Here is a 275,891-nt window from a genome sequence, read left to right as displayed (position 1 = left end):
AGTGTACACAAAATAAAACACCTTATTTGGGTCCGGTTTAGTTGAGTAAAAATGTTAATACTACTGTATGCAGTAAAAATTTAAACGCTATATATTTGAGGTAAATGGTCTGAACATAACTGGAGGTGAAATATTAGTACTGTGTGGTCATATTGAAGGGGTCAGAAAATGGTTTTCATTACTAAAGTTTTAAGTTCAAAATTGAAATTTGAACAATGAATTTTAGCAATGCTTGTATATTTATAGCTTTTAAATTTTAATATCAATGTTGAGTTTAGCTCCATTTCACCTTCCTCTTAGTGCAGTTTATGCAGTCTGATGCAGATGAAATTGATCAGCAATCACCATTTGTGCACCTGATGAGACAATCAGAACACTCATTCATTTAAATTACACTTACTCAAGGTAGATTCCACATTTCAGGAGTCAAGTCTATGACGGCGACAGATATCAGACGCTTCACTCGGCAGTATGTAAAATGGAGCTAAACTAAACATCTTATTGACTCAACCCTTCCCACTATAGCTACGTTTGATTTCTTAACATTTGTTAATTTGCACATAAGGGTCATTATTGCTGCCAATATTATTGTCAAGAACATGTATGGTAGTGATGTTAGTATAAGCTTTGATTATGTATTGTTATAAAATCAAGGGTATAAGCAGCGAGTAAAGAATATAAATTGAGAGGGTACCCATCGTGAAGAGTGAAGCCAGCCCAGTACTGGCATTGCACACCAAACCATGGATAACAGTAGCGCGGCACGTACGAGCGTAGGCTGCTAGTGAAACCACACTGGTAGCACAAACCGTTCACAAGCTCTTTCAAGCACACTTTACTTCATAACGAACTCATAAAAGAAATACTAGGAGCACTGTAGCGCCTAAATTTAACTTAAATATTTAACAACAATCGGAAAGAGAAAGAACATTATTATATAAACACGCCTTTCTTCAAAGGGTGTAGGGCTTCGAATGAAAACGATCAGATATCACCGAGCGCAGAAGAAGCTGATTTTATCGAAGGCTATTATATTAGCTATACTGGCATCGCTTGCGTTAGGCTATAGTTCACTATAGTGTTGGTTTCTTGATCAGGTCTATAATGCTAAAAATTACCTGTGAAATTTGTTTGAAACTCCTGGTAAACAACTGCTACTCTTACACACCAAACCTCTCATGTAAACACAGAGCAGGGCTTATTCAGCCCTCTGAAGGAGTTTTTACGTCAGGGTTTTCACAATATTCTGTGTTAATGTAAGTAAATCACAAGAAGAAATCCCGTCGGCCTATGATTTTCAGGGTGATCAGTAATTATAATATAGGAGTTATTTCGTTTACAACGGACTATAATCGCTATAAATAATCTTAATAGCAATAAGTCTCGTTAACCTTTTGACTTTCAAGGTGTGCAGTAATCGCTCGTATTTAGAAGGTAATTTGTTTTCAACGGACCACTATAGGGAACACGAGGCTGAAAGTGTGTTAATGCAGGAAAAATTCATAACCACAAGATATCTCGCCAATCTTTTGACTTTCAAGGTGCTCAGTAATTATATTGGAATTTATTAATACAACTGAACTCTATAATGAATTGTCTCAACAAAATAACATAAACTGCAACAGCAAGAGTAATTTGCTACATCGAGTAACAAACCATCTGTTTATATAAATTAGATCAATAGTTTAAAAGACGAAGAGAAAAGTTTATGAATTTATTCATTTATAGTGCTACATTACAACTATAATAATTTTGTATATCATGTAGGCTATATCTACTGTCAAGTATCAAACATTAGTAGTATATACAGGTTCAAAAGTGTTTTAACTATAGTATCAATATATACAAATAATGAAACGTATATGAAACATAGCAACAATAATGTGTTATATATTCTTTACCTCATTTGAACAATTTAAGTTTATTGAAAAATCAAATAAACTTGAGCCCTAATGCAATTCGAATAGTGTATTAAAGTATTAATTTAATTGTTCCCAATTACATTATTACTTTACTTTAATCTGTATTTTCATACAGCATGGTGTAATGGCGTTTGCAGGGGTTAAATTATTCGTCTTGTGGGAATTGAACTTTTTGTGGACTTACAATGGACAAAAATGCAAAGATTATAATTTGTATTTATATTTTTGTTTTCTGCTATTTTGTGAACATTTTCATGTACAATGCTTGAAAATTTAAATGGAATATTGTTATTAAATATCCGTGTTTGTCAAAGAACTAGCCAAATCGTCAAACGTCCGAAGGGAGAATAATAGCGTTTTCAATCTCATTTCTATAATTTTTAATACATCTATAATTCGCTTAGGTTCATTTCAAATGCCTTAGATAAATCTAGATATATTGCTTAATCAAGTGATCTTTCGTATATTTTTCGGTTTAAATATTCCCCCAAATCCATAAACAGCTTCCTACACTTTTCTCTTTCTGGAAAGCAATATTATTCTCTTTTAGAATGTTATTGAAGTAATTTGACATGTACCTTTCACAATCACTTTGTCCATGGCTGTCAAATTGCTATAGGACTGTAAATTTTAAGTTACATCTTTGGCCCCGCCTTTTAAATCGGTCTTATAACTACTGTTTTCATCAGTCTGGTAAAACTTCTGTTTTCAATGACAAGTTAATGGACACTGTGCTTCAGCAACACTAACAGTCCCGGAATGAACATTTTAAAATCTATATGCATTATAACATCTGCTACCGGTGATTTTTTTTACCATCAGACCACTTAAAATTGCGTTGATATTACTTTCTAAAACAGAAAGTAACAAATACTTTTGTCTTTGGAATAAAAATCATTCTGATTTCATTCCCGCACAATCGGACGAGTAACGTTTTTGTATAGTTTCCAGACACATTTTTGTTTAATTTAGATTACTTCTTTAGAGAAATGTTCAACAAATTTATTTTCAATCTTACATATATTAAGCCCAAGCATTGATTTCCTTATATGAAAATCAACGTATTTATTACTTTTGTTCTAACCGTTACCTTATTATTCCTTACCAGATTGTCTTTGTGTTGCGTAAGACAGATTTACATAATTTAAGTAATATGTGTTTTACCAGATTTGATTATACTGTTTACTATATTTCTAAAATTATCTAAAATTTCTCTTGATTCTAAAATTCATTCAAATTTTAAAATAGTCTATCTCTTTCTTTATTACTATTTATAACTCCTTATTTATCCATTCTTTAGTTTTACGCTTATAACTGCAAGTCACGACGGAACTGGTTACCCTATAGTTATCTTAAACTCTACTGAATAAATAAACTATCTCTTTGTAACTGTGTCCTCCCTCTAGATGTATTTATGAGCCTTCTGTCATTTAAATTTATGCTATAATGCTCAGCCTTTTATCCACAGAACTCGTATGACATTAAACATTAAGCATGCATGCTACAATTAGATAGTGGTCTGAAGTTTTAGTTTTAACAATTCTTGAAGCTAAATCTATAACATTTTAATTTCTACTAAATAAATTATGATACTTCTGATCTCTTCTCAACATCTACTTCACTACTAACCCATTTGATGTGAATGTTGAGTTTGGCTCCAGTTCATCTTTTGCTTGATTAAGCATCTGCAATCTAAAATGGAATGAAATCTAAATCTACGGCTTGAATCCTGGAGTCTGCAGTCATGGCCGTCTTAATAGATCCAAAATAGTCAGCGATGAAGAAGATCAAAACGAACTCTTTCCATCGTTTAGATATCAGACAAACCTCGAATAGAAAAGTATAATCTAGCTTTTCTCATTGCCTCATCAGGTGCATAATTGAGTGTACTACGATGTATTATACACGACCCCAAAACATGGTGGAACATCCGAGTCTTCTACACATAACGGGTATGGCGGTTAATTTAATGTAAATTGTTAAGTTTATCTCACCTTCCGCTTCGTGTACCATCTGAAATATAAGGCAAGCTCACAATTGGTGTAGGAAATATCAATTGAACCAGTAGGGGTCAGACACATGCAAAATCTAAGTTATTGCCTGCAAAGCCTACACTGCTAGTATCAAATATCATTAACTGACTTCAACAGGTTGAAATAAAATAACTTTGAAATCACTTTATTAAGTAATAACATAGAGGAAACAATATTTTTTAGCTCATCAACAACTTGACTCAGATGGATTTATGTTTCAGTTCATAGTACCGGTAAATTGAAACTCACGACACTGAATCACCTTGTTCATTAAAAGTCACAAGAACAAACTTTGATCTAACTATGTACATGAACATCGAACACAATATGGAGTCTCAGACATGTACCTTCCATATGCTGGGAACTTACTCTTTATGGAAGCACTTAGTATTTCAAAGCTCAAGGCACCTTTTAGCTCACAACCTCTGAGAGTTCCTGGCCTCTGGTGCTCTGGATGCGAAAAGTGCTCTTAAAGGTCCTAATATTAGGTAGCTCTCACAATATATAAATTCCTGGCCTAGGCTTATAATCATATATTTTAACAATAATATCACTACAGAATAAATCTACCTTGTCTGAATTGCTTGCTATCTTTACCTAATTTTTTATATGACACTAATACTTGAGGACTACCGCATTCTTGTTGCTGTCCTTCTTCCTGGCCAATATTCACCTCCCTGCACCAGACAAAGGTGTAACCATAGGCACTTTATTTTCTTTATTAACTATAGCTAAATGTTCTCTGTAATATTATGATAGGTACGTTCTCATCGATCTTCCTCGTGGACCATTTGGTTGTTGGTTCACTATCACTGACGACGACTATCTGTAGACGATGAGTTTTGTGGATATCTGCAGGACTGTAATATACTTCAATTTTCTCCGACACGTCTTTTATTACCTCTTGCACATCTACCTCTTCCCCATCTTTGGAATGTACTGGAACTCCATGTATTTCCATGTTCTCTCATTCTGCTCTCTAATCGTTTCATTTTTTTATGATTCGTCCACCTTCAATTGGTTTACCTCCTTGTGGAGTTGCTTACTTATCTTCTTTAATTTTTTTATCATTTTCAAAATAAGATCGAATTTTTATCATAAAATACTTATAAAATCTACAGATTTTTCAATATTTTAACATTTTTCTTTATCTTAATCAGAGATTAAACGTTTAATAGTATAGTATCCAGCGTCTTCTGGAAATAAGGAAATAATATCTTCCACAGGATTTTCATATTCTATTGACTATGACAAGGAACTTCCAAGTATAATATTCATGATAGCGTTTTTACTTTTTTCAGCAACCACAACTTTAAAATTTACTTTATGTTAAACAGTCATTTTATTACAAAAGTATGCTTCTAGAATTGTGGTGGTTTTGGGGGTCAGAGTTATTCTGGAAAATTTCAATTTCTATAAGAGGCCGAATGTGCACATTTATATTTTTACCCTGCTCTTTAACTATACGGACTAAGGCATTTGCCACAACAAAGAATACTGCCTTAGATAAAGGTAGGATATCACTTTTTAATGCACATATTTTGCTTGCACTGTGAACATTTTTATCACAATTAGATAGATATTATATTTTAGATTATGTAGGATACGCTCGGATTTCGTATTCTTTAACTAGTTTTTGTATCATGTATAGTAGTGTTCTTGTTTATATCTTTTTTTCTGAAACAGGATGCTCAGTCAGCGATCTAATACTATCTAAACCTAATCTAAAACAATTAAGGCATTATACGTTACCTGTGACTGTGACACGTTTGTATTCTAAAAAGGATTGTGCATATAGTGTGGGAATACCGACAGCCGAGCGGTATAAGATGTCAGAAGGATCTGAGAGATGTCCAGATTCTGTAACCGTTGCACTTCAGTACCATCGGTCTTGTATTATATCGATTCTTCCCCTTATTTTGTTTGATAAGATCCTGGCACAGGCCAGTGACCCGTGAGGACAGGTAGACTAAAGTTTTAAAGGAGATTGACCTCTAAAAACGTCTGAAGTGAAAGATGTTGGTGATTGGATCAGATCATCCGATTTATGTGTAATACCAATGCACTTGTGCAACAATTCCGCGTCATACGAGAGTTAATGGTCCCAAAGGGCCGCGCACTAAGGATTGGATCTTGAATGAAACTCCATCTTAAATCTACATTAATAAACGTAAAGTGTTCTCTAAAATATTAAGACAGCTTAATGTTATATGACACTTTCAACAAAGCAAGTAGAAGTCTGCATTAGTAATTTAAATAAAATAAATGATTTTGTTTTAATATTATTTCTATCGTAGGCATTTTTCCGATTATAATATTATAATGTACTGTATTTGGAACCTATAATAAAAAAAATAGTCACGTACTTTAAAAGTGCTTAGAACATTCTATATATATATATATATATATATATATATATATATATATATATATGTATATATATATATTAATGTGTGTGTGTGTGTGTGTGTTTTATAATTTCGTACGTTTACAAGTAATTTTAATATAATAATACAAAAAAACAGTCACTATTATTGTAGGGCTTGTTTTAGAGGTACCGTAAAATTAAAACTGTTTATGTGAGTAGATCACGGTTGTAATATCTCACTTGATAAAAAGAGGTGTAAATATAGAGATACTGTTTTGGTACAAGGATTACTTTTATAAAGTTGACATTCGCCTTTTTACAAAGTGACGTGAAAACACTTAACCAGAAAATATGTCACTTATTAACTATGGAGTATCTGTTGTATAATTGGCCTGGCCATCAATACACGCACAAGGGTCGATTGCTTGAATGATTACGTTTATCAATGAGTTTATATACTTCTTAACAACGTACTTGTTAAAGCTATCATATTTGACATGCGATATCTAATGTTTTACAATAACTGTAAGCTTTAAAGTTTCTCTCCAGTGAATATTAAATATTAATTTATGAACACATATTCAATGACCTTACTATGTGATTTGGTACAAATAATTCTAATCTTTCTGATTTAATTTAAATGAATTGGCACTAATATACACTCCGAGGAAGATATATAATAATAAATACGCGCTAAATAATTATGATAAATATGTGCAGGAGAGTATAGTAGATACTTCAAAAATATTCTGGAACTTTTTTAGAAACAGCAATATGCAGGAATCAATTCCGATTATGATGACTTATGAAGGACACTCCTCATCCAATCCACGCGATTGGATCCTAAATGATTCCTCCTTCTTCGATCACTCACTCTTCTTCGTCTACTTTTCCTATTTAAAATAAGATATTTTGGTTCACCAGTCACAATATCAAAGCAGATTTCTTAGTAATTATAAGAACGGGCATTAATAAAAAAACTCCTTGCAATAAAACAGCTGGCTCCTAAAAGCCTCTGAAAAGTCATGTTTAACAGTAGGTACTGGTTATTTGGATCACCCTGAATCACCAAACTGGACTCAGGATAACTCCAGCCTGTAGGATTTTTTATTTTTCAATTTACATCTTAGAAACTTCCCACCAATATAAAACCCCAAGTTCTGGAAGCTCCGGGTATTAAGAAGATTCAGACTTGTAGAAGCATCAGGAAAGTTCAATTATGCAATGTACTGTGGGCAAATTTCGCTTCTAAGCTTATCTACTGGAACCTTATTGCCTGAAGTAGCTTTCAAACTTTATACAGTAAACCTTTCATTCCTATTATACCTGGGAGATTCCTGCCTTGTGAAACTTATTGTCAGTGGAAAACTTATCTCGCTTCCTTGGATATTCGTGCTATTTGGAGCTCTTGCCCTTTGGGAACTCTATACACGTTATTCTCAGGCCTCGCAGTCACTGGAGGCGTCATATTATATTTGTTTTCAGTTTTCAGGATAACACGGCCGGTGTCATGACTAACACCTATTTACACGTATTTCCGGCTCACATCTTGCCGTAACGTTGCTAAACAGTTAATTCTTGAAAAAATTTGTCCTCACTTTGGAAAGCAATCTTTCAGTCAATGGGTGTTAAATCTAAATTGCCAACGACATACCTGGTAGATATGTTTTGTTAATACCTAAAATAACCAAGTAACTACTGTACTTACAAAATTAAAAGTAATCAATATGCATTCATTACCACAAGTGTCAGATTTTTGTGACTGTCTTTATTGTGAAGTTTCTTTTTTCAACTGATGTGTGTAAGCGGATAGGTATCATTGGCAATTTCAATTTAACAACTGTTAATTGAAGATGGTTTTCCAAGGTGAGAACGAAATATTTAACTAGTTTAGTTGTTTTCGTGAACACTGCTTAGATGCGGCGTAAATCATAAAACTTTGATTTTAGTAATATAATGTTGTATAAATTATATAAAATTATTGTTTATGTATATATGTACACGGATAGCCAATGTGCGTATGTACTTTTTAATATTCACATATTTTTAAAACGTTATTATATTAACAGACAAATGGTGTAATCGTTAGTATATTTTTAAGCTATACGAACATTTAATACGTTCTAAGACGCATAGTTAATAAAACATTTTAAAATACTCTTATCAATTTATTTTATCCGTAATATCGAATAAAATTTTTCCTCCAGTGATTTATTTATTTTTGTACATGCGTACATATATACCTACCCGATATAAGAAGCGTAACACTGTGTATATATACAATTCTATATATACATAAATATACCGCATATATATATGTGTGTGTGTGTGTGTTAATGTTCGATAACAGACTTTATTTAATTTGTTAGGCACCTCTAAAACGCGTAGAAACCTAAAATAGTTTTATTCTGAGAGTCACATATGTGTATAGTCCAGATTCTGTATTCTTTTATAATGAAAAAGTAAATTAAAATTTTTAGAGTTCATTCTCATGAGCGTTTGGTACATATTGGATGTACTGTGGTTGTATAATTGGTTACCAGTTTTTTATATGTCTTAGGTTTGCAGTCACGCGTATTTCTATTAGCAAACATGATTTCTGTGCGTAAACATGATTTCTGTTCGTAAACACGATTTCTGTTCGTAAACACGATTTCTGTTCGTAAACACGATTTCTGATCGTAAACACGATTTCAGGTCATAAACATGACTCTGTTTTTAAACTTGAGTTCTGGTCGTAAACTCAATTTCTGTACGTAAAAATTTCTGTTCCTAAACACTATTTCTTTTTGTAAACAAGGTATCTGTGCATATACATAATTTCTGTTCGTAACCTCGATATTTGTTCTTACACACGATTTCCGCTCGTAAACACAATTTCTGTTCTTCGCGTTTTAACATGGAAAATGGTCTTTTCTATGTTAGGTTCCTCGAAAGAACCTTGTACTTTAGGGGTTCTTGGCTTATTTTAAATACATTTCTTGTTGTCTGTCCTATTTTCTCCCATTCAATTCGATATGGACTCTTTAACATCTACCCATATTAGATACAGTTCCCATTCACGTATACAACAAGGAGAAAATTGGTATTTATTCCTAGAAAAGTGTTACTACTGGTAACACAGTCACTCTTAACAGAATGAGGTCGAAACAAACACATACACTTACAACGGAGTCAAAAACACGAGTTTGATGCTTATGAAAAATATAAAACACAATACAATTTCCTCTACTTACTCACCTGTGACTGTTATTAATATTCCACAAATACATAATATGTATTAACTTACACAAATATGGTGGTTGCTAATCAGTGTAGACGATTCTGTGAGTTTGAGTGTTTTAAACATACAGAAAATAAATTTTAATATTTAAATTAAACGCAGTATAAGCCAAAGTTAAAGTAGAACTGATAATATAAAACTGCACAATACAATCACTGGAGTAAATTGATGTTTAAAAATGTTTATCTCATAGTCAGTAACAAAGGCATTTTTATCATAATTCGTACACTTAACTAAAATAGGAAGTCACGTTAAGGAAACAGTGTCATTTACTCAGTTGTAAAACAATTCCTGCAATTACTTTCCTGCCATGAAAGAAGAAAGAGCGCAAATTCCCCTATTGGTTAGGCCTCCAGGTCAGTATTGTTAGATTAGTATGGAATTTTGCAGCAAATCTTTTATATGAAGTGTTACACCTGTTAACTAACAATGTCACAATCGTTATATTGGGTTTTATGTGTTGTTTAACTTTAAGTATACATTACACTTGTGTATAATTTTACAGTATGATTATTGTAATTACTTACTAAAACTGTTGATTAAGTAACTGATAACGTTATAATTCCAGGTTTTGGTGTCCGTCATTTCCAAGCCATAATGACGTTTTTCTGTATGGGGTTGTCGTATGCCCTGCGGCTCAACCTGTCTGTGGCTATTGTAGCCATGACAGACACAATGTTCCGACCTGGTTTACCGGTGAGAGAACATCGATTACGCTACACATTACTAATGTATTATTTATGAATCACTTGATTTACGTTAGGTTTAACGATGAGTGAATCATATGCTCCTACTTGCTTCTAGTTGTATAATTAAATTATCACCCAATTAAAACTGTCAATACTCTTCATCAAATATAAGATCCATGAAACCCAAGTATTGAGTTTTAAACTTTTTAACGAATTAACAAATTATTCATTCCAAGAATTTAAATTTTCGACACCACTGTAGGTTTTTAATATCCTATTACGTATTCATTAATAAATAATATATAAAAATAATATTTTATATATATATATATATATATAATATAGAATAAAAACGATATAGTTTTTTTATTAAAATATTATATCTTAAGTAATTACCAAGTAGCAACTCTCCGTCATAAGAGTTTTATCCCATTAGATTCTGGATTAAAAAGTAATTATATAATATAAAAACTGCTATAAAACCATTAACCTACATAGTATAATCAATATATTTCAGCTTTTACCCACCCACTCAAATATATTTTTCTCAGTAGCCTTAGCTCTCTTAACAATGGCTTTTGTATCTTTAAAAATAGTTAGGTATACAAAAAGTCAATAAATAGAAAAAATGTATTAAAAGTTTTCCATAAGAAAACATGGCACCTTCTGATTTTAGTTCTCAATCAGTGAGATAAGAAAAACACTCAGAAACATTACTGATCCTGCCGAATCTTAGAGTTGCTTCCTGATAATAAAGAATGATGTTCTCTGATACAAGCTAGATCTCCTCCTATCTGACCTTATAGGATACAGTTTCCCCATTTTACACCGTAGCTTTTCATGCAATCGTAACACGAAGGTCGTTAATAAATTTTGCTAAGTAAGGGACTTTTTCAACATCTCTGTTGTATTCAGTTTTCCAAGTCTATTATATTGGGGTAGAAAAATATGTTTCCATTAAGCTATTTTTCCAATTACTTGGTTAGGCTTGAATAGATTTCTGTACAGATAAGAATCCGGATTATATTCTAAGTGGGGGGAGTTAAGAGTATTGGAATCGATATTTCTCTTAAAGCCCTCTTTTTGTTATTGGACAGCAAAGTAAGGACACACTATGGTGATTTTGGTGAATCGATGCAGAAATAATCTAATGGAAAATGTTAGTCTCTTAATTAAAACAATATATATCACAGATTTGAATTTTCAGGTTCTTCAATGGGACAGTGCTAAGAAGGGACTTATCCTCAGTTCCCTATTTTGGGGTTATATGGTGCCTCAGATACCTATGGGCGAGGTCGCCAGAAAGTACGGCTCGAAATATCCTCTCTTTGCCGCTACGTTGTTCTGCTCAATTATGACAATCTTGAGTCCTTACATTGCTCTCAACTTTAGCTGGGTCGTCTTCTGCTTCAACAGATTACTACAAGGATTAGCACAAGTAAATGCATACAAATTCAATTTTCATATGACAGTTGTTTCCCATATTAATATATGTTATCTATCTAACTAATACTATGTTCTGGTCGTCAAGAGAAATGAAAACAAATATTTTTCCTGTTTACAAAATTTTCACTGTTAATGTTGCATCCTTTAAGATTTACATAGTCGGATTTAATTTCCAATTTAAATATCTATATGAAACATTTAAAGAAGGGAGTTATGGCGAAAACCAATAAATTAGTTGTACTTAGTAAATTTCATAAAAATATATCTCATGCACATACTCCTGTCCACAAGAGACAAGACAAAGATATTATGGGTTTGTCCCTTCTACCCCTATAAGATAATATCTCTTTTACATTTATTTTTTGTGTAACTTATTTAATGTTACAGGACCACGGTAACAGCCATACATTCTGATTCAGATTAAGCTATGGACATAACACTTTATTTTTACTCTGTTTTATGTAATAATTGTTTTAAGACTTTGGTCGCCTTTATTTGAGGAACAGTTTATTCCGGCTATTGTACACCATAAAACGGTGTAATGTATTTTTTAGACGTGAAGTGAGTATTTAAAATAATATATAATCGCAAAAACATTTTAGTATCCTTTTGGGCACTGAAGACATTAGTAAACATTATTTGCTTCTTTCGAACACTTATAATTTCTTGTAGTACAGTTTATGTGATTCATTGCCAAGTTTACAGTAATATATAATATTATATAAAAAAATAATGGTGTCTCTCTCTGTGTGTTTTTTTACTTAACTACTGGTCTTTAAAACTGCCTTTTAGGTTTAATCAGTTCGTAGTTAATGTGTTATTTATTCATAGCAATGTGTTTCTTGCTAGTTATTTATCTGTCAAAGTCAGGATACACTTTATAAATATAATGTTATGTGCAGAAGCTTTTCTTTGTATGGGCTTGTTGTTATTGAAGTGTTAATAATAAAAATATACTCCAGTATATTATATTAACACAGTATATTATACAGTATAATGTTATAATATATTCATAAATGTTTTATCTGATAAGCTAATATATTCCAATTAGTCTCCCTTTAGACCTCTCCACACTAACCTAAATGAGTTCCATGTTTTGAGATTTTAGAAAATTCAGATATACTAATAAAAATCAGTTTCACTCTCCGACTTTAGGACCGTTTTTAAAACTAAAAATGCGTATGACGCCGCGACTAACAGCTTGTTTACTAGTACACATAAATAAACAATTACTTCAACACTGACCTGAGAAAAGAAATGATAAGTAGTTATTATTACTAATACATATAAATTATTATTATTATATATTATTATAGTTAGTATTCATATTAGTTTAAATTTTCATAATATGCTAAATACAAAAACAGTTTTATAATTGTACAATTTTGAAAAATAATCAGTTTTTCAGGCGGCTTTCTTTCCTTGTATTAACGCACACACATCCAAATGGGCTCCCATACCGGAAAGAAGTAGAACGTTTTCTTTCGTATTTGTTGGTAAGTTACAGCAGAAAGATATTCGAGACTGCCATAAATCAAAACACGTTTTTTTAATTAAAAATTCATTATACTTCCATACAAAAGTAATAAGTTATTCAAATCGAAATTTTTCGGAAAGTGTATATTACGTTGTATCATAGCGTTATAAAATTAAATGAGATTATTATCAAGGTGTCACATATCATACCCTTTGCTCTTTGTTTATCCATAAAATGACTATTATTTCTACGTACTTTTTTAGGTACGCATTTTATTTTTAGTTTTTGCTGGTATTACATAGTAGAGGAGATTTTATTAATGAAATTTGATACAAATTTTGCTAATGGGTTTAGACTGTTTCAAATTAAAACTTAATGAAATAAATTTAAATGCCTTTGGTGTAGAAAACTCCCTTCAAATTTATTTAATAAAAAAATTAAAAATACATGAATATAATTGTTGAGTTTTGAATCGTATACTGGTGTTCAAATAATTTGTTCTTTGCAATGTGCTCAATGCCAAATTCAAATTTCTTGACAGTGACAACGCCTTCAGACTTCCTCAGATTGTGAAGACGTTTTAAGCTAATACGAAAATGATATATTTGTAAATAAATAAAAAGTTACATTATGATAGTATGTAGTTTATTAATCTGAAAAAGAAAAGACTGGTATACAATGAATACAGGTGCATTGGTTACCAATTACTTCTTCATGCCTAAAATAAAATACTATACTCTTGTGAAAACTGAAAAGACATTATTGAAATTAAGTTATAAATGTATTATTGTTACCGACAAAAGGATAGTCCATACGCCCAAGAACCAAGAGTTTTACCAGAGTATTACCAAAATATTTATGGGCATTATTAATTCGAGGAGGCATGGTCACGAAAAATTGAAATTGATTGAAAATTTGGCATGTTTAACTAAATAAAGTCTAATAGTTAATAAAGATGACACTGTCAATATGTTCTATAGATTAGAAAATTTGCCCTAATCAATTAATATCACTCGATTATGAACCCAACTAATACATTAATTCCCAAACTGTTTTAAATTGTATCTTGGATTTCACAAAATAATATCCAGTAATAAAGTTTATTTAAATTGTATTTTTTACTATTACGCGTTACTTATTTCTACCATTTACAAATATTTAAGATATTTTCTAGTTAATAATTTTTTAAACAAATAGGCAAACTAGTATACGGCATATATACCCTATACCCTGGGAGATATGCCGCACACCTACGGGTGATATGCCACGTGCTGATAATTACAGTTTAAGGTGAAAAAATACAACATTGTCAATAAATATATTTGTATTACTTTTTTAAAATTTATAGAATATGATCAAATCATAACATACTTTCAGTGTTTCATGAACAAAACATGTTCAAATACGAGTAATATGAGTAGACCCATTCAAAGTTGTTTACCTTTCTTTTTGTTTTCCCTCCAAAATTCTACACAAAACCTATAAAAAATGATTCAGTCATCATACAGCCAAAACTTACACAATGCACAACAGGCAGTCACAATTCTTTGTGGTCTCGTCAAACTCTATCGCATTCCTTGCATAGTATGTCCATGGATTACTTATTTGGTTTTATATTTTCAGTGTTAAGATTCTCGGCATCAGCTGTATTTTATTTTTGTAGCTTATTTAGCCTCTTTTCTTGTCTTGTTGTTAAACATATTTTTCAGATATATCCGTTTGTCCTTTGAAGTAAGCACCACTGCTCCATGTGTTGTTATTTAAGTTATTTTTACGTGATAATTAATTAGAATCAGTGAAATTTTCACCAGAAACTACAAAGATTCCTTCGGATTCGGGTTCAATGCTGTCTTAATGGATTAGTTCTTTTGATAGCAACTAGTTTGCCTGAGAAAAAGTAGGATGTTTTGCTACATCCAGGTTTTGGCTCATTGTTCAAAGAGTTTGAAACACTTAATCAATTTTTAGATTGAGCTGAGTAGATCACTGTCTTCAGAGTCAGGCACCATGTTGTCTGAAATTGCAAACAAGTAGTTTGGAATAATATTTTTGTTAAGAGAAAAAATTCCAGTAGTTCTAAAAAAATTTGTGCCATTTCCTACTGATGCTGCCTTTCCTTAAGCTTTACATATCAAAGAGCCTACCTGATACGTTGTTAATGAGTGGCAAACATGTTGAACTCAGGTATTGTTATTAGTTTTTAAATAACTTTACAATGGGCTGAAGAAAGCCTTGTATAATGGTTGGAAAGCATGTGTCATTTGGGACGATACGCAGAACATAGTTACTTCTTGAGATTCAGCAAGTTCTAGCGTGAGCGTGATAGAAGAAACAGGGGAGCAATGGCCATCCAGAACCAAGATGTTTCTTCCTGGTGCCATTAGGGACAGGAACACTTCTTAAAACCAGCTCAATCTTGATGTACGCTGGGTTCATAAATAATTTGGATCCTGCAGGAAGTCCATCATGAAATTCAGGTTTTAGATTTTTCCCCTTTAAGATTAACGCTGGAGGGAGAAATCTATGTTCAGGTGAACAACAATCCACTAAACTTACTGTCTCACTTATCCTCCTGTAGTAATTGTTATTTAATACTTTGCTCCCTTTTTAGCCAACACTTTTCCAACTTTATAAATGTGTTGGATCCTACTGTCATCTACGTTGAACATGCTCTGAGGCTTATTTTGGAGTTCATGCTGATCGATTGTCTTCTGTAGGAGGTTTTAAAATGTTTTATCTACTAAGTTCTCTTCCTCTGGCTATTTATAATCCTTCTCATTTTCGATCAGGACAAAAATCCAGAATCACCACAGTTTTTAATGGGTTTCACAAGCCTTTCTTCATTTTAATGTCCAAGGCTACCTGAAACACCACAACATGATTTAGTGCGGTTATATTATAGCTGTGGTCAATGAGAGTTTATATCGTAAGATTGTTGTCATATATGATGGTGGGATGTGTAACAATTTACATCTTATGAATTTAACTAATAACGCCTACCTTAAATAGGCTAATATAAAATAAAACATGACCTACCTGTAGGGCATGGCCAGCAGCATAGGCGTTACCAGTATCCATCCTTCTATTCAAAGTTCTAGTGGGTACCCCCCTCCCATAATATCTTTCTGCCTCCCCCTCCCGAAATTATATTTCTTCTGATTGAATCCTTGTTATAGCTTCCTTCAATCTCTCCGGATCCGACAGATCACGATGTTTAGTCCTCGGTTTTCTTTTTTTAGAAGGTCGGTATAGTATAAGACCTAAAATAAATCATAAAATAATAACAGTTTTCATTCTTATCCATATAAATTTGATCATTTAAAATGGTTTCTGAATAGAAAAATATATGAAGTCTATACTATGTTTTAAAGATTTTATAGTGATTTTTTGATTTAATAAAACCATAATTTTAGCTCTATATTCCTTTATGCAAAGCAAAAATAAGTATACAAGTAATAGAATAATGTAACAAAATTAAAAGTTAAAACTGTTATTTGATAGGTGCGGCAAATATCACCAAATGTCCACTGTTGATAACGGTGTTGAATATGATACGTTACCGCAGCCAGCAGAAAACGTCGCGTGCGATCATGTTTGTGTGGTTGTACTTGTGGTATTTTTAAAATTATAAGTATAATAGAAAAAGTAATGTAGCATATTAGAGAAATGTTGCGGTTCCCACGGCAGGAATGGTTGAAACCTTTAGGTGGTGTTGACATGTTCTCTAAAATCAGTGATAGTCATGAAAGTAAATCAACAGTTTTCGTACCTGAACTTTCCTCACACGAGAAGTCCTCTATTAATAATGTTTGAACAAATATAAGTGTGAAAAAATGCTTTTCATCATTCACATTTGTGCTACGGTTATTCTCGGATTTCTGAGGTTTCCAAACTGTTTTCTTAGGGAGCACATAAGAGGTGATATAACATGCCATATGAATCCGTTTGTTTCTGGGATTTCATTTAAGCCAGTCAGTAATATTTTTCTTTTATTTATATACATTAAGCTTAAAAATGTTACTCTAAAGATATTATAGTATACATAGTTCGGTAAATATTTTCTTATTCGTCGAAGTTAGTACCTTTATAGAATAATACCCAACGCAATATATATATTCATAAACGCAAATATACAATTTATCAAAGAATGGAATATAACTCTAATTGGTCGTGCACGAAGACTTTTAATATTGAAATTTAGAAAGTATTTTGTTTTATTTGCCACTTTCATTAATTTTAATAATCTCAGTACACTAAATACTGAAATAATATAACGTTAGATTTAGATTGTTCCCTTGCATGATTGTATAGTGTTACCTAGCTTTAATCAGTATTTAAGGTCTTAGTGTCATTTATATTCCTGTACGGTTTAAAATAATTGTACCTACATTATTTCGTGGTGTGGCTATTATTGCTTTTATCACTTTCATGCTTGGTTCTCTGTCTCCACAAATGGGACTTAGTGTAGTATGATGTGTTATATTTTGTTTGTAGGATGTCAAGTCGGCACCATGTCAACCATGCTTGTAGCAGGGTACCTGGCCGCCAGTCCGTGGGGCTGGCCTAGTATCTTCTACTGTACCGGACTGTGCGGTGTATTGTGGTCTGCGGTCTGGCTGTTTGTAGGCGCCGACTCTCCGGACTCCCACCCTTCCATCAGTGATCATGAGCGTGAATATATAAAATCCTCTCTTATCAACAATTCTGACAATAGCAGCGTAAGTTTGTAAATTTAATTAAATCAATAAAGGTAAATAATATTGAAATACAATGTCAAGACTTTTTTTAATGCATATTGTATTTAAAGTCATCACCAACTTAGAGAAAAAAATGAAAGGGGATAATAGTACAACAAGAAAGGGATGTTGAAAAATAGTTCTAATAACAAAGAATTACCTTTTTATTCAATCCACTCTCGTAAGTGGGGTAAGTGGGTGGATTATTTGAACCCACATAGCTCTCTCGGTAATAATGGTCATTTTGTTCAACCTAACAAATTAACTAGCGCCTTGGATAATCATGGTGATAATTTTCATATTCATATTCGCATTCATTAGGAATTAACCATTTTTAGACGAGAAGCGTTTTTATAATCGTGCACAGTGAAAATATGATGTCATGATTACTAATATTGTGCTTTCAATATGAGCCAACCAAAGGACTGGCTGTCAAGATACTTAGCCTCATTCAACTTCGTAAGATGCAAATCACACTGCGCTGGAATTCCTTATATCGCCTGAAACGTTGCCATCAATTCGGTATTATTGCATACCTCACTTTTTGAACAAACGCAATAGAATTTAACAGAATTCACATGTATAGCACAAACATTCTTAAACAAACAAATATACCGTAAGGAGAGTCACCAGAGCCTTGTATAACGTTGAACAAGTCTATATTATAAAGTACATCGGGGTTGCAGCGTAAATAATCAGCTTCAAAAACTGCAAAAAAGGAAAAAGAAAGGAAGTGGATTTGTGAAATATAAAATTGCTAGGGCTTTATTTAGAAATATTTTTTAAATCCTCAAACTTTTCGAAACACCTAATTTTTATACAGTTCCATATGAGTTCATTTGTATATATATATACAAAAATATAGGTCCATCTAACTCCATCGGATTTGGTTCAGGGGTAGCGAGCATTTTTATATTGGGCTTTATAGATAACCATAATGGCAACAAGAAAATATAAGAATAAATTTGAAATAAAACTGATTATAATCATATAGATTTTAACATGTGACATGGGAACACATCTATTCTAACTCTTCATAAGATATTTCGAGAAAGAGTTCATCTGTAGAAGTGAAATGTAGTGCATGAACCATCTTGACCACCCATGGACTAACGCTGGAAATTTATTTTCTGTAATTTTATTTCTGCCTGTATTTGCAGGAAATCTTTAGAATGAAAAGAGCTATAGATGTAAAATTTAGCAAATTCAGTGGTCTGGATGGAGCAGGATTAAGAAAGGACGGTCTTCTACTTTTAAAAGTAGTTGAAAAATAAACTTTTTGGAAAAATGTGAACGCTAATATAAATATGGTTTTGAATCTGCATACTCTTATATGATAATACGAGTATTATGATCACATGTTTGGATATGTATGTTTTAGACACAATGCACAGTGATGTATTGATACGACACTACGTTTTAAGCTTAGATGCATTTGTGAGGTATTTGAGTGTTTTATATATATATTTATGTGTAGTCAATGCCGACCCCTTGGAAGGCTGTGGTGACGTCACGTCCAGTTTGGGCTCTGGTTCTTTGTCACTTTTGCTACAACTGGGGATATTGGACAATTGCAACGATGTTGCCAAGCTACATCAGCAAAGTACTTCGTTTTGACATACAAAACGTAAGCAAAGTGTTCGACAAAACTAACCATTGGCTTATTTATTTAAGTATTATAACTGTGAAAATGTAGTTAACCATAAAAAAAACGTGCAGTAATATATTACTAACATTCAATCGCCATTTTAGAAAATTATATTTACGTTTGATTTTTCCATAATTATATTATATATTAAGTTGTTTTAGTAAATAAATTAATAATAATACATTTTCTGAACTACTTAATTATTCTAAACTAAATTCCAGTTGTTATAAACCATTCAGATTTTCACCGGCCATTTTAATAAAATTAATATTTAGTAACTTTATTATTTCAAACATAAATTATACTTAATTAATATTTAGCAAATATGTTCATGAGGTTTTGATAAACCTATTAATTATTAATAACTTTTGCTCAAATACGCAGATTTCAAGTTATATTTTACAATTTACAATACGTTTACATAGAATGCTCCAATATGAGTAATGTAGTTGTTTATTAAAACGAATAAGAAAAATATACAATTAACGTTCTGAAAATTATTTTGGAATTCTGCTATGTTTTCAAACTCAAAAACCATCATCTATCACATTGGTGATTAGCTGAAGAAATCAGATATTAAAAAGAGTGTAATAATCAGTAATAGTTTATATGTTTTAGTGCACGTTTTAACATGCCTAAGCTGTTTTACAAAAGCGTTTATAAAGCCAATACATGTAATTTCTGCATCACAAACCATCTAATATGAACTAATGAGATTTTAGTAACAACGATATCCAAAGTCCTAGCATTAATTTTATGATAATGTTAAATAAATTGTATAAGTATTTAGATAATTAGTAACATATCGCATTTATTTACGTACAAATAAAATTTACTTGTATTATGTATTATTGTTTACTTATTTATTAAATTATTTATTTCATCGTAGCAAGAGTCTTAGGCTCTTGTTACGCTGAAATAAAAAGCGATGCTTTTTCCAGAAAACTCAGCAATGTTTGACTTGACAATGGAACAAATTGTTCTTATATACTTGTATTTTAATTTAGAATGAAATAGCAAACTTTAAATAATCGAGTAATAATGATTTCAGAACGGACTGGTGTCTGCCGTGAGTTTTTTGATTAAGTGCATTCTCTCGGGCGTATTCGCAGTTATTGGTGACGCTGTACTTGAGAAAAACTTAGTATCGAATAATCGCGCGAAGAAAATATGGAATACAATTGGTAAGTATATTATATTATACGTTTGTCACATAAGACACTTTATTATAATGTGATTTGCAATATTGGTGAAAACGTTAACAGTGTAATTATTATTAATGCGAAATCAGGTATGTACGCTTTTAAGTTTCTTATGGCCGTTAATTTAATAATAACATGTTTTTTGTTTGTTATTTGTATACGTTCGTGTGTGAGGATCAGATGAACGTTTTTCCGTACGTGACGAATGTCTCAAGGTTATATTTATGGAATAGTTATACTAATATCTCTAATATTAAATACACTTAATTATCCAAGCAAATGAAAATTTAAAAAAATGTTACGTTTCCTCAAAGAAGTAAAACTGGTTTTTTTAACAAACGTAAAGGGATTTAAATAAATTTATCACTCAATGAGAATGAATTAGACAAAATAATTAGATTTATTGCCAGTGTATTATACAGTAAATGTTCATGAACAAGTTTTGTATTGATAAATTCAGTAAATCTCTAAGATCAGGATTTTAAAATAACTGTTATGTTCTGGATTTAAGGACAAGGAAAAAAAATCCAGATAATTTATAAAGAGATTTGTAATTCATCAGTTGTAGAGGTCTTTAAACATCCAGACAACAAGTTGTTGTATTAGGAACAGTATTTATTTTTTTCATATTATGTATATTATATGTTATATAATGACGAATGTTTTTAATAAAATATTTACAATGGTCTTATAAATTATACACATTACACATTAGGTAAAAAACTGTATATTTCTAAAAAGTAAAAAATGTAAATTTCTTTGACATTAGTTTATAATTATTTTTATTGCAAATCTTTCTATTGGCAATAACGTATACTTTTAAATACATATTACATTACTACATACAATAACATTTATAAACAATCGAAAATAGTACTTATTATTATATAATGAGAAAACGTCTCACTTGTAATTATTTTCTTTACAAACATAAAAATTTGGGTTTATTTGTATATAAACAAACTTATACTCTAATGTTTCCTTAAAATCCGAAATAAGGTAGCTCAGTATATAAACCTGCGTTGCAAGAATGTACTAATTCGTTATAGGAACTAGCCGAACCCGATTAAAAATTGCGATTACCTTGATTTTATAGGCCTCTACTTTTTTTAATTGGTATTTTTAATACCAAATAATAAGTTTTAAAATTAATCAATAATTTCCTTGTATTCCAATTGTATATATAACTATTATTATTATCGTTCAATATAGCGTAAACACGAATTACGTTGTTAATCTATACTATTATATAAAATCTGATGTATCTGTATCTGTGTAAGTGTATTTGTTACTCAATCACGTAACATTTACATATATGTCTATTCCTATTTCAAAATCTCTCCGGACTATTTCACTGATTTTGAAAACTCCTTTAACACTCTATTATCCATTATATTTATACTCTGGCTTAATCATATGAGTTTTTAATCACTTGTCAGAGCCAATAATAATAAGTATAATAAATAATAGACATTTAAACAGGTGATGCCTCTTGTTATTCATCTGCCAAAGTCAGTTACATTTTACAAATATCATGTTACACGCAAAGCTTTTCTTTGTCTGGGGTTTTTTAAATTAGTAATTGAATCAAGCACGTGGTAAAATGGCATAATGTTTTAAATAATTAGTATGTTAATTGAAAAGCTAAGTACTTCGAATTTAGTTTCCCTTCACACTTAGGATTTCACCACACTGGCCTAAAATAGTCAACCTGTTACTGGAGAAATCTTTCGTGTGAGCTATCCAATCATAGATAATGAAATATTGGAGCGAAGTTCGAGAAATTTCGGAGGTACTTATAAAAAAGTTTCAGTATTCGACTTGAGGATCCCATATTTAAACTTAAATCTAAAATGAATCAAGATATTGCAAGATCTTTAAGTGATTATCCCTTTATCTTACGATTTTCGGTATTTCTTTTAAAAGAAATATGTTATTTCTCATGTTGAACTGTTATTTCTCATGTTCAACTGTTATTGTTCATATTCTTTGTTTATTTTTGAAAATAAACAGTTTTCTACTTATGATGGTTATATTGCATTATGAATTAAAGAATTTAAGGATGGTTACCCTTTCGTGATTATTTTATAAGGACTTGTGTGTAGTATAAAGGTGTGTGTATCTAATAGAGTTTTTCAGCAATTTTCCCTTTTCCTTAGGTTGTAACACTCGAACAAGCTCAAAACTTGACAAAAAGATGCCTTATAACCCTGTACTCCAGTGACCACTTTAGAGTATAGCAAAATGCTAATCCCCTTTTTCTCCAGATCGTCGATAGAAGCAAGCGAAATCCTTTTCCATTTTTGGTGAACTCTCCATATAAAATTGTTTTAATTTACAAAACCGTTTATCACTACGATTCCTTGGTAACAGCTACGGATTGCAACATTTACGAGGTTTCGAAGCATACGAAAGGTTTTCAAAGAAGTGTGGTATATTTACAATTTTCAATCTGTTATAAGAAATGTTCAAACAAGTATCCAGTAGTAAAAGATGTCGACGTTAAGAACAATGCCGCATACGTACGCATTGAAAATTTGAACAATGTTGGACGTATTACAGTTTCTAAATGTTGTTCAAGGCCTGTGGGGAGGGGCCGCTGCTTTTATAGGTTTAAAGTTTACTTCTGACTCCACGACAGCGATGATCGTATTGACCATCACGTTCGCCAGTGGCGCTGCCATTTACAACGGCTTCCTCTCGAACCACCCCTGGACCTGGCGCCGAACTTTGCCGGTCTTCTGATGGGGATCTCCTGTACTTTCTCCCAACTCGACCGCTATATTTGCTCCGATGGCTGCTGGATTCATTTGTTTAAAGACCAGGTAATACATCATCGATGAATTTCTTCACCTCTTATTACAGCAGATCTGAAAAATAGTAACAGACTGTTTCAAATTGCAATAAAAAACACATTTATTCAAATGCCTCATTTCATTTGATTATCAAGAGGCTCGAAGAGTCTTATATTGCCACATATCTGTATATGCAAAACAGAACACACACAGACAGGAATAAAGTGGATACGCTTATTGGAACCAAATACCAACTACCACTACAGATTTTTTTCAATTCACGACAGCCTTACAATTTGCAGTACTCATAATATATGTGATATGTTATTCTTAGTTTAAAAATATAATACTATGGTTAAAATTCGACTATTTTTACTTTTATTTTGGCTGCGTTTCAAATTTTGCATTTCAGAAAATTAAAAAAAACAATTATTTTGTATATTAATTAATATTTTTTACCATACATATATATTTTTTACCATACATATATATTTTTTTAACCATAATATATATATATATATATATATATATATATTATGTTACTACCTTGTATAATAAAACTCAAATTTCTTTTTGAGTCATTTCCATGGACATTTGAAATAGCGAGCTTCCTAATCTCCGAAGTTTTCAAAATATTTTGTTCCCTTTATACCTTTTTTCAACAATATATTTTATTACAACTCCTTAAGTACTTAGAATGAAAAAGGAATTGAACCCATAGTAAAAGTATACTATTCCAACTATCGTATAGTAAAATATTTGTATAAAACACAATAAGTAAAAATATATTAAGTGGTATATTAATCTGTTTTCAATCCTAGCCATCTAGTTAGTGTTTATTAGTATCATAAGATTAAATTGTGCCTCTTATCTCAGAGAACACTACCCCAGTAACATGGTTTCTTCTTCACAAAATTTTATGAGCATTTAAAAAAATCTAATTTAAATTTGGGAATTTTTATAACTGGATGTACAGTATTTAAGTTCTTGGTGTCATTTTGATTCGTTTTTGAGCCTTGATAGATATTTTCACCAATTTGAATTTTTCGATACAATTGGTTATAAGAACAAGATTATTATATAGTTTCTTTCGATGTATTGAATTTAATTTCTTTTAGTTTATAACAAAGTAATTACGTGTAACTTTACTACGTAAAAATCAACTATACTATTAATAATTCTTTAAATTATCAAAATCTGAGATTACTTCCTACCATATCTTAATTATTTCATTTGTTTTGATTTTAGTTTGTAAAACTACGTGTCTAATACAACATATTTTGTTAACAGGAAAATAAAGAACAATGGTGATATTGTTCTACATTTCTGGGGCATTTTTATTTGCAGGTAATATTATTTTTTCTGTGTTATTTGGAACGACTGATGTTCAATCATGGAACGCAACAGCATCCCCAAAAAACGTTAGTATACGTAAAGTATAATGATTTAAAAATTCAGTAAACAAAGTATGTGTATTCATATACTAAAAAAAAATACACACATCCTTGTATCTTTTTTAATAATTTAAAACATTTTAAAAATATTGTAATTTGATTGACTAATACAAATGTCTTTTAAGTTGTGTAGTAATTATTTGATTCCATCCTATATTCTCTTTGATCTGAAGTTTTTCAAAATAGATTTTCAAATTTTAAAAATCTTCAAGTTATTCATATAATTAGCCTATTTTAAAGACATATCCAGATATAGCATTTAAAATATTTAGTTTTTTTTTTTGACCATCGATGATGACAAATGGAAGAAACATCCAACAATCTGAGAGGTTGATTAATATGGGTATAGGGTTTTTTTACTTATGTAAAAACTTACTTGAGGATGCTCATTCAAAAATATAATGAGATAGTCATATAAATGCCAAACAATTATTTTGTTAGGTTATTGTTTTTGTAGAAAATATTTGATTTATTTAAATGTACATATTCTAAATTTTTTTTATCATTAATGAAAGTCTACTGGGCACAACACAATATTGTACTCTATATATATACTATACATACTATATATTATACATATATACATATTATTATACATATTATTATACATTATTATTTATACATTATTTAGTATTATTATTATTATACATATTATACATAGGAATGGTTGAAACCTTTACGTGGTGTTGACATGTTCTCTAAAATCAGTGATAGTCATGAAAGTAAATCAACAGTTTTCGTACCTGAACTTTCCCTCACACGAGAAGTCCTCTATTAATAATGTTTGAAGAAATATAAGTGTGAAAAAATGCTTTTTCATCATTTCACATTTGTGCTACGGTTATTCTCGGATTTCTGAGGTTTCCAAACTGTTTCCTTAGGAAGCACATAAGAGGTGATATGAACATGCCGTATGAATCCGTTTGTTTTCTGGGATTTCAAGTCAGTCAGTAATATTTTTTCTTTTATTTATATACATTAAGCTTAAACATTTTACTCTAAAGATATTATATTATACATAGTTCGGTAAATATTTTCTTATTCGTCGAAGTTAGTACCTTTATAGAATAATACCCAACGCAATATATATTCATAAACGCAAATATACAATTTATCAAAGAATGGAATATAACTCTAATTGGTCGTGCACGAAGACTTTTAATATTGAAATTTAGAAAGTATTTTGTTTATTTGCTGAAATAATATAACGTTTAGATTTAGATTGTTCCCTTGCATGATTGTATAGTGTTACCTAGCTTTAATCAGTATTTAAGGTCTTAGTGTCATTTATATTCCTGTACGGTTTAAAATAATTGTACCTACAATTATTTCGTGGTGTGGCTATTATTGCTTTTAATACTTTCATGCTTGGTTTCTCTGTCTCCACAAATGGGACTTAGTGTAGTATGATGTGTTATATTTTGTTTGTAGGATGTCAAGTCGGCACCATGTCAACCATGCTTGTAGCAGGGTACCTGGCCGCCGTAGTCCGTGGGGCTGCCTAGTATCTTCTACTGTACCGGACTGTGCGGTGTATTGTGGGTCTGCGGTCTGGCTGTTTGTAGGCGCCGACTCTCCGGACTCCCACCCTTCCATCAGTGATCATGAGCGTGAATATATAAAATCCTCTCTTATCAACAATTCTGACAATAGCAGCGTAAGTTTGTAAATTTAAATTAAATCAATAAAGGTAAATAATATTGAAATACAATGTCAAGACTTTTTTTAATGCATTATTGTATTTAAAGTCATCACCAACTTAGAGAAAAAAATGAAAGGGGATAATAGTACAACACATGAAAGGGATGTTGAAAAAATAGTTCTAATAACAAAGAATTACCTTTTTATTCAATCCACTCTCGTAAGTGGGGTAAGTGGGTGGATATTTGAACCCACATAGCTTCTCTCGGTAATAATGGTCATTTTGTTCAACCTAACAAATTAACTAGCGCCTTGGATAATCCTGGTGATAATTTTCATATTCATATTCGCATTCATTAGGAATTAACCATTTTTAGACGAGAAGCGTTTTTATAATCGTGCACAGTGAAAATATGATGTCATGATTACTAATATTGTGCTTTCAATATGAAACGTTGCCATCATTCGGTATTATTGCATACCTCACTTTTTGAACAAACGCAATAGAATTTAACAGAATTCACATGTATAGCACAAACATTCTTAAACAAAACAAATATACCGTAAGGAGAGTCACCAGAGCCTTGTGTAACGTTGAACAAGTCTATATTATAAAGTACATCGGGGTTGTAGCGTAAATAATCAGCTTCAAAAACTGCAAAAAAGGAAAAAGAAAGGAAGTGGATTTGTGAAATATAAAATTGCTAGGGCTTTATTTAGAAATATTTTTTAAATCCTCAAACTTTTCGAAACACCTAATTTTTTATACAGTTCCATATGAGTTCATTTGTATATATATATATATATATATATATTATATATATATATATACAAAATATAGGTCCATCTAACTCCATCGGATTTGGTTTCAGGGTAGCGAGCATTTTATATTGGGCTTTAATAGATAACCATAATGGCAACAAGAAAATATAAGAATAAATTTGAAATAAAACTGATTATAATCATATAGATTTTAACATGTGACATGGGAACACATCTATTCTAACTCTTCATAAGATATTTCGAGAAAGAGTTCATCTGTAGAAGTGAAATGTAGTGCATGAACCATCTTGACCACCCATGGACTAACGCTGGAAATTTATTTTCTGTAATTTTATTTCTGCCTGTATTTGCAGGAAATCTTTAGAATGAAAAGAGCTATAGATGTAAAATTTAGGAAATTAAGTGGTCTGGATGGAGCAGGATTAAGAAAGGACGGTCTTCTACTTTTAAAAGTAGTTGGAAAAATACACTTTTTGGAAAAATGTGAACGCTAATATAAATATGGTTTTTGAATCTGCATACTCTTATATGATAATATGAGTATTATGATTCACATGTTTGGATATGTATGTTTTAGACACAATGCACAGTGATGTATTGATACGACACTACGTTTTAAGCTTAGATGCATTTGTGAGGTATTTGAGTGTTTTTATATATATATTTATGTGTAGTCAATGCCGACCCCTTGGAAGGCTGTGGTGACGTCACGTCCAGTTTGGGCTCTGGTTCTTTGTCACTTTTGCTACAACTGGGGATATTGGACAATTGCAACGATGTTGCCAAGCTACATCAGCAAAGTACTTCGTTTTGACATACAAAACGTAAGCAAAGTGTTCGACAAAAACTAACCATTGGCTTATTTATTTTAAGTATTATAACTGTGGAAAAATGTAGTTAACCATAAAAAAAACGTGCAGTAATATATATTACTAACATTCAAACTCGCCATTTTAGAAAATTATATTTACGTTTGATTTTTCCATAATTATATTATATATTAAGTTGTTTTAGTAAATAAATTAATAATAATACATTTTCTGAACTACTTAATTATTCTAAAAACTAAATTCCAGTTGTTATAAACCATTCAGATTTTCAACCGGCCATTTTAATAAAAATTAATATTTAGTAACTTTATTATTTCAAACATAAATTATACTTAATTAATATTTTAGCAAATATGTTCATGAGTTTTGATAAACCTATTAATTATTAATTAACTTTTGCTCAAGATACGCAGATTTCAAGTTATATTTTACAATTTACAATAACGTTTACATATAATGCTCCAATATGAGTAATGTAGTTGTTTATTAAAACGAATAAGAAAAAATATACAATTAACGTTCTGAAAATTATTTTTGAATTCTGCTATGTTTTCAAACTCAAAAAAACCATCATTGGTTACATTGGTGATTAGCTGAAGAAATCAGATCTTAAAAAGAGTGTAATAATCAGTAATAGTTTATATGTTTTAGTGCACGTTTTAACATGCCTAAGCTGTTTTACAAAAAGCGTTTATAAAGCCAATACATGTAATTTATGCATCACAAACCATCTAATATGAACTAATGAGATTTTATTAACAACGATATCCAAAGTCCTAGCATTAATTTTATGATAATGTTAAATAAATTGTATAAGTATTTAGATAATTAGAAACATATCGCATTTATTTACGTACAAATAAAATTTACTTGTATTATGTATTATTGTTTACTTATTTATTAAATTATTTATTTCATCGTAGCAAGAGTCTTAGGCTCTTGTTACGCTGAAATAAAAAGCGATGCTTTTTCCAGAAAACTCAGCAATGTTTGACTTGACAATGGAACAAATTGTTCTTATATACTTGTATTTTAATTTAGAATGAAATAGCAAACTTTAAATAATCGAGTAATAATGATTTCAGAACGGACTGGTGTCTGCCGTGAGTTTTTTGATTAAGTGCATTCTCTCGGGCGTATTCGCAGTTATTGGTGACGCTGTACTTGAGAAAAACTTAGTATCGAATAATCGCGCGAAGAAAATATGGAATACAATTGGTAAGTATATTATATTATACGTTTGTCACATAAGACACTTTATTATAATGTGATTTGCAATATTGGTGAAAACGTTAACAGTGTAATTATTATTAATGCGAAATCAGGTATGTACGCTTTTAAGTTTCTTATGGCCGTTAATTTAATAATAACATGTTTTTTGTTTGTTATTTGTATACGTTCGTGTGTGAGGATCAGATGAACGTTTTTCCGTACGTGACGAATGTCTCAAGGTTATATTTATGGAATAGTTATACTAATATCTCTAATATTAAATACACTTAATTATCCAAGCAAATGAAAATTAAAAAAAAAATGTTACGTTTCCTCAGAGAAGTAAAACTGGTTTAACAACGTAAAGGGATTTAAATAAATTTATCACTCAATAAGAATGAATTAGACAAAAATAATTAGATTTATTGCTAGTGTATTATACAGGAAATGTTCATGAACAAGTTTTGTATTGATAAATTCAGTAAATCTCTAAGATCAGGATTTTAAAATAACTGTTATGTTCTGGATTTAAGGACAAGGAAAACAATCCAGATAATTTATAAAGAGATTTGTAATTCATCAGTTGTAGAGGTCTTTAAACATCCAGACAACAAGTTGTATTAGGAACAGTATTTATTTTTTCATATTATGTATATATTATATGTTATATAATAACGAATGCTTTTAATAAAATATTTACAATTGTCTTATTAAATTATACACATTACACATTAGGTAAAAAAACTGTATATTTCTAAAAAGTAAAAATGTAAATTTCTTTGACATTAGTTTATAATTATTTTTATTGCAATCTTTCTATTGGGCAATAACGTATACTTTTAAATACATATTACATTACTACATACAATAACATTATAAACAATCGAAATAGTACTTATTATTATATAATGAGAAAACGTTTCACTTGTAATTATTTTTTTTACAAACATAACATTTGGGTTTATTTGTATATAAACAAAATTATACTCTAATGTTTCCTTAAAATCCGAAATAAGGTAGCTCAGTATATAAACCTGCGTTGCAAGAATGTACTAATTCGTTATAGGAACTAGCCGAACCCGATTAAAAATTGCGATTACCTTGATTTTATAGGCCTCTACTTTTTTAATTGGTATTTTTAATACCAAATAAGTTTTAAAATTAATCAATAATTTCATTGTATTCCAATTGTATATATAACTATTATTATTATCGTTCAATATAGCGTAAACACGAATTACGTTGTTAATCTATAATATTATATAAAATCTGATGGTATCTGTATCTGTGTAAGTGTGTTTGTTACTCAATCACGTAACATTTACATATATGTCTATTCCTATTTCAAAATCTCTCCGGACTATTTCACTGATTTTGAAAACTCCCTTAACACTCTATTATCCATTATATTTATACTCTGGCTTAATCATATGAGTTTTTAATCACCTGTCAGAGCCAATAATAATAAGTAGGCTATAATAAATAGTGGACATTTAAATAGGTGATGCCTCTTGTTATTCATCTGCCAAAGTCAGTTACATTTTACAAATATCATGTTACACGCAAAGCTTTTCTTTGTCTGGGGTTTTTAAATTAGTAATTGAATCAAACACGTGGTAAAATGGCATAATGTTTTAAATAATTAGTATGTTAATTGAAAAGCTAAGTACTTCGAATTTAGTTTCCCCACACTGGCCTAAAATAGTCAACCTGTTACTGAGAAATCTTTCGTGTGAGCTATCCAATCATAGATAATGAAATATTGGAGCGAAGTTCGAGAAATTTCGGAGGTACTTATAAAAAATTTTCAGTATTGGACTTCAGAGCCCCATATTTAAACTTAAATCTAAAATGAATCAAGAGTTTGCAAGATCTTTAAGTGATTATCCCTTATCTTACGATTTTTGGTATTTAATTTAAAAGAAATATGTTATTTCTCATGTTAAACTGTTATTTCTCATGTTCAACTGTTATTGTTCATATTCTTTGTTTATTTTTGAAAATAAAAAGTTTTCTACTTTTGATGGTTATTGCATTATGAATTAAAGAATTTAAGGACGGTTACCTTTCGTGATTATTTTATAAGGACTTGTGTGTAGTATAAAGGTGTGTATCTAATAGAGTTTTTCAGCAATTTCCCTTTCCTTAGGTGTAACACTCGAACAAGCTCAAAACTTGACAAAAGATGTACTCCAGTGACCACTTTAGAGTATAGCAAATGCTAATCCCCTTTTTCTCCAGATCGTCGATAGAAGCAAGCGAAATCCTTTTCCATTTTTGGTGAACTCTCCATATAAAATTGTTTTAATTTACAAAACCGTTATCACTACGATTCCTTGGTAACAGCTACGGATTGCAACATTTACGAGGTTTCGAAGCATACGAAGGGTTTCAAAGAAGTGTGATATATTTACAATTTCAATCTGTTATAAGAAATGTTCAAACAAGTACCCAGTACTAAGATGTCGACGTTAAGAACAATGCCGCATACGTACGCATTGAACATTTGAACAATGTTGGACGTATTACAGTTCTAAATGTTGTTCAAGGCCTGTGGGGAGGGGCCGCTGCTTTTATAGGTTTAAAGTTTACTTCTGACTCCACGACAGCGATGATCGTATTGACCATCACGATCGCCAGTGGCGCTGCCATTTACAACGGCTTCCTCTCGAACCACCTGGACCTGGCGCCGAACTTTGCCGGTCTTCTGATGGGGATCTCCTGTACTGTCTCCAACTCGACCGCTATATTTGCTCCGATGGCTGCTGGTTTCATTGTTAAAGACCAGGTAAAAATACATCATAGATGAATTTCATCACCTCTTATTACAGCAGATCTGAAAAATAGTAACAGACTGTTTCAAATTGGAATAAAAAACACATTTGTTCAATTGCCTCATTTCATTTGATTATCAAGAGGCTCGAAGAATCTTATATTGCCACATATCTGTATATTGAAAATTAAACAGAACACACTAAGACAGGAATAAAGTGGATATGTTTATTGGAACCAAATACCAACTACCACTACAGATTTTTTTCAATTCACGACAGTCTACAATTTTCAGTACTCATAATATGTGTGATTTATGTTATTATGGTTAAAATTTAACTATTTTACATTATTTTGGCTGCGTATCAAATTGTGCATTTCAGAAAATTAAAAAAATTATTTTGTATATTTATTTATATTTTTGACTACACACACACACACACACACACACACACACACACACACACACACACACACACACACACACACACACACACACACACACACACACACCACACACACACACACACACACACACACACACACACACACACACACACACACACACACACACACACACACACACACACACACACACACACACACACACACACACACACACACACACACACCACACACACACACACACACACACACACACACACACACACACACACACACACACACACACACACACACACACACACACACACACACACACACACACACACACACACACACACACACACACACACACACACACACACACACACACACACACACACTCACACACACACACACACACACACACACACACACACACACACACACACACACACACACACACACACACACCACACACACACACACACACACACACACACACACACACACACACACACACACACACACACACACACACACACACACACATATATATATATATTATTACCATATTAGTATCTTATTACCTTGTATAATATAACTCAAATTTCTTTTTGAGTCATTTGCATGGTAATTTTTAAATAGCGAGCTTCCTAAATCTCTGAAGTTTTTCAAAATATTTCGTTCCCTTTATTCCTTTCTTCTGCAATATATTTTATTACAACTCCTTAAGTACTTAGAATGAAAATGAAATTGAACACATATTAAAAGTATACTATTCCAACTATCGTATAGTAAAATATTTTGTATAAAACACAAAAAGTAAAAATATATTAAGTGGTATATTAATCTGTTTTCAATCCAAGCCATTTAGTTAGTGTTATTAGTATCATAAGGTTAAATTGTGCCTCTTATCTCAGAGAACACTACCCAGTAACATGGTTTCTTCTTCACAAAATTTTATGAGCATTTAAAAAAATCTAATTTAAATTTGGGAATTTTCATAACTGGATGTACAGTATTTAAGTTCTTGGTGTCATTTTGATTCGTTTTTGAGCCTTGATAGATATTTTCACCAATTTGAATTTTTCGATACAATTGGTTATAAGAACAAGATATATAGTTTCTTTCGATGTATTGAATTTAATTTTCTTTTAGTTTATAACAAAGTAATTACGGGTAACTTTACTACGTAAAATCAACTATACTATAATAATTCTTTAATTATCAAAAACTGAGATTACTTCCTACCATATCCTAATTATTTCATTTGTTTTGATTTTAGTTTGTAAAACTACGTGTCTAATACAACATATTTTGTTAACAGGAAAATAAAGATCAATGGATGATATTGTTCTACATTTCTGGGGCATTTTTATTTGCAGGTAATATTATTTTTCTGTTATTTGGAACGACTGATGTTCAATCATGGAACGCAACAAAATCCCCAAAAAACGTTAGTATACGTAAAGTATAATGATTTAAAAATTCAGTAAACAAAATATGTGTATTTACATACTAAAAATACACACATCCTTGTATCTTTTTTAATAATTTAAACATTTTAAAAATATTGTAATTTGATTGACTAATACAAATGTCTTTTAAGTGTGTAGTATTATTTGATTCCATCCTATATTCTCTTTGATCTGAAGTTTTTCAAAATAGATTTTCAAATTTAAAAATCTTCAAGTTATTCATATAATTAGCCTATTTTAAAGACATATCCAGATATAGCATTTAAAATATTTAGTTTTTTTTGACCATCGATGATGACAAATGGAAGAAACATCCAACAATCTGAGAGGTTGATTAATATGGGTATAGGGTTTTTTTACTTATGTAAAAACTTACTTAAGGATGCTTATTCAAAAATATAATGAGATAGTCATATAAATGCCAAACAATTATTTTGTTAGGTTATTGTTTTTGTAGAAAATATTTGATTTATTAAATGTACATATTCTAATTTTTTTATCATTAATGAAAGTCTACTGGGCACAACACAATATTGTACTATATATATATATATATAAATGTATATATATATATATATATATATATATAAAAATATATAATAAATTAATAAATATATAAATAAAAAAATAAATATATATATAAATAAAAAATTAATATATATATATTTTAATTTTTTATTTATATATATATATTTATTTTTTTATTTTATATATATATATATATGTATATAATATATATTATTACGAATTTGTAAATTGTAGTACTCTACTAAGCAATGTTCATTGTATAAATTTGTTGAAATTAAACATCCAATGATGTTTTGAATGAAAACTATATGATCAGAACTTACAACGTTTGGAAAATATATTGTTTGTTTGCTTAAATGAAAATCTCAGTGAATACTGAATCTACTAAATATTTATTTATCCTACAGATAACTAAATACAATATCTAAAAATTTAAAATTAATCAGGATGGCTTTAAATAATCTCCCTGTTTACAAAACTCGCTAACTGTCACTAACTAATACTGTCACGACCTAATATTAAATACATTGTCTATCTTGTTACATAAGAGCCTATTTGACACTGACACGGTCCATGTCTATTAACCCAAATCCAGTTGTCACGAGTATTACAATTGAACTCAACTCGCTGATTCTCGGAAACTCCTTATAAGGCTGTTGGTACTTCCAGAATATTCAAGTTTAAGAACTTGTTAGTGTTATTTAAACGCACATGTGACAGATACGGCCCAATACAAAAATTGAATCGTAAAAAGTAAGGGCTCTGTGGTGTAATGGTAGCACATTCACCCGGCAAGTAGGAGATCCGGGTTCGAGTCCCGGCGGAGCAAGCATTGATTACTTTTTGTGAATCAATGTTTATTGAAATTAAATTCGGCTATTGCCATTTATACAAATTTAATTAATGTAAATAAAAGTAGTTTTACAGGTATTAGGTCTTCCGATCATATGTTATTTTGCTTATTTAAACGCATATGTGACAGATACGGCCAAATACAAAAGAATTGAATCGTAAAAAGTAAGAGCTCTGTATTGTAAAATGGTAGCACAGTCACCCAGCAAGTGAGAGATCCGGGTTCGAGCCCCGGCGGAGCAAGTAATTTTTGTGATTCAATATATATATATATATATATATATATATATATATATATATATATACATATAATATATGTATAATAGACATACATACATATAGGATTTTTTAGTTTTTCCTCTTAAAAATGGAAGGAATAAAAACATAACTGCTTGGAAACAAATGTTTAAATAAAGTATATATTTTTGAAAGTTTATTATTTATTGCGTAGTTCACAAGATGCACCAAAAAACTCAAACCCAAAACTCAAACAAGCAGAATTGAGATCTTTGTAGGATGTGCGTAATGTAGAGAAGAGGCTACATCAATCATCTTTTGTAAATTAAAAGTCACTTAAAAGTTGACTTATTAAGTTATTTATTGTATTATTTTTTTAGTTAAATTAAAATAATTTGCAATTGGAATTTAATTAGGTGTTTAATTATTTTATGTGATGATTTCAATTTATAATTTTAAAATGTACTAACTACAATCTTATTTTATTCAAACTGTAACCAAATCAATTTGAAGGCATTTTTTTTTATTACCTTGTCCATCTAATATTTGCTACATTTCTTGAAGTCTCCAACATCCTTTATATAAGAGCATAACACAGTGGCATCCGCAGCACAACAGGTGTATACAGTAAATTTTAAAGCCAATAAAGACTTGAACGTAGCCTTCATCTAGTTGTAGCCTAATATGGATGGGTGTAATATCACCAAAAAGATTATAGAATGTTAAATCAAAGTATATGTCGTGAAAGTCTTCGCCAAGATTACCAGTTTCAGACTCTAGGCAGATGTTTCGTAATAATGTTAAAAAAATTTGGTGAGTTTTTAAAGTGGGGCTAATAATAAATCGTTATCATAGATAAAACGGTACCAAACCGAGCTCAGAGGCTTGGATTCCACCGTGGTAATGTGATACCTAGCTTTGTTACGGCTGTAAATTACTTTTGCGAGCAATGGTTTGGTGCATTCCTTTTGTTAAAACAGTTTTTGAAGAACGATAATTGAATGTAATACAGATTAGCACGTATCGCTATACCTATCAAACACTGCCTGTGATTTCCAAAATCTCAATGAAGCCGTCAATGATATTAAAAAAATTCTACTAAAAGAATTGCAAACAATATTTACGCTATGCAGAACTTTTAAAATTCTGTTCTTGTTTTTCTTGACTTTTGATATATATTTTGGCTTAACTATAGTTACCACTAATTGTAAAGTCCTACCTATTGCATAAAATTAGCCTATTTCCTTTTTGGTGTTTCAAATTCTAACAGGAAAGAAAAAATTTCCTGGTATAGTTTGTTGTCTGCTGTGGTTTGCACTTCAAGGTATACGTACGAGGTTTTGTATAAAGTTTTTGAAATAAAATTTGTGCTGATGTCAACACGTTTTTTTGTAGTTTTGTGTGATTCCATCGCCATATACTGATTATGTCGCATCCAGTTAACCTTACGTATTCAGTTTTGGACACATGAAAATGAAAATAAAAAAATCTTATTCTCGAAACGTAGTTTTATTTTTTGAAATAAAAAACAATAGCAAATCCGCCGGAATAAGTCCATTGAAAACCTCAGCAATTAATCATCAGTCAGGTATGCAGGTGGTTGCAGTTGATTCATTAATGTCGTGGAATCTCTAATCTTGTACATTTTTCGTCCGTATAGAATGAAGGGCGTGTTTTTTGTTATATATGTACTTGAGGCTAAGACGTTGCCTGGACCATTTAAAAGATTTGGCAGATAACTGTAAAAAAGCGAGCGTGCATAACTATGCACAGACCGGTGTGGACAGATTCGGATATACATTTTTATAATTTAATACCTATTAGTCAAGAATGTTCGTACATATAGTTTAATCTAATAATTTATAATAATTTACTGTACCACTGCAATACATTAATCCATCAACAAGGGTGCGATAGAGCCAAAGGATTTATGTTAAACTAAATATATATATATATATACAGAGGTGTATATTATGTCTGGAAACACCACCAAATATAGCTATACCTTTAATATTTAAATTATAAATTTGAAAAACCTCTTACAATCGTGATAGAGATTGTGGCATCTACTTTTTGGAACAATCTTTTGTTATGTCACACCAAACGGGGGACACACGTCCTGCCCGAGGGTATCGTGAATATTCTTAATGGAAGCCTATACCTTGTGATACATAATTTTAAAGGTAATAGCTTACTGAATTGAATGCCACAAACCGCATCTCAAAGGGAATTATTTCTATCACAGAAAATAGAGCATTTTTAGTATTGAAAATTTACTGATGTTCAACAATGTAATTTTAACATGGTTCTTGCCACAAAATGTGTTACACTAATTTTTTTAGCATTTTTTTTTAAATGTTCAATTAAAATAAAATAAACAATTTATTTTTAAGTGGTTTCATTAGTACAAATTTACCCAGTTTTTATTACACAATGAATAAAAACTTATGAGTCACTTTCTCTGCTGATTACTTATGAATCTGTACTTGGTGTTTTCAGTCAGCAGGAAGGTTTAAAGAGACAAAGGTCACTGCCTATGAGAAACATTATTGTGTTATAAATCATCTGGTATACAGGGGCTTCAGTTTGTTGAGCATGGAGCTTTCACTAGACAGGTCTAAGCTTGGGAATTACAAATGGACAAAGGTCATATCATTCCTGTCGAGTTAATCAGTGTCTCTGAAGCATTGCTGTCAATACAAGTTATCTTAATTACAGTAGTTCTGGTTTTTATTTGGCATTTTAATGGAATTGTCTGAAAGAGAACGAATTACTATGTTGATGATGCGAGGATATGGCGATCGTCAAAGATCTTTATCGGGAAGTTTGTAATTTGTTTTAATGGACACTTTCCCAGAAAGGAATCCCATAAGTGTTTAAACAATATCAAAAACTATTGAGCGTTTTGAAAATGACAGGGAGTGTACGTAATCGGGCCAAAATGTCGGGTAGGATACAATCTGTGCAACCAGATGAAGAACATGCACTAGATGTTTTGCCAAACATTTATTGAAGACCACATACATCGCTCAGAAAAGATGCACAGCACATGATATGCACCCTATTGTTCTGTGAGTAAGATTTTGAAAATTAATAAATCACAAACATTTAAAGTTCATTTAGTCCAACAGTTAAAGTGAGGATGATTACGACAGAAGAGTTGAGTTTTGTGAAATTGTGATGCGCAAATGTGATGACAATAGAGATTTTCTGACCCCTAACACAATATACTATTTTCTGATGAGGCAACTTTTTTCCTAACTGGCAATGTTAACAGGCCACAATTGCCGTTTTACTGGGCTAGTGAAAACCCCATCATTGGATTACTGAGTCCCACCATTCACAGCAACCACAAAAAAACTGAACGTTATGGTGTGGAATTTTTAGGGTAACAAAAATTGTTGGACCCTTTTTCATCAATGGAAATTTAAATGCCGAACTTTACTACAATATGCTCCAAAATGAAATAATTCACCAGCTATTCAAATTGCATCAGGAGAATACTTTGATAATGTATGGTTTCAGCAGGATGGTGCTCCACCCCATTATGGGAGACAGGTAAGAGAAGTATTTGGATTTATGGTTTCCCTCATAAATGGATTGGACGAAGAGGAGAAATCGAATGGCCTCCAAGATCTCCGGATTTGTCACCAATCGGTTTATTTCCTATGGGGTCATTTAAAATCCAATGTTTATAGAAGGAAAGCCTCATAATTTGGAAGACCTAAGAAACTCGATTTTAGAGGAGATTGCTTTGATAACTGAAGAAATGTTAGGCAACTCTGGTCGAATCATTTTTACACAGATTGGCTCGTTGTCAAAAAACCGTAGAAGGAACACAGTTTCGAACAATTGCTTTGACACCAAATGCAGGTAAAACGTTTGTTGTAAGACTTTTCTTACAGCATACCATTATTTTTTCTTTGTAATAAGAAATCAATAACATAAGTATTTCCACTAATTGTACTGTTAATAAAAAACTGGCAAATTTGTGCTAATAGAACCAGCTTAAAAATGAAATTTTTGTTTTATTTTAGTTGAACATTTAAAAAAAATGCTAAAAAATTAGGTCTGTAACACATTTTGTGGCAAAGAACCATGTTAAAATTACATTGTTGAACATCAGTAAAATTGTACAATACTAAAAATGCTCTATTTTCTGATAGAATAATTCCTTTGAGCGGATGCGGTTTGGGTTTTTTTTTGGCATTCAATTCAGTTAAGCTAATTACCTTTAAAATTATGTATCACAATGGTATAGGCTTCCCATTAAGAATATTCACGATACCCTCGGCACAGTGGTCGTCCCCCGTTGGTGTGACTGTGGACATAATCCAAAACATTGTTCCAAAAAGTAGATGCCCAATCTCTATCCACGATGTAAGAGGTTTCAAATTTATATTTAAATTATGAAAAGGATATATTTGGGTGTTTCCAGACATAATATACTCCCTGTATATATATATATATATATTATATGATATACTAGTATATATATACTTAGACTTAGACTGTGGTCGTGGGCCTATGGTCAGAATGTCTGAGGCTGAATTTTGAGAAAAGTCCTATATAATTGCCTGGTGACACTGGGCGTGTAACAGGTATCCACATCGGTTTTGCCTGAGCAAGGAAAGAATACTACACCGGAAAGTTCAGTGGTTGAATAACACATCCAAGATCTTGCAGTTCGTACTCCATGTAAAATGATGTGCCTTCTTAGTTAACATAGTTTTACAAGTGAGCTAATCAATGGCGCTCTCTGAGAAGCAGTATTTAAACAACATTGATGATTGTCATTCATTCACTTCCACATGAACACAAGAACTCACTTCCATATACTCACCTATAAGAGGTGTAGGTGTGTATTATAGGATAACGGTATTTAATGCAATAAAAAGTCTCAAAATAGCATATTATCCTATTTGAAATGTGTATATAAAAAGATATAGGCCTAGTAATGAATGATATTTTTAATCGTATACAAGTCAATTTCTTTTGTCGGTTTTTTCGGTTCTATTCAAGTCGTTGATGTAACGTGTTCGGAATATCTTGTCACTTTTGTACTCTTCTCCTCTTGTACAATCGGGTCATTCCAAGATTGTATCTCAGCTGAGCCGAACAAAAGGAAGACTGAATTGCCCAGGAAATATGTTGCAGCCGATATATAGAAAGCAATCATCCACTCACCTCTGTTCGTCTGGAATCGTGAAGAAGGTTATTAGATACATAAAATCTGTGTTGAAATGAGTAAAATCAAATATTGTTCATTAAAAAGTTCCTGTAAAAGTATTAATTTAACATTTAAGTCATCCAGAATGATTCTCCATCGCTTCTTAACACATGAACAAGTACGCCACAACACGTGTCGCTTAACAGGCTTCGATCAGGCTGCATGTAAAAAAGTCTATAGCTCATTTTATTCTCGCGATGCCCTGCGGACAGATAGACATATACAATACATACAATTATACAGATAATAAATGTATACATATCCCTGGCAGACGAAACAGATATTGTACCTACTGGTTGTTACGATTTATTGGCGTGCAGCCAATTTTCATGGTTGGACTGCACCATCATAGAACTTATTCTTGTGTACTTAGAAATGAATTTTCACGCAAAACTTAAAGTCTACACATAACGGTTTATCGGGATATCTTGTCGCTTGGGCTAGTTATAGTTAATTAGCCTTAATTTGCATTATTAAGATTAATTTTTTAAGAGGTTAAATGTAAGAAAGGACCATATGGTCCTAATTTCGGCTCAATAAATAAGTGTTTCTTTCTTTCTTTTTTTCTTTCTTACCAAATGATACATTTACATATTTGTTTATTAGGTTAGGTTAGGTTAGGTTACATAACAGTGTTTGAATAATTAGAGTTTCGGTAAGGTAGAAAAAGTACTACAACGCAAGAGAGCGCTTAAATGAGATTTCGTCGCCGACGTTTACATAGAACTTAACTATATGAATGAAAGTAACATGTAGAAATCTCATGTGGTTGGACCCAATTTGTTTACAACTTAGCTTCTAGACTGTCAATCAATCATTATATTCAGTCAATCTACCCACTTTGGAAAACATGCTCGTTGACTAACTGAGAAAAACAGACACTCAAATTTATAAAGAAATTAAATACATTTTAATCAGAGCAAAATAACCCTATAAATTTATATAGGGGCAGTAATCATAAGGCATCGAATAGTTAAATTATGTCGGTTATTTAGTTGGTTAGATTTATTCTTCTCTCTTTTGTTGCTATCATGTAAGATCAATGTAAAAATATTTGCCAGGGCTCAGCCAAATCTTAGATATTGACATGCACCATCATCGAACTCAGTATTGCCTATGTAGATTTTTTGTTACATACAAAATTTCCAGTCTTATAATCAGTTAGTTTTTGAGATATCGTGACGGATAGATATACAGACAGAAATGACATTTTTCCAGCCCCTCGAGTAACAAGTTTCACTGACGCTCAGCCAATTACTGACCTCATCGTTCACGATGAACCCAGTGACTACGGGTCCAGAGAAGGAGCTGATGTTGCTAAGGCCGTTCGTGATACCCATGAGGAGCCCTGCAAAGTTAGGTGACAGGTCTATGTGGTTGGACAGGAAGCCCAAGTAGGTAGCAGCGTTCAGAGAGGTAATGATGGTCAGAAGAGCGATGGTAGCTACGTTGCTGGAGGCGGTGAAGGTCAAGAGTACCATGAATAGCGCCGTTCCCCAGTGCGCTTTAACAAAGAAAGAAAATATACGCTGTAATATTTCTTAGATCAACTTTATTCTTTTGAAGATTATGAACAATTTAATATGCGTACTGATATAGTTTTTGTAATAAACTTTCTTAATATAGCTGTCTTATACATGAGCATTAAGAGCAGTTGTATATAAGCCTTGAGGTATATCCTATAAAAAGCTACATTTTTGGTAGTAAATGTTTATGGGAGACGTGTACAATGTAGTAGTAGTTTCTTTAAAATTTAATACTTTTTGAATATACAAACAATTGTTTTACGCACTATTAAAGACGCTTTGTGGTTGAGTGTAGTATTATTGTTGACCTAGGACGGTTCTTCAGCACACTGTGAGACAAGCGAGTTGGGCTTTACTACTTAAGTATGTCGAATTGGATAAATTTTAAACAATACTGGAGTGATGTTCGTTCTATATGACAAGGTAGACACACCACGTGCCGCATAAGAAGCTTCAATGAAGTTGCATGCATACCTCCAAATCTATAGATATCCTCTGGTCAGATATAACAGTGGTGAATCATGTGTCAGCCTACTGAGTCAATACGATCAACCAAATGCCATTGTCGGACCTGCATCATCATAGAAGTCACTATGGAGAAATGTTTCACGTAAAATTTAAAGTCAATAAATGAGATCTTTCTTGAGATCGTTCTATTTCCATAATTTAACGCTTTATGGAAATATAACGGGGGTTTCTAGGATATGAGAGTTCCCAGAGGCTGAGAGGACCCAGAGGCCAAGGTCTGCCAGAAAGCAGAAGATTCTAAAGGGTAAAGAGCTTCCACAGGCCGAGAGGACCTAGAGGCCGAGGTCTTCTAAAAGGCGGAATATTTTAAAGGCTAAAGAGCTTCCAGATGCCTAGACGACCCTGAGGGAGGGGTGTGCCAGAAGGCGGAAGATTCTAGAGGTTAAAGAGCTTCCAGAGGCCGAGAGGACCCAGAGGCCAAGGTCTCCAGAAGGCGGAAAACTTTAAAGGCTAAAGAGCTTCTAGATGCCTAGAGGACCCTGAGGAAGGGTCTACCAGAAGGCGGATGATTGTAGATGCTAAAGAGCTTCCAAAGGCCAAAGGAATTTTTAAAATAATATGAAGAGCTCTAGTGTAGAAAATATGGGTTATATACAAACTAATAAAAATGGAATAAAGAATTTTTTTAGAATGTTTTTAGTTATAGTTTCAACACAACCCCAATCATAGTTAAAAAAATAGTAGAATGTTTATTATTGAATTTATGAACGATTTTCAAGTTATTCAAGTTAAGACGAAATTATGAAGCTCAGTAAAGTTTTTAAATTGTTCCTAAGGAGGAATAAAACAGACCGAAGTACAGGAAAATAGAGTAACACATCCATTTAAGATAGGATTTATAACTACTATACCTGATTAACAAAGCTAATTTAGGAGGAGATAGGAGGCTATTAATAAATAAAATGGAATTCAGATTTGTGGGATCAAGCAGTATTATTTATTTCTTGAATATCAGTAATTTTTCAGGACGCAGGGAACTATAACATAATAAAAGTGTAACCTCAGAATCTACAAACGTAATTATTTTTGTGAAACGAACCTAAAATGTTTTTAATTAAGCAAACTAAAATAAAATATGACAGACCAGTAAGTGAAATAAATAAAAAAGAATTAGAAAATTGAATATAGAACGAATGAGACTTGATATATGAAATTAAGTACGGATGTTATAAACTAAGATAAGCTCCTCAGCAGTATTTTTATATATACATAAATATTAACAAAATAATAAAGATGTAAGAGATTTCTCAAGTTTAATTATTGAAAAATGGACTATATTAGAATTTTGTATGCGGAGTTTTGTAAGATATTCTATAAAAGTGTTAATAACTCTGAAAAATATTTTTTAGTGTAATGATTTGTTATATTTTTATATGGGAATACAATTAATCAGCAGACCTTTTGATATTTTTGAGACACTGTGCATGTATGTCTAAGCAATATGCGAGTAATTAGTTAAGTAATACACTATTTATGTATAGTTTATCAAATACTAACTGATTTTAAACTCTGATCTTTATCGATGGGAACCAACGAAACCCACGTGTGGATTCATTTTATTTCATCCGTTTCGTTAACGGCTTGTTTGATACCAAATATTTTATTTGCATAAAATTACCATTATACCATTTGATATGTAGTTAAATTCGTGCGGTGAATTGAATAATAACCAAGATAATAAACTTAACTAAGTTTGTCATTAAAGCTACAACTAGACATTTCTTACCAAGAGTGTTCCACGCCTTCCTTACGAATGTCAGGGGTAGTAATTTCCTTTTATTGCAGTAATCTGTCATCAAAGAGAATATGCCGGCCAATATGCACATAAGTAAGTACATCAAGGACACTATTAATCCGTCCTGTAAATTAGAAAACTTTATTAAGTGTTATTATTCAAAACTATGTCTAAATATACAGAGAGGGGTTTTACAAAGCTACTTAAAACAAAAGTGAAACTTTTATAATAAAAATATGGGCAAGTTTTGTGACAAGGAGTTAAAATAATTTTGATGCGTTCTCATCATTAGCACGAAAATAATCACGTCTACACAATAATAATTCAAATAATTCAATAATTCAAATTGAATTATTTGCAAATAACTCAAGTTCGACACAACACGAAGTAACATATAGTCACCGATTTTTGCAACGCTCCCCGATTCTTTCTCGCAGTTATTTTATGGTATTTATTTTATTCGCATGTGGTCCCTTACAAAACTTAAAACAAAAAAATCACATGAGGTAATATCTCGAGAACTAGGAAGCCAAGACACTTGTCCATCACGGCTAATCCAATGGTTTGGGAATGTTTAATAAAAACAATCCAGACAAAAACACATTAAAATTAATCTATCAAGACAAATTCCAAACCAAACATAAATGGGGGAACATTAAAGTTGTAAAGTCTTTTATAAACAGCCTGTATATTTTACCCTCAGTGAGTACAACTTGACGTTCCAAAACAGCCCTGTAGCACAAGTACACTAAATGACAAAATTAGACTTATTTAAAGTACAGCCACACACATTAAAATAGGCCTCAAAGCCATATCCCACATAATTTTCACGATAGTTCAAACAAGTAGTCATCGAAAATACTACATTATTAAAAGTGTCTATGACGCCAGTACAGCTAATTATTGGTCCAAATATTATAAAATGTAGACATAAAAATACACCTTACAACCTTATAAATCCATATAAATCGTAACGATATACTGTTTTAAGTGGCACGTAGATTATTAATACCAGGATTAAAAAAAAAATGTTTTTAGTCGGAGTTAATTTTCGAAATACAACCTATTCACTAGATCTCAGACACACTTACCAGAGTACAGGTTAGGATTTCGGACACCACCATAGTGGTGATGGCTTAAATCAGGGCGTTAGGTAATAATAATTAATTTTATTATTGCTTTGGCCTAGCGATGACCTCACCTACAGCCACTAAATTACTCAACGGCGTTCCACCAACGAAGAACAGGCTTCATGCATAACATTGATGCCATGTCACAAATATGGGAAAAAACTTTTAAAGTTATGGTTGGTCAGCTAGACCCTAAAATGTGTTCAGAGAATTAAAGAAATGTTTACAAATAAACATCTCAAAATGTTGTGCGGTTACGACTTCTTGAGCTTGAAATAGAGACATTTCAAAATAACAAGATTTATGGTTTGTTTTAATTATTGATTCTTGAATTGTTTCCAAATTGGGCCGTGAACAGAGAACGGAACAAAGGTTTTCACTTAAATAGCGAACTGTAGTAACTAATTAAGACCAGTTAGCCGTGAGAGCTTGTAAACAATATACGAGTATATCGTCTTTTACACACACAAACGCATATAAAACACTTTCAGTTATGTACCAAATAAAAACCTACACACTTACATAAACATGTTGGCAAACTTGACTGTCCACATACTTACATTTCCAATTCCAAATCCAAGAATATGATTAATAAAGTTTGGCAACATGTTAAACAGCACGGAATTGCCCCAGTTCTGGCATAAGTGGGTGAAAGCCAAGGCCCACACTGGTTTAGACGTTAGTATCTGTTTCCAAGGAGTCGGCATCAACTACAATAAATAAAAAAAATAATTGAGTTTAAAATAATAATGGTATATTTCAATAGTTAAAATCGTCATAGTTTACGTAAAATTATGAATAAATCGTAAAATACCCACGATAATTTTGGTGGAGATTGAAAACGGATGGTATTAAAAAAGTTAAAAATTGTAAAAAACAATATTTCTTAGATTACATTTTTCTTAGATTTTTTTTGTTAATATACTTAAAGCCAAAATTGTCAAATACTAAAACGAAAGGTGAATCAGATTAAGCCAACCCTTTAAAGACTCTTAAAATAGTCATTTGTAGTATCTTTGTCTCCTAGTCTTACGACTCGTTTAGAGTGTATCAAGGCATATAATCAAGGTATATAATTGAAAAACAGTTATTATTTGATATGTTCACCCACTCATTTAGGCCTCAAACACAGTTAATAATACTACCGACGACCGGCTGACAAGAATATTATCTTTTAGACATAATTAACATGTCGATTCCACGAAAAACTTGGTTTTGTGTTCATTTAATATAAATTTGGCTCTCGACTTCTAGACTAAAATACATTAGCCGGATTCTTTAACATAATTGTAGCATATGAAAAATATGTTTTGAGATACGTAAATATGAGATAACTGATCAGTTTCAATACACACGAATATAACTACAATAAAGTCTGTTTCAGAAATTGTAATATGCAATACTTAATATTTTAAAGGTTTTAAAAGGAAGAAGATATAGATTAACAATGTATGTTAAACTTTGTATGATCCGAGCAAAAGGAAATCATTTAAAAGCGTCATAGTTTAATATTCATATAGTTGTCAGAGATGGTTTCAAATACTTACACTACTTATATCGGAGGAATTGGGCAAAGAGGCTTTGATGTAGTCTCGCTCGTTGTCGCTGATGGAAGGGTGACAGTCTGGAGTGTTGACTCCTACATACAGCCAGATCGCAGACCACAGTAACCCACACAGACCTGTGATGTAGAAGACACTGGGCCAGCCCCAAGAACTAGCGGCCAAGTACCCGGCTGCGAACAGGGTTACCATCGTACCAAACTGAGAACCTGTGGACAAAGTTAGTAGATAAATATGTATTTACGCTACAATTAAAATTTTAAACAACTCTTTGTTATAGTTTCTTGGTTACAGTTTGTGATGATGGAATGGTTGAAAAGGTAGCAGAATATTGGTGGTTTTTGGGTATCAATGAGTGAAAATAAATCATTAACTCTAATTTAAGACTAGTTAATAATAATTCCTAATTAACTATAAACAATGTCAATATTTTTGCCTTACCTATGTACACAAATGACACTAGCTTGCTCCTCTCTTCAGGCGGTGCCCATTTCGACATCAGCGTGTTGATTGAGGGATAGATGAATCCCTAATACAAACATGGGTGCAGTAAGTAATATAAATAATGTTAAACCAACATTAAATAAAGATTAATTGAAGGATAATAAGTTTAGTTATGCACACAAAGAGAGTAAGGGAGGATGTACATAAAAAAGAGGGTGAGAAATGCAAATTATAAGTTAGTGAAAACTATTTTTGGTTTGCTCTAACCTTTGACGGTGCAAATTATTTAACTGAGTTTCCCTATACTTTACAAAATACTCAGGAAATTCAAGTTCATGTTTCACCTCTTTGGTAATACAAATACTAATACTTTTCATTTAGATTTAAAATAACATTTGAAAATTAATTAAAAACAATTATTTATCATCTATCCTGTTTTAGTTCCACTCAAAATCCTATAGCTATAGGCTGGAGGCAAGTATATTAGGTTTGAAGTACAGAGTTTCTCACGAAGAGATTTTAAACGTTTTGACTTTATATTACTTGCCTATTTATGCACGGAACATTTTCAAACCTAACAAAATTCATTAAATGGTTTAAAAACTATACTATGAAAATTTCAGCTCTCTACCTAATGTTGAACCGAATTATTGGCATCTTGAACAACTATACTTTAAAAGCAGTAAAAAAACAGTATTTTTTGTTTTGGTTATTTATTGTCATTTATATATAGAAATAAAGCATTTCAATCAGAAAATTAGAACATAGCTTATTAAAAAACCTACAATACTGTCCGCAATTATTCTAACTGTAAATCCATCCACAGTGACACACTGATAACAGCCCCTAACAAATGAATAATATGTTCTTAGATAGAAATTCTGCGGTATCCGGAGAAGTTCCTCTTCAATTGATTGTTTAATTACTCATCATTATTGAAGCTACGAGTATAAACTTGTTCGTTTAAGTTATCACACAGAAAAAATTATACACAGTTAAATCTGAGGATCGGAGTAGCCAATCTAAAAATCACTTCCATGACTAATTCAATGGTCGTGAAGGTTGTCATTTAGTAATCGCTTGACAGGGTTTTCGAAATGAGCAGGAGCACCGTCTTGTTGAAAGATTGCTTTATCGATTTCTGGAACCGTAAAATGAAGCAAGACTTGTTCATTTAAAACATTGTTCATACCTATTCCGTCATTGTAATGTCTTAAATGTCGTAAGATAGCATCCCTTTACAACTGACAGCTGCCCAAACAGTAATTCCTTTTTATTTGAATAGAGTCTGTTGAAGAATGTGTGGATTACCGTTGTTGTAGTAATTACAATTATGCCTATTTACAGCACCATTGCGGTAGAAAGTGGACTCGTCTGAAAAAACAATTTGAGTATGCTAATTAGGATCTAACTCAATGATACAAGAACAAAATTACAATCTTCCACCAAAATTCCATCTTCAAGAAGATTATAGAATAGATGAATGTTGTAAAATTTAATTTTGTTTTACCACTTCCTGTTTCTAACAAAAGATTTTTCCACTTATTTATTGTTGGATTGCTAGGTAGTTGAACTCCTGGGTAGGCGACCTGAAATTGTCTAATTGCTTATGTAATGTTACCAACAGCAATAGCAAAAAAATAAAAAAAACACGCACAACTCTTCACTTTTTGTTCAACATTAAAAGCCATTTCTCTAACTTCAATATCAGTAAAACTGTAAAGGAGGAGGTTCGGTTATGCTTTTTATAGCACAAGCGATATTCTTCAATAAAACAGCTTTTCTCAAGAATGAGCGTTATTAAACAGCCGTTCTTAAAACTGCAACACAGTAATCAAATCAATCAATTCAAGAAATACAGGAAGGAAGGAAAATGGTAAAATTTTCAATATGTCACCATTTTGTTTCAACAGTTGCTAGAGAGCTGAGATTTTCACAGAATATTTTAAAAACTCTATTTAATGAATTATGTAGAGTTTGAAAGTGTTCGGTGCATAAACGGACAAGTAATATAAAATCAAACGTTTAAACCTCTTCGTGGCACACGCGTATATAAGAAACGTATAGTCTAAAATTGTACTGTGTAATAAAATTGAAAAATAGAACATTATAATTATTTAAAATTAAAAACTTTTCCCGTATAGGATTTAAAATTACCACAATAGATAGATGTTTAGAAAAAGTTAAAGCATTGTTAGTACATAAGATTAATAGTGTTGATAAAGACGTTGTAATGTTTTCATCATAATTTGTAGTTCTGCAAACTGAGACTTATATTAAAGAATATTAAGTCAAATCGTCTTTTGGGACAGGTGCTAATATTCCTACCAGACTTGTATTGTTGGGAAAGTATAATCGGTAAAAGTAGTTGTTAGGCTTAAAATGTATTATACTGACTTGTGAAAGTCCTATGAGTACTCTAGACGAGCAGAAGACAATCCAGTTGAAGTTCAGGGCTATGTAGGGTACGAGAAGGGTCATCACAGAAGATACCATAATGGCACCAAACATAAGGTACTTAGGGCCCAACACGCGTGACAGATGTCCTCCAGGAATGTTAAGGATGATATATCCACAGTTGAACGAGCTCAGAATAAGTCCTTGTTCAGAACTATCCCAGTCTAACACCTAATGGAAACATATTTGTTTAATGCACCTGTAAAATGATTGATTTTCAATTTTAAGATAAGGAGCTTAACCAGGAAGATGTTTAAATTGACCAGTTTGGTAAAGTGCAACAATAACGTTTCTGACTTAAAGTACCTGAAGGAATTACCATCAGGTCCTTATCCAGGGGCTCCGTCATCGCCACGATAGCCACGGAGAGGTTGACCCTCATGGAGTATGCGAGGGCGAAACACATGAAAGCCATCGCAGCCTGAATGTGGCGTTTGCCCAGACCTGAAAACCATTGCTGTGTATTAATCATCAAGATAGTCCTGTCATCTCATGTATAAAGGGAATTAGGCTGATAATTATGATTCATAGACGTGTTTTTCAGGTAAGTATATAACATTTAAGTTACCAGGAGTTTATTAGAAACCCAATCTTTAATTCAGACTACAAAGTGACCCAGTTGATATTTTAAATGAGTGAGGCCTGCTTTTAGCTTCACACCTAAAGGCATACAAATAGTGATCTCAGATAGAATATTTAGATTTATCTTTACGTAACGTGTCAAGTATCAAGGTTATATAAACTGAATGCTGGTAACTACGCTGTTTTCAAGAAAGTGACTGACTGGTTTTTATATTACGGAGAATGTTTCGGTGCATCTTTATATGAATTTGTGTATATTTTCCCACTTTATTGTATTAATTTTGAATTAAAAGTCCGACCTGACAATAACTCTTAAAAAGGTTATATTTGTTACAACTGCAAACTGTTACAGTATGAGTGTGGGGAATGTATCGATCTTCTTAACTTTATTGACAGACGCATCAATATATATGATACACTGATATAATACAGTGCTATATGCAATGCCACTTCCTCGAAGTGAACCTTACTAAAAACTTCGGCTTAGTAAAAATAAAGACAGATTTCCATCTAACCCTAAAATTTGACTTGCTGGTTTCTGATCTCTCAAGCCTACAAAAGAGTTTTATCATCACACAAGAATGGAAAAAACGGAAGAAACAACTAATGTAAGCTTATTAAACTTCTAAATTTTAGGCAAAAATACTGTATAAATAAATTTAAGGTGAACGACTCCCTCACTATAGGTTGCTAATGTTTCAACAAGACTTATCCTAATCATGCATTCCACATCTTGGCAAAAAGTACTCCTCTTCTAAATAACTTGAAGACGAAAGGTGATGAAATGTGTGTGTGTGTGTGTGTGTGTGTGTGTGTGTGTGTGTGTGTGTGTGTGTGTGTAGTTTCTAGCCTTTGTATAGAATATATATATATATATATATATATATATATATATATTCCGGTAATGGTAGTACATTCACCCGGCAAGTGAGAGATCCGGGTTCGACTCCCGGCGGAGCAAGTACTTTTTGCGATTCAATGTTTATTGAAATTATATATATATATATATATATATATATATATATATATATATATATATATACATATGTATATAATATATGTATATAAATATATATATATATGTAATAATAATTATTATTATTAGTTATATGTAGGACATAACAAATACTCTGACATTATTTGGTTTAATGTTAGTCAAGCCCATTACTTATGTTAGTGAACGTATATCTCTTCGTTCCATGTATCCTGTCTTATATCAACAGAGAAAAAATTGAACAATGGGTATCCTTCAATTCTGTACAGGGCGAAGAAATCATGATTTTTCCGGAAATTTACAATCGTTCAGTGATGTAGTTACAATTAATTCCAGGAGTAGCGTTGTATCACTAAACGCAAATGTCTGGAAAAGTCTTGTTTCCTTCACAACCCCTTCAATACCAAAAACAAACTTAAAACTAAACAGAGTGTAACAAAACTCTCTACACAAACTTTAGTATATTTCAGTATATCACAATATGAATAAACCTTTTAACACTTTTTTAAACTTTTATTTTGCATACAATGTATTTGCTACACGGATCAAGAGGAGCTATACATTATATGGTACCAATGGTCTATATCTTTTTGTTTTAAATCTATCTGTTTGTACGTAATTTTCGTTTTTATTTCTGTATTTCAAATACGGGTAAGGACATACGAAAATGTCAAATTTGGTGCAATTCTTTTCTTACAGTCTAAATAAAGATAAAAATGAACTTATATTATCGTGCTACGTTTGAAGAAGATGGATGGTTGATGTTTTTTTATCCCTATTACAGTAAGATTAAATAATGCCATAAAAATGTAAACAATGAAAATGTTGCCGTGCATTGCAATAGTCAAAGCCTTACATATAAACTTCTTATTTTGGGTAAAATTTTTATGTTTCAAGTACCTATAATACTGTTTTTAATTAGATTGAGCAACTTGTGTCATTCTTTAAAAGTAATATGTTTAATCTTATTATTTTTGACGTCATTAAGCTTTAAAATCTTCAAACGTATGCCATCTTGAAACGTGATATAGTAATATAATATTAATATTTCTCGTGTTTTTAGACCGTAAGAAAAATTATTGCACCATACATAATATTTATATATTTACTGGTATCTGGAATAAAACATAAAACTAAAAAACACATATGGACACATCGATGGTAAACGATAAGAGATAGACCATTTGCTGCATTAAGATTTTAGCTCTTATTCATCCAATATCATAAAGTTTGGGTAGAGTTTTTTTTACGTCCTGTATAACGTCAATCGGGTTCAATGACGGTGCGTGTGGTCTCTCCATAAAACATGGTGTTGGAAAAAAGGTATATTGAAAAAATTAACTACTGTCAAATAATTTCACGAAATATAATTTCATTTCAAGCAGTATGTTGGACAGACCATCATGCTATCCTTCATAAAACTTATTACATGACACGTGGTCTGATGTTTTCCTCCTTAGTTAGTTAAAATACTAGCCTTAGTACGTATATCCTAGAATTAAATATAATTAAATTGATATAATTATAGTTTATACCTGTTGGTTTCTTTGTATCCATGCATATCGACAATCTCTGTACCGTGGACGGCGTGAGGGAACGTCGGCGCATGTTGACCCTGGTTGACGGACAGCGACAATGGCTTCAAGACCGTTCTATCGGCAAATTATCTCTTCCTCATTTGTTTATCAGTTACCGCAGGACTATGACTCGAAATGGCGTAATAGTTGGTGACAAGGTGCGTGATATATAACCATTATTAACTGATATCCCACACGGGACCTTTCTGACAGATAGTGTCTACGTCTTTACTAGTTTCAAAATTAGCAGCTATCACGGGCGCTCTAAACAAGACTCTCCTTTGTAATAGGCGCGATAGTACTATGGTCTTATCAGACGATTTTATACGTATTTTCTGGGTTTAACTATGTTTTGCGTGCCGCTTAGTATTGCTTTTGCCGTGAGTTTCTTCATTGTGATTGACAAGGGTACAATTAAAATAGAGGTGAATAGACCGAATAGTAACTAGTTAAAAACCTGTTTGGTATTGATCGCTGTTTATTGTCTCAATGTATAGTTAAGACCATTTAACCGTTATTTCAAATATACATTTTACCCAAGACCTTGGAGCCATAATTCACACGGTTTAGGATGACTTCCGTTGCAAGAGATAATACTTGGAGGTTTATAATTTACAATACTGACTTTCTCGAGGGGGTACCGGTCCCCTACCGAGCGCCCACCCAGGTGGCAGATCGGAGAATGCTTCCCAGATATGGATAGTACCGATAAAATAAAATTTGAGGCGGACCAAAACCAGCCACAGGAAGACCCCTCGGATATAAAAAAAATGGAGCAAGTACAAAAAACCAACTATCCCAAGCGGATTCGCTCGAAAAACAAGGGGAATCCCACCACTGATTCCAATAGGGTTATAATTGGTGGTCATTGCTGTCTCCAAGGGTTTTGTGCCAACAAGTGTAACAGGGGTGGAGCACTTTGCCCTTGCTACATTTTCTACGAGAAAGTATGTAGAAAAGATTCTGGGGCCCGTGCCGGTCTGGCAAACTTGACTTAAGATGATTTTTGTTACCACTCAAAATCATTTCCAAAGGGTTTCCGCTATCTAAAAGAGGGCAATGATCTATCCAATTGTTTGGAGAATGCGGTCACGTAACAACTATAGAGAGCATTTTTGTGACATGATTTTCGGGCAGTATTAGTGGGGCTTAACGCTACCTTCACTATAAGCATACCATGCAGTAGTTTTTATTCACAAGTACCCTAATTTTATTTTAGAATTCTGACTTATATATTTAACACGAGATTAAAACGTAATGTTGTGCCTTTTATTTTTGACAATTTTAAACCTTTTCTTTCGATTAACTCTTTTTTTTATCAAGGCCCTAAGTTGTACAATAATGTTTCACCTGAAATAAAGATGCCCCTAATATATACATTTTGAAGAAAAAAAATACAGTTGTATCTGTCCGAGAGGGCTTTCTAGAGCGACATGCCCTGTAAGCTAATATTTTACTAATGAGGATCTGGACAGTTGGTGCACTGGGTTTTGTTTTGTGCACTGGGTTTATATATATATATATATGTATGTATAAATTCCAAATGATTGCTTATTTAAATTAGTTATATTATGTTTTGACTAACACCAAAAACAGTGGTCACTTTCGTGCAGTTAATCTTGCTAAAGAAGGATGTCCACAATGAGCCAAGTCAATTTCAAAGGGTACCAGGCGAGCTCTGAGGGAGTTCAAGAAAACACGAAACACCACGGTGAAGTCAAGCATTATTCGCAAAGATGGTATCTGCCAAATCTCTCCTTTATTTCAAAGTCCGTGCTGACTAAGGCAACGGACGTTCACAGTGTAATCGGTAGAATCGGTAGTACAAAAGGGGGAAATTAGGGCCTCTCTACTTAACCTTAACCACTGCAAAGCGATGAAGGAGTTTCTAATGGAATCTGTCAGGGGTTTTAACGTTGATGTGGCAATTCCCTCTGAACAGTATCAGGATAAGTCAAACGTGATAACCTGGATATCAGACACTACAGGCCATGCAGCCATTTAGGTATGCGGACGGATCTTTTCAAGGTAATAACACAAATTCCCAGAGCTGAGTTCTCCTTGGTCAGAGTATATACATCTACAGAGTATATGTCTAAGTGCTTTAAAGCAAGCATTTGAGGGCCATTTGAATGATATTGCAGATAATATGGAAAGAAAAAGTTCCAATTATTATTGCTGGATGCGTGGGTTACGGAATGGGGCTGCAGGGAAACCAAAAGCAGAGTTGAAGGCCCTCTAGATACAGCTGGTTCTCTAGGAGCTACCCTTTTAAATGACGGCACAACCATGGCGTTCAGTAGGAACGAATGCTTCTCCATCATAGACGTGACCTGTGTCTGTAAGTCACATTGTGGCCGATGAGAGATCATTATACTTTCTTGTAATCACGGAGCCATGATCTTTGACTTGAATTGACGATATGGAGGAAGGGTAAGAGAACTGCCAAACCCAGTCAGATGGAATTACTGTCATGAGGCAGGCAACGTGGATCTAGAGATTGGGGCAGACAAGATTACCTCCTCGTTTTTACGGTGAATAAATTGTCGATGCCTGCGATGCGACCATGCGAATGATATGTAGATGCCGCCTCCACCCGCCGGTTTACTGGTGGAACGGGCAGATAGCTGAACTACGGATGCGCGAGTACGACATCAGACGTATAACCGTGAACTATTCTAGTGACCATCCCCTGATTTACAACACAGAGATGGGATCTAGGACTCGCGATATCATATTATATCACATGTGTTTGCTGCAGACTCTGGAATTCCTGGTATACCATCCATTTTGGGAACACTACTCTCAGAGAGGTCCCGGCATCCCGTAAATCCTTGTGTGTGTGAACTATTAACCTCTAGTAAACGCCTCAGTTATCTTACCCTCTTACCTCCTGGACTCTTTTATCTCCTTGTCCTTGTTAGAATAAAAAAAATGTTTGTTCCCTAAAAGATTCCAGTCTCTGGGAGATCCTGTCCTTTAGGAGCAACTGGCCTCTGGACGATCTTCCTGCACATTGCATTCCCCACATCTTTAGCAGCATCTTTAAAAACCAATTAAAAATGTTCTTAATCTCGTACCTGTAGCAGTGTTAAACCAATCTTTTAATGAAGAATTTTCAACCATTATTATTTAAACAAGCTAATGTAACTTGAAGAAAAATAATGTGAAAGTACCATATGCCAAGATTTTTTGAGAATTTAAATTTCAATTGTAGGTTTTAAATTTTTCTATGAGACTACCATTGTAAATTTCCAATTATGGGATTTGGCTGAGCATAATGGAAGTCTATTTATCACTCAGTAGGCTGGTACCATTTTTCTTTATAAGCTGGGGATTGTACAAATTTATTTTCTGTACGATTGTCTGTCTGTCTTGGAAGTCTCAAGAATTAAATGAGGTTTATGTCTGAAATTTTGATTGTAACTACAGCTAAACTTGTTACGTAACACATGTTATGGCGTATTCCTACGTTGTTAGTTTAAATACTGTAAACTGATGAACTGTTTTTGCATTTTTCTGCACAGACTTAATTTTTTCAGTTGTTAAAGAACAGTTTGACCCTTAGATACTAACCATTCGGGGCTATTTAAAAAAATTAAAATTATGTTTTTTCTTTTCTTTAAGAGAGAAATCCTAGAAAATTCAAAGATCCTTGCTCAATCCGATTGGTCGTTGTTGTCCGAGTGAGAAAAACGACCAAACAGAAGTCAGATATTTCCGGTTTAATTTTAAAATATATTTGGTTTTATGTTGGTAGTTTTGAGTTACACGAAGATTTAAAATGTTTATAATAGGTAGTTATTTCAATGTGATTACCAAGAAATAATATTTTCCAATCGCAGAAACTTCTAAATAACATTGCAGGCATTGGCTTTAAAGTAAACTTTATTATTTTTATCTCCCTTAATGATGTGGTAGTGAAACGCCACTCTCGTTATTTCTTTAACAAACCACTTATTTGTGATAACACTTCTCTTAGCCTCGTAAAATTATACACCTAATTGCAAAGTAAATGTTTTAACACTTCTACAATGTCTAGTTCAGTGTTGTTTTGTAGGGTTAACTAATGTTAGTAACAAAACATTGTAACACAGTTGTAAAGTAATAGTATTTTTAATATAACAAAATATGAAAATAATCTTTATTACTCAATAACCATCCTCAATTCCACTATTACAACCAAATTCACAGCATTATAACAAACTTCTAAAGAGAACAGTTCATTAATAACCATCGCCCAATTTGCTCAATTTAAACTATTATGTAATACAAATTTTAAAGTAGAATCAAAATAAATATAATAAAAACCTGCGCTCCCTCGACTTCAAAAATGAATCAATACCATTAGAACAAAATTAGCAAATGTTATTAAATAAGTTCAAGCTTGGAATGATAATGAAATATGGGCTGGAATGAAATGTATTTGGAATATATATTATGGAATATATTAACATTCATAAATACTTAAATATAATGTTTCTTCTAGAGTTATTAAGTTGATCACTTTCAATGTTAGTCGTGTTTTAATCTTACAGAATACATTTTTGGGTGTACTGTAATTGTATGTGTTAGTAAAATATAAAAATGTAAAGTTTAGTTGGCGAATAAGATTTATTTTCAATGAAGATAAATTTAGGTAAACTAAATAAACTTGTAATTATCTTAGAATTATTGCTCGTATTACGATCAAAACATAATCTTACACTCAGCAAAATAAATTAAAATCAAATACAAGTAAAATAGTAATTTACTTACTTGAGAAAACTGTATTTGTAAGATCACTAAAATATAAAATGTGTTAGCAAAAAAAGTTAAGAATATTTGGAGCTTATATTCAAAACTATTGATAAACGGAAATGGAATTGAATTATAAATGACTTAATGAGCGGAAAATACGTTATTGCGCATTATTTGTATACAAGTATGAGGGCATGCCCAAGCATTTCAACTGCAAGATAAACGTTTAAAAAATGACACAGCGTTTTAAATGGCGATGCGTTCAGTCACCACTCTCAGTAGTTTAAAAAATTTCAGTAACTTAACAAGAAGAAAAATAATGCCTGATTTCATAAGTTTTACATTTCATGCATGATTAACGAACTATTCATGCACTTTAAGATGCACCAAGGAACATTTTATAAGTTTCAATATGACAGAGGAAAAATATATTATTCCTTATCCCCATACTACCAACAGTTGTAGTGTATTGGCAAAAAAAAAAAAAACAGTAAATACGTTGCATATTAAATACTGCAGGTTAATTGCTAAAATCTGTCACAGCCAATTATAGAATGTCACCGCTTTCGCTGACTAACTCTCCCAACTATAGCAGGTAATTTTACCTGTCCAAATAAGGATATTAACGATCACTATTATATCCCAGCAAACATTTTCAATATTAATCCTTATTTCCAGCCTCGATATCCAATACGTACGATGATTATTGGGGGTTTTCACGAGACTACATGAAAGAGGCTACTTGAGAAGTAATGTTCAGTTATACTGCTCGGTTAAGATAAGATGCACTTTATCAGATGAGCGAGTGCACACTGTCAGCAGTTGACATGGATAACTGGGATATTACACAGACCAGGAGACCCAAAGGTATAAGCTGTTTATTATTTATCGAGCTAGAGTTAAAGAAATATTACACATTTTGCGTTTCATAACCAGTTTACACATACAATTTCTAATCTAATCTCAGATTGTAAGGAAGTGATATTTAAAAAAATAAATTTATCGTTTTGCCTGACTTTCTGCAGTTCATTCAAAACCCACAATTTTGAAACAATTCTGCCAGACGCAAATAGGTATGTACAATTGTACACAATCTATTTTCAAAAACAAATATGTATGCATACTGATTACGATAGCTTTTAATAAATGGTTAGTGTTATTATTATTAACCGACATTGACCTTGATACAAGTTTATTAGTACAATTATTAGCCACTTATTAAGTGCAATTGTTAATCAGTCGTAATAAGTTAATAATGCCCATACTGGTAGCTTGAAATGTAATCTAATTGTAGTGATAGAGAAGATTTAATATTAGGTATTCATTCCTACATTCATTGAGGTTACCGTTATTAACGTCTTGAAAATGTTCCTGTAATAGTCCTAAATAAACGAAAAATACTACGACTGATAAAGTCGAATTAGTTAAGAAAAATTCCAGTAACAATATGAATAGTTTTTCACAGATAAAACAATTTAGGGCAAATAATGCCTTATCTGGTGGACATAAAATGCTGCATGGACAGCAAATCTGTCTCTATGTATGTATTTTTACGTGAGAATAATAAATCATAAACTTTTCTCGTTTAAAGCATACTGTAATTTATTATGACTTCTCTATGTAAATACCATGTTTCAAGATTATTATTAGTGAATCCAGTTTCTGTTTTATTCCAAGGTAAGTATAAAGTCTTATGTGAATAATGTAAAATAATGAAAGTAAAAACATAGATATCAACGAATGTATTTTGTAGTAAAAGTGGTTTCATTATCAGGACTGTAACATTTGATTCATAAAAGTTCTCAAGTTTGATGATAGCAGAGTCGCGTACATTATTAAACACATGATTAGAACTTTTACAGACAGTTATCGCTATTGTAGGTCAAGAGTAGATGTAAACAACTTATATACTACTGTTTTAGATACAAGCAATGTAAGGATAATTTATTTTAGTGGTAAGGCGTATAAAATCATTGAATTTGATTACAAAATCAAAAACTTGGATTTTTTAAATTTGTATGTTAGTTAAAAAACATATATATTTTAATATGTTCAACTGTAAAATGTTAATATGTTAAAAGTTGTTTTTTTTCTTCCTATGATACTTTCCATAAATAGATATTTCATAGCCAATTATTAAAAAGAGGATTTCTTGAAAAGTAAAATCTATTTGCAAACTGATAATATAAACACTGATATAAAAATATTTTCTTCTGATATAATAATTTCCGATATGAACTAGTTTTAGATCTTTTGTAACAATTGTAAGGATAAAAATAAATATAACATACATAGCATATAATTAAGAAAATGGCGTATAGCAGCTAAAAAGCGGGGATTAAAAAAATATTTTTCTTTTTTTTGCTTAGAATCACACATGATTCTGAAAAATCGTTGGCAGCCCAACCCTTTTTACACCCCCTATATAATACTAGAAATACTGCATATCAAAGTCCGGCATGGTAAGTTATTCCGTGAGTTACATTAGATAGTTTGTTAATAAACACGAAAAAAATCTGTATAAACAATACAATATGAACTCTTCCCCCAGAGCTCATAATTTTTATGATCACGCGGAAAGCGACCACTTATCTATCCCAGCTGAGTAAGTTATTATTTATTCTTACTCATAACATACTCCTTCCACGAAATTGTATTTTGTATCCTTTTCAAATGAGATCCCACAAATTTGTACTTTACTGGCCACTATTGGCTACCACTGTCCCCTCTTGTATTTCCGACACAAGAAATTGCAGTAGTCATGTCACTTCTCACTACCACCACCCATAACCACCACCACCACCACCACCACCACCACCACCACTACCACCACCACCACCACCACCACCACCACCACCACCACCACCACCACCACCACCACCACCACCACCACCACCACCACCACCACCACCACCACCACCACCACCAACACCACTTCACCTCTTAACCTTTTTTCCTATCTTCTTCCAACCCCCTTGGGGAAATCTTCGAAGGGGAACCTCATATATCTCCTGTTGGTGGGCTGCGTGATTCGTTCTACCGATGGCTCGCTTCGGTGGTCCTTGAACAGGCAGTGGACGCAGAGGATATGAACGCAGAGGTCGGACATTGCGTTGCCACGGACGAGCTCGTTTCCGTTCGTATATTCCAGGACGGTGAATACGGAGGCCTAGCACCAGGGAACTGGGGCACGACATTTGTGTTCGAGGGTACACCCATCTCTAGTTACTCCAACCTGCCCTCAGTCGTTCGAAGCGTTGGTAATGTTTTATGGACGCTACAAAATAATATGAGGACAACACGAGTCCTTCAGGAAGAGCAGCTGGAATGATCCTCCCCCCACCTGAGGGGGGGGGAAATCCTACCCACTAGCCGTCAAGGCAGTAGTACAGGGGCGGAATACCAATGTCACCCTCAAGAAAGGTGTACGTGTGTGACACAGATTGGAAGGAGGTGGTAGGTCCTCGGGTTCTCTCAGGAGAGGTGGCTGGCCCTGCGAACACCGATTCACCCCTCTGGTCAGACGACTAGCCCTAAGAAGGACATCGCCGATCTGGAGTTCCTCAGGCGAAATTTCGACGATACCGATCAGGACGAGGGGGAACACTTGAAAAAGATTGAGGAGATGAGTGCGGTCTGTCAGACCAACTATAGAGTGCTGACGGTACTGAAAGCAAGTGGTCCACATAGCTGAATGGGTCAGATGGATCCAGGAATGTCGGTCCACCAGAAGGCGATGGGACAGGGAAGGGGTGGTTAATCAGAACCTCCTTGTTGAGCAGGGGTCCCGGAACAATGAATAAATGAATCTGTTCCATCATATTAGTACGTAAGACTCACTTGGAATTAACTGACCACTTTTGAAAGTAATGCGGTCAGTGGACAACAATACAAAACATGTTTGTTATCCGAGTCCAGAAAGACAGTACTAGTTGTTATCAGCCAGGCGTCCGTGGCGTCTAAACACTAATCACTGATAAGCTTTCAACACGAAACTTTCAATGCACACAACTGCTATGCTTAATATGAATGTATTTACAAGAGCAAATGGTTAATAGAAAATTATTTTACTTATATATACTAAGACTACAGAAGCTATATACATATTAAAAGGGAAATAAAACATTAACTACATTATTGGAAATTTATATAAATATATACATAATTATGTAGTATACTATTCGTAAAACAAGCTACAATGTTCATTTAAAAATAATAACCTTCTAAGCTTGCTACAAAACTGTCTACTATTTACAGATAATTTGACTTCAAAAGGCAATTTGTTGAAAAAATTTGGATTATTATACAGAAATGACCTTTTAAAATGGATTTATTAACTTTTGGTGTTCTGAACATACGACGGTCTATGCTTCCGGTGGCATAATTTAGGTCCGTTGTTCCCAAGTTACCACTTTTAATGTAAACTAGTCTCAGGACTCTAAAAAACAAATAAATGCTGTAGTGGCAATATCTTTAATTGACAGAAAATTGGAAAGGGGCTATCCCGTATTCGTTTTGTATGTTATAATTCTCATAAAAGGATTCTGTATTATTCTTAGCCTCTCTATTAAATATTTAAAAGCCCCTCCCCAGCAAACGATTCCATATTAGTCTAAAATTGACCAGAGCAAAATAAAGAGTTTTTAATAAGCTTTCATCACAGAAGTTTCGCAAAAAATAAAATTTTCTAGTAGTCGATTTAAGTTTGTTTTGCAATAAGGTAATATTTTTTCCCCAAATTAATTTTAAATAAAAAATTACTCCAAGGTATTTAAATTGAGTTTCCTTCTTTATACACTTACAATCAAATAGATTATTTATGCTTCCTGTACAGCTTAATTCGTGAAATTTGAAATAATTATTAAAGTTGAACTCATTAAAATCCAAATTTACGTATTTAGTTTTATCAAAGTTAACAGGAAGAATGGCTTGCTCAACGCCTCTCTGAAGGCCACAGAAGGAAAGAGGGTGGTTGTAGACAAGAGTACGGCCACGACGCCACCCTTACCTACGCTCACCCTCACAACACGAGTTGCCACTGGCCAGGTCAACAGGACATCGATATCTGAGAGTGAAAAAAAACTGAGGAATTTTTACTTTCTGCCTCTCATCTGTTAGCAAGGGACCGTTTACCATTTTGAATAAGGATCGTAGCTCCCTCAGGAATACCCGGTAGGTTGTTTTGAACGTTTAGTAGAACTGCTGGTAATAAACTAATAGTAAAAAGTCCCTTACTTCTTTTACCTGCATATTTCTTAATATATGAATAGTTGTGATGACATTCTCTATTGCTAACCAATATACCGCGTCTCTTACTTATGCGAATATGCTAGTATATGTCTTATATCACACCCTGTTATGGATAAATTAAATTGTCATTAGTTCATAAGACATGTATTCCATCAGATTGTATATTGTAATAATTAAATTTTTTCAAGGCATTTTTAAATTGAATTGCAATTTGGGTAGCTTATCTTTTTAATAGAGGGTGGTTTAAAAAGCTAAACATGATATGATATATCTTAAAGTTAAATTGAAATGGCTCTCATGAAGTAGGAAGATGCTGTTTTGATATCAAAAGCCTGTACCATTAAAGATTACGTTAATATGTACCTCGAATATAGTTTTGTTTGCATTGAACAAATTTACATTTTATTCAACAACATAGTATACATTATGTATATTTTTAAACACTAGCCAGGAAAAATATTTTATACTAAAAAATTTTTTCAGCGGACTGTTGATTCTACCTTCAAAATTAAATATCGCCATTTAAATCTTTTGAAGTATAAATAACATTCATATGGTTTCCACACAAACTAATGGTTCTTAACACTAAGTTGGATTCAAGAAACTTTATTTCGAAAGCCAATCGGTGGATTGTTAGTTTCCATTTATGAATATTTATGGATCTGCCTTTCAGAGATTTTTTATGTTAATTTTAAGAATACTTCACCCACGCTATCTAGTTTTCACCCTAAAGCTAGTATTTATTTGGATAATATATTATTAAAGTTGTCTTTCTACAATACAGTTAATAGTGGATAACTCTAAAAATAATTTATTTTACCCTTTCAAAACTCCTGACCAGGTCTGGGTGTCCGGCACTTCCAAGCTTTCATGGCATTCACTTGTCTTGTGTTGGCATATTCAATGCGGGTCAACCTATCGGTGGGCATTGTAGCCATGACGGACAACTCTTCAAACCCGGCCTTCACGGTAATTTTGTAATACTATAGGTACATAATTGATAATCCATATTATCCTTTGATACATTGCATACCGCTTTGTGACAAAAATAAATATATACACTGTGCCAATCAGAATGCGTTCTAAATCTTTTCTTTTGAAACTTGTTAAATACATTTTCCTTCAGGAACTCCCATGGGACAGCTCGACTAAAGGCATCATCCTTAGCTCCTTCTTCTGGGGTTACCTGATCCTGCAAGTCCCCGCTGGAGAAATGGCTCGCAAATTTGGACCCAAATACCTTATTTTTGTGGCCATGTTGGTTTGCTCAGTTTTCACTATACTCAGCCCTGTCATAGCTCAGAACTTCAGATGGACTGTTTTCTGTATTACTAGAGTCATACAAGGCCTTACGCAGGTAAATACATTAATATAGACAAGTCATTATATATTACGAAGTGTGGAGTTTTAATTGACTACGATTGTTGTAGAGCAAGCGTTGATCTAACGAATACAGGGTGTTCATTTAAAAGCTTCAAACTCGTATAAATAGACTTATAGCCCAAGTATCAAAATTCTGTAAACGGGGGTGTATAGTACTACTAATTGGGGGAGAAAATGTTATACAACTAATATCTTGCGCAACCTAAAAATTAAGCTCATAAAAATGCTTTATTTTGGTAAAAATTGAAATCGACCAAGCCGTTTGGTATCAGCAGCCAATAATGTAATTTCTTACACAACAATTATTAATCTACAAACTACTGTACTACTGCTAATAACAACAAAATTACTCACTGAATACTGTAGTAAATTCTTTGTATACTTCAAATCAAATGTTCAAATTGGTAGACATTATTATTCAATCAAAAAATAACCTATTTTCAAATCATGCCTAACCTTTTTAAAAGTTTCTCTGGTTAAACGTCTGCACTCAGAAGTGATCCTGTTTTTCAAGTCTTGGACACCAGTGGAATATGCTTTAAAACTACACACCCTTTCAAATTATAACTAAGTAAGTTCAGTTCCTAATAAGTTTGAAGATATAAAAGTCTTCAAAAAGTAATAAATATAAACGTATGGTTTATAACAACGGTTTTATGATTTAGTTATACAGATTTTTTATATTTCAAAATGTCAATAATTTTTTAATGTTGAAATTCTTTGGGAAATGAACGTTCTTAGTTATTTTCTGGAAGGATAGGTCCTGGACTAATTTCGGGTAGCATTTGAAATTTCATAAGTTGTTCAATTTGTAATTTTTAGTTGTTCGGACATTGGAAATAATTAAACGAAATAAGTATATTTGTGATGTCAACGATATATTTTTAATTTGTGCGTTCTTCTATAAGAATATTAATAATTTGATATATAATAATGGTACCAATCTGTTCCCTTCCATAGTGAATCGTATCTTGTGATTATTAAGATATCATATATAAAACATAAATAATAATTATTTAGAAATGTAGCCTACTTAATCTGAATAGGATATTATGTTAATGAAATTGATTTGCAATATTCAGACGTTTATTGGATTCTAATTGAACAGCTCAACTAAAAACAATTGATATATTTATTAGTGTTATAAATTAAAATCTCTCAAAACTATTTTTATTCGTGTAATACAGAAACATGTGGAACATTCCTATTGAATAACTATTACAAGTTGAGTCATATTTTTTCAGGGGTTTTTCTATCCCTCTATAAATGCATTTTCAGCCAAATGGGTTCCTCCTTCCGAGAGGAGTAGGATATTTTCATTTGTTTTTGTAGGTAAGTGTTATATTTATATAATTAATTTATAAGTATCGCCTACTCGTATTTTAATGATTTTACAGTCTTGTTTTGATATGCAAATAAAAATGTGGATATTGTCCGAAACAAAATGATGGTCTGAAAATAAGTTATTCAGATGATTATTGCTGCATTACCTTATCGATAAAAACGGGTATAGAATTTAAATGCAAAATATTTATTGTGGATATTGTCTAAATTTTATCATTTTGCTCTCCATTAGGCAGAGGCACTAACGTTATATACTAGTTTCCATAAACAGTCATAGGTAACATTACACTAATTGTTTATAGTATCAATTGGAATGGAATTGCTCATTATCTTAGATAACGGCTGATTTACTGAGATATGTGATATTTAAACTTCCGCACCAATTTCAATAGAAAAGGGCACATGTACAACTTTCAAACTGTTTTGAATTTGTAAAATACGTGTCAATAATAAGATACATTAATGCACCATTGATAACAAAAACAACAATCAGTAATGCTAACAAGTAACGTACATTTTTTGCTTAGAGTTTTCTAAAATGAACTTTATTTGTTATTGCTTTAAAAATCAGGAGCACAGTTTGGCACCGTACTGACAATGCCGATAGCAGGGTACCTGGCCGCCAGTCCGTGGGGCTGGCCCAGTATCTTCTACTGTACCGGACTGTGCGGTGTATTGTGGTCTGTGGCCTGGCTGTTTGTAGGCGCTAACTCTCCGGACTCCCACCCTTCCATCAGCGACAGAGAGCGCCAGTACATCAACTCCGCTCTTGTCAATACGTCAGCGCAAAACAACGTATGTACCAAGCATTCTTAATATTTTCAAACTTCAGTAATTTTACAGTATTTTCCACTGAAATACAAATGCCCAGTATAGATTAACTCTTCGCGCGCAGCTGGTGGACATATAGAAATCCGCAGTACCGTCCTTGGCTAAAACAGGATAGCGGTTATAAACACAGAGCGCTCTATCAGTGAATCGACGAAGTATACGTTTATAAAAATCCAAACCAATTAAATGCAGTTTAATTTTCAATTCAACCCTTGTATTAAACGATACTAGGATGGTACGCTTGAGTGGTAATGACAAACTTGTGAGTTTATAACATTATTCAGTTATTACTTAATAAGAATGTTGAGTTCAGCTCCATTTAACCTTCTGCCTAGCGTCTGCAAAAAATTTAAACTTGAAATTTAATTTTGCGAGGTGTCTCTGAAGTAAAAACTATGCAAAAACATGTTCGTCACCAACTTTTACTGATCCCTTCAAGCGGACTGGATCCTCCAGATTCCAGAAGTCAACTCTGTGACATCGGCAGATGTCTAACGCTGCAACTAAGCGGAAAGTTAAATTTAGCTGAACTCAACATTCATATTGAATCAACCGTTCCGACCACAGCCACGTAATGTGTAATACTTACTTTATGTTTTGATTCGGCGTGGTATAACTCATAACTAAAGCCTCACGGGTTGAAATAGTATGACCAGAGTATGATTTTACTTACAGGTGTATTTGAAAGTTGTACAGTAAGTAGCTAGACTTGTAAGCAATATTTTAATAATGTAACCTCTTGTCTGAACAGTCCGACTTACAAAGCTATACGAAGTTCACGACACATTTTTTTCTACAAACTGTTATATCCATCATCAACGCTTCCATTATAATCTGCGGTGACCCTGCTTAATTACCATTGTTGCTAATATGTATATGTTTTAAAATTAATAATATTTAATGCTTTAAAACAGGTACAAAGCAAAATTACGCGGTTTTTTCCTTTTAATATATTCATTGCATATTCGCATGTGTATGTGCATGCATATATATATATATGTATATATGTATGTGTGTGTGTATGTATGTGTGTGGTGTGTAATGGTGTATTATTTTGTACTATATTTATATTCATTTTTTTTTATTAAACCAGTCCGTTATTTCTTCAGGCGTGAACAACTCGAGACTGCGCACAGGCATCATAGCCCATGCAGGCTCATTTCCCGAGGACAATGTTTTTATACATGATGCTATTTTTATGATGTTTATTTTATGTTGTTTATTCTATGATGATTATTTCTTATTCTTTCTTCACATTTAAAAATTGTTCGGTATTGTAACAATCTAGAAATTAATTGTACAGATTGTATTATAATATTGTACATATTTTTGGGAAATAAAAAAATCAAAAATCAATCAATTCAGTTCAATTCCACAGTAGTTTGTGTCGAGAGCTGAAACCTTGAGTAACGTAACCTTGTGCCTCTCCAACTCAACTTACAAAACTACACGAGGTCCGCGACACATCTTTTCTACAAACTGTCATCTCCATCATCAACGCTTCCACAGTAGTTTGTGTCGAGAGCTGAAACCTTGACTAACGTAACCTTGTGCCTCTCCAACTCAACTTACAAAACTACACGAGGTCCGCGACACATCTTTTCTACAAACTGTCATCTCCATCATCAACGCTTCCACAGTAGTTTGTGTCGAGAGCTGAAACCTTGACTAACGTAACCTTGTGCCTCTCCAACTCAACTTACAAAACTACACGAGGTCCGCGACACATCTTTTCTACAAACTGTCATCTCCATCATCAACGCTTCCACAGTAGTTTGTGTCGAGAGCTGAAACCTTGACTAACGTAACCTTGTGCCTCTCCAATTCAACTTACAAAACTACACGAGGTCCGCGACACATCTTTTCTACAAACTGTCATCTCCATCATCAACGCTTCCACAGTAGTTTGTGTCGAGAGCTGAAACCTTGACTAACGTAACCTTGTGCCTCTCCAACTCAACTTACAAAACTACACGAGGTCCGCGACACATCTTTTCAACAAACTGCCATCTCCATCATCAACGCTTCCACAGTTGATTATTGGAGAGCCCTTAATTCAAATTGTTAAAGTATCACAGATAGATAGCCTCTCACAGATCACGACACCCAAAACTGCTCATCTAGGTTTTGTAAGAGAACAACATGAACTGAACCAAATAATGGGCTCTGAACTTGCGTATTATCAGTAAAAAATAATTTCTTGATTTTCATCTTCAACGCTCTTTTATACTAATAATGATGATAGCACATGTATATTCTTAATACAAATAATTTTTGACTTTGCAGTTATGCAAAAAAATGAAAAATCAACTATATACAGAATAAACACCAATGGTCCCAGGCAGATTCCTTGAGGCACACCTCAAACCATTGCAGGACCATAATACAACCAATAACTATATTTGGAAAGTAACAATTCATTAAACAGGACAATATAACTTACATCTTCCGATCTTGTAAACTTCCAGTATGACTTAACATGCTTACTGCGGCAGACGTCTTAAGGCGTACAACTAGATGGGAGTGCACAAATTTTATCAGTATAGAATTGCAGTGTACATTTTAATCAGCTTGATTTTTCTTGTATCAAAGCCATGCAATTTCAACTTGGCCTGTAAATTTTCACGAGGTATGAAATCAAAGAACTGCTTTTTCGGGACTTCGTTATCAGGCAGACTGAGCGGTCTACACACATTTAGGAATCGGTTGACAGTTTCTATAGCTCGAACCCAAACAGTATTTGGATCAATCATTATACAATACTATTACATAACTTACAGAATCAGTGTTTCCAAGGACCACTTACATATGTGAAGTAGTCAAGGCCGTGTAGAAGAGAGTGACGATATACAAATGTAGCAATCGAGGTTGTAAAGTAACTATTTTTCTTGAATGCTCTGAGAGTTCTTCAAATTCGTTTCATTAAGTGTGTGACAGTAATTTCATATACATTTAAAATTACACAAGAAAATGTGGTGTGGTACGGTAAGTTATCATCAATTTTAATGCGGCCACTCCCACAATGCCCTCTACGCCTGGACTGTCAGATTTCAATATCATTTCGTCTTATTGTTTATACTTTGTCCTTAGTAAAAGAGACAATTATGTGAACCATTTATATTTTAATTTTAATATAACTAAAAATATACAATATTATGAATATAATAGTTAAGTTTAAATTAGTTTAATTTATCAGGGACATTTTCACTCTCTTTGGGTGTAATTTGTATAGTGTTTTTACTGTTATGTTTTAAGGCCTCAATGCAAATTTGGTCCTTGTTTATATCTTGAGTCCTTTTGAGGTATAGTGTTCAACCGTCATTGGCTGGTGGGGACCAATGGGATGCTAGGATTGAGTGACACTCCACTGTCTGACTATTTAATGTATATATATATATATATATATATATATATATATATATATATATATATATATATTGTGTATATATATATATACATAAATATATATTGTATATATTCAGTTACATTAAAACGTATTTTGCAACGTATAAATATGCAAATGTACAAACCTAAACTCGAGGACTTTAAAAGTTGCTAGTAACTTTATGGAGTTTCATGCAGTCTCAATATTAAAACTATGGGCACACATATGAGTTAAATAACTTTGTTTATGTTTCAGAAATTGGTAACTCCATGGAAGTCAGTTTTGACCTCCGTGCCGTTGTGGGCACTTCTCCTCACACATCTCGGCCAGAACTGGGGCTACTGGATGCTACTAACGGAGCTGCCCAACTACTTCAGTCACGTCCTCAACTTCAACATCAAAAGTGTTAGTTTTTTGACATTTTTCAAGATTTGAAAAAATTAATAATTTAGATTTTATGGTTATTTTACAGTAAAAGTATAGCTGAATGTTTTTTAACACTTCTGAGACCATTCTAAAGAAGAATGAGAAATGGGAGATACTCGTATATGCACACTAAATTTGTGACGTGTCTATTCACAACAAAACCAGTGACCGTTGGGAATGGCACGTATTGCGTACTGTAGATGAGGCGCGATCTGGGACCAGATCACGATCAGATATACTATTATGATATACGATATTTATAAAATTCAAGCATTAAATATTAATAAATCATTACCTGACTGCCCTTTTAGAAATAAATTTGTTTAATAAAATGATGCCGAGGTGCAAAAATTTTGATATTTTTAATTATCGTACAAAGTGAATTTTACTAAAAGCAAAGTTATTGCACAAGACAATTCTCTGTATAAATAAATGCTATCTTAATCAAATAATATACTAGTTTAAAGATAATATTAAGAAAATAAACAAGTGTACTATGGCAAAATTTTATATTAGATCCGTATTGCACGAAACCAAAAAAATATATGTTAGGCCCGTATTGCCCGAACATAGTTTACCAAAGGCAAAAATACTGTATTTACCAACTCTCTGCATAAGTTAAGTAAGTAAAGTAAAGGTAGTAAAAATAGTAGATTAGGGGTTAGGTCCGTATCGCACGAACAATAATTTAAGTAAGACAATAAAACAGTACATAATACTAGTTACTGTTGAATGTCGTTGACAATTTTCAGCGCAAGCTTGCTTTTTACCACCTCACTGGAACATCTATCATTTAGACATTGCTATTAAACCTAACCTAATCCAATGAAAAAAATGCGAATTCATGATGTGAAGATATTTTGGAAATGATTTCATCTGTAGATTTTAAACTATACATGAAATTTAAATTTTATATAGGCAAGAATAAGTTCTATGATTGTGCATTTCCAGCTATGGCTGAGCATCATTGAAGCTTATTACTCATTAGGGTGACACAATTTCTGTTTTGTCCGCCCGTAAAGGTAAAATTTTTATTTCTGTCTTCAGGTCATCTCGAGAATGAAAATAACTACATAATTTATTTGGAATGCAAACAGCCAAGCCCTACACATGACATATGGTGTGGTCTACTGATACCTCAGATTAGATAACAATAATTAAAGAATATTAATAATTATTGTTCCAAAAATTTATAAATGTGCTTTTTCAGAACGGACTGGTTACTGCTTTTCCATACTTGATCATGTGTGTGCTGACCGTGGTGTTTTCGTGGATAGCGGACTACATCAATGCTAAACGCCTACTTTCCCTCAACGTCTCTAGAAAAATGTGGAACTCAATAGGTAACTTCAATAACATGAACAATTTGTCTAATCAATATTAGAAAAATTGTTCATTTTATCCAACTTGGCTTCACATAAAAATATTCTTCAAGGTAGATAAAAAGTGTTATTTGCATTATTCATGACAGGTTTTTATTTATTATTTACGTGGCCGGTTAAAGTTATAAAAGTATAAAACTGACATGAATGAATATAATATCTAAATTAAGTCCACGTAATTTTACAAACAAATGTATATGGTTGTAAAAAGTTGGTCCAGTAAGGTTTCAAGATTATGTCCTTCTAAAATGTTACGATTATATTAACATGCCAATATTGAGGGTTATTGTCACATATTGTAGTTCGAATAAAACATCTAAACTAATAATGCATCTCCAGTTTGACATTTTGAGATAACAGCCTCATGTGAAACATACCTTTCTTTTGATTAAGCCGGAAGGGATTTTTGTGTTGTATCAAGTGTTGAACTTATTAAAAAGCATAAAATTCACACCTTCGAGTATAAATTTTAGATTTAGGCATCAAAACAATGACAAAAGGGTAAAGAATTCCTTAGTACTTATTAAGACATAAATATGTAATTCAAAATAAGACACAGGTAAATTTGGGTTTAAATTCCAGTAAGCATGGAACTAGAAATTTAGTTTATACACATTTGATAATCACCTAAAGGATAAAGAAACTTCAAGTAATTGGAGATCGTGATCTTTGTTTTTGTCATAACTCATAATTTGATGATTAACAGAGTGTAAATATATTTAAAGTATTCTAGTTCGTTGTAGCAGTGACCTGTTCATCGTGAACCAATTTTAAGGGCTAAATATGACCTTATATATGGCAGTGAAGGCGAACTACGTATGAGCAATATGCGGGAATAGTGATGAATGGTAAATTAGGGAAGGACTTATATCTATGATTCTACCGGAATGAAGAGTTGATTGGTTCACTTGTTCATTCATATAAAGCAGTAGCTTATAGAACATAAGAGAAGAATAAGGTGACATCTGGTTACACACTAACGGAATGATTGCCTTGTGTACATAAACACAGCCGCGTACTTTATTTTCCATTGCCAGAAAACTCAATAGGTTACGTCCACAAACAAAACTCTCTTTGCAATAAACTACTCCAGTTAACGTTTTTAGAGATTATCCGTGTGTTGGAAGTATTTCAATCCATACAACATTTCTATTTTCCAAATCTACCCAATTTTCTACTCTCATTGTGTTTCTTCCCCTAGCACCTCCACATCCCCTTCCAAAACTGTTTAAAAACAATGTTTAGTCCCGTTAAAATCGACTTGACCTCCGTAAAGAATGGAGTGGAGTATTTAGATCATTTTCGGTTTGAACATTGGGATATTTACAAGGAAAACTTTAACTCTAGGGGAAGTACTTTAAATATATAATTGTCGTTGAATTGTTGAATTGGTTATTTGAGCAACGGTATTACACCGTATAGATTGCGAATGGTGTCCTTTGTTTAGTACTAATTAGTATCGCCGTATATAAGATATGATATGAAAAAGAGATAAACTCCTTGCAAATTGTTGATTATATAAGGATAATCTATAGTAGAATGGCTGTACTGAATTGTTTATTAAATTGAGGTCAAATACCGACGTACGATACCAAGTCCACGTTATCACTAAGACACTTCCTAAAAATGTGTATATGACACAGGAAAAGAATCCTACCCATCGCGAAACTGCCTATAGAAAGATTAAAAGCAGGAACGGAGGAAGAAAAAAAATACACAGATTTAGTATTTTTATCTAGCAGTAGTGTAGAGGCTGCTTCTTGCAATTATGATTGGTCTAATTATCTTAGTTCAACAGTGAGTACAATTGCGAGCAAAGGAATCGACCAATCGATTCTAAAACTCAATTACCACATCTGAAACATCGAAACAATGGTAAAATTAAATAGACTACAAACACATTCGACTATGGTCTTCGCCCGAGTTTTCCAAAACATTAATCAACTGAAAGCTCTAAAGGTGCCTTGACGAGTGTTAGAAGGTAGAGCGTCTGTAAAGTGACATTTTATCAATTAACATTTTACTACTAGTCTAGGAGCTGTGAATGGAGATCGAAATGGGAGCATATCTAAAGGGTTAAAGTAAGAAACGGTGTTCTTCTCAGATTATATTTTCCTAGCATCGTAAACTTACAATCGATCGCAAGGCACATAAGTAATAGTTATACCATTGTCATAAAACTAGATAAAGCGACTGAATACTTCCGAGAATTACCAACCTCTGAAAGCAGATTTTCTGACGACTTTGCTATAAAATTAATTTCTTTCTTTTTACTATATATATAATAAATTGTAATGTCCACTTTGTGGCAAGGTTTGCTAGTTGAATCTGGGAATGTGTTCCTTACAAACCATTTCTATAAATTTACTATAAATATCTTTAGACCACTTGCAAAAAACTGAAACGCCCTATCCAACAAACAACACCTACTTGACACATGAAACGTGGATGCATACCATGGACATATGTTATGTATAATTTTGCTATAATCAACAAACTATCGATTGCAGAACGAGAATCTTGAGATGGAAAACTGTTGTATCTCTGTAAACGGCAATATATTTTTATTCTAAACATAACGTAACAATCGTAGGAAGGGTTAGTTCAATGTGAAATTAAGTTTAGCTCCAGTTTATCTTATTCTTAGTGCAGCGTCTGTCTCAGACTTGAATCCAGAATCTGGAGTCATGTTTTTCAGAAGAGATAAAAATAGGCGGCAATGAAGAGGCAGCAAATGAAATCCTTAAAACGTTTCAACACAAGAATAGGTATTCTAATTATCTCGTCAGGTGAACAACTGTGAACTTCATTGCTAACTTTTCCTGGATCTCTTCAGGCTAACAAGGCTAAGAAAGCGTCAGTTTCCAGACTCTGCACTAAGAGGAACTTTAATTGGAACTAAACTCAACATTCACATATTTACTTCTATTAATACGATACTTATTTTTAAAATACTACAGATATATAACTTGTAAAATACAAAAATTAGTCTAGTTAATAAAACAGGTACTCGTATATAGTATTACTTAATTATTGTTTTTTTTTTCAAAACTACCAGCTCATTACGGAGGAGCTGCTGCTCTGCTAGCTCTTCCACTTGTGACTAGTGTCTCTGGTGCCGTCATCTTGTTGACTACAGCCATAGCTCTCAACGCTGGGATATTCACCGGATACCTCACCAATCACCTGGACCTCGCACCCAACTTTGCCGGACTTCTTATGGGCATCACCAACGGTTTCTCTAACATCACCTCCATCCTGGCCCCGATAGTCACTGGTTTCATCGTCTCCGATGAGGTAACACCTTTTTATCATGATACTTAAACGTTTTCTCACAAATTGTTTTCACATGCACAAAATACAATGTGAAGAACGTATTTATATTGTGATTAAAACAATAACAATTGCTTATATTGCGTTGACTAATAAGTAATACTTCTTATTACCTACAGAATAGTTCATATTTAGAACGTTTTATGTTTATTATAAATAGAGAACCTATTGAGATAAGCTTCATTTGTTTGTTTATTATTAAAATAATTATATTTAAATTTCTCACTCAGGTAGCTTAATTGTTAAATAGAAAATCTTTTTTACTTAGACACTTGAGAACTTATTTCATTATTGTAGGGTACATTTAAAGAGACCCCTTGTCACTGATGAGTTCTAAAAATGTATAGGTTTAGTTTTAAAAATGTAACTTGGTGGGCATATAATTACAAGAATACTAAAACATTATAACGATATTATATTTAATTTTGGGTTTTTAAAGTATGAACTATGGAACTTTCAATAAAATTTGTTTAAATCTCTAAAAAATTACAAATATATACTGGATATATTAAAAAGAGTTCAGTAAGTCAAAATAAGCAATAATATATCTTACTAACCTCATATAACCAGTGTTCACTCATATGTATACTAAATGCCTGTCTGACTATGCATTATACTTACTTACTCAATACACTATTTGGGATAACTTTAATTACGTAATGTATACTTATCTATTATGAAGCTGTTTGACGTTTATAATCTATTATAGCTATTTAGCAATAATCAACAACTTTTTTGTTGTCTCTTAAACCACAATATATATTTCACCACAAGGTAATGTATACCTCATGTCCAAGTGTAAATTTACATACAAATTTTAACTAACGGAGTATAAACTTTCAGGTATTTTACGTAGTAATGGACAAAAAAAAATACCTACTATAAAAAAAAGGAGAATTACCAGAAATGTTTAACTGTAAAAGACATTCCAAACAATACAATTAGTTAAATTGCCGCGAACGCCTAATCTAAGACTTTTGTTCTAAACATTTTTGAAGGTAATTAATATAGTGTAGTTTTAAGAAGCCGTTAGCTGTAATAAATATAGAAGTAAAGTAGCTTTGACTGGAGTTATTAAAAAGAGAGTTTTTATTTAACGATATTTGTTTTCGTGTGTCTGATGTTTTTAAAATTATACCGTTTTCAAATAAATAATTAGTTAACTGGCTTTTTATAAATCTTCTCTAATAATTTAGATAATACATGCGAGAGGCGAGAGAGAGAGAGAGAGAGAGAGAGAGAGAGAGAGAGAGAGAGAGAGAGAGAGAGAGAGAGAGAGAGAGAGAGAGAGAGAGAGAGAGAGAGAGAGAGAGAGAGAGAGAGAGAGTCCGTGGAAATTCCATATATGAGGCTAGTATTTATTATGTGCAAGAGTGGTTTCTTTAGGAAGATTAACTTGTCTTTCATAATATCAGTCGTAATACCTGGAGCTGAGCCTCCTGTCTACTCTGACACACACTACGGTTACTGGAGTCAACCTAAACTCTGTCCGCAACCTGGTATGCGCAATGTCAACCGTGCAGTCAACTATAACTAAAGCTACCAAATGTTCTACTGGTGTCCATTTTTTTCGTTTTACCTGCTATTTCACCGATACACTGCCACAGTCTTTTTCGGATTTCCAATTAATTGGATAATTTTAACTATGTCATAGTTTTCTTATGCCGTTTTAAAAGGTTACAAGAATTTATTACGATATTTTGTAAAATAATGTAACTACCCGCGGTTGAAAGGTTGACGTTTACCCCCTTTTCTTAGTTTATATCTTAGTTTATAATTGTTAAATTGCCATAATTAGTCCTCGACTCATACAAAGCTTTAAATCCGTATTCCGAAATATTAAACTTATAGAGGAGGCTTTCATACTATCGTTAATTTTCCTGGCCAAAATTTGACGCTTTTATATACATCCTTAAATTTATTTATTTCATTCCAGTTTGAATCGAACTATTTGATTTTGTACTACAGATTTATTAATCACGTCTATACTCTTAGTCGATCTGCTGCCAGACTTCATAATAATATGTAGTCTACTCTATTCAGTTGCTATAAAAAAACTGAAATAATATTCTCCGTATTATGAGAGTATATAGATATGTGATCAATGCAGTGAGCTGTATGTACTGTGACGCGAGTAGGTCTGACTACACAAACCACAACCCCAGCAGCTTACAGGACGTCCTGATATCGCTCAGCCGCCACCGATCTCGCACTATCCAGTACACAACAGTCGCTTACTCGCCCCCGATCTCGCACTATCCAGCATACAACAGTCGCTCAGTCGCCACCGATCTCGCACTATCCGGTACACAACATTCGCTCAGTCGCCACCGATCTCGCACTATCCGGTATACAACATTCGCTCAGTCGCCACCGATCTCGCACTATCCAGTACACAACAGTTGCTTAGTCGCCACCGATCTCGCACTATCCAGTATGCAACAGTTGCTTAGTCGCCACCGTTCTCGCACTATACAGTACACAACAGTCGCTCAGTCGCCACCGATCTCGCACTATCCAGTACACAACAGTCGCTCAGTCGCCACCGATCTCGCACTATCCAGTACACAACAGTCGCTCAGTCGCCACCGATCTCGCACTATCCAGTACACAACAGTCGCTCAGTCGCCACCGATCTCGCACTATCCAGTACACAACAGTCGCTCAGCCTCCACCGATCTCGCACTATCCAGTACACAACAGTCGCTCAGTCGCCACCGATCTCGCACTATACAGTACACAACATTCGCTCAGTCGCCACCGATCTCGCACTATCCAGTATACAACAGTCGCTCAGCCTCCACCGATCTCGCACTATCCAGTACACAACAGTCGCTCAGCCGCCACCGATCTCGCACTATCCAGTACACAACAGTCGCTCAGTCGCCACCGATCTCGCACTATCCAGTACACAACATTCGCTCAGTCGCCACCGATCTCGCACTATCCAGTACACAACAGTCGCTCAGCCTCCACCGATCTCGCACTATCCAGTACACAACATTCGCTCAGTCGCCACCGATCTCGCACTATCCAGTACACAACAGTCGCTCAGCCGCCACCGATCTCGCACTATCCAGTATACAACATTCGCTCAGTCGCCACCGATCTCGCACTATCCAGTATACAACATTCGCTCAGTCGCCACCGATCTCGCACTATCCAGTACACAACATTCGCTCAGTCGCCACCGATCTCGCACTATCCAGTACACAACAGTCGCTCAGTCGCCACCGATCTCGCACTATCCAGTACACAACAGTCGCTCAGTCGCCACCGATCTCGCACTATCCAGTACACAACAGTCGCTTAGTCACCACCGATCTCGCACTATCCAGTACACAACAGTCGCCTAGTCGCCACCGATCTCGCACTATCCAGTACACAACAGTCGCCTAGTCGCCACCGATCTCGCACTATACAGTACACAACAGTCGCTTAGTCGCCACCGATCTCGCACTATCCAGTACACAACAGTCGCTTAGTCGCCACCGATCTCGCACTATCCAGTTCACAACAGTCGCTCAGCCGCCACCGTTCTCGCACTATGCAGTACACAACAGTCGCTCAGCCGAAAAAATATTATCGTATTTGTTGTGTCATGTTTTTCAGTTCCCAGAAACACACACACACACACACACACACACACACACACACACACACACACACACACACACACACACACACACACACACACACACACACACACACACACACACACAAACACACACACACACACACACACACACACATTAACTAGAAAATGATGGGATGTACAAAAAAGGCCAAATAGTGTTTTGTCATATATCCTTGCGTAAGCCTGAAAAACACCTAATTTACTATTCCCATTGGATAAAATTTGCATCGTGCAGTATTACTCGTATTTCCACGGAAACACTATTTCCGTAGTAGATAGGGTCAGAGCACGTTTAAACCTCATGTTCGAATTTAGACAATTACCAAATTCCACTTATCCCCGAATTTTTAAGCACGTACCTTTGGGATTGGGGGGCCCAGGCTAGCTGAAGGCGAATATATATATATATATATATATATATATATATATATATATATATATATTCACACTCACAGGGTGTAAATTAAGTCCTGAAACCCCTGGATATATTCTAAACGAATTGAAATATCGATTTACAATCTTCACCATACCTATTAAAATAATGTTTTGAACTATTTGAAGGATAGAAATATTACCCGCCTTCAAAAGAGGGTATAGGGGGTTGACTTTAAATTTTAAAATTGCAACCTCTTTCTTATGGCATGTCATTTGAAAGGTAAACTCAAAAGAACTACAATGACGTGAACAAAACATCTCTACGGCAATCCTAGAAACATTTATAGCTAAACAACCCCTTACATTAAGGTGTAAATTAATTTCTTATACGCCTGGTTATATTCCAAACGGATTCAAATATCAATGTAAAACCTTCACCATACTCATTAAAATATTTTTTGGAATTTGCGGAGCGCAAAATAAATTTTACTCTCTTTTCAAAGGAGGATAGAAAGGGGTAACACAATTTTTAACAAGAAACCTCTAACTTGTGACTAGTTATTTTAAATATGTATTCAATGGGAACACGATAATATGAACATAACATCATTTCGACGGTCCTAGCAAAAGTTATGGGCGCAGAAATCTGTGTTTACGTAATTTTTCTAAGGTATTTTAGTAACACTTAAGCCATTAACCTCTAAAACTGGAGGTACTGAGATTGAATCTAAATTATTGTCTTTTTACGAATAAAATTTATAAAGTAAAAGAAAAAATGCTTTTTTTAAAAACATAATTTACTTTAATTTGACCTCAGACATTAATATTCTTATAGTGTTATTAAATATTGCACCAAGCCTTTTTACTGAGGGGGGGCGGAGGTTGGTTTGAGAAATGTTTGTTTCAAAACATAGGTTGGGTAATAGATAATCTTATAGATGGTATTGCACCCAAAGTTTTCGCAGAAAATAAAACACTATTTACAACATGAAATAAAAGAGTGAGTGCTTACATTTAGTGGTTACTGTTAATATGATCTCATGGAAACGAACAAAGATTATATTTAAACTTTTTAGTATCTGCAATGGTTTTAAAAAAATTCAACAGAAATCTGTTTTATACGTAATATTTCTAATGTTTAATAGTGATACCTTAGCCACTCAAAATTTGCACTACTTGAAACATATTTACATTATAAGAAAACAAAATATTTTTAATAGTAATGTATTACTAAAAAGAATGGTACTATTCAGTCTAAGGTATCAGTAAAACAAAATAATTTTCTATAGGTTTAAAACTCAATTTTAGTCTTAAAGGTTTGAAAAATCATTAAATTAATATAGATTGTATGAATAAAGATTGAAAAAATAAATTTTGTTGGATTTCGGGGAAAACTGGGAAAGGAAAAGCGATATCTGGTTTTACAATAAGTTTTTGTGACTTCCGGAATTATAGTGAATTCTGCCAGGAATGCACCCACTACATTGAACACTTTCTCGTTCATGAAAATTCAGTCTTTTAAGTTACGAATAGTGGTGGCTTTTGTTGCTAACTAATCCCTATAGTAAAACCAAATTCGTCACCTCTATCTCATAAGAAAACTTGTATTTTCTCCTTACCAGTAATGAAAAATCAGTGATAGAACCATTATTTGGAAAAATATTAAGTTAAGTGATTAATGTTAAGGTTTTCACCATTTTTAATTTACTTAAAAATACAGTTCTATATAAAGCTAAAGTACCATTTAAAATATGCTTAAAGTATGTGATAGCTAAATATTATCACAGTAAAACATCAGATAAATTCTTCGCCGTTCTTAAAATTGAAATTAAACGTAATTTAATAGAATAAATGTTATAAGCGTAGTTCATTTTACACAAAAGTAATAACAAGCAAGTTGAAGAAATTTCCAATCCATTTTATTCCATTAGTTGAAACCATCACTGACAGTTGATAATACACGACAGTAATGTGTGCTTTTACACAACATGTATTAAAAATCTTTTTTCCCAGATTAACGGTGTATTCATTTGGATAATCTCATACTTTCTACTGTTAAATATGTATTATTTGGTATATGTAAAATAATACATATTATATTTATTGTTATTATTTGTCATAGACGAGTAGAGAAGAGTGGTTGGTTGCCTTTTACATATCCGCTGGCGTTTTCTTCATTGGCAACACAATTTTCATACTGCTTGGATCCACCGACGTTCAACCTTGGAACAAACCATCTGAAAAGGACAATAATGTGGATCGACATACACAAGCTGTATAATGGAAACGAGTTGTATAATTACTTCCTAATTTATTGAATTACTATTTATATTTATTTATTATATAATTGTTTGTTTTTTTAAGATATTGCGTTCTGCAGACTGTGGAGAGCTCTTCAGGAAAACCATGAGCTTTATTTCACTTTAAGACTGAAAGTTAAAGAAAACATACACATCTAGGAATACACACATATATATATACCTAAGATTTCATTGATTTTTTACTAATAAAGTGTTTGAAACCATTGATATGTGTTGAATTTTTGTGTGAGAGTCATGTTTGGCGTTTTAGATACCAGAAATAAGTGACGGTTTCCGAAAAAAATTAAAGTATGATAAATTGGTAAGCCTGAAAGTGTTGAGGCTGCCAAATGTCCCAAACCACACTTCTTCTGCAGTAGAAAGATTTGTTAAAAACTATTTGAAGAGGAGAGCATTCAGGACATGATGCCTTAACCTGATCTTAAAATTAATACTTGTTTTTAATAACTTAGATTTTAAACTGTGGCTGAATTTCATACCTTTACACATTAAACAGCTACAAATTTATTCTTGAAAAACACAAACTGACATTAGACGGCAATTTGAGTGAAATAGGAATATAATTTTTAACAAGCAGTAAAGTTAAATGGAGTAATTTACAAGAACCCTGTATTAATAATGAACATGTGGCTTTGTTGGATGAACATTTGTAGTGTATTGCATTCGTGCCGTTGCTATGAAAGCATAAGTAGATATGAATATGGCGGTAGTAGACCACTTTTGGGACAGTCAGATAATCAATGGAAAATACTGTTCATTGAACCATAAACGAATCTGTAAATCACGAATGAAAAATAACCGAAGCTGTTTGCTTCTACTTTCTTAAGGTGTCTATTGGAAACTTAGTAAAATCTGCATTGAATCAATATATCGGAAATGATCTCATATCTGCTTCGAATCAACGAAAATTCTGTTGGAAATATATTAAAATCTTAATGAAAGATCTTGGAAAAGTTAAAGAAAAAAAATATTGAAAAAATAGTATTAAAGAATTTAAATTGCCTCCTACAAACCAATATAGTAATAAAAGTACTATTTTGTCCTATAACTATACTTTTTTTCAATAATTTTAAGTCTTAGTTTACACATTTTTCTATAATAACTAGAAGAATCTATCGCTGTTTCACCAGAAATTGTGCTGATTCCTGTCAAATTCTAGTAAAAATCAATACTTTTTCAAATTATTAGTTAAGAAATTTTTACCTTATAAATAGAACAATGGCACGAAGTAAAATAACATGTCCATACTGCAAAAAAGATATTTTTGAACACCATTATACCCGACATTATAAGTCAAAGAATCATCTGAAAAATAAAGATATTTATGAAAAAGAACTAAATTATTTAAGACTATGGGTTAAAGAGAATCAGATTGATAACTATCAAAATACGTACAATATTGAGAAATTAAGAGACTTAAAGAAAAATTTCAAAGTTGAAAAGAAAGATCTTAATCTTTTTAATGATGAAAAAATTCATTCAATCGCCGAAAAACTATCCATTGAAACAAACGATAACACTAAGTCTGAAATGGTCAAAGAAATAGGCGAAACAAAAAATCCGAAAATATCATTAATGTTGAAGTCTTATCATCTATACATGGTATATTTAAGCAATACATTTTAACAAATTTAAACGTTAATTTCATGTCAATTTATAAATATTTCTCTGTAATGAGGCCAGAAATTAAAAGTTTAATCGAAAAATTTCAAGAAACTGTGAAAAATATGACAGGTTATCTAACCTTAGAATGTAAATGCGAACGAACTTTTGTGAACGGTGAAACACAAATATGTCCAATGTATTTTAACATAAAAGCAGACGAAATCTTCGATGTAAACGATTTTATCACTAAACAATTTAATAAATTAACACATCGTGAACAGACAAATTACCCAAATAGAGGTTCCGGTTGGACATTTAAAAGTTGTAAACAATTAGTTTCCAGCCTTAATAAACATGAATTTATGAACGCAGGATCATATATTGATTTACCACAAGAGATAAATGTAAAAAAAGCTTGTATAAATTAAAAAATAAATATGATTATTGCTTTATTTATTATATCCGATGTGCTATTGAAAAACCCGAGACTCATGTTGACAGAGCAAAACAATATGAAAAATTTGTAAATGATGAAATATTTTCGGGCTTTGAGTACCCAATGTCTTTAAAAGATATACAATTATTTGAAAAACGAAGCTACAATTCTAAGTACAAGTATCCGAAAATGTCTATAAATGTGTATAGTTATGATGAAAAATTACACATAGTTCCGTTACAAATTTCAGAAGTTTATGATGCCGAGTTAGAAATCGATTTATTGTATGTTAAACAAGATGAAAAATCTCATTATGTTTTGATAACCGATTTAAATAGATTAGTGAGTTCTCAGTTATCTAAACACGAACATAAAAAATTGCTATTTAGAAGATGTTTAAGCCATTTCTACAAATCTGGAGATTTAACAGATAATTTAGAAATTTTCAAGCAACATGAAGTTTGTAAGCCAATTATTCCATTTCCAGGACAAACAACTTACTTTACTAATTATCAAAAGAAATTTAACCATCCGTACGTTATTTATATGGACTTTGAGAGCATATTAGAAAAGATTCCGACATGCAAGAACAATCCAGAAAGATCGACTACAACCAAGATTCAGAAGCATATTCCTTATGGTTTTACTCTATATTTAGTGTCGAATGTGACCAATCGTATGTATAAGCCTATATGTTATCGAGCCAAAAATGACGAAGATTTGAAAATCGTCCCGACAAAATTGTTTGAAGAACTCAATAAATTATCGAAATAGATAGTAAAAAAATATAATTCAAAGAATATGAAGCCTATGAAATTAACTGAAGAAGAAGAATTTTATTTAAAAATACAAATCTTTGCCATATTTGTGAAACTGAGGGTTTTGATGATGAAAAAAGAATAAAGGTAAGAGATCAATGCTATTTAACAGGAAAATATAGAGGAGCAGCTCATTCATGTTGTAATCTGAATTTGAAATTTCCACAAAATATTCCAGTTTTCTGTCATAATATGTCAAATTACGATACTCATTTGTACATAAAAGAATTGGCTAAACAATATGGAAATGTTGATTTCATCTCAAACACAGATGAAAAATATATAAATTATTCTGTAAATTCTGGATATGGCTATGAGTTTGACAATGATAAGCCTAGAAAATTTATTAAGTTTTCGTTCGTAGACACATTTAGATTCATGGCGTCATCTATTGAAAAATTAGCTAAAAATCTCAAAAAAGAAGACTTCAAACATACAAATCATTTTATACAGGATGGAAGAATATTGAATGAAATTTTAGCAAGACAGCCAAATGATGAAGATGAGACTTTTAAAATATTGTCTGGAAAAGGCATATTTCCTTATGAATTCATCGATAGTATTGAAAAACTTGATTACATAGAAGAGCTGAAAATTGAAGATTTCTATTCACTTTTGACAGATGAGAGCATATCTGAGAAAGATTTTCAACACTATTTAAATGTATGGAACACATTAAAAGTGAAAAATCTAGGAAATTACTCTGATTTGTACAATATCCAAGATGTACTATTGCTCGCTGATATATTTGAAAATTTCAGAAACATTTGTCTAAATTGTTACAAACTTGATCCAGCACATCATCTAACAGCTCCAAGCCTCGCATGGGATGCTATGTTAAAATTAACGAAAATAGAATTACAATTGATTAGTGATTATAATATGTATTTAATGATTGAAAAAGGTATTCGTGGAGACATTTCTCAATGTATTAAAAGATATGTGAAAGCAAATAACAAATATTTAAAAGATTTCGATAAGACAAAACCTGAAAACTATCTGTTGTACGTCGATGCCAATAATCTTTATGGTTATGGTCTTATGCAAAATTTACCATATGGTGTTAAGTGGATGAATCCTAAAACTTACACAACTGCAGAATGGCAAGAAACAATTTTAGAACTCACTGGCGACAAAGATTATGGTTATATTCTCGAAGTTGATCTAGGATATCCAACGAATTTACATGAACATCACAAGGATTTGCCTCTTGCTCCTGAACATTTTAACAAGAAACTTTGCACAACTTTACTGAATAAAACTGAATACGTTGTTCATTCAAGAAATTTGAAATTCTATCTGGAACAAGGTATGATTTTGAAACATTGAATAGAGTTATTGCATTTGATCAGAAGCCTTTCATGAAAGAATACATAGATTGTAACACAAATATGAGAACTAAGGCCACAAGTGACTTCGAAAAGGACTTTTATAAGCTCATGAAGAACTCTGTTTTTGGAAAAACTATGGAAAATGTGCGAAATAGATGTGATATCAAACTAGGAAATGAAGAATTTTCAATGAAACAGGCCAAGAAAACGAACTTCAAATGTTTCAATATCTTTGACGATAACTGTATAGCAAGTCATATGTACAAACAGAAAGTTAAATTTAACAAGCCAATCTACATAGGTTTTTCAGTTCTTGACCTTTCAAAATTGTTAATGTACGAGTTTTATTACGATAAACTTAAGAAGTATGATCCCGATTTGAATCTACGTAACATGGATACTGATTCATATTTTCTAGAAATGAAACGTGATCCTTACAAAATTATTAAAGAAAATATAAATGAGTTTGATACAAGTGATTATCCAAAAGATCATGAATGTTTCACTACTAAAAATAAGAAGGTAATAAAGAAATTCAAAGATGAGTTAAATAGCGAAGTTTTAGAAGAATTTTGTTGATTGAGATCGAAAATGTACTCGTACAAATATCTAGACAAAAATCCAGTAAGATGCAAAGGAATTAAGAGAAGCGTTGTAAATAAAATAATAAATATCGAAAACTTGAAAAGATGTTTGTTCGAAGATAAAGAAGAATTTAGGGAGATGACAGTAATCAAAAGCTATAAACATGAGTTGTAAACCGTTACTATAAACAAGTTAGCACTGAACTCAAAAGATGATAAAAGAATTGTCCTAGAAAATAAGATCGATACAGTACCGTATGGCTATAAAAATGAAGCAAAATCTGATATATTAGACGAATTAAATAAACTTGGAAACTTTGATATATAAATGGAAGATGATTTGATTCACTGTCACAAATGTAAAAAGAAAACGAAAAATATAGATTCTAAGATTGTTCAAACTCAAAACGGGTTGTATAGAATTGCAGCAAAATGTTCAAAATGTAAGACAAATAAGAGTACATTTATAAAGAATCCTTATGGAAAACAAGTAAAGAAAGAATATTTATTAAGTAATAATTTGTTAACAACTTCTTTAAAATCTTTACCATCAGTCAACTCATTCAAAACAAAAACACATAAATTACCACAAATTGGGGGATATTTATAGTCTTGAATTTGAGAATTATTATAATAAAGGTTTGATTTTTTCAAATATTTTATCAATTCTCTCGGTGGTTTGTCCTCAATTCTTCCATACGAATCAAAATAATATGCATTCTTATCATTTTTATAATAGCAAATCCAATGCGTTCCACTTCCCATAATCGAGTATCCATGTAACATAGATTCAAATCGGGGTCATACTTCTTAAGTTTATCGTAATAAAACTCGTACATTAGCAATTTTGATAGGTCAAGAACTGAAAATGCTATGTAGATTGGCTTGTTAAATTTTACTTTCTGTTTGTACATGTGACTCGCTATACAGTTGTCGTCAAATATATTGAAACATTTGAAGTTCGTTTTCTTGGCCTGTTTCATTGAAAATTCTTCATTTCCTAGTTTGATATCACATCTATTTCACACATTTTCCAAAAACAGAGTTGTTCATGAGCTTATAAAAGTCCTTTTCGAAGTCACTTGTAGCTTTGGTTCTCATGTTTGTGTTGAAATCAATGTATTCTTTCATAAAAGGCTTCTGGTTTCTGGCTTTCTATTAACATATTTTAACACCATACCTTGTTCCAGATAGAATTTCAAATTTCTTGAATGAACAACGTATTCAGTTTTATCTAGTAAAGTTGTGCAAAGTTTCTTGTTAAAATGTTCACGAGCAAGAGGCAAATCCTTGTGATTTTCATGTAAATTCGTTGGATATCCTAGATCAACTTCGAGAATATAGCCATAATCTTCTTCTCCAGTGAGTTCTAAAATTGTTTTTTGCCATTCTGCAGTTGTGTAAGTTTTAGGATTCATCCACTTAATATCACCATATGGTAAATTTTGCATAAGACCATAACCATAAAGATTATTGGCATCGACGTACAACAGATAGTTTTCAGGTTTTTTCTTATCGAAATTTTTCAAATATTTGTTATTTGCTTTCACATATCGCTTAATACATTGAGAAATAACTCCACGAATACCTTTTTCAATCATTAAATACGTATTATAATCACTAATCAATTGTAATTCTATTTTCGTTAATTTTAACATAGCATCCCATGCGAGGCTTGGAGCTGTTAGATAATGTGCTGGATCAAGTTTGTAAAAATTTAGACAAATGTTTCTGAAATTTTCAAATATATCAGCGTGTAATAAAACATCTTGAATATTATATAAATCCGAGTAATTTCCGAGATTTTTAACTTTTAATTTATTCCAAACTTTTAAATAATGTTGATAATCTTTATCAGAAATGTTCTCATCTGTTAATAATGTATAGAAATCTCTTTTATGTACAAATGAGTATCGTAATTTGACATATTATGACAGAAAACTGGAATATTTTGTGGAAATTTCAAATTTAGATTACAACATGAATGAGCTGCGCTTTGAAATTTACCTGTTAAATGACAATGATCTCTTACTTTTAATCTTTTTTCACCATCAAAACCTTCTGTTTCACAGATATGACAAACGTTTGAATTTTGATATGAAATTTCTTCTTCTTCAGTTAATTTCATAGGCTTCATATTCTTTGAATTATATTTTTTAGCTATGTATTTCGATAGTTTATTGAGCTCTTCAAACAATTTTTGCGAGAACATTAGGCAAATCGTTTTCATTTTTGGCTCGATAACATATAGGTTTATACATACGATTGGTCACATTCGACACTAAATATAGAGTAAAACCATAAGGAATATGCTTCTGAATCTTGGTTGTAGTCGATCTTTCTGGATTGTTCTTGCATGTCGGAATCTTTCCTAATATGCGCTCAAAGTCCATATAAATAACGTACGGATGGTTAAATTTCTTTTGATAATTAGTAAAGTAAGTTGTTTGTCCTGGAAATGGCATAATTGGCTTACAAACTTCATGTTGCTTGCAAATTTCTAAATGATCTGTTAAATCTCCAGATTTGTAGAAATGGCTTAAACATCTCCCACATAGAAATTTTTTGTGTTCATGTTTAGATAACTGAGAACTCACTAATCTATTTAAATCTGTTATCAAAACATAATGAGATTTGTCTTCTTGTTTAACATACAACAAATCGATTTCTAATTCGGCATTATAAACTTCGGAAATTTGTAATGGAACAATGTTGAGTTTTACGTCATAAGTATAGATATTTATAGACATTGTTGGATATTTGTACTTGGAATTGTGACTTCATTTTTCAAATAATTGTATATCTTTTAAAGACATTGGATAGTCAAAGCCCGAAAATATTTCATCATTTACAAATTTTTCATATTGTTTTGCTCTGTCAACATGAGTTTCGGGGTTTTCAATAGCACATCGGATAGAATAAATAAAGCAATAATCATCATTATTTTTATATTTATACAAGCTTTTTTTACCCTTATCTCTTGTGGTAAATCAATATATGATCCTGCGTTCATAAATTCATGTTTATTAAGGCTAAAAACTAATTGTTTACAACTTTTAAATGTCCAACCGGAACCTCTATTTGGGTGATTTGTCTGTTGACGATGTGTTAATTTATTAAATTGTTTAGTGATAAAATCGTTTACATCGAAGATTTCGTCTGCTTTTATAGTAAAATACATTGGACATATTTGTGTTTCACCGTTCACTATAGTTCGTTCGTATTTACATTCTAAGGATAGATAATCTTTCATATTTTTCACAGTTTATTGAAATTTTTCGATTAAACTTTTAATTACAGAGAGATATTTATAAATTGACATGAAATTATCGTTTAAATTTGTTAAAATGTATTGCTTAAATAGACCATGTATAGATGATAAGACTTCAACATTAATGATATTTTCGGATTTTTTGTTAAGAGTTTCGCCTATTCCTTTGATCATTTCAGACTTAGTTTTATCGTTTGTTTCAATGGATAGTTTTTCGGCGATTGAATGAATTTTTTCATCATTAAAAAGATTAAGATCTTTCTTTTCAACTTTGAAATTTTTCTTTAAGTCTCTTAATTTCTCAATGTTGTACATATTTTGATAGTTATCAATCTGATTCTCTTTAGCCCATAGTCTTAAATAATTTAGTTCTTTTTTCATAAATATCTTTATTTTTCAGACGATTCTTTGACTTATAATGTCGGGTATAATGGTGTTCAAAAATATCTTTTATGCAGTATGGACATGTTATTTTACTTCGTTCCATTGTTCTATTTACAAGGTAAAAATTTCTTAACTAATAATTTGAAAAAGTATTGATATTTACTAGAATTTGATAGGAATCAGCACAATTTCCGGTGAAACAGATAGATTCTTCTATTTATTATAGAAAAATCTGTAAACTAAGACTTAAAATTATTGAAAAAAAGTATAGTTATAGGACAAAATAGTACTTTTATTACTTTATTGGATTGTAGGAGGCAATTTAAATTTTTTAATACTATTTTTTCAATATTTTTTTCTCTAACTTTTCTAAGATCTTTCATTAAGATTTTAATATATTTACAACAGAATGTTCGTTGATTCAAAGCAGATATGAGATCATTTCCGATATATTGATTCAAAGCAGATTTGACTAAGTTTCCAATAGACACCTTAAGAAAGTAGAAGCAAACAGCTATAGATTCGGTTATTTTTCATTCGTGATTTACAGATTCGTTTATGGTTCAATGAACAGTATTTTCCATCGATTATCTGACTGTCCCAAAAGTGGTCTAGTACCGCCATATTCATATCTACCAGCATATGTATACTGTAATGTAAGAAATGTTTTTACAAATTCTATTTAATTAATTTTATTCACAGTCAGTTTGGGATAGTGAAGAAAAACATAATTACAAAAAAGAAAGTATCGACCAAAATGACAAGGTATACATCTAGATGCTATACAAGTATAACACTAAAATTACAATTGGAATTATTCCAGCTCTGACAGAACTACATTATTTCTACTTCCGCCGGATCCGGGAAATTATTCCTATAGTACACTTTTGAAAAAGAGATGAATTAATCTGTATATATAACAGTATAAATTATATATTTATAATATATTTCTATGCTTAAAAAAAACTGACGCAAACAAGAACGAACGTTGCGTCTTCACCTATGCATCTATGTCTGCACTTCCGACCATTAACAAAGCATAAAAATAAGAAGAATCGTATTTTGTAAGTAAATAAATATAAAATTAGATTTTTCTTTTCTATCAATTTTTTGGTATCAATTTTCACGTTGCTTTTAGAAACCTTAAATGTTTAAAACTTATGAGGTAAATTTTTAAAATCTCAGCGTTTCATCCACTATGTTTTTATTTCAAGGACAACTACACATTTACATATTCATTTAGGAGTATTGTCATGAAAATTGATTGACATTTTAATTTTTTAAAGGGAGACAATTCTGCCAGAATTAGCTTATTTGGTTTGTCGTTATCGCGTGAAAGTGGAGACAAAAGTAATACAAATCCCGACATTTCCGTTCGCCATCTTATAATATTCAAAGTTGGTTCATTTAACATTCACCATGTTTAATTAAGTTGTTACTATCATTGAAATTCAACAAACGCAAATAGAATGTACATAAAGTCATACGTCTAGCTTCGGGTCATTGTTATAGATTTCATCTCACATCACATATTATTGTATGTCTCACAGTTTTGTTTCTTTACTTCTCACGTTTAGCAGGTTGTCTTAACAAGTTCTGATCGTCCGTTTCGAGTGACCATATGGAATGTTGCAGCGGAGAAGCCTTATGAAGTTCAACGACAATCTTCTTGCTCTGGCTGGATCTGATTACAAACTTCTTCAGCACATCTTCACAGAAAGCAGGTCCTATAGAGACAAAGGTTCTCAGAGGAGTAGTATTTTAATTTTCTTTACATTTCAACGGCTGTTTGCATTAATTTCATGAGTTTTGAATCTCTTATAGAGAAGCTCAATGTTGCTACATTTGTTAAAGATATCAAGATTTTTCGACAGCACAGCGCATTTAGAATGATTCAGTTGCTTTAAATATTAGGCTACTATTTGGCCTGAAACAAATCTTTAGGACGCTCCCTAAATAACATCTTGGATGCACAATACTTTGATTTAAGGTGTTTCAATGTACCTAGAGTCAATAATAAAATCAACTTGAGATAAAAAATAAAATCTATCCTTCCCTATTAAATCAAATGCTACAATATGCTTAATATGTATACCATGTTGCGGAAAACTTTTTTGCTCAGAACAAAGTTTCACATTTTAAAAGTTCTAAGCCATCTTAATCGTATCAAACATTTAAGGATACAACATAAATAATACCAGAATTTATTTAAGAATTAAAGGAGTATAAAACAACAAAACCTATACAAGCCACTTAACTATTTCTACGCTGGTATGACTCGAACCAAAATTAAACTGAGTTTGTGTGGTGTTTGGGCATTTGTATTAGAAGTGTGCAGAAATTACAGATTTCTTTAATCACAAGTTTTGTAAATATTTCAAAAACATTCTAGTTGATAGTAGTAATAAGAACACATGTCACAATGCATTTATTTAGACATTGTGTACTAATAAGTCGTAATAAACGGTTTTATAAGGCATCGGGCATCGTTTAGATTGTTCGGATTAAATCACTTTAAAATGGCCTGAGAAATTAAAACTTAAAAAAAAATCTTTTAGTATGCACAGACAAATTGATTAATAGAAAAGCTTTGTCCTTTAGGGTGCATGTTTGGTTTAAGGCTAAGAGTTAACAACACCTTTTGTTTTATACGTACGATTTAATAAGTCCTTTATCACTTTAACCTTTATCACGCTCATTTAAAGCCATTACGATACTGTCAGAATTGCTGCATGACGTACAGCATGATTAATAAAAATGTGTTGGATATTGAACTTTTACAGATTTTTAAAATTAATTATAACGTTATAGTGAAAATAGTAAAATAAAAACACCACATAATGCATCTGGACATTATATAAAACTAGCGGACCCGGCGCGCTTCGCTGCGCATTTCAATAATGTTTTGCAAAAGTTGTCCGCGGCTTCGCACGCAATTTCCCGTTGAAAACAGTACACTATATTCATTTATTCTTTTTCTATAACATTCTAAACATTGCTGAGATAATTGATAGTCGTTCCTTCGTGAGCCTCTTGGGCGCATTGTGAAGGTGGTACATATTCCTGTCTCTATCATTCGTGGTTTTTGCTAGGTGTTGATAAGTTATTCAGAATGGATGAATATGGATGAATCTCGGTAAACTAATTAGGTTATAAAGAATCAAATTCAGTCTGTTAAAATTACTTTTCTGTCTAAGATATTTCCAGTATTATTTAGGAGTGTGCCTTCAAGAAAATGTATCAAAGAAACCCAATTTCGATCATAAAGCGTCTTCTTTCAGCTCTTTTCATTTAACTTCGATGTAACCAAATTCGATTACCTTATGTGCAAACATTCATGGATTTGTACAATGAGGTTATTTTCATAATAGCGTTTAATAGTATTTTCATTGCATTAGATAGTTTATTGATCATTGGTGCAATCTGAATTTAAAATTAGGCAATGACGTCCTCTATGCAACCTGCATTACACTACTGATCAAGCACTTTACAATACACATTTTCGGAATTTTAAATGTAAACAAATGTTTCTGCCTCTTTGACGAACTTCAGCTGAAAGTATTAACAGCTGTTAAGTATCAGTTCGCTTTGTATTACGTGTCGTAGCGCAGTCTGTCGGATCAAATATAAAAACACTCCAACATCAACAAAAATTTATAATTAAAAGATTAATTAAATCTATGTTTCCCTCTCTAAAAGTATGCCTATGTTACTTCCAGGAGCGTGTAGAATCACTGTACAAAATATCACGATGTTTCGTGCATTGGTTCCAGAGTTATAACAACATTCGCATTTATATATATATATATATATATATATATATATATATAATATATATATATATATAAGAAGAAGAAGTGACTTTTATAGTTTTATAGCGCTGACCAATTGCGTGATTCACCATTTTGGTCCTAAATTTCCACGCCTTCTTCTCCACTTCGTTCCATATTCAACGAATTATTTGTTTATTATTCTAAATATTTATTGAACGATCCATGGTAGTTGCTAGGTCTTACCGTCGGTATAGCTTCGATAGTAGAAGTATCGAATAGAATAACCGATACAATTTAATTTCTTGACGTCCTAAATATTTCCATACAGTATAGAATTTGAGAAACTCTAACAATATATACTGTATAGGAAAGTGGATTGTACCAAACAAATAAACCATACAAATCATCTCACGCAACGTAATGAAGCACTGAAGTAATAAAGTTGACTTGAATTTCTCGGTGATCGGTGAACAGCAAAATAAGTGGGGGCTTATCAAAGGAAGGAGTCCTTGTTGTGACGCAATGTCAGTAGTAACATGAGCAGCTCAACGCAACACTCATCTACAGCTGACTTGGTAGTTAAAGAGCCTAAAAGACCATCAGGTATTTTATAAAATGTTTTTTCTTTGCTATTTGCTTATTAAATATATCATAGGTAAAAAAGTATTTTACACACTTAGCTTCTAACAAACCAAATAGAAAAAGCAATTCTTAGATTAATATATTATTTAATGAAATATTATCCAAAATAATATTTCACGTTTAGTTGCTTTTCCTGACTTCATACTGAATAGAAAGTTTATCTCATCTATGAGAGTCTAAAAAAACACAATCAGCAGTATTAAATTCAAAATCATTTGTATACATACAACATTTATTTTCATATTATTATCACTAACAATTTAAATAATTTTACAACAAGATATGAGTACACCACACTACGTGCTGCTTAAACGGGCTTAGCTGAAGTTGGATGTCATATTTCAAGTTATAGTTCATTTCAATTTTATGCTTAGGCTACACGTGTTTCTATGTTACATGTTAATATGTCATACGATATTACTCAGTTTGTTCACGCATTTATTTACTCTGCGATTGCTTCGTTGCCATCATCTCGTTATCCAGAAGACCAGTGTAAAATGTTCGCAACGTAAAGCCAAATTCCATGAACTTACATACACAATCATTTAACTCGATTATGCTTCTATAGAAATTAAAATTTTTGTAAAGTTTCAGGTCTACACGTTAGTTTGTTCTCAGATAAATAGAGAGTCTTACAGACAGAAATTTTTCAAGCTCCTCAAGTGATAGTTTTCGCTAAAGCTCAGCTATTTAACTAGTATTTGTTCATTTTTATTGTATTGTTATTGTTAAATAATAATCTATGAATAGTAGTTATCGGATGTCCACGTTAAATTTGTCCAATAATTTCACTCGCACATGTTTTAAATTGGATGGATATCCTATTAATATTTATAAATATATAAAACTGTTAATATGAAAGAGACCTTATTAATTTGGTTTTTACTTGTGTTACTGATTTGCATCTAATTACGTATAGCATAAGCCACGTTCACATAAGATTGCTATCTAGCTATGTACCCGGGCTATATAAGTGATTTACAATTTTATAAGTGCTTAAATTAAAAAAAATATTGTTACGCCACTCCACCCTCACTGCAAAGAAGGGCGGGGATGGCCGGATCAAAGAACTGTCCTAACCCACTGAGCGCTCTCTCTCCAACGGCGCCATACACATATGATCTCATTTGTTACTGTCTGGGATCTAGAATTTTCGGTTACGTTTCCCTTGAATGGGAGACTGGTTCATTTATCTAGGACATTCTCCCACATTTTCTTAACAATATCCCTTCTGACTCAAACAGAAGAAAGGTGGATTCCACTTGAGACTGTAGCATTATTAGTTTAGGTTAAGATATTTTATTCTCAAACTACTGGTACACTAATTCTCAATATCAATATAATCGTAACCTTTCAAACATTTAGAAAGTCTATAAACCTGAAACCTTACTAGATAAAGATTTTTTCAAATATATAAACGTTTCTTTGTAAAAAGCATGGACTTAGTTTACTGTAGTTACAATTAATTCGAAGTTATGTTTGTAAACATATTCTTTTATAATGGTTTAATTTTATATTTGTATAATATTAAACGGCCACCGGATTGAATATAAGTAATTGAAAAATAAGTTGGCATAAATGTTGCTTGGAATTACTTTAAAAATGTATTGTGTCAATCGTAATATCTTTTTAAATATTTAATGTACACCTTTTGTCGGGATCCCAATAATCACATCTTGAAATGCGTTATTGGTTAATATGGGCTTACTAACTCGTCCAAACTACATGCAAATACTGCCTTAGTGAGAATTTTAAGCTATAAAGAGGAAATTTATCTTGTAATTTCATTTTATTGGTGCTTTTGAATTCATTTTACTAAATAGTCGTTTATGTTTAATCACCTTAAAACATATTCTGTTTCCATGTAATAATGCCGTATACACCAAAATTTGAGCAAGGAAAATGGTATACCAGGCATTCACGTAATTTAGTTCATCATACTATGCATTTAACCCTGTCGTGAAATGTGATCGATGAGATATTGATAGAAAATAGGAACATATTGATCCGATAAGGTTCCTTCTTAACTATATAATATCCAATAAAGATATTTGGTCGACTTCTGTTAAAATTTTATTTCCGGCAGATGTATACCTCTGGTAAAGGATTATACCCCCGGTTAAGTTAATCATCCAGTAAACTCAACTCTTTGATCAACCAATCCCTCTGGTCTACTTATTCTCTTCATTAAAATCCTTCAAGGAGAGAATCCCCTATTCTTTTAACCCTCGGTAACCTCAAAGTCTCTGAAAATATCTTCAGAGTCAAATAAAACACCGATAAATTTATTCAGCTGTAAAGGTTACAGTATTTTGTTAAGTATTATTCGGATAATCAAAACACGTTTACCTTTAAACTCGCTGTAGCACTGCCTTCCTGAGAGTATACAAAGTCAAGCCCACTTGCTAGTTTACTGAAAACATTTAGCTAACTTAAAACCTGTTACCACTAAAAAACGCCTGAAAGCTAGCAATTTCTTCATTTAAATCATTAAAAAAAAACTTCATAATGACTAACCCGGTCATTTCTTCCAAGCTCTGTACTGGGTAAACCAGAGGTCACAACTCAAATCCAATGGCAAAATCGTTTCAAATTTCATACAAAAAGGTCCAGTTACTGTTTGCCATATCTCTAACTTTTACGCCACAAAACACCCAAGTCAACACTTTGTAAGTAAGTAACACCTTGATCCAGAAAGTAAGTAAATATTTATATATATATATATATATATATATATATATATATATATATATATAGTCTACTTTCTACTCCTTGGAAAACCCCATATCCAACTTCAATTTATCACATAATTTATCTCATATCCCCGAATTGTTTACACCCACCCCTCAGTGAACCGAAGTCGAGTATGTTTTAGATATATATAAAAACCATTCCTATTCCTGAAATTAAATGACCGCCATCTTGAAACCTTGAGATACAAAAAAAACACAGAATAAAAGTTGTGTATAATGACGTAATATATGTAAAACATGTATCGATATGATCTATGTTTGGGATAAACGTTTTGTTCAAATGTGGATGGTCATATCATGAAGCATTTTATTAGTGAATGAGGATAAAGAGCTCATCTATACAATATAAAAATGTTAAGAAATACGGAAGTTATCATGTACAAAACTGCTCCAAAAACCGTCATGAGGGTGATTACAATTGGCAGATTTTTATCAAATCTACCTAATAATTATCCTTGCAATGCTTTATACAATTTTTTAAATTTAAAATATAAAAAAATCACATTGCAGTAGTTCTTGCCGTTGCTCAAAATGTTCTGAAATAAAAACAGCCTAGAACATTTCTTGTATTTTTGTTTTCTCTGTGCTTATATGAGAGGCCCAACGAAAAATCTCGAAAAGATATTATCGTCTCTATAATCAGAAAAGCCATTTGTTAGGGCTACGTTATTATTGTAACTGTTACGCTTAAGCTTTAGAATTTCCTATTAGAAATTATACGTATTAGAAACTTAACCATTTAAACGCTTTTTTATTCTAGAGTGAATATTGGCCATAATCTAGATTTTATAAATTTAGGTTTTGTTTTGTCGCTATACGATATTTAAAGACTTCACAGGTATTTATTCGTATCTTTTACGACCGGATTTGAATTGCCCATAAAGTTTATGATTAATTGAAATCGGTTAGTATAATTGGTCATATATATCGCGGTACAACTTCAGTGTTTATCTTTATTTCAGTTTATCTGTAGTTATGCGTATCAGACGCTGCGCTTTGCCTTTTATATTCCTTACACCTAATATGCAGCAAACAACACAACGGTTTGTACAGTTTGACAGTTTGTCTGTACAAAATACAGTCTTCATTTCTCAATTATAAATTTAAGATCATTATACGATCCAATGGAACTCAAGGGACAAGGCACTTCGATACAAAAAATATATATTTTAAGCAATTATTACACAGTATAACGGATTTTGATACGGAAACTATTTTATTGATACTTATCGGTACAGTGAATTTACTGGTTGGTTCACTATGGATTAAGGCTCGATTAAAAACAAATATGAACGGATGGTCCAAAAGCCATAATTAAATCCAAGAATAATGAAATCTACCCCTATCACATTTACTTATATGATAGATTATTTGATTATATGGATCAATGTGAGAGTTATGGTGTGACAGGGTGTATGAGACAACACATATTTCTTTCTGTACCCAGTTTAGGTTTTTTATGGCAGATAAGTTAAACTTAAATTGAACCTTGCGACTGCTCTGAAACTTTTGTTGTTTGGCGATAATGTAACAATTTTAAAGATAAAAGTAATTCTTCAGCCCGTGTATAGAGACAGACAGAGCCTCAAAGTTGTAATGGAAGGTTTTTTAAACTTGACATTGTCCATGTTATGCAAAAATTATTCTTCACATTATGTCTCAGAGTCCAAAGTTGACATTAACTGTTTCAAACTGGCCTGTCGACAATAAAGGTTGATGAATGGTAAAATAATAGTTTCATAGGTTTTTTTCTAGTAAAATTATTTAATTTTAAATAACCGTGGTCAAAAGTGACAAATACCTTTGTTCTTGGTTTAGGCTATAATGTTAATACTTGCATATATAGCTTATTATATTGTGCAATCTGAAACTTAATGTATATTTTTATTATCGTATATCTTGAAAATAGTTATAAAATAGATTAACATTATTTAATTAATTAGATATCATCTGATAGTGGGTTTTGGTTGATAAAACATTTGATGTTATAGGTGGGTAAAAAACTGTCACAGAATTCAATTGTGTTTAGTTATGTGCAGGCCAAAACTAAGACGTTTAGATAATTTCTTTAATTTGCCAAAACAACATTTTGGCTCCACAGTATTGGGACCTAAAATTGTATTGAATTTTGTAATTAGATCCAGTTCACCTTCCTTTTATTGCAGCGGCTGGTATCTGACGCTATCTCAGACTTGACTGCTGGAGTCTGGAATCATGTTAGTCTTAAGAGATCCAAAAAAAATTCTACGACGAAGAAGTTCAAGACGAAACATTTACATCGTTTCGACATCAGAGAAACGTATAAATAGGTGAAGTGGTAGTCTCATTGTGTCATCAGATACATAACTGAGTGCACTACGATGTGATAGCCGAGTTTTCTACACATACCGTAACTATGGTAAGAAGGAAGCCTAAGACGTCACATACTAGACGATGCAATAAAAGAAAAGTGAACTGGAGCTAAACTCAAAATTCTATTGAATCATCCCTTCCTACCATAGCTACATTATGTCTAAATTTTTAAATGTATTCTAGATAAATAATGAAACAAAAAACATAACCTAACCTTCCCTCCAAAGTTAAATTAAAAAGCGACATCAAAATAAGCAGCTCTCAATGGTTTTCAGTTATGGTTTGCATAAAATATAATTTTCCTTGGAATACATTAATATGTCACTATTAAATTAAAGACTGTTTTAACTTAAAAAGTCGGACTACTTAAACAATTTCGGACTAGTTTAATTTTTTGTATTTAAATGAACAGTTAGAAAGAATATTTTTTGGAGAAATTCAAAACCATTTTGCAAAATAAGGCTTATAAGTAAACTAGATAAAGTTATCTTCTTATTACTTTAGACATAGTGGGTACCACCCACTTGTTGTGTAACTTTGGCTCCCATGGGAAATATTTCGTTGAGCAAAGGAGTAGAAGCTGTTTCGATGTTCTACTCTTCAGACAAACATAGACAGCAGGTTTTAGCTGTCACTATGTTGCAGTGTATTCAGTTGAAGATGGAAAGCTTCACTATCTTTTCGAATCCCATCACAGCTAGTGTAGGAGACTAAACTCTAGTACTCAGATAAAATTATCCTTCTTAAATTGCAGTATTTTTGCTGGAGTTGATAACTCTGTCATAGTTCTTTGGTTAACTACATCGAACTAAGGTGATTTATTTGTTTTATTAATCTATTTATCAGACAATCAATGGTTGCTACTAGGTATTGCCACGAGATCGCGCTTTAAACATAGTTTTTATGGACTTTATCACCTGCTTTATTAGATTGGTGGCTGACATTATACTATAGCTTTACTCTCTTTTATTTCGATTGAGAGTAAATTGTATGATACAATAGTAAAAGTATCGAAAAAAAACAATCGATATAATTTATTTTCAGGGTATCTTGACAATTTACATTCAGTATAGTATGGAAAAGCCCTGACCGTATATACTAAACGCGTAAGTGGACAGCTTTTAAACGCCAAATTGCTGGCATTATATCGATGGTTTAAAGAAACAAACAACACAAATTATCTCAGAACACAAATTAAAACACTTGAGAAGTAATTTGACCTGTTTTGCTCGATGATCGGTGAACCAGACAGATAACTCTGGGTTTATCAGAGGAGGGAGTGCATGTTTTGACACATTGTCAGATGTAACATGGACGACTCAACACAACTATCATGTACTAGCGTTTTGGAAGTTAAACAACCTGAGAGACCGCCAGGTGTGTGTTTATTTATTAAATATTAGTTTATTTTTATTATGTTTTATTTATAGAAATGTCACAATTTAAACACTAAATATTTAAACGTTATTTATTTCACACATAACTTTATCTTAGGCCATGTGTATCACAAAATGTTTTGACCAATCTCGTTTTGTTCAAGAATAATACTTTTTGAATAATTTATTGTTCGCATTTTCCATTATTTTTCTGTTTCTACTTACAATATACAATCTGACCGAACCGTACCAACCTCATTTATGACTATTAACCAACAGTTTTATAATTAATTACCAATTAATTGTTGATAAGTATCAACCCTAGTATTTCAATACACTAATTAGGAATTGTTTACGTTTATAACACGTAAGTATAATAATACTTATAGTTCAGTATACTCAGTGAACCATTCTAATAATAATAAACTAATACTAGTTATATTATATCTATAAAGCTATGACATACCATAAAATTAATAAAAGCATACGCGCTTTGTGTATTTTTATACATACAGTTAAGTATTCAATTAGTATTCGAAGGTAAGAGAACAAGTGAGATAACTATTTATAAATTTTGTTTTTATTTGGGTTACTTATTGATTGTAACTGATTGCTATCTAATGTATAGGTAATGTTTTATGTAATCCATTGAATTGAGGAATGTTTAACGTTTTTAGTTAATTCCAAAATTTATTTACGTGACTTCAGTACAACGCATGTATTACTAAGTACTCCGTGAAATCGTAACGTTTAACAACTGGTTACGACGTTTAAGAAACTGGTATTGTAGAAACAAAACGTTATCAGGTAAACCTAACAAGTATAAAAACCTTTTCAAATCGTGTTTAAACAAAGCCAAAAACTCCGTATACAATATGGTTGTAAGTTATATATTCAAAATCAACACTTACAAAGGTTAAACTTAAGAAATTATTTTGTTTCTCTTCTATAAAATGTAAGTATTATTTCGTAGAGTTTGTACAAATTTCGTTATTGTAATAAGACCCATGACGATTATGAGATATTTGTGCATTTTGCCAGCCATGGCTCATGTAACACAAAACTAATATAATCCCAAAATTAATAATTTATATATGAATGTACCGTACAAAATATGAACTTATAAAATATAACACAAGTTTATGAACACAACTGCCATAATTTCCTCGACCTTCTCTTTTCAATCTTCCAAGTCTTCTTTACGTCAAAGCGAACCAAGAAATGTTTTTTTAATAAAAATCACCACCACTCTCATTTCACAAGAAATTCTCAACTGCTCCTATTCACAATACAAGCTTTCTGGAAAGATCACCGCTTTATACTTGTATTAAAATTTACAATCATATGCCACTTTCAATAAAGAAAGAAAAATCGCTTCCAAGATACAAAGTACTTTCAAAAGACTATCTACTTTCTCACTGTTTCTACAGTGTATCTGAGTACTTGGCTCCTCCGTCAGGACTCTAAGGTTATAACGCTATAAGAAAAAAAATCATTGTACAATTTGTTGTGTATTGTACAAGTTTGTTGTGTAGTTTACTTAGTTTAGTATAACATTTGTAACAATTGACGAGTCTCTGTCAAAGCATTGTGCTCGTAAAGCGTCTGTGACAATTATGCAAATAAATAAATACCTTGTCTCTGCCAATGAAAATTTTCAAGATGATTGCCATTGCCATATGTACAAAAGAAAACATTTCGGCAGATCATTCTATACTTATTTTATTAAGTTATATGTTAGGAAGGTACCGTACAAAGTTTAGAAAATGCATAGTTATATTTTAGTTTTAGTTATTAGATTAAGATCATCATAAAGCAATTCATAACACAATTTTTTAATTCAAAGATCATGTAAAATAATTGTAATTCTTACGCCTTGATATCTAGAAAGTTTTCAAGATGACAGCTGCTCAAAGTTATAGGAACGACATGGGTATATCTATGTTATTACGTATCAAATATCGAAATAGAAAATCGTTTTTGAACTATTTTTGTATGAACAAAGTTTATATTTACGTGGTTTTGTTATACATTTTGTAACTTTTTTCTATAAAAACAGTTACATATATTTATATGACTTACGAGTATATTAACACACCAACTATTAGAGCCATCATGTCATCACTGTTGTACAGATTTACACTCCAAACAAATAATAAATCTTCATTTTGATGTTTCTAAATAAAAACCTCACGTGAGAAATCTTCATTTTTCGAGTGAACCGGAAGGGATTTTTTGAAAGCAATTAAAACGTTAAAGAAGTATGAATTCAAGCATGAAAAAGTACATATTACATGTGCCTTAAAGGTCACCAAAGTAACTCAGTAAAATAAGGCAAAATAAGGATGTAACCTCGAAATGAAAGATAATAAGCTAAACATTTGCATACGTCTTTATTTTGATGGTATAAAACTTAACTCAAAAATCTAATATAATCACGTGTACGCGACTTAAGATATTTAAGATCAAAGGTCACGAAAATCAGGTTTTTGCAAATATCTCGTTTCCCTTACGCTAAATGACTTTGAAGGTAGTTAGAGAAATTGTAGAAGGGAAAATTCTCTTCAAATTTTGTCAGAAGTAATTTTATGTACGTTCAACCCTTTTTGAGATACACCGCAAAGAGTAGGGGACCGCTTACCTGTATATACGATAATGCGAGGTCAGCCAGTAGAATACAATAAATTAGTTATATTGTTAATTATTCACTTACTATTATTATTATTACTTAATACTATTATTATTATTATTATCATTATTATTTAATATAACATATCTTATATTTAAATATCTTAAGTCGCGTACACGTGATTATATGAGACTTTTGAGTTTTATACCATAAAAATAAAGACGTATGACAATTTTTAGCTTATTATCTTTCATTCCGAGGTTACATAATTATTTTACCGGACTAAAGGGGATATGTTAGTCAACAGAATACAAGACTTAAACGACCAGAAAAAAACAAAGCTAGAATTAAAGTAAATGTTACAGTGCTTTTAAAGTGTTTACATTTCTATCACATTGGTAACTTACAATGAATGATAGTGGGTTGGATAAGAGTTCCTACAGTTGATACATTTGTTTGACGTAAAATCTTCAAGATAATTAATATTTATGATACTTGTAACAAACACAATTATCGATTTTAAAGGTCAAGAGTTGCAATATCGAGTACTGTAAATATCATTACCTTTATCTAGTGTTTTGGAAACTTTATCAAATTACTTTATTGCGTCCATAAAACATATCCAGTTATCAATGACTAAATCTTATACTCACTATTCCTTAGGATAAAAGTTTTAAACGTATAAGAAAATTAATATACAATTTTTGAAATAACATAACTTTTCCAGTAATAGCGGATTATTTTTTGAATTACCTAAGAATAGCTGTGGTACCTAAACAGAATAATGGTATATATGATTGGAAATATTGGACGAATCAATGCATTAAAAACCTATCAGCTAATTAATTATGCTGATAAAGTAAGTCTGTCCAAAATAATGTTGTTCAAAGTTTTTTGACCAGGTAAAATTTCAATAGTCAAGTAGTTTTGTCTTATTGAAAAATATAACTTTTTAACACAGATATTCAATATATTTTACAATTAAACTATTATTTTTGGTGGGATCAAACAAGTGTCCCTTGGCACCACTGTCATCTGATTTTCAGAAAAGTCAAAGACTATCTATTTTCAAGCACACTAATACATCTGAACACTACGTCATAGTTAATAACGTATATTTAAAATCCAAATTGGTGCATTAATTTTAGCATAATCCCATATATCCCCAGAATATGGAAGAGATAAACTGATACTTTAAAATACGGTAGTAGTAGTAAAGGGTCGATACTGACCCTTTGGGCTTATACAGGTTGTTTTTATTAAAATGCGAGCTTTGCCGAACACAATGTTGTTCGAATAGGTATCTAATTCGTAGTTATATGGCTCTGAAAAGGTTCATTACCATTCTGGAACTTCCAAACAGGTCTGGGTGTCCGGCACTGCCAAGCTTTCATGACATTCATTTGCCTTGTGTTGGCATATTCAATGCGGGTCAACCTATCGGTGGGCATTGTTGCCATGACGGACAACTCTTCAAACCCGGCCTTCACGGTAATTTATTCAGGTACATAATTGTCAATCTAGAGTATTTGTTTATTTAATACACATTTTAGAACACTAAATATTTAATTTTTGAAAATTATTCAAGATTGAATAAGAATGTTAAGCTAATTCTTCAGCGATTTCCCTACTCCTCTAGGAGCTCCCTTGGGACAGCTCTACAAAAGGCATCATCCTTAGCTCCTTCTTCTGGGGCTACTTGATCCTTCAAGTTCCAGCTGGAGAAATGGCTCGCAAGTTTGGAGCCAAATATCTCCTTTTTGGTGCCATGTTGATCTGCTCAGTTTTCACTATGCTCAGCCCCATCATCGCTCAGAACCTCAGCTGGACGGTTTTCTTCATGACTAGGGTCATCCAGGGCCTTTCTCAGGCAAGTTCATTAATACAGAAAGTAAGTATAAATATGTTAGATGATATAGTATACATGATGTATCGTGATTGATTGAATTGATCGTAAACTATACTTGGTTGACTTAATACTTATGCGTTAATCACTTTCTACGTACTCATGTGTTATACGTATGATATATTACCAAGTCAATGACCAAAAAAAAATTCACACATGAAACAAATAATGACAAGGTAATATTGAGGATGTTTTGCACATGATTTTACGTTACATTGATACCTGTATAAGGGATGCGATCAAAATCGAGATAAAATGGGAAATAAATGCTTTATGGAAAGCTTTTTTATACAATATTGGGAAGCTGATAATCGAATATTATTGTCAATCGATATCATCGATTTAAACCTTGAATCTATCGTGAAGACTTGATATAAACCTCATAATTTTGTGACCTATTACGATGTAGCCCAAGGGGTGATAAAGTTAAATAAGAATAATTTTAAGCTAAGATCAATTTTATTAAATAAAAATATATTGTATTTTACCAGATTCCCACAAATGCCCTAGGTGTAACTTAAGCCAATAACTAATCTTAATAGGCATTTTGTTATATGGTGGTTGTTGTTATTCAGACTTCATTTGACTAACTTGGAGAACTTAATTTTCGAGGGGATTTTTATTAGACTTTTCAAAGTTTGTTATAAAGAATTTTACCCTTCTTCAATACGTTTGTAAAGGGCAACACAAACACTTTTAAATGACATTAAAAACGAAAAAGAAAATTGAAAACGAAACTCAATGTTTCCTGCTCTATTATTTGTTACTTCAAAGAGAAATGTTGTGATCTAAAAATATTGCTTTTCATATACTGAGTTTTAGCAAAGCCTATCACTCGTGCGGCCGAAAAATTTAATTTCTGTCTGTTTGTCGTGCCGGACAAACAGACATCGAAAAACGAAAAACGATTCGAAAAACGAATCAATGGATAGATACAGTTTTGCATGAAGTTTCATTTATATATTAGAAAATACTGAGGTCGATGACGGTACGTGTCAATCCGTGGGAATTGGCTGAATGTTAGTGAATATTTTTTACATTTTTCGTATGGGTCACTAATACGGCAGTGAGAAAATGTAGAGTAAATAAATGTTTAAACAAACTGAATCCAATCATATTTTATTTCAATATAGCCTATATCATTCGTGTAAATACAATTTATTAAAATTTGTTCATATAAGAGTAATTTTAACTATGGGTTCTATGCGATCACCAGAATTTAATTTTTTAGTATGTACTCAACATGTCACTTTATTTAAACTACTGTACTTTCTTACTGTAGTAGAATACAGAAGTAGCATACGTTGGCCTTAACGTTGGAATTTTATGGCTATTTACTTTACATTAGATGTGAAAAGTATTTTGTCTATATTTGTGTACGGTAATACAAGAACAGTCATTTATAACTAAGTTAATAGACAATTAAATGTAAAGAAAGTTTTATAGAATTTTTTCTGGTGGCAATGCTCGATTTAGAATTTTTCTAGCAATGAAGATCCTAAGTCATCATAAAACGATTTAAATCCTCATAACTCTAATAAATGAAGCAGTACGTCCCTTTACATGTCACGTAACAGGTTTCGCTGTGGTTGCATGCTAAATTTCCAATCTATAGCTCATTTAATGCTCGAGATGTTATGCGGTCAGATAGACAGAAATCAAACACAAAATAAATGTTTACATCGCCAGCAGACAAAAGAAGGAATTGTGTCAGTCTATTAAAGTAATATGCTACAATGACCCTGAGTCAAATTCCATGGTTAACATACACCATAATAGCTCATTCTTTTCTATGTAAAACTAAAAGATTCGGGCAAAATTTAATGTCTGTAGATAAAATCTTTTTAGATTTCTTGCCCCATCACGCATTTAGATATTTTTGTATTAAATTAGGTTTAATAACATATTGTTTGACAATAAAAGATCTGTTAAGCTCGAAAGGGGTTTTCACCGTAAGATTGTGCTGAAGACAAAACCTTGATACAGAGTTTTATTATTGAATTTCTTTTCCATTATTTATCTGTTACTCTATAAATAACAGTTAAGTTGAAATCTCAAATATTTGTACTCTTCTTGTTTAAAAATTCATTTTTTGCTGTTTTTCGTGGTTATCTATATCATGGTTATCCATAATCCATAAAACCAATATCAAGTTACTAATTCTCATTCAAATCACATGTGTGGCATTTCTAGTCAATAGGTCTGTTTCTGTTTGAGATATCGTGCGGACAGAAAAAACACACAGACAGAAATTATATTTTCCAGCCCCACGAGTGATAGACTTTGCTAAAGCTCAGTAAATGAAAAAGCAATATTTTTAGATCACAACATTTCTTTTTGAAGTAACAAATAATAGAGCAGGAAACATTGAGTTTCGTTTTCAATTTTATTTTTCGTTTTTAATGTAATTTAAAAGTTTTTTGTGTTGCCCTTGACAAACGTATTGAAGGAGGGTAAAATGCTTTATAACAAACTTTGAAAAGTCTAATAAAAATCCCCTCGAAAATTAAGTTCTCCAACAAACGAGTGATAAACTCAACCAATAGTTTAAATATCTTGTGGTTCCATAAAACTACCCGAAATGTATAAAAATACGTTCGATACTAAACAGATTATTAATGATTGTAACTGTAATCACGTTCTTCGATATAGTTTTTACTTTCAAGCCAGCACTTATATGGAATTTACAATATGTAATGACTAATAAAACAAGTATGTTACAGGGGTTTTTCTATCCCTCAATAAATGCATTTTTGGCTAAATGGGCTCCTCCATTAGAGAGAAGTAGGATATTTTCATTCGTGTTTGTAGGTAAGTATTTCCTGTTCTAATGTTAAACTACATACATTCATATTTACTCATATTTACGTGTTAAAATTTCTTTAAAACATTTCATGCAGATCATATGAATTATTAGACTATACTACCACACAAATAAAAATATAACTACAATTTAAACTTATACTTACGATTTGTTTTGCTTTTATCTCAAGGTGTTGTTTTTTGAATAGCGATTGATAGCACACAGAGGTTCTAAAGTTATTAATATATAGCTTTTATGAATAGGTTATATTATACTGACGGGCTTACAATAGTGAAATCGCAAGTATATAGACATACCCAATATAGCTAATAACTATGATAGCAACGATGCACCAATTGGAAATCCAAATAGGAACCTAGGCAAGTGAAACAAATATAAAAATCTGATGGTATTGAATTGGAAAATTCTATTTGATTAAACAACGGATGAATCCAATTGTAATTAGTATAAAAATGACAATTAGGTGGCATAAAGATTAAATCTAGAAACATAAATTTAAAGAATTCTTTCCGTGGATTATCAGACAGAGATGTGCTTAAAATTTCAGGAACACAATTCGGTACCGTACTGACAATGCCCATAGCTGGGTACCTGGCCGCCAGTCCGTGGGGGTGGCCCAGTATCTTCTACTGTACCGGACTGTGCGGTGTATTGTGGTCTGTGGTCTGGCTGTTTGTAGGCGCCAACTCTCCGGACACCCACCCTTCCATCAGTGATAGTGAACGCCACTACATCAATTCCGCTCTTGTCAATACGTCTGCACAAAATCACGTACGTACCAATCCATAATGTTTCGTTATTGTATTTCGAGTTTTCCATGAAATACATACTTTAAAATATTATATCTCGCAAAGCGCAGCAGCCTGTTACGTATCAATCGTGTCCGTGACTAAATTAAGTATTGTAGAACAATCGCTGTCCATTTTCGTTTCTTTTGTCAAAAGAAATGCAATTATAAACACGTCATACTACTCGCGCTATGATTTATATATCCCATAACAATAAAAAAACAGAATATGTTTTATGTTTCATATGAATAAAGTACCTCCAATATGAGAAACAAAATAAGTATACAATTTTTAAAAACTGTTTTAATAATCTTGCATTTATTCCGAACAGTCAATTAGTAACATACAACTAAATACATTACGTTTTATAACCTTATTAGTACAATATTTATCAAATGTTATATTTATTTGTTTTTTTTTTTCATTACTAGTATATTCTTATGTTTTACACACATATAATAGGATTCAATATTCTCAAAATATCCTTTAAATGTATTTTAAAAGTTGTGGTATGTAAGGAAGTATTATTTTTCAGTTAAATATTAGTAAAAATAATTTATTTTTAGTCTATAATATTATTTGATCTATACAAAATATCTTTAAGCTTACATTTTATTAGAATATAGAACAAATATATTTTACAAATAGGTATTCCCTTTGTGAGATGATATACAACAGGGAATAGGGATATGAAGATGGCGTATATTTGCCGTTTGTTCAATGGACTTGTCAACAGATTAAACACAGGAATATTTGACTTCTCTTTCAAACTTCATATCAGTTTTTCAGTGTCTGTGTCCCTCCCAATTGTACATTTCGTAGTATCCCGAATTATCTCAACAGATTGGGCCTCAAGATTACAAGTTACAATTTAATAGACAGTGGGAAATAGGTGACATTAGGTTAAACACAAACATAATGTTGAATGATTTCTAAAGGACATTCCACAATACACATTTCACCAACAGTCTCTCTTTATTTTGATGTTCTGATTTCCTGCGTTAGTCTTATTGTCATTTTAGGGTAATTTTCCACACCATTCAAAATTATTTAATTTAAATATCTTACACGGACTAATATTTTTAGTTTTAATTGTAAGATTTCGTATATAACGTTGAATTATTTTATACCATTAGAAGATCAAAATAGAACTTAAATAGCCTCGCCATTTTCAATAAATATTAAATATATTAACTGACTTCATGTTTAAATTTTTTAGAAAAATAAAGTTATATGTGCAATAACTTATAGTCCAAATTAATTGTTTTGTTTATACCAGTTGTTCACTCTCGTTTAGTATGACCATGTAGTGTAGGATTGTTCAAACTTTTTCCAACGAAATGTTCAGAAAAATTAGCTGTGCGCCATTAAATGCTTTACAGCCGGAGATTTGGTTATAGCAAAATAACATGGTGCATACCAACAATAAAATAATGTTTTTAATAAAAGTTCAAGGTCAGAAGATATCCATAACAGAACATACTATGATCTACAAACAGAAATTGGGCTTGTTGCCATCTCAGCAATGGTCATTTGGTAATGAGGTCTCTTGTTTGGAGTGATTCTGTAGAAGCTCACCCACCATTCATCCGAGAAAAGGCAACTCTCTTCCTTTTACACAGAATACCATTCCTGTGGTCTTCTTAACCTCCATGCTATCATGCATTTTTTTATTATTTGAAATTTTTACAGAATACCACAGGATGACGATGAATTTAAATCATATGTCCAACTGAGAATTTCAGAATAAGCTCGTTTGTACTTCATAGTGTAAGATGAGTAAAATAGAGTAAAACACACACACGCTCTTATGGTGGTAGGAGGGGGGGGTTTGTATTATTCAGTACTTAGATGAAGTGCCGTATAGAAGTTTAAATTAGCTTGTTGTTCTTATTATAATAAAGAGTAAACTAATAAAACGATTTCAATTCATCTTTAATTTAGAATTAAAAGCCTTTACTACTGTAGTGAACTATTTGCTACTATCACTTGTCCAAATTTTTTCGATTAAGTATTATGATAATTTCTAATTTGACAATGACAAGAAAAATGTTTACAGGATTAGTTACGATATAATTCATGAATAATGGTAAGTTAATAACTTTTATTTGGGGTTTTATAACTTCAATTCGTTGGTGGATAATGAATTATAAGATTGATAGGAGTTCCCACTTTATTTAAAATATCTAAAAATTCATTGCAAGTCAATAACACTATACCGATATAAAAAATGTGGTTTACAACCTATTTGTGTTTTTTTAGAAACTGGCAACTCCATGGAAGTCAGTTTTGACCTCCGTGCCCTTGTGGGCACTTCTTCTCACACATCTCGGCCAGAACTGGGGCTACTGGATGCTACTCACGGAGCTGCCCAACTACTTCAGTCACGTCCTCAACTTCAACATAAAAAGTGTTAGTTTTCTAACCATCTTCACACATAAAAACATTTAAATATTTTTATTTAAAGCTATATATAATATAAGCGAGCTGCTCAGAGTTCTTGTTTTTGATTAAATTATATCAATTAATTATGTATTAGTTAATACTGACGTGATACACTGTTTTTATTATTGCAATACTTTATTAGTATTGCTTTTATTTATTATTATTAGTAAATAAGGTCAATTTTAAGGGGATAATTTACCAAAAAATCTAACTTTTGAAAAATATGTACTATATTTATTCCCATTGCTATTTGGAAACAAGCATTAAGCCCGAAGGCCGAACGAACGAAACGAATTTTGCATTATCATTTGCCACAAATATGATTTTAGAATGAATTCATAAGCGCACTGTACTGATTTTTCTCCTACATGTGTCTATTTACAACAAAGCAAATAATATATCCATAATATCTGTATAACCATTTAATATAGAAAAAATATGGAATGGTTTAAAATGTGCCAGTAAGGGAAACCCCAAAATGCACATAAAAGCCTACATTATCCTATGTGTAAATTCCCTAAATTAAAAAAGGACTCGTAATGGTTGGTTGAGTTTGCTGCTTATGAGACTATTCAACAATATAATTTTGGCAATAAAGCTCAATCACTTGTATTTAAACCTTAAAAGTATCTCCGGGCAGGTCATCAGATAAAATTATGAGAAGCAAAGGCAAAAGATGAGTGTAAGAAAGTACAAGACATACCAATTGAAAATGAAAAGTTTAAAATTGTAGAAAAGTGATTAAAAAAAAGGTGTTACCTATAACGCTGTCTTGTTTTAACTGTTAAAATATGTGAAAATTTAAAACATCAAAGACTAAACACATTATGTTAATTGTCTTACTTTTTATTATAAGAAAACGTCTGAAGTTCTTACGATTTCAGTAAAATACTTTTTCCGTGTTTTTAAAAGCGTTTTACAGCTTGACTCTTAAAGCTAAAGAACTCAAATCTTGTCCATATGATATTCATTCAATATGTGAGTTAAAATATATTAACCATACTCCTAATATAATTTAAATTAATCGAAAATTAATATTTTTGTCAAAAATATAAAAATGTCCATTGTGTATTTTTTACTGCACATAAAAAGCCATTTTTAATTCTTTGAGGTTTTTTACTGGCTTTGAAACAATGTTTAAAAAATTAATATATTTGCAATACAAGAGTATTTATGTTGTAAAGCAATAAATCGGATTTTTTAAAGCCCCTCCTTCGCCTGAATTCATGTTAAATTTTCTTTTTTAGCCTTTATCTAGGGTATACTTTAACGAATACAAATATTTTTAGAGACAATTATAAAGACAATATTACTAAGGTACATTGTCTTGATCTTGGAGTCAATGAAGGTAGAAACCTTCATCCTCAAGATGTGTTAGTCAACGAACTGAATTTATTGCTTTTTATGCATATAAATTTATTGGTTTTGACTAGATTTCATAGAAATCTGCCTATTGAATTCACTCTCTTGACTGAACTTGTAGAAACATGTTTTGTATTTTCTCCGAACATGGTCCCCAGTACCTATAACTACCATAATTAAAACATGTATGTACGTTATGGATTATTAAATATAATGCGACATTTCAAAACGACTGCCACCTATGAAATCCACCTTTCTTTCGTCTAAGCCAGGGATATTCAAATGCAGTTATGAACGTAAATTTCATATTTTATTGATCAGACACCTTAATGCCTTGATAACTTCCTCTTCATCTAATACCAGAAGAGTTGGAATGGCTGCGTCAATAAAATTTCAAATTTAAAACTCACAACACAAAACTATATGCAAATTACAAGTTTAATGAGTTCTTTTAAGATCATGTTAAACATTATAAAGAGCAGGAATAGTCCACCTTTTTACTCCCTTAGGACAGTAAGCTGAAGACCCTACTGCACTTAGTATTTTAGCCTTGTTTCCGGGGTGATAGATTTCTCAGAATGGGCAAGATTGGTGGTAGGGGCCGCCCCCTGTTAAGATCCCATGCGAAGGAATAGAGGTCTATACTTCATTAATGCCACATTGGACGAAGAGGAGAGTAGCTCTGTTGCAGTATGTTTTGGTTATAGCAAATAGAAGAAAGTTCTCCCTCATTTTTAATATAGCAATACCATATAACACTAAAAGAGCTCCTTTGACTCCAACAATCCCCCTACTCAGTAGACAAGACCTATGAAGTCCAAAATTTTTCCCTAATATTTGCGTCAGTGATGTGCTGTTCCTGGACAACCATGGGGATGCCTAGATGTCAGTGACACATCGGCTTTGTTGGGTCCAGTAGAGGTTCAACCGGAAGGTATACGCTGAAAATACATTAGTGGACCCTTCTGAGGAGATTAAATATTAATTATAAAATGTAATTATAATAATGAAATGTTATTGAATTTATCAATAAAATGTATAAAATAATAAATTTGTTTATTGCAGAACGGACTGGTGACAGCTCTTCCTTACTTGATCATGTGTGTGCTGACTGCGGTATTTTCGTGGATAGCGGACTACATCAATGCAAAACGTCTTCTTTCCCTCAATGTGTCTAGAAAAATGTGGAACTCAATAGGTAAATTAGAAATTTTAAACATTTTTATGTGATTTCTCGTGTTATAGTTTTTTAATCCTGAAACTGATTCAAAGAAACTTTCTAGATTATTTGGTAGTACGATTCATTAATAAACTTAGAACTTTTTAAAGCAAAGTATCAAGCAACTGTGACCCAAATATTAAAAACTTTATTGTATTTTAGGAAAAGTGGAAAACGATAAATAAAAAATCCAAATAATAGTAAAGAACACAATGAAAATAACTGATAAATGCGTGTTTTGACAGGTGCCATACTGATCAGAATAATAATAATACCTATACGTAGCTGGTTAACAACTATATTGAATTCTCCGCCTTGACATGTTTCCCAATTCGACCACAACGAAAACTTACAAAAAATCTTAAATATAAAATAAATACAAAATCTCAATAACTGTAAACATTTTAAAAACGTGGTTTTAAAATCTTAGCATTCATAAGTTTTGAAACTTGTCATTGCTTCACACATCGATTTTCACGTTACATAAATAAGTCACTTGTGAAATTGTCCCTTACTTAAATTTACCGATTAGTCTACACGATTAATGTTATTGCTGTTGCTAGCCTGTGTATGTCATTGACTAAAAGTCGTACATTCTTCCCTTGAATGACCTTATTCACAGTATCCTGTGACATTCAATGTGAAAACATTTAGGAAATCAACCGTAACTCCATAAGTAATAGATAAACTTGTTTTATCTTTTTATACGAATAAACTACCTGTTTTTTATACTATCGTCGGAGAACACCTTAGTTCTTAGGGTGTTACTTCCAACATACACCCTTTGTTGACTAGGCTCATTGGCTGCAGCATAATACTGATTGGACTGCCTACTGTGTCCTTGTATCGGTACTAATGAAGGACGAGGTAAACCCGATATGATAAGTAAAAGAGAGTTAATCCACTGTGAATCGTAATATGGTAAAGGAATAATATTGAGGAATATTTTATGGTAAACTGCCTGTGTTGGTCAGTTTAATGAATTGGAGGTCAGATATTGACATAATACCGAGCGCATGTTACCGCTGCGTACTCTTCCGTAAATATCTCGGACACAACTGGAATTCCACCCATACCGAACTGTTCCAGTATCATAAATTATCCGGTGTTTTATACATGACCCGACAATCTACAGAAATATTAACCCGACTCAAATAAAGTTATATATTTTTAAGGCAATACCGATTCTCTTTTAAACTTTATGACCGTCCTCATGGGCTACTTCCCTATAATAATAACAATAATACATTATTTGTTCTAGTATCAAAATAATTTTTCAAACCACTTTTTCATTCACTCTCTCTCATTTATTCAAATTTATTCACCTCTTCCCCGGTCAGTCAACCAATTAAAATACTCTTTATTCTGTGCCATAAACTCCACTATTATTTAGGACACGTGTGTGGTCAGTGTTGTTTTTAGACGGGTGTTAAATGTCCTCAGTATACACTTTTTATCAAGTTCGGCAAGTTATTGACAAAACAAACTACTGCCTGAGAAAGTAAACGCTCGTGAGCTACCGTCCTGTTTCCCAGTTCGGTAGTCGTCCCTGCCTCTAGTTGCACAAGAGTGTAAATCACCTCGTATGTGCTCGCATTTAGAAAGAAAAACTAAATAACCTCTAGAGTTTTTCTCTAATGGTTACCCTGGCAATGTTAGTGATCAAACTTGTCATGAGTTTAGCTTTCGTCTCTGGTAAATAATGACATAAACTTGAGATCCTAAGCATGATTTGTTTGCCGAAGTTAAAGGCTATGGTTCCCATTTAAAATACAAAAAATGTTTTTTTTTCAGAGGTATAGAACTGACCTAATGATTAAAAAAATGATTGTATTCTAAATACATCTTGCTATCCAATTAGACGTAAGTATGACTATTTTCTTAAAACTTCAAGATCACTAATATTTTTAATGTGAATCAGATCGGTTGCGGGGGTGGAGTTTTATTTTTAACTCAACATCATCGGTCTTTGGTTATCCTTAACTACAAGCTGCCTGTTTTAGTCCTGAAGATCTTGAAAAATACTTAGAGTGATGAGTATAGTCACTACACCAGTCCGGCAGAGTAAACGACACACAGTATACGAATTTTGGATTTAAACGAGCATGAATTCTTATGACAACGGAGCTAAATCAGTCTTCCACCACACGAGTAAATATAATAAAAAGGGTTTTGCGGTACGGTAAGTTCTAAGAAAACGTGAACCGTTGTGAAAGTGAAGGGGACAAACGACAAACACCTCTATAAAGAGACCGAACTAAATATCCATTACTAAGTTGAGCACGAGAGAGAAATCTAAGCGACGATGCAGGAGATTGTATCCGCAACAATACAAATTGAGAGGGGCTGGGACATTGGCCACTCGCAACATAGCGCTATTCAATCAGACCAATCAGAGAATAGTGATCTCTGCACTTAGCTGTCTGTGTGTAGCCAGTTATGTACGTATACGTTTCGTCACTGGAATTATATATAAAGTACGTCTTAACATAGGTAACAGAAATTGATATTAGAGTGAAATCATATTAGGAGCGATGTTCTAAATATTACACACATTCTAATCGATTGCCTGTCCTAGAGGAGTTCACTTCTGGCTGGCTTTTACCTACAAAGCCACAAAAGCCGATGTGCCACTTACATTTGGGCAACACCATGCATATCCACAAGTGGCACATCACAAACCACAAATATTTAAATATTGGGTTAAAAAGGTTGAAAAAAGGCCTAGTCCACAGCGAAGGATAACTGTTGGTGTGGGTGAAGGTCTCTAGTATTAAAGGCACACAACACTAACACACCACTAATCTATCATGTTTATAGATTAGTGTTCTTGTTTTACTAATCTATAGACAAGGCTTGTACGTTTCTCTATCCACTCTGACTAGAAGAGAATGGAATAATGATAGCCCTCCCCTTCTAAGGTGATATGATGAGATATGGACCCCACTTTTCCTCCTCATGGGGTGTCGACAGGACCTTGTCACTAAATTACCGATCCTGGAAATCCCATCACTCCAGCGCAAAGGTAATTTTAGGACCAGTGCAGCAAGGGGTTCCCTCAGCTTCATGTCTTAAGTGAACGAAAGAAAATATTAACAAGACATTGAACACAAAGATTTAGTTCCTGCATCCTTATTTATTGTGTAGTGACTCAAAGTATGCGTAATGTAATACATCCTATATTTGATTGCAATCTAATGTATTGTTAGTATAATGTTTCAAGATACTTCTTATGATAGCCATACATTTCAAAGTGCAGAAATTACGACAAATTATTCTACAGCTTATTTCTTTACGAATTTTAAAACGGTTTTTGCATTATATATAAAATATAAGAAATGATTACATTACTTTTGTTTCAAAAACCTGATTTTCAGCTCATTACGGAGGAGCTGCTGCTCTGCTAGCTCTCCCCCTTGTGACTAGTGTCTCTGGTGCCGTCATCTTGTTGACTACAGCCATAGCACTCAACGCTGGGATATTCACCGGATACCTCACCAACCACCTGGACCTTGCACCCAACTTTGCCGGACTTCTCATGGGCATCACCAACGGTTTCGCTAACATCACCTCCATCCTGGCCCCGACAGTAACTGGATTTATCGTCTCCGATGAGGTGACCATATTTTCTTTAAGTCTAAACTGCTTTTAATCAGTTTAAAAATAAAACAGTTATAGCTCACTAATACATTCATATTATAACAATTCGTTATTATATTCGTAAATTATTCGTTATTGTTTATGAATCGGAATAAAAAATTGTGGTTCTTGGTAGCTACAGGATAATTACAATATAATGAAATGCTTCAAATGTTTAAGCGACACAAACTAGTTTCAGTAGTTTGATCTTCTTACCAGGCGTATCGTGAATTTCTTCCATGTGTAATGCCATAATTGGTTATACCAGTAGCAACTTACACTTCTGAAGGAACGTATACGTTTTCCAAGTAATGCAGATTTAATTGGATTTGAATGCTAGTTGGATCAATAAAATAATTAAATCTTGTTTTTATTTTCATTAAATTATTATCATATTAGGTTCTACATTTATTTAGAACCAGGTTATTCTAACCTGTCTCATCTACTGATACAACCTAAAAAGCTGAAAATTTGCATTCACATAAATTGGCTCCTAAACATGTAAGGTACAGTGATGTTATGTCATTATTCTTGCTGAACACTTAAGATGTCTAAGGCTTCTCTACAGGTGCTAGTGTTGTCATTTCTAAATATAGAAAACAGTAGGAAATGGAATTTTGCACGCATCATTCTTCGACTTAAAATTTCGACGTCCTTATACATTATTCAGAGGGATAATTATGAGTGCTTTCAATTTCGGAATTGAGGCGTTTGTACTACAATTTTCAAAAAAAAGGAAGGCAATGATTCAAACGGGTTAATGGCTTTTAACCATTTTTTACTGACAATGGTGAATTCATTGTTGAATAAAAATGCCAATTTTTTAAATTATTTAATCATTATTATTTTTAATTAATTAATATCGTATTACTATAATATTAATAATAATATTATTATATTTTATATATATATATATATATATAATATATATTATTATTAAATATTAAACATTTATATTAAGTATTTAGCATTTATATGTGCGCCTTCCAATCTAATTCTTTCTTTTTCTTTTCCATTTGCAATGCACCTCTAATGAAGGTGTTTAATAACTTCAAATATATTAAACATTCGCTTAAATAACTTTCTATACATGGTGAGTTTACCTTCACTTCTACAATATAATGCATAACATGCTTTATCGAGAGAATAAACATTAGGAAATCTGAAGGCACATATCTCTACATCAGCTGGAAAATTAGATCTATTCACATTCAGAGTGTTATTTATTTTTACTTCAAATATCCTTATATCAATATCATATATCAAATATCATATTATGTTTTGTCATGTGCGATAAGCACGTCTGACAAATTTTTGCACTCATTACTGTACATTAACTTTTCAATATATTCGGTCAGCTGCAACATATTATAACAACAATCAAAATTAACAACCAGAATCATAGCTTATACAAAACCTGCTTTGGATGTTGCATCTGTGTCATGTATGCCAATCATGTTGCTGGATCAGCGGTCTTTTTTGTTTAAAAACCTAGAATACGTACATTTAAAAAATATTAAATAACTGCAACCTTAGGCACAAAGATAACATTTATTTTCTGGTTTATATTTAAATCTTCTTTCTCTTTTTTAGGTTGGTGGTATAAATCACGAGAATTTAATATTTTCTCAAAAGGACTCACTAATTTCTGCAAGGTTTCAGACTCCCATACAGAGATGTCCTATAACTTAACATGGCCTATATACTTGCATTTTCTATTGTGTGACATCTACTAAACATATGACTTTTAAATTGGTAATTATGCAAATATAAATATAAGACAGAGCATTTTAATTATTATTTTTTGTTCTAGACAAGTCGATATGAGTGGCTGGTTGCCTTTTACATTTCCGCCGGTGCTTTCTTCATTGGAAACACGATTTTCATACTGTTTGGGTCCACCGACATCCAGCCTTGGAACAAACCATCAGAAGAGGACAGTCATGTGAAACGAGACGAGCATGTTGTATAATGGAGTTAAACGAGTTAAATCATTCAATGACATTGTATTGCTTTGTTTACAGTTTAGCAGACAATGAGCTTTGCAAACACAAAGAGTTAAGTGTTTGTTACATAGAAGCACAGATAAACGCCGGATTAGAACTACTTTACTGAGTGATAATTTAATCAGAGATTAAATGTATCTATTAACCGCCCAGGCTTATTACCTTTTATATTTTGTATGAGAATTAAAGTTTGTTTACAAACAAATATCTTGATGATTATTAATGACATGGAATGAACCAATTAAAGTTGCCTTTGCTTTAGTTTCTAATTTGTATTTTTGATATGTAATAGTAGTTAAATTATACGTTGTATCTTTATTTGTATATATATACTTGATTTTTATGTGATTTTCATACCTGATCTTACATAACTTGCATACACATTTGAGAAAAACACTGAATGTCCTGAAATGAAGGACTATTTGGAAGAGGGCATTATACGTTTAGAATAGTAAAACTTCTTTAAATTCTCTAATTAGTTTTAAAGAATGCACATTACAGTCTCCAAACTGGATTAAAATGTACATTTATGTCTTTCATTAGAATATCCTAATTTAATCCTGCGGTTTTGATTGGCATTGTCTTCGGGAATATATGAATGAAGGAAATATATTTTGAACGAGTTTTAATATGATTTGTTGGATCAAAAAGATACCCCTTTTAGACAAAATTGAGATTGCGTATCATTTAATTTGAGAGGACGAGGCAATGAGGAATGATGTTGCTTTCAATAAATTAGTTCTTTCTCAAAGCGCCACGTGGTGACTCTTTCCTTTTAAGTTTTATATACCTATCAGAGTTAGCATTTAGACTACAATCGGTAACTGATAATAATCTCTGACGTACTATATGAAGTAGAAGAGAAAATTCTAGGTGTATTTCAACATCGATTTAGGTATTGATCACAATGGATCATTTATATGAGAAAAATGTTTGTGAACATTCAAATTGTAATTTTATATGTGTGCCATATTTGATTCCTTAAAAATGCATACGTCTATCTATCTTTCCGCATCGCATCTCGAGATTGAAATAGAGGTGAAACTTTGCAAGCAACCTCAGCGAAACCTTGGTATGGAATACTCGTACCTTGCAAGTTGGCCACTATGGATTTAACATTTTAAAATTAATTTCACGTGTTACTACATAAAGCCTGCTTACTTCTTTATTTAAAATTAAATAGCGTTTCTTAAGTAAGTAAAGTTTCTATGACGTTTAGCCTGCCAGATTTTACAGCTCATCAACTGATGTGTGTCCTGAAATCTATGAAGGTTTCAAAGTTAGCTTGCCTGTAAGTACATTATTTTATGTGTATTGTGTATCCAACCGATGTATCCAGGAATTTTATAAATGCACAAACCCTTGAGTATAAAAATCTTTTAGTGCTTCAGTATTTTTTATTTTATTAATACATTGTACTACTCCCCTCCTATTTAAAATGTTTACCATATTTGTACTATGAATTATTTTAATCCGGCTTTAAGCTTGTGTATACTGCTGTAGCTCCATGTAGGCTTACTATATTATAGCCTCACTTATGGAGTCGGATATCAGAATCAAAACTCAGAATCATACCATTTCGTTGGACCTACGTTATGTTTAATACTTCTCTTTGTTTTAAATGATCTGATTTGAATGTATATTCTATGCAATACATTAAGCCATGTTTATACTTGCCAATTATTATTCCAGTAATTTATGTATGTTTATGTATTACGTTATTATTTATGTATGTAAACTAAACTTCCCTCATAGAGACTATAACAACAATTTCTAAATTCTTTGAATAAAGCATCGCAATAAGAAAGTGTATTACATACAAGACTTCTGCAATCCTATAAGAGTCTTTTAAAACCCATTTCGGATCGTTTAAAAAGATCGTACCTGTCAATGAATGACTGCTGATGATAAGATGGTGATTGCTGCCATACAGCATCTGATCCATTAAAGTAGATTAAAATCTAACAAGTTGCTTGCTAGGTAATTTTTTCTGTTTTTTATTATTGTGTATACATCTTATCTTATATTATTGTTTTATTACTAAAGTATTATTAATAAAATTGTTTATTAATGTGTTAATTTACAATTCTATACGATTTCCTACTGCTATTGTTTGTTACTGTTATAACAGTTTGTAATCGTAATTTTTGGTGGTTTGATACTTATGTATTTATTTATATTACTTGTCTAATATACTATTGATTTATACATATGTTCTATCTAAACATTTCCATCTCTCGTGCACCTTTATTTTAAAAAATGGTGTGTACCGTTGGAATAAATAAATAAATAAAATAAGATAGGCACCAGAGTTGCAGATTAGATAAACCAATGGGGTTCGTTATACTATCCTTTTAAAAATATTGAAATGATAACAATGTTATTGGCCTAGTTTTATTCACCTCCTTTATTGAATCCTTCCTAGAAGTCCTTGTAGAAATTCTTGTTTAGGTTTATAATTATATGAATCTTGAATATAACATGGAGAAGTATGTCTGTTGGAAATATATAAATAAAGAACTGCATGTTTTAGAGATAGTGTTCTTCAGTTGACACACAACATGGGTTTTCTTACAATCGATAGATAAAGTTTCCCTAAGACAGAAATTGACCATGAGTATCTTTATTGGAGGTCGAAATGAGAGGGTATGAAAAGCGTAAAAAATATGAAATGAAATCTATTTTCTCAGATCATATTTCTCTTATCTTGACACGCTTAAACCAAACGCTTCACACTTACATAACGTTAATCATCGTCAACTAATAATATACAGACTGAAGATGCGACTAGTTGGCTGACGTTATTATAACTATTATTTATGTATCAGACGCTTGGTTTTAAATTTGTCAAGGTAGGATGAATTAAATATGAGAAAAACATTATTGTTTTATATATTTAACCTTTTCCACTCCCTTCCACTTCGAGTTAACCAAAATTAGCGTGGCTAAAAATCAGACACCCTTCTTAGGAACAATTCCTCTATAAATTTCAAGGAAAACCAGGTTGTATGCGTATACAGTGCAAATTCAATCACGGCTCCTGGAGGTCGTGTTAAACATGTTCACATGTTAAACAATAACATGTTTACAAATAGTAAACCCGCCATCAATCCGTTACAAACCTTTACAAAACTTTATAAACAATATTCGAATTTCATAAACAGATTACAATTGTACAAAATTTCAAAGTTGTTAACAAAACTCTCGTCCATAAAATGATCAAGACATTCCAAAACTGTTTTAAAGACAACTAAATAGTGCATTGGTACAGATTAAAATCACTGATAAACTCAGACAAGATACTAGTGTAGTAGGAGTAGTGTCGTCAAGTGAAGCGCTAGTATCAGTCTTGTCTGATACTTGTGTCCATAATATTGTGTGCTTGTGTGTGGCTGTGTTACTCAAATGATTGAGTTTTCATATTTTGAGTCTCCAGCTTAAGTGACCACAACAATGGACAACGACTCGGAACAGCAGTCTCCCGACAATACTAAACCTCCAGGTTTACTATGAGCAATTACTGTTGTTAAAAGTTATTGGTATTAGCATATTCTAACACATTCTTTACTTGAAATTTGACATTAGGTTTAGCTGACATTGTTTAACCCTCATATTGAAATCATACAATTTTATCATATTGGTTGATATACATTTTTTGAAAAAGCATCAAATGTAAGACATTATAAATGTCCGATTTTTTCTTAATTTCATTAACTTGCAAAAAACAAAAAAAACTTTTATTGTTCTTTCAGTTGTGACAAATGACATTTCAGATTTTTTAATTATGTCATCATCAGTCAGCATGTTTGAAGTCACCATATAGCAATTTACTTAAAAAACAAAATATAAAAAAATATTACACTTAGTAAAATATCTAAGTATATTGAAATAACCAGATATAACAATATTTTTGAGGAAAAAAACCTGCTTACAATGTTTAGAATGAACTAAAAAATTAAGCAAATTATATAAAATAACATTAGGGTTTGTTTTTAAAGTTATAAACAAGACAAAATTTCCGGGTCTGTTAGATCTGTTTGCCATGTCAAATCCTGATTTTAGCACAAATTGCTGTTAGATACGGATAAATAATTTCTTAAATTTGAACAAATTATTTATATTTGACCCAAATCTTCTAATTTCGAGCCTGACGACACCAACTATGTGGACAAAATCACTGGCCTATATGTACAAAAATATTATCTACAGCAAAATCATCTAAGCAAAAATAGAACAATAACATGATTGTTGGCTCTTAAATTGCAAAAGTTTCTGTAGAAGAAACTATGTTTTTATTTAAGATTTCCATACAGTATGAAGTTTACGTGTTGTTTATTAGTCATCCAGCAGTATACAAACAATATTGTTTGTTCTATGAAAGATGAACTCCTGTAACAGACCAAATTACAACAAGTACGTGACAATTAAAGTATTTATATTTGACCTTATAATCTTCCAACTTTGACCCTGCCGATATCAACTCTTTGGATAAAAACACTGAGCTATAAGTACAAAGATGTTGTCTGCAGCAAAATCCTCTAAGCAAAAATAGAACAGTGACATGTTTATTGGCTCTTAAATGGTAAAAGTTTCTGTAGAAGAAACTATGTTTCTATTTAAGATATAGTATGAAATTTACGCTTTGTTTATTAGTCGCCCCAGCAGTATACAAACAGCTCTTTGTTCTATGAAAGATGAATACGTGTAAAGGACCACATTACAAGCATTACTTGTTTGTTCTCTGCAAGATTAAAAGGAGTATTGGCCGTATTTAAGATTTAAGAGTACAAACCTCGTGCATTTTATAACCTCTTGAATATAAAACAATCTGCACAACAAAATTAAAATATGAATTGAATGTTTTAATTTAGGAACTCAAAATAATGGACGGTAAGAAATCTACGAGAAATAAAACAAAGGCAGTTTGCTGTAGTGCATTTATTGTGTGTACAAATACCTTTGTCCAATATTTCAAAATTCTTAAGGCCTAAATTTGGGTAAAAATCACCATTGTTGGGATTTAAAATAAGAGAGTATAAATAATTAGGTCATGTTGGATAGGCTGGATGCGTTAAAGTTGGATGGATTTGAGCCATAATTGACATTAATGCACTGTTAACGAGTAATAAGAAATGATAGCTCATAGCCCACTTTGAAGCTAAGGAGACGATTCCCCAGGCTAAACCCGATTTATACACATTAATTTATTAATGACCGCTTCATGTTAAATGGATTCTAACCATTATTGGCACGAACGTTCTATATAACATATGTTAACCATAAATGGCTAAGAGATAAGGGTACGCCTTTTGGTTGGATAGATTTTGCCCAAATTCGACATCAGTGTTTAATAATGGCTATAAAGGAGGAGGAGCCCTTAGTCAAAACTGTTTTACACACAACTACTATAAACACCTCAAATTTGGATGCACGTTAATCATAATTTGTATGAACGTTCTATAGAATGACAGATTATTTTCAAAATAGATAGAGCAGAACTCTCACATACATGAAGATAATAGAAAGCAGAGACTGCCTGTGACCAAAAACTGCTAGGGGTCGGAAGCAACAAAAGGTTGAAACTTTCTGCAGGCAGGTAGCTCTCAAAGGCTGGAGCTGCTTTCTAGCACTCAATTCTTTGCCGGTAATTTCCGGAAGCCAGGAGGTCCTAGAGGCTGAGTGATTCCATAGGACGAGAACTGCCTTAGCCGATACTTCTAGAGGCCAGGTGGTTTCTGAGGGCCAGAAACTGACATCGGAAAATCCTAAATGCTAAGGACTCCCAGTGGTGAACTACCAGAAGCTAGTACCATAGTGTCAAAGCTGCTATATGTCAGCAGATATAGAGACTGGAACCTCGCCACGAGGTTCCAGAGGAGAGCTCTTAGAGGCCGGTAGCTATAAGAAGCTGTTTCCACAGGGTCGAAACTACCAGAATCTAAGAGCTGCCATAAACCGAGAGCTTCTAAAGACCGGGAACTGTCAGAGGCCGGACGCTGCTAGAAGCCTAGAGCTACTAACGACCAGGATCTGCAATATCCTAGATGTTTAGAGGGAGGAATATGCATGAGGACAAGATCTACCTGATTTCGAGGGCTGCCAAAAGCACCAAGACCTGCTAGACGCCGAGAGGTCCTGGAGACAGATGTATGTATATTAGAGGCAAGGCTGCCGAATCTCTGGGCTGGCAAGAGTCCAAAAAGGTTACGAACTAAAAAGGTTCAGTTCTAAGAAGTCTGGATGTTGTAGAAGCTGGGTGCTCCAATAGGCCGGGAGCTGCCAGAACCGGGGTTGGATAAAATCTGGTAACTGCCATATAGCTATCATATGCAAAAAAACTCAGAGAAATTATTACCTATAAGGAGTCTGGAGGTTCCTAATGCTGGGACTATCGTGAAAAATTGTAACTAAAATGTATTAAATAATTCTTTAATGTTTTAAAGTAACATAAATAATAGTAACATGTTTATATATTTTAACTTTAAATGCATTGTTCCAAAACAATCAATAGAAATTTGGTAGCTACGTCATTAAAGGTTTTGAAAGGAAGAAAAGGATACTGGAAACCCGAGTTTTGGTTCATTTTATCTTACTTTTACCGTACTCCAAGAAACATTTTTTAAATGTTAATATATTTTATAAAATCTATATTATAATAAAAAAAACATTAGATAACAATTTAAAAATAACTAAGTTTTATTTTAAATGGACCGATCCCTTTGAAGAGGATGAATTTTATCGGAAAATTATTAGTATTTGCTACAATTTAAAGCAACGGTTTCCCAGTGAGTGTTTTGTAATTAGTATCCTAATATTGACAACCTAGGCCTCTTTATAGACTCATAGCTAACCAAAGTTAATAAAAACATTGGGAGCTTATGAAAACTGAGAAATACTTATCTTACTCTCTAAACATTCTTTAAATTTGCTACAGGACCTTGTCACTCCCCCAAAAAACCGTTTGAAACAAGAGTTTTCTACTAGAGTTTTGTTTATACTTACTTCTTTAGCGATATAATATTTTGTACTGTAAAGATAAATCAGGAATTTGTATTAGAAAATGTATACTCATAAACACCTTCTATTTCTAGGCTTCGGGGCGCGGCATTGCCAAGCAATAATGACGTTCCTCTGCTTGGTTTTGGCTTACGCAATGAGAGTAAATCTTTCCGTGGGAATCGTGGCTATGACTGACAGCACTGGAACTAATTCTGACTTAAAGGTAATGTCACGTTTTATTTTCTTGCAAGAATTTTTTCCAATAGAAATCCTATAAAATCGATTTTATTGTACTTCACCAAGAGTCCACTAGCACACGAATAATTAATATTCTGGACGCATACAACTTCCCCCTAGTGCTGTAAATATTTACTCCTACTCAGTTAAGCGTTTAACAGGTATTAATTTTAGTAGTCAATCAAGATCAAATATTGCTTGATTAACTTTTTATTGACAAGAAATTATAATTGTATTAACACCAAAATCCTTGTATGTGAGCGATAATAACGGAAGATGTGCATTGTTTTCCAAATTATAGCATTCAATGTTTTTACAGGAATTCTTAACAGAGTCAGCATACGTTTAAACATTGATTACTGATTACCTGAGACTGATTACTTGGGGTTACTCAAGTCAAGAATTCGCTGACCCAGTAAATGTTGGTTTTAGGATTAACCTCAGGAAAACGCGATATTACGTTGCATCGGTGAAATGTCACATATTCCTTTTTTATGTGATGGTAGGTATGTTATTCGATCAAACAGTATATAACAACTGAAGTGGATTTAAGTGATTGCGGTGTAGGAGGCAGAGAAATAGTGGAAAACAACAACCAGCGAGTGTGCTGTTGTCAAGGTTATTACAAAATAACATCACACACACAAAAAGTTACATTAAATAATATGGCTTTACCCAGTTAATCCTATTATTGTGCTTGTTAATAAAATAATGCACCGTAGCCACTTTAAAATTAATTTTAATTGGCACTATATACATTTCCGGCTTATGAGAGGCCAACATCAGATATGGTAAGTTAGAAAAATATAAGAAACACGATATTAAATTAACATATTGTGTGAAAAATATCTTTTCAACTAAATTTGTATTTAACTTTACGTTTACCTAATATAAACTATCCCCCAAATAATAATGGATTTACAAAAAGTGTATCAGGATAATTTGTCGCACTTTCATTTATTGAAAAAAGTTCTAAAGTTTTCCATTTGGTTACCCAACTTGCATATGTAAAATTTTAGATTTCTTTCAATAAGCGTGTGCCTATGGTCAGTATTATTTTGACGATCATTTAATTTGCCGGTCTTTCTAATATATCGGTTTTACCCCAGGAGTTTCAATTCTAAATGGTTTCTTCTTTTCAGTGGTGAAAATACACTTTATATAAAAAAACAGATGGGTTACATTCAAGCAACCCCAAGTATGTCCAGGATTTCTGCATTTTTTTAATATTTATTGCACAAAATTTAATCGTGCAGTACATTTAAAATGATTGCATAATGTTTTTTATTTACTTCGGCCGTTTTAGAGCATTGGTTAAAAAACTACTGTTATAGCAAAAGTACCAATGAATCAGATAAACCTCATAAGACCTACAAATGTTGTCCTAACTAGTCATACTGCTTACCGTTAGAACTAAAAGATTGGTGTTTTAACTGAAGGTAAGGAGTTTTATATTTGCATGAACCCTAAAGATTTAGAATCATAATGAAATAATGGTGACATAACCAATCTCAAAATAATGATATTCCATTTGTGGGGTGTTATGAATGAGATATCTACTCAGTAAGAAGTGGGACATTTCGTTCATTATCAGTATGATTACACGATGACAGCTCTTGATGAAGATATTATTGACTCGAACAAGACTAATCGCTGGTTATATGGACTTCAAGTGGGCAACGTCGTTGCTCTTTGACCTTACAGCTTGTTAGAGTTAGTGGAAATCTGACTCCCTATAAATACTAACATATATTTGATTTGAATGAATTTCCTTAGATGAATTTATTAGTTTTCTATAACAGGGTTTAAAAGTTATTTTAATTGTAACTCACTCCATATAAAGATATTTTTTAAGTTGATGTATACGAAATCAATATTGGTGTTTTACTTCCCTGTAAATATTTGGTAAATATATCTGTTATAGTGTTTAAGAAAACTTACATTAATAACGAAAATAAAATTCACATTGGGTTTATAGCGTCATAAAAAAAGGAAACCCTACAGAATAATAAGCGATAAAAACTCCATAAACTCTAAAAATTAATTAATTGCAATATCGGGTAGGTACTCTTTAAAATGGAAAGTTACAATGGTATAGAATTTTAACTAGTTATTAATGAATTATTTAAGACTTTTTATGTCATATTCTTAATTCTAGAAACCTATAGCAGTGTATAAGCAATGTGCATAAACTACATTTACGTATTTTATATTCATCTTCTATTTCATCTGTCCTTTTCGCATAATTTATAGTAAACTAAATATAAATATAATTATAAGTCATACACTATGGTATAGCTTGTTTACTGGTCAATGGATATTTCTCTCTTTTTATACACGGTTTCCAAAAAACTCCAAAAAAAGTTAATGTCTTGTAAAATGCTAGAGACTGTGTACGCTCTTACGTCAAATTCCGTGTAAGCTCTTTGCTCGGTTGGCGTGTAGGTACGCTCTTAGTTCTGATACCGTTTATGGCTCTTCAATGACATCCATAATCTAAGCTCGATGTCGTGTACGCTCTTAGTTTTCAAGCTGTCTTATACACTTTTAGTATCTCCGTTTATTTATTCTTTTTCCCGTGTCCTCAATTTTTTATGTTTCTCGTAACATAAATACACTACTAAAGGGTGCTGTTCAATTTGAACAGTAAAATTCAAACCAAATAATACTTCAAATGTTCAAATTTAATAGCAGATGTGCGAGATTCAATTTAAAAAATATTGCATAACCACCATCAGACCACATTATAATACATTCAAAGACGCTAGTGTTTAATATTCTGTTTCATATAGCCTTTGAAGGTTATAATTCGAAGCTAAGTATTCCATATGGGTTATGCCTATTGGGCATCTCATTCATTGCTTTTATCAAAATATATTGAAAGAACCAGAGTACTAGAGTTCCCTTTTGATTTCCAGATCACCTGATAGATGGTTCTTTTTTCCAGGTACTACCATGGGACAGTTCTATAAAAGGTATAATCCTAAGTTCCTTCTTCTGGGGCTATCTAATCCTGCAGGTGCCGGCTGGAGAGATGGCTCGAAGGTTGGGTTCTAAGTACCCGCTGTTCATTGCCATGTTGATCTGTTCACTCTTTACCCTGTTCAGTCCCTACATCGCCCAGAACTATAGTTGGCAGGTCTTCTGTGCCACAAGAGTTATCCAGGGACTGCTTCAGGTGGGTTTAAAACGATATTTAAGTCATTTTGTGGGCAGTTATAACAAGTTCTCTAAATCTGAGTAAGCAAACCAATAAAGTTATAACAATCAAGCCTCATCCCGTAATCAGTTCTAGATCAAAAGACAAGTGAAAAATAAGAAAACCCATTTTATAAGAGGTTGGGGAGATCCATACCTTTTTCAAGGATGTGACGTTATAACCGTATGTAGTGAATGAAAAGATGATAAATGATCTGGAAGTACTCGTTTCTTTAATAAATGTCTAGGCTTTATCAAAAGTTCATCCAATGATTTTGATTTTTCAGGGATTTTTCACCCCTTCTATTAATGCCCATATGTCAAAGTGGGCCCCACCGCTGGAGAGATGTAGGCTTTTCGCGTTCGTCTTCATTGGTGAGGATTATCTGTTAGAAATTAATCAAGTTAATTTGTTTTAAAGGGGTTCAGTACGGCAATGTGACACCTCGGTGTTAACGCCCCAAAATTACAACAAATAAATTAGTTTAACCTAATACTACGAAAATGTCTGATTGTTACTTTAGTGATTATTTTAACCACCTTTATACTGGTAAGACCTCCACAATATGTAACAATGCTGCCGTACACATCAAGTGCCATCCGGATTAATATAGGAAAATATAGGCGTTAAGGCCACTTCAGAAGAAAGGGACAGGAGTTCTGCCGCAGCCTGTATATGCATTAAATTGAAGCCCGCGGTGATGCGACAACACCGGTGTTGTCGCAGCCACGTGTACGGAATGCGCTGAAATCAGCAATAGTTGTGTTGTACGCAGGCCTTGAGCAGTCTAAAAGCACCATGTACTTTGTTAATTACTAAATGAATCGCCTAGGCGGCAGCACCTCTCAGAGTACCATCATAAGACGAAACGCGCTCTGATTGGTCTGGAGCCTTGGCAGCGGGAGGATCGGGCGATGTTGAGGACATGCTCGGAGAGTCGGCGACAGACGTTAAATTAGGCCCTCTCCCTCTTTCTCTCTCTCTCTCTCTCTATCCATATTTCAACTTTTCGGAAGCCAAATTCTAAATTCTTAATTATGTATTAATCAAACCTAATTATTTTATTAATCTAATCCAAAGAGTGTGCTAATTTTAATAAATCATATATTAGTTCGACTCCGTTGTTTTATTTTGAAAAGTTTATACAACCTTCCTCGCCACGAACCCAAGAGAAGATCTTTCGCCTCCCACTTGGCAAACGAAGGCAACCTACCACAGCAAAATAAAAAAAAAATTAATGTTCGTTTTTTTAATTCAAATTTTTTTTAGGTTATTTTCTGAAGAGTTTATTGCAAAAATTATTTAAAATATCGCTATTTTGATTCTTATGCTACAGGTTAATGAACTCACTTATAAGCCTATGCAGGATCTTTATCTGCGATTTTCTAAAAGTTTACTTTTTTCCCACATAATATGTATCTTTTTCTCTAGAACTACTCATCAAATTAGTACAAAAAACATTACAGTTGTAATTTAAACTAGTACACACATTTTGACGCAAGACATTTTTAAAAAAGGTAAAAAAAACTTTTGTATAACATAACATATTATATAGTTTTGTCAAAAAATAGGCCAACAAATATTATGATAGGCCAAGGAGGTTCCTGAGAAAAATATACACAAAGTTTTATAAATTAGCATGGAAAGAACCTGCCGTACCGAACCCCTTAAAATAGTTAATGTTTTGATACATTTTACTTTAATTAATGTTTTATTCTATTATAAAAACCTATTGCTTATAGTTAAACGTATACGTTATATTGTTCATGGATACACACAGGAAGCCAGTTTGGAACCCTGGTTACCCTGTTTGTAGCAGGGTATCTGGCCGCCAGTCCGTGGGGCTGGCCCAGTATCTTCTACGCCACTGGTCTCTGTAGTCTGCTGTGGGCCGTGGTCTGGATGTTCATCGGTGCCGACTGCCCTGACACACATACATCCATCAGTGTTGAAGAACGTCACTACATCAATTCCTCACTGATTAACACCTCTGCAGAAAGTAAGGTATGTATTCTACTTCAAATAAATACTTAGAGAAACTTATTTTCAAATGTATTTAGACCCAAAGACTTATTATTTATATTTGTTACACATGCGTAATAGATATTTTAACCGAATTAGAGAGGAAAAAATGATAACGATGTGTGTATAATTGATATACATTTTTGAGCAAGTGGTAATATATAAGTTGTTTCTGATAACCAATATATATTTCCTGAATATTTTGATGTTAGTGGATCAAAAATAAAAATGCAGTGTTAGATAGTATAGGTCTGGATTATTAATTAAATACAAGATTTAGTAATCTCGTTTTCCCACAGGAAGTCAGAAAAGTATGAATAAAACCTATAATCTAGTGAAACATTATTCATTTTTGTTCAAGTTAACTTCATGATGTAGTCGAGTTATTCTTCTAACGTTTTACTTTTCGATATCAAACACGTTTACAGTAATCTTATTTATGTTTTATTCATATAAAAAATATATTCAAGAAAAGCAGAACAAGAAATAAAAATACATTTTCTTGTTAAATATTAATAAATATTAAATCTTTCCTGAATAATTTATTAACAATTAAAATCGATTACTACGCTTGATGGTGGCTTTCTAGTTTAAGTCCAAGTACTATTCAGAGACGGCGGCGTCTATCGTTTTTAATGTTTTAGAGGGCAGTCCCATTAACGTGAAAGAGCAATCACTGGTTTTCCTCCACTATAGTAAAGGATCATACCTCGATCTGATAGTTCTAGAACAAATAGTTTAGGAGACAGAGAGTAAACAGTAGAATACATAAGTGATATTAAAGGAATTCAACCATCGACAATTATCTCTTTTACTACACACTCGCCAAAATTTACTAACTCCCTTTATGGCATCATCTATCCGCACGCGAACATTTACAAATTAAATCTTAATTTTTTGTGACAGGTAATTCACTCGACTCACGCAGAAGGATAAATACTTTGACCACACTCCATGATTTCAAATTGCAGACGCTGCCGACACCCTGGTGGGACGTAGCAACCTCTGTGCCTCTATGGTCTCTGCTGATCGCCCATCTGGGGCAGAACTGGGGCTACTGGATGTTACTAACCGAGCTGCCCAGCTATTTCAGCCACGTGCTGGGGTTTAACATAAAAAATGTTAGTAATAAACTCTACTTATCCTCGTAGTGTTTATTGTTTTACGAAAATTCTGCATTCATTTTCAATCATAAATAAACTACTAAAAAACTACGATATACGAGCACAATCACAGCGTTGTGCACAGAATATTTGGTTCAAAGGTGTTTTGTAAAATGTCATAGACTTCTTCCACAAGCAATACATTAAAAGGCCTATCGTAAATTTAATTTTATTATATTATTAAATGGCATATTCAGTATTTTAAAGAGGGTGATAGTGATCCAACGTACAAAGAATTATTAACGTGCATTCATTCTTTGTACCTGCATCTGATTTCTTGCTTTCCCATTTTTGAAGTAAGGGTTTACACATTGCTGCCATAGCACATATTGCTTGCAGTGCTTATGAAAGAAATTAGATCCTGGAATTAATTAATCTAATATAAGGTTTTGTTTTAGCTTGATTCTTTAATCCTACCACTTACTATTAAGCCTTAGCAATCAAGATTATTATTCGTATCCTCATTTTGTTATAAAGTTGTTGGGCTGCTAAAGTTTGCCAAAACATCTAAAAAAAGTTTTAGGGGATGATAGATCTAAAAGATTTTAAATTTAGCTAAAGCTAAATTTAAAATCTTTAAATCTTAATAAAGATAAAGCTTGTAAATTGTGTCTCACAGCAAACATATGTACACATTAATTTATGTAGGAGTGAATGGATGTAACATTTACTGCTAAAAATCTCATAATCAATAACCACACGTGTTTCAGAACGGACTAATATCAGCACTTCCGTACCTGATAATGTGTTCTCTGACCGTGGTGTTCTCATGGATAGCCGACTTCATCAATAAGAGAGGCATCTTGCCAATCAGCGTCTCTCGAAAAATGTGGAACTCCATCGGTAAGCTCTAGTCTGCTTCTTGTCAACTATGACAAAAATTGTTTTGATTAGTAACGAAACCGTTTCCATGCGTGCTTTTGAAGTAAGAATAATGATTGATTTATTCATATAAATGCAAGTACATACATTATATAGATAAATTATTAGGGATAGCCTAATAACATATCCAGTAGCGTGATTAGTGTGAACTAAATAAAATACTTTTTTAAGCTTAGGTTGTACTAAAATAACCCTGCCACTCTCCGGGCCTCGGAAACTACATTCAAATTTAAAATCACAATTAACAATTGAAAACAAAAACAATAGTATTATCAATTTTTGCGATATACAATCAAAAATTAATGTACTTTTTCATAACAAGTTAATATGCACATTACGAATATACAGTTTCTCATCTATACGTTAAGTATACAACAAAATAATTTCACATTCAATCGTTCATACTCACTTAATACCATACATACTCATAACACCATTACTTGGACTACGATATTGTTATTGTTAGATTATCTCAAGCCAATTGAGTTATACATGTAAACAAACTTTTTTGTAGTTTAGCTGATGACTTTATTAAAAAGCAAACAGAATTTGTTCAGTTAGCCAATCAAATAAACTTTTGTTGAAATATCAAATGGTAATGTATTCGAGAAGTTTGGGTATACAAGTACTGAAAACAGAGTCTGAATATTTCTTTTTAATTCTGTGACTGTAAACATTTTTATATAAGTTCCTTGTTCCATATACAAGGAAATTTGTACCTTAATTACCGCTTCCTAAATAATAATAAATTACTTTGTACACATATAAATGCTGAATCGATAGGGCTCGAGAATTTAATGGAATAGAGGGAACGAGCTAACTCGTAGTTTTTTAGCATTATGCGAACTACATGATTTTGTGAAATTCTAATTTTATCAACTTTGTAAAATTAACCCATATTAACCCAGATTAAAGCAGATTAACCCGTATTGGAGCTTTGATTGGGCAAGAGAAAAGTAAAGGTTTTGTAATAATAATGCATCACAAAATTTTCTGAAAAAGCGGAAATGCTTGGATTTCTTTGACTTATCATAAATTCTGTCACTTTTATGCTATTAACTCTTGTTTATTTGACAGCCCACTGGGGGGCAGCGGCTGCTCTCATGTGCTTATCGTTCACGTCCACTGTGACCGGAGCTGTTGTGCTTCTGACTACATCGATCTCGCTCAACGCCGGCATCTACACGGGCTTCCTGCAGAATCACCTGGACCTAGCGCCCAACTTTGCAGGTCTACTGATGGGCATCACCAACGGGTTCGCTAACATCACCGCCATCATTGGACCCATGATCACCGGCTTCATCGTCTCAGATGAGGTCTGTATTACAAATAGACAATATTATCTCAATGTAATCCAAAATCGATTTATCTTTATGGCAACAGGCCAAAAGAAAACTTACACTGCCTTAAAATATTTAGATTTATTTATTACTATCAGTTAACGGTAGTTTCACACGCAATTCTTAAAATCGAAGGGCGTGGCCTCCTTAGCATTTATGGTGTAATATTCTGGAACTCTATGTTTCAAACAGAGAAAGTCATATATTATATACACATTATTTCATTATCCATGGTTAAGATGAGGATTATAGGTTAAGACAATATTCTAAAGGTAAATAAGATTCTGACTGATTCTATTTTAGGCTTAGTAGGTGAGAAAAATACATATATATATATATATATATATATATATATATATATATATATATATATGTATATATATATATATATGCCATTACACCAAAGCGCTCTGTGGTGTAATGGTAGCACATTCACCCGGCAAGTGAGAGATCCGGGTTCGTTCGACTCCCGGCGGAGCAAGTACTTTTTGCGATTCAATGTTTATTGGAATTAAATAAGGCTATTGCCATTTATACAGTTTAATGTATATATATATATATATATATATATATATATATATATATATATATATATATATATATATATATATATAGGTCTCGAAAGCCTAATTCGACGAAAAACGTCAACTTCCGAGTGGTTAAATTCACTTTCTGTCTAAGGTATTTCCAGAACCATATTTGAGTTTTGAGCGCCCAATCAAGAAAACATACAGTATACCAACAAAAAAACAACTTCCGTCAAAAAGCTACTTTCGGCTCTTTGAATTTTACTCATGTCTAAGATATTTCAAATACCATGGTTTTTTTGCCCGTTTAAATTCACTACGAGAATAAATAATTTACGGTTTCACAATTTATGCACCCCTAATCAAGAAAATTTATACAAGAAAAATATTATTTCTTTTATTCTAAAATATAATTTTTTTTGCATTTTTTTAACTTTTATTAAAAAAATGGTGTGGAGATTAGGGCAATATGAATATACAAATACTATATCTATCTAATCTTCGTGGCAGCTAGCTATTTGTATCAAATTTAGATTACTACTAGAAATTTTAAATTTTACAAATATGCCAATACTCAACTACACAAGCAACATACAAATATCACCTTATACAACAATCATAAATAAACACACAACTTCAAACTTACACCAACAACGTGCTATAGAACATTTTTGCCTATAAAGTTAAATAGTACTAAATAACAAGGAAATAAAATTTAACAATATACAACAATATAAAATTAAACAATTATTTATAGGTTATATAATTTATACCCCCATAACCGCGCCAACATCCTGTTCTAGACCATGCACTAGGAGAGTATGCTCCAACACTCTCTTAAAAATAATTTTTATAAAACACAATCTGTAGACTTTATATTAATTAACAGGGATATATTCTATAATGTGATAACAGGGTCGTAAGCTATAGTAATAAGATCAGTTAGACTATGTAATAAATAACAAGGAATGTAATATAACAATATAACAAGACATAAACTATAAAGTGATAACAACAGATAGACTACATAATGAATAACAGGACATAAACTATAAAGTTTATAACAACAGATAGACTATATAATGAAATAACAGGACATAAACTATAAAGTTATAACAACAAATAGACTGCAGCGATATAACATATACAATACTATAAAATGATAACTGATGAAACAGTTAACAGAGAAAACTTACAATACAACAGATTGTGGTTAATTAAGTCTGCCAGTCTGTTATATATTGGATTATTTTCATTTTGAATTTAGGTTTACCTACAAATACTATTTCATTGCCATAATGTTCTACAACTGCATTATACAGTTTTGGACCCAAGTAACAGAACTGGTGTTTACTAGTTTCTTTGTTCCTACTTTGTTACTAGTTTCTCTCTCTCTCTCTCTCTCTCTCCTCTCTCTCTCTCTCTCTCTCTCTCTCTCTCTCTCTCTCTCTCTCTGTCTGTGTGTGTGTGTGTGTGTGTGTGTGTGTGTGTGTGTGTGTGTGTGATATAAAATCATAACTCTCAATAAATTTAAATTATCATTCTCTGTAACTCAACTCGTATGGTTTCCAATAACTTTCTGCTGTCCTCATTTTAACAAAGCGGTACTTTAGTATACGTTTTGGCTTCAGTTTATATTGATAATTCTCTTTCTTAATTGTACAAATTGTATTTATTAGGTGATTTAAATTTCTTGAAAGCAACTACGGACAAAATTCAAATTACTACAAAGATACGATAATCTTACACGATGTAGAGCAAATTTTGTAAAAAACAAACGACAACATTTTTTCACTTAAAACGTCAAATAATGGGGAGTATGCAGATATTACAAAGGTGAGACGTGATATACAAATCAATAATATTATTCAGCAGTTACTTACTCGGTTACTTACTTTTTGTGCAGTGAAGTTAGGTAGTCCTCTAATGGAAAAAGGCGCAGGCTCCGCTTCACACAAACTCTAAACACATACTGCCGCCCCGACGAGCCTTATACACCGAGCAAGTTTTAACATGGAGACAAATAATTCAAGAACCTCGACCAAACCAGTAAACAGATGACCGCTTCCAACCCCTGCCCGACCCGCGCCGCGGGTGTGAGACGGCTAAGATAACGACAGTGAACAACTGCTAATTTAATTTGTATACTGCCTCTTTAGAGCCTAATTTCCTTGAGTAATTGCAGTAAAACACAAAGTAAAACTACGAACAATTACGTTAATGTTATGTTAGAGTTTTGCATCTGTGTCAGATATTCATCCACCCAATGAAAGGGTGGATGAATTGAAAGAGGCAGTATTATGAATATGGGCGATTTTTATATTGTACAGCTTAAGCTAGTTTGTGACGATTACTTCTCATCCCCTAAGTCATGAGGACCTTCTTGAAGAGTATCTCTCTAAACTTTTATTATACAGGTTATAAAGTGAATCTCGATATGGGGCCAAGTTGGGCGTGAGAGAGGACTTACTAATAATTCAAATTACTAAGATTCCACGTTGAAAGGTTATTAAATGTTTGAGAAAAAATAGTTTGTTTACTCTTTGAAACTCACCGCAGCATTTCGCTTTACTAAACACACTCAAATAACAATCCAAATTATAAAAAAAATAGACAAATATAATTCAAGTAGAAATATTAAAAATTTAAACATTTACGTTTTTCACATGCAATGGAACAAAATTGTGATATTTTTGCCTGCGGAAAAAAATAAACACGGCATGTAGATACATTAGTAGTGTCGTTTTCCAGTTTATTACCACATAAAATACATTGAGAATCTCATCATTTTTGGAGGTTATATCATTTGCGGTATTTGTATAGCGTGATGTTAGCACTATCGGGCGGTTTTCCAATATAGCGTAGCGCGATGTTACGACTATCGGGCAACTTGCCGATATAACGTAGAGCGATATCAGTGTTTTTAGAGTTAATACCTTATTTTACTAAAAGATTGAAGATCTTTTAAAGCCAATATGTATACAAACATACAACATCCATAGACAGACATGCATTTATAACGACACAAGATGTTTTTTTTTTATTGAAACAACCATAAGCAGCTGGACTGTTTTTGTATGCTCAGCTTACTACAGTTTTTGATCACCTGATTAAAAAAGTACAATTAAATCTCTCAGATATTCCTTTACTGAAGTTTAGTTAGTTTAGTTGAAGTATAGTCATTTAGTTTACTAAGGTTCTGTGCTCAGTCTAATCATATACTTTTGTTGCAGTCAAATAAAGACCAATGGATGATTGCGTTTTATTTAGCTGCTGCAGCTTTCTTCGTTGGGAATCTGATTTTCATGATCTTTGGATCAACAGAAGTACAGCCTTGGAACGACCCACTCAAAAAGGACTACTTAGACAAGAAACAAATCGTTTAAGAACTGTTCAGTTTGGAACTATGAAAATAAAGTAAAATGTTTTCTTTTTTGGTTACAAGGTAATTTACTAACCTGTTATTGTTATTTCCTTAGGAAAGCGTCAACAGTTACACCAATCTGTATAAATCAAACAAATGTAGCTTAATATACAGATAATCGAGATCACACACATCAATTAGTCAATTAGTGATTTTGATGAAAATAAAGCGTTTGATGAGAAAATCAAATTCTAAATAATGAAGAATATCAATATTATATTTTAAATGTGTAAAGTAGCATACTATTTTCGGTTGGAAAAAACAATGTCCATCATATGGGAAAATACAAAGTATCTTTTCTCGAAGACTATTAATAGGTTGATAAGATAGCCAGTAGTCTAATAAGCAAACATCTTCAAGTGTCTGTCACACCTAACTGTCAACAGTAGCCTAGTTTTCAGTGATCTGACTGGAAGTTTCGCTTTTTGATCAAAATCAGCGTTAACGCAGAATGGTAGGTTCACAAGAAATCCTCAAGGAGCCAGCTGACTTTGGAACACTCCCAGGTAATATTTGCAACCAAATGGCTATTTACCTATTTCCATCTATCAATCTATTTTTCTTGTTATCTATTTGATTTTTAGTAACTACACATCTCTATCAAGTTATATAATGTCTATGCCGTACAAACTCTGTTTAATTTGTTATAAATGGTTACCTTAATAATAAATGACAATCTCCAATGAAATTTTTTTCCATAAACTACAGCTTCCAAAATTGCACGTACATAGGTTTACTTCTAATTATTAGGCTTTTGGTTTTAAAACTTGGCGTACACAGTTGAATCGTGTCCTCCATTAGTCTGAAATGATTCTTCAGTTGTGAGCTGGATATAATACAGTTTTGATATTGAGTCTCACTGACCAGCCTTGTATGTAAAATATATAGACCAGATTAATTTTTATTTCTATCTAGGCGTGGCACATTCTGACAGCCAATCCTCAAATGTAATGTTATGGGGTATTGAATACATTTATTAATCTGTGATTTAAATATCACATGGGGAGAGCTGAAATGCATAGGAGATGACACCATTTGACATATAGTGAGTACAATACAGATTAATACACAGATTAATTTAAATTTTAATAAATAACTGTTTTAAGACAACAAGCTGTAATTTGATATAATGAAATTGGAAACCCTTTTTGTTATTTCGTAATTTTCTAAAATTACTTTGGTACGTCCTTACGAAACTAAAAAACAGAACGTGAGCTACAACCTCATGCCTCATTCTAACACTGAGCTTTTATTAAGTAAGACTCCATTTCTTGCTTGGGTATCAGAACTGGTCACGTTATCTCTCAAGAGTCTGTGTCATCGGGTAGTGGGAAGATTGGGCATAGGGTAAGTGGAAACGTTTCTTACAATTTGACTAGTATTCTACTATTTAAACATTGATATAGGTCAATAAGTGGTTCATGATTTTAGTAACTACTGCTGAAATTCCAGAGAATAGCTAGAAGTAACAGTTAGTGTCCTTTATATTGTATTTACACCTTATATTTTGTTGGGCTTTGATCATCAAATTCTGAAATTTAATTGAATTTTATATGGAAGTTGTTTATTTTGAGTTAGATTGTTCAAAGCTTTCCTTAAATCCGTAGGCAATACTATATAACTAAGGCAGAAACATGTGTATTCATTTATTTTTAAGTAGATCTTCCGGATCTTCAGTTATAGGAAAAAGACATTGGCAAGCCTTGATGACATTTCTGAGCCTGGTGATCGCCTACTCTATGAGAGTCAACCTGTCTGTAGGGATCGTGGCCATGACTGACAATACAGAAGCCAATCACCACATACCGGTAATATCTTCAGGTACTTTCGAAGAGACAATATTTTAATAAAATTTAAAACTATGACAAATACTATCAAGAACAAATTTTGTTTCTCTACTCTTCATTAAATCAGTAAAAATTGCATTAAAAAATATATCAGTGACAGAATATAATAGATTGGGAGAAAGGCAAAGATAGCAGAGGTAGTAAATAATAATACGGACATTTTAAGTCGTTTACTATTTCCTTAAAGAACTACTTCAGCCAAAAGAAATGAATGTCTTAAAAACTTAAATATTTTTATTTTGGAGGAAGAAGAAAAATGAACGTTCGAAATCTTTATTTTTTCAAATAACTCCCTAAATTGACATTTACTGATATCAAATTAATTCAATATAATTCAGAATGCTGAAGTTATATCAAATTTGAAAAATTTGATGTACCATCAAAAATGTACAAGTTTTCTAAATCATTACTTTTTGCCCTCTGGGCTTAATTGTTACTACTGACTATTGTTACTACAATATATAACTTTTTAAAGATGAATTTTCTAGAAGAGATTCACTTGCCTCGAGTAATGGCTATTTCATCCTTATTTAGGTATTACCGTGGGATAGTTCCACAAAAGGCATCATCTTGAGTTCCTTTTTCTGGGGATATTTAATCCTGCAGATCCCAGCCGGTCTGATGTCCCGCAAGTTTGGCCCTAAATACCTGCTGTTCTGGGCTACAATCGTCTGTTCTGTTCTCACTCTTCTTGTTCCATATATTGCCGAGAACTTCAGCTGGGTAATATTATGTATGACCAGAGTGGCCATGGGTCTTGTTCAGGTAAGACTCATAATTGATTGTTCAAAACCCAAAAATGTATAAACAAAGATATTTAAATTTTAATAACAGATAAATTTGGAACATATAAAAAAGTGTTGTAACAAGAAATGCCTGATATAATTCTAATCTCTATTTTCTTACATACTATGTAATTAAACTTTGATTAAGATCTCCAATGTGTTTACAGTTGTTCGTATTAAGTACTTACTCATAAAGGAGTTCCAACTCTTGATGGAAACAGTTGACTGCGGATCTGATACTACAACCAAACAAATTGTCACTCTCTCTCTCTCTCTCTCTCTCTCTCTCTCTCTCTCTCTCTCTCTCTCTCTCTCTCTCTCTCTCTCTCTCTCTCTCTCTCTCTCTCTCTCTCTCTCTCTCTCTCTCTCTCTCTCTCTCTCTCTCTCTCTCTCTCTCTCTCTCTCTCTCTCTCTCAAGTTTCCATAGACTAGACTGAAGCTAAAGGCTAGTAACTAAAAACCATAGACTAGACTACAGCTAAAGGCTGGTAACTATAACGGTTTTCAACATAGATATTGTAGTATGTAAGTTTCACATTATCAATAATTACTTAGAGGTCTTTCCAAATGACGTTTAATGTTTTCTTTTAGAAGTATGATTTATTATATCAATGAGCACAATTCAAAAATGGGTTTATAGGAACGTAAACCACTTCGAATTTTACTAATGTATAAGAGATTGTTCAAAATGTTTTAGCAGCATCCTATTTTCTATATTTAAGTACCACTAGCTCCAGTATTGTTGCTCTGAGCAAAAATACGGCTGATATTTCTCACATATCATTCTCCTCCATCCCAGTTGCGTTTATTAGGCTAAAAACTTGCAAGAAGTTCATCTGCACCAGTCGAATGTTATTTTACTTACTTCCACCAAAGATACGGTTGCACCCTGAGATTACAGGCAGAAGTTGAACTGGACAGTTCCTACCAAACAATTGGCACTAGGGCAAACGGATCTTGTAAAAGTGCTTTTACGGAGATCATCCTAAGTCGTAAGATTTTTGAAAATTACGTCCATTGTATGTCACAACTAATGTAGAGCTCTGCACAAAATGCTAGGTCAACCCCATTGGTCTTTAGTCATTTTAGTCATATATATATATATATATATATATATATATATATATATATATATATATATATATGAAAAGACTATCTTTAAGAGGTGGTACAGTCACTAAGGAACTATTGAGACTTAGATTTCCCAATATCCTGTTACAACATTAATTTACATTTTACAACGAATTCAGTAATAACAAATAAGGGACTCATCCTTATCAATTATTGCAGGGGGCTTTCTATCCATGCGTCAACGCCCATACTTCAAAGTGGGCCCCTCCCCTGGAGAAAAGCAGGATATTCTCGTTTGTGTTCATAGGTAAACAAAACAATTTAATAGAATATTATTAATTCACATACAATAGCTTTATTACTTTAGTCATTGGTATATTGGCCTATTTGTTAGATCTATGCATTATTAAACTTATATTGCATAATTCTACTTTTAAATGTGTTGCTGAAATAAAAATCTTATTGTGGCTATTAAAGATATAGCAGTAGCAGTCGCCAGATAAACTAGAGCCTTTACGAGGGTAATATAAGTATCATGTCTGATGAGCTCAGCATTTTAGAAGGATAAGTGCCAATAATGTGTATTACACTTATAATGTAGTGTATAAATTGTATTATAGTTTAAAGCATGATAATTTAATAAACTTTACATTAGTTACAGTCCTTACTACTAGTTAATTGTGTTTTTAAATAGTATATTGTTTATAAAATGCTTTTTGTATTGAGTTAAAATTAATAAAAAATATAGCTGTTATAGAATATATGTTGATGACTCGACCTATTTACCAATATCTTAAATCGACACATACTTCTTATTTTTGAATGAATGAATATTTATTTATTTCCTCTCTTATAGTTACAAAGATCTCAACATACATGCAAAAACAGGAAATGATCTCCACATGGGCATAGCCTGTGTGTGGAGATCGAGACGCGATCAGCAGCATGAATATGTACTCATCAACATAAAAAGTAATGTAAATCTTCGTATGGAAAAACAACGTAATGACAACATAAAATACAACTTTTGTATGCTCGTAATATAAGAAAAAAACAAATGCTTCATAGCTACAACAAAGCAAGTGTTTGACAATAAGATTACAACCAGATAACAACCGCAGAAATGATAATGGATGATTAATAATGATAACAAGAATATAAACTGAATTTATCCAAAATGATATCGGTTAATTAGGAGGCTTGGAACCTCTCACACACTTATACACTCACGCCACACATAACCATCATAATCTCTCTCTCTCTCTCTCTCTCTCTTTATTTCTCCCCCTCTCCCTCCCTCCCTCTCTATCCCCCCTTGCTCCCCTTTACTTTTATTTCCTCCTTCCTGTTTTTGCAGATGATGCCCTTTTAGAGGATACAGATTCCACAAAGTTTCTGGGGATGTTCCTTGACAGAGGACTGACCTGGAATGATCATGTTGATAGCATCTGTGCTAGAGTTACCACAGGCATATTTGCCCTACGGCACCTAGCAAAGTTCTGTACCCTAGAGGTTCTAAAAAACGGCCTATTACGGCCTAATCCATCCACATCTTGTGTATGGATTAAGACTCTGGGGAGGATGTGCCAAAAACAAAATGGAGCGGGTTTTCAGGCTCCAAAAAAAAGCAGTCAGGATAATTTTAAAACTGAATTATAGAGAGTCGTGCAGGGCATCTTTCGGGGAGCTGGGATTGATGACATTGCCCTGCCTTTACGTTTTTGAGGTGATCATGTACTGCAGATCGAGATGTGCCTTGATAAGTGGCAGGGACGTTCACCAATATGAAACTAGAGGCAGGGACAACTTGCGAACTCATCAGCGCAGACTGACATTATCGCAACACCTCCCTCGGCAGGTGGGTGTCAGACTAATCAACAAGCTCCCTGATGATATAAAAAACTCCAACAACCTCAATCAATTCAAAACTCGTCTCAGACGTCTGTTGGTGTCTAAAGCGTTTTACTCGATTGTTGAATTCATGACGAGCCGTTGGGATGATTGAAAATCATGAATCCGAAGTCTGTGTGATTGTGTCGTGAGAATGCTGAGATGTAAGTATGACTGTGAGTGAATGTGTAGTTAGGATATATTTTATGATGCATTTGACTATTGCAATACAATGTTACATATTGTCAAACACGCAATAAAGAGATTATGAATTATGAATTATGTCCCTACATTTACCACCATCAAAAGACACTCTACCAACACTCAATCCTACACAGTTACAACATCATGATACCAACCCACTGTCAATGCTACCGATGAACGAACACAGGTTCAACAATTATGCTAATGTGCATACAAAGAAGTTATAAAATATTCTAACTCAACTTATTTAATGCGAGCTTTCATAGTTATATATGATTCCAAATCAAGCACCAATTTATCAGTGATAGGTAACTTAAAGTGCAAGTGAGTGCATCATAAATTGGTGGGTTTTTGGTTTTTGTGTTTTATGTCTGTTTTTACCAAAATTAATAATATTTTAACTGTTAAATAGTTGCAAAAGTGTAATTTCAAGTCGTTTCTTTGATTTAACAACTTAAAAAGATAATTAAACAGGCTATTAATAGCCACAAAGTTATGTTTATTTTAAAAATTTTGTAAAACAAAAATACAATTTGAAAATTATTTATACAACAGCAAAAATACCTGTAATCAGTGGAACATGAGGTTGATTGGGTGAGAAACGACTGGATAAATATATTTATTAAAACCAATGTAATACGCAAAAGTATAAATGTTACATTCTTCGGTTACTTTTAATTTAATTTAAACACTTTTTTTGCACATACATAAACATGCACTTAATAAAAAACTAAACACAACACTAATTATTAATAAATGTATTATGTAATTGAATACACATGTATTCTGTAGTTTAGTTGTAATAATTAGTTTTCTGTTTAGTATTGTTTTTATTAAGTGCATGTTTTAGAGTTAGTGAAGACCACAAATTACAAACCACAAAATGGTGGTTGTAATACCTGACTTACATCGGTATGTATGGAGCCTCAATGAGTTAGCATTTAAAGAAATTCTGCTTACGGTGTATTAAATTGGCTTCATCCCATTTAATGTTACGATTTTAAGACGAGCAAGTTTGAGCAATTTTCGACTTTTCTGTTGGCAATTTTTTCGTATTTTTTGTTTTTTTTAATTGTCACATTTAGTGGTCTTTTATCTTGACCATGTATTCCTTATGGTCTGAAAGCGATTCTAATATTATGTTTTCTGCCTATTCTTTTTTTTATCCGATAAAACCGGCACATGGGGGGTTGACATAGACGTAAATTTGTGTTTGTCTTCATCTTCTGACTAAGAGTAAAAAAACGTAATACAAATTTGTATTTATCATTCATTATTGATGCTTGAAATTTGAACGTTTCAGGCACACAATTCGGTACCTTTCTCACAATGCCCATAGCCGGGTACCTGGCCGCCAGTCCGTGGGGCTGGCCCAGTATCTTCTACTGTACCGGACTGTGCGGTGTATTGTGGTCTGTGGCCTGGCTGTTTGTAGGCGCCGACTCTCCGGACTGCCACCCCACCATCAGCGACGGAGAGCGTCACTATATAGTTTCTTCACTATCACAAGTTTCTACTGAAAATAGTGTCAGTTTATGGTACAACTACGTTATTTGAGAAGTTATACTATTAGTTTAAACTATGCAGGATACCTAAAACGAATTTTACATTTATTAAATCAGTAAATTTTTCATTTAGATAACTCATTAGATTTTGTATTCGGTGTTCCTACAGGATTAATCAAAGTTTAACTTATATGAATTCCAGCTTAGAGTTTGTAATGGTCATCACAGAATCCACAAAATCCATGAAATATGACTATTCAAATAGCCATACGTCTCTTGATGTAAAGTTTGGAAATGTTTGCATATTTTTGCTTGGTTTTTTTTTCTAAACATCAAGATACCTTCCATCTTAAAATTTTAATGTGTGTTAATGTATGTTCATGTGCGTTTAAAGTCGTACGGCAAAGTCGATTTAAATTTCTTAAAGCGTCTAATAGGTTAAATTGTATTGACTAAAGTTTTATTATAATTTGAAGATTATTCAGCGAGTATATGACAAGTCCTTAAAAGATTATACTATGATGATTACTATAACAGGCATATTTCTCTGAAATTTGCCCAATAAATAGAGCTATGCTAAAATCTTGCGTGGTTGAATCAACAAGTGAACACATCAAACAACAAATATACCATATTTTATTGCTGTTCAGATTATTGTTTAATTTGATTAAGATGTAAATATGTTAGAAAGAGATCATTTTATAGTAAAATTATCTGTTTAATTTGTTTTAATTATTAGCTTAGGCTTATATGCTATTTCCTCTTTTAATTTCCGTTCCCGATAGTCGGCAGTACCACAAGCAAATTTTGCATCTTTTATAGCACTGGGTCATCCTACGGGCAATGCCCAGTATCAAATTAATATGTTTTGATAACTGTGTTTAGCCAAGTCAGCTTTTATTACCGGTAATGTGCACATCTGTTACGATGCTTTAATGCATTGAGGTTTGAACTTCTGACTTGCCGGTTCTGTCTATTTTCTTTGTCATGATATAAATTGCTGTATTTACCCACTTTTTTAAAATTCAGACCTCGATTTTTATTTATTACAGATTTTCCTTTTGAAAACGGTTCCTACCAATCTGTCCTGTATTTCAAAAGACACAGCATTTTACATTTTTCGTTTTTGTTTCGCTCTGGCTGGTTTATATACTTCTGAAAGAACCCTCATGAGATGGGAATAAAGCTTACAATTGCAGTTACTTGTTAATTACTAAAATGGGGGCTTGCAAAGAATGGATTTTTGTAAATGGAAAAACAGACAGAGAAAATATGCACCACAAGCCAGTTAGTCCACGAAATCTTTGAAAATATTATCACTCGGGATTCGGATGTACTTAGATACGTGTGACTGTATAATTTCGGAGACTTCTATATGCCAGTGTGTGGTGTATGGGACTGAGAGATACAGATAATTCATATTATAGTAGTTCGGAGCTTCTAAAGGTTAAGCCAACCCGGAGGAGGTGTATACTCAGACGTCAGAAGCTTTCAGGGGTCTGATCGTTCGGTATCTGAAGGTTACAAAAGTCCAGATATAAAATATAGGGTAAATCTACCCTAAGTTTCTTTTGTTTGTAGGCGTACTATACACGAACTCATTGGCTATGACTGAGGTTTCATTTAAGGTTTCTAAGATGACTAGTTTAGATTCTAAATAATTCTATATCATTGATGCCATTTACTCTACAATCAAACGAATTCTTACTCTACTTTGGAATTACCATTAAGTAATGGTTTTATCATGCCCTGCAACACTCAGAAAATGTTGGGTGATTTTTAAGAGATTTCAATAAGCTATCATCTTTTAAATCTGAAGCACATTAACAGAAAGATGGCCCGCGTGGACTATAATGACCATATTTTCAGATTATTAATGACAGATATTGAAGAGCTAGGACTTACGAGACATAAACGTAAATAAAAGATACCACTATACTAGCCTCACACATTACACTTGATATCATATTATATTTCTCTGTATTGTTTTGGTTTTGTAATTAATTTTTAATACACAAATGAGTAATGCCAACGTGTAAGGCTTGATATTGTCTAGTTATTTCTTATAGTCTACACGATAATTTGACACTGTAATGATTAAAATTGGACAATGAGAGTGTTCAATGAGATTGTTATAGTAGTTGCACTGTTTTTGTGAAAGTAAGTATAAATAACCATTTTATTAATTAGTATAAATAAAAATCACACAAGTAATTAAATAATTGTTCGCTATTAATAGAGGACTCTATTTTGTAAATGTCATAAGATAAGAATCAATTCCAGTTTATTTAAAACAAATTACCAAAGTAAATGTGTGAATTAGTATCGATATCTGTTAATAAATATTAATACTATCTACAGTAAATTGCATCTGCAAGTGATCATTAATTAATAACTCCCTTACTTAAAAATTCCTTTAACCTATAAGCTCATAATTGGTACAAATTTGCAACAATAGAATAGATGCGGAATCCAATGTTATATTGTTTATTTTTTTACTTGGTTCTCTTTGTTTTACGTGTAGCACTTTACGACTCCATGGAAGTCTATTATGACGTCAGTACCTGTTTTGGCTCTTATCACCGTACACTTCTGCCAGAACTGGGGCTACTGGATGCTTCTCACACAGCTACCAAACTACCTAAGTCACGTTCTTCGTTTTGACTTGAAAAGTGTGAGTTATTTTATTATTGTACATTACTAAGATTAGTAAAAAGTACGAGTACGCCACACCACCTATAGCTTAACAGGCTTTGCTGAGTTTGCTACGTCATTATTGTATCTTATGATTTTACTCAATTTGTTTATTCTGCAATATTCTATTTGCCATCATGGTTAGCCAAGAAACCAACTTAAAGATTTTTGCTAACGCTCAGCCAAGTCATATTAAGAGGCATGCACCTCGATGGTACATATTTGTAAAAATGAGCTTCATGCAAAATTTCCTCGGTTCAGTCAGATAGACAGAAGACAAACGTAATTCAGCCAATACATTTAATCACTCACTGCCCGAAATCAGTGATGAAGCAACCTGTATGTTACGACTATATTGTAAAAAATGAAGCTTAGAAATTAGATTCTCTTTAATAAAGACTTTTGGTATTAAAAATAGCCCATTTTTATAATCTAAATAAAATCGAGCGTTTATCTCATTCACGTTTTGGTTAATATTTCAGCAAGTTATTTTATTGTTCACGATAATCGTAAAACATATTTTCCCATTTATCATCGTTTAGAACCATAGACAACTTTTTTTGTTCTGCGTACTAAGAAGATGATACGAATTTTTTAGAATGGGCTCATATCTTCTCTTCCTTACTTGATCATGTGTCTACTGACTTTTGTATTTTCCTGGGCTGCAGACTACATCAACGCCAGACGTATCCTGCCACTTAGCGCATCCAGGAAGATATGGAACAGTTTAGGTAAAGATAACCTCATTATCTTTCATTTTTGATAAGTATTACTCTTTAAGATAAAATGAAGTCCAAGGATACATACGGAATGTTCGTTACCTGTGTTAACAGGCAGGGTACTTTTAAAACACCCCTTAATGGCTTTACAAAGATGATTTCTTATTGGAGGCCTCCATATTTGTGTAGAGTGTGGATATTTTCACAATCTTCGTAATTTAATTCACGAGAGACCGTAGTCTCGAAAGAAGTGTCCAAAGACAAAACCCGTATTTATATAAACCACAAGGTAGTTGTACGCAACACCACATGTCACGTAACAGACTTCGCTGAGGTTACATGCAACATTTTAAATCTATAGTTTCAAATAATTTCATTCTCAAAATGTCATCCGGACAGATAAACAGACAGACAACTTTACAGAAAATAAATGTTTACACCCAGCTACATACACGCTATCAAAATGGTCTTAGCCTACATCTTCAATGACGTTCAGCCAGTTTTTATGGTTAGACATGCATGGGCAATGATTTCATTCTTTACTATTTATAAATTAAGTTTTTTTGCCAAAATTTATAGTTTGAACATGAACAATTTTTTAATCCATATTTGTATATTATGTTGGGTTTCCTAACAGAATATTTAAATAATAGGAGTTGCGGTAAAATAGATATTACAACCCAATAATGCGCAGGAATAAAGTTTTGTCACCGACTTTTAATATTGACTTTCCACTGTTTCATTTTACTCTATGAATAAAAATGTCACATTTTTATACAACCGCATATGATAAGAATACGTTGTTTTTTGTATTTATTTACTCTCCCATTTTTTCGTTACCTTCATGGTAAACCAGTGTAGAAATATCAATTAACGTTCAACCAAATCCCATAGAACCGTCATTGAACTCAGTGTTACATTTTTATAAATGAGGTATCATAAATAAAATTTAAGTTTATAGATCTTGTCCATCGTTTTCATGATATCGTACGGACAGATGACGGACAGAAATTACAATTTTCTAACTCCGCGTAAGATAGGCTTTGCTAACACTCGGACAATAAATATAACTTAACCTTAATATCGTAGGCTATATTATTTTTATTACTATCGAAAAAAGTAAATAAACGTAACCACATTCTTTGAAAGCATTTAATGGGAAAGCAAACTTAAATATTTGCAGCATTTTTTCAGAGATCTACGTAAATTAGAAATGTACAAAAATTCTTTAGTGAAGAAAGGATTCAGTAATTATTAAAGCAATCTGAACACATTCAACAATATTTTGCCATATTTTGAAAGCAAACTGTGTGATATTTTAATTCTTAAATAAAATAATCTTAGTTTACATCAGGTTAGGTTAAGTAACCTGAGGAATTTCTCAGTAAAATTCACATATAAATTTTGTTTACAGCCCACTGCGGAGGTGCGGCTGCTCTTGTGGGAATGTCGTTCATCTCTAGCAGTGTCACTGGAGCTGTAGTTCTTCTCACCACATCGGTGTCCCTAGGAGCTGGCATCTATATGGGGTACCTGGCAACCGCCCTTGATCTTTCCCCAAACTTCTCAGGTGTTCTTATGGGTATCGTCAACTGTCTGGGCAACATTTCATCTTTCCTCGCTCCGATGGTTACTGGTTTCATAGTCAAAGACGAGGTGAGAAGATTACTCAACATTTAACGCCCATTAACCATTTAGTTTCATTGCTTATGAAACTATTCGTATAGTTATGACTACTACAATTCTATTTCTCTCCTAAATATTCTACCATTTATTTTCTATCAATGTACAATGTCTTAAATATGTCATAAAATAATATTGTATGTAGTTCTTGAAAATCATATAAATTTTGAAGATGCAATTTTTGGAAGTAAACTTGTATTTTCAAATAGTAAAAAAAAATGTTTATTGAATTCATTGACATTATTTGGCGATTTTTTTAATGATGAAGAGCGCAGCATCATTTGTAATGGTAGAGTTTTAATGTATTAGTTAAGTTCAATACAAAATATGAATTTCAAAATATCCTTAAAAATAAACTAATAATAAATTATATTTTCTAGGCCAGTAGAGACGAGTGGATGATTGCTTTTTACATCTCCGCAGGTATATTCTTCGTGGGAAACTTGATCTTTATAGTATTCGGATCTTCTGATGTTCAGCCCTGGAACAATCCTCTTCATGTAAAAACATAATGAGAGCATCCATAATTAAAATGTAGGACGTAAACTAACTACGCCTATTATATTGCATTGTTTTTATTACTTATTAGTATTTAAAACCACAACCGATTAGAATGTCTTTTATAGTAGAAAGGACAAGCTAATTTTATTCCCAGACGTATCCTACTCATTCCCAGCAAAATATTTGAGCGCTAGAAAAATGGGAGAAGTTGGTACAGGCCCTACAATAGTAATGGGAAACGGGTGGAACTATAGCTCTAGAGGAATGGGAATTTTTGGAACAGTACATTCAGAATAATAAGCCAAGTTTGTGATTATGCGAGCAGTGTGATAACATAACTCGGTAATTTTCAACCAGAGTACATGGAACATTTGATACGGTGCGAGATGGTTTTGTTAGTCTATGAGAAGATGTTGCATACGATGCTAAAGACAGTCACCATGTGGAAGTAAGGTGTATTATCTGAGAAGTCAGGTATTACTAATCATATACTACTTATCTAGGTTGCAGACATAGATTTAACCCAGTCTAAAAACAGTATTAATTTCCGTCCCAGAATAAAAAAAACAGTTGTTTTTGTTTGTGCATGTTTCACCTCATGTTCAGGTTTTAACACTATAAGACAGATTCTGTTTTCGAAACGTTTTATATCGATTTTTTCCTAAAAAAAATGATAACTCTCCAAAGTTTGTTAACAGGCTATTTGTTTTAGCCATAACTCCCATTATGGTTAAAAATGTATATCCCTATTATGTTTTATCTTTTTTCAATACATTATAATCTGAAGTGATTTGTTGAGGTGTACTGTAAGTTTAGATATATATTTGCTTTGATTTATGCTCCAACACTTTAAATTTAAGTTTAATTTTAGTTAAAATTGATGTTCTACGTTGATATTTTTATGATCAATATAATTCTTGTACAAGAAGGGTTACAAATGCAGAAACATTACAAAAGGAGGTTTTTGTCTATTTATAGGAATATATATATATATATATATATATATATATATATATATATATATATATACATGTACATGCGTTTCAAAGAATAAACTTTCAGATATCGATATACATAACTAATTGATCACTTACTGTTACGATGCGAGTATATTCTGAAAATCCGCTGATTCCTCCAGGGTGTTAACATTTAAGACACGTACTAACTAATACTCTATAATAATCCCAAGGTCATTATATTTTCGTTGATTAGGCTCAAATCCAACAGGAAACAATGAGGAGCAACTTTGATCATCACGAAAATCACTGTCAAATTATTTCATCAATGGTTTACTTTAACAACACACTCCCGTATGTATAAACTTGTTAATGTTAATTCGGTTAGAATGGACAGAATGAATTAATTTGGTTAAAAGCTAAGTATTGTTCAAAATCCTTTAATTTTTTATAATATCCTTGTATAATTAAATAAAAATTATCAATGAAGATTATATTTTATTACAAAAAACTATCTATTTAATACAAACAAGAATACAACATTTAACACGTACTGTAAATTTCGAGGTAATCTTTCATGCGAAGTATAAATTAATCTTTGATATCCATTTTTGTGACGCGTATGTCAATCAATCTGGCTCAGAAACTATTGTTCTGCATATTTGATTGGCGTGAATAAGCCAAGTTATCAGTAGTAGCTTACTTGTGTGCTCAAGGTGCATTTCCTCACGCGATGTCGAGTCCTCCAGGTTAGTTAGGCTCTATTGTTTATTGTTGTTTGTACTCTCACTAAATTAGTATTCTTGTTTAACAGTTTATGTTATGTTATGTTGTTTACTCCACTTGTATTACGACTATTTATATTGCATTAAATATTTGTAAAAAAATTAAGTACGCTCCATTAATAAGGATGCTTTGTTGATCGAGTATATTAAGATAAACCTGATAGGCAAGGACTTGTTCTAACCTTTTGACTCTTTTTACGGTTTAGACAGTTCCCTTATCAGTGTGAATAATAGGCTAACAAATTAAAGGGAATTATGTTATTGTGATGTTAAAATAGGTATATGTTTTAATGATGTGCTATATAGGAATACTTGAGGAAAATCATAATAACGTTCCTTCTCCACGAGGAAAATGCTTTGGGCTGTTTTTAGAGAAAGGTTTCTTATACTAGTATTTTGAAATACCGTTTAGATATATTAGACATATTAATATTATATAATACAAATTATAAATTTTAGCCAACATGTTTCATACTGTGTGAAATATGAAAATAGACGCTGAGATCAAGAGCATAGCCAAGAAAAAATTGTGGGGGAGGTCACGACGACTGATATTTCCTGTTCTGGACAGAAAGTAAGGCAAGTGTAGTCAACCACTCAGTACCCACTTTGTTCCTTAAACAGTTATTGACCCTTCTCAATGTTCAAGTTGTGAACGATCTTTCAGCAATACATGTCGTTACTAATAAATTATTGAAATAATAAGAATCGTTCCATAAAATAGTACTTAAATATTATAAAAATGTTTGAGGTTCTGGACTCCCTGGACCCTCTCGCTAGCTACGTCCTTCGCTGTGTTCATTAATGTATTCTACTTGATTTAATCGTATAATCTCTCTAATACTGTGAAAAATGTACAATTTATATAACCCATAGCTATAGCTCAGTGAAATAAAACAAGCATTCTTTTTTTAGTTTTGAAGTAACAGCTAAAGTACTTCCTAAGGTGCCACTATCTGAGCTTCTTCCAGTCTTTTCAGGAAGCGGAGATTCAACCGATCCTCGTGTTCTGCGATGAGTTTAAGAAAATGAAGTTCAATACAGCAGAACCGCTCAAATAGAACATTAACCTTCAGATCTTACTAAGTAAGATGAAACAAACTGATTTACTACTTCCACTAATTTGTGTGATTAGTAAGATTTTCGGATGCAGTCTAATCGGAAAGATTTCTGTCAGTCGTTCTGTAAATTGTGTTAAATGATGGTGATTAATGGTGTTATCACTTCAATTTAATCCAAAGCATTTTAATTCATTCATAAAGAGTCTCAATATAATTGATTAATCTATGTAAATAAATGACAATCAATATCAGTGCACCTATATACAAATTATTTAACCGCACGTAACCATTCATTTGTAATAAATACATTTGTAAGATTGAATTGAGCAAATTTTAATTAAGGACTATCATTTAGAGTATTTTATAGTACCCTTCTACTCTGGACATTTATAAATAAAGGAGTTCAAACTAAATTGGTTTCATAATTGTACGAAATATGTTTTTTTAATAGAGAAAAGTTATGTATGCAAGCGAGCAGGGCTTTAACATGTTCAATTATATGTCACGTGATAGAGTTGTAATGATTCAAATCAAGGTTATCATCCTATTCTAATGTTATTCTGGGGTTCCTGGAATTTGAGACCCTGAGGTTATTAGTGTGTGGAGTTTTTGAAGGTTTAACATAAGTATGTGCTAAACCGATGATTTAAGCTATTTCAAGGAATAGATTATGAAATCAATACCTATATCATTAATACTATTTTAAAGACATCCTGTTGAAAAATTATATTCTTGTTTTAGCTCATGAAGCCAAGTTTAACTCACGTGAAACCCAAAATTAGAGAGGGGCATTTTTTATATATGGAATTGTACTTATGTACAATCCAAAATACATCATGATTAGTGTAAATACTAAAGTAGTGTAAAGACATTCTGTTGAAAAATAATATTCTTGCTTTTGCTCATGAAGTTTAACTCGGCTTAGCATTTTTTATTTCTGGAATTTTACTTTCTTTCAATCCAAAATACATCATGATTAGTGTGAGTATTACAATTAGAAAGAAAATTTGTTGAAAAGACAGAACTTTTAGTTACCTAAAAGGTTTATTTATATATAGGGTGATTCATGAAGTTCTCCCCCCACTTCTACAACACATTTTACTAGTAAAAATAATGAAAAAATGTTATATAAACATAGGTCCGAAAACGCTTCGTTAGCGAGTTACAGCTAGCGAAAGATTTCGCCTGAATTCCTGGGTAAAGAGTAAAATAAAGCCATACTGAACTTTTGGAAAGGTTAATTAAGTAGGAAATATCGTGGATTCTTATGTATTTTTACCTGATAAAGCTAATAAAATAAGTTTGAGAACTGTACCTGTAGTAGTTTTTGAGGGATTCAGGGTTAAATTCAAAAAATTGGGGCACGAAACAATGTTTTTTTAAGTTTGATGTACAATAACTTTGTTAAATTGGTAATAAATACATAAAATCAACAGACAATAATTGTAGAGAATTTAATTCTGAGAAAATTGATATAATCATAGTCTAAAATAAAACAGAAATAAGTACCAAAAAATCGATTTTATTCAGTATAATACATTACTAGTTTTAAGCAAAATTAATCAGGTTGGGCCAACCGTACGCACCTTTTTATAATAGATGTTCGAAAATGAGGCCATCATTATCAATACATTTTGCAGCACGTTTGTGTATTGCTTTTGTTGCGTTTCTTAATTTTTCAGGACTTCCCTGTATCTGCACAGCCGAATCCATAATACGGGCAATTAATTCATCACGAGAATTCACTGTTGTCTTGTATACAATGTCTTTCATCCATCCCCAGATGCAATAATCCAATGGAGATAGATCTGGTGATCTTGGTGGCCAAGGGTGAGGCCCTCCACGACCAATCCAGTGTCCAGGAAATTGATGATTTAAGTAAGCAGAAACGGCACGTGAAAAGTGGGGAGGTGCTCCGTCATGCTGGAAGTACAAATTTTGTCTGAGATGTAAAAGAACATTCTCTAACAGCTGCGGCAACTCTTCTTGAAGGAAATGCAAATAGAAACTCAGCATTTAGGCGTCCAGGTAATATGAAAGGTCCAATCAGCCGATTGTGCAAAAGGCCACACCAGACATTGACACTAAATCGGTGTTGAAAGTTCTGTTCCACTACCTCATGTGGATTTTCTTCTGCCCATGAGTGTTCATTGTGCAAGTTATTGACACCATCCCGAGTGAATTGTGCCTCATCCGTAAACAAAATACGCTTGTAGATTTGATTATTAATATTCAAAAAGTTGCAAAACTCCAAGCGAAGCAGACCATCCCCTAGCTGTAGATGTTGAACCTTTTGTTTATGAAACGGATAAAATTTGTTTCGATTAAGTGACCTCCACACCGTTGACTGCGAAACTGCTATCCGCCTAGAAATACGTCGTGTACTTACACCTGGACTGCGATGAACAGCATTAATAACAATATCATCATCAAGTTGGACAGCTCGTTCATAATTGGTTCTAGTACTTGGTAGTGATCCTGTTTCCCGAAGAGTACGAAAAGTTCCTGAAATTGTTTTGGTATCTGGAATCCTCCTATTAGGGTAACGTAGTTCATATTCTTCTACAGCAGCTCTAGCATTACCATTACAGTAACCCAAAATAAAAAACCATATCAGCGTATTCCTCTGATGTAAATAAGTAAGGCATTTTTTCGCTGAATAAACAATCGAATTATAACTCACAGAAAAATTGCATTTAATAACACGATTCACAGAACCCGATCTCCTGCTGTAGCTTGCAAAACACCACTAATACACAGTTCTAACGTAACAGTACAGAATACCATTGTTGATCAGCTGTTATTCGTGCGTTACCAACTTAGAAATTAATAAAACAAAAAACTGCATTTCGATGATTAGTAAACAATAATGGGAAAATGTTTGCTTCATTTATTTTCGAACATTTGATGTAAATTTTTATTTAAAAAAAAAAATACAACGTAATAAAACATGATATTTTTATTTACAAACAAATTTATTTAACAGTTAATCTTGTTTTCCTCAATTTATCTCATCATTAAGGAACAAAAATTTTGTTTTTGTTTTATTTTAACTAAATACCCTACGGTATTTCTTTACAGCTAGTAATGTATTATACTGAATAAAATCGATTTTTTGGTACTTATTTCTGTTTTATTTTAGACTTTGATTATATCAATTTTCTCAGAATTAAATTCTCTACAATTAATGTTTGTTGATTTTTTGTATTTATTACCAATTTAACAAAGTTATTGTACATCAAACTTAAAAAAAACATTGTTTCGTGCCCCAATTTTTTGAATTTAACCCTGAATCCCTCAAAAACTACTACATGTACAGTTCTGAAACCTATTTTATTAGCTTTATCAGGTAAAAATACATAAGAATCTGTGAGGTGTTTCGGTGAAATCGCTTTTTATATCGTCTGCCCTGATAGTTGCAGTCGTGCTGGGTTCTATTCCAGGGTTGTGATATCGCCTTATAATTTTATCTTACCCGCGCCCTCACTGTGCGCTGGTAGAGATCGACGTGATACACAAGGTTTAACGTAAGTGAACAGAAAATCTCAGACTCGTTCAGAGCGAATTCAGTTATTCGCACTCTTCAATAGAACGATATCATCACAGTTTTCTGTTCTATGTCTCGCGATTTTACGTAAATAAATGTCAATTAGAACTGTCAATGCCCCGTTCTAAAATGTGACGTTTAGAAATAACTCCTATTGTGACGACGACTATTTGGCAATTTTTTTGTGCGCGAGAAAACAGATTTTTAATACCGGTGGTCCGCGAGATCTTTATTCCACAGCCGTTGACTCGAACCGGTCTCTGTATCGTCTGCTCGTTTCTTCTTTCTTCAGTGTGTTGTTGTGCTGTGTTAAGCTGAGGTTATGATTTGGCTTTACGAATATCGAAATAAATATTAAATATATCAAACCAAACAAATTCCTTCTTTATACTAATAACATAAAATTATCATATAAAGTTAACCTGAAAGAAACATGTCACTAACTACGATAAACTATTAGCTGCTCCTAATCTGTACTACGCAACAAATTGTTAATTTTAGGAATAGGATGCCAAGCTTATGCGGCCTATAGGATGCAAAATATACGTTTGCAAACTAGGAAAGGTAGTGAAGGGTCGTAGAACCTATAGTGAATAGATACACTACTATCACTAACCGCGATAACCTATAAACGGCTGCTAACCTATCCTACGCACCGAATTATTAATCTTAGGAAGAGGATAACAAGCTTATACGACTTATAGGATGCAAAATATACGTTTGCAGACTAGGAAAGGTAGTGAAGGGTAGTAGAACCTATATTTAATAGATACACTACTATCACTAAACGCGATAACCTATTAACGGCTGCTAACCTATCCTACGCACCGAATTATTAATCTTAGGAATAGGATAACAAGCTTATACGGCTTATAGGATGCAAAATATACGTTTGCAGACTAGGAAAGGTAGTGAAGGGTAGTAGAACCTATATTTAATAGATACGCTACTATCACTAACCGCGATAACCTATAAACGGCTGCTAACCTATCCTACGCACCGAATTATTAATCTTAGGAATAGGATAACAAGCTTATACGGCTTATAGGATGCAAAATATACGTTTGCAGACTAGGAAAGGTAGTGAAGGGTAGTAGAACCTATATTTAATAGATACGCTACTATCACTAACCGCGATAACCTATAAACGGCTGCTAACCTATCCTACGCACCGAATTATTAATCTTAGGAAGAGGATACCAAGCTTATACGGCTTATAGGATGCAAAATATACGTTTGCAGACTAGGAAAGGTAGTGAAGGGTAGTAGAACCTATATTTAATAGATACACTACTATCACTAAACGCGATAACCTATTAACGGCTGCTAACCTATCCTACGCACCGAATTATTAATCTTAGGAATAGGATAACAAGCTTATACGGCTTATAGGATGCCAAATATACGTTTGCAAACTAGGAAAGGTAGTGAAGGGTAGTAGAACCTATATTTAATAGATACACTACTATCACTAACTGCGATAACCTATAAACCGCTGCTAACCTATCCTACGCACCGAATTATTAAAATTTACTTAACGATTACAAATCGTGGTGACTCACCAAATATACGATATATGGCGAATGCGTATTCTCCGTACCAGGCTCCTCTCCTCGACTCGACTTGACACCACGACGTCCGCAAGCAAACTCCTCTCCTCGAATCGACTTCACACAACGAAGTCAGCAGGCACACTCTCTCCTCGAATCAACTTCACACCACGACGTCCGCAGGCAAACTCTCTGTCCCTTGTCGGGTCGGCTGTATAAGTAGACCGCCAGCCGGTCATGCGCAGAAACGCGTTTTCGTCAGTCTGTCGGCATACGCTGCAGCGGCTACATCGGAGCTCCGGCTACTGCACTGCCCCGAGTAGAGAGGTTACCTAACCTCAAATTAACTCCTTCTAATGGAAGGACTACGACGACGACGACTATCGACGAAAATAAATCGACACATCTACTCGTCAAAATAAACGTTTTCTCATTTAAGAACAAAAAAAAACGGAGTATAAATTTGAACCCTTACACCCTCCACTTACTTCCTGGAGAAAATAAAAACTGAAAAAAAAAGACTCTGAAGTCGGATTAACGAAACAAAATAAAACTTACACTTCTCATAAGTTGAACGTAAAATAATAAAGGCAAACTAAAATAGTACACTTCGTTCTCCCATTAACGAATTCCCCTACGCCCTGTAGGAGAATAATAAGAGAATTCTTCCAAAACGGTCGCATTCTTTCCCATTTTCTTTTTCTTCGGGAAGACGGAGAGACCCAATTTCCGTACATTGACTCTCTTCCGTGACGTATCCGGTATTTGGATTTTCTTGGTACGGCTTCTTATTTGACATATTTCTTTAAGTCTTTGACGTGAGCTCGTAGCACATTCCTTTTTCGACCACAGAGGCTATAGATGTTTGATCCGAACTTTTCTACAATTTTATAAGGCCCGTCGTATTTCGCCGCTAGCTTCGAGGAGAAAGAGTCAATCGCCGACGAGAGATGGTGTTGTTTCAGCCACACCAACTCCCCAACTCGGAAGTTTTCCTCTCTCCGCCTTAGGTTGTAATATTTTGCCTGAGATCGACTCGCTCTTTCTAAATTCGAATGGCATTGCTTGTACAGTTTCGCGAAAGCTTCTAATCTTTTTCCGGTTCGTATCTGTCACACGAGACTCGGAGTCATCTTGCCCATTCTGTACCTCTAGGGGGCCATGGATTGCATTCGGTAACCGCAATTCCCGTCCAAAATTTAATAAAGCTGGAGTAAATCCCGTAGAATCATGTACGGCGGTGTTCATGGCGTACCTGAATTCGTTCAAGTGTATGTCCCAAAGCCGTTGATCTTCTTTGACGTACTGTGCGATCATCGTCTTTAGGACTCCACCGGATTCTCTTGAGGCGTGTAGGGTGCTGTCAGTTGATGTTCGATTCCCCAACTCTCCAGTAAATTACGCCATAGCTTGGCCGTAAACTGCGATCCATTATCAGTGATGGTGACCTCTGGTGCGCCGTATCGAAAAAGCACCAAATTTTGAAATGCGTTCACCACATTCGTCGCGGTCACTGATTTTAAACGAACACAGTTCTACCCATTTCGTGAAGATATCCTGTACGACTAGGATAAACCTCGCACCTCTTCGTGAACGTGGCAAGGGTCCTATTATATCGGCTGTGACCTTATACCATGGACCGGTTGGTCTCCGAAAGTACATCTTTCCTGCTGGTTTCCGTTGTTCAACCTTGTGCGCCTGACAAGACTGACATCTTCTAACATAATTCTTCACATCCGTGAGCAATCCCGGCCAATAATACCTCTCTTGGACTCGCTTTGCCGTTTTTCTTATTCCGAGATGGCCGGCCGTTTCGCGATCGTGATTTTCATTCAACACTGCTTCTCGCTTGTCTTTTGGCACACACAGTTTCCAATTTAGAGAGTCGTCGAACCTATTCGCCCTTCCTCGGGGCTTATACTTCATAAGGTTTCCTCCGGCAATCCTTAAATTTCGGCACGTGTCGGGCTTGGAGGTAACTCTAGCGAACATCTTGTGGTACCAATCTCGCTTTAAGTCCGATTCCTTTTCCAAAACTTCTGCGCTAGAGCATAACTGAGCGCTGTTTGCACCTTCTACGGGGTAGCGAGACAGAGCATCTGCCACTCTGTTTAGTGTACCCTTCCGGTAATGAATCTCAAAATCGTTCTGCTGAAGTTCTAGCACCCACCGAGCTAGCCGTCCCGTCGGCTGCTGAATATTCATCAGCCATTTGAGAGCCTGATGATCGGTAACGGCGATAAATTTGTACCCCTCCAGATATGGCCTAAATTTCTTTACCGCCCATACTAACGCCAAACATTCCTTTTCAGTAACGGTGAACTTTTTCTCACCGTCGGTCAACAATCGGCTAGCAAATGCTATAACGCGTTCTCTCTTATCGGTTTTTCTGAGTCAATGCTGCACCCAGTCCATCATTCGAAGCATCTACTTCTAGCCAAAACGTTTGTTGAAAATCGGGACATGCTAGTATTGGTGTATCGGAAAGCTTATCTTTAAGCTCGAGAAACGCACTCTGTTGTTCGTCCGTCCAATCCCACTTTTCACTTTTCTTTAAAAGTTTGGTTAGAGGTCTAGTTGATTTGGCGAAATTCTCCACAAATCTTCTATACCAAGAAGCGAGTCCTAGGAAGCTTCTCAAAGAGCGAACTGAAGTAGGAGTGGGGAACTCTCGGATGGCTCGTACCTTTTCTGGGTCTGTACGAATTCCGTCTTTATTTACAACGTGGCCTAAATATTTTAATTCTCGTTTGCAGAATTGACATTTCTCTGCATTTGGGTTTCAGACCAGCGCCTCGTAGCCTATTGAAGACATCCTTGAGAAGCGTTAAGTGTTCTTCAAACGTCTTACTGACAATAATTAGGTCATCTAAATAAGCAAATGCTTTTGGCTCTAGCTCGGGACCTATAATTTGGTCTAGTAATCGTTGGAACGTTGCTCCAGCAGAATGCAATCCAAACGGCATTACCCGAAAATGGTACAGGCCCTTGCCATGTACGGTGAAAGCAGTGAGAGGTTTGCTTTCTTGCGAAAGGGGTACCTGCCAATATCCTTGTTTCAAATCGATGGTAGAGATGAAGGAGGTTTCTCTCAATTTCTCCAAAATCGAATTTATTTGGGGCAACGGGTACGCGTCTTTCTCGCTGACGCCATTTAATTTTCTAAAATCTATGCAGAAACGATATTTCCCACTGGGTTTCTTCACGAGCACTATCGGAGAAACTCCACGGGCTCGACGATGGTTCTATAACTCCATCTTGTAACATCTTATCAACTTCCTCGTTAATGATCTGTTGCATCGCCGGATTTCTAGGATAGTATCGTTGTTTTATCGGTTCGTTCTTGCTGAGTTTGATTCGATGCTCCACCAAAGTTGTTTTTCCCGAGCAGGACTCGAATTTAGGAAGCTCTTCCTGTAAAAATTCGTTCAATATGTGTCTCTCTTCGTCATCTAGTGAACTAACCTCCTCTGGTACTCTGTCGCTATTCATACAGCTGACGTCGGTCACACGACTGTCATATAGATCTCCGCCGCAGTTAACTGATACCAAATTTAATGGTCGGATCAGGTCCATGCCCAGGATGATCGGGGCAGTCAGCGACGGCAAATACGCAGTTGCTACGTCCAGCTCGTGATCGGTGATTCTGCATTTAAAGCGATATATGCTCGAGACGGACACTTGAGTATTGTCGGCTAGTGAGATTTTGAATCGTTTCCTCGCAGGTAGAACGCCTACTTTCCCCAGGAAATCGGCTACCTCTTCATTAATGAGTGACGCCACTGCACCGGTATCAATCAACGCTTTGAAGTTTCTTCCGTAAATCTCCACGTTCGTGTACGGTCTTGGGTCATCAATATCGATTCGATTGTTCATGCCACAAAAATTTTTAATTTTGTCGAGCCATTCATTCCATTCTTTTGGGGTAGTCAGTTTTGACTTCGGTTTGGACTCCGGTGACCTCCAACTCCCGAAGTCCTCGCTTCGTTTCCCGATTGCCTACAATCACATGATGTCGTTTTAACACCTGGCTTCTTACAGTTGAAACATTTCAAATTCCTTGGTTTTTCTACAATTTCTATAGAGATGGCCTGGTATTTCGCAGTTCCAACATACTATCCCTCGTATACTATTAGGCTTTGACGGGTTATTTTGGTCGTCACAAGTTTGCATGTGTGTAGTGGCTCTCTGATCGGTGGACGGTTCATTGAAAGATACTTTCCGGTGCCCGCTGTCGGATGGCCTGGTTTGCGCAGTTTCAAGTTTATTCCGAGTTTCCGTTCTGGGATGTGCAGTCCTAGACACAGCATATGCTTGAAAACTTTCTTTCAGTTGCTGAGATCTACCTTTGCTTTGAAATGCTGTTTCCGGAACTAGCGCTTGAGCAGGACTCGGTGGAGGGCGATAATTAAGCTTTTCTCGTAGACAAGTTTCATACTCATCAGCAACCTTCATTAGTCCGGCTAAGTTCACGAAATCTCTCCTTCGAACATACATTTTATACGTCGGGTGCGTATTATTGTAGATTCTCTCTAACTTCTCAGTCTCCGAAAATCCTCCTCTTCTTCTGATGAGAGTAGACAGAGCAACAACGTATTGTTTAAACAGTTCTCCATCGCCTTGGGTTCGTTTTCGAATTTCATCATCCAGATGAACGATATACCCCGGTGGCAGGTACTGTATCTGAAAGTCTCGAAGAAAATCTACAAAGTTTGCCCAAATATCTCGATTATTTCTGTACCACAAAAGTGCACTCTCTTTTAGCAGTTCAGGTAGAGCTTTTAGCATTCGATCTTGTTGGACTTCATAGGCATCCATCAATTCGTGTAGTCGTTCTAAGAACGATATGGCGTCAGTATCTCTCCTGCCATCAAAACGAAGATTCCATTTGCGCACCATATTGCACAATGTAGCGGTGTCTGAAATGCTGTGTGGGTTACTCTCGAAACCAGACGCCATGTTTCCTGACTGCGTATTAGTGAACTCGTAATACTGTTGTGGTAGCGAGTTTGATGGATGTACGTTCCGGGATGCCATCAATTCATACTCTGAATTCTGGCTCAACTCTCTCGGGGTTGTTTGTTCGAAAGTAGTTGCTCTAGTCGCTACGAGTTGAGACTGTGGTCGTACAGCTCCTGACATTATTCGCTTAACTTCTTCGAACGTAGCGGTAGGCGGGAGACCAAGCATCTCTCTAATAACTTCCATCTCTGTTCCTGTCTTCGATTGCACATTTTCGTTATTTGGGAGAGTTTCGCCGCTCGTTGCTCGACTCACACTTCCATATTCCGTAGGAGCAAATCCGAGGGAAGGGCTCTTCGCAATCCCACTTCGTGCTAATCGCACTAATTCTGCTCGCAACTGTTGGCTATTTCCGTCATTCGGTACTCCATATTTATTAAGTTCAGCTTGTAGCTGCGGTTTGGTGAGCTTATAAACCCAGCTAACCCTTGCATCCAAGTCGGTTGATATATTGCCGTCATCGGCGCTTGGAGTTACCAAAGTCTGAGGATTTATCGGATGTCCTGTTTGAACGGTCTTTGGTATTACTCCAGTAGAAGTAGACGTCGTAGGCGGAGGCTTCGTTGTTTTTTGAATCTGTTTTCTTTGTATCGCTTGTAGTACCGCTTTCTCCTCCATTAATATACATCCAAAATACGTTCCATCTAAGAAGGTTTAGAATGGTTCTCAGAAACCTTAAAATGTATAGATCCATTTTCAATAGTTATTCGCAGTAAGTTTGTGTATTTTAAGTTGTCTCTGTCGTATCACTTAGTATTTTGTCTTTCGATTTCTATTCTTTTCAGTCCCTGTTCGGGCGCCATTTTATGTGAGGTGTTTCGGTGAAATCGCTTTTTATATCGTCTGCCCTGATAGTTGCAGTCGTGCTGGGTTCTATTCCAGGGTTGTGATATCGCCTTATAATTTTATCTTACCCGCGCCCTCACTGTGCGCTGGTAGAGATCGACGTGATACACAAGGTTTAACGTAAGTGAACAGAAAATCTCAGACTCGTTCAGAGCGAATTCAGTTTATTCGCACTCTTCAATAGAACGATATCATCACAGTTTTCTGTTCTATGTCTCGCGATTTTACGTAAATAAATGTCGATTAGAACTGTCAATGCCCCGTTCTAAAATGTGACGTTTAGAAATAACTCCTATTGTGACGACGACTATTTGGCAATTTTTTTGTGCGCGAGAAAACAGATTTTTAATACCGGTGGTCCGCGAGATCTTTATTCCACAGCCGTTGACTCGAACCGGTCTCTGTATCGTCTGCTCGTTTCTTCTTTCTTCAGTGTGTTGTTGTGCTGTGTTAAGCTGAGGTTATGATTTGGCTTTACAAATATCGAAATAAATATTAAATATATCAAAATATTCCTTCTTTATACTAATAACATAAAATTATCATATAAAGTTAACCTGAAAGAAACATGTCACTAACTACGATAAACTATTAGCTGCTCCTAATCTGTACTACGCAACAAATTGTTAATTTTAGGAATAGGATGCCAAGCTTATGCGGCCTATAGGATGCAAAATATACGTTTGCAAACTAGGAAAGGTAGTGAAGGGTCGTAGAACCTATAGTGAATAGATACACTACTATCACTAACCGCGATAACCTATAAACGACTGCTAACCTATCCTACGCACCGAATTATTAATCTTAGGAAGAGGATAACAAGCTTATACGACTTATAGGATGCAAAATATACGTTTGCAGACTAGGAAAGGTAGTGAAGAGTAGTAGAACCTATATTTAATAGATACGCTACTATCACTAACTGCGATAACCTATAAACGGCTGCTAACCTATCCTACGCACCGAATTATTAATCTTAGGAATAGGATAACAAGCTTATACGGCTTATAGGATGCAAAATATACGTTTGCAGACTAGGAAAGGTAGTGAAGGGTAGTAGAACCTATATTTAATAGATACGCTACTATCACTAACCGCGATAACCTATAAACGGCTGCTAACCTATCCTACGCACCAAATTATTAATCTTAGGAAGAGGATACCAAGCTTATACGGCTTATAGGATGCAAAATATACGTTTGCAGACTAGGAAAGGTAGTGAAGGGTAGTAGAACCTATATTTAATAGATACACTACTATCACTAAACGCGATAACCTATTAACGGCTGCTAACCTATCCTACGCACCGAATTATTAATCTTAGGAATAGGATAACAAGCTTATACGGCTTATAGGATGCAAAATATACGTTTGCAAACTAGGAAAGGTAGTGAAGGGTAGTAGAACCTATATTTAATAGATACACTACTATCACTAACTGCGATAACCTATAAACGGCTGCTAACCTATCCTACGCACCGAATTATTAATCTTAGGAATAGGATAACAAGCTTATACGGCTTATAGGATGCAAAATATACGTTTGCAGACTAGGAAAGGTAGTGAAGGGTAGTAGAACCTATATTTAATAGATACGCTACTATCACTAACCGCGATAACCTATAAAACGGCTGCTAACCTATCCTACGCACCGAATTATTAATCTTAGGAAGAGGATACCAAGCTTATACGGCTTATAGGATGCAAAATATACGTTTGCAGACTAGGAAAGGTAGTGAAGGGTAGTAGAACCTATATTTAATAGATACACTACTATCACTAAACGCGATAACCTATTAACGGCTGCTAACCTATCCCACGCACCGAATTATTAATCTTAGGAATAGGATAACAAGCTTATACGGCTTATAGGATGCAAAATATACGTTTGCAAACTAGGAAAGGTAGTGAAGGGTAGTAGAACCTATATTTAATAGATACGCTACTATCACTTACCGCGATAACCTATAAACGGCTGCTAACCTATCCTACGCACCGAATTATTAATCTTAGGAAGAGGATAACCTGCTTATACGGCTTATAGGATGCAAAATATACGTTTGCAAACTAGGAAAGGTAGTGAAGGGTAGTAGATCCTATATTTAATAGATACACTACTATCACTAACTGCGATAACCTATAAACCGCTGCTAACCTATCCTACGCACCGAATTATTAAATTTACTTAACGATTACAAATCGTGGTGACTCACCAAATATACGATATATGGCGAATGCGTATTCTCCGTACCAGGCTCCTCTCCTCGACTCGACTTGACACCACGACGTCCGCAAGCAAACTCCTCTCCTCGAATCGACTTCACACAACGAAGTCAGCAGGCACACTCTCTCCTCGAATCAACTTCACACCACGACGTCCGCATGCAAACTCTCTGTCCCTTGTCGGGTCGGCTGTATAAGTAGACCGCCAGCCGGTCATGCGCAGAAACGCGTTTTCGTCAGTCTGTCGGCATACGCTGCAGCGGCTACATCGGAGCTCCGGCTACTGCACTGCCCCGAGTAGAGAGGTTACCTAACCTCAAATTAACTCCTTCTAATGGAAGGACTACGACGACGACGACTATCGACGAAAATAAATCGACACATCTACTCGTCAAAATAAACGTTTTCTCATTTAAGAACAAAAAAAAAAACGGGGTATAAATTTGAACCCTTACAAATCCACGATATTTCTTACTTAATTAACCTTTCCAAAAGTTCAGCATGGCTTTATTTTACTCTTTACCCAGGAATTCAGGCGAAATCTTTCGCTAGCTGTAACTCGCTAACGAAGCGTTTTCGGACCTATGTTTATATAACATTTTTTCATTATTTTTACTAGTACAATGTGCTGTAAAAGTGGGGGGAGAACTTCATGAATCACCCTGTATATATATATATGAATTTTTCAAGCTAAAGTTTATTTATAAAGTTTGCAATGAATCTATTCATAATTATCTTTAAATATAAAAATTGCTTTAATAATTAACATTACAGAATATGAATTTTAATATTAAATCAAACATAATATTTTACAATGTCACCAAATCGGTCTGAATGTGTATAAACTGACAGGTTTGTCAACAAAGTGTATATATTATTTACAATGCCATTTGGAAACTGACGTGATACAATAGCCGGTGATGCCTGTATACTCCCAACTCCAATATAAGAATAATTGACGATTTACAGGGAGGTCCGAAAAGAACAGACATATTTATCATTAATTATTTTTATTACAAAAATTATGAATGCAACTTATAAAATCATATCAATATAGCCACTGACTATGGATCTGCAGACTCAAACTCGAAATTTTGCATATCGCACACCTTTTCTGCGTAAGGATGAAGACTTTTACAGATATTTTTCAGACGAAGCAACTTTTTACATTAATGGTCATGGAAGTCGTAGTTACTGTAGAACTTGGGAGATAGAACCCTCACATGAGTTTTTCAAGCACTGCGCTACGTTACACAACGTTTGGTGTGCTTTTATGCACAACAGATGTTGGGAGCTAAATCTATTTGTAGAAAATTCTTTACCGGTACAGTTTACTGTGATGAGCTGGAACTTTCTTGCATTTCCCCAAACAGACAAAATTGAAAGTACGTTTGGTAAAACACACACACACACACACACACACACACACACACACACACACACACACACACACACACACACAAATAATTTAAATCATACAAATCAATCAATAAAAATAAATATGGTTTCTAATAAATTTCTGCTGTCCTCATTATAACAAAGCGGTACTTTAGTATACGTTTTGGCTTCAGTGTATATTGATAATTCTCTTTCTTAATTATATCAATAAATTGTATTTATTAGGTGATTTAAATATCTTGAAAGCACCTACGGACAAAATTCAAATTGCCACAAAGCTACGAAAATTTTACACGATGTAGAGCATATAGTATAAAAAACAAACTACGACATTTTTTGCTTAATAACATCAAATGATGGGTCACCTACAGATATTCAAAAGTTGTGACGCAATATACAAATCAATAATATTATTCAGCAGTTACTTACTAGGTTAACTTTTTGTGCAGTGAATTTAGGTAGTCCTCTAATGGAAAAAGGCGCAGGCTTCGCTTCACACAAACTCTAAACTCATACTGCCACCCCGACGAGCCTTACACAAGCAAGTTTTAACATGGAGACTACTAATACAAGAACCTCGACCAAACACCTCACGTAAAACCTCGCGTATCGAGATGTTAGCACTATCACTGTGTTAGCATTTTTAGGGTTAAATCCTTACTTTACTAAAATATTGAAGACCATTTAAAGTCAACATTCGACCTAACACCTCACGTAAAACCTCGCGTATCGCGATGTTAGCACTATCACTGTCTTAGCATTTTTATGGTTAAATCCTTATTTTACTAAAATATTGAAGACCATTTAAAGTCAACATTCGACCTAACACCTCACGTCAAACCTCGCGTATCGCGATGTTAGCACTATCACTATGTTAGCATTTTTGGGGTTAAGTCCTTATTTTACTAAAATATTGAAGACCTTTTAAAGTTAATATGTATACAAACATAAAACATGCATGGTAAACTTACACACGTTATGCATTCATAACGACACAAAAATTTTTTACAATTTTAAACACTTCTACGCCACTTGGACTGCTTTTTTGTAAGCTTAGCTTACTAAATTTTTGAATCCAGTTAGTTTAATAAGATTCTGTGCTAAGTATAATTATATACTTTTGTTCCAGTCAAATAGGCTAAAGACCAATGGATGATTGCGTTTTATTTAGCTGCTGCAGCTTTCTTCGTTGGGAATCGGATTTTCATGATCTTTGGATCCACCGAAGTACAGCCTTGGAATGATCCACTCAAAAAGGACTACTTAGACGAGAAACAAATCGTTTAAGAACTGTTCAGTTTGAAACTATGAAAATGAAGTCAAATGTTTTTTTTTTGGTTACAAGGTAATTTACTAACCTGTTATTGATATTTCCTTAGGAAAGCGTCAACAGTTACACCAATCTGTATACATCAAACAAATGTAGCTTAGTATCCAGATAATCGAGACATCACACACATCAATTATTGATTTAGATGAAAATAAAGCGTTTGATGAGAAAATCAAATTCTAAAGGATGAAAAATATCAATATTATATTTTAAAATGTGTAAAGTAGCATACTATTTTCGTGGTATCTATTCCCGCAAGACTATTAACAGGTTGATAAGATAGCCAGTAGTCTAATAAGCAAACATCTTCAAGTGTCTGTCACACTTAACTGTCAACAGCAGAGTGTTCAGTGATCTGACTGGAGGTTTCGCTTTTTGATCGACATCAGCGTTAACGCAGAATGGTAGGTTCACAAGAAATCCTGAAGGAGCCAGCTGACTTTGGAACACTCCCAGGTAATACTTGCAACCAAATGGCTATTTACCTATTTCCATCTATCAATCTATTTTTCTTGTTATCTATTTGTTTTTAGTCACTAAACTTCTCTATCAAGTTATGTATAATAATTGATTTAAATGTCTATGCGGTACTAAATCTGCTTGATTTTTTATAAGTGGTTGCTTTGATAATAAATGCCAATGGCCAATGAAACATTTTCCATAAACAAAAGCTTCCAAAATTTCCACGTACATTGGTTTTTTCCTAATTATTAGGCTTTTGGTTTTAAAATTTTGTGTACACAGTTGAGTCGTGTCCTTCATTAGTCTGAAATGATTCTTCAGTTGTGACCGGGCTAAAATACAGTTGTGATATTGAGTCTCACTGACCAGCCTTGTATGTAAAATATATAGACCAGATTTATTTTTATTTCTATCTAGGCGTGGTATGTTCTGACACCCAATTCTCAAATGTAACGTTTTGGGGTATTGAATACATTTACTAATCTGTGATTTAAATATCACATGGGGAGAGCTGAAATGTATAGGAGAGGACATCATTTGAGACATAGTGAGTACAATACAGATTACTACACAGATTAATGTTAATTTTAATACAGCTTTAAGACAGTAAACGGTAATTTGATATAATGGAATTGCAAACCCTTTTGTTACTTCGTAATTTTTCTACAATTACTTTGCTAAGTCCTTACTAAACTAAAAAACAGAACGTGAGCTACAACTTCTAACACTGAGCTTTTATTAAGTAAGACTCCATTTCTTGCTTGGGTATCAGAACTGGTCACGTTATCTCTCAAGAGTCTGTGTCATCGGGCAGTGGGAAGTTTGGGCATGGGTAAGGGTAAAAGTTTCTTACATTTTGGCTGTTATTCTAAGTACTATTTCAATATCTATATATGTCAATAAGTGGTTTATAATATTTTACTAACTACTGTTGAAATTCAAGAAAATGGCTTGAATTGACAGTTTGTGTCCTTTATATTGTATTTACACCTTATATTTTGTTGGGCCTTGATTATTAATTTCAGCAATTCAATTGAATTGTGTATGGAAGTTAATAAATATATAAAACTTTCAATAATGCGTGGTTTACTTTGGGTACGCAGATTTTTAAAAATTTTTCTTAAGTATATAGAAAATTCTATATAAATTCAGCAGAAACAGGAGTATTCATTTGTTTTTATGTAAATCTTTCCGGATCTTCAGTTATAGGGACAAGACATTGGCAAGCCTTGATGACATTTCTGAGTTTGGTGATCGCCTACTCTATGAGAGTCAACCTGTCTGTAGGGATCGTGGCCATGACTGAAAATACAGAAGCCAATGGCTACATACCGGTAATATCTTCAGGTACTTTCGAAAAGACATAATTTAAATAAAATTTAAAACTATGAAAAATACTAACAAGAAAATAGCTGTGCTTCTCTACTTTTAATGTATCAATAAAAATTGCATCTAAAAACATATTTCAGTGACAGAATATAATAGATTCGGAGAAACGCAAAGATAGGAGAGTAACTACCGTAATACTGACATTTTTAGTTGTTTACTATTTCCTTTCAGAATTCTTCAGCCAGGAACACAGTGAATGTTTTAAAAACTTCATTCTTCTAAATCATTCCTTAAATGGATATTTACTGATAACAAATTAGCTCAATATCATTTATAAAATTTGAAAGATTTGTTGGCCCATAAAAATGTACAAGTTTTTTTTAATTGGTACTTTCCCCTCCTGCGCTTGATTGTTACTACTGATCATTGTTACTACACTTTAAAGAGTTTTGGTTTATAACTCTTTAAAGATGAATTTTCTAGAAGAGATTCACTTTCCTGGAGTAATTGATATTTCTTCCTTATGCAGGTATTGCCATGGGATAGCTCCACAAAAGGCATCATCTTGAGTTCCTTTTTCTGGGGATATTTAATCCTGCAGATTCCAGCCGGTCTGATGTCCCGCAAATTTGGCCCTAAATACCTTCTGTTCTGGGCTACAATCGTCTGTTCTGCTCTAACCCTTCTTGTTCCATATATTGCCGAGAACTTCAGCTGGGTTGTATTATGTATGACCAGAGTGGCCATGGGTCTTGTTCAGGTAAGACTCATAATTTATTGTTCAAAATCCAAAAATGCATAAACAAAGACATTTGAATTTTTATAACAGACTAATTAGGAACATATAAAAAAGTGTTGTAACAAGAAACAACACTTATTATTCTAATTTCTATTTTATGACATACTATGTAATTAAACTTTTATTAAGATCTCCAAGTAAATAGTGAACGAGTTGTATGGTTGAGTAGTGTGTAAAAATGTGTTTACAGTCGTTCGTTTTAAGTACTTACTCATAAATGAGTTCCAACTCCAGATGTAAACAATTGACTGCGGATCTGATACTACAACCATAGAGTCTTTATCACTCTCTCTCTCTCTCTCTCTCTCTCTCTCTCTCTCTCTCTCTCTGAGCTTCTCTCTTTGCCATTCAGGTTCCAGTATCCCATCAAAGAATTTAATAAATATAAACTGACAAATTCACCTAACCAGGATAAACGACCATCACAAAAGCCATAGATTATACTGAAGCTAAAAACTAGTAACTAAAAGCCATAGACTAGCCTACTATAAAGGTTTTCAACATAGACATTGTAGTATGTGAGTTTCAAATTACCAATAAATACTTAGAGGTCTTTCAAAATTACGTTTAATGTGTTCTTTTAGAAATTTGCTTTATTATATCGATGACCAAAATTGAAAAATGTGTTTATAGAAACATCAATCATTAAGAATTTCACGAATGTATAAGAGATTGCTCGAAATCCTCTTTTCTATATTTAAGTGCCACTAGCTCCAGTATATAGCTCTGAATAATACAGCGGACATTAGATCACATATCATTCTCCTCCATCCCAGTTAAATTCATTTCGTTAATTGCAAGAAATTCAACTGCACAAGTGGAATGTTACTTTACTTGTTTCCACCAAGGATACCGTTGCACCCTGAGATTACAGGCAGAAGTTGGACTGAAAAACTGCTATGAAAAAATTAGCACTAGGGCAAACGGCTCTCATAAAAGTGCTTTTTTAGAGATTTTTACCATCCTATATTGTATGAACTTTGAAAAGTACCTCAACTGTTTCTCATAAACTAGTGTAGAGCTCTGCTAAAAATGCTAGGTAAACCCCATTAGTCTTTAGTTATATGAGTAGGAAAAAAATCTCTGCGGTTGTACAGTCCCTCAGAAACTATTCAGACTTAGGCTGGCCATTTTCCTGATACAGCATTACTTTGTATTGTATTACGAATTCACTATTAACGAAGAAAGGACTTATCTTCCTAAATCCTTGCAGGGGGCTTTCTATCCATGCGTCAACGCCCATACTTCCAAGTGGGCCCCTCCATTGGAGAAAAAGCAGGATATTCTCGTTTGTGTTCGTAGGTAAACATAGCAATTTACTACTATATTATTAATTCAGACGGAATACCTTTTTTACTTTAGTCATTAGTATATTGGCCTAATTGTTAGATATTTGCATTATTAATCTTATATTGCATAATTCTACTTTTAAATGTTTTGCTGAAATAAAAATCTTATTGTGGCTATTAAAGATATAGCGATAACAGTCGCCCGATAAACTAGAGCCTTTACGAGGGGAATATAGCTATTATGGTAATTAAATTTACTTTTATTTTTAACAGAAGTCTGATGAGCTTAGCATTTGAGAAGAATAAGTAAGTGCCAATAATTATTGTATTATAGTTTAAAGCATGATCATTTAATAAACTTTACAATAGTTACAGTCCTTAATACCAGTTAATTATGTTTTTTTAAATAGTCGACTGTTTATAAAATGCTTTTTGTATTGAGTAAATTAAAAATATAGCAGATATAGAATATATGTTGATGACTCGACCTATTTATAAATATCTTAGATAAACACTTACTTCTTATTTAATATGAGTTTTCATAGTTATAATGATTCCCAATCAAACACAAATGTACAGTGATAACGTACAGTACAAGTGAAATCAAATATGAACTGCTCTCATAAATTGGTTAGTTTTCGGTTTGCATGTTATACGTTTGTTTTTTTCTTAATCAATAATAATTTAACTGTTAAATAGTTCATTAGTGTAATTTCAAGTCGTTTCTTTGATTTAACAACTTAAAAAGATAGTTAAAATAGGCTATTAATAGCCACAAAGATATGTTTGTTTTAAACATTTCGTTAACAAAATTACGACGCGAAAATTATTTACACGACAGCAGAAATTCCTGTAATAAGTGGAACATAAGGTTGATTGGGTGAGAAACGAATGGAAAAATATGTTTTTTCTATTCATTAAAAGCATTAATGAAATATGAAAGAGTATAAATGTTGCATTCTTTGGTTACTTTTAATTTAATATAAACACTTTTCTTGCATAACATAAACAGACATGCACTTAATAAAAAATTAAACACAACACTAATTATCAATAAGTGTATTATGTAATTAAATATGCATGTTTCTGAAGTTCAATAATAAGTAGAAATTGTGCTCATAGTGTATTATATTGGCTTCATGCCATTTAATATTATGATTTTAAGACGAGCAATTTTAGACTTTTCTATTTGTACTTTTTTTCGTATTTTCTTGTGTTTTTTAATTCTCACGTTCAGTGGTATTGTGGTTTGTATTCCTTACGTTATATTGTAAACACAGTTCTTTGAGTAATGTATGCCGTTTTTGGGGGAGAAAAAGGTTTACGAATTTTTTGTCTTATAGTGTTTTGTGTTCTGAAAGAGGGTCTAAATATTATTTTTTCTGCCTATTCTTTTTATTTTATCCGATAAACCCGGCACATAAGGGGTTGACATGCACGTAAATTTGTATTTTTCTTCATCTTCTGACTAAGAGTAAAAAAACGTAATACAAATTGTATTCATCATTCATTATTAATGCTTGAAATTTGAACGTTTCAGGCATTCAATTCGGTACCTTTCTCACAATGCCCATAGCCGGGTACTTGGCCGCCAGTCCGTGGGGCTGGCCCAGTATCTTCTACTGTACCGGACTGTGCGGTGTATTGTGGTCTGTGGCCTGGCTGTTTGTAGGCGCCGACTCTCCGGACTGCCACCCCACCATCAGCGACGGAGAGCGTCACTACATAGTTTCTTCACTATCACAAGTTTCTACTGAAAATAGTGTCAGTTTATGATACAACTACGTCGTCTTAGAAGTTATATTATTAGTTAAAATTATGTAGGATACATAAAACGAATTTTATATTAATTAAATCAGTAAATTCGTCATTTAGGTAACTCACTAGATTTTGTACTCGGTGTTCCTATAGAATTAATAAAAATTTTACTTATATGGATTCCAGCTTAAAGTTTATAATGGTCATCACAGAATACATGAAATAATGAAATACTACTATGGTCTTCATTCATATAGCCATACATCTCTTGATGTAAATTTTGGAAATGTTTGGATATTTTTGCTTTTTTTATTTTCTAAACATCAAGATATCTTCCATTTTAAAAGTTTAATGTGTATTGAAAGTCGTTCAGCAAATTCGATTTAAAGTTCTTAAAGCGTCTAATAGATTACATGTTGTTAAATAAAGATTCATTATAATTTGAAGATTATTCATCAAATATATGACAAGTTCTTAAGAAATTATACTATGATCATTGCTATGATAGGCAGGTCTGAGAAATTGTCCTAATAAATAGAGCTATGATAAAATCTTGCGTGGTTGAATCAACAAGTGAACACTTCAAACAGCAAATGTACCATATTTTATTGCTCTCCAGAGTATCGCTTAATTTGATTAAGACTTAAGTGTGTTAGAAACATATAATTTTATAAAAAATACTTTGTGTTTAATATTATCTTATATGCTATTTCCTCTTTTAATTTCCGTTCCTGATAATCGGCAGTAGCAAAACAACTTTTTATTCTTTTATATCACTGGATAATCCTACGGGCAATGTCCAGTATCAAATTAATATGTTTTGATAACTGTGTTTAGCCAAGTCAGCTTTTATTACCGGTAATGTGTACATCTGTTTACGATGCTTTAATGCATTGAGGTTTGAACTACTGGCCTGCCGGTTCTGTCTATTTTCTTTGTCATGATTTACATTTCTGTATCTACCCACATTTTTAAAAAACCACAGCTCGATTTTGATTTATTATAAAATGCTCATCAGATTTTCCTTTTGAAAACAGTTCCTACCAATCTGTCCTGTATTTTCACACACACACACGAAATTGTACATTATCTTGGTTTTGCTTTCGCTCTGGCTGGTTTATAAACTTCTGAAAGAACCCTCATGAGATGGGAATAGAGCTTACAATTGCAGTTACTTGTTAATTACTAAAATGGGGGCTTGCAAAGAATGGATTGTTGTAAATGGTAAAAACAGACAAAGAAAATATACACCACAAGCCAGTTTGTCCACGAAATCTTTGAAAAGAGTATCACTCGGGATTCGGATATACCCAGATACATGTGACTGTATAATTTCGGAGACTTCTATATGCCAGTGTGTGGTGTATGGGACTGAGAGATACAGATAATTCATATTATAGTAGCTCGGAGCTTCTAGAGGTTAAGCCAACCCGGAGGAGGTGTATACTCAGACGTCAGAAGCTTTTAGGGGTCTGATCGTTCGGTATCTGAAGGTTGCAAAAGTCCAGATATAAAATATAGGGTAAATCTACCCTAAGTTTCTTTTGTTTGTAGGCGTACTATACACGAACTCATTGGCTATGACTGAGGTTTCATTTAAGGTTTCTAAGATGACTAGTTTAGATTCTAAATAATTCTATATCAGTGATGCCATTTACTCTACAATCAAACGAATTCTTACTCTACTTTGGAATTACCATTAAGTAATGGTTTTATCGTGCCTGCAACACTCAGAAAATGTTGGGTGATTTTTAATGGATTTCAATAAGCTATCGTCTTTTAAATCTGAAGCACATTAACAGAAAGATGGCCCGCGTGGACTATAATGACCATATTTTCAGATTATTAATGACAGATATTGAAGAGTTAGGACTTACGAGACATAAACGTAAATAAAGGATACCACTATACTAGCCTCACACATTACACTTGATATCATATTATATTTCTGTGTATTGTTTTGGTTTTGAAATTAATTTTTAATACACAAATGAGTAATGCCAACGTGTAAGGCTTCATACTGTCTAGTTATTTCTTATAGTTTACACGATAATTTGACACTGTAATGATTAAAATTGGACAACGAGAGTGTGCAATGAGATTGTTATAGTAGTTGTACTGTTTTTGTGAAAGTAAGTATAAATAACCATTTTATTAATTAGTATAAATAAAAATCACACAAGTAATTAAATAATTGTTCTCTATTAATAGAGGACTCTATTTTGTAAATGTCATAATGTAAGAATCAATTACAGTTTATTTAAAACAAATTACCAAAGTACATGTGTGCATTAGTATCGATATCTGTTAATACATTTTTAATATTAAAACTATCTACAGTAAATTGCATCTGCAAGTGATCATTAATTAATAACTCCCTTACTTAAAAATTCCTTTAACCTATAAGCTCATAATTGGTACAAATTTGCAACAATAGAATAAATGAAATGAAATGAAAATTTGTTTATTTAAACAGGCAAAGTTAGGGCCTCATGGCCCTTTCTTACACTTAACCTGTCTGATCAATAAGCAGAACAATAAACAACATGACAAATATTAACCAAATTAATATTGACACTAATATACCTTACTAAATACATTAAATCAAACATTAATCTAAACACTAAAAAAATTATAAATATGATACTTCTAAATAAAAATAAATAAAAATATAAGTATACAATCATGACACAAAATAATACTACAACTTCCATCTTTAATAATAACCAAAAACTATAATTAATACCTAATAACAATAATTTATAAATATATAATAAGAATATTTTTGAAATAAATAATATATATGCAGTTTGTCTTACTCACACTCCTCACACACAATGCCAGCACCACACCCACAGACCCCTAGGACGGACCCGCCCCGACCAACCGTTCATGGTACAAACGTTTCAGTGCCGCCACAAACCGCCGATCTCCCTCAATGGAAGTGATTTCTTGGGGGAGGGAGTTCCACAGACGACAACCCATCACTTGAAAAGATCTATCAAATACTACAGTCCTGTGTTTGGGGCATTCTTAAGGTACGAGAACCAGAGCGAGTGCTTCTTACACTATCATGAGATATAAATTGGAAATAGTTTGAAAAATATTTTGGAAATCCAGATTGTAAAATTGAATGAACTAAATTTAGTATTTTGATTGATCGTTGTTCTTTTAATTTCAAAATATTTCCCTGAATATAGTACGGTGTAATGTGTTGGTCTCGTCTCACATCATAAACGTAACGTAAACAGTAGTTTTCAGTCCTTTGCAGCTTCTCACTAAGTGCTACCGTCATGTCATTCATCACAGAGTTGCAGTAATTGAAGTGTGGAAGTACTAGTGATTTTGTCAACAGTAGTTTGATCCGTTCAGGTAGAAATCTTTGTAAGCGTTTCAGTGAGTGGACAGATGCGAAGACTTTTTTACATATATCCCTCACCGCTTCCGTCCAAGTCAAATTCGAGTTAAATGTCAAACCAAGATTTTTCACTGTTTCGTAGTATGGTAGAGTAGTTCCGTCAATAATTAAGGATTCAATAGTGTTCGGGTCCAGAAAGTTCCGTAAACGTGTGTGGCATATAAGTATTGGTTTGGTTAAGAATAGATGCGGAATCCAATGTTATATTGTTTATTTTTTTACTTGGTTCTCTTTGTTTTACGTGTAGCACTTTACGACTCCATGGAAGTCTATTATGACGTCAGTACCTGTTTTGGCTCTTATCACCGTACACTTCTGCCAGAACTGGGGCTACTGGATGCTTCTCACACAGCTACCAAACTACCTAAGTCACGTTCTTCGTTTTGACTTGAAAAGTGTGAGTTATTTTATTATTGTACATTACTAAGATTAGTAAAAAGTACGAGTACGCCACACCACCTATAGCTTAACAGGCTTTGCTGAGTTTGCAAAAGTATATTTCTATGTCACATGTTGTATCTTATGATTTTACTCAATTTGTTTATTCTACAATATTCTGTTTTGCCGTCATGGTTAGCCAAGAAACCAACTTAAAGATTTTCGCTAACGCTCAGCCAAGTCATATTAAGAGGCATGCACCTCGATGGTGCATATTTGTAAAAATGAGCTTCATGCAAAATTTTCTCGGTTCAGTCAGATAGACAGAAGACAAACGTAATTCAGCCAATACATTTAATCACTCACTGCCCGAAATCAGTGATGAAGCAACCTGTACGTTACGACTATATTGTAAAAAATGAAGCTTAGAAATTAGATTCTCTTTAATAAAGACTTTTGGTATTAAAAATAGCCCATTTTTATAATCTAAATAAAATCGAGCGTTTATCTCATTCACGTTTGGGTTAATATTTCAGCAAGTTATTTTATTGTTCACGATAATCGTAAAACATATTTTCCCATTTATCATCGTTTAGAACCATAGACAACTTTTTTTTCTGCGTACTAAGAAGATGATACGAATTTTTTAGAATGGCCTCATATCTTCTCTTCCTTACTTGATCATGTGTCTACTGACTTTTGTATTTTCCTGGGCTGCAGACTACATCAACGCCAGACGTATCCTGCCACTTAGCGCATCCAGGAAGATATGGAACAGTTTAGGTAAAGATAAGCTCATTATCTTTCATTTTTGATAAGTATTACTCTTTAAGATAAAATGAAGTCCAGGGATACATACGGAATATTCGTTACCTGTGTTAACAGGAAGGGTACTTTTAAAACACCCCTTAATGGCTTTACAAAGATGATTTCTTATTGGAGGCCTCCATATTTGTGTAGAAGTGTGGATATTTTCACAATCTTCGTAATTTAATTCACGAGAGACCGTAGTCTCGAAAGAAATGTCCTAAGACAAAACCCGTATTTATATAAACCACAAGGTAGTTGTACGCAACACCACTTGTCACGTAACGGACTTCGCTGAGGTTACATGCAACATTTTAAATCTATAGTTTCAAATAATTTCATTCTCAAAATGTCCTCCGGACAGATAAACAGACACACAACTTTACAGAAAATAAATGTTTACACCCAGCTACATACACGCTATCAAAATGGTCTTAGCCTACATCTTCAATGACGTTCAGCCAGTTTTTATGGTTAGACATGCATGGGCAATAATTTCACTCTTTTCTATTTATAAATTAAGTTTTTTTTGCCAAATTTATAGTTTGAACATGAACAATTTTTTAATCCATATTTGTATATTATGTTAGGTTTCCTAACAGAATATTTAAATAATAGGAGTTGCGGTAAAATAGATATTACAACCCAATAATGCGCAGGAATAAAGTCTTCTCACCGACTTTTAATATTGACTTTCCACTGTTTCATTTTAGTCTATGAATAAAAATGTCACATGTTTATACAAACCGCATATGATAAGAATACGTTTTGTTTTGTATTTATTTACTCTGGCCTGCCATTTTTTTTCGTTACCTTCATGGTAAACCAGTGTAGAAATATCAATTAACGTTCAACAAAATCCCATAGAACCGTCATTGAACTCAGTGTTACCTTTTTATAAATCAGGTATCATAAATAAAATTTAAGTTTATAGATCTTGTCCATCGTTTTCATGATATCGTAAGGACAGAAATTACAATTTTCTAACTCCGCGTAAAATAGGCTTTGCTAACACTCTGACAATAAATATGGCTTAATCTTACTATCGTAGGCTATATTATTTATTACTATCGAAAAAAGTAAATAAACGTAACCACATCCCTTGAAAGCATTTAATGGGAAAGCAAACTTAAAAATTTGCAGCATTTTTTCAGAGATCTACGTAAATTAGAAATGTACAAAAATGTTTTAGTGAAGAAAGGATTCAGTAATTATTAAAGCAATCTGAACACATTCAACAATATTTTGCCATATTTTGAAAGCAAACTGTGTGATATTTTAATTCTTAAATAAAATAATAATAGTTTACGTCAGGTTAGGTTAAGTAACCTGAGGAATTTCTCAGTAAAATTCACATATAAATTTTGTTTACAGCCCACTGCGGAGGTGCGGCTGCTCTTGTGGGAATGTCGTTCATCTCTAGCAGTGTCACTGGAGCTGTAGTTCTTCTCACCACATCGGTGTCCCTAGGAGCTGGCATCTATATGGGGTACCTGGCAACCGCCCTTGATCTTTCCCCAAACTTCTCAGGTGTTCTTATGGGAATCGTCAACTGTCTGGGCAACATTTCATCTTTCCTCGCTCCGATGGTTACCGGTTTCATAGTCAAAGACGAGGTGAGAAGATTACTCAACATTTAACGCCCATTAACCATTTAGTTTCATTGCTTATGAAACTATTCATATAGTTATTACTACTACAATTCTATTTATAGTTATTACTACTACAATTCTATTTCTGTGCTAAATATTCTACCATTTCTTTTCTAATACAAAAGTACAATGTCTTAAATATGTCATAAAATAATATTTTATATAGTTTTTGAAAATCATATCAATTTTGAAGATGCAATTTTTGGAAGTAAACTTATATTTTCAAACAGTAAAAAAATTCTTTATTGAATTCATTGACATTATTTGGCGATTTTTTTAATGATGAAGAGCGCAGCATCAGTTGTAATGGTAGAGTTTTAATGTATTAGTTAAGTTCAATACAAAATATGAATTTCAAAATATCCTTAAAAATAAACTAATAATAAATTATATTTTTCTAGGCCAGTAGAGACGAGTGGATGATTGCTTTTTACATCTCCGCAGGTATATTCTTCGTGGGAAACTTGATCTTTATAGTATTCGGATCTTCTGATGTTCAGCCCTGGAACAATCCTCTTCATGTAAAAACATAATGAGAGCATCCATAAAATGTAGGACGTAAACTAACTACGCCTATTATATTGCATTGTTTTTATTACTTATTAGTATTTAAAACCACAACCGATTAGAATGTCTTTTATAGTAGAAAGGACAAGCTAATTTTATTTCCAGACGTATCCTACTCATTCCCAGCAAAATATTTGAGCGCTAGAAAAATGGGAGAAGTTGGTACAGGCCCTACAATAGTAATGGGAAACGGGTGGAGCTATAGCTCTAGAGAAATGGGAATTTTTTGAAGTACAATCAGAAAAATAAGCCAAGTTTGTGATTATGCGAGCAGTGTGATAACATAACTCGGTAATTTTCAACCAGAGTACATGGAACATTTGATACAGTGCGAGATGGTTTTGTTAGTCTATGAGAAGATATTGCATCCGATGCTAAACACAGTCACCATATGGAAGTAAGCTGTATTATCTGAAAAGTCAGGTACTACTAATCATATACTAATATTATCTAGGCTGCAGACATAGATTTCAACCCAGACTATTAATTTCCATCCCGAAGTAAAGAAAAACAGTTGTATTTGTTTGTGCATGTTTCACCTCATGTTCAGGTTTTAAACACTATAAGACAGATTCTGTTTTTAAAAAGGTTTTATTTAGATTTTTGTATACAAAATGATAACTCTCCAAAATTTGTTAACAGGCTATTTGTTTTAGCCATAACTCCCATTATGGTTAAAAATTTATATCCCTATTATTTTTTATCTTTTTTCAATACGATAAAATATGAAGTGATTTGTTGAGATGTACTGTAAGTTATGATATATATTTGCTTTGAATTAAGGCTCCAAAACTTTAAATTGAAGTTTAATATCAGTTAACATTTATGTTCTACGTTGATATATTTATGATCAATATACTTCTTTTACAAGTGCAGAAATATTTTTAAAGGATTTTTCTTTGTTTTTTATAGGAATTGTATATATCCAACTATATCTAAACTTATTCAACTATATCCATTATTCCATAAATGGCTAAAAATCTAAATATGAATCCTTTGTTTCGTGCTTCCTTACTTGTACCCTGTTAGTTTGTTTTGATGCGATTTTTCAAAAGAGAGTGATACTTGAAGGCATGATTGTTGGGTTCAGAAAATGATAGTAGAATGTGCAAACTATTTAGAGAAATATTTGTATATATACCTGTACGTGCCTTTCAAAGAATAAACTTTCAGCTATTGATATACATAACTAATTAATTACTTAATGTTACGATGCGAGTATATTCTGAAAATCCGCTGATTCCTCCTGGGCGTTAACATTTAAGACACGAACTAACTAATAGTCTGTAATAACCCCAAGGTCGTTATATTTTCGTTGATCAGGCTAAAATCCAAAAGGAAACAATGAGGAGCAACTTTGATCATCACGAAAATCACTGTCAAATTATTTCATCAATGGTTTAATTTAACAACACATACCTGTATGTATAAACTTGTTAATCTTAATTCGGTTAGAATGGACAGAATGAATTAATTTGGTTAAAAACTAAGTATTGTTCAAAATCCTTTAATTTTGTATAATATCCTTGTATAATTAAATAAAATTATCAATGAAGATTATATTTTATTACAAAAAACTATCTATTTAATAAAAACAAGAATACAACATTTAATATGTACTATAAATTTCGAGGTAATCTTTCATGCGAAGTATAAATTAATCTTTGATAACCATTTGTGTGACGCGTACGCCAATCAATCTGGCTCAGAAACTATTGTTCTGCATATTTGATTGGCGTGAATAAGCCAAGTTATCAGTAGTAGCTTACTTGTGTGCTCAAGGTGCATTTCCTCACGCGATGTCGAGTCCTCCAGGTTAGTTAGGCTCTATTGTTTATTGTTGTTTGTACTCTCACTAAATTAGTATTCTTGTTTAACAGTTTATGTTATGTTATGTTGTTTACTCCACTTGTATTACGACTATTTATATTGCATTAAATATTTGTAAAAAAATTAAGTACGCTCCATTAATAAGGATGCTTTGTTGATCGAGTATATTAAGATAAACCTGATAGGCAAGGACTTGTTCTAACCTTTTGACTCTTTTTACGGTTTAGACAGTTCCCTTATCAGTGTGAATAATAGGCTAACAAATTAAAGGGAATTATGTTATTGTGATGTTAAAATAGGTATATGTTTTAATGATGTGCTATATAGGAATACTTGAGGAAAATCATAATAACGTTCCTTCTCCACGAGGAAAATGCTTTGGGCTGTTTTTAGAGAAAGGTTTCTTATACTAGTATTTTGAAATACCGTTTAGATATATTAGACATATTAATATTATATAATACAAATTATAAATTTTAGCCAACATGTTTCATACTGTGTGAAATATGAAAATAGACGCTGAGATCAAGAGCATAGCCAAGAAAAAATTGTGGGGGAGGTCACGACGACTGATATTTCCTGTTCTGGACAGAAAGTAAGGCAAGTGTAGTCAACCACTCAGTACCCACTTTGTTCCTTAAACAGTTATTGACCCTTCTCAATGTTCAAGTTGTGAACGATCTTTCAGCAATACATGTCGTTACTAATAAATTATTGAAATAATAAGAATCGTTCCATAAAATAGTACTTAAATATTATAAAAATGTTTGAGGTTCTGGACTCCCCTGGACCCTCTCGCTAGCTACGTCCTTCGCTGTGTTCATTAATGTATTCTACTTGATTTAATCGTATAATCTCTCTAATACTGTGAAAAATGTACAATTTATATAACCCATAGCTATAGCTCAGTGAAATAAAACAAGCATTCTTTTTTTTAGTTTTGAAGTAACAGCTAAAGTACTTCCTAAGGTGCCACTATCTGAGCTTCTTCCAGTCTTTCAGGAAGCGGAGATTCAACCGATCCTCGTGTTCTGCGATGAGTTTAAGAAAATGAAGTTCAATACAGCAGAACCGCTCAAATAGAACATTAACCTTCAGATCTTACTAAGTAAGATGAAACAAACTGATTTACTACTTCCACTAATTTGTGTGATTAGTAAGATTTTCGGATGCAGTCTAATCGGAAAGATTTCTGTCAGTCGTTCTGTAAATTGTGTTAAATGATGGTGATTAATGGTGTTATCACTTCAATTTAATCCAAAGCATTTTAATTCATTCATAAAGAGTCTCAATATAATTGATTAATCTATGTAAATAAATGACAATCAATATCAGTGCACCTATATACAAATTATTTAACCGCACGTAACCATTCATTTGTAATAAATACATTTGTAAGATTGAATTGAGCAAATTTTAATTAAGGACTATCATTTAGAGTATTTTATAGTACCCTTCTACTCTGGACATTTATAAATAAAGGAGTTCAAACTAAATTGGTTTCATAATTGTACGAAATATGTTTTTTAATAGAGAAAAGTTATGTATGCAAGCGAGCAGGGCTTTAACATGTTCAATTATATGTCACGTGATAGAGTTGTAATGATTCAAATCAAGGTTATCATCCTATTCTAATGTTATTCTGGGGTTCCTGGAATTTGAGACCCTGAGGTTATTAGTGTGTGGAGTTTTTGAAGGTTTAACATAAGTATGTGCTAAACCGATGATTTAAGCTATTTCAAGGAATAGATTATGAAATCAATACCTATATCATTAATACTATTTTAAAGACATCCTGTTGAAAAATTATATTCTTGTTTTAGCTCATGAAGCCAAGTTTAACTCACGTGAAACCCAAAATTAGAGAGGGGCATTTTTTATATATGGAATTGTACTTATGTACAATCCAAAATACATCATGATTAGTGTAAATACTAAAGTAGTGTAAAGACATTCTGTTGAAAAATAATATTCTTGCTTTTGCTCATGAAGTTTAACTCGGCTTAGCATTTTTTATTTCTGGAATTTTACTTTCTTTCAATCCAAAATACATCATGATTAGTGTGAGTATTACAATTAGAAAGAAAATTTGTTGAAAAGACAGAACTTTTAGTTACCTAAAAGGTTTATTTATATATAGGGTGATTCATGAAGTTCTCCCCCCACTTCTACAACACATTTTACTAGTAAAAATAATGAAAAAATGTTATATAAACATAGGTCCGAAAACGCTTCGTTAGCGAGTTACAGCTAGCGAAAGATTTCGCCTGAATTCCTGGGTAAAGAGTAAAATAAAGCCATACTGAACTTTTGGAAAGGTTAATTAAGTAGGAAATATCGTGGATTCTTATGTATTTTTACCTGATAAAGCTAATAAAATAAGTTTGAGAACTGTACCTGTAGTAGTTTTTGAGGGATTCAGGGTTAAATTCAAAAAATTGGGGCACGAAACAATGTTTTTTTAAGTTTGATGTACAATAACTTTGTTAAATTGGTAATAAATACATAAAATCAACAGACAATAATTGTAGAGAATTTAATTCTGAGAAAATTGATATAATCATAGTCTAAAATAAAACAGAAATAAGTACCAAAAAATCGATTTTATTCAGTATAATACATTACTAGTTTTAAGCAAAATTAATCAGGTTGGGCCAACCGTACGCACCTTTTTATAATAGATGTTCGAAAATGAGGCCATCATTATCAATACATTTTGCAGCACGTTTGTGTATTGCTTTTGTTGCGTTTCTTAATTTTTTCAGGACTTCCCTGTATCTGCACAGCCGAATCCATAATACGGGCAATTAATTCATCACGAGAATTCACTGTTGTCTTGTATACAATGTCTTTCATCCATCCCCAGATGCAATAATCCAATGGAGATAGATCTGGTGATCTTGGTGGCCAAGGGTGAGGCCCTCCACGACCAATCCAGTGTCCAGGAAATTGATGATTTAAGTAAGCAGAAACGGCACGTGAAAAGTGGGGAGGTGCTCCGTCATGCTGGAAGTACAAATTTTGTCTGAGATGTAAAAGAACATTCTCTAACAGCTGCGGCAACTCTTCTTGAAGGAAATGCAAATAGAACTCAGCATTTAGGCGTCCAGGTAATATGAAAGGTCCAATCAGCCGATTGTGCAAAAGGCCACACCAGACATTGACACTAAATCGGTGTTGAAAGTTCTGTTCCACTACCTCATGTGGATTTTCTTCTGCCCATGAGTGTTCATTGTGCAAGTTATTGACACCATCCCGAGTGAATTGTGCCTCATCCGTAAACAAAATACGCTTGTAGATTTGATTATTAATATTCAAAAAGTTGCAAAACTCCAAGCGAAGCAGACCATCCCCTAGCTGTAGATGTTGAACCTTTTGTTTATGAAACGGATAAAATTTGTTTCGATTAAGTGACCTCCACACCGTTGACTGCGAAACTGCTATCCGCCTAGAAATACGTCGTGTACTTACACCTGGACTGCGATGAACAGCATTAATAACAATATCATCATCAAGTTGGACAGCTCGTTCATAATTGGTTCTAGTACTTGGTAGTGATCCTGTTTCCCGAAGAGTACGAAAAGTTCCTGAAATTGTTTTGGTATCTGGAATCCTCCTATTAGGGTAACGTAGTTCATATTCTTCTACAGCAGCTCTAGCATTACCATTACAGTAACCCAAAATAAAAACCATATCAGCGTATTCCTCTGATGTAAATAAGTAAGGCATTTTTTCGCTGAATAAACAATCGAATTATAACTCACAGAAAAATTGCATTTAATAACACGATTCACAGAACCCGATCTCCTGCTGTAGCTTGCAAAACACCACTAATACACAGTTCTAACGTAACAGTACAGAATACCATTGTTGATCAGCTGTTATTCGTGCGTTACCAACTTAGAAATTAATAAAACAAAAAAACTGCATTTCGATGATTAGTAAACAATAATGGGAAAATGTTTGCTTCATTTATTTTCGAACATTTGATGTAAATTTTTATTTAAAAAAAAAAAATACAACGTAATAAAACATGATATTTTTATTTACAAACAAATTTATTTAACAGTTTAATCTTGTTTTCTCAATTTATCTCATCATTAAGGAACAAAAATTTTGTTTTTGTTTTATTTTAACTAAATACCCTACGGTATTTCTTTACAGCTAGTAATGTATTATACTGAATAAAATCGATTTTTTGGTACTTATTTCTGTTTTATTTTAGACTTTGATTATATCAATTTTCTCAGAATTAAATTCTCTTACAATTAATGTTTGTTGATTTTTTGTATTTATTACCAATTTAACAAAGTTATTGTACATCAAACTTAAAAAAAACATTGTTTCGTGCCCCAATTTTTTGAATTTAACCCTGAATCCCTCAAAAACTACTACATGTACAGTTCTGAAACCTATTTTATTAGCTTTATCAGGTAAAAATACATAAGAATCTGTGAGGTGTTTCGGTGAAATCGCTTTTTATATCGTCTGCCCTGATAGTTGCAGTCGTGCTGGGTTCTATTCCAGGGTTGTGATATCGCCTTATAATTTTATCTTACCCGCGCCCTCACTGTGCGCTGGTAGAGATCGACGTGATACACAAGGTTTAACGTAAGTGAACAGAAAATCTCAGACTCGTTCAGAGCGAATTCAGTTATTCGCACTCTTCAATAGAACGATATCATCACAGTTTTCTGTTCTATGTCTCGCGATTTTACGTAAATAAATGTCAATTAGAACTGTCAATGCCCCGTTCTAAAATGTGACGTTTAGAAATAACTCCTATTGTGACGACGACTATTTGGCAATTTTTTTGTGCGCGAGAAAACAGATTTTTAATACCGGTGGTCCGCGAGATCTTTATTCCACAGCCGTTGACTCGAACCGGTCTCTGTATCGTCTGCTCGTTTCTTCTTTCTTCAGTGTGTTGTTGTGCTGTGTTAAGCTGAGGTTATGATTTGGCTTTACGAATATCGAAATAAATATTAAATATATCAAACCAAACAAATTCCTTCTTTATACTAATAACATAAAATTATCATATAAAGTTAACCTGAAAGAAACATGTCACTAACTACGATAAACTATTAGCTGCTCCTAATCTGTACTACGCAACAAATTGTTAATTTTAGGAATAGGATGCCAAGCTTATGCGGCCTATAGGATGCAAAATATACGTTTGCAAACTAGGAAAGGTAGTGAAGGGTCGTAGAACCTATAGTGAATAGATACACTACTATCACTAACCGCGATAACCTATAAACGGCTGCTAACCTATCCTACGCACCGAATTATTAATCTTAGGAAGAGGATAACAAGCTTATACGACTTATAGGATGCAAAATATACGTTTGCAGACTAGGAAAGGTAGTGAAGAGTAGTAGAACCTATATTTAATAGATACGCTACTATCACTAACTGCGATAACCTTTAAACGGCTGCTAACCTATCCTACGCACCACCGAATTATTAATCTTAGGAATAGGATAACAAGCTTATACGGCTTATAGGATGCAAAATATACGTTTGCAGACTAGGAAAGGTAGTGAAGGGTAGTAGAACCTATATTTAATAGATACGCTACTATCACTAAACGCGATAACCTATAAACGGCTGCTAACCTATCCTACGCACCGAATTATTAATCTTAGGAATAGGATAACAAGCTTATACGGCTTATAGGATGCAAAATATACGTTTGCAGACTAGGAAAGGTAGTGAAGGGTAGTAGAACCTATATTTAATAGATACGCTACTATCACTAACCGCGATAACCTATAAACGGCTGCTAACCTATCCTACGCACCGAATTATTAATCTTAGGAATAGGATAACAAGCTTATACGGCTTATAGGATGCAAAATATACGTTTGCAGACTAGGAAAGGTAGTGAAGGGTAGTAGAACCTATATTTAATAGATACGCTACTATCACTAACCGCGATAACCTATAAACGGCTGCTAACCTATCCTACGCACCGAATTATTAATCTTAGGAAGAGGATACCAAGCTTATACGGCTTATAGGATGCAAAATATACGTTTGCAGACTAGGAAAGGTAGTGAAGGGTAGTAGAACCTATATTTAATAGATACACTACTATCACTAAACGCGATAACCTATTAACGGCTGCTAACCTATCCTACGCACCGAATTATTAATCTTAGGAATAGGATAACAAGCTTATACGGCTTATAGGATGCCAAATATACGTTTGCAAACTAGGAAAGGTAGTGAAGGGTAGTAGAACCTATATTTAATAGATACACTACTATCACTAACTGCGATAACCTATAAACCGCTGCTAACCTATCCTACGCACCGAATTATTAAATTTACTTAACGATTACAAATCGTGGTGACTCACCAAATATACGATATATGGCGAATGCGTATTCTCCGTACCAGGCTCCTCTCCTCGACTCGACTTGACACCACGACGTCCGCAAGCAAACTCCTCTCCTCGAATCGACTTCACACAACGAAGTCAGCAGGCACACTCTCTCCTCGAATCAACTTCACACCACGACGTCCGCAGGCAAACTCTCTGTCCCTTGTCGGGTCGGCTGTATAAGTAGACCGCCAGCCGGTCATGCGCAGAAACGCGTTTTCGTCAGTCTGTCGGCATACGCTGCAGCGGCTACATCGGAGCTCCGGCTACTGCACTGCCCCGAGTAGAGAGGTTACCTAACCTCAAATTAACTCCTTCTAATGGAAGGACTACGACGACGACGACTATCGACGAAAATAAATCGACACATCTACTCGTCAAAATAAACGTTTTCTCATTTAAGAACAAAAAAAAACGGAGTATAAATTTGAACCCTTACACCCTCCACTTACTTCCTGGAGAAAATAAAAACTGAAAAAAAAAGACTCTGAAGTCGGATTAACGAAACAAAATAAAACTTACACTTCTCATAAGTTGAACGTAAAATAATAAAGGCAAACTAAAATAGTACACTTCGTTCTCCCATTAACGAATTCCCCTACGCCCTGTAGGAGAATAATAAGAGAATTCTTCCAAAACGGTCGCATTCTTTTCCCCATTTTCTTTTTCTTCGGGAAGACGGAGAGACCCAATTTCCGTACATTGACTCTCTTCCGTGACGTATCCGGTATTTGGATTTTCTTGGTACGGCTTCTTATTTGACATATTTCTTTAAGTCTTTGACGTGAGCTCGTAGCACATTCCTTTTTCGACCACAGAGGCTATAGATGTTTGATCCGAACTTTTCTACAATTTTATAAGGCCCGTCGTATTTCGCCGCTAGCTTCGAGGAGAAAGAGTCAATCGCCGACGAGAGATGGTGTTGTTTCAGCCACACCAACTCCCCAACTCGGAAGTTTTCCTCTCTCCGCCTTAGGTTGTAATATTTTGCCTGAGATCGACTCGCTCTTTCTAAATTCGAATGGCATTGCTTGTACAGTTTCGCGAAAGCTTCTAATCTTTTCCGGTTCGTATCTGTCACACGAGACTCGGAGTCATCTTGCCCATTCTGTACCTCTAGGGGGCCATGGATTGCATTCGGTAACCGCAATTCCCGTCCAAAATTTAATAAAGCTGGAGTAAATCCCGTAGAATCATGTACGGCGGTGTTCATGGGCGTACCTGAATTCGTTCAAGTGTATGTCCCAAAGCCGTTGATCTTCTTTGACGTACTGTGCGATCATCGTCTTTAGGACTCCACCGGATTCTCTTGAGGCGTGTAGGGTGCTGTCAGTTGATGTTCGATTCCCCAACTCTCCAGTAAATAGAGATATTTACCATCCTATATTGTATGAACTTTGAAAAGTACCTCAACTGTTTCTCATAACTAGTGTAGAGCTCTGCTAAAAATGCTAGGTAAACCCCATTAGTCTTTTAGTTATATGAGTAGGAAAAAAAATCTCTGCGGTTGTACAGTCCCTCAGAAACTATTCAGACTTAGGCTGGCCATTTTCCTGATACAGCATTACTTTGTATTGTATTACGAATTCACTATTAACGAAGAAAGGACTTATCTTCCTAAATCCTTGCAGGGGGCTTTCTATCCATGCGTCAACGCCCATACTTCCAAGTGGGCCCCTCCATTGGAGAAAAGCAGGATATTCTCGTTTGTGTTCGTAGGTAAACATAGCAATTTACTACTATATTATTAATTCAGACGGAATACCTTTTTTACTTTAGTCATTAGTATATTGGCCTAATTGTTAGATATTTGCATTATTAATCTTATATTGCATAATTCTACTTTTAAATGTTTTGCTGAAATAAAAATCTTATTGTGGCTATTAAAGATATAGCGATAACAGTCGCCCGATAAACTAGAGCCTTTACGAGGGGAATATAGCTATTATGGTAATTAAATTTACTTTTATTTTTAACAGAAGTCTGATGAGCTTAGCATTTGAGAAGAATAAGTAAGTGCCAATAATTATTGTATTATAGTTTAAAGCATGATCATTTAATAAACTTTACAATAGTTACAGTCCTTAATACCAGTTAATTATGTTTTTTAAATAGTCGACTGTTTATAAAATGCTTTTTGTATTGAGTAAATTAAAAATATAGCAGATATAGAATATATGTTGATGACTCGACCTATTTATAAATATCTTAGATAAACACTTACTTCTTATTTAATATGAGTTTTCATAGTTATAATGATTCCCAATCAAACACAAATGTACAGTGATAACGTACAGTACAAGTGAAATCAAATATGAACTGCTCTCATAAATTGGTTAGTTTTCGGTTTGCATGTTATACGTTTGTTTTTTTTCTTAATCAATAATAATTTAACTGTTAAATAGTTCATTAGTGTAATTTCAAGTCGTTTCTTTGATTTAACAACTTAAAAAGATAGTTTAAAATAGGCTATTAATAGCCACAAAGATATGTTTGTTTTAAACATTTCGTTAACAAAATTACGACGCGAAAATTATTTACACGACAGCAGAAATTCCTGTAATAAGTGGAACATAAGGTTGATTGGGTGAGAAACGAATGGAAAAATATGTTTTTTCTATTCATTAAAAGCATTAATGAAATATGAAAGAGTATAAATGTTGCATTCTTTGGTTACTTTTAATTTAATATAAACACTTTTCTTGCATAACATAAACAGACATGCACTTAATAAAAAATTAAACACAACACTAATTATCAATAAGTGTATTATGTAATTAAATATGCATGTTTCTGAAGTTCAATAATAAGTAGAAATTGTGCTCATAGTGTATTATATTGGCTTCATGCCATTTAATATTATGATTTTAAGACGAGCAATTTTAGACTTTTCTATTTGTACTTTTTTTCGTATTTTCTTGTGTTTTTTAATTCTCACGTTCAGTGGTATTGTGGTTTGTATTCCTTACGTTATATTGTAAACACAGTTCTTTGAGTAATGTATGCCGTTTTTGGGGGAGAAAAAGGTTTACGAATTTTTGTCTTATAGTGTTTTGTGTTCTGAAAGAGGGTCTAAATATTATTTTTTCTGCCTATTCTTTTTATTTTATCCGATAAACCCGGCACATAAGGGGTTGACATGCACGTAAATTTGTATTTTTCTTCATCTTCTGACTAAGAGTAAAAAAACGTAATACAAATTGTATTCATCATTCATTATTAATGCTTGAAATTTGAACGTTTCAGGCATTCAATTCGGTACCTTTCTCACAATGCCCATAGCCGGGTACTTGGCCGCCAGTCCGTGGGGCTGGCCCAGTATCTTCTACTGTACCGGACTGTGCGGTGTATTGTGGTCTGTGGCCTGGCTGTTTGTAGGCGCCGACTCTCCGGACTGCCACCCCACCATCAGCGACGGAGAGCGTCACTACATAGTTTCTTCACTATCACAAGTTTCTACTGAAAATAGTGTCAGTTTATGATACAACTACGTCGTCTTAGAAGTTATATTATTAGTTAAAATTATGTAGGATACATAAAACGAATTTTATATTAATTAAATCAGTAAATTCGTCATTTAGGTAACTCACTAGATTTTGTACTCGGTGTTCCTATAGAATTAATAAAAATTTTACTTATATGGATTCCAGCTTAAAGTTTATAATGGTCATCACAGAATACATGAAATAATGAAATACTACTATGGTCTTCATTCATATAGCCATACATCTCTTGATGTAAATTTTGGAAATGTTTGGATATTTTTGCTTTTTTTATTTTCTAAACATCAAGATATCTTCCATTTTAAAAGTTTAATGTGTATTGAAAGTCGTTCAGCAAATTCGATTTAAAGTTCTTAAAGCGTCTAATAGATTACATGTTGTTAAATAAAGATTCATTATAATTTGAAGATTATTCATCAAATATATGACAAGTTCTTAAGAAATTATACTATGATCATTGCTATGATAGGCAGGTCTGAGAAATTGTCCTAATAAATAGAGCTATGATAAAATCTTGCGTGGTTGAATCAACAAGTGAACACTTCAAACAGCAAATGTACCATATTTTATTGCTCTCCAGAGTATCGCTTAATTTGATTAAGACTTAAGTGTGTTAGAAACATATAATTTTATAAAAAATACTTTGTGTTTAATATTATCTTATATGCTATTTCCTCTTTTAATTTCCGTTCCTGATAATCGGCAGTAGCAAAACAACTTTTTATTCTTTTATATCACTGGATAATCCTACGGGCAATGTCCAGTATCAAATTAATATGTTTTGATAACTGTGTTTAGCCAAGTCAGCTTTTATTACCGGTAATGTGTACATCTGTTTACGATGCTTTAATGCATTGAGGTTTGAACTACTGGCCTGCCGGTTCTGTCTATTTTCTTTGTCATGATTTACATTTCTGTATCTACCCACATTTTTAAAAAACCACAGCTCGATTTTGATTTATTATAAAATGCTCATCAGATTTTCCTTTTGAAAACAGTTCCTACCAATCTGTCCTGTATTTTCACACACACACACGAAATTGTACATTATCTTGGTTTTGCTTTCGCTCTGGCTGGTTTATAAACTTCTGAAAGAACCCTCATGAGATGGGAATAGAGCTTACAATTGCAGTTACTTGTTAATTACTAAAATGGGGGCTTGCAAAGAATGGATTGTTGTAAATGGTAAAAACAGACAAAGAAAATATACACCACAAGCCAGTTTGTCCACGAAATCTTTGAAAAGAGTATCACTCGGGATTCGGATATACCCAGATACATGTGACTGTATAATTTCGGAGACTTCTATATGCCAGTGTGTGGTGTATGGGACTGAGAGATACAGATAATTCATATTATAGTAGCTCGGAGCTTCTAGAGGTTAAGCCAACCCGGAGGAGGTGTATACTCAGACGTCAGAAGCTTTTAGGGGTCTGATCGTTCGGTATCTGAAGGTTGCAAAAGTCCAGATATAAAATATAGGGTAAATCTACCCTAAGTTTCTTTTTGTTTGTAGGCGTACTATACACGAACTCATTGGCTATGACTGAGGTTTCATTTAAGGTTTCTAAGATGACTAGTTTAGATTCTAAATAATTCTATATCAGTGATGCCATTTACTCTACAATCAAACGAATTCTTACTCTACTTTGGAATTACCATTAAGTAATGGTTTTATCGTGCCTGCAACACTCAGAAAATGTTGGGTGATTTTTAATGGATTTCAATAAGCTATCGTCTTTTAAATCTGAAGCACATTAACAGAAAGATGGCCCGCGTGGACTATAATGACCATATTTTCAGATTATTAATGACAGATATTGAAGAGTTAGGACTTACGAGACATAAACGTAAATAAAGGATACCACTATACTAGCCTCACACATTACACTTGATATCATATTATATTTCTGTGTATTGTTTTGGTTTTGAAATTAATTTTTAATACACAAATGAGTAATGCCAACGTGTAAGGCTTCATACTGTCTAGTTATTTCTTATAGTTTACACGATAATTTGACACTGTAATGATTAAAATTGGACAACGAGAGTGTGCAATGAGATTGTTATAGTAGTTGTACTGTTTTTGTGAAAGTAAGTATAAATAACCATTTTATTAATTAGTATAAATAAAAATCACACAAGTAATTAAATAATTGTTCTCTATTAATAGAGGACTCTATTTTGTAAATGTCATAATGTAAGAATCAATTACAGTTTATTTAAAACAAATTACCAAAGTACATGTGTGCATTAGTATCGATATCTGTTAATACATTTTTAATATTAAAACTATCTACAGTAAATTGCATCTGCAAGTGATCATTAATTAATAACTCCCTTACTTAAAAATTCCTTTAACCTATAAGCTCATAATTGGTACAAATTTGCAACAATAGAATAAATGAAATGAAATGAAAATTTGTTTATTTAAACAGGCAAAGTTAGGGCCTCATGGCCCTTTCTTACACTTAACCTGTCTGATCAATAAGCAGAACAATAAACAACATGACAAATATTAACCAAATTAATATTGACACTAATATACCTTACTAAATACATTAAATCAAACATTAATCTAAACACTAAAAAAATTATAAATATGATACTTCTAAATAAAAATAAATAAAAATATAAGTATACAATCATGACACAAAATAATACTACAACTTCCATCTTTAATAATAACCAAAAACTATAATTAATACCTAATAACAATAATTTATAAATATATAATAAGAATATTTTTGAAATAAATAATATATATGCAGTTTGTCTTACTCACACTCCTCACACACAATGCCAGCACCACACCCACAGACCCCTAGGACGGACCCGCCCCGACCAACCGTTCATGGTACAAAACGTTTCAGTGCCGCCACAAACCGCCGATCTCCCTCAATGGAAAGTGATTTCTTGGGGGAGGGAGTTCCACAGACGACAACCCATCACTTGAAAAGATCTATCAAATACTACAGTCCTGTGTTGGGGCATTCTTAAGGTACGAGAACCAGAGCGAGTGCTTCTTACACTATCATGAGATATAAATTGGAAATAGTTTGAAAAATATTTTGGAAATCCAGATTGTAAAATTGAATGAACTAAATTTAGTATTTTGATTGATCGTTGTTCTTTTAATTTCAAAATATTTCCCTGAATATAGTACGGTGTAATGTGTTGGTCTCGTCTCACATCATAAACGTAACGTAAACAGTAGTTTTCAGTCCTTTGCAGCTTCTCACTAAGTGCTACCGTCATGTCATTCATCACAGAGTTGCAGTAATTGAAGTGTGGAAGTACTAGTGATTTTGTCAACAGTAGTTTGATCCGTTCAGGTAGAAATCTTTGTAAGCGTTTCAGTGAGTGGACAGATGCGAAGACTTTTTTACATATATCCCTCACCGCTTCCGTCCAAGTCAAATTCGAGTTAAATGTCAAACCAAGATTTTTCACTGTTTCGTAGTATGGTAGAGTAGTTCCGTCAATAATTAAGGATTCAATAGTGTTCGGGTCCAGAAAGTTCCGTAAACGTGTGTGGCATATAAGTATTGGTTTGGTTAAGAATAGATGCGGAATCCAATGTTATATTGTTTATTTTTTTACTTGGTTCTCTTTGTTTTACGTGTAGCACTTTACGACTCCATGGAAGTCTATTATGACGTCAGTACCTGTTTTGGCTCTTATCACCGTACACTTCTGCCAGAACTGGGGCTACTGGATGCTTCTCACACAGCTACCAAACTACCTAAGTCACGTTCTTCGTTTTGACTTGAAAAGTGTGAGTTATTTTTATTATTGTACATTACTAAGATTAGTAAAAAGTACGAGTACGCCACACCACCTATAGCTTAACAGGCTTTGCTGAGTTTGCAAAAGTATATTTCTATGTCACATGTTGTATCTTATGATTTTACTCAATTTGTTTATTCTACAATATTCTGTTTGCCGTCATGGTTAGCCAAGAAACCAACTTAAAGATTTTCGCTAACGCTCAGCCAAGTCATATTAAGAGGCATGCACCTCGATGGTGCATATTTGTAAAAATGAGCTTCATGCAAAATTTTCTCGGTTCAGTCAGATAGACAGAAGACAAACGTAATTCAGCCAATACATTTAATCACTCACTGCCCGAAATCAGTGATGAAGCAACCTGTACGTTACGACTATATTGTAAAAAATGAAGCTTAGAAATTAGATTCTCTTTAATAAAGACTTTTGGTATTAAAAATAGCCCATTTTTATAATCTAAATAAAATCGAGCGTTTATCTCATTCACGTTTGGGTTAATATTTCAGCAAGTTATTTTATTGTTCACGATAATCGTAAAACATATTTTTCCCATTTATCATCGTTTAGAACCATAGACAACTTTTTTTTCTGCGTACTAAGAAGATGATACGAATTTTTTAGAATGGCCTCATATCTTCTCTTCCTTACTTGATCATGTGTCTACTGACTTTTGTATTTTCCTGGGCTGCAGACTACATCAACGCCAGACGTATCCTGCCACTTAGCGCATCCAGGAAGATATGGAACAGTTTAGGTAAAGATAAGCTCATTATCTTTCATTTTTGATAAGTATTACTCTTTAAGATAAAATGAAGTCCAGGGATACATACGGAATATTCGTTACCTGTGTTAACAGGAAGGGTACTTTTAAAACACCCCTTAATGGCTTTACAAAGATGATTTCTTATTGGAGGCCTCCATATTTGTGTAGAGTGTGGATATTTTCACAATCTTCGTAATTTAATTCACGAGAGACCGTAGTCTCGAAAGAAATGTCCTAAGACAAAACCCGTATTTATATAAACCACAAGGTAGTTGTACGCAACACCACTTGTCACGTAACGGACTTCGCTGAGGTTACATGCAACATTTTAAATCTATAGTTTCAAATAATTTCATTCTCAAAATGTCCTCCGGACAGATAAACAGACACACAACTTTACAGAAAATAAATGTTTACACCCAGCTACATACACGCTATCAAAATGGTCTTAGCCTACATCTTCAATGACGTTCAGCCAGTTTTTATGGTTAGACATGCATGGGCAATAATTTCACTCTTTTCTATTTATAAATTAAGTTTTTTTGCCAAATTTATAGTTTGAACATGAACAATTTTTTAATCCATATTTGTATATTATGTTAGGTTTCCTAACAGAATATTTAAATAATAGGAGTTGCGGTAAAATAGATATTACAACCCAATAATGCGCAGGAATAAAGTCTTCTCACCGACTTTTAATATTGACTTTCCACTGTTTCATTTTAGTCTATGAATAAAAATGTCACATGTTTATACAACCGCATATGATAAGAATACGTTTTGTTTTGTATTTATTTACTCTGCCATTTTTTCGTTACCTTCATGGTAAACCAGTGTAGAAATATCAATTAACGTTCAACAAAATCCCATAGAACCGTCATTGAACTCAGTGTTACCTTTTTATAAATCAGGTATCATAAATAAAATTTAAGTTTATAGATCTTGTCCATCGTTTTCATGATATCGTAAGGACAGAAATTACAATTTTCTAACTCCGCGTAAAATAGGCTTTGCTAACACTCTGACAATAAATATGGCTTAATCTTACTATCGTAGGCTATATTATTTATTACTATCGAAAAAAGTAAATAAACGTAACCACATCCCTTGAAAGCATTTAATGGGAAAGCAAACTTAAAAATTTGCAGCATTTTTTCAGAGATCTACGTAAATTAGAAATGTACAAAAATGTTTTAGTGAAGAAAGGATTCAGTAATTATTAAAGCAATCTGAACACATTCAACAATATTTTGCCATATTTTGAAAGCAAACTGTGTGATATTTTAATTCTTAAATAAAATAATAATAGTTTACGTCAGGTTAGGTTAAGTAACCTGAGGAATTTCTCAGTAAAATTCACATATAAATTTTGTTTACAGCCCACTGCGGAGGTGCGGCTGCTCTTGTGGGAATGTCGTTCATCTCTAGCAGTGTCACTGGAGCTGTAGTTCTTCTCACCACATCGGTGTCCCTAGGAGCTGGCATCTATATGGGGTACCTGGCAACCGCCCTTGATCTTTCCCCAAACTTCTCAGGTGTTCTTATGGGAATCGTCAACTGTCTGGGCAACATTTCATCTTTCCTCGCTCCGATGGTTACCGGTTTCATAGTCAAAGACGAGGTGAGAAGATTACTCAACATTTAACGCCCATTAACCATTTAGTTTCATTGCTTATGAAACTATTCATATAGTTATTACTACTACAATTCTATTTATAGTTATTACTACTACAATTCTATTTCTGTGCTAAATATTCTACCATTTCTTTTCTAATACAAAAGTACAATGTCTTAAATATGTCATAAAATAATATTTTATATAGTTTTTGAAAATCATATCAATTTTGAAGATGCAATTTTTGGAAGTAAACTTATATTTTCAAACAGTAAAAAAATTCTTTATTGAATTCATTGACATTATTTGGCGATTTTTTTAATGATGAAGAGCGCAGCATCAGTTGTAATGGTAGAGTTTTAATGTATTAGTTAAGTTCAATACAAAATATGAATTTCAAAATATCCTTAAAAATAAACTAATAATAAATTATATTTTCTAGGCCAGTAGAGACGAGTGGATGATTGCTTTTTACATCTCCGCAGGTATATTCTTCGTGGGAAACTTGATCTTTATAGTATTCGGATCTTCTGATGTTCAGCCCTGGAACAATCCTCTTCATGTAAAAACATAATGAGAGCATCCATAAAATGTAGGACGTAAACTAACTACGCCTATTATATTGCATTGTTTTTATTACTTATTAGTATTTAAAACCACAACCGATTAGAATGTCTTTTATAGTAGAAAGGACAAGCTAATTTTATTTCCAGACGTATCCTACTCATTCCCAGCAAAATATTTGAGCGCTAGAAAAATGGGAGAAGTTGGTACAGGCCCTACAATAGTAATGGGAAACGGGTGGAGCTATAGCTCTAGAGAAATGGGAATTTTTTGAAGTACAATCAGAAAAATAAGCCAAGTTTGTGATTATGCGAGCAGTGTGATAACATAACTCGGTAATTTTCAACCAGAGTACATGGAACATTTGATACAGTGCGAGATGGTTTTGTTAGTCTATGAGAAGATATTGCATCCGATGCTAAACACAGTCACCATATGGAAGTAAGCTGTATTATCTGAAAAGTCAGGTACTACTAATCATATACTAATATTATCTAGGCTGCAGACATAGATTTCAACCCAGACTATTAATTTCCATCCCGAAGTAAAGAAAAACAGTTGTATTTGTTTGTGCATGTTTCACCTCATGTTCAGGTTTTAACACTATAAGACAGATTCTGTTTTTAAAAGGTTTTATTTAGATTTTTGTATACAAAATGATAACTCTCCAAAATTTGTTAACAGGCTATTTGTTTTAGCCATAACTCCCATTATGGTTAAAAATTTATATCCCTATTATTTTTTATCTTTTTTCAATACGATAAAATATGAAGTGATTTGTTGAGATGTACTGTAAGTTATGATATATATTTGCTTTGAATTAAGGCTCCAAAACTTTAAATTGAAGTTTAATATCAGTTAACATTTATGTTCTACGTTGATATATTTATGATCAATATACTTCTTGTATCAATTTTACAAGAAGATTTACAAGTGCAGAAATATTTTTAAAGGATTTTTCTTTGTTTTTTATAGGAATTGTATATATCCAACTATATCTAAACTTATTCAACTATATCCATTATTCCATAAATGGCTAAAAATCTAAATATGAATCCTTTGTTTCGTGCTTCCTTACTTGTACCCTGTTAGTTTGTTTTGATGCGATTTTTCAAAAGAGAGTGATACTTGAAGGCATGATTGTTGGGTTCAGAAAATGATAGTAGAATGTGCAAACTATTTAGAGTCATTAATTTAAATATTTGTATATATACCTGTACGTGCCTTTCAAAGAATAAACTTTCAGCTATTGATATACATAACTAATTAATTACTTAATGTTACGATGCGAGTATATTCTGAAAATCCGCTGATTCCTCCTGGGCGTTAACATTTAAGACACGAACTAACTAATAGTCTGTAATAACCCCAAGGTCGTTATATTTTCGTTGATCAGGCTAAAATCCAAAAGGAAACAATGAGGAGCAACTTTGATCATCACGAAAATCACTGTCAAATTATTTCATCAATGGTTTAATTTAACAACACATACCTGTATGTATAAACTTGTTAATCTTAATTCGGTTAGAATGGACAGAATGAATTAATTTGGTTAAAAACTAAGTATTGTTCAAAATCCTTTAATTTTGTATAATATCCTTGTATAATTAAATAAAATTATCAATGAAGATTATATTTTATTACAAAAAACTATCTATTTAATAAAAACAAGAATACAACATTTAATATGTACTATAAATTTCGAGGTAATCTTTCATGCGAAGTATAAATTAATCTTTGATAACCATTTGTGTGACGCGTACGCCAATCAATCTGGCTCAGAAACTATTGTTCTGCATATTTGATTGGCGTGAATAAGCCAAGTTATCAGTAGTAGCTTACTTGTGTGCTCAAGGTGCATTTCCTCACGCGATGTCGAGTCCTCCAGGTTAGTTAGGCTCTATTGTTTATTGTTGTTTGTACTCTCACTAAATTAGTATTCTTGTTTAACAGTTTATGTTATGTTATGTTGTTTACTCCACTTGTATTACGACTATTTATATTGCATTAAATATTTGTAAAAAAATTAAGTACGCTCCATTAATAAGGATGCTTTGTTGATCGAGTATATTAAGATAAACCTGATAGGCAAGGACTTGTTCTAACCTTTTGACTCTTTTTAACGGTTTAGACAGTTCCCTTATCAGTGTGAATAATAGGCTAACAAATTAAAGGGAATTATGTTATTGTGATGTTAAAATAGGTATATGTTTTAATGATGTGCTATATAGGAATACTTGAGGAAAATCATAATAACGTTCCTTCTCCACGAGGAAAATGCTTTGGGCTGTTTTTAGAGAAAGGTTTCTTATACTAGTATTTTGAAATACCGTTTAGATATATTAGACATATTAATATTATATAATACAAATTATAAATTTTAGCCAACATGTTTCATACTGTGTGAAATATGAAAATAGACGCTGAGATCAAGAGCATAGCCAAGAAAAAATTGTGGGGGAGGTCACGACGACTGATATTTCCTGTTCTGGACAGAAAGTAAGGCAAGTGTAGTCAACCACTCAGTACCCACTTTGTTCCTTAAACAGTTATTGACCCTTCTCAATGTTCAAGTTGTGAACGATCTTTCAGCAATACATGTCGTTACTAATAAATTATTGAAATAATAAGAATCGTTCCATAAAATAGTACTTAAATATTATAAAAATGTTTGAGGTTCTGGACTCCCTGGACCCTCTCGCTAGCTACGTCCTTCGCTGTGTTCATTAATGTATTCTACTTGATTTAATCGTATAATCTCTCTAATACTGTGAAAAATGTACAATTTATATAACCCATAGCTATAGCTCAGTGAAATAAAACAAGCATTCTTTTTTTAGTTTTGAAGTAACAGCTAAAGTACTTCCTAAGGTGCCACTATCTGAGCTTCTTCCAGTCTTTCAGGAAGCGGAGATTCAACCGATCCTCGTGTTCTGCGATGAGTTTAAGAAAATGAAGTTCAATACAGCAGAACCGCTCAAATAGAACATTAACCTTCAGATCTTACTAAGTAAGATGAAACAAACTGATTTACTACTTCCACTAATTTGTGTGATTAGTAAGATTTTCGGATGCAGTCTAATCGGAAAGATTTCTGTCAGTCGTTCTGTAAATTGTGTTAAATGATGGTGATTAATGGTGTTATCACTTCAATTTAATCCAAAGCATTTTAATTCATTCATAAAGAGTCTCAATATAATTGATTAATCTATGTAAATAAATGACAATCAATATCAGTGCACCTATATACAAATTATTTAACCGCACGTAACCATTCATTTGTAATAAATACATTTGTAAGATTGAATTGAGCAAATTTTAATTAAGGACTATCATTTAGAGTATTTTATAGTACCCTTCTACTCTGGACATTTATAAATAAAGGAGTTCAAACTAAATTGGTTTCATAATTGTACGAAAATATGTTTTTTAATAGAGAAAAGTTATGTATGCAAGCGAGCAGGGCTTTAACATGTTCAATTATATGTCACGTGATAGAGTTGTAATGATTCAAATCAAGGTTATCATCCTATTCTAATGTTATTCTGGGGTTCCTGGAATTTGAGACCCTGAGGTTATTAGTGTGTGGAGTTTTTGAAGGTTTAACATAAGTATGTGCTAAACCGATGATTTAAGCTATTTCAAGGAATAGATTATGAAATCAATACCTATATCATTAATACTATTTTAAAGACATCCTGTTGAAAAATTATATTCTTGTTTTAGCTCATATCATCATCAAGTTGGACAGCTCGTTCATAATTGGTTCTAGTACTTGGTAGTGATCCTGTTTCCCGAAGAGTACGAAAAGTTCCTGAAATTGTTTTGGTATCTGGAATCCTCCTATTAGGGTAACGTAGTTCATATTCTTCTACAGCAGCTCTAGCATTACCATTACAGTAACCCAAAATAAAAACCATATCAGCGTATTCCTCTGATGTAAATAAGTAAGGCATTTTTTTCGCTGAATAAACAATCGAATTATAACTCACAGAAAAATTGCATTTAATAACACGATTCACAGAACCCGATCTCCTGCTGTAGCTTGCAAAACACCACTAATACACAGTTCTAACGTAACAGTACAGAATACCATTGTTGATCAGCTGTTACTATCGAAAAATTCTTCACCTTGTAGTCTAGCAGCTTTTGTTTTATTTCTCTTCCACAAATCTTTGTTTGCCTTCCTTTTTCTTCCTTGATTACATTCGATATTTTCTTCACTTTCATCTTCAATCATTTTTCACCGTGCTTAAGCAAATCAATTAAAAATATTTCCTTTAAAAGCTGTGATTGTATGCGAAATGATCAAAATCAACATTCGTTTTGTAGGTTAGGTTTAGGTAGCGAACTAGCGAGTAGTGATCCGTGTGACAGCTGGCTGGCTTGTTGACTCCACACCCAAATTGTGCTACAAGGGGATCAGTCAGTGACTGAGCTCCTTTTAGCATGAATTGATTACGTCTATGCACTGGTTTCTGTAGTAACCATGCATCAGACTGATCACCTTTTAGCGTGAAAAGATGTAATTTGGTCCTAGGAATACAAATTCATTGTTATCTCAATTTTCATATTTTTTGACTGATCCCCTTTTAGCATGACCCGATTCTATTGTTCTGTATATTTGATTGGCGTGAGTGAGACAAGTTATCAGTAGTAGCTTACACGTGTGCTCGTGGTGCACTTCCTCATACAATGTCGAGACCTCCAGGTTAGTTAAGCGCTATTGTTTATTGTTGTTTGTACTCTCACTAAATTAGTATTCTTGTTTAACAGTTTATATTATGTTATGTTGTTTACTCCACTTGTATTATGACTATATTGCATTACATATTTGTAACAAATTAAGTACGCTCCATTAACAAGGCTGCTTCGTTGGTAGAGTAAATTAAGATAAACCTTAAAGGCGGGGACTTGTTCTAACCTTTTGACTCTTTTGATGGTTTAGAAAGTTCCCTTATCAGTGTGAATAATAGGCTAACAAATTAAAGGGAATTAAGTTAGAAAATTTTTATGGTAACATACATAGAGGTTTTTATGATGTGCTACTTATGAATACTTGAGGAAAATCATAACAACATTCCTTCTCCGCGAGGAAAATAATTAGGGCTGTTTTTATAAAAAGGTTTCTTATACTAGTATTTTGAAATACCGTTTAGATATGACATATTAATAGTATATAATACAAATTGTAAATTTTAGCCAACATGTTTCATACTGTGTGAAATATGAAAATAGACGCTGAGATCAAGAGCATATCCCAGAAAAAGATTGTGGGGCAGGTCACGACGACTGATATTTCCTGTTCTGGACAGACAGTAAGGCAAGTGTAGTCAACCACTCAGTACCCATTTTGTTCCTTAAACAGTTCTTGACCCTTCTCAATGTTCAATTTGTGAACGATCTTTCAGCAGTACATGTCAGTACTACTGAATTATTTAAATAATAACAATCGTTTCCTAAAAATAGTAGTTGAATATAATTAAAATTTGTGGGGTTATGGACTCCCTGAACCCCCTCGCTGGCTACGTCTTTCGCAATGTTCATTAATGTATTCTACTTGTTTTAATCGTATAATCTCTCTAATACTGTGAAAAATGTACAATTCATAGAACCCATACCTATAGCTCAGTGAAATAAAACAAATACTTTTTTTGAGTTTTGAAGTAACTGCTAAAGTACTTCCTAAGGTGCCACTATCTGAGCTTCCTCCAGTCTTTCAGGAAGCGGAGATTCAACCGATCCTCGTGTTCTGCGATGAGTTTAAGAAAATGAGGTTCAATACAGCAGAACCGGTCAAATAGAACATTAACCTTCAGATCTTATTAAGTAAGATGAAGCAAACTGATTTACTACTTCCACTAATTTGTGTGATTAGTAAGATTTTCGGATGCAGTCTAATCGGAAAGACTTCTGTCAGTCCTTCTATAAATTGTGTTAAATGATGGTGATTAATGATGTTATCACTTCAATTTAATCCAAAGCATTTTAATTCATTCATAAAGAGTCTCAATATAATTGATTAATCTATGTAAATAAATGACAATCAATATCAGTGCACCTATATACAAATTATTTAACCGCATTTAACCATTCATTTGTAATAAATGCATTTGTAAGATTGAATTGAGCAAATTTTAATTAAGTACTACCATTTAAAGAATTTTATAGTATTTGGACATTTATAAATAAAGGAGTTCAAACTAAATTGGTGTCATAATTGTACGAAAGATGTTTTTTAATAGAGAAAAGTTATTTATGCAAGCGAGCATTGCTTTAACATGTTCAATTATATAATTATAATTGTCAATTATGTAATTGACATATGTCAAGTGATAGAGTTGTAATGATTCAAGGTTATCATCCTACTTCAATGTTATTCTGGGGTTCCTGGAATTTGAGACCCTGAGGTTATTAGTGTGTGGAGTTTTTAAAGGTTTAACATAAGTATGTGCTAAACCGATGATTTAAGCTATTTCAAGGAATAGATTATGAAATCAATACCTATATCATTAATACTATTCTTAAGACATTCTGTTGAAATATAATATTCTTGTTTTAGCTCATGAAGTCAAGTTTAACTAGGCTCAGCATTTTTTATTTCTGGAATTTTACTTATTTTCAATCCAAAATATATCATGATTAGTGTGAGTATTACAATTACAAATAAAAGTTGTTAAAAAGACAGAACTTTTATTTACCTAAAAGGTTTATTTATATACTTGGTTTATATATATATGAATTTTTCAAGCTAAAGTTTATTTATAAAGTTTGCAATGGATCTATTCATAATTATCTTTAAATATAAAAATTACTTTAATAATTAACATTACAGAATATGAATTTTAATATTAAATCAAACATAATATCTTACAAAGTCACCAAATCGGTCTGAATGTGTATAAACTGACAGATTTGTCGGCAAAGTGTATATATTATTTACAATGCCAGTTAAAAACTGACGTGATACAATAGCCGGTGATGTCTGTATACTCCCAACTCCAATATAAGAATAATTGACACTTTACAGGGAGTTCCGAAAAGAACAGATACATTTATTATTAATTATTTTTATTACAAAAATTATGAATGTAACTTATAAAATCATATCAATATAGCCACTGACTATGGATCTGCAAACTCAAACTCGAAATTTTGCATATCGCACACCTTTTCTGCGTTAGGATGATGATTTTTACAGTTATTTTTCAGACGAATCAACTTAATGGTCATGGAAGTCGTAGTTACTGTAGAACTTGGGAGATAGAACCCTCACATGAGTTTTTCAAGCACTACGCTACGTTACACAACGTTTGGTGTGCTTTTATGCATAACAGATGTTTGGAGCTAAATCTATTTGTAGACAATTCTTTAACCGGTACAGTTTACTGTGATGAGCTGGAACTTCACTTGCATTTCCCCAAACAGACAAAATTGAAAGTACGGAAGTACGTTTGGTAAAACACACACACACACACACAGATAATTTAAATCATACAAATCAATCAATAAAAATAAATATGGTTTCTAATAAATTTCTGCTGTCCTCATTATAACAAAGCGGTACTTTAGTATACGTTTTGGCTTCAGTGTATATTGATAATTCTCTTCCTTATTTATATCAATAAATTGTATTTATTAGGTGATTTAAATATCTTGAAAGCACCTACGGACAAAATTCAAATTGCCACAAAGCTACGACAATCTTACATATTTGCTTACACGATGTAGAGCAAATATTATAAAAAACAAACTACGACATTTTTTTACTTAATAACATCAAATGATGGGTCACCTACAGATATTCAAAAGTTGTGACGCAATATACAAATCAATAATATTATTCAGCAGTTACTTACTAGGTTAACTTTTTGTGCAGTGAAGTTAGGTAGTCCTCTAATGGAAAAAGGCGCAGGCTCCGCTTCACACAAAATCTAAACTCATACTGCCACCCCGACGAGCCTTACACAAGCAAGTTTTAACATGGAGACTACTAATACAAGAACCTCGACCAAACACCTCACGTAAAACCTCGCGTATCGAGATGTTAGCACTATCATTGTGTTAGCATTTTTAGGGTTAAATCCTTACTTTACTAAAATATTGAAGACCATTTAAAGTCAACATTCGACCTAACACCTCACGTCAAACCTCGCGTATCGCGATGTTAGCACTATCACTATGTTAGCATTTTTGGGGTTAAGTCCTTATTTTACTAAAATATTGAAGACCTTTTAAAGTTAATATGTATACAAACATAAACCATGCATGGTAAACATACACACGTTATGCATTCATAACGACACAAGAATATTTACAATTTTAAACACTTCTACGCCACTTGGACTGCTTTTTTGTAAGCTTAGCTTATTAATTTTTGAATCCAGTTAGTTTAATAAGGTTCTGTGCTAAGTATAATTATATACTTTTGTTCCAGTCAAATAGGCTAAAGACCAATGGATGATTGCGTTTTATTTAGCTGCTGCAGCTTTCTTCGTTGGGAATCTGATTTTCATGATCTTTGGATCCACCGAAGTACAGCCTTGGAATGATCCACTCAAAAAGGACTACTTAGACGAGAAACAAATCATTTAAGAACTGTTCAGTTTGAAACTATGAAAATAAAGTAAAATGTTTCCTTTTTTGGTTACAAGGTAATTTACTAACCTGTTATTGATATTTCCTTAGGAAAGCGTCAACAGTTACACCAATCTGTGTAAATCAAACAAATTAAGCTTAATATGCAGATAATCGAGACATCAAACACATCAATTAGTGATTTAGATGGAAATAAAGCGTTCGATGAGAAAATCAAATTCTAAAGGACGAAAAATATCAATATTATATTTTAAATGTGTTTTAAAGTAGCATACTATTTTCGTGGTATCTATTCCCGCAAGACTATTAACAGGTTGATAAGATAGCCAGTAGTCTAATAAGCAAACATCTTCAAGTGTCTGTCACACTTAACTGTCAACAGCAGAGTGTTCAGTGATCTGACTGAAAGTTTCGCTTTTTGATCAAAATCAGCGTTAACGCAGAATGGTAGGTTCACAAGAAATCCTGAAGGAGCCAGCTGACTTTGGGCCACTCCCAGGTAATATTTGCAACCAACTTATGCTATTTATCTATTTCCATCTATCAATCTATTTTTCTTCTTATCTATTTGGTTTTTAGTCACTAAACTTCTCTATGAAGTTATGTATAATAATTGATTAAAATGTCTATCCGGTACTAAATCTGCTTGATTTTTTATAAGTGGTTGCTTTGATAATAAATGCCAATCGACAATGAAACATTTTCCATAAACAAAAGCTTCCAAAATTTCCACGTACATTGGATTTCTCCTCATTATTAGGCTTTTGGTTTTAAAACTTTGTGTACACAGTTGAGTCGTGTCCTTCATTAGTCTGAAATGATTCTTCAGTTGTGACCTGGCTAGAATACAGTTGTGATATTGAGTCTCACTGACCAGCCTTGTATGTAAAATATATAGACCAGATTTATTTTTATTTCTATCTAGGCGTGGTATATTCTGACACCCAATTCTCAAATGTAACGTTTTGGGGGTATTGAATACATTTATTAATCTGTGATTTAAATATCACATGGGGAGAGCTGAAATGTAAAGGAGAGGACATCATTTGAGATATAGTGAGTACAATACAGATTACTACACAGATTAATGTTAATTTTAATACAGCTTTAAGACAGTAAACGGTAATTTAATATAATGGAATTGCAAACCCTTTTGTTACTTCGTAATTTTCTACAATTAATTACTTTGCTAAGTCCTTATTAAACTAAAAAACAGAACGTGAGCTACAACTTCTAAACACTGAGCTTTTATTAAGTAAGACTCCATTTCTTGCTTGGGTATCAGAACTGGTCACGTTATCTCTCAAGAGTCTGTGTCATCGGGCAGTGGGAAGTTTGGGCATGGGTAAGGGTAAAAGTTTCTTACATTTTGGCTGTTATTCTAAGTACTATTTCAATATTTATATAGGTCAATAAGTGGTTTATAATATTTTACTAACTACTGTTGAAATTCAAGAAAATGGCTTGAATTAACAGTTTGTGTACTTTATATTGTATTTACACCTTATATTTGGTTGGGCCTTGATTATTAAGTTCAGCAATTTAATTGAATTGTGTATGGAAGTTAACAAATGTATAAAACTTTGAATAATGCGTGGTTTATTTTGGGTACGCATATTTTTCAAAATTTTCCTTAAGTATATAAAAAATTCTATATAAATTCAGCAGAAACAGGAGTATTCATTTGTTTTTATGTAGATCTTTCCGGATCTTCAGTTATAGGGACAAGACATTGGCAAGCCTTGATGACATTTCTGAGTTTGGTGATCGCCTACTCTATGAGAGTCAACCTGTCTGTAGGGATCGTGGCCATGACTGACAATACAGAAGCCAATCGCTACATACCGGTAATATCTTCAGGTACTTTCGAAAAAACATAATTTAAATAAAATTTAAAACTATAAAAAATACTAACAAGAAAATAGCTGTGCTTCTCTACTTTTAATGAATCAATAAAAATTGCATCTAGAAACACATTTCAGTGACAGAATATAATAGATTCGGAGAAACGCAAAGATAGGAGAGGTAGTTAGTAATACTGACATTTTTTAGTTGTTTACTATTTCCTTTCAGAATTCTTCAGCCTGGAAAACAGCGAATGTTTTAAAAACTTCATTCTTCTAAATCATTCCTTAAATGGATATTTACTGATAACAAATTAGCTCAATATCATTTATAAAATTTGAAAGAATTGTTGGCCCATAAAAATGTACATTTTTTTTTAACTGGTACTTTCCCCTCCTGCGCTTGATTGTTACTACTGATCATTGTTACTACACTTTAAAGAGTTTTGGTTTATAACTCTTTAAAGATACATTTTCTAGAAGAGATTCACTTGTCTGGAGTAATTGATATTTCTTCCTTATGCAGGTATTGCCATGGGATAGCTCCACAAAAGGCATCATCTTGAGTTCCTTTTTCTGGGGATATTTAATCCTGCAGATTCCAGCCGGTCTGATGTCCCGCAAATTTGGCCCTAAATACCTGCTGTTCTGGGCTACAATCGTCTGTTCTGCTCTAACTCTTCTTGTTCCATATATTGCCGAGAACTTCAGCTGGGTAGTATTATGTATGACCAGAGTGGCCATGGGTCTTGTTCAGGTAAGACTCATAATTTATTGTTCAAAACCCAAAAATGCATAAACAAAGACATTTGAATTTTTATAACAGACTAATTTGGAACATATAAAAAAGTGTTGTAACAAGAAATTCCTGATATTATTCTAATTTCTAATTTATGACATACTATGTAATTAAACTTTTATTAAGATCTCCAAGTAAATAGTGAACGAGTTGTATGGTTGAGTAGTGTGTAAAAATGTGTTTACAGTCGTTCGTTTTAAGTACTTACTCATAAATGAGTTCCAACTCCAGATGTAAACAATTGACTGCGGATCTGATACTACAACCATACAGTCTCTATCACTCTCACACACTCTCTCTCTCTCTCTATCTGAGCTTCTCTCTTTGCCATTCAGGTTCCAGTATCCCATCAAAGAATTTAATAAATATAAACTGACAAATTCACCTAACCAGCATAAACGACCATCACAAAAGCCATAGATTATACTGAAGCTAAAGACTAGTAACTAAAAGCCATAGACTAGCCTACAGTTAAAGGCTAGAAACTATAAAGATTTTCAACATAAACATTGTAGTATGTGAGTTTCACATTACCAATAAATACTTAGAGGTCTTTCAAAGTTACGTTTAATGTGTTCTTTTAGAAATTTGCTTTATTATATCGATGACCAAAATTGAAAAATGTGTTTATAGATACATCAACCATTATGAATTTCACGAATGTATAAGAGATTGCTTGAAATGTTTTAGCCACATCCTCTTTTCTATATTTAAGTGCCACTAGCTCCAGCATATAGCTCTGAATAATACAGCGGACATTAGATCACATATCATTCTCCTCCATCCCAGTTAAATTCATTTCGTTACTTGCAAGAAATTCAACTGCACAAGTGGAGTGTTAGTTTACTTATTTCCACCAAAGATACCGTTGCACCCTGAGATTACAGGCAGAACTTGGACTGAAAAACTGCTATGAAAAAATTAGCACTAGGGCTAACGGCTCTCATAAAAGTGCTTTTTTAGAGATTTTTAACATCCTATATTGTATGAACTTTGAAAAGTACCTCACCTATTTCTCATAACTAGTGTAGAGCTCTGCTAAAAATGCTAGGTAAACCCCATTAGTCTTTAGTTATATGAGTAGGAAAAGATCTCTGTGGTTGTACAGTCCCTCAGAAACTATTCAGACTTAGGCTGGCCATTTTCCTGATACTGCATTACTTTGTATTGTATTACGAATTCACTTTTAACGAAGAAAGGACTTATCTTCCTAAATCCTTGCAGGGGGCTTTCTATCCATGTGTCAACGCCCATACTTCCAAGTGGGCCCCTCCCCTGGAGAAAAGCAGGATATTCTCGTTTGTGTTCGTAGGTTAAACAAAGCAATTTACTACTATATTATTAATTCAGACGGAATACCTTTTTTACTTTAGTCATTAGTTCTATTGGCCTAATTGTTAGATATTTGCGTTATTAATCTTATATTGCATAATTCTACTTTTAAATGTTTTGCTGAAATAAAAATCTTATTGTGGCTATTAAAGATATAGCGATAACAGTCGACCGATAAACTAGAGCCTTTACGAGGGGAATATAACTATTATGGTAATTAAATTTACTTTTATTTTTAACAGAAGTCTGATTGAGCTTAGCATTTTAGAAGAATAAGTAAGTGCAATAATTATTGTATTATAGTTTAAAGCATGATCATTTAATAAACTTTACAATAGTTACAGTCCTTAATACCAGTTAATTATGTTTTTTAAATAGTCGACTGTTTATAAAATGCTTTTTGTATTGAGTAAATAAAAAATATAGCAGATATAGAATATATGTTGATGACTCGACCTATTTATAAATATCTTAGATGAACACTTACTTCTTATTTAATATGAGTTTTCATAGTTATATATGATTCCCAATCAAACATAAATGTACAGTGATAACGTACAGTACAAGTGAAATCAAATATGAACTGCTCTCATAAATTGGTTAGTTTTCGGTTTGTATGTTATACGTTTGTTTTTTTCTTAATCAATAATAATTTAACTGTTAAAAAGTTGCATTAGTGTAATTTCAAGTCGTTTCTTTGATTTAACAACTTAAAAAGATAGTTAAAATAGGCTATTAATAGCCACAAAGTTATGTTTATTTTAAAAATTTCGTTAAACAAATTACGACGCGAAAATTATTTACACGACAGCAGAAATTCCTGTAATAAGTGGAACATAAGGTTGATTGGGTGAGAAAAGAATGGAAAAATATGTTTTTTTCTATTTATTAAAACCATTAATGAAATATGAAAAAGTATAAATGTTGCATTCTTTGGTTACTTTTAATTTAATATAAACACTTTTCTTGCATGTACATAAAAAGACATGCACTTAATAAAAAATTAAACACAACACTAATTATTAATAAGTGTATTATGTAATTAAATATGCATGTTTCTGTAGTTCAATAATAAGTTTGCATTTAAAGAAATTATGCTCATAGTGTATTAAATTGGCTTCATGCCATTTAATGTTATGATTTTAAGACGAGCAATTTTAGACTTTTCTATTTGTCCTTTTTTCGTATTTTCTTGTGTTTTTTAATACTCACGTTCAGTGGTATTGTGGTATGTATTCCTTACGTTATATTGTAAACACAGTTCTTTGAGTAATGTATGCCGTTTTTGGGGGAGAAAGAAGGTTTACGAATTTTTGTCTTATAGTGTTTTGTGTTCTGAAAGAGGGTCTAAACATTATGTTTTCTACGTATTCTTTTTATTTTATCCGATAAACCCTCACATGAGGGGTTGACATGCACGTGAATTTGTATTTTTCTTCATCTTCTGACTAAGAGTAAAGAAAAGTAATACAAATTGTATTCATCATTCATTATTGATGCTTGAAATTTAAACGTTTCAGGCATTCAATTCGGTACCTTTCTCACAATGCCCATAGCCGGGTACCTGGCCGCCAGTCCGTGGGGCTGGCCCAGTATCTTCTACTGTACCGGACTGTGCGGTGTATTGTGGTCTGTGGCCTGGCTCTTTGTAGGCGCCGACTCTCCGGACTCCCACCCCACCATCAGCGACGGAGAGCGTCACTACATAGTTTCTTCACTATCACAAGTTTCTACTGAAAATAGTGTCAGTTTATGATACAACTACGTCATCTTAGAAGTTATATTATTAGTTTAAGCTATGTAGGATACATAAAACGAATTTTATATTAATTAAATCAGTAAATTCGTCATTTAGGTAACTCACTAGATTTTGTACTCGGTGTTCCTACAGAATTAATCAAAATTTTACTTATATGGATTCCAGCTTAAAGTTTATAATGGCCATCACAGAATACATGAAATAATGAAATACTAATATGGTCTTCATTCATATAGCCATACATCTCTTGATGTAAATTTTAGAAATGTTTGGATATTTTTGCTTGTTTATTTTCTAAACATCAAGATATCTTCCATTTTAAAAGTTTAATGTGTATTGAAAGTTGTTCAGCAAATTCGATTTAAATTTCTTAAAGCGTCTAATAGATTACATGTTATTAAATAAAGCTTCATTATAATTTGAAGATTATTCAGCAAATATATGACAAGCTCTTAAGAAATTATACTATGATCATTGCTATGATAGGCAGGTCTGAGAAATTGTCCTAATAAATAGAGCTGTGCTAAAATCTTGCGTGGTTGAATCAACAAGTGAACACCTCAAACAGCAAATGTACCATATTTTATTGCTCTCCAGAGTATCGCTTAATTTGATTAAGACTTAAGTGTGTTAGAAACATATAATTTTATAAAAAATACTTTGTGTTTATTATTATCTTATATGCTATTTCCTCTTTTAATTTCCGTTCCTGATAATCGGCAGTAGCAAAACAAATTTTTTATTCTTTTATATCACTGGATAATCCTACGAGCAATTTCCAGTATCAAATTAATATGTTTTGATAACTGTGTTTAGCCAAGTCAGCTTTTATTATCGGTAATGTGCACATCTGTTTACGATGCTTTAATGCATTGAGGTTTGAACTACTGGCCTGCCGGTCAGGTCTATTTTCTTTGTCATGATTTACATTTCTGTATCTACCCACATTTTTAAAAAACCACAGCTCGATTTTGATTTATTATAAAATGCTCATCAGATTTTCCTTTTGAAAACAGTTCCTACCAATCTGTCCTGTATTTTCACACACACACGAAATTTTACATTATCTTGGTTTTGCTTTCGCTCTGGCTGGTTTATAAACTTCTGAAAGAACCCTCCTGAGTTGGGAATAGAGCTTACAATTTGCAATTACCTGTTAATTACTAAAATGAAGGCTTGCAAAGAATGGATTGTTGTAAATGGTAAATACAGACAAAGAAAATATACACCACAAGCCAGTTTGTCCACGAAATCTTTGAAAACAGTATCACTCGGGATTCGGATATACCCAGATACGTGTGACTGTATAATTTCGGAGACTTCTACTGTATATGCCAGTGTGTGGTGTATGGGACTGAGAGATACAGATAATTCATATTATAGTAGCTCGGAGCTTCTAAAGGTTAAGCCAACCCGGAGGAGGTGTATACTCAGACGTCAGAAGCTTTCAGGGGTCTGATCGTTCGGTATCTGAAGGTTGCAAAAGTCCAGATATAAAATATAGGGTAAATCTACCCTAAGTTTCTTTTGTTTGTAGGCGTACTATACACGAACTCATTGGCTATGACTGAGGTTTCATTTAAGGTTTCTAAGATGACTAGTTTAGATTCTAAATAATTCTATATCAGTGATGCCATTTACTCTACAATCAAACGAATTCTTACTCTACTTTGGAATTACCACTAAGTAATGGTTTTATCGTTGCCTGCAACACTCAGAAAATGTTGGGTGCTTTTTAAGGGATTTCAATAAGCTATCGTCTTTTAAATCTGAAGCACATTAACTGAAAGATGGCTCCCATATAATGACCATATTTTCAGATCATTAATGACATATATTGAAGAGTTAGGCCTTACGAGACGTACACGTAAATAAATAGATACCACTATACTAGACTCACACATTACACTTGATATAGTATTGTATTTCTGTGTATTGTTTTGGTTTCTATTTTAAATTAATTTTTAATAAAATTTTAATAAATGAGTAGTGCCAACGTGTAAGACTTATCACCGTCTAGTTATTCCTAACAGTCTGCATATGACATTGGCACTAAGGATTAAAAATTGCACAATGCAAGTGTGTAATTAGAACGCAATCGTAATTACTTTGTATTGTTTTGTGAAAGATTAAGTAGAAATAAACATTTTATTAATTAGTATATATAAAAATTGCACAAATCATTAAATAACTATATTTTGTAAATGTCATAAGATAAGAATCAATTCCAGCTTATTTTAAACAAACTGGCAAAGCGCATGTGTGCATTAGCATCAATTAAACACAATATCTGTTAATAAATATTAAAATTATCTACAGTACATTGCATCTGCAAGTGCAATGATCATAAATTAATAACACCCATGCTTGAAAATTCCTTTTCCTGCAAGCTCATAATTAGTACAAATTTTGCAACAATAGAATAGATGCGGAATCCAATGTTATATTGCTTATTTTTTTTCTTGGTTCTCTTTGTTTTACGTGTAGCACTTTAAGACTCCATGGAAGTCTATTATGACGTCAGTACCAGTTTTGGCTCTTATCACCGTGCACTTCTGCCAGAACTGGGGCTACTGGATGCTTCTCACACAGCTACCAAACTACCTAAGTCACGTTCTTAGTTTTGACTTAAAAAGTGTGAGTTATTTTATTATTTTTCATTACTAAAATTAGCAAAAAGTAGGAGTTCACCACACAATGTAGCCTAACAGGCTTTGCTAAGGTTGCAAAAGTATATTTCTATGTCACATGTTGTATCTTATGATTTTACTCAATTTGTTTATTCTACAAATATTCTGTTTGCCGTCATGGTTAGCCATGAAACAAAAAATTTTCGCTAACGCTCAGCCAAATCATATTAAGTGACATGCACCTCGAAATTTGCTTCAATCAAAATTTTGTTGGTTCGGACAGGCAGACAGAAAGACAGACGGAATTGAAACTTTTCAGTTCCTCTAAGTGATATACACCCAGCCAATACATTTAATCTCTCACTGTCCGAAATCAGTGATCAAGCAAAATGTATGTGGCTAATTTACGGTTAGATTTTAGAAACATTAGGATTATAAGTTAGATTATTCTTAATTAATTTAATTAATTTTATAAATCTTAATTAATTTATGGTATTAGCAAATAGCTTCTTTTTATAATATAAATAAAATCGAGCGTTAATTTCATTCATATTTGGCATAATATTTCTAGCAAGTTATTTAATTATTCACGATAATCGTAAAACATATTTTCCAATTTATCATCGTTTAGAGCCATAGACAATCCTTTGTTCTGCGTACTAAGAAGATGAAACTTACTTTTTAGAATGGGCTCATATCTTCACTTCCTTACTTGATCATGTGTCTACTGACTTTTGTATTTTCCTGGGCTGCAGACTACATCAACGCCAGACGTATCCTGCCACTCAGCGCATCTAGGAAGATATGGAACAGCTTAGGTAAGGATAAGCTAATTAAAATAAATATAGTCCAAGGATACATACGGAATGTTCTTTATATTTGTTAACGGGTAGTATATTAATTTTTAAAATAGTCCCTTGGTGGGTCCTATATGTTTTAGTGTATTAGACTCTTCATCATAGAGAAGATTTCCTATTCCAGACCTCCATGTTTATGTAGAGAGCTGGTGTACAGTATAGATATTTTCACAATCATCGTAAATTAATTCAATAGAGATCATAGTTTTCGAAGAAATTTCTAAAGACAAAACCCGTATTTATGTAACCCACAAAGTAGGTGTACGCCACACCACTTGCCACGTAACAGGATTCGCTAAGGTGGAAAATCTATAGTTTCAAATCTTTTCATTTTAAAAATGTCCTGTTGACAGAAACGGACAGACAACTACAAAGAAAATAAATGTTTACATCCAGCTACATACAGGCTAACAAAGTTGTTTTCGCCAACTAAGTGACAGTTTTTAATGACGTTCAGCCAATCTTCATGGTTTGACATGTACCATCATAGAGCTTATTCTTGGCTATTTATAAATGACGTTTTTTTTGCAAAATTTAAAGTCTAAACATGAACAGTTTCTCTCTAATTATTAATGTATTAGGTTGTGTTTTCATTACAGAATGTTTGAATTTACGGTAAACTAGATACTATTACAACCTAAGAGTGCGCAGGAATAAAATTTTGTCACCGAATTTTAACACTTACCTTCCACTGTATTAATTTCAATTTTATTATATGAATAAAAATGTCACATATTTATACAACCGCATATGATAACAACAAATAAGAACATTGTAAAAATATCAATTAACGCTGAACCAAATCCCATAAACCATCAATTAAACTCAGTGTTACCTTTATATAAATGATGTTTCATAAAAAATTTAAGTTTATAGATCTTGTCCATCGTTTTAAAGATATCGTACGGACAGATAGACGGAAAGAAATTACAATTTTCTAACTCCGCGTATGATAGGCATTGCTAACACTCGGACAATAAATACGGCTTAATCTTACTATCGTGTATTAGTTATTGCTATCGAAAAAAGTAAATAAACGTAAGCACATTCCTTGAAAGCTTTTAATGGCAAAGCGAACTTAAAAATTTGCAGCATTTTTTAAGAGATCTACGTAGATTAGAAATGTTACAAATCTTTTATGTGAAGAGAGGATTCAGTAATTATTAAAGCAATCTGAACACATTCAACAATATGTTGCCATATTTTGAATGCTAACTGTGTGATATTTTAACCCTTAAATAAGATAATCTTAGATTGCGTCAGGTTAGGTTAAGTAACCTGAGGAATTTCTCAGTAAAATTCACATATAAATTTTGTTTACAGCCCACTGCGGAGGTGCGGCTGCTCTTGTGGGAATGTCGTTCATCTCCAGCAGTGTCACTGGAGCTGTAGTTCTTCTCACCACATCGGTGTCCCTAGGAGCTGGCATCTATATGGGGTACCTGGCAACCGCCCTTGATCTTTCCCCAAACTTCTCAGGTGTTCTTATGGGTATCGTCAACTGTCCTGGGCAACATTTCATCTTTCCTCGCTCCGATGGTTACTGGTTTCATAGTCAAAGACGAGGTGAGAAGATTACTCAATATTTAACGCCCATTAACCATTTAGTTTCATTGCTTATGAAACTATTCGTATAGTTATTACTACTACAATTCTATTTCTCTGCTAAATATTCTACCATTTCTTTTCTAATACAAAAGTACAATGTCTTAAATATGTCATAAAATAATATTTTTATATAGTTCTTGAAAATCATATCAATTTTGAAGATGCAATTTTTGGAAGTAAACTTATATTTTCAAACAGTAAAAAAATTCTTTATTGAATTCATTGACATTATTTGGCGATATTTTTTAATGATGAAGAGCGCAGCATCAGTTGTAATGGTAGAGTTTTAATGTATTAGTTAAGTTCAATACAAAATATGAATTTCAAAATATCCTTAAAAATAAACTAATAATAAATTATATTTTCTAGGCCAGTAGAGACGAGTGGATGATTGCTTTTTACATCTCCGCAGGTATATTCTTCGTGGGAAACTTGATCTTTATAGTATTCGGATCTTCTGATGTTCAGCCCTGGAACAATCCTCTTCATGTAAAAACATAATGAGAGCATCCATAATTAAAATGTAGAACGTTAATTAACTACCTCTATTCAATTGCATTGTTTTCATTATTTATTAATATTTAAAACCATAACCGATTAGAATGTCTTTTATAGAAGAAAGGAGAAGCTAATTTTACTTTCAGACGTATCCTACTCATTCCCAGCAACACTTTTGTGCAGGGAATTTGAGCGCTAGAAAAATGGGAGAAGTTGGTACAGGCCCTACCAATGGCCTATAATGGGAAACAGGTGGAGCTATAGCTCTATAGGAATGGGAATTTTAGGGACAGTACAATCAGAATAATAGGTCAAGTTTGTGATAATGCGAGGAGCGTGATAACATAAGTCCGTACTTTGCAACCAGAATAAATGGAACATTTGATACAGTGCGAGATGGTTTTGTTAGTCTATGAGAAGATATTGCATCCGATGCTAAACACAGTCACCATATGGAAGTAAGCTGTATTATCTGAAAAGTCAGGTATTACTAATCATATACTAATTATCTAGGTTGCAGACATAGATTTCAACCCAGACTATTAATTTCCATCCCGAAGTAAAGAAAAACAGTTGTATTTGTTTGTGCATGTTTCACCTCATGTTCAGGTTTTAACACTATAAGACAGATGCTGTTTTTAAAACGTTTTATTTAGATTTTTGTATAAAAAATGATAACTCTCAAAAATTTGTTAACAGGGTATTTGTTTAAGCAATAACTCCCATTATGGTTAAAAATTTATATCCCTATTATTTTTTATCTTTTTTCAATACAATATAATATGAAGTGATTTGTTGAGATGTACTGTAAGTTATGATATATATTTGCTTTGAATTATGGCTCCAAAACTTTAAATTGAAGTTTAATATCAGTTAAAATTTATGTTCTACGTTGATATTTTTATGATCAATATACTTTATTTACAAGAAGAGTTACAAATGCAGAAATATTTTTAAAGGATTTTTCTTAGTTTTTTATAGGAATTTTAAATATGTAATAAGGTCTATTTGATGTAGGCTCGAAACTTTTTTATTATATTTTTCTTCAGAGAATCCATTGGTAAATGAAACTTTTGTGAAGTACTTTGTGCTTGTTTGACCATTAATCGTAATTGAATTCATGCTTCTTTCTTATATTTCTTATTTTATTCTTAATTGAACTGCAACTATATCCATTATTCCATAAATAGCGAAAAAAATTAAATATGAAACCTTTGTTTCGTGCTTCCTTACTTGTACCCTGTTAGTTTGTTTTAATGCGATTTTCAAAAGAGAGTGATACTTGAAGGCATGATTGTTGGGTTCAGAAAATGATAGTAGAATGTGCAAACTATTTAGAGTCATTATTTGAAATATTTGTATATATACCTGAGTACGTGCCTTTCAAAGAATAAACTTTCAGCTATTGATATACATAACTAATTAATCACTTACTGTTACGATGCGAGTATATTCTGAAAATCCGCTGATTCCTCCTGGGTGTTAACATTTAAGACACGAACTAACTAATACTCGAACTGTCATACCCCCAAGTTCATTATATTTTCGATCAGGCTCAAATCCAAGAAGAACAAGGAGGAGCAAGTACTTTTATCATCACGAAAATCACTGTCAAATTATTTCATCGAAGGTTTACTTTAACAACACACACCTGTATGTATAAACTTGTTAATCTTAATTCGGTTAGAATGGACAGAATGAATTAATTTGGTTAGAAACTAATTTTTTTTTACAAATAAATTTATTGTATATTTTACCCTTCTTTTAATTAAATAAAATTATTAGTGAAATTTTTATAAGTATTGTTGAAAATCCATTCATTGTATATTGTACTCTTTTATAATTAAATAATATTATCAATGGAGTTTTCTATTTTATTAAAAAACTATCCATTTAATAAAAACAAGAATATAACATTTACTATGTATTATAATTTTCGAGGTAATCTTTCATACGAAGTATAAATTAATCTTTGATAACCATTTTTGTGACGCGTATGTCAATCAATCTGGCTCAGAAACTATTGTTCTGCATATTTGATTGGCGTGAGTAAGCCAAGTTATCAGTAGTAGCTTACACGTGTGCTCGTGGTGCACTTCCTCACACAATGTCGAGACCTCCAGGTTAGTTAAGCGCTATTGTTTATTGTTGTTTGTACTCTCACTAAATTAGTATTCTTGTTTAACAGTTTATGTTATGTTATGTTGTTTACTCCACTTGTATTATGACTATATTGCATTACATATTTGTAACAAATTAAGTACGCTCCATTAACAAGGCTGCTTCGTTGGTGGAGTAAATTAAGATAAACCTTAAAGGCGGGGACTTGTTCTAACCTTTTGACTCTTTTGATGGTTTAGAAAGTTCCCTTATCAGTGTGAATAATAGGCTAACAAATTAAAGGGAATTAAGTTAGGGAATTTTGATGTTAACATACATAGAGGTTTTTATGATGTGCTACTTATGAATACTTGAGGAAAATCATAACAACATTATTTCTCCGCGAGGAAAATAATTAGGGCTGTTTTTAGAAAAAGGTTTCTTATACTAGTATTTTGAAATACCGTTTAGATATGACATATTAATATTATTTAATACAAATTGGTGAATTTTAGCCAACATAGCCTGTATATCATACTGTGTGAAGTATGAAAATAGACGCTGAGAACAAGAGCATAGTCAAGAAAAGATTGTGGGGGAGGTCACGACGACTGATATTTCCTGTTCTGGACAGAAAGTAAGGCAAGTGTAGTCAACCACTCAGTACCCATTTTGTTCCTTAAACAGTTCTTGACCCTTCTCAATGTTCAATTTGTGAACGATCTTTCAGCAGTACATGTCAGTACTACTGAATTATTTAAATAATAACAATCGTTTCCTAAAAATAGTAGTTGAATATAATTAAAATTTGTGGGGTTCTGGACTCCCTGGACCCCCTCGCTGACTACGTCTTTCGCAATGTTCATTAATGTATTCTACTTGTTTTAATCGTATAATCTCTTTAATACTGTGAAAAATGTACAATTCATATAACCCATACCTATAGCTCAGTGAAATAAAACAAGCACTTTTATTGAGTTTTGAAGTAACTGCTAAAGTACTTCCTAAGGTGCCACTATCTGAGCTTCTTCCAGTCTTTCAGGAAGCGTAGATTCAACCCATACTCGTTTTCTGCGATAAGGAGTTTAAGAAAATGAGGTTCAATACAGCAGGACCGGTCAAATAGAACACTAACCTTCAGATCTTATTAAGCAAGATGAAGCAAACTGATTTACTACTTCCACTAATTTGTGTGATTAGTAAGATTTTCGGATGCAGTCTAATCGGAAAGATTTCTGTCAGTCGTTCTATAAATTGTGTTAAAAGATGGTGAATAATGGTGTTATCACTTCAATTTAATCCGAAGCAATTTAATTCATTCATAAAGAGTCTCAATATAATTGATTAATCTATGTAAATAAATTACAATCAATATCAATACACCTATATACAAATTATTTAACTGCATTTAACCATTTATTTGTAATAAATACATTTGTAAGACCGAATTGAGAAAATTTTAATTAAGGACTATTATTTAAAGTATCTTATAGGAATGGGGAATAATTTTAATTCTACGATAGGTAACATTTCCCTTGCACGAAGTCTGCGGCAAAAATACTTCATTATACTCAAACAGAAAAGAGTATGAAAATTATATGTAAACCTATGTGAGGAAAGTTACAGAGCACTTTTTTAATGAATGAGGGTTATGAATGAGTTGTATGCAAGCAAGCAGGGCTTCGACTTGTTCAATTATATGAGAGGTGATAGAGTTGTAATGATTCAAATCAAGGTTTTTATCCCATTCTAATGTTATTGTGTGGTTCCTGGAATTTAAGAGCCTGTGGCTATTAGTGTGAGGTTATATTGAACAGGAGCTTTTGAAGGTTTAACATAAGTATGTGCTGAACCGATGATTTAACCTATTTCAAAGAATAGATTATGAAATCAATACCTATATCATTATAACTATTTTTAAGACATTCTGTTGAAAAATGATATTCTTGTTTTAGCTCATGAAGCCAAGTTTAACTCACGTGAAACCCAAAATTAGAGAGGGCATTTTTTATTTCTGGAATTGTACTTATGTACAATCCAAAATACATCATGATTAGTGTAAATACTATAATTAGAAAGAAAAGTTGTTAAAAAGACGGAACTTTTATTTACTTAAAAGATTTATTTATAAACTTATATTATTATATATATATATATATATATATATATATATATATATATATATGTGTGTGTGTGTGTGTGTGTGTGTGTGTGTGTGTGTGTGAATTTTTCAAGCAAAAGTTTATTTGTAAAATTCCCAATGAATCTATTCATAATTATCTTTAAATATAAAAATTGCTTTAATAATTAACATTATAGAATATGAATTTTAATATTAAATCAAACACGGTATCTTACAATTCGCCAAATTGGACTGAATGTGTGTAAACTGACAGATTTGTCATCAAAGTGTATATATTATTTACAATGCCATTTGGAAACTGACGTGATACAATAGCCGGTGATGCCTGTATACTCCCAACTCCAATATAAGAATAATTGGCACTCTAAAGGGAGGTCCGAAAAGAACAGACACATTTATCATAATTATTTTTATTACAAAAATTATTAATGTAACTTATAAAATTATCAATATAGCCACTGACTATGGATCTGCAAACGTAAACTTGAAATTTTGCATATCGCATACCTTTTCTGCGTAAGGATGATTATTTTTACAGGTATTTTTCAGACGAAGCAACTTTTTACATTAATGGTCATGGAAGTCGTAGTTACTGTAGAACTTGGGAGATAGAATCCTCACATGAGTTTTTCAAGCACTACGCTATAATTAAAAAGTCAACGTTTGGTGCGCTTTTATGCACAACCGATGTTTGGAGCTATACCTATTTGTAGATAATTCTTTAACCGGTACAGTTTACTGTGATGAGCTGGAACTTTCTTGCATTTCCCCAAACAGACAAAATTGAAAGTACGGAAGGTCCAGTTTATTTCCAGCAGGATGGTTCTCCACCACATTTCCATAACCATGTTCGGCATGTTCTGGATGACAGACAAGCTTCAAGATTGATATATTTGAGAGGGAGCCGATAGAATGGCGACCAAGAAGTCCGGACTTAGCGCCAAAGAGTTATTTTCTGGTTACATGTCAAAAACATTGTGTATTCAGAGAAGATTAGAAGCATGAACCACCTTGCGGAAATGATAAGGGATGCTAGTGCTAGCTAGCGTAACTAAAATAATGCTAAGACATGTTTGGCGATGGATTGAATTTTATTTTAATACGTGTAGAGTGGAAAACAAAGGCCACATCAAAATTTATTGTATACCACTAGAAACGTTTTTCTATTTATTTCCCTGAGTATTTATATCTGTAAATTTAACATTTATAATATTACCATATAGTTAAAGTTTTGTGAATGAACTTATGTTAAAATTTGTCAGTTTCTTTAAATCTCACTGTGTATTAAGCCGATGCTTAATACACAAAAAGAACATATCGATATATAATCTGAATATATCGATATTTCCAAAGTTACATTAAGGCTGACAAATAAAACTTTTCTCAAAACATTAGATGGTTTCCTTAATATTTTGGGCTGGCAAGGAGGTAGGTACTTAAAACACTGATTTAATAAGTTTTAGTAGGATTAATAAATGTTTATAAATTTGTACCGCTTTCTATAAATGTGTACCCTAATATATAGGCAACTATACACATTTTATCATAGTCAGGCTCAAACTGTATTTTACTGTGCGATGAATAGGTTAAGTCTGAACTTAGGTTCAGAAACTTCGGAACTTCGGAAACTCTGAATATCAAGCCGAATTACAAAGTACAGTATAATGGCTGACGTGTACCAGAGACTATCTCATTCATTATTTAGATTCTGCCATGAGATTGGGACATAAGCTTGAAATATGCAAACGTGTTTTTTCTGTGTCACTAGTCAGGCACCTTATCTTCTTCAATCCAGAATTGTCTCAGATTAAGTAAAGATGAAGATACTTATTCAATCTACCGGATTTAGAGATTGTTGTTACAATCAGTTGAACGGGCAATAGCAATGTCTATCAGTTTTGACAGTTGATAATTTTGCTATGAGAACAAAAAGCTAAGTATTGGTGCACTTTGAAACAGAGACTTTCACTTAATCTGGTCAATAAATAGAACTTATAAGTCAGTATTAATATAAATCTTTTTCACTGCCCTGTAGATGGGGCAGTGTCATATTTTTGTTAGTTTAACACATTTCTATACTACAATAAAGTGAAGGAAATAACAAATACCACCCCTAAGCCAGACGCGCTTGGTATAACACTTTATAAGTTAATTTTTTAATTACTTATTGCAGTAATCATGAAATTTTTACTTTAGCAACTGTACAATATTTGATTTTTCAGAAGGAAAATTCGTTAAAAGTAATTTTAAAAATGAATAGGAGTAATTGAATTTAGAAAAGGCCGAAAGTTATTTTTTTATCTTGTAAAAGGAATTAATAGTTGAACAGCTGACAGTAACGCCAGCCATCGGTGGCTACAAACGAAAAGATGCATCAAAATAGTAATAATTAGTAAAATGTAAAATTTAAAAATTCTGATTGCTAATGCTTGAGAACTAAAAATATTACAAACTCACCTAACCACTCTATTTTACGTAGCAGAGCTATGGTTTTCAATGGCCGTTATCGGATACTGTACAAGTAAACACAGAAGTCACATTAAGAAGTAAAAGAAAACATCACAATGCATTTTTCGCCCATTCGTATAAAATAATAAGTATTATACCTTTAAATGCATCAGGATACTAACTTTTACTTTACGAAAAACCTGCTAGCTCCACATACGAGAATAACAATGACTATGCGTAAATACATGTGTACATTATATTACATATTTCTGTAAATGATTACGCAACCAAATCTAACCAATTAGGAAAAGCAACGACGAGATACCCAAAGAAGATTCGCAATAGTCAACAGAACTAAAATAACAATCAACACACTTCATCATGGAGGTAGAAACTGTGATAAAATTTGCTAACAACTAAATAAGTACAGAAAAACTCATAGATTACCTTAAAAATCAGCTGGTAGATCCATTATTCCACTCAAATTCTCACTTGAATGTTAACAACCTTCTTATTCCTTAAACCTACCCCTCCTTAGTTTGTTATTCTCTCCTACCCTAAAACCCCGATTACTCTCAGTCCCATCAATGGACTAATAAAGATATAAGATACAATTTAAAAAAAAATATTTTGGTGCAATGTATGGTTTGTGACCGCCAAAAAGTTATTTCTGCAAAATAAAAATTTGTATTTTAATATGACTAAAGTCAAAATTATCCCAAGAATCTTTGAAGAGATTCGAGGTTTTTGTACTAATGTGTAACTTACTTGCCCATTAAAAATTCTTTAAGTAAACTATATATATATATATATATATATATATATATATATATATATATACGTTTCATACCACTAATCTTACAAGTAAAACACGTTATCTTTAGTGTGTATCTTGAGAGTTTTGAAATGCACCTTATTTCAGCAGTAAAATACTGATAACAGCAAATATCTCTAAGTAGATTGAATAAGTATCTCCACTTGTCTTAATAAAAATATCTGGTTTGAAGGAGATTATACAATTATAAATATATGAAATGCATATTATAAAACTTATGTATGTCTTAATTAACTTAACCCCATTATTTTTTGACAAAAGGTTCTTGTTTCCCAGTGAATCTTCTAATTGCGGAACCGAAACCCAGAAATGCGTTATGTGGAAGACTGTCCTTTCCGTTCATTTCTAGAGGGGCTAAGCCATCTTCATACTGCAGGTTAAGCAGCTTTAGATTGGATTAGAAGACCGAATTTAGTTTTATAAAGGAAATGAAGGATCCTCTCATTTCTGTTTAATTTATTCTCTGACACGTTTGGCTCAAAAATAGTAAAATACTATATATATATATATATATACATACAAGTAAGATTGGTAACAGTTCTAAATAACCTAGCTCCGCTATAGAAGTAGTTTAATAGTCAACAGAACTTAAATAAAACAACATAAACAATCAATAATCTACACAATAGAGGTGGAAACTAAGGATAAAATTCATCATGGAGGTTTTATTTCCTGCAACACCTTCAGAGACGACCATTATTTCTATATAAGTTGGATAGCCTACAGCTGTCTCCAGCTTGGACTTATTTAGAGGTAGTTTCATAACACATAGCAGTCAAATTTTGGAGTTTTTGGAATGGTCTTCTGGTGGCATTAGATCTTTGATTTAAACGTATTCATAGTCATAATATTTGCAAACACAAAAGGTATCTGCAAAGTTGTAGTTGTATTGCCAATGCAGATTGAATCCTATTGATATACTTGAAAATTTCACGTCTGCCCTAAGGCAATATAAGATTATTAATAATAATAATACTATTACTAATAATAGGAGATACTCTTGAGTGATTTCTTAAGGCATAAAAGTTTTCACTCTTATTGCCCTTTTTGGTCCATGTATATGTCTAGCTTTTACGTTTTTTTTGCATCCTGCAAAACATTTTCAAACGTCTCATTTAAATACCTTCTAATATATCAAGATCCTTTTTCTCGGTCAGGCAAAGATATTTTGCAGACATTTTTGGTATGATCAACTTCTTATAATAGTCCACATTGTTCCACAAAAAATATAACCTAAGAAACCGAAATCACATAAAACTTCAGGTTTTATTGATTTGCATGGTTTTGCTGTCGGAAGTGATCTCTGTCTTCTTGTACACAGAAAATATAGAAGGGAATATTACTTTCGATTTATTTTTTGCAAAATCAAAGCCAGTTACGATAATTAATTCAGCTGAGCGTTTACCGGAGTTAATACTACCGCTCAGTTGATGACAAGAGAAGATTTCTGTCTTTTTGTTTGGTTGTCTAGATACACGATACCTTTCGAATTAATTTACTTGGAAGTTCACAAATTTTAAATTAAGGAGCAGTCCATTGTGAGTCGCTCTCCTAGAACAAAACCAAATTCTCGAACGCTGACCTGAAGTCTAGTGTGCCCTTAACCTTGTAATTAATAGCTTAAAAAGTTTAATATAGCGTTGCAAAATTAATTAATATAAGGGATATGTAAAACTGTTTACAATAGGCAAGGAACACTGTAAATGGAAACTAAATACACAATGCCAGTCTCGCTTTCTATCACTGTACGTTCTCCATCACTAAGTTCTTTACTTCGGCACAACCTGAAACTCATTAAGTGATATCGGAGCATCTATTTGGGATAATCTTTTAGGTAAACTTTAAAAGTAATGCAAAAACCTCAATCTTCATAAAAAGCCGTGTTCACAAATGACATACAATTTTGTTTGAGAAAAATATAACAAAACATGCACAATATATTGCAAAAAACTACGTGTTTGATATATTTTTGAATAATGTTTTGAACCATATATTTGGAAACCAAAAGTGGTACATTAGAGAAAATCATCGACTGAGAAGATAAAACCTTATTAAAAATTATACTTAGCTTGAAATGCGTTTTACTTATCAGCCAGTTAAACAGTTCGAGCATAATGGCAACTTTTTTGTGGTGGCAAACTAAAACTCTATTCGGAATTTATTTCTCTTAAGACATTTTTATCTTTGTTTGTTCCAGGATTCGGTACTCGGCACTGCCAGGCACTTTTGACGTTTTCCTCTAACGCCCTGGACTTCGCCATACGCTCCAATATTTCTATCGCTATTGTAGCAATGACCGACAATGCGAAGTTAAATCCTAATTTGCCGGTAAATAAGTTATTTATGTACTAATTAATGTTTTACTTTTTAAATTGACTGATCATTTTTATTTAGGCGGGTTTTTAGTTTAGCAATCCTTAATGAATTAAAAGTTCATAAATATTAGTTGAATTCAACATTGTACATAAGTAAAATATAGTCATTGATGCACGACCGTATTTATATGTTGTAGGTACTGTCTTGGACTAGCTCCCAAAAGGGTATCATTATGGGTTCCCTCTTCTGGGGATATTTCCTGACGACAGCCCCAGGAGGTCATCTGTCGTGCAAGTGGGGACCCAAGTACTTGATGTTCGTCGCCATGTTGGTTTGTGCCGTCATAAGTATACTTTGTCCCTTCATCGCTCTCAACTACGGTTGGTTCGCCTTCAGTCTCAGCAGAGTAGTTCTCGGTCTCGCACAGGTACCTGACTGTGTAGTTCACAGTTCACCTTATAGTTCATAACTCAGATAGGATTCAGTTCTAAAAGAACACTCATGAAAATTGCAATACGTTACGTTCAGTTTTAATGGTTTTAATTTTTTTTATCTTTTTTAATTAAAAAAGAATGTTTTAGTCAAAATTTTATCTTACAAAATTATACATTTTTGTACAGTAAATCCTGTACCATATAAATATTACCCATACTATATTAAAAGAGAAAACAATTAATGAGTATTCAAGGTGACTCACCATTATTCCACCATTGCTATCTTAAGAAGGAGGACAACAAGTACAGGAACTTAAGGAGTAAATAAAAAGAAAATATGTAATTGGAGTGAAAAATGTGTTTATAAACTTTATTGGAGTTCTTTAAGTAACGTTTAATCCTGAATCTTTTAATGCTTACCAATTTTAGTTAAGAGTCACATCAGCCAATTAAAAAAATATTAACGAAATTCTGTCTATTTATTTATTCAGACAACGAACTAAAACTATTTTATAAACTATTAGCAATAAAATACAAGTAATATTTTCTTAGTAATACATTTTTCAGGGATTTTTGCTCCCTTCGGTACAGACTCACCTTGCAAAATGGACTCCACTGCAGGAAAGAAATAGAACAATAGCAATTGTGCTGAGTGGTAAGCAAAAAATATATATAGTACTTAAAACATGTTTGCAACCCGTTTTACATAAAAGACAGTAAAAGCCATTATACTTCTATGCTGAAGTTAAATACAACCAATAATAAAACATAATTCGTACTGTAATATTGTCAATCGCTTCCCAATTCAAAGGTTTAGAATCTCAACTACCATGAATTCAACACTATAACACGAGTTCCACGAACAGAATTAGAGTTAAATTTACCAATCCCAGCGGATTGCCAAAAACTTATTAGAATAAAAGGTTCTTACCGATAGGACCTTTCTCAATCTTTACAATTTAGTTTGGCAATGATTCTGACTGCCTTCTTTAGGAGCTGAATCTTTATCTTTAAAATGCATAGCTTGCTCATCCACACTACAACCTTATTCCATACTAAAAGTGTGAGTATACTAGACCAAAATAGGCCATTTTAAAGACATCAAATAAATACAATTTCGTAAAATCTAATGGAAAAACGCTGTAGATCATCGTACAAAAAACTATTAAAAAGAATAAAAATTTTTAAACAGCAAAGGGTTTGGTTTACTTGGTTTTTGGTGTTTAGAAAAGTAATAATAAAAGACAGAAGTTAAAATATATTTTAAATAATAGCATAACATGAAACGCAGTACAAATTAAATTTAATTCGTCGATATTGATGCTTCAAATTTGATTGTTTCAGGTACACAATTCGGTACCGTTCTGACAATGCCCATAGCTGGGTACCTGGCCGCCAGTCCGTGGGGCTGGCCCAGTATCTTCTACTGTACCGGACTGTGCGGTGTATTGTGGTCTGTGGTCTGGCTGTTTGTGGGCGCCGACTCTCCAGAATCACACCCTTCCATCAGCGACAGAGAGCGGGAGTATATAATAACTACTCGCATCGGAAGTTCTTCACATAGTCAAGTATTAACATAATAATTAGTACTAGAAAACTAATATCTTGAAAACTAATGCTGTACATGTTTAACCTTTGACAGCATGAGCATTCATGCTACCAGGCGTGTTGTTTTTTATGTTATTTTAAAGTATACTAATCTCAACATGTTTCTGATTAATATGTACCTTTGATACTGGAGTTGCATGCCTGGTCCTACCCCGTTTACACGTGCAGACTAAGCTCCGATGTTTTTATCTAATTTAACTAGTTTCTATATAAATATTGGAATTCAATTAGTAAGTTGACCCTTTAAAAGTGCACTCGATAAGCAGGAAGGACTAATTTCGTGAGTTTGTTTATTTTCCTGTAATCTTGGATGTTTTCAAGGTTAAACGTGAAACTTGCAGTAATCCCACGCTAAATGGTCTTCGGAGTTACACACTGCATGAACGATAAAATATACCATCTCTCTTATCAGCGTTCGTAGCGCAATCAGTTGCGTAACTGATTAACAGTACAAGGGTCCGCAGATCGAATTCACCTGGCTGCAGATATATTTTTTATCACTTAGTTTGTTAATTAAATATTTTTAACAGGAATCAATAACTAAGTTTTTTTAATACTGTTAATCAAAACTTTATTTTATCACAATTGTGGCTGTGGTTTTATTTATCTGTGTTATTGTGCTATTTATTAATTATTTATTGCTATTTTATTTATTAATTATTTATTGTTGTTTTACTTATTAACTTGTTATTGCTGCTTTTACTTATTAACTTGTTATTGCTGCTTTTACTTATTAACTATTTATTCCTGTTTTTATTTATTATCGGGGGGCTTAGGGTGATTGTTTGATTGGAGAATCTTGTGAAACTTATTAGTAAGACAATTACCATAATAAGTGAAACTATTTATGAAAGCCATCTTAATGAAACACAGGAGGATATAATAGTCGCTCTGACGAGTGAAATAAATATCCTGGTTTCTAATAACCCTGGAATTGATTTTGAAGGATTATCTCTCCATATTTCAAACTTGCTCCTCTTAATGGACCATTTAAATTCGGAATTTAAGAGCAAGGAGGAGGAACTTCAAACACTAGGAGCTGAAATTAAAATCTTGGAGTCACGACTGGATTTTGGAAAAAAGATATTCGACAGGAGGAGATGGATACGTCGTTCAAAGTCCAGACCAATCAACGTCTGAGATTCTCTCTCTCAACAAACGCATAGAGGTCTCTGCAAGCGGCACTGAGGGCAACGGGACCTTCACTTTGCGTCGGTCACAGCTGAAAAAGACTCTTATAAAAGTAAGCTTGATGATATGTATAATAACATTAAGAATCTTAACCTTGATATTGAAAACAAAAATAAATTAATAGAGGAATATTAGTGTTAAGTTTGACTTAGCTAAAAAAGAAATTATCAACATAAAAAAAATGTCAACGGATAAATGGTTGGAGGACGATATCATCCATGACTACTTTCAGTCAATGCAAAATATTGATAATGATTTGGGTCAATGTTTATTTCTTAGTCCCGCTGTTTCTCATGCTATCAAATCTGGCAACAAAGTAATTATATCTGATGTGCTAAATTCCCCAGCTTATCAAGCATGTAAATATGTTTTTGTTGCTGTCAGTAACGGCACTAATGTAAACTGGCGAGGGGAAGGACTCTCATTGGTCACTTTTATTTATTGATAAGTCTAGTCTTACGGCATATCATCTGGATTCTGTATCAAAACTAAACGCTGTTCCTGCTGAGTATACAGTAACCAATTTGAATATTCCTCTGAAAATTGCTTCTCTGTTAAACTGCCCTCAGCAAAACAACGGGTATGAGTGCGGTATAAACGTAATTGTGCATGCTAAGTTAATATTTAATTATTTTTGTCTGCCACAGGTTAAAACATCGTTTTATTGATTGGTTTTATAACAGCCCCAGTCCTGACTGTGAGCATAGTGGCTCAATAAAAATAGTACTTTAGCTACTAAGTGCATTGTAAATATGGAGTCTGCATGTGAGGGAGTTGAATGCTTTAGAGACACTTCTTTCTACTTGTACTCAAGTAGTAAGTCCTCTCATGATAAAAAAATCCTCGAATGAAAAATGGAGCTTGGTTAAATTAAATAAAAGGAAAAAAAGGCGATATAATCAAAGTTAGTTCTAAAGCAGTCAACTCATATAGAATGTAGCAATAGATTCTCTGGTTTATGTTCAGAGCCTCAGGATTCGCAGGTTTTCCTATATGAGAAATGTATCTGGGTTGTGGAAACAAAGAAATCAGTATGTTAGTATAGGTAAACAAAGTGTCTCTAGAAGCTGAAAATGTAAAATTTAAGTGTAAGGACAAAAAACTCAAAGTGGGTCTAAGAAAAAATGGTTCAATTGCTCTTGAAGAAACTGTTGACTTACCTTGTAATAATTGTTATCAAACTGGCAGTTCTGACAGTGACACTATAAATAGTGAAAGTGGTTATTCTAATTTAAACAATATGTTATTTGATAGGTGACTCTATGATCCGATATTGCTAGTATTCCAAGTTGTAAGAGAGGTGCTATGGTGGAATGTTGCCCTGGGTGGTAAAATAAAAGATATAAAGGAGAAAACTATTGAAGTATACCAACTATAATCTTTCAGTAATATATTTCCATGTTGGAACGAATAATCTCAGAATGTGGTATAGGGGACGGGCGGGTTACAACGGCGGCCATGGTAAGAGGGAGGTTCTCCACGACCTGGCTGACCTGTTGTATCACCACAAAAACTCATTTCCCCAATACCATGGTTTTTGTAAAACAGCTTATTAATAAGATTGATTTAACATACAGAGCTCTCTTTGATTTTAATGAACAAGTAAAACTGATGTGCAATAATTTTGATGTTGTTTTTGTTGAGGCTAATTGTTGGGTGAAGAGGCATCATCTAGCAAAGGATGGAAGACATCTTAAAAAAACAGGGAACTACCAGCTGGGGAAGTTGTTTTTGAGTGTTTTTTACTGCAATTAGTGACCGGATTCAGGGGTTTCTCACTGTTGATGCAAAACTTGGACATTAATGAAAGTATTTTTGGTCAGTGATAAAAACTATTTTATCTAAGACGGCCCAATCTAAACCCTCTGTTGTGCCTCCCACTGCCAATAGTTCTTTTTTAGAGGCGATGTCTCGGGAAAACTGTGTAGATAATAATCGATCAAATCGCAATCTTAAGATAATTCATAACAACGTGCAGGGTCTCTCTGGAAAAATAGACAGTTTTCAAATATTTATTGATTCCGAAGAGATCCAGATATTGTTTGTTTATCTGAACACCATTTAAGAGATTATCAGTTTGAAGTAACATCTTTGCAGGGTTTTAATGGCATCACAGCTTTCTGTCGTAAATCTCTTCAAAAAGGAGGGGTTTGTATATTTAGTAACCTTCTATAAAATCTGAGGTCATAGATGTCTCACGTTACTGTCTAGAGGGTAAGTGTGAACTTGCTGCAGCAAGGTTTCAGTTTGGTAACAATCAAAACCCTCCTTATTGTCGCTGCTTATAAACCACAGCCATTTTCTTCCTCAATGCAGGAGCACGACATTTTTTATGCACGTCTATCGGATTGTCTTGCAAAAAGTGATGAGTTCAGAGGGTAAAAACAATTGTTGTAGGTGATTTTAATGTCGATTTATCTGTTTCTGATATTAAAGCTGACAACTTGTTGTACATGATGACCTCTCATGGGTTGGGGAAATAAAATCACATCATACACTAGAGAATTTAAAAACTCAAAGTCTTTGATAGACCATGTCTACACTGATCTTCCTGATTGCCACTTGTGTAATGCCTCTGTTTTAATCACGGCATTGTCTGATCACCATGCTCAGGTGGTAATTGTTAAGTTATCACTTCCTGGGAACACTAACCACCCCAGGTTTTTACTTAGGCGATCATTTTCGGAGGATAATATCCGTATTTTCAGGTATTTACTCATGAGAGAAACTTGGTCCACGGTCTATGAGGCAGATAAAATGGACGATAAAATGCGTTATTTTTGGATCTTCCATATCTCGTATTATTTTGATCAAGTATTTCCTGAGAAGAAAATTAGAATTCGTAAGAATGTCTCTAAAGGTAAAGTGTCTCTAAGTGTTGATCAACTGAAACTTCGTGACGAGGTCATCCAGTGGTATCACTTGACTAAAGATTTGGATTCTTCTGATGTGAGAAGACAGCATTATTTATCATTTTTAAAACGGCAATACAAGTCTAAAATTAGAATTGCAAAATCAGCCAAAGTGCTGGAGGAGATCCAGAACTCTTCAAATAAAGCAAAAACTGTATGGGATATAGTGAACGAAAATAGGGGTAAGAAAAAGCACCAATGCTTCGTTCCTCAAACCATTAAGGATGAAGGGCGTTGATGTGTGAGTGATCCAAAAGCTGGTCTCAAATATTATTAATAATTTCTTTATAAATGTTTCCCATAATGGTTTCACTTCTACTGGGGGAGTTTTTTCAGATTATCTTCCCTGCTATAACACCTATTCTTTATTTTTTACTCCTGTTTGTAGGAAGGAAATGTCAGACATTATAAAATCTTTAAAAGCAAAGCCTTCCTCAGGCTATGACAAACATGTCATCTAAACTGCTTAAGTCATGTTGGGAATCCCTTGCTGAACCACTTGTGCATCTCGTTAACTGTTCTTTTGAAAGTGGAATCTTTCCAGAGATGTTGTTAAAACTGGCTATCGTAAAGCCATTGCACAAAAGAGGAAAAGTTGATGATCTCGATAACTTTAGGCGATCTCCATTGTTTCAACGTTCTCTAAGGTTTTTGAAAAGGCAGCTTTAAGTAGATTATGGTCCTTTCTGATTCAAAATAACATTTTGTTCAGCAACCAGTTTGGATTTGTCAAAGGGGGGTCAACTGTCAATGCTATGTTTACTTTCATTGATAAAGTCATCAAGGCTCTGGATAGAGGCAAGTCTGCTTCTGGTGTATTTTTCGATTTGCGAAAGGCATTCGACATGGTTCCTCATGAGCATCTACTAAAGAAGCTTGAGAGCATTGGTATACGTGGTGTCGCAAAGCAGTGGTTTTCTTCTTACTTGAAAGAACGTCGACAAGTTGTAGAATTGCCTTTTGTAGATGGAAACACTTTAAAGCATTGGCATTCTGATGTGCAAACTGTTAAGGGCGGAGGGTGTACCCCAGGGTTTCCATTCTGGGTCCTCTTTTGTTTATTTTATATATTAATGATCTTAGAAGATGTATCTCAGATGCCCACTTGTGCTTGTTTGCGGACGACACATCAATTGTGATAGAGAGCCAATGTCGTGAAATCATGGAGGTTAAAACTTTTGTAGAATCTAACCGGATAGTCCAATGGTTCCAAGAAAATGGATTAGTTATCAACACTAATAAAACCACATTACTTGAATTTGCTATCACAAGAAAGCATAATGATGACCTTAGTGTTTGGGTTGATGATGTAGAAGTCTTTTCTGAACAAAGCGTTAAATTTTTGGGCTTATCTATTGACAGAAATTTAAGTTTTTCCTGTCATATAAGCGACGTGGCGCAGAGGATAAGTTCTGGAATATTTGTACTGCGTAGGCTTTCTCATTTTGTAAACACTGATGTTCTACTTACAACATATTATGCATTATTTTTCCTTTCCTTTCTTATGCGGTAACCATCTGGGGTTCCGAGAGATGCAATACGCATTGTATCTTTGTCTTGCAGAAGAGGGCAATGCGAATTGTTTCTGGCATTCGTCAAAGAGGACTCTTGTAAAATCTGTTTTTAAAAAGCTTGAAGTTCTGACATTTCCTTGTGTTTACATTTTTTACACTTTGATGTTTTTTAAGCAGAACCATGGTATTTTTCAATCTCTTGTCCCTCAATCTGGATATAACCTACGAAACAAACAAAAACTGAATATTCCTTATCATACCACTTCCTTCTATAAGCATCACACCTATTACAGTGCCATATCATTGTTTTAAACGCTCTCCCTGATCACCTTAAATCTAACTTGGATCTAAAACTATTTTAAAAGAAAGCTCAAGTCATTTCTAATTGAAAAATTGTTTTTATTCTATAGAAGAGTATATTAACGGTAGATAGAGTACCATACATAGATTGTTAGTAGTTTTTAGTTATATTTACTTTGACGCAAGCCAATGCATGTACTTATGTTATTATGGCAATAAAGAAATTTTGACTTTGACTTTGACTTTGATAATAGGGGCTACTTTAAAAGATCGTATTAATAATACCCATACTTGATTTATCTCAAATACACAGAATGTATCGCGAGAGGTTGGCATGACTTGAACAAATGTTAGTAGACACAAATGAATCAAAAAGTTCATTTTGATACATGCCCTATCTATCTTTCTTTATAGTATGTTTCTCCATTTGTTTTCAATTTTTAATACCGGTTACTGCGAAAAACTTGAAACTTAAAACAATTCTACACATATTCATACATACAGTAATAAATCCTTTAATTGCTTTTTGACTAATGGACAGAATTACAATATTCCTTTTCCTTATTTTCTTATGAGGTTTATCTATGGACCTCTTATTGAAAAAATAGATTGTCAACGTTTCAAAATTTTTACTTTGTTGCCCTAACACGCATGCTCCAGTTTCCTCATCGGACTTCGACGTTCTGAAGATTGCCTGGTCAATACTTTAACGTGCACTACAAGTTTTCTCTATCAATTCCTTCATGATGACCAGTAGGAATTGATTGACAGTATAGTAGTTTTTATTAATTTTATACTTTAATAACGCAAATTAGGTTTCAGTGATTATGCCAATAACCTAGATTTTGCAATGCAAACAGATAGACAGATTGGTGATTCCAAGGAAGAACTAAAAAAATTATAAATTCCTCAATAAAATAAATGTAGAATAATATAATCCACTCTAAATATAGTGGTGAATAAAGTTCAGCACCATTCTGAAAATAAATTATATCTTAATGATTATTTTTTCTTTATTACCATTCATTTGTACATCTACAAAGTACTTACCAAATTAATTGTAAATTTTAAGAAAAGTCTCTACAAATTTATAGGTACTTTATTATTATCTGTAGACCACTATTTTCGGAAGAGTTTTTATTACCGGGGAACTAAAAATCTAAACTATCATAAAAACAGACTATCGGTTCTCGTGTCTGCCTAAAGGAAGTGATAACGGTGAGGAGGTGGTCACTATGTTCCTAAATACTTCTTGTTATTACGCAAGGTAAAATTCAGTATAAATTAGGTTACCATAAATATGTTACTAGTAGTACCAAAGTTTAAGATAGCGATTATGAGCGCTCACGTGACTTTAGGTACTATCTCGAGAGGTGTTTTTCTTTTATCGCCAGAAGTGCGGAGTAGCGGCCAAGATCATGTCCTAGACTTCAACCTGGTCCATCAGATCACGTCGGTTGATCTGGCACGTGGTTTGAGGTCGGAAAAGTGCGGATCGGAAACGCCTCTAGCCATCAAAGCGGGCTTTGGTGGCGCCTTCCGCAGCACCCTTCACTTCTGGCGAAAAAAAAAAACATCCCTGGATATATTACTTAAATTCAAGCTCAGATCACGTGAGTGATCGTTAACGTTATATATTTATGATACGTACCTATTTATTTATGTATTAATATAGGCTAATAACATATAGTAGATAGGGACAGAGTAGATTCCTTCTCACAGACATCGCTTCTTTTTGGGAGGCAGAAAACAAGATCCAGTGGTCATACTGACGTAATATTTCACAATAAAATCTGTTCCTTCTAATGATTTCCTTTCTTTGAGTCCTCGTTTAGAAAAATAGTACCTTTCGGATAATACCAAAGTACCTAGTTATTTTCACCATAGGGTATGAAGACTCCATGGAGGCACATTCTTACATCGAGGCCAGTATGGGCATTGACTGCCGCTCATTTCTCTTTTAATTGGGGGAAATGGACGCTAATAACAGAACTATCCAGCTTCTTGAGACACGTTTATGGGTACGATATAAAAAGTGTAAGTAGTTGTTGAAGATAATAGTTCATATCATGCTAATTAACATATAACCATAACACTTATAGGTGTAGTTTTATTGCATTTCTTGGAAGAAAGTATTTATTTTTCAGAATGGTTTGCTATCAGCCCTACCTCCAGTATGCTGTCTACTAATGGTATTAGTATTCTCATACATAGCAGATTTCATAAACATGAAAGAATTCATTTCGCTGACTCTATCTAGGAAGATATCGAATTCTATAGGTGAGTTTTATAATTGAACGCTAAAAGGGATACTGTTGCATAATTATATATTGGATTAGTCTGTCTTCAGAAGTGTAGTTATAAGTACTAAACTATTTTATCTGTTAGAAAGTTCAACAATTTCGTACTGGCTAACGATAAAAATGTATTTATCACGAATTAATAAGTACATTGTAAACAAATAATAATAACAATACGTTAAAATGAAATGAATAAGGATAATATTTAAATAAAATTATTATAAGCGATCAATTATATAATATGAATCATAATTTTTTTATTATTAATTATTTTTTACTAATCATCGATTGTTAATTTATGTAACTGGCAAAACTGGGAAGTAACTAATTACTATTTGAAAGTTTTCTTACACCCTCAGAAATAAAAAAATCTATTTTGTTAAGAGAGCACTATTATTTAAAAAGACAAACAAATCTCATCTCAATACGTCACCTTGGAAAGCGTTTTCGTATTAGCTTTGGACAAGCTTGTGACAATGATTACTTGTGTGCTTTTCAATAAATTCACATAACAATAATTAATATATTCACTTATTTTACTTCAAAAGGATGTAGTAGGTAATTAATTTAATTATTTATAATTATAATTAATTATTATCTAATAGCTTTCATAGCATTAACCATGCGCTTTGAAATTGCATACTTAAAATGACTGTTTCATGTTTAAGCCCAGTGGGGAAGTGCCATAGGTCTGTGCACGATGGCGTTTGTCTCCAACCCAACCAGTGCGGTAATTCTTCTCACAGTCTCAATAGCTCTGACGGCGGGGTCCTTCACGGGTAGTATAGCAAATCCTTTGGACCTCTCTCCCAACTTTACAGGACTCATCATGGGGATCACTTTCGGTTTGGGTACTCTGTCTGCCATCCTTGGGCCTTCCATAACAGGGTTCATCGTCACTGATGAGGTAAGTTTAAAGGAGTGGTGTGGATGCGGTACGTTATCGGGATTTTGATGTTATTTGATTGAAACGGAAGTAAACTGGAAAATTCAAATTTCAAAGATGATATAAAAACTGAATAGTCAACTTTTAATATATTATTTTTTAAAGGTCTTTTTCCGCTAGCTACTCAATTAAGTGATGGGGAGGGACTGATATAACATCTTTATAAGGACTTCTAACAGCCCAAAAACAATAGCTACTTTTTTGTTTATTACACTTTAAAAACTTTCTTTTTAAGTCGTGAAATTTATCAACTGAATGAGTATCGTTACAAAAAGGTGCTTAAGGTGTTACTTGCCCAAGGACAAATAAATCTTATAATACAAAAACATTTAATTTCCTTGGACCCAGATTGTCTAATAAGCTCCCTCAAAATAAACAAAAACTAATAAAATGTATACTTTAACTAAAGAAGTTACAAAATGGGTTTTGAAAATTGACAACATTGACTTCGTTATAATATAATTGTTTATTGTATATATATATATATATATATATATATATATATATATATACGAGATACATATAGTTTTATATATATTTATAATCTTGTGTTCGTGTGTATGTGACGGAACTCCTCCTAAACGACTGGACCGATTTTTATTAAATGTGTTGTGTGTTTTCAATGGAATTCGAGAATGGTTTTGACTCACAATTTGGTCCACTGGAAAATGTTTTTTAATTACTTTTTAATTTTTAAGTTGTTGATGATTTTGAATGTTTTACATTGGATCCGGCAGACTGCGCTACGACACGTAATACAAAGAGAACTGATACTTAACAGCTATTAATATTTTCAGTTGAATTTCGTCAGAGGCAGAAACATGTGTTGGAATTTAAATTTGAGAAAATATTACAATATTGTAAGGTGCTTGATCAGTAGTGTAATGCAGATTGCAACGACGACGTTATCTAATTTTAAATTTTGATTGCACCAATGATCTATAGACCATCTAATGCACTAGGAATACTGTTTAAACGCTGTTATAAAACCTACCTTATTGTATAAAGCTATGTATGTTTGCACATAAGGTAATTGAACCTGGTTACATTGAAAGTAAATAAAAAAGCCGAAGAAGATGCTTTATGACCGAAGTTGGTTTTCGTTGGTATACTTTTTATTAATCGGGGCACAAGGCACACCCAACAAAAATACTGGAAATATCTTAGATAGAAAATGAATTTAAACAAAACGGAATTTGATTTTTTATAACCAAACTAGTTGAATACACATACACACACACACGTGCGCGCGTGTGTATGTGTGTGTGTGTGTGTGTGTGTGTATATATATATATATATATATATATATATATATATGTGTGTGTGTGTGTGTGTGTGTGTGTATATATATATATATATAGCTATAGGTAGTGTCCTGAATAACTTATCAACGTCCTACCAAAAACGACGAAAGATAGAAGTAGGAAATATGGGACATACTTTCATATTGCGTTCTAGAGGCTCACGAAGGAATGACTATCGATTATCCCAGGAGTGCTTAGAATGTGATAGAAAAAGAATACGTGAATTTAGTATCCTGATTTTCAACAGGAAATTGCGTGCGAAGCCGCCGGTAACTTCTAGTATATATTATATAAAACTGTACTAACAGTACATTTTAATACAGTACCGGTAGTTAAGTTTAAGAAAAACTCAAAACAATTATATATTTTAATTTTTTCATTTATATTAATAATAAAAAAAACACAATTAATCAATTATAAATGTGATTTTTTTGCTTATTTATAATAATAAAACGATCGATTATAATGTAATAATCAGGATTTTTAAATATTGTGTGTTTACTAATAGTTAATTTTACTTTCATTTATAAATATTTAATTCGAAGAGCATTACAAATATAATTTATTTTCAATATTTTCTTCATTTTTATTTGTTCTAAATGAGTAAGATACACAATTTTTTTAATTTAACCGCTCGGCTCTTTAATTTTTGCTCACTTTAGTGAGGGTTATTACCTCAAAAGAAAACTTTTTGTAGTACTACCTAAATATTTCACAAATCCAAAATATGTTATTACGTATATTAAAAAAAATATAAGTATAGTTACGTGTATAGTTACTTTCCTTATATAACTATAAGTTACATATGCCTAAATTATCATAAATTGTGGGCAATACTTGGTTAAATTAAATTTATAAAAATAAATCGTTAGTATTAAGTAACCTGTTATTCAAACTAACCTTTACATTATTACATAAGATTAGTTACTACAAATCTTTATTATTACAATGCCTGAGTATAAAGATTTATGTTTTGCAAAATGTTGTTCTTACTATTATTTTATTATGGAAGGAGCAGTATGCTTAGATTTTGAATGTAGTTTGGAAACTCCTGTAAAAGTTCAGAACTAGTGAGCAGGAATAGTTAAATATATATATTTCTAAATATTCATGAATGACCTCAAATTTTCTACGGGAAGTTTTCTTGTTTGCTACATGATTCCAGCTGACAATCCACTAGAAAACCTTTGGAATATACCATGAAGCAATGTTGCGGACTAGGTTGTAGAGATCCTTTCAATAATCAAAAATTTATATTTTAATATACCAAAAATATTGTTTTAATTACGTTCTCATCCAGCCTACATTAACAGATTCACACAGCTATTCCAGATTTTGTGTGGTTTTTAGTGGCTCGTAATACACCAGATATCGAGATCTCTCAGAGATCCCTTCTAAAAATAAAGAGTGTCAGAATTTGGATAGTGCCAGTGAGTAGAACCTTAGTGTTTTAGAATGTTTTGGGAAGTTTACTAAAATTACTTAAAATAAACCTCCACCCAATCAGTAAAACTTCTAAGATATTCTTAAATTTTTTACAAGTTGTCTACTAAAACATTTGTACTAATTACGATACCTCAAATTCTGTTTACATTGCAGTGTTATATTAAGTATATTGTATAATATATGTTCACAGACGGACCGACACCAGTGGTTGAACGCTTTTTATGTCGCTGCAATCGTTTATTTTGTTGGCAACACTGCTTTTGTATTGTTTGGGTCAGCTGAGGTCCAATGGTGGAACGACGCAGAAAAGGTAGAGGACGAAAACGAATAACGACACAATAATAAAAAAAAACAAATGTTTAACGATTAATTAATTAATTTTATATTGAGCACTTTAATGTACCTTACAATAAACCGTAAAATTTATGTGTTGTGAATTTCACTGTCCCAAAAAGTTCAGATTTTAATTATTCGTCTTTATGTCGTCAGTCGTATTTTTTCATTCAAAAAGCACGGAGTGTTGCTTGTTGCATAAATAAGATTTAACCCATTACTGTTTCTTTGGTAACAGCAGACTTTTGTATCATAACTATATAGTACAATGTCTGAGGCCAACAATAACGAAGTTGTGATGGAACTGAAGCAAGCGATATATAGGAACAAGTACAATAAGTGGAACGAGTTAAGAGAGGATATGCTGGGGACTGGAGCACCTAGTCGTAACGTGAAGACTTCGACACTATATATAGTCAGGCGGCTCGGTCTTCAGTTTCTATCTTCAGAATAACAGTGAATATTCTGCTACCGACCGTCCTGGTAAGGGATTACGAGACGCTCCAGTCGAACTCCAAAGGCACGAATATGGGAGAACGCTCCAAGACAAGAGCACTGTCATTGTCAGAGAATGTCACTTGTCAGTTCTTACCAAAATGTCTTGATACCGGCCGTCCTCTTGGTAGCAGCAGCCATTTCAAACGATCCAACTTACGAAAGAAAGCTGGTTTTTTTTTTTTGGAATATTCATTGTAAATTAAAACATGTTGGAACATACGTACAACGAAGAGTTGTGAAATTAATGTCTATATTAGTAGTACCTACTAACTTTACCATAATATCAAAAACAATTTATCACCAATTATCTTAAAAGTTCGTATTTAAAGTCCGTTCGAAACTTGCTCTAGAGAAGTGTGATAATGTGGGCTGGAGAGATGATTTCTTTTATTACCATAAATTATTTAATTTACATTGGATATAGTTTCAATTATTCAGTCAGTTCTCTCTTCTCGGCGAGCTTTGGTACTGTTCCTGGAGCAACGAGACAAAAAGTTAGAGTTTCCTCTTATAACTATGATTAAATTTATTACGATAAATTTAGTGTTACGACACTATCTGAGTACCCACGCTTTGTTACGGGATCAAGACAGAAACTTGTTTCACTTAGTTTGTTTGTGCCAAATATTACTATACATTGTATACTGTGGCTGATTATTATTTATAAGTTTATAGTCTTAAAACTCCTCTGTACACGAGTTTTTTCCTGCGAACTCGCACTGCAGGATCACTAGACTGTCAGGAGAGTTTACTTGAGAGCATGCTGACTATGTAGCTGTCCTTAGAAGAAAGACAGGCTTCTTAAAGTGCAGCCATATTTCACGATAACCCTTGATTATAAAGTTATAAAACTAAGAAAAGGAAATAAAAAACCTGGTGTGACCTTTTGTAATGTGCGTTGTTTTGGGGTTATCGAGATTAATTCATTTCCTGACACCTGGAAAAATACAAAGGCCAAAGTAGTTTTACGTATTTAAATTTAATGATTACATTTTAATATATTAAGAGATCTGTAATGACTATTGATTTTTTTAACTGTGACCCTCAAATACTACTTGTGAAAAACGTCAGCTTCCTAGATAGTGCGTGGCTTAAGTGATATTGTGTGAGGATAAATAGACCAGCACTTACGTCAAATTGAGGTAGGCAACATGCACCACATGTTACTTAAAGGCTGAATTTTCCAAAATAATTTTTTAGCACGCATGTAGAGCGTATAAAGAATAGTTTTGCCGCCTGTCGTGGTCCAAAGCCTTATAGTTTTTGGTCAGTTGGTCAATGATATTTAGATTTATTAGAAAAGAAGTAAATTCACTGCACATGTCACGATTCAGAACGGTGTTCTTTTCAAGACCAAACTAAATTGGTACAAAACTGACAAAATATTGTTAGAAACTTTTTTTTAAATATCCATGTAGGCTACTTTAAATATTTCAGTTATAATTGAAATGTGTAGTTTAAAATGAATTGCCTTTTTTTCCGAGCGTCATCTTATAAGTAATTGATTTTTTTAAGTACATCCACGATCGAAACAAAAATAGTTTTTTTTGCATTTCTTTCGTTTGGTAAAACTTTGTTGAAAATATATACTTACTTTAATTATTGTTATAACTTATTTATTGATTTTTAAATAAAACCTGAAATATAAGTACAAGAATGTTTGAGTAATTAAAAAAATTAAACAGTACTCATCAGTCACTAAACAATCATTTTTTTTTAAGTTATATTCGCTTCAGAAATATATATTTTCAGCGGAATTCCCTATTTGTCAATATTGTAATATTATTTTTAACAATATTTACAAATATATTTTTATTTTATTTTCGTTTAAGAAAATTTCTAATATGAATGTTTAAATAAGATATTAATTAATCAAAGATGCAGTTTTCGTAGTAAAGTTGTTTTACTAGAACCAGTAGATCCAGGTTTCATATCCGATGGTAAACACTGTAGTTACCTTTTTTACTTTCTAATATGTATAATTAATATTCTAATTTTAATATTTCACTCTTTTAAAAACTTTATTTAAATTTAAATAATTTTTCTCATAATGCTTCTTCTAACTGAGATCAGAAAAATAAAAAATGTGATTAAATTCCATAGTTTTAATAGTTTAATAGTTTTTCATAGTTGTATAGCAAAAATTAGACAGTAACTTTGTCTTCTAAATCTAATAGTTAGTATTTGCTAATGAATACCTTTTGAAGTACGAGTATATTAATAATGACATTATTAGGGTTTGTTTGTTTATATATAATATATATAGTATACTGAAAAATATATTTCAATATTTTAGAACAATCAGAGTTGGAATTGATACATTAGTTCAAAAAAAGTACAGTCCAGTAAACTTCTAACATCTAGCATAGCTCTCGCTAACTGCTTCAAAGTGCGTCTTCGAAGTCAAATTCTCATCGTCTTAAGTTGAAGGACATCTTCTGAGGTTGGTGCGTACTTACCTAATCGCTTAAATCCAAAAACGGAGCAAAAACTTAAAGGATCTCCTTAGAGAATTTACACACTATAAATGTTAACAAATATAAATTAGTGGTTAACTTAATTAAACACACGTTTATGCTGTCATAAAACAATGTTTACACAGAACAGTTTATTAAATTTTAACGAGATCTTCCAGTTAATATTCCGCAACTTTAGAGACCAAGATGGGATTTTCACTGCTTTAAAGACTAGTAGGTCATAGCCCGAAGCGATTTTTGAAACAAGGAATAGGTGAAATTTCTTCCAAACACTTAAATAGTTTAAGTGTGAAAGTAAGACAAAGGTACTTTCGCATTTATAACATTTAGTGATGTGATTAGGATAACTAGAATAGTAATATTTTTATCATGTAAGGTTTCACGATCATGGAGCTTCTAAATGTTTGATAGTGTTGTGATTATATTAGCATACCGCCTTTTTTTGTTATTGATCTATCAGTGGTATGTAAATTAAACATCTAAACTATTAATGCATCTTCAGTATGACGTTTAGAGTTGACGGCCATCTGTGAAATCTGTTGTTCTTTTGACAGAGAGAAGGGATATTTTATTTCGTTAAATCCTTTATATTATTTAATACTTTAAATTCAACGAAATTCAATAAATGTGGGAAAAACACAAAGAGAATTAATGATTACCTAGTTAGTTCAACATTATGGGGAATTTTATGTCTACTTGTAATTTACCACACATGGGAGTGGAAGTGAAAATAAATGTATATATGCATAAAATATATAGTTGCCTTAAAGAAACGGATACTGAAAATGTAATTGGAGAAGTGCGGAAAGGAAATACTGTTATAATCAACGTTAACACACGCTCTCAATTTAACAACTCAAATGTCGCAAAATGTAGAATAAGAAGGTAGGAAATATGAAGAGGAGAGGTACAAAACGTAATTACTGTGGTCCCGATCCGTTTGACGTGCCGACTTATTAAATAAACTTCATCTTTTAGTATAAATCGTTATTCAATTCAATTATGATTTCATAGTTATTATCATGATCTAGACGAGAACTCAAAATTTGAGGCAAATGCAAGGTCTATGGTATGCTATAAAATACAATAGCACAATCAAAAACAATTAAATAACATGTTATGCTTAATTTGGCCACAACGTACTGCCTCCTAAACTATAGTTATCTTGCTATTATTATCCAAATTCAATGCTAGACAAATCATTATTAAGAGACACAATATGTATTAACATCTTATACTCATACGTATATTAAACTGTGTTTATAAACTATTTTCCTACACTTTTACCACAATATAACTACTCGAATCTTAGTTTCTGTTACTAATATACTTGATTGAACAACCTACTCACCCCCTTCTGAAGATAAATGTAAATACGGCAACTATACCTTAAGAACCCTTTTACTATTTACGATTTGTACCACTGAATAAAATAAATTATTATAAAATAAAATTTTAATATTTTTTTAATAAATTAGTAGAACTTTTATTTTAAATAAAGTATCAACCGGCTTTTTATACCATTTTATGTTAGAGATGTAGCCTCTAAAAGTGTTTTATAATAATAACATAATATTAATAAACTTTTGACACTTTTAAACTTTTATTTTTCGTACGATGTACATTTCGGAATCATTGATTCCATCTTCAGGTACAAAATAAGGTTAAGTTAAAATAAATAATTAAAATCAATTTGTCATTATATATTATTAAATGACAAAGATTTTCTAACAAAAAATTTATTATTCGATAGACTTTTAAACAATATACAATGAATGATCTCACATGAAATTAAATACAACAAATTTAGCCACCAAGGTAGTAAAAAACACATGACAAATTGATTTTAATTATTTATTTTAACTTAACCTTATTTTGTACCTGATGATGGAATCAATGATTCCGAAATGTACATCGTACGAAAAATAAAAGTTTAAAAGTGTCAAAAGTTTATTATTATTATGTTATCATTTTATGTTTTCTAATAAACCGAAAATGTTTAAATTAGCACTGATGTAACTAAGACAGCTTTTCATCTTCATTCTGTCCTTCGCTCATAGAATCAAGTTTTAACGTCAAAATAAATTTTGTAAATAATTTTTTAATAAATAGTAAAAATACTTACTCAAAATGAATAACTTATATAATACAATTAACTAAACAGGTATCTTACTACGAACAAAGTAAAACAGAAAAGTTCTTAGTTAATCACAAAATAATTTCCACTTAAATAAAAAAAAATTAAAAGTTCTAAATTCAAAACTTTACGTTTCAACAAGAGTTTGAGGGGTATCAGAAAGTGTACTGAGTTGATCAATACAAGAAGCTGTAGTGCGTGCAATAGATACGGTTTTAGTGCTATGCTCTTTCGTAGTCATATTAAAGGGCATGTACGTGTATTTACTAATTTGTTCTGATTTAATCTAATGTATTTCGTTTTATTTTGTTCTTGAAAAAACTTTAATGAATAAATTTCTAATTTTTTACCCGTAACTGGCCTTTAATTTTGACTATGTGTTGTGTACCTTTTCCAGTTACGAAAACTTCTGTTTAATATTAGTTGAATAGAGTAAAAGAGACAAATGGGGTTCAGTCAGTAGGCTACAAGTCATAGCATAAACTGAAATACTCAGACGCAATTCTATTCCATTTCTAGTCTTGTGCTTGTAAGTCAGGGAGTCGAAATTGACAAGGCTGTTATCAGAGTCGGCTAATAAATGCCAACTCGCTCCAAAGTCGAACTGATAACCGAGTTGTGGCCCTTCTCCCATTTCACTATCTTGTTACGTCTCAGAAGTACGCGAACCTTTCTTTCCCCTTCTTTATGCTAATTCTACATAGTTGCTTTCTTTCATATTATCTTTCTGTAGGGTTATTCCAGTTTCTCTACCATATTTTTCTTTCGTGTTCTTTTCAGCCCTCAAATCTCACGGCATGGCTCTATAAATCAATCTTACCGCTTAATTTTATGCGGTGGTGTACTCTTAGATAACTGTGTTTTTACATACAGTGTACCATTTACAATGCTCCAGTAAAGAGTGGTCATAATAATACTCGATAAAATAATATACGCATATTAGAATTATATTCTCATTTGTCAGTCTTTTCAGTAAATCATGTCATTGTCGTGTTGAACACATGCTCATGATTACCAGCAAACTATATTCTACTTCTTCTACACACTTCATGTAGAAGATCATTTATGGCTATTTCTTAAATGTATGCATATTTTTGCAATGTTCTCTCTATAATTAATCTCTATACTAACTTTCCATTTGGAAATACAATCACAGTGGATTATATTATTAAGGCATCGCCATTCTCTGAAGGTTTTCAAAACCTTAGCCACCATACCTATTCTGACACACCAGAAATTACCTTAGTCCAACAAACCTATTATTCCTCCTGACAATCCTATATTCCTTCCTAATATTCACCAACGCAATCAACGGCTCCTCCTTCTTACAGAAACCCACATTGTTTTCTTCTGTCTAATTTTTCCAACCATTCTTCCTCTCTTTTTTATTTCACAGCATTAGTAGAAGTGTTACTGTCTTTACTATTTCACCTTAATTTGATTTTGTCACCTCTCTTAAGAAATGGTTTCACTAGCTTTTTCCTTTATACTTGTGAAAAACTTTGTAAACTTGAACAGGTCCAGCAGAGTATCTCTCATTCTCCATACATTTTCATGGTGATTTAAACTTTGATGCTATTTGAATCGTGAATTGTAAAAACCCCACAACTGACATTTTGGTCAAAATAGTGTTTTTTACATATTTGGATAGAATGAATGCAGATGCAAGTTGTAGTGTAAAAGCAACACATCTGAAATACTCACAACGCATTGAAAAATGGCCTTGAATTATGTGTTTGTTGGAAAAACCACACAAGTAACACTACTTATGTTGTTTTTACAACAAAGCAGTTGGTGATCCTGTAAAATCAGCTGTTTTAATGTATTGCTTTTATGTTTGTGAAGAAACACTGTTGTTGATGTGTTGTTAACCTAACCTCTGGCTGTTTTCTATGAAGAATAAGCAATATGAGTGACTCGATAGATAGTGAAATGAACACTAAAAAAGTGTTGAAAGGCATAAGAAATGATGATAATAGCAAAAAAAAATGTTATTAAACATAAAAGGTTGAAAGGTGAAGAGTACACAATAAAGAAAGAAAACCTTGTGCCGAAGGCCACTATTGGACCAGATTGGAAGTAACACAGTTTGCTGGACTTTGTTTCGACTAAATGATGTGTGTTCAGCTGCCTGACATACCATTTCAGGATGTATTTTATCTTAGACAGTCAACAGTAAATGTTTTTTGTGTGACCAACTTAAAAGACAACAGCTCTAAACTATATGTTTATCACGAAGGCACATGTCATAAAGGGCCAAATGAAGTGACCTTCTTCATTCATGACTACATTCAAAATGAATTAAGAGGAAATACTAAAATTCTGTATCTCTTTCCTGACAATTGTGGAGGTCAGAATAAGAACCATACTTTGGTCAAGTATTTTAATGCTCTGGTTGAAATGGGGAAGTTTGAAAAAATTGAACAGTTTTATCCTTTGTGGGGCCATTCTTTTTTGCCTTGCGACCGAGCATTCGGTACAATAAAAAGAGCAAAGAAAAGAGTTGATAGCATATACACAATAAGAGAACTAACCGAAATTATTGTAAACTCTTCCTCATTGTTTACATTAAACTTGGTTGAAAAAGAAAATGTACTTGATTTTCAAAAATTGGTGGCAAGCTTACTACAAGCAATCATGTATGTCTGACCGCTCTTATGGACGCAATGTGCCAAAACATGACAAGGTTCATTTTAAGATCTCAAAGTTCAACCACTTTCTACACACAAAAGAACAGAAAGGGAAGGTACTGTGTAATGAATTCATTGGGGGAGTTATTCCTCATGAAGTTTTCACCATAGGCTACGTCTACCCATTAGAAGTTCTTCTCAAGATATTATTATCCCATCCATAGCGGCCTACAAAGACCGAGTGCCCATAAACATAAAGAGATTATAATGATGCAGAATGAAAACTTGAAAAAAACATTCTGTAAAAATATGATATAAGACTATATCAAGTATCTTATGTCACATAGTATTTAGTAAAAAATTGTTTTCAACTTAAATTTCAGTAAAATGTTATTTAACCCACCAATTCAGCATAAACAATATGTTAAATAGTAATTTGTTGGAAAAACCCCATAAGTTCAACACAGTTAATTATATAATTACAGAGATGCTTTTAGTGTTAAATTAAAAAAATATGTGATAAATGTACTAAACACACACAAAAATGCAATAGTAGTATTAAAAACTTAATAAACTATTTAAATGGTTTTTTGTAGTTTTACCGAAAGTTTAACTTTTTGTTACTTATGGGGGTTTTTACAATTCACGATTCATTTTAGCTATCATTCTTGGTAGCTTCTGTTAACTATAATTTAGTGAACATTATCTCCCTCTTCTTCGATACTTTCCTCCTCCATGTGTCACTTTTCCAACCGCTAATCCATTTCCTAGTTTGTGTGTCAAGAGATCCTATGTGATTTCTTGAGGAGCCGGTTTTGCCTATTGATTGTAACAAAAATATCCTGAAAATTAATTTATTAAGAAAGTGTGACCATGCTACTTATATCGTTAATAAGAAGGACAATTGAAATAAAATCTTATCATTATTTGTCTTTTATTCAAACGATTGTTAGGACAGCTATAAATATCTTATACGATTATAATAAGGAGGATCTTGGAATTACTCCACACGTTGGATATGGAAGTTTTTTTGCAAAAATAACAAAACACGCTTGAGAAGACACAGAATATGTTAGGAATAAAATCGGTACGTGATAAAAAAACCTACAATTTCTTAACGGTGAAATTACCATAATAAAACTATTTAAATGTTTTTCATTGTTCGGTTTCGTCCTCTACTTTTTCTGCATCATTCCACCACTGGACTTCAGCTGATCCAAACCATATGAAAACAGCGTTGCCAACAAAATAAACAGCTGCCGCAACGTAGAATGCATTCATCCATTGGTCTCGATTCGTCTGTGAACAAAGTATTAATAATTATATAACATACTTAATGATTCATTACAATATGAATTAATTAAATTAGCTACCCTATATATTAAGTTTAAATTCTTCTGTCTATACAAATTTTACTACGTTTAAAACACTTAGATGATTAAATTTGAAACTATTTGTATGGAAATGGCTTAATTAGCAGATGGTAAGTGTGTCTTTAATCGCATTCAAAATCAAGAATAGTAAGTGTAATAATTTACAGACATTTAAACAGATGATAGTAAATGTTTGTTGTTATTCATCTGTCGAAGTCATGTTAAGCGCAGAAGACTATCTTATTATCGGTTTCTTTATTGAGATTCTAATCATCTACAGTAAAATGTCATCATCTAATACAACATACGTGTGTTAACTGAAAAGCTAAGGATTTCGACGTTAGTCTACACTTGGTATTTCTCTACAGAGGCCATAAATAGTTCAATTGTTACTAAAATAATTGGAGCTATTCAATTAAATACTATGAAATATTGGAAAAAATTCGAGAAATTTCAGATGTACTCGTAACGATTTTTACCCTCATACTTCAAGGCCCCATTGTATTTGGATAGATCAAGTGGTTGAAATATCTTTCAGTAATTATCACTTATCTCAGGTTATCTCAGGATTGTTTGGGACGTCATTATCACATATGTTCATGGTGTTCTTGTTTTACAAAATGAAACTGCATGCGAATCCCCGTGAAACCGCTGGTAAGTTCAAAACCACATCATTTCTTGTTATAATTTCGGTGTTTATTAAAACTACGCTAATGAGAGACTCACTCACACAAATAAATGATTGACCATTTAAAGTCATTTTAGTAAATAGAAAAATAGCAATTTACCGTTAGTAAGATGAAATCCATAAATTTAGATAAAGTGTTAAAAATGTGTATTATTTCCAAACATAGTAAATCAATAATAATACATGATAATATTTTACACAACTTTTAGACAGTAATATTTAGATTATGAATAAAAGTGCCCTTCTTAATTGATCTATTCATAACTTCTGGAATATATTATTGTTTCAATAGACATTTTATTAATCTATAATAATACCGACTGATCTTCTGTGAGATGAACTAAACAGAGAGAACTGTATCACAGACTGCAATGGGATACTGGTGTGATGTGTGATTTAGATTCTCATACTTGTGCTCGGGACTTGCATCCTGTGCAGTGACAACGCCTGAACAGATGTCCAACCAGTTTTTCTTCTTTCTGTTCATTATTTTTGTATGTATTGATTTTTCCCCCACCTGAAGAAGAGGATACATTGCAATCCTCGAAACGTTGTGTTGTACCTTTGGTAATATATAACGATGGAAAATGTCCGAAATCCTGTTATCCTTTATAACCTCCCGTCATCAATTTTAACCCTTAAAGCGCTAATTTAAATTACTGTCAAACGCTATGACATAAAAAATATATTTTTTTAAATATACCCATGCTAATTTTTGTTTCATATTCCTTGGTATTACTTGGTATTATAAGAAAAAATAATAAACATGTAATATTACATATTTTTTATAATTTTATACGCACGAAAACATTTAAAATTTTGAATAAACTGCATTGCAGGATAATGTACATAGGAACACTATTTGACAGATTACATTACATTTATACAGGTTATTTATAATGAGTAAATTGTAACTGAAGTTTCTGTATAATTAGTACATAAAAATAAATAAGTTCAGTATATGATTTTGAAATGTAATAATATGAAATTTAACACAAACTTATTTATACTATAGCCTACAAGGGAAATGAAACAAATATTGTAATTATAAACCTTATTTATATAGAATAAATAAACTGGACTATTATGGTGAAAATGGTATAAAATACAAAACAAATAATTGAAAAAAATATTACACATAATATACCAAAAATGCGCTCAAACTACGTTGTTCGTAGTAATCATTTGGATCATCTGGATTAGCCATTATAACAAAAATTTATACTAAATGTTAGTAAAAACAAACTAAAACACTATTAGAATAACAACGGACTGATTGAAAACACTTTGTTTAACAATATAACCAACATACGACCAACACACACGTAGTAAACAGCTGAATGAAACGAACGCGTCTGTAGGTGTATGCCGCGTCACAGGCCGTACAAAAAATGGCGGCGATTGCTTTCAACCCGAGTAGATGCCGTTACAACGTGCACCAACGGTGACAAAGCGTGTTGTTTAGTCCCGACAGTCGAAAGGAACATCGACCTGCTCTCTTACGGAAGTTTTAACAACTAATTCTTCGCCATTTCAAAAGTAAAGCTTTTGCGTTTGTAGACGTTATCCGCGTTTAAAGCATCAGCAGTTCCGCGTCTATAGGTGTTAGCCGCGTTGGAAGGGTTAAACTTTAAAAAATAATTCCTATATTGTATTGTACATATGTTTTGTATGGTATAAAGGAAACAGGATTTTTCCGGACATTTGTCATCGTTCAGTGAAACAAAAAATCAGTAGCACTACGTTTCGAGATCTGCAATCTGATCTCTTCTTCAGGTATATAACTAACCTAATACATGTATTAGGTTAGTTACATCGCCAACCTAATACATGTATTAGGTTAGTTATATACCTGAAGAAGAGATCAGATTGCAGATCTCGAAACGTAGTGTTACTGATTTTTTGTTTCACTGAACGATGGCAAATGTCCGGAAAGATCGTGTTTCCTTCACAATCCTTCCATCGTCAAAAATAAACTTCAAACAAAGAATTGTATAGTACGTTATGTAGCTAGCTGATTCATTAATGAAATGTTACTTTATAACTAGTCTGATCATCAAAGGTATCACATTTTAAGTTGTTTATCGAGAAATGAAAATTGACTACGATATCCAAGAAATACACATTTTATGTAATAATATAAACAATAGTATGAAATAAGAAAATATCTTCAACCAAATATATTTTATTCAAGGCACTTATTATGTTATGAACTCCAAATTATAGGGTTATCTTTATAAATAATATTGAAAAGAAGAAACTAAAACCATTTTAAAACATTTTATTTTTTTAAACACTGAAAATGACTCGGTGCTGAAACACGGGTTTACAAAATAAAGTGTTTAAAAAGGGGCTTTCTTATTTTTATATTATTTATGAATGGATTTTTATGCCAGCAACTGTAAATGAAATACAATTAAAAAGTACAAGAGTAATGCACTAAACAGAATTATTTTGAGAACAATAGTTTTACTAGTTATCTAGCTAAGATATAAATTAGTAATCAATAAAGCCTGCATGGGCATTCAGCATGTGCGCTGGCTTCAGTTGATCGTCCGCCAGGATAACTTAAATGGAAAAACTTGACATGTTTAACAGCATTAAAATGTACTAGAATTTTAACTTAAAATTTGTAATTTGAAATAAAAGAAATAAAACACAATTTAAATTTACTTTGTTTATAATAATGTAATGGCATCACATCTTTGTGGTTGGCCCAGGGGAGATCGTCAGCATGTTTCTATGTAATAATAGTATAGTAGTGTGTGTACTAATGTAGAGTCTAGTTTGAATGGTAGTGTAGTGTAGTAATAGTAGTAGTATAGTAGTCTAGTGGTCGGGTGTAATATTAGAAAGTGCCTGAGGATGGGTGGTGCAGGTCAGACCTTTCGGTAATCTGCAGATATAATGGACTCTGCTTGTGTTATACCTAATTTGAGTAGCCATTGTTTCACTCTACTTTTGAAAACAGGCAAAGAGGGTGATTCAAAGAGAGTACAGCTATTATGATGAACACGAATATTTCTACATAGAATTTTGGAGATTTAAAAGGGGTTTGTTGTACAATACTCTTTACGTAACTGCAAAGTAACAGTCCTTACATTATGCGCATATCTCGTATCATGTTAATGGGTAATTTCTGAAAAGACTGTGTTTAAATTGAGGTAAATGTACGTCAGTAGAGTTTTTTTTAAGTTGGCGAATAGTAAGAATATCAAACTCTCCAAATAGTGTCAGTAGAATAACGTTGAAGTTTGTTAAACCTTATTTTTAGTATGCGTTTTTGAGAAACAAAGAGGGGGTATATAATGCCACCTAATATTAAAAATTGCATAAAAAAAGTAAGTATAATTAAAGTCTTTCTATCATTAAAGTTTTCTTCATTTGAAGGCATACTGGTAAAAGAAACTAAGGAGATTCTCGAGTTTGATATCTATCTCCAAGATGTAGCTTTATTAATCAGATGACTCAGTATCTAACTAAATAGTTGGACAGTACAGCAAGAAAACTCTATAGCACTGATTGTATGAGACTAACCTCATCAGTGACGATGAATCCTGTTAAGGAAGGCCCAAGGATGGCAGAGAGTGAGCCAAGCCCGAAAGTGATACCCAAGACAAGTCCTGTGAAGTTGGGAGAGAGGTCCAAAGGATTCGGAAGACTGCCCGTGTAGGACGCCGCTCCGAGAGCTATTGAGACTGTGAGGAGAGTTACTGCACTTGTAGGGCTAGAGATGAACGGTAACCCGCACAGAGCTATGGCACCACCCCACTGAGCTTAAACATAAAACAGCCATTGTCAGTATGAGGATCATAACTGAATAAGTGATAAAGAAGTGTACACAAATTGAAAAACCGTAGGCAAACCGCTACGAATATTGAAACACTTAAGCCAATAGTTAACTAGCCTCCTTTTTTAAGGTTGCAAAAAAAAAACGACCAGAACAATGACCAAAATTACGGTATTGACAAACTTTTAATTACTCTAGCCACCAATAGGGGGTTTTCCATTTTTATATACCTTTCTCCACACAGTTTTACCATTTTCTAAAAAAAATATTTCTTAGACCCAACAAAGTTGTATGACCACTTTTATCTCACGTGAAATCTTTAGACGGTGTTTACATTTGAGATTGTAAATACGGCAATGTTAAATCATTTGCTAACTAAGCCTCATACCAGTAACTATTTACTAACTTAATTGCAATTAATCGGTGGTGGCCCTCCCCAAAAACAAATTGCAGAACATACATTTATGGTGTGATTCACGTTAGAGAGACCATCAAATAAGCAATAGTACCAAATTACCATAGACCAAAAGAGGTCGATTGTCCTTGGGGGAGGGGGGTTGTTTCCAACAAAATAATGAGCTAGATTGAATATTGGTTATATTTGAATTTTTTGAGGGTTAATGAAAACATCATTTCCAGGATATTTTATTTTAGAATCATTAATCTTACCTATAGTACTTGAAATCTTCCTAGATGAAGTCAATGAAACTAAGTCTCTCGAGTTTATAAAATCTGCTGCCCATGAGAATACTACCATCATGATTAGACTGCATAGATGTGGTAGTGCTGATATCAAACCATTCTGAAACAGGATTGAATGATATTTCAAAGAAACTTGTTTTTAGTATCCGTATTTCTATTAGCCTAATTAAACATTTACTGACATCATTCCATAAAATTTAACAACGTTACTCACACTTTTTATATTGTACCCATAAACATGTCTCAGATAGCTGGAAAGTTCTGTCAGAAGCGTCCATTTCCCCCAATTGTGAGAGAAATGAGCTATTGTCAATGCCCACACTGGTTTTGAGGTAAGAATAGGCCACCATGGAGTCTTCATAGTCTATACCGGAAATGAATATACAGCCAGTTAAAAATTCTTGTAATCCTACTTAGAGGTAAGAAAAATGATTAAGATTCTTTAAATAAAGTGGAATGGCGAAACTTAAGTACTACATGGAAAATATGATATTACGATTGTAATAAAATATTGTCGTTTGCTAATTAGCAAATTACTTATCTCGAAGTTATATTTTTTACACCAGACTTCATTAAGTGAATGAAGTCTTATTCTTATGAAGTAGTATTTTTTTTCTCTTATTCATTTAGAAAAAAAATATTTAGCAGGTTAAAGAAGAGAATTATTAGTATACCCTTATTGTTGATTATTGATTTGAATAGCTAGCAAGTCAGTAAGTGTAAAAAAGTGTAAACTGTGTATTTGTAACATTCAGCACCGATTTCCATTAAAAAATTGGATTTAGGTTCTAATTGCCCTCTATTTCAAAGTCTACTCTGCGCCGGGGGTGCGGAAATTGATAAATATACTAATTATAATAACTCTAAATTATAATAATACTCTAAGCAACTTTCGTTCAATGAAGTTTTTTCTGAAAATTCAATACTTTTCAACTTATTCAAGAGTGAAATTGTCGGGTTTCAGGCAAAAATCCACGTTTTCAGACGGTTTTTCGCGAATAACTGGAAAAATATGCGTTTAATCGAGAACCCTGCAGAGAGCAAAATCATAGCTTATAAAAAACAAAAATAAAAAACAATCGTGTATTTATGATATGTGCAGACCCAATAAAAAGGAATTATTGCTTGTTGAAAGTTGATTGGTGTTTTCAAACGCCAAAATGGAAAGGTTCTACGTACAACGACCAAATAGCAATGCATTTATCGAAAAACACTCATGGAACCTTTTTTGAAATCCCTTTAAAAACCTTTATTTAAACTTTTACAAAAATATCTAGCATCTGAACAAAGCAAATTATGAAGAGAGTATTGTCGATTCCTATTCTTTGGAGAAAATAGTGAAAATCTCACCCTCTCTTCCACCCTATTTGAAATCCACGGTTAACTGCTAGTTTTATATGAATTGAAAACGGTACATTATTTCATATTTATGGAACACTGCAAAATATCTAGTTGTAATTAATTGAAAAGGATTAAGCAGTTTTCATGAAAGTATACAATATAGATTTTATAATGGGATTTCAGCATTAAATGATAATAATCTTAGTAACATAATAATGTTAATACTTGACTATGTGAAGAACTTCCGATGCGAGTTGTTATTATATACTCCCGCTCTCTGTCGCTGATGGAAGGGTGGGATTCTGGAGAGTCGGCGCCCACAAACAGCCAGACTGCAGACCACAATACACCGCACAGTCCGGTACAATAGAAGATACTGGGCCAGCCCCACGAACTGGCGGCCAGGTACCCGGCTATGGGCATTGTCACTACTACTCCTACAGTTGAACCTGCAATTCATAATGTTTTACTATCGATATTTTATATATATTTAATAAATTTTGCCTAATAAATGAATAAATTGTCTTCAATATATTGTTAAAAACGTTTTAAAAGAACACTGAATATAGTTACAAATAATATTATCATAATTAATTACAAACTTTAAAATAAATAAACTAATATGAGTACTCCAAATATTTGTAGTCATTATATATGTGACAAAAATATATATCCGCTATCCTTCGAGGATTTAAATTTTTTCACTTCTTCAGGTATCACATATCCTAAGGAATAATATTAAGCTTACACTAAAAACTATTATATAATTTTTAATGATGTATTTAAAACTTGTAGTGTATGCTTAACTTTATCTTGGGAATGTTGACACTTGAGGCAGAGAATAAATTTCAATCCTCGAACAACGTAGCGTTATATGTTGATATGTTGTTTTAACATATGATGGTAAATTTCCACAATCTTGTTATATTCTCATAATCATTTTTTAAACCACAACATTTTAAACAATGAAAGCAATTATTCAGAAACATTTCATCAATTCTAAAATTCTTGTTGCATAACATGTTATGTTGATACGCATATTTTATCATCACTAATTTTGTTCGTCTACACAATTAAGTTTTAGTTTCAATTTATGGTCATAAAAGTCTTAAAATATGGCCAAAACTTTATTTTTGCCACATAATTTTATAAGCTTAAGTATTTGGATTAATGAGTTACTTTAAAATGAAATCAGCCATAATTAATAATATTAGTTTCTTTATTTCAACTTTGCGAAATGTGTTCGTAATCATTTCTTTGAAGTTTAAAAAGGATTTCGATTTTTTGACCAACTTACCACTTATTACAATAGCTATTGTTCTATTTCTTTCCTGTAGTGGTGTCCACTTCGCAAGGTGGGTATGTACTGAAGGGAGTAAAAATCCCTGTAAAATTGTATCGTTAAAGAAAGTTTTAATATTGCCGAATTCTAAAATGAAAGAAATCTTATTTAAGTTTAATAACATGTCATTACTTTTGAATAATAATTTATTTACCTGGTGTGGACCTAAGCATATCAGGTTCTTGGGTTTATATAACTTTCGAGAAACTTAAATACATTTCTAACAAACAAACAAAAACTCTGCGGTACATCCACTTTGAAACTGTTTCCCGTCTTTAGAACGAAATATTCAAAAGATTTTAATTTCGTGTACCATTCATTTCCTATAAAATATATGAAGCTTGTCCTATAATACAATTCAAAATGTTCACCAACTAATCTTAACAAACAGAGAAACGTCGCATTTAGTCATATTAAGTAGAATTTTATAACTATTTTTTTTATTTCAAATTTAAGAATTCTTACCAAATACTTTTCATCTGATTTAAATAAGGATACTATCAGAGAAATTTGCTTTTTCTATAATTGCAGGATAGATTGTTACATAATGTATTAACAAGAAAATAAAAATTGTTTTTATCAGTTTTTGCTGAACGTTTTTATAACTATTTATGTATTATTGAGAAACGCCACAATCATTACAGTTTTATTGTGGTAGTAGTAGGTTGCTCAATAACCACATCAAGAAATCAAACCAGGCGTAGGAACAATACGGGTAATATTGTATATTAGTTAAGTATTTTAAAATTAACCTTTAAGGGATAGTCCTGTAGTTGTAGATTACTCTAAACAATCTGCGGAAAGTAGTGGATGTTGGAAAATAAAAGGGTTTACATTCTGTCTTATATTTTGATAACGAACTATTTTTAAGATCTATTTTCCTTAAAACGTGTGAAAGGTTGGGGAAGGTGATAACTATACAAAGTGTTCCTGCTTTGTTTTGTTCCGGCACTTTTTCCAACGAAAATGAATGGTATCCTCACAATATGCATTGTTTCTACTTTCAATTCCGTTTTGTTACTATTTTTTGTTGAACATTGTACAAACATCAATACGTGGAAATTTAATTTATTTATTATACTTTCCTTATAGCATAAAATATTTATTGTGTAATAGTAAAGTGAGATAACAATGGCGTAATAAGTACCGTAATAAATTATGTAAACTTTACAAGGACTACAGGAAGTATGAATACACGAGAGACAATACGAAATACATGATATACTATAAATACACTAAATCTTACTGTAAGTGTCATCTTACACTTGTACTTACATAAGTAAGTGCAAGTACAAGTTCTGTTAATCGTGAGTGTTTCAGAACTGAATCCTTTTGGAGTTATGAACTATAAGTTGAACTGTGAACTACGGCAGTCAGATACCTGTGCGAGACCGAGAACTACTCTGCTGAGACTGAAGGCGAACCAACCGTAGTTGAGAGCGATGAAGGGACAAAGTATACTTATGACGGCACAAACCAACATGGCGGCGAACATCAAGTACTTGGGTCCCCACTTGCGCGACAGATGACCTCCTGGGGCTGTCGTCAGGAAATATCCCCAGAAGAGGGAACCCAAAATGATACCCTTTTGGGAGCTAGTCCAAGGCAGTACCTTGAACACACGAACAATATTATTATGAACACAATCAACAATTTTAATTGCATTTTTCCAACTGACACACGCTTAGGAAATGTTTAAAAGTAAACGTCTCAAAATAATTCACCGGGATGAAATCATATTTACCGGGAGGCTTGGATTTGGTCTCGTATTGTCGGTCATTGCCACAATGCCTATGGAGAGATTAGAGCGTATAGAGAAATCCAAGACGATTGACGAAAATGTCATGAGCGCTTGGCAGTGCCGGGTACCTAAACCTGGAATCAAGCAATATATACAAAATTTGAAATAGTAATAAGTCACGTAAGTACAATACTAAAGATCCAGTTCAGTACCGTAATTTGAAAATTGTGATTTTGTCGTTTGGATTTTCACTTAGGTGAATATGAATTCAATCTGTCTGTAGCACTTTCTTGCAATGCTCAGTGTCCACCCTGCCTCTAGACAGTCAGAATTGGCTAAAGAGTCTTATCACTTTCCATTACATATTCTCATTATTACTTTGGACCTCCAATGCACGTTTGAGATAATTTGCAAAATATAATATCATACAGCCACTTTACTGGTACTATTTTGCATATTTTGTATTATTTTATAGCAAAAACATACGTATATTTGTTATTTATCTGTTGACTGTATGTTTTACTAATGGACAGATATTTATGCCAACTTAGCAGTCCACAAAATGGTTTTGGCTCGCCAATGTTGGATTGTTATGTAAGAATATTGGCTATTAATAGGAATTGTTCGATGATATTTTAAGATGAACAGGATCTATTGATATGTCTATTTTTCATATGTGAAGTCAACGACATCTGATGCAGTTTCTGTTATGAACTATTAGTACTCATCATAAATGTCAAAGAACCTCACGTTAGTATTAGGTTTCCATTTAACGTTTGTAGAAACGAATCAAAATACTAGACTGTTCTATTTGTTGTATCTGTATTACCTTCATTACAGATACATTTGATAAGATATAACGCTATGAATTCTTTTAAAAAGGAGGTTGAAAATTCTTCAAAACATGATCTTTCTAGGTTTTGTACTCATAAATAATATGTTTGTCAAAATGAGAATGACATGATAAACTAACTTTTGTCATTTGAAAGTTATTTTTGACGATGGAAGGATTGTGAAGGAAACAGGATTTTCTGGACATTTTCCATCGTTCAGTAACACTACGTTTCGAGATCTGCAATCTGATCTCTTCTTCAGGTAAAGAACTAACCTAATATATAATTACAAACTAGGTTAAAATAAAAAAATCATACCAAAGCGTTGTGGTACGCCTAAGTCAGGAATCACAACCACCATGTTGTTTGTTAACTTCACTAACTCTAAAAACAAGCACTTAATAAAAAAACTATACACAGCACACTAATAATTAAAACTGAACTACAGAATACAGGTCACAATAGTGTAATTATGTATTAGGTTACTTCTTTACCTGAAGAAGAGATCAAATTGCAGATCTCGAAACGTAGTGTTACTGATTTCTTGTTTCACTGAACGATGGCAAATTTCCGGAAAAATCCTGTTTCCTTCATAACTTTTGTCAATTTACTAAACGTTAATAGGAGGTGAAATGTGACTAAAGAATACCAACCCATAAATAAATAACAAAAATTCAACTGTCATAAATTAAATAAGGCAGTGTTGTAACATATAACATTACTCTAGAAAGATGTACAGGACGATAACATTACTCTGGCTGCGGTTTGTACCTTCCAGTTCAACCCACACCTGATACAACAAGACCGATATGTCAAATCTGCAACCCCTGGATGTCCAAGAGTGGTGTACACTTTCTACAAATGTAAACATGTTGGAGTAAAAGAGTGGATCGATCGGTCTAACAATACGGAGGATTATTGTTAGAGTGGGTGTAAATCCCTATGTGTTTGAAGGCTGTTGCTAGCCTAAGCATGAGGAAGTACCGTTTTGTACCTGCTTAGAATGGAACAGAATATCAGCCTCCCCTTCTTCCAAGGTGACATGACTTGAGTTAGATAGTCTGTTATACCTTCTCATTAGATACATCCTACAAGTAATTTTCGATGAGGTATTTTCTCAGCTACCCCTCCTTATGAGTTCTCGATGCGGTCCATACCACCAACCTTATATATCCTGAATATCGTGTTATTCCATAAACAAACGTAAAGATCCTTTTATAACTATTTCCGATGAAGAACTTCCTCGGCTAACCTTCTTCATGAGGTCTCAATATGACGCGATCCCTACCATTAACCTTATGAATTATGAATATCCTGTTATTCTAGAAGCAGGCTCAAAGGCACTTTTAGGCAAAGAGGCACTTCAGTATACGCGTTGTCTATTAAGCTCAATCAACTTACTTAAGTAAACAATTGCTTACATTACCATGAGGTACAGAGGAGTTGTTCAGGTAAGCATTTAAATTCTAATTATAGCCAAAATTTAATAAAATTTTGTTGAGGTATTGAAACCCAGTATTCAAAAAGAAATGCCAGCCTATGCTTATTCTATTTTACTGTTTGATTTCCTCGATACGCCATCATCGGTAAAAACGTTTTAGCGCAATGCCTAGAAACAAGAGATTTTTTAATTCATAACACTTACTATAATGCAGTGAAGTAAATGATAGTAGACCTTAAATCTGTCATCCAAAGTCTTGAATGAACGCCATCGATCTATGCGTGTTTATTTTCAAAAAATACGAGTATATCATATATAAACCAAATTAATAAAGATAACAAATAACAGTTTAACATAGTTAATTGAATGGTTACTTTTCATATTTTCCACGGGCGTACAATGCATAATACTCGTTATAATACTCGTTATACACTGTTATAAAATGCACTTACAAAACTATTACTCTCATTAAGTTAAATGGCTACAATAGCTGTTGTAGGAAAATTTATGTTGAAGTGATTAGTTAAACAGTTGTATAAAAGCATAATGTTTATATTATGGGTATAATACCATGACGTAAACAATATTACAGTTTTAATCCACAAGATTGTTATGTAAATATATTACCACAAAAAGGTAAAATGTGACGTCATAAATCGAGACTTCACGAGCAACTGTCTAACTTAAGAATGATAAAATATATTCCGAAACCACTACATTACACAAGATAAGATTACAGTTTTGTTGATTAAACATTTAATTTCAGTCAGTTTGCACTGCATCGTAAAACAAGCAATAATTATTATTATTTCGAAATTTTTACTCTATGAAAACTCCTTGATTGTTGGAAAAACTCCTATGAAACTTCGTTGCTGATAGTGTAAATAATATCAAGAACATTTAAGACGAAAATTTATACAAATCTTGGATTCAAACTCTTGGAGTATAACGTATCTTGAAACGTCTTGAATTAATCTCGGAGGATCTGGATTAATCGAGATAAGTGAAGCAAATCAGTGCGCGTGTACAAGTACATAGAATTTACACTAATCTCACGTGGACGTGGACAGAGAGTACCTAAATAATCAATCAGTCTCTGGTACTCGTCAGCTATAATACTTTGTAATACGTCTAGGCTTTCTGAGAAGGTCACTTTATTTCAGTCCTACATTGCATACTAAAATGCAGCAAAGGTAACACAACAACAACACAACAAAGGAAAAATATCCTCCATTAAATGTACAGAATATATTAATATAAAATGCAAGTTTACACATTCCTACAACAAACAGTTTTCAGTAACTCTCTTTCTTCCTAGCTCCTAGCATTAATATAAGAATATCAATATTTTGCAACCTCGTACTGCAACGGGAATAGAATCACGTCTATCCAACCTTAACAGCTTTGGTTAATTATTGTTAATAATATATAATAATCTATGTAGAATTTCGAAAATTAGTGATACAAATTGGAGCCTAGATGATTCACACAACTACCCGTCCTGATCCTCACGATAGCTGTAGAACGACCTCAGTGGCCCAGCATTCACTCTTTAGCTTGTCTATTTTTTGGCAGGAATATGCTTACAAGAATCTTTACTAGAGTACTTCAGACAGTAGTATGCGTGATTATTGAATTTTGAATAATTGGTCGACTCAGCTAGCTATCGCGTTCTCGGATATTGGTCGACGACGCATAAAAGTCAAACTTATACTGGTACTCACTACAAATTTTGAGTTATAGTTTGATAACAAAATCATTAATGCACGGAAATTATACAAAACGACAGATATACTACGTTTTGGGAATTGTAACTGGTCTTTTGTTCGGTGTGTTTATCTCTATGTAGTTGAATTGTTTAAGTTTTTGAATGGTTACCCGTATATTTTAGGATTTCATACCTGAAGACGATAGTAGATCACAGTTCTCGAAACGTTTTATTTGTTGCCACTTATACACTGAAGGACTACTAGTTAAGGAGTGAAGAGCGATAATCTGAATTTTAAATTTTGCTGATGAACTAATGAAAGTTTGGTTAAATAGAAAAAAAATCCCCCAAAACCTATTCTATCTTCATTTTCTTCGGCTAGTCATACCGATCGTGAATTAGACAGTTCTGGATGTTCCTAACAGTCTTTGGATTGAATTGGTGTTTTGGAATTCTTATTATGTCAGTTTTTTAGGCTATTATTGAATAACTCACAAATTGACTAATAAATTATTAGTTATTTTCCTTCAGTTTCAAAATAATACATAAAATTTATAGACTTTTAAGGATAATCACTACAAAAACATTTGTCATCTTTTCGCATTTTATAGCCGGATGAAATGAGTCTGACATAGCGAATTAGCTGGTCCTCTTCGGTGCCGTATTAGGTTTTATATCACGAATGACCTATTCCAACGTATACAAGTCCAACCACGAAATTTAGCTGAGCATCATAAAACCCAATCACTTAGGAAAGCAATTTTTGCTGGGGGGTATAAAAATTTCTTTTCTGTGTGATTGTCTGTCAGTCTGTCCTCAGGAAATTTGAGAGTGGAAAGAGCTATAGACTTGCAAAAAACCTAGAGAAGCCTATAATTCTATAATTTGGATTTTTTTAAATTTTGGGTAGTTTAATCAATTGATTCAATCCCCTACTTCTTGATTTTGTATACAAAAAGTTACTAAGCCACAGATGCTTACAAATTTCAATATCAATCCAAGGTTTTAGCTACTTATAGTTTTAATTGATTTTTACTTTACATATTGAATAGTCAACGTTGTCACAGGTTGTTTTAACGTAAATTGTTATATTGTTCTGAATTGATTTTGATTCCACGAATCTATTTCATTTTCTTCCCACCATATCAGCATTTAATTTATCTGTTTCTTAAGACATTTAAATCCATTATGATAGAAATTAATCATTATGAAACAAATCAGTAAGAAAATTAAGCAATTAACAAGCATTGATGATGATTCTCTGTCTATAATGAACTTATAAACGTCTAGACTACCTCAAGACCCCGCCATTCTATTGGAGAAGTATACTTGTGAGTTTTCTAAGTGTTCCTCTAAATTAGAAAATACATTTATAAACATACACATATGGCACTTTCTTGATTAATTATCACTAGTACATCAATGAGGGCAAATTACATTTTACACCAACACATACATTTTAATCAATAAATCCTTGTCCGCTAGTTTAATTTCAATATGCATGCCCAACGAAGCAGATTAGTTTGTAATAAAATAATAAATAAAACAGTTTAAATTTTGTTGAATGCTATTTATTCCTATTGAACAATTAAATTAGTTGAATTATAGAATTTGTTATTTATGTTCGCCTAATTTGATACATATACTTGAATAAGTATAAATTATCCTGATGCAAACATAAGAAACAACAAAAATTTGTAGTGAATTGTCTAACAAGAGCAGAGCAATAGAGCTTAACTAACCTGGAGGTCTCGACATCGTGCGAGGAAATGCACTGCGAGTTGAAGAGTAAGCTACTACTGATAACTTGGCTTACTCACGCCACTCATATACACAAAACAATGCCTCGTCTGAGCCACATCTAGTGGTATACGTCACACACATATTTCTCAAAGATTATACTTCGAACAACAGCTTATCACGGATTTGATGTTACGTTTAACATCCAGTTTCTTTCATTGTTTCATTGAAATAAATCGTTTCAAATATTTATGATGGCAGACTTAATTTTTATTCAGTCTCAATTTTACACGTATTAATCACACAAAATCATTACACGAAACGTAATCACTCGTATTACCGTCGAGTGGTGCTCAAAAAACTAATTAAACGAATTAAAGTATTTTGGACTGTAGTAGAGCTAACTTATGCAGACGAACGTTTAAAAGTAATAAACGTAATTTCTTTTTCTTTATCTAGAAAAAATAATAAATACTAAAAATAATTCCCAAAATAAATACAAAATATTTAAATTTATAGTACGATTTTATGAAGTTTAGAAATCAGCAAATATTGTGATCAGTAGCATAATATTATTTACTTTCTTTTTTACTGAATAATACAAAATAATATGTACACCACACTTTAAAGAAAGACACGATCACAAAGATGTATTTTTACTATTATCTGGTTCTTGTATCATCTTCAAAATGCAAAATCGAACATGTTGAATCCAAACATACATTTATTATTGTTTTTTGTACTTTAAAAATAGACTTTTCTTTTATGCTCTTGGTGACCGTACCAAGAATTTTCCTCCTTCGACTAAGGGCTGGTTGTGTTTTGGCCACAGTACATTTATATGGTCATGCGTTGTTTGCAGCTATTTAACTTAGCTATTCAATTGCTTGAATTTATTTCATAGCATCATCTGACATTCTTACACTTTATGTTTATAAACTACTATATAAAATTGTGAGTCTATTTATAACCTCGCTTTATTGATGTGCCTTCGGTTACATTAGTGAAAAGTTTTGTTTTAAATCGATACTTGGAAGTATTACCTTCAAAATGTAAACTATTTAGCATGACTATGCATTTTTTAATAATCAATGTTTTTTATTGCATTTATTGTGGCCTTTGGCACAGGTGATTCCGAAAACAATTGCATTTGTAAGAAGTGGAGCGAAATATAATGAAAAAAACTATAATGTTTGGTGCGTTCTGTATTTGTGGATGAGGTCGTGCAGGGGCTATAATTCATTTATCGCCAAATGTATTTTAAGAATCGCAATAAACGAATATCTTGCAAACAAAAAAACTCTCATTCTATGAAACAAAAACAAGCAGGTAAACTTTAGATTCGCCGGATGCCGAATCACTTTAGATTTCTTCTTACGGGGCCGAATTATTCTAATTACGGGAGTAATTATTGTTACCAGTCACACAAATCAGCCGAGTACGATAAAGGTTATCAGCATTGACACATGTTAAAATTTTACTACGGAAAGATAATTATGCTAACAATTTATGGCATCTTGTCCTGGGCAAATATTCTTCTACGTTTTGTTTCTCATGAACTGCACACTAAAACCAACCATTAACAATTGTGTCACATATTTCACTTGGTAATTATTCTGAAACATTCGCATTATTGTGGTTCAGATAAACTACCTAAGGCACACGCTGTTTCAAGCTATTATATAGTCACTCAGAAATAGTGAATATCGGGGGGGGGGGAGAAATCATATAGGAGCTTTAATTTTATTTTCTTCAATAAATGTTTATTGAACAATTTTTAGCAATTCAACTTTTACTCCTACTAACAAAAATTACTTAAGCGGACCAGAACGATTTAGCTTCTTAAAAACAGACATGTGCATAGGTTCTGAAACATATCTATGTCGGCTATATGTTGGCGAAATTAGTATAATCAATTCTAAATTGTATTAGAACTTCGCAAAGTACTAAATATTACTAAAATGTGTCTCCTTGTCTATTTCCCACAAATTCTCGCATAAATGATTGGCGATTTGTTTGCAACTTACATAAGACTATCATACAGAGATACATTTGATTTCCTGTTGTTCGTTGTGTAATAAAATTATATAGCGATTTCCGTAGTCAATTTATTTACAACGCAGAAATATTTCACACCACGTGTCGCGTATAACAGATATTGCTGGGATTGCGTGCAAAATTCCAATAGTTAGGTTACTTTATAACATGTTAAAATCTCATACCATCATGCTATTTGTTCAAAAATTAATTTATTCAGTTACAAGCTGTTTCCTGCGGCTTCGCACGCAATTTTTAGAACCGAAGTCCTCAAAAAAAGCAATTATGATGTAATATGATGGGAGTCCTACAAACATTTTAAAACGTAAGTAGGCATACATCAGGTAGATATTACTAAGTTCATGGTAAATAGTATCAGAGTTTAACTTAATTATTATATCATGTTTAGCACGTGTAGGAGCATTTCTGGTTCTAATTAATTATATACATAACGTCACAGCTGAATCTGCCTTGTAATCCCGATCAAGAAAACACAAATCTCGGATCACACAGGTCTCGGAAACTTACTTTGTCAAAAAAGCGTATATTTCCAGTCCTTGTTATATAATTCAGGTCTAAGATATTTCCAGTATCATAGTAGAGTTTGCCTTGTTGTTCTGACGAAGAAAAACATATATATACTTTCATAGGACCGAGATGCCTACTTCGGTTAAAAAGTGCCTACTTAAGACCGTTTAAATTCACTTACCTACTATGTCACAGGTTAGCTTGCCATATTGCCTCGATTAAAATAGTATATACGTTCGAGTATATAGTTGTCGGAAATCTATTTTAGTCAAAATCGTCTTGGCATAGTTGAGTTTGCTAGGATTGAAAAGCCTATTACGACCTAGGGGGAAGTCCTATATACTTCTTATGTACTTCCGGTATAAGGGGAAATCCTTATTAAGGTTATGCAACATTCCAAAATAATCGTTATTAAAGTTTTGCGTAACACTTTTTTTGGAATTTAGCCAGGGAAATAATGAATCGTTAAGGTATGTTAGTATTCATTTCTCTGTTTTCCGTAAGCCATTGTTAAAATGTACTATCATAATTTCAAGGAAGCCCACCAGTTTAAAGTAACTTATGTGAAAACATTCATAGCTTTGTTCATTAAGGTTAGTTTTATAACAGTATTTAATGCATTAGATGATTTTAATTCGTCACTGGAGTAAAATTTATATATTAATGTTTTAATTACTAGTATCTGCATTACACTACCGATCAAGCAATGTTTACATACGAGTATTATTGATAATCTTTAAATGTAAGCAGATGTTTCAGAAAGTTTGTAGAATTATAGCTGTCAACAGCCGTTTAGTCGCAGTTTAATTTGAATTATGAAACTTTATTACGTTTCGTCCTTATCATAACATTCGAATTTAAACAAACTAATTTTTTTAGTTTTAAATTCCACTTTATTTGGTGAAATGAATGTGTTATGGGTGGTAAAAAGCACTCTAAGTGTTAATTTAGACCAAAAGCTGTACCTGTTCCAAATTTCAGCACAATCCGTGTAACAGTTTCAGCGTGATTCGAGGACAAACCTCCAAACATAAAAACATCCAAACATCCAAATATCCAAACTTTCGCATTTATAATATTAGTAGGATTTTACAAATGTAACAAATATTCGCTAACGCCCAGCTACATTCCTTGGAGTGACATGTATTATCAGAGAATTCGATGTTGTCTGTACAGAAAAGAAGCTTATAGGGAAACGCGGAGGTACAGCTGGACGAAAATTTAATTTTTCCATCCCCTCAATCCATATGCTTTGTTAATGCTGGAACTCCTCCCTCTATTTGAAGGTTTTAAAGACTAGTTTAGCTCAGTTTAGAATGATTACCAAGTGGAACGAACGGTGGAACTAACAACGAAGGAGACTTTCATGACGGATGCCGATTGTCTGATTATGGACCAGGTCACGGACCAGGATGTTATAATTTAGATATAAATAATTAAAATCTAAAACTACTTTAGGTCCTGACTTGTTACCTCAGTACATATTCAAAGGTCGTGAGTTATTTGTACTTTTAACTAGAAGTATAGATAACAGAAATTTCATAATACCGAAAGTAAACAAAGAATCTTTTAGGAAATCCATTCAGTATATAGGTCCGAAGCTTTTTTATCAGATTCCAAGTGAAATAAAATCATGTAATATCTTGAACTGTTTTTTAAAATGCTGAAAGCTTGGCTTTTGACACATCTTAATTTTGGTGATTTAACAAATGTTTTGAGCTGAATATTCAGTTTTTATTTTTTTCAAATAGTACACTAAATTCTGAATTTATGTTATTTTACCATTATTACAACTTTTTGTCATTTTTCCTTGTAATTGGTATTGGCCAAACTTTTAATTAATTATATCAGATTTATTGTGAATATAGGTTAGTGAATGAAAACTTTGTATAATTGTATTGTATATTTATGTACTGTATACTATGTCTATGTCTGTATAAATGTGTACTGTTTCTCATTATATGCCTCTGGACGTTTTAATCAGATGCAGACGTCATGGAGAGCAGCTTGTTGGCTGGAATATTGTTTTTATTTGGAAAGGACTCTTTTATTTTATTTTTGTAAATTGTTTTGTTTTTGTTACGCTGACCAGCTACTGGTTTTTGGTCAGTGTAATTCCAAAGAATGTATATTGTTTTGTATTTGTTTGTAAATGGTGGAAAATAAAGTATTATTATATTATTATTATATTTATTATTATTATTATTATTTCAATCAAAATATTAACATTTTTATACAATTTAATATTAAAATGAAGCACATTTCCTGAACAATTGACATTACCGTAACTAAAGTAATTCCTGTTTTTAAATGCGGCAAGGAATATCAAATACAAACTCATAGACCCTTTAGCCGTTTTGTCAACACCTGCTAAAATATTTCAATGTGTCATTTACAAATATTTTTTTCACTTTTTTAGTA

General features: G+C 32.8%; 10 protein-coding genes across 17 annotated transcripts; 8 read left to right on the top strand and 2 right to left on the bottom strand.

The window, feature by feature from the left end:
- The first annotated feature begins 8,176 nt into the window (after positions 1 to 8,176).
- LOC124368203 (putative inorganic phosphate cotransporter) lies at positions 8,177 to 32,450 on the top strand. The gene is made up of 12 exons (XM_046825478.1): positions 8,177 to 8,189; positions 10,175 to 10,302; positions 11,503 to 11,733; positions 12,129 to 12,135; positions 17,713 to 17,936; positions 19,432 to 19,581; positions 20,654 to 20,786; positions 23,386 to 23,536; positions 26,485 to 26,710; positions 28,152 to 28,301; positions 29,393 to 29,525; positions 32,069 to 32,450. The coding sequence occupies exons 1-12, from the start codon at positions 8,177 to 8,179 to the stop codon at positions 32,326 to 32,328; spliced, it is 1,806 nt and encodes a 601-aa protein (XP_046681434.1). The 3' UTR covers positions 32,329 to 32,450.
- Positions 32,451 to 40,725: 8,275 nt separating this feature from the next.
- LOC124367646 (putative inorganic phosphate cotransporter) lies at positions 40,726 to 53,620 on the bottom strand. The gene is made up of 9 exons (XM_046824633.1): positions 53,494 to 53,620; positions 50,702 to 50,826; positions 50,323 to 50,553; positions 47,923 to 48,010; positions 47,467 to 47,690; positions 46,480 to 46,629; positions 44,781 to 44,913; positions 42,263 to 42,504; positions 40,726 to 40,967 (listed from the first exon to the last, which is right to left on the bottom strand). Exons 1-9 carry the CDS (start codon positions 53,564 to 53,566, stop codon positions 40,788 to 40,790), a joined length of 1,446 nt encoding a protein of 481 aa, XP_046680589.1. The 5' UTR covers positions 53,567 to 53,620; the 3' UTR covers positions 40,726 to 40,787.
- Positions 53,621 to 59,069: 5,449 nt separating this feature from the next.
- On the top strand, positions 59,070 to 82,147 carry LOC124367640 (putative inorganic phosphate cotransporter). The gene is made up of 9 exons (XM_046824620.1): positions 59,070 to 59,142; positions 64,367 to 64,494; positions 64,652 to 64,882; positions 66,153 to 66,240; positions 66,824 to 67,047; positions 70,724 to 70,873; positions 72,105 to 72,237; positions 75,335 to 75,573; positions 81,744 to 82,147. The coding sequence occupies exons 1-9, from the start codon at positions 59,073 to 59,075 to the stop codon at positions 81,900 to 81,902; spliced, it is 1,422 nt and encodes a 473-aa protein (XP_046680576.1). The 5' UTR covers positions 59,070 to 59,072; the 3' UTR covers positions 81,903 to 82,147.
- Positions 82,148 to 94,668: 12,521 nt separating this feature from the next.
- On the top strand, positions 94,669 to 122,468 carry LOC124367641 (putative inorganic phosphate cotransporter). 3 transcript variants are annotated; one of them, XM_046824622.1, is made up of 9 exons: positions 94,669 to 94,747; positions 105,260 to 105,387; positions 105,536 to 105,766; positions 108,526 to 108,613; positions 109,174 to 109,397; positions 111,677 to 111,826; positions 114,287 to 114,419; positions 117,818 to 118,056; positions 119,893 to 122,468. In XM_046824622.1, exons 1-9 carry the CDS (start codon positions 94,681 to 94,683, stop codon positions 120,049 to 120,051), a joined length of 1,419 nt encoding a protein of 472 aa, XP_046680578.1. In that variant the 5' UTR covers positions 94,669 to 94,680; the 3' UTR covers positions 120,052 to 122,468. The 3 variants fall into 3 exon arrangements, with proteins under 3 accessions (XP_046680578.1, XP_046680577.1, XP_046680579.1); XM_046824621.1 differs by lacking the exon at positions 94,669 to 94,747 and adding an exon at positions 101,149 to 101,268; XM_046824623.1 differs by lacking the exon at positions 94,669 to 94,747 and adding an exon at positions 101,247 to 101,268 and having other exon boundaries at positions 105,260 to 105,400; positions 119,893 to 120,290.
- A 928-nt stretch (positions 122,469 to 123,396) lies between these two features.
- Positions 123,397 to 139,893, top strand: LOC124367642 (putative inorganic phosphate cotransporter). Its single transcript, XM_046824624.1, has 9 exons — positions 123,397 to 123,587; positions 127,177 to 127,307; positions 130,269 to 130,499; positions 130,807 to 130,894; positions 132,301 to 132,524; positions 133,514 to 133,663; positions 134,416 to 134,548; positions 135,665 to 135,903; positions 139,688 to 139,893. Exons 1-9 carry the CDS (start codon positions 123,539 to 123,541, stop codon positions 139,838 to 139,840), a joined length of 1,398 nt encoding a protein of 465 aa, XP_046680580.1. The 5' UTR covers positions 123,397 to 123,538; the 3' UTR covers positions 139,841 to 139,893.
- Positions 139,894 to 140,010: 117 nt separating this feature from the next.
- On the top strand, positions 140,011 to 202,425 carry LOC124367643 (putative inorganic phosphate cotransporter). 4 transcript variants are annotated; one of them, XM_046824628.1, is made up of 9 exons: positions 140,011 to 140,384; positions 173,161 to 173,291; positions 173,816 to 174,046; positions 193,807 to 193,894; positions 195,422 to 195,645; positions 199,307 to 199,456; positions 200,089 to 200,221; positions 201,610 to 201,851; positions 202,288 to 202,425. In XM_046824628.1, exons 1-9 carry the CDS (start codon positions 140,330 to 140,332, stop codon positions 202,417 to 202,419), a joined length of 1,386 nt encoding a protein of 461 aa, XP_046680584.1. In that variant the 5' UTR covers positions 140,011 to 140,329; the 3' UTR covers positions 202,420 to 202,425. The 4 variants fall into 4 exon arrangements, with proteins under 4 accessions (XP_046680584.1, XP_046680581.1, XP_046680585.1 ...); XM_046824625.1 differs by lacking the exons at positions 173,161 to 173,291; positions 173,816 to 174,046; positions 193,807 to 193,894; ... (3 more) ...; positions 201,610 to 201,851; positions 202,288 to 202,425 and adding exons at positions 141,556 to 141,686; positions 142,260 to 142,490; positions 143,801 to 143,888; ... (3 more) ...; positions 152,008 to 152,249; positions 152,657 to 152,843; XM_046824627.1 differs by lacking the exon at positions 140,011 to 140,384 and adding an exon at positions 171,266 to 171,951.
- On the top strand, positions 180,809 to 183,926 carry LOC124367645 (putative inorganic phosphate cotransporter). The gene is made up of 4 exons (XM_046824632.1): positions 180,809 to 180,947; positions 181,649 to 181,711; positions 183,110 to 183,351; positions 183,789 to 183,926. The coding sequence occupies exons 3-4, from the start codon at positions 183,142 to 183,144 to the stop codon at positions 183,918 to 183,920; spliced, it is 342 nt and encodes a 113-aa protein (XP_046680588.1). The 5' UTR covers positions 180,809 to 180,947; positions 181,649 to 181,711; positions 183,110 to 183,141; the 3' UTR covers positions 183,921 to 183,926.
- Positions 202,426 to 211,287: 8,862 nt separating the features above from the next.
- LOC124368201 (putative inorganic phosphate cotransporter) lies at positions 211,288 to 222,576 on the top strand. The gene is made up of 9 exons (XM_046825477.1): positions 211,288 to 211,506; positions 212,724 to 212,854; positions 213,378 to 213,608; positions 214,875 to 214,962; positions 216,503 to 216,726; positions 219,229 to 219,378; positions 220,057 to 220,189; positions 221,552 to 221,794; positions 222,518 to 222,576. The coding sequence occupies exons 1-9, from the start codon at positions 211,452 to 211,454 to the stop codon at positions 222,574 to 222,576; spliced, it is 1,314 nt and encodes a 437-aa protein (XP_046681433.1). The 5' UTR covers positions 211,288 to 211,451.
- On the top strand, positions 221,734 to 246,557 carry LOC124367644 (putative inorganic phosphate cotransporter). Of its 2 annotated transcripts, XM_046824631.1 has the most exons (10): positions 221,734 to 221,794; positions 222,206 to 222,359; positions 232,058 to 232,188; positions 232,373 to 232,603; positions 233,178 to 233,265; positions 233,955 to 234,178; positions 242,023 to 242,172; positions 242,283 to 242,415; positions 243,104 to 243,342; positions 246,322 to 246,557. In XM_046824631.1, exons 3-10 carry the CDS (start codon positions 232,153 to 232,155, stop codon positions 246,460 to 246,462), a joined length of 1,242 nt encoding a protein of 413 aa, XP_046680587.1. In that variant the 5' UTR covers positions 221,734 to 221,794; positions 222,206 to 222,359; positions 232,058 to 232,152; the 3' UTR covers positions 246,463 to 246,557. The 2 variants fall into 2 exon arrangements, with proteins under 2 accessions (XP_046680587.1, XP_046680586.1); XM_046824630.1 differs by lacking the exons at positions 221,734 to 221,794; positions 222,206 to 222,359 and adding an exon at positions 224,394 to 224,457.
- Positions 246,558 to 255,113: 8,556 nt separating this feature from the next.
- On the bottom strand, positions 255,114 to 271,044 carry LOC124367639 (putative inorganic phosphate cotransporter). 2 transcript variants are annotated; one of them, XM_046824618.1, is made up of 9 exons: positions 270,908 to 271,044; positions 265,187 to 265,317; positions 264,824 to 265,054; positions 263,398 to 263,485; positions 262,326 to 262,549; positions 260,974 to 261,123; positions 260,727 to 260,859; positions 259,805 to 260,043; positions 255,114 to 255,505 (listed from the first exon to the last, which is right to left on the bottom strand). In XM_046824618.1, exons 1-9 carry the CDS (start codon positions 270,921 to 270,923, stop codon positions 255,362 to 255,364), a joined length of 1,356 nt encoding a protein of 451 aa, XP_046680574.1. In that variant the 5' UTR covers positions 270,924 to 271,044; the 3' UTR covers positions 255,114 to 255,361. The 2 variants fall into 2 exon arrangements, with proteins under 2 accessions (XP_046680574.1, XP_046680575.1); XM_046824619.1 differs by having other exon boundaries at positions 262,326 to 262,531.
- Between the last annotated feature and the right edge of the window lie 4,847 nt (positions 271,045 to 275,891).

Source organism: Homalodisca vitripennis, chromosome 8, assembly GCF_021130785.1.
Source record: "Homalodisca vitripennis isolate AUS2020 chromosome 8, UT_GWSS_2.1, whole genome shotgun sequence".
NCBI lineage: Eukaryota > Metazoa > Arthropoda > Insecta > Hemiptera > Cicadellidae > Homalodisca > Homalodisca vitripennis.
Note: the sequence above shows the minus strand (reverse complement) of the source record. Positions and strands in the feature narration are given on the sequence as shown.

Coding starts and splice junctions, on each gene's coding strand:
- LOC124367644 (XM_046824630.1), top strand. Junction 232,189..232,372: donor AGTTAAATCCTAATTTGCCG/GTAAATAAGTTA, acceptor TATATGTTGTAG/GTACTGTCTTGGACTAGCTC. Junction 242,416..243,103: donor GAAGATATCGAATTCTATAG/GTGAGTTTTATA, acceptor TTCATGTTTAAG/CCCAGTGGGGAAGTGCCATA.
- LOC124367645 (XM_046824632.1), top strand. CDS start 183,142: ATGTCGTTCATCTCTAGCAGTGTCACTGGAGCTGTAGTTCTTCTCACC. Junction 183,352..183,788: donor GTTTCATAGTCAAAGACGAG/GTGAGAAGATTA, acceptor ATATTTTTCTAG/GCCAGTAGAGACGAGTGGAT.
- LOC124368203 (XM_046825478.1), top strand. Junction 10,303..11,502: donor TGTTCCGACCTGGTTTACCG/GTGAGAGAACAT, acceptor TTGAATTTTCAG/GTTCTTCAATGGGACAGTGC. Junction 23,537..26,484: donor TGGACCTGGCGCCGAACTTT/GCCGGTCTTCTG, acceptor TTTTGTTTGTAG/GATGTCAAGTCGGCACCATG.
- LOC124367646 (XM_046824633.1), bottom strand. CDS start 53,566: ATGCGCCGACGTTCCCTCACGCCGTCCACGGTACAGAGATTGTCGATA. Junction 48,011..50,322: donor TACTCATAGGACTTTCACAA/GTCAGTATAATA, acceptor TGTTTGTATTAG/GGATTCATCTATCCCTCAAT. Junction 42,505..44,780: donor GAAGGCGTGGAACACTCTTG/GTAAGAAATGTC, acceptor TCTTTGTTAAAG/CGCACTGGGGAACGGCGCTA.
- LOC124367639 (XM_046824618.1), bottom strand. Junction 261,124..262,325: donor GAAGTTCTTCACATAGTCAA/GTATTAACATTA, acceptor TTTCCGGTATAG/ACTATGAAGACTCCATGGTG. Junction 260,044..260,726: donor GAAGATTTCAAGTACTATAG/GTAAGATTAATG, acceptor TTTATGTTTAAG/CTCAGTGGGGTGGTGCCATA.
- LOC124367640 (XM_046824620.1), top strand. CDS start 59,073: ATGAGCGAGTGCACACTGTCAGCAGTTGACATGGATAACTGGGATATT. Junction 72,238..75,334: donor AAAAATGTGGAACTCAATAG/GTAACTTCAATA, acceptor CAAAACTACCAG/CTCATTACGGAGGAGCTGCT. Junction 75,574..81,743: donor GTTTCATCGTCTCCGATGAG/GTAACACCTTTT, acceptor TATTTGTCATAG/ACGAGTAGAGAAGAGTGGTT.
- LOC124367643 (XM_046824628.1), top strand. CDS start 140,330: ATGGTAGGTTCACAAGAAATCCTCAAGGAGCCAGCTGACTTTGGAACA. Junction 193,895..195,421: donor ATTCTCGTTTGTGTTCGTAG/GTAAACATAGCA, acceptor TGAACGTTTCAG/GCATTCAATTCGGTACCTTT. Junction 199,457..200,088: donor TTCGTTTTGACTTGAAAAGT/GTGAGTTATTTT, acceptor CGAATTTTTTAG/AATGGCCTCATATCTTCTCT.
- LOC124367641 (XM_046824622.1), top strand. CDS start 94,681: ATGAGCAGCTCAACGCAACACTCATCTACAGCTGACTTGGTAGTTAAA. Junction 94,748..105,259: donor AGAGCCTAAAAGACCATCAG/GTATTTTATAAA, acceptor ACTTCCAAACAG/GTCTGGGTGTCCGGCACTGC. Junction 109,398..111,676: donor ATACGTCTGCACAAAATCAC/GTACGTACCAAT, acceptor GTGTTTTTTTAG/AAACTGGCAACTCCATGGAA.
- LOC124367642 (XM_046824624.1), top strand. CDS start 123,539: ATGGACAACGACTCGGAACAGCAGTCTCCCGACAATACTAAACCTCCA. Junction 127,308..130,268: donor GAACTAATTCTGACTTAAAG/GTAATGTCACGT, acceptor TCTTTTTTCCAG/GTACTACCATGGGACAGTTC. Junction 133,664..134,415: donor TGGGGTTTAACATAAAAAAT/GTTAGTAATAAA, acceptor CACGTGTTTCAG/AACGGACTAATATCAGCACT.
- LOC124368201 (XM_046825477.1), top strand. CDS start 211,452: ATGGTAGGTTCACAAGAAATCCTGAAGGAGCCAGCTGACTTTGGGCCA. Junction 211,507..212,723: donor TGACTTTGGGCCACTCCCAG/GTAATATTTGCA, acceptor CCGGATCTTCAG/TTATAGGGACAAGACATTGG. Junction 213,609..214,874: donor TGGCCATGGGTCTTGTTCAG/GTAAGACTCATA, acceptor AAATCCTTGCAG/GGGGCTTTCTATCCATGTGT.